At 55.0% G+C, this 274,402-nt stretch overlaps 11 protein-coding genes and 1 long non-coding RNA gene across 31 annotated transcripts; 5 read left to right on the forward strand and 7 right to left on the reverse strand.

Annotated features, from left to right (window-relative positions):
- Positions 1-25,777: 25,777 nt before the first annotated feature.
- Positions 25,778-28,146, reverse strand: LOC124967461 (uncharacterized). Of its 2 annotated transcripts, XM_047529779.1 has the most exons (3): positions 27,684-28,146; positions 26,503-26,647; positions 25,778-26,319 (listed from the first exon to the last, which is right to left on the reverse strand). In XM_047529779.1, the coding sequence occupies exons 1-3, from the start codon at positions 27,739-27,741 to the stop codon at positions 25,866-25,868; spliced, it is 657 nt and encodes a 218-aa protein (XP_047385735.1). In that variant the 5' UTR covers positions 27,742-28,146; the 3' UTR covers positions 25,778-25,865. The 2 variants fall into 2 exon arrangements, 1 of the variants encoding a protein (XP_047385735.1); XR_007105536.1 differs by lacking the exon at positions 26,503-26,647.
- Positions 28,147-28,367: 221 nt separating this feature from the next.
- On the forward strand, positions 28,368-43,432 carry Kcng4 (potassium voltage-gated channel modifier subfamily G member 4). 3 transcript variants are annotated; one of them, XM_047529777.1, is made up of 4 exons: positions 28,368-28,649; positions 29,001-29,201; positions 30,214-31,005; positions 38,742-43,432. In XM_047529777.1, the coding sequence occupies exons 3-4, from the start codon at positions 30,253-30,255 to the stop codon at positions 39,513-39,515; spliced, it is 1,527 nt and encodes a 508-aa protein (XP_047385733.1). In that variant the 5' UTR covers positions 28,368-28,649; positions 29,001-29,201; positions 30,214-30,252; the 3' UTR covers positions 39,516-43,432. The 3 variants fall into 3 exon arrangements, with proteins under 3 accessions (XP_047385733.1, XP_047385732.1, XP_047385734.1); XM_047529776.1 differs by having other exon boundaries at positions 30,218-31,005; XM_047529778.1 differs by lacking the exon at positions 38,742-43,432 and adding an exon at positions 32,097-32,682 and having other exon boundaries at positions 30,218-31,005.
- Positions 43,433-45,747: 2,315 nt separating this feature from the next.
- Positions 45,748-49,529, reverse strand: LOC124967462 (uncharacterized). Of its 3 annotated transcripts, none has more exons than XR_007105539.1 (3): positions 49,440-49,529; positions 48,404-48,545; positions 45,748-46,730 (listed from the first exon to the last, which is right to left on the reverse strand). It is a non-coding gene; the product is annotated as an uncharacterized LOC124967462 (long non-coding RNA). The 3 variants fall into 3 exon arrangements; XR_007105537.1 differs by lacking the exon at positions 49,440-49,529 and adding an exon at positions 49,150-49,259; XR_007105538.1 differs by lacking the exon at positions 49,440-49,529 and adding an exon at positions 48,864-49,128.
- A 1,599-nt stretch (positions 49,530-51,128) lies between these two features.
- On the reverse strand, positions 51,129-55,656 carry Adad2 (adenosine deaminase domain containing 2). 2 transcript variants are annotated; one of them, XM_047529521.1, is made up of 10 exons: positions 55,185-55,656; positions 53,337-53,477; positions 53,043-53,090; positions 52,834-52,959; positions 52,596-52,746; positions 52,350-52,517; positions 52,016-52,245; positions 51,682-51,925; positions 51,367-51,487; positions 51,129-51,290 (listed from the first exon to the last, which is right to left on the reverse strand). In XM_047529521.1, exons 1-10 carry the CDS (start codon positions 55,609-55,611, stop codon positions 51,186-51,188), a joined length of 1,761 nt encoding a protein of 586 aa, XP_047385477.1. In that variant the 5' UTR covers positions 55,612-55,656; the 3' UTR covers positions 51,129-51,185. The 2 variants fall into 2 exon arrangements, with proteins under 2 accessions (XP_047385477.1, XP_047385476.1); XM_047529520.1 differs by having other exon boundaries at positions 52,596-52,959.
- A 3,476-nt stretch (positions 55,657-59,132) lies between these two features.
- Positions 59,133-67,731, forward strand: Taf1c (TATA-box binding protein associated factor, RNA polymerase I subunit C). Of its 6 annotated transcripts, none has more exons than XM_047529707.1 (15): positions 59,133-59,278; positions 60,684-60,822; positions 61,779-61,860; positions 62,016-62,113; positions 62,187-62,276; positions 62,362-62,435; positions 62,960-63,198; positions 63,333-63,449; positions 63,527-63,644; positions 63,723-63,794; positions 63,890-64,064; positions 64,169-64,312; positions 64,850-65,024; positions 65,107-65,244; positions 65,323-67,729. In XM_047529707.1, the coding sequence occupies exons 2-15, from the start codon at positions 60,685-60,687 to the stop codon at positions 66,213-66,215; spliced, it is 2,553 nt and encodes an 850-aa protein (XP_047385663.1). In that variant the 5' UTR covers positions 59,133-59,278; position 60,684; the 3' UTR covers positions 66,216-67,729. The 6 variants fall into 6 exon arrangements, with proteins under 6 accessions (XP_047385663.1, XP_047385664.1, XP_047385665.1 ...); XM_047529708.1 differs by having other exon boundaries at positions 63,929-64,064; positions 65,323-67,727; XM_047529709.1 differs by lacking the exons at positions 59,133-59,278; positions 62,016-62,113 and having other exon boundaries at positions 62,130-62,276; positions 65,323-67,731.
- On the reverse strand, positions 66,787-85,970 carry Dnaaf1 (dynein axonemal assembly factor 1). 5 transcript variants are annotated; one of them, XM_047529717.1, is made up of 12 exons: positions 85,744-85,970; positions 83,666-83,801; positions 83,106-83,197; positions 80,074-80,295; positions 79,788-79,954; positions 76,743-76,864; positions 74,005-74,159; positions 72,214-72,453; positions 70,158-70,267; positions 68,688-68,747; positions 67,565-67,922; positions 66,787-67,090 (listed from the first exon to the last, which is right to left on the reverse strand). In XM_047529717.1, exons 1-12 carry the CDS (start codon positions 85,865-85,867, stop codon positions 67,005-67,007), a joined length of 1,872 nt encoding a protein of 623 aa, XP_047385673.1. In that variant the 5' UTR covers positions 85,868-85,970; the 3' UTR covers positions 66,787-67,004. The 5 variants fall into 5 exon arrangements, with proteins under 5 accessions (XP_047385673.1, XP_047385670.1, XP_047385671.1 ...); XM_047529714.1 differs by having other exon boundaries at positions 68,685-68,747; XM_047529715.1 differs by having other exon boundaries at positions 80,074-80,298.
- Positions 85,971-86,064: 94 nt separating this feature from the next.
- On the forward strand, positions 86,065-107,109 carry Hsdl1 (hydroxysteroid dehydrogenase like 1). 2 transcript variants are annotated; one of them, XM_047529325.1, is made up of 5 exons: positions 86,065-86,146; positions 95,731-95,956; positions 96,855-97,300; positions 97,490-97,717; positions 104,058-107,109. In XM_047529325.1, the coding sequence occupies exons 2-5, from the start codon at positions 95,737-95,739 to the stop codon at positions 104,154-104,156; spliced, it is 993 nt and encodes a 330-aa protein (XP_047385281.1). In that variant the 5' UTR covers positions 86,065-86,146; positions 95,731-95,736; the 3' UTR covers positions 104,157-107,109. The 2 variants fall into 2 exon arrangements, with proteins under 2 accessions (XP_047385281.1, XP_047385283.1); XM_047529327.1 differs by lacking the exon at positions 86,065-86,146 and adding an exon at positions 86,277-86,690.
- Positions 107,110-111,403: 4,294 nt separating this feature from the next.
- Positions 111,404-163,653, forward strand: Mbtps1 (membrane bound transcription factor peptidase, site 1). The gene is made up of 23 exons (XM_047528616.1): positions 111,404-111,547; positions 121,645-122,125; positions 123,021-123,278; positions 126,071-126,274; positions 127,949-128,059; positions 128,499-128,608; positions 130,154-130,270; positions 130,738-130,805; positions 134,572-134,674; positions 136,376-136,527; positions 139,195-139,356; positions 145,412-145,556; positions 148,088-148,276; positions 148,813-148,985; positions 150,237-150,352; positions 150,975-151,131; positions 151,754-151,878; positions 152,543-152,620; positions 155,036-155,176; positions 157,004-157,135; positions 158,446-158,572; positions 161,440-161,570; positions 162,860-163,653. Exons 2-23 carry the CDS (start codon positions 121,957-121,959, stop codon positions 163,054-163,056), a joined length of 3,165 nt encoding a protein of 1,054 aa, XP_047384572.1. The 5' UTR covers positions 111,404-111,547; positions 121,645-121,956; the 3' UTR covers positions 163,057-163,653.
- Positions 163,654-169,176: 5,523 nt separating this feature from the next.
- Slc38a8 (solute carrier family 38 member 8) lies at positions 169,177-187,015 on the forward strand. Its single transcript, XM_047529547.1, has 11 exons — positions 169,177-169,288; positions 169,640-169,830; positions 172,072-172,270; positions 174,488-174,620; positions 175,337-175,438; positions 177,332-177,389; positions 180,672-180,786; positions 181,894-182,041; positions 182,369-182,577; positions 183,731-183,782; positions 185,498-187,015. The coding sequence occupies exons 2-11, from the start codon at positions 169,642-169,644 to the stop codon at positions 185,589-185,591; spliced, it is 1,299 nt and encodes a 432-aa protein (XP_047385503.1). The 5' UTR covers positions 169,177-169,288; positions 169,640-169,641; the 3' UTR covers positions 185,592-187,015.
- A 2,218-nt stretch (positions 187,016-189,233) lies between these two features.
- Positions 189,234-215,326, reverse strand: Necab2 (N-terminal EF-hand calcium binding protein 2). 4 transcript variants are annotated; one of them, XM_047529688.1, is made up of 13 exons: positions 215,035-215,326; positions 212,673-212,697; positions 207,925-208,033; positions 207,202-207,227; positions 206,963-207,060; positions 199,873-200,009; positions 197,601-197,719; positions 197,370-197,449; positions 194,963-194,995; positions 194,343-194,455; positions 191,365-191,442; positions 190,442-190,533; positions 189,234-189,740 (listed from the first exon to the last, which is right to left on the reverse strand). In XM_047529688.1, the coding sequence occupies exons 1-13, from the start codon at positions 215,254-215,256 to the stop codon at positions 189,712-189,714; spliced, it is 1,161 nt and encodes a 386-aa protein (XP_047385644.1). In that variant the 5' UTR covers positions 215,257-215,326; the 3' UTR covers positions 189,234-189,711. The 4 variants fall into 4 exon arrangements, with proteins under 4 accessions (XP_047385644.1, XP_047385643.1, XP_047385648.1 ...); XM_047529687.1 differs by having other exon boundaries at positions 189,237-189,740; positions 194,963-195,016; XM_047529689.1 differs by lacking the exons at positions 212,673-212,697; positions 215,035-215,326 and adding an exon at positions 211,928-211,986 and having other exon boundaries at positions 189,239-189,740; positions 194,963-195,016.
- Positions 215,327-216,341: 1,015 nt separating this feature from the next.
- Osgin1 (oxidative stress induced growth inhibitor 1) lies at positions 216,342-226,076 on the reverse strand. The gene is made up of 6 exons (XM_047530109.1): positions 226,036-226,076; positions 222,311-222,415; positions 221,424-221,560; positions 220,048-220,239; positions 219,808-219,899; positions 216,342-217,992 (listed from the first exon to the last, which is right to left on the reverse strand). Exons 2-6 carry the CDS (start codon positions 222,375-222,377, stop codon positions 217,068-217,070), a joined length of 1,413 nt encoding a protein of 470 aa, XP_047386065.1. The 5' UTR covers positions 222,378-222,415; positions 226,036-226,076; the 3' UTR covers positions 216,342-217,067.
- Positions 226,077-251,034: 24,958 nt separating this feature from the next.
- On the reverse strand, positions 251,035-268,501 carry Mlycd (malonyl-CoA decarboxylase). Its single transcript, XM_047529177.1, has 5 exons — positions 267,914-268,501; positions 260,295-260,407; positions 259,318-259,474; positions 256,621-256,770; positions 251,035-254,408 (listed from the first exon to the last, which is right to left on the reverse strand). Exons 1-5 carry the CDS (start codon positions 268,454-268,456, stop codon positions 253,875-253,877), a joined length of 1,497 nt encoding a protein of 498 aa, XP_047385133.1. The 5' UTR covers positions 268,457-268,501; the 3' UTR covers positions 251,035-253,874.
- Between the last annotated feature and the right edge of the window lie 5,901 nt (positions 268,502-274,402).

The raw sequence follows: 274,402 nt of genomic DNA on the forward strand, positions 1-274,402 counted from the left end.
GAAGTTCCTCTTTCAAGGGCTGCAGCAGTGTGCACACCCTGGTCCCTGGGGCTGCACAGGCCTCTGGACCTTCTTAGGCATCTTCTGGGTCCTGAAGCCCCAGCACAGATGATCAATACCCAAGCAGCTCAGGGGCACAGCAAGCTGCCTGGTCCGTGCCCTTCCTGCCCCATCCTACCTGACTTCAGGACCCAGATCCTCTCCACACTGGGCACGGAGGGGCAGCTCCTGGGATGCCCGGTGACCGAGGCTCTGCAGCCCTGTTTCCCCAGCCAGGCAGCCGTGCCCCCCATTTCCAGGCGCACCGGGGCCGTCACACTTGCCTTCCCACTTTCTTCTTCCCTTCCCGGGACACAGCTGGAAAGTTGGCATGACTCCTCCCGGTCTCTCTGCGTAGTGACATTCAGCCTCTTAGTTAGTAGCTACTTAAACACGGAGCCTCCAACTCTAGTTGCCTTGGCCTGCTCTCTCCTGGGCTCCAGTGGGGAGGTGGATAGGAGGTGGTCACAGTAGTGTCTTCTCCGATCTGGGTCTCCACCCCTGCCCCCTTGGCCAGCTGCCCTGGGGCCTATCTTGGTGGGGGGTTTGCGTGCTTTTTCCCTGTGATGCCAGTGCAGGACCCCGGGCTCTCCTGCCTGGCGGGGCCTGCAGATGGAGAGAGGTGCCTCTTACTGTTCTGCTCACAAATTGTCCTCATCCCAGGAAGGCCGTCCTGGGAGGCAAAGATCTCTTTGTACTAAACAAATAGACAAACCACTGCAACCCAATCGCACCCTTCCACGTGAGATGACTGCTTCTCCCTCCTCTCTGCTTCACCCTGGCTCTCTGGTGAGTCAGCAGCAACACCTCTGATTCCTGCGGAATGGACCTAGCAGAAGTCTAGGACAGCTGGCCTAGGGCAGGTTAGAGTTGCAGGGCAGAGCTGAGTTGACAGAAAGGGGGTGAGTAATGAATATTGACGTTGCCAAGGGATGCGAAGGAAGCAAGGGACCCAGGATCCCCAGTGGGGACTGGACCTCCCTTGAGTCAGGAGGCCCCAAGTGGCATCAGGGCCATAGGGGCTGGTGCACGACTCCCCCTGCTGGGAACAGCCGGGTGCTACAAGGAAAGAAGGCAGACTTTTTTTTTTTTTTTTTTTTTTTTTTTTTTTTTTTTTTTAATCCAGGTGCATTTACCACTGAGCTGCATCCCTAGTCCTTTTTATTCGTTATTTTAACACAGGGCCTCTCTACATTGCTGAGGCTGGCTTCCAACCTGTGGTCCTCCTGCCTCAGCCTCCCGAGCCACTATGCCCAGCCAAGTCAGGCATTTAAACTAAACAAAGGGTAATATTGTCTAGCTCCAAGCTCACTGGTCTCATTAGTGAATTCTTATCTTAGCAGAATGGACTTTGTCTTGCCCAGAGCAGGTCTGACTTTTCTACCCCCTCCCCCAATCTGCTAAGTGACAAAGAAGGTGACGCTTTATGGCATCTGTCAGCATGTTGTTTACAACAGTCAACGGGGTGGTGACAAACGTCCACATGTGAGGGGTTGGCTACAGGAGTGGTGTACATGGAGACCCCAGACCGCGAGTCCCCACTAAAACAGTGCTGTTTAGGGACCTGAGAACGTTCCTAACTACTCCTACGCCAAGAAAGGGAGCTGCTGGTGGAAGGCACGGCATATTCCAATTGTGGCAAAAATCCATCTTTTCACACATATGTGTGCCTAGAAAAAATGTGGAAACACACACCAACACATTAACATTGGTTATTTCTGTGACTGGTACCATGAATTATTTTTTGGTCTCTCATGCTTTCCCATGTTCTGTACACAATACAGTTTGCAAATGCAAAATGATAAACTCCCTGGTATTAACATGGGGCTACAGGAGAAATATCTGATGGATGAAAAGGAGTACAACGTTTTCTGTGCTTCTGCAAAATTCTTTGCTTTGTGGGAAAGTTCAGTTAATCCCGTTTATTCTGCTCTATTGAAATCAAGGAGCAGAAGCAGATCCCCAGGGGTGCTGGCCATCTTGACCAGGACCACACCACACCCGGCCTGCGCTCCTGAGTACACAGTTCCCCTGAGCAGCCGGAGCTCTGGAAGCCTGAGCACGGCGGGTGTCCCCTCCCCAACCTGGGAAAGCAGCACTCACGCACACGCACACCCACATGCACACACACACACACACGCACGCACGCATGCACACACAGGCATGCACACGGGCATGCACACACAGGAACAGGTAAGCCAGGTGCCACCTTCTGCCCTAAAGGCCAGTGGAGGCAACTGCAGTCATCCGTGCTGAGCCCTGGCACTGGCACAGGGCAGCAGGTAGAACTGAAATACGGCTCAGTAGAAAGACCAAGGGAACAAACACAGTCATGAACTGCACCAGGACCTGCGTGGACTAACGCAGTGGAGTCGAGTGACCCCTACAGGGAATGGAGGCCGTGCAGGTGGAGGTGGGTGGAGCAGGCGAGCGAGTGGGCATGGCTACAGCACAGGGCACAGGTGCCAGGCCAGAGGCTCAGGAGCGCCAGGCTGCTCTATCCTGAGACCAGCCATGGGTGGAGAAGGAGGCCTGCAGGACAACCCCAAGGAAGGCCCCAGCTGACCCCCTCAGGGTTCGGAGTCCTGACCTTCACCCCCACCCCCACTGCTGACCCACCAGCCCTGGAACACAGGCTCCCAGGCAGGGGTGTAATTCACCACCTCTTCGCAGATCTCTTCCAGAGGGCTGCCATAGCAAAGTCTCACGAACCAGGTGGCTTAAACCACACGGTGAAGTCTTTCTCAGTTGTGGAGACCAGGAATCTGAAATCCAGGCTTGGTTCCTCCTGAGAACGGTTCCGTGTCCCTCTCGACTCTGAAGATGGCCAGCCAGCCTGGTGTTCCCGGCTCCAGGACATCACCAGAGCTCTGCCCCTGTGGTGGCATGGCGCACGCTCTCCCTGGAGTCCGTCCTCCTGTGAGGACCCCAGGCCTGCTGCTTCAGGAGCTGCTGGAGTGTCACCTCATCCTAATAGCCTATCTGCCATGACCCTACTTCCAGATGAGGCCACATTTTGGGGTACTGGGGGTCAGACCTCAATGCCTCTTCCTCCAGAAAAGATATGTGGAAACAAACAGAGGAAAGGAATTTTCCCAGCAGGCTAAGTGCCATGTGTGGCCAGGTCCTGCAGGCCTGCAGGGACCTCTAGACATCATGGCATCTGCTACGACAGAGACTCAGTTCACAGGTCACAGAGCCGATCAAAAACTAAGCAAGGGCTTGAAGGCCTGAGCTCAGGCATGCACTGAAGAGCCAGAGCTTGATCCTGGTCAGGGGACCCTGGAAGGGATCTAAAATGGAAAGTGACCAGATCTGACTTCCGGAATGCAGCCCTGAAAGCCCTGGGAAGAACGGGAAGGGGTCAGGATGAAAGCCCGAGGGCTGGCTAGCAGGCTGCTATGACTGGGACTGTCTGTGGGGAGGCCCCTGGGGAGGTCCACACCCTAATCCCGTGGCTGTTACTTTGCTGGCAGAAGGAGCTTTGCAGATGTCATTAAGTCAAAAAGACCTCGAGATGGGCAGATTATCCTGCATGATCCAGCTGAGTCCAGCGTGGTCAAGGGTGCTCAAGGGGGAGGTCAAAGTCAGACGAGGAGATGTGGTGGAAGCAGAGGTCAGGCAGAGGCAAGACTTGAAGATGTCACGCTGCTGGCTTTGAAGATGGAGGGCCATGAGCTCAGGACTGCAGGGGCCTCTGGAAGCTGGAAAGGCAAGGGAGAGGTCCTCCCCAGAAGCCTCTGGAAGGAGCAGCCCTCCCCACCTTGCTTCTAGCCTGTGAGACTCAATTCAGATTAGTGACGCCTAGAACTATAAGATATGTTCGTGTAGTTGTAAACCACTAGTCTGGGGGAACTAGTTACAACAGTAATAAGAAACTAATACACTAATACAGGACCAAGGCAAGAAACAGGGCGGCGGGTGGTGGGGGCTTCAAGATTCTCATATGAGGTCAGGTCATTGCTCTTCTCCAGGGTCCTCGGCTCTGCGTGCCACCTCGACGGACGAGGCTTCAGATCGGGCTCCAGCCTCCTCTCCCTCTCTGCTCACCAGGCCCCCTCCCCCCAGCCCCACTAGCCTTCTTGCTGTCCTTCAAAGACCCTCTGGGCTCCTGGACTAGACCCTTTTCCTTCTATAGGAAGTGAATGCTCCACCTAGAAAGCCCTCTTCATTGACTGAAAAAAGGCTCCATGTCTGTCCCCTTGTCCTGTAGTTTTCAGCTCAAATCTCCCCTCCTGACCCCCCATCAACGCAGCCGCCAGTCACTCTCTACCTGCACTTACTACTCTTGAACCTTCCTGTCCACTTTGTTTATGTCCTGGCTCCTGCTCAAGAAGGCAAGAGTAGAGACCATGTCTACACTAATGATTCCCCAAAGTCTAGAACAGATCCCGGAATAGTGTAGGTGTTCAGATATCAGATGAGTGAATGGATGGGTGACTGATGGGTGGGTGGGAAAATGAGAAGAAGGAAGAGATTCAGAAAGAAAGACAAGCATGAGGGGATGGTTGGATGGAAAGGTTAAACTAGTGGAAAACTATCGGAGGGAAGGAAAATGGAAGGGTTAATGTATGGCCAAACAGGTGGTTGGAATGATGAGTAAATGAGAAGATGGTAGACGGGAGGGTTGGTGGTGGGTGAAGGAACAGGTAGATGGGAGGATGTTTGGATGCATGGAAGGAAAGGTAGATAGAAAGATAGAAAGACAGGGCTGGGGAGATAGCTCAGTTGGTAGAGCGCTTGCCTTGCAAGTACAAGGCCCTGGGTTCAATCCCCAGCATCGCAAAAAAAAAAAAAAAGATAGAAAGACATTGACTGAATCATGGAAGAATGGAATGATGGAAGAATAAATGAAGGGTCAGTGAAAGTATGGGTGGGCAGAAGGAAAGATGGAAGGACAAATGAATAGAATGTGCTGCATGAATGGGAGAATGAATGAAGGGGTGGGAGAATGGATGGGAGGATGGGAGGGAGGATGGTGCATGGGAGGATGGGTGGACGGATGGGTGGATGAGTGGATGGGTGGCCAGCTGTGTGGGAGAGACGACGGGCAGATGGAAGGATAGGTGAGTGGAAGTATAGGGATGGAAAGAAAAATGGAACGGATAGACAGAATATTGAATGGGTGAATGGGGGAGAGCAGATGGGAGGGTTGATGAAAATCCCCCATGATGTGGCCACCTGACTCTGCTGGGTGGATATTGCTGGCGCTAAGCCCTGCCATCTGTGTCCGAGGGGCCTGTCTGGTCTGCACTTTCCTGACAAAGACCGGCTGCCAAGCCCCAGCAGTCGACGGCCATTTGCACCTCCAGCCCCTGAGCCAGATGCCGTGATCGCCTTAACTCATCAGCACATCTCTGTGGAAGGAACACCCACCTGACGCCTGGCCTCACACAGCTGTTGGCTTAGCCTGGTAATCCCGGTTCAAAGCATTAGCATTAACTTCCCCCACCACGGCGGGGCCTCGGGGCCTTGGCCTCCCTCCAAAGGGCTCACATCACTTTCCTGGTTAAACTCACAGAATCTGCGGCAGCAGGACCAGAGCAGGTTCCAGGGCATCCGAGTCCTGTGCGCCCTCCCAGCCCAGTTCACCTCTGCTCGCCCTCTCTGCGCCTGCCTCTTAGGCCCCATGCGTGGCCACCCCCCGCCTCCCGTGTCTGTGCGTCCTGGGACGCTGCCCCTTCTCTTCCTGCAGGGCACGCCTCTTGTTCTCAAGACCCAAGCGCCTGGCACCAGGCCCCCTGGCCCCTCAACACACCCTCCCCACTGCTCGCGGCCTCGTCCCTGCCCACGGCTGGGCCTTCTGAGTTATCCATATTCTGGAAGGAGCCACCCTGCCACCCAGACCAGAAACCCAGGAGAAGCCACCAAACATGAAGGGTCCCCACCCAACTCTCGGAGCCCTCACCCCTCCAGGCTTCTCACCCACTCTGCCACCACGGAGGCCCAGCCCCTTCCCCACTAGCTGACCCTCCCCATCCTTGCTCCTCTGGTCACCCCTGACCAGCAGGACAGGATCCACCTGCACTTGGGATAACACCCCAAGGCCCGTCCTCACTCAAGGCCAGGTTCCCCACCTCCCTTCCACCTGCAACCGCCCTCCCAGCTCCAGATGCCTCCTCTCCAGTCTTTCTAAGCTTGAGGTTCTCTCCGCTCCTGCCTCGAGCAGAGGCTGTTCTCTCTGGGGTTCCCTCTGCCCAGGCTCTGTGAGCCTCTCAGCCTGGATAATCCTCCTCCTTGCCAACAGTCAGCGACAACAGAGCTAACACTGCCATGTGCCAGGTGCCACTCCTGCCTCCCAGGCGAACCCCAGGGGACCCTCACAGCCCAGGAAGCAGGATATCTTCTTAACCCCATTTTACAGCTGAGGAAGTCAAGACAGAGAGCTCAAATGACTGGCCCAAGCTCTTGGCAACCAAAACTGAATTTGAAACCAGACAGTCTACTCCAGAGGTCCCTTCGTGACCACTTTGCCCTGGATCCCCCCTGAGGCTCCACCTCTCTTCACCCAGGTGAGGTCAGCTGCCCTCAAGCCAGCATCTCTATCATAAGTCCTCTGCATGGAAGAATGCTCCCAAATATGGCCCCCACCCGTCCTAATCCCCTAATCACACCCATCCTGACACCACGGACATTTGTTCCCCTTCCCTTGGGTTGGCCCTGTGGCTTGCTTTGACCCACAGACAGCCCAAGCCCAGGCCTCGGGAGATTGACAGCTGTCATTCCTCCTCTCAGATCCCAGCTGCCTGGGCTACTGATGGAAGAGCCCTTGTGGAAAGACCCCCGGGAGGGCCAGGGGGGCCTTCCAGACCCCACGAGCCCACTGCCAAACTCCCAGCTGCAGGGCTGGGTGCATGTGAGGAGCACAGAGTGATCGCCCCACTGAGTCAGCCAGCCCAGCAGCTCGGGAACATCAGCCATCATTGTCTTCAGCCGAGGCTTGGAGGTCCTGCTTCTTGTCTCCCCATCTGACAAGTGGGGATGGCGACCCTGCCTCATGGCTTGCCGTGAGGATTAAGGAAAGTATCTCACAAAAGCAGACGGTCAGCTATAGGTGGCCAGTCTTCACTTGGGAGCAACCCAGAGCACAAGCTTCCTTTCAGCTTTTCTCCCTGTCCCCGGTGCCCAGGTCACACTCCCATCCCCGGATTGAAGATGCTCTCTGCTCCAAACCCGTCTGGTCCACCTGGAGCTGGGCGCTGGTCCTCAGCTGGCACGTGGCAGTTTGTGTGGTGGGGGGTCTTCCACTCACCAGGGCAGCGGGCCCTGGAGTCCCCGGGGCAGAGGAGGAACCCCACGAAATCATCCCATCCAGTTGGGTAGGCACCGTCCAGGGTGGCCGTACCCCGGGCACAAGAGGAGCCCGACCGGCTAGAACATCTGGCTGTAAATGGCACCCCTGTGGAGCTGTCTGAAGTAATAAATGACTTGGCACAGACTTGCTCCCGGGCAGCAGAAACGAGAAACAAAGAGGACTCTCATTGGAGGACTTGCTCAAAACCATCTGTGCCAGAAGTCACAGATTCGCAGCCTGCAGGGGCCCCTGGGGGACGGCAGAGCCCAGGTCCGCAGCCCAGGCCAGCAGGACTCGAGCCCCGCGCCATGTCTACCGCTACCTTGTGGGCATTTCAGTAAACTTACTCTATTCAAATGGAACCTCTGTGCACGTGTCCAAGGTACGCAAGGCACACAGAAAGAGGGCCTAGGGCTGGGGGCTCAGGGGCTGGGGCCAGGGGCTGGGGGCAGGGGAGTGCCTGCTGACGGAAACCTGCTTTCCTTTTGAGGTGATGAAAATGTTCCAGAATCAGTCCACACTGTTGGCTGCTCAGCTCTGTGAACGCACTGAGAACCACCTGCCGGATCTCACACTTAAATGGTGGATTTATGGTGCGAACTTTATCCCGATAATGCCATCCAAAATATGATGGGGACGTGGGGAAAGTCAGTGCGCCCGCAGAACCACCCAGTCAACCACAGAGCCCAGCAGCCCCAGGCCCCAGCTCCCACCTCCGTCTCCCCGACTCAGAAGTGCCTGGCTCTGACTCCCAGCAGTGCTTGCTGGGTCTGCCCTGCTGCCACGGTTACTCCCCATACCCAGTCGCTCCCACGCGGCCTGTGAGAGTCATCCACACTGAGAGATGGGGAGCCCCGATCATTCCGTCGCTGTAAGAATACACGACAATCAGCTTGTCCTTGCTGAAGGGCATTTGGGTGGTTTTGTTTGGGCTCCCCTGAGCAGAGCTCCTACTGTATGCATTCACGCGGAACAATGCTTGGGTTGCAGCTACTGGGCCACAGGCAGGAGGATGCTCAGCTTAGGAGAGACTGCCAATTTCCAAAGGGCTTTTCCAAGCCCCACTTCACTCACGCCATGTTTTGATCCTGGGTCAGCCCAAAACACACCTGCCCGCTGCGTTCTGCTTGGGAACTGCCAACCTCAAAATCCCACCTCTCAGCCAGGCGCAGTGGTGCACACCTGTAATCCCAGGGACTCGGGAGGCTGAAGCAGGAGGAGTGCAAGTCTGAGACCCGCCTATTTTCTCAAAATAAAGAGTAAAAAGGGCTGGGATGTAGCTCAGTGCTAGAGCAGCCCTGGGTTCAATCCCCAGTACCAAAATTTTTAAAAAACATGCAGGCTCTCTATTTTATGACTGCTTAGGTAATCCTCCAAGGACACACTCACAAGGAGGCTGTTGACTCCGCTGAACCCCAGTGTCCTCATCTGTCAAGTGGGGTAATACTCACAGTGATTCCACAGGTTGTTGGGAGGATCCAGTGAACTGGCTCCTGGCAAGTGCCAACCAGGCCTGGCTTCAGGGTACCACGGCTGGGCACGTGGTTCACCTTTTGCACCATTTGCACTGGTCAGCGCCGCCTGCTGAAGCAGCGGCTGGCGATCCTCCGCGGCTCCTTATCCCACCACTCACTCGGCCAAGCCCTGACCCCCACCCACCAAGGTCAAGCCTGTGTTCCCCTGTGCCCCAAGGAGCCACACTTAAATATCTGTGTGTTCCACGATGCCACACTGGTGTGGAATCAATCCCAGGTCTTCTCCTGGAACTGTCTTTGAATCATATATTCATTATGTGGTTTTGAGTTCCAATTTCCTCACCATCGAGTTTACGATAGAAGGGAATACGTATAATTTTATTTATAATTTGTATTGAAATTAAATAAAAAGCCTTCTGTTTTATTAAAGTCAAACTGATATTTAAAGTAGGAATAAAAGCACTTGTTTGGCGAGCTTCTGAAACTTGCCAGATCCCAGAGGCCACATTGGACAGCGTGTGGTTCTGGCTGTGTCCTGCAAGGGTCTCATGGTCCATGAGCCACTTTATAGAGGCATGAATTTTCCTGGGTGCCACTTCTGCTAGGGAACCAGTGGCCCAGGAAGGGAAATGGGAGGCTGGAGGGTGGAATGCCCCATAAAACCCAGGCTTCGTGGCCGCCGAGAAGACGGAGCCTTGGTGTGCCTCATCGCAAATCTCAGGTGTTCTCGGGCGACCCCTGATCCGCAGGTGCGAGCCGACCACTCAGAGGAGACAATGAGCAACTGTGTTCCAAATGGCCTCAAAAGGAAACCCAGCTCGGTTCCAATTTCTCGCCTTTGAAAAACCTTCTCTCACTGAGGCATCTGACGAGGATTTAGCGTAATTAAGGTGGTGGCCGGGCCGAAAGATAAAACGGCTATTTTGAGGAAGAGCATTTCACCAGCTGAGCTGGGGGATCAATTAAATCCCCAGCTGAGATATCAGATCATTAAGGCCTCTGTAACCCAGGGGTGCTCAACCCGGCCTGTGAGGCGGGGAGTGTGGAGCAGCACCACAAAGACCCCAAGGCTGGTGCCAACGCAGGGCACCAGACAGGGAGGAAAACGGGGCAGGTTGTTCCCAGGGGTCAGAGTGAGGAAGGCGGAGGGCAGCAGAAACACCATCTTTCTGTCAGCCCTGGGGCGACGTGGAGTCGGGGCCAAGTGAGCCCTGGACAGGACAACACGCTCGGAAACCAGATCCCTTCCCTCCCACCTTTTCTGCTATCGAGGGCTGCCCAGCGGCACGTATCTGGGGCGCGTAGGACCCCAAATCCCACTCACTTGCCTTCTAACAGAGTGGTTGTATAAATGAAATCCTCAGCTTGCTTGCCAGCTACAAAATCCCAAAAGTGGTACACAGTCGCCCCAGGCCTCAGTTTCCTCATCTGCACAGTGGGGCAAATGAGCACCCAGCTCCCACAAAGCCGGGGAATTTGGCAAGTCATACAGCCCAGATCCAGGTCTGGGCCTTAGGTGCTCTGCAGTCATCAGCTCTCCCGCTCACCTCTCCCTCCTCCTCCTCCTCCCCCTCCCCCTCCTCCTCCTCCCCCTCCTCCCCCTTCCCCTTCCTCTCCTCCTCCTCCATGGCCCACCCTCATCATGGATGGGGTTTAATTTCTGTAAGCCCAAGTGAGCTGGATGAGTCGGAAGTCGAAGAGCCTGGCTCTTCTGATTTTCTTTCAAGTGAGGCCAGGTTCCCTCCCGACCCCCCTCTACTTGAGCCGATGTGTGGCCCTTGTGTACCAGCATGGCCATGGGCAATACAGGCTAACGTACTGTCCACACCAATTAGCAAACCGCCTCTCCTAGCGGATCCCCGAGCCCGGCCTCCAGGACCTCCCGTCTGATCGCCCATCGTCCGGCACAAAGGGCCAGCCCTGGATGGCGAGGTCTCTGGGCCCCACCACCCAGACCTGTTCTGACTGGGCAGGCCATGCTGGGGGTGCTGCACTGGGCTCACCAGCGATCCCAGAGAAGCCAGCTCAAGGGTCAGCCCTGGATGGCAGTCAGTCCCCAGAAGCCCCAGACTCCTCAAGATGAGGTAGGACGTGCAGAGCATGTGGGGCCATGGGGCCCTGTGGATGTGGCCCAGCCTGGCCTCCATGCTTGCCAGCCCTCGCCTCTGACCAGGCTCCTTTGAATCCTGACTCCCATCCCCGAGCTGTGTCACCACAAGCAAGTGACGTAAGCCTTTGACTTCAACTTCCTTGTTTGTGAAATAAAATCAACAGGCTTTTCGACCTCAGTCCTACTGAGGCTGGAACGGGGCTTCTCTGCTGTGGTTGCAGGACATTAGGCCCCGGCAGCAGTCCCCAGCCCACCCTCGGGATGACTGACAGTGTCTCCAGACTCGGGCCTCCTGTCCCCTGGGGGCAAAAACCTGCTTTATAGGGTGCTCTGAAGGCTGTTTAGAGAGAGGGCCTGACATGGACAGTCAACTATCCTGACTTGGCTCTGGGTTAGAACTGGGCTTGCCAGCAAGTGACCCAAAATTACAGCAGCAGGAGCCAGACAGGGTTCAGGTTCCCTCACATGGAAGGCCCAACACGGGCAGCTCAGGGTGATGGCAGCCCTGCTCCTCTCCCCAGTCTCTGTCATTGGTCTCATCCTCAGCATGTGAAGTGACAGGCGACTTCAGGACAGAGAAGGGAGGGGTAGATGGCTCTTGCCCACCAGCCTGGCGGATCCCCAGGGGCCGCCATGTTGACCTCCCACTGACATCCATTGGTCAGAGCTGGTCACATGGTCACACTAGCTGCAAGGGAGGCTGGGAAATGCAGTTGTTATTCTGCGGGGCTGTGGGCCCCGGTAACATTATGTAACTGTGGAGAAAGAGAATCGGCTCCCCAAGGTCGCAGGTTCTCTCGGGCCTGCTGCAGTCAGGAAGTGGATTGAAGCCAAGGGTTGTCAGAGCCACCCGGACATGCGGATGATGTAATCCTTGGAGCATCTGGTCCATCACAGTTAATGAACCACCAGACAAGAAATATTAGCAGAGACAGGAAATAAACACAGAGGCTGTTCATCTTTAAAATAAATCCTGGGAAGCTGCTAAAAGCATGCATATATAAGGAATAAATAAATAAATCCTGGGAAATCCTGGGGGGCCAGCACCTTTCAAAGTCACTCCTGTGACAGTGGACAGGTCCACCCAAGGGCAGAGCCCTCAAGACCTAGTCACCTCTTCCTGGGCCCCAGCGCCCCACAGTGCTGCTCTGGGGATTGAATTTCCAACAAACGAACTTTCAGAGACACAGTCGCACCAGCTGGCTCGTCCTCAACACCTTAAAACAGAATCGCCCTGTGGTGCCGTAGTTCCACTCTGGGAATAAACCCAGAGAGCAGAGAGCAGGGCAGACTCCTTGCACACCGTGTCCCTAGCAGCTCTACCCAGCACAGAAGATGGGAGCCACCCAGGGGCCCCTGGAAGGAGGAATGGACTGAGCGCAGCCAAGCTGGGCCAGGCAGTGTCTGCTCTGCAGGAGGCGATTCTGGCACATTCCACCACAGGAGGGCCTCAAGGACCTGCTGGGAGAGTAAGCCAGTCCCCAGGAGGTGACGCTGCAGGGTCCCGGAATAGGCGAGCTCCCAGAAACGCAGCAGGAGGGTGGCGGTCAGGGGCTGGGGGGGGCCCTGAGGGGACACCCTCCGTTTGGGCAGATGACAGGTTCTTTCTGGAGGTGGTCGTGCAATGGTGTGAATGTGCTTGTGTCACCTGTCACTTAAATTTGGTAAATGGTCAATTTTATGTGAAGCATATTTTACAATTTTTTTAAAGAATCATTTTTAAAAACACCCAAAAAGGCTCTGTGACTCACCTGTCCCGTTTGGCTGCAGCTGAGTCTCCATGGGTCCCAGGAAATTGCAGCCCGCTGTGTGAGGTGGAGGGTCAGACGCCAGTGGTTTTGGAAGAAGATTCAGCGGTACCAGGACCTTGGACTCCACCGAGGCCCCCGGCCTGGGACAGGGTAACAACCACACTGAGCTCAGGAAGCCCAGGCAGGTGAACAGCCCCTGGTCACCCCTTTCTGTCTCCTCCAGTGGCCTCAGGACTGTCACGAGGACCTCGTGTGTTGATGGAACCCCGAATTGGCTAAGCAAACGCTCTGCCACTGAGCTAGACCCCCAGCCCTGTGATGTGGTCTCAATGTCCAGAGAAAGAAATGAAAGAAACTCAAATGATGTTAAGATAAAAGGCAGCCCCACGCTCAGGCACCCGCGCCCGGGAATGGCGCTAACCTGGAGACGAGGCGGGTCCCGAGGCCTCAGCGCAGGCCGAGTGGGAACCTGGCGTCCTGTTTACATTTGCTTCATTATCAGCCTCCACCATTTAAAATCACAATGTTTTATCTTAAAATCTGATTTTCTAACTTCTCTTAAACCACCAAGAAGCCCCAGAACTGTGGGGGCCACTTTCTCTGCCAGGGGCAGCCAGCAGCTGGCCCAGAGGGGTGCTAGGGACCCTGCTCACGGGCACTCTCCCCCCGCTGGCCAGAGTCCCTGCCTCCACGGTCCTCCGCCCACCCAGACAGTCTGAGCATGACCAGCCACTGTCCACGGTGACGCTTTGCCATCCGTACTATGGAACAGGAGTCAACTCTAGGAATGTCCCCGGCACAGGAAGCCTCCAAATACTCTAGGTAAGTCCATTTTACAGACCAGGAGACTGACATGAGCAGCCCGGTCCCTGGGACCCATTCCTGCTGTTTGCCATCTCGTGACCGTAAACACCTGCACATGCGTGCACACACATGCACACGCATGCACACGCATGCTCACATGTGCAGAGGCCCAGCTCAGGCCTCCCCTACCCACCTGCTCAATGGCAGTGACCTTCAGGAGACTCCAGGCAGCCCACCCTGAGGCCATGGCCCTGTGTGGTGTATCCCCTGGAGACAGGTGTGGCAGGTGGCCTTTGCAGGTGGGACCCAGTGGATCTTCTCAGGCCTTGATCCAGGAGGTCCAAGCAGCTCTGGTCACCTCCAGTCGCCCAAGGGACAACGTCCTCAACTCTTCCCTGAGGTCCCTGTCACAAGTCTCACTCCTGCCCTGCCGGCCTCATCCTCTCAGGAGAGCCCAAGAGAAAGCACACCAAGAACACAAGGAGCAGAGCCACAGACCGGGTGGGCTTGCCCTCGGCCCTCCATCATGGGCGACAGCCGGAGATGGCCGCTGAGCAGGGAGGGAGATGGAGAGCGCGGAGGAGCTCAGCCCTGAGCGCTCCCCAAGGCCCCAGACCCCAGACACGTGCCCAGTGGACAAGGGCTCCTGGTCAGTGCAGAGAATCCACACGTGCCCCTTTTCCCAGAGGAAAAGCAGAGGTCAAGAGGTCACGAGGATGCACACAGAGACCCCGCCCTGACCTCCAGGATGCGGCCTTGCCCGAGGCTCTCCTGGGTCTGAGTTCCCAGACTCCAGCCAGCCTCCCCTGGGGCCTCCCCAGCCGGTCTCCCACCCAGACCTAAAGGCAAGCCGGCTGGGTCCTCTGCTCCCGCCTGCCTCGCCCCAGGGCTTACGGGCCCTGCTCCTGCCTGGCCCCTCACTTCGACTCCAGATCCCGGCACAGGCGAGAGCCGGCAGCGCGCAAGCGGAGATGCCGGGCCTGGATGAGACGCGAGTGGCCACTCGCCACCAGAGGAGCAAGTGCTCCCAAAGTCCTTCTGAAGGTGTGCGAGCCCATCGCTCTCACGGGAATCCACACAAAGCCATTTTGGTCTCGATCCTGATACAAACAGGACTCAGCTGGAAGCACCGCCTGCACCCTGCTTCCTTCACTTCCCGACACTTAAGACCTTCCATTCTGCTAAGTGTGCTCTCTGGTTTTAACAGCTGCGTGGTATTCCACAGTGTGACAGCTGATTTTGTGTCAACTCGACTGACTGCAGAGTGTTCAACATTTGTCCAGCATTCCTCAGGGTGTGTCTTGAGAATGTTTCTGGATGAGGTTAACAGTGAGTTGCCTGGGGCCCGTGGAGAAGGCTCAGGGCCTGCAGGCCGGCATGTTGTTTGGGGCCACCCTCAGCCCACTCCCCTTGAAAGCAACCATTGTATCAGGGACTGTTCACCACTTAGGAGATGCCTGGCAGGCCCGCCCTTGGCACGGTGCCACGGAGGAGGCCCACCACACCCTTGGGATGGGGGATGAGGGATGGGGAGGAGACAGCCAGCCAGAGGATGAAGCTGGCCCGAGGGCACACGCTAGGAGCAGGCCAGCAGTTCTGCCCGAGTCTGTCCAACAACTCACGATTGCAGTTCTCCTCCACTAAGGAACAGCTATCATCTCACGCCTGCAAAGTCCCACCCACCCCAGGCATTCAATACCATCGAGCTGGGAAGATGATCAGGCTCAGCGATGCCCAGCCCAGATGGAAACCTGGCTCCTCCTGCACCTGAGGACCAGGATTAGACTAGGAGCCATTAAATCGCCCATTATAGTGCCATCGCCATCAATTGATTCCACAACTGATAGCCCGTGTCCCAGCCAAGCAATGGTGAGCCTTCTGTGAGATTTCCCATCCTTAAGTGTTCCCACAGACATCACGGGGCTTATTTTTCTTTCTAAATACACTTGCGAGTGGTTGTTTCCCAGCCTCCAATCGATACATCATGAATAGGAAGTCAGAATCAGAGAGTCTCATTGAATGCTTTCTCCAGGAACCAATCCATCTCTTCATTGATCAGGTCCTGGCGGAACCAGCATAGGTCTTGAAATCTGAACTCAGGTTCGGATTTCTATGTACTCTGTTGAAGCTGTGTGATGCTGGGCCAGGAGCCCAACCTCTCTGTTCTGTGGCAACCTTATGCATTAGACTGGCGGTTGGCCAAAGTCTGGTGAAGTTGGAACTTGCTGTCAAGTGTGCAAGCCTCTGCACAAGGCAGGTGTCCACCGCTGCTCGTCAGGAGAAGGCGCTGATGAGAACCGACAGGCTGACCCTCTGGTTTCTCATCTAGATTCAGTCTGCCCCAGTTCAAAGGCGCTTCCTTAAATAATTGATTTCTCTTCATACTTTAATCTTAAAGCCCCGACGCCCGTGGTCTTAGACAGCACGACGGGGAGTAATTAAATTCCCTCCAGAGTGCGTGGTGGCTGCTGGCAATGAGGTCACAGCTTGGAGAGCAGAATCAGAAGGCGTCCCACTGGTTGCTCCCTCTCTGGAAATGGCAGAGACCAGCTGGGCCCTGGGGTCCCCGGCTCAGGTGATGGCAGAGCGAGGGTGGCCTGGGTCTTGACTGAGGGGCCAGCGGCGGTCCTTGCCAGGAGTTGCTCATCTTTCTTCATCAACTGTATTCCTGGCCACCAGAGGGTCCCGCCCAGGACACTCGGCCACACCCACGAGGTGTAGCAGGGCCAGGGAGCTGACATGGGATCCAAAGGGGACAAAGAACAGTGTGGCATGCCAGAAGCCGGGTCCCCTGGGACGGACAGACAGCCACCTTGCCTTCCTGGCCCCCAGGGTTTATTTGCACACAGGCCAGAGGGGTGTTGGGATGCACAGTGATCCTGAAAGCCTCGTCCCCAGGGTGCTCCAGAGGATCCCAGGACAGGCGCCCTCCCGGGGTGCTCTGGAGACGCGCATGACGAGACAGAAGCAGCGTCATTGGGAGTGTGCATGTGGATTTTTTTCTTACGTAGTTTAAATAAAAGAATAAAAGCAATCTCTGGGGGTCAGAGGAAGTGGGGCCATCGGGAGGTCCTCAGGTCACGAGGTGGCGCCCTCTGAAGGGGTCGGCACCCTTGGAACAGGGCCCCAGAGAGCTCCTGGGTCTCTCTCCACCTCGTGAGGACACACAGAGGCCAGTCAACTTGCAGCCGGGGCAGAGGCTTCGTCAGGACCCAAGCAGGCTGGCTCCTTGGTCTCGGGCGTCCAGCCTCCACAGCCCTGAGGAGTACGTTTCTGTTTCCTTTCTTTCTTTCTCTCTTTTTTTTAATGTGTGTGGGGGATACCAGGGATTGAAACCAAGGATGCTCAACCACTGAGCCACATCCCAGCCCTTTTTTGTATTTTATTTAGAGCTAGGGTCTCACTCAGTTGCTTAGGACCTCGCTAATTTACTGAGGCTGGCTCTGAACTCGTGATCCTCCCGCCTCAGCCTCCTAGCTGCTGGGAGGAGTAAGGTTCTACTGTTTGCACACCACCCAGGTAATGAGACTGTTGTGTTAACTCAGACAAAGACAATTTGTAGTCACAGAAATATGGGAAATCTTCTGGAAGAAAATAACTACAACAGAGCAAGAAACCCTGCCTGTAGCCCTAGTTGACAGTATTTCTGGAGAGCTGTAGTTTGAATTTGTACATGTACACTTTTTCTCAACCTGGACAAGATTATGCTACAGACTCTGAACGTGGTTCTTTCACCTTCTTTTCTCAGTAAGATTTCATCACATCTGATGTCCAGAGCAAATCAAGGTACCTTAACCTTGACCCCAAGTCCCTGGGCCCATTTGTCCAAGCAGGTATCTAATTACTGCCCAAAGAATTGATGGCTCATAAGAAGATCCATTGCTCGTGACCTTCATACAGCAAGGTCCAGACCACCTGTGTGAGTGTCTGTCCACCCACTGTCAATCTGTCCATCATGTACAGCATGCCCATTCCATGCCAGCTCTGACTGACCTCCAGCTCTAGCTCAACCTGACCTCTGCCCTGGAGCCGCCGTGAGCTGACTCCTCGGGCCCAGGCCAGCCGGTTCCCATGGCATGAGTCTGCCAGGGCCCCTGAGTCTGTCGGGTGCTAGGACAGGAGGCCACGAGCCTCAGGAGGCCACGACCCCACTTCCCCAGCACCGGCTGCTCGTCCGGCCTCCCCGCCAATGCCAAGGGCAGTCCCGTCTGTCCTGTCTGGTGATTCCTCTAGGAGGGCATCAGGTGCAAAGCCAGCATTTCTGCTGACAGCAAAACAAGCCAGACAATGTCTCTTTTAAAGTTACAAATATTTTCGTGTTCCAGCAAAGAACAGTGCTTGTGCATTTATTAAAAAAAAAAAAAAAAAAAAAAGCAGGTCAATTATCCGATTGCTTTTAGCTTCTCAGTCTTGCCTAAGTCCTTGTTCTAGAACGCTGAGGATCCAGAGGGCAGCAGACTTTCCTTGTGACCTTCTCCCTCCCTCTGAGGAAATTCACTGTCCTAGATTCTCTAAATCTTCGCCAAGGCAAAATATGTCTGCAGCAAGAACACTCGAAGGGTATGAAAGTGAAGCACGATTTTCTCCAGCAACAACTCTGGGCGTGTGCTTCGGGTGAAGCAAACACACAAGCACTCACACTCACAAAACCCGCACACGCACCCTGGATACTGTTGTCAGGATATCAGAAACAATTAAGAGCCATTTTCCTCCTTGTGAAGTTACCAGTAAACCCAGGAAGAATAATCCAGCCCGCTTACTTCAAGCCATGCCTGGTGGTCTTTCCGTACCAAGTCTCACCAGCTCCTTGAGCAGCTCCATTATCATTTCCACCTGACAGACCAGAAACGACTCCAGAGACTCTAAGAAACTTGTCCCCAAAAGCCAGAAGCTGGAAGAATGGAGAGCCAACCCAGGAAGGTGCACCCTCCATTCCCAGGCCACATGAGCTTTAGATACAAGAGAAATGTTGAACCCACCCCCAAAAGGGTGGAGGCCACTTAGCACCCAGGCAGGTGCTCCTCCCCGTCGTTCCCCTTTGCCGCCTTCACTTCCCAGATGCAGTAAGAACATCCTCTCGGTTTCGTGTTGAGTCCCCAGGACTAGAGAAGAACCAAGACAGAGACGTTAGGAGCGTGCCTGGGAACGGGGAGCTGCGTTGACTTGGGGGGTCTGCATCCCCAGCCTCCGACAGCGCCTGCAGCTCCAGAGACAGGAGGCCACGTGTCCTTGTGTGGGGCTCGAGGTCGGCTTGGGCGTGCAAGTGCAAGATCAGGACAGGGCTGAACCTGCTCTGGGCTTGCTGTACCTGCGTATGGAATGTCACACTAACGTGCACGATTGAGACACGTTAATGGGTGACTTTTAAGAGAAGCCTCCGGGTTTATATGAGGCACGTCTTCTTGCGAGTCCAGCCAGCTGGGAATCGTAAAAGGAGCAGGAGTGGCCTTCAGGTGACCTCAAGTCCTGTGCGGCTCCTCGAGGCCTGGGCCGCTCGCTCCAGGTTTGGGCGTGAGCGGGCTTCCTGGAAGAAGAGGCACGTGTGACTTCCCAGGCTGGCTTGCAGAGGGCCATGCAGCTCCCACCAGACTCAAGATCGCAGAGATGCCATCCCTGCCAGCTTTGGGCTCCCAGGTGAGGCCCTTGCAGGCCCAGCAGGGGGTCCTGACCTGCAGAACCTGGGCTGCTTTCCTTCTTACTCCATCTCAGACGGTCACTTTATGCCGCTCAGTTCAGAAGGGTCTGTTTTGGAACCACAGCATCTGCCCCGTACCCACTGAGCTGAGCCCGAGGGTCGCCACAGGTGGCCGAGGCCCCACATGCACCGTAAGACCCCCAACTGCCCGTCTGAGTCTCCAGCAACCGCCTTTAACTAAGAAAGGGAGCAAAATCAGTTATTAAAAGTTAAAAAATGCTCCTCATTCAAATACGGGAAGGACATAGAACTCATGGTCCACGGGTGGTTCCAGAAGGATTTGAGGACTGGAGTGACCACAGGCTCTGAAGAACACGGTGACAAGTGTTCTGGGGGGGAGAAAGCCAGGTCTGACCTCCAGGGAAGGGACCCCTAGCCTCCAGGGCTTCTTTGCTGACAGACAGAAACCACATTTAACTCCACCAAAATGATTTGCAAGTTACCACATTAACCTCAGAATGTGGTCCCTCTTCAGTGGTAAAAAGAGAGCTGAACAGGAGCACCGTCCCCCTGACAACTGAACATAAATAACTCCTGGCTGGCCGCCGCGGAGGCTGTGTGACGGGAAAGGACAGGCTGTGCGGCTGCCTGAGTCCTAGTTTTAGACTCTCCTTCCCATCAGGGGTCCTGGGAGCAGTAACGTGCACAGCCTGTCACACGGGCCAGACACACACAGGACAGGGTGCTCTCGGCCTGTCTGTGGCCTCCATCCCCTAATGCCACCCAGGCTCCGTCCCTGCCCTGCCTCCCTGCTCCTGCCGCCCTCCGAGGTCTCCAGCTCTGGACCCTCCTGGCCCTCAAGGCCCCCAGGCCTCCCCTGCCACCATCAGGCACCTCTGGCCCCGGGACTCCAGGGTCCTGAAGCTCGGTGACTCACTAAAGGCCTGGTGCTTCGGAAACCACAATGTTTCCAGACCATGAAGGAAAAACCCAAATGTAACATCTTCACTTGCTCAATGGCCAGTTTCCCATTGGAAATGCTTCATTCCATTGATTAACAAGCTGTCGGGTGACAGGCTCTTCGGGAAGTGGCCCATCTAGGCAGCTGGCGTCTGCTGAGGAGCCCATGCCAATCACAGAGCCAGTGAGCTCCTCAGAGTCGGGCGTTCCCGAGGCAAGGTGAAGGCGATGTCCCCACACCTCTGCAAGGGCCCCTACTGCCACCAGCATGGGCCTCCTGGCCCAACAGTCCTCCTTTACCCGGAGTAGGTTCCGCTCCTGGGGACTGCCACCGCACGCAGGCACCACCACCACTGCTGCGTCCCCTACGTGGTACTGGCTGGCTGTCCCTTTCCCAGGGACCCACTGAAACCCAGCACCTCCCAGGCAGCCTGCCCAACACAGGTGTGCAGGAGCTGTCCTGGGGCCACAAGCCAGCCGGCCAGCCTGGGCCCCAAAGCTCTGAGGTCAACTGACAAGAGGGTGAGCTGTCAGCCGTCCCAGGAAGGGAGCCCGCCTGTCCTGCTCCCTCTTCCCGGACACCTCCTGGCTCTCCTGCTCAGAGATGGCCACCAGACTGCGGTCACTGAGAATGGGCTCTTGAGGACCACTTCTTGGGAGGGGAGAGCGACAGGGAGGAGGGGAGAGAACCCGCCAACTGAAGAGAAGGATTTCTGGGGGGAAGTTGCCAGCGTGAGAGGTCGGCTGGGCACCTGCTACCTGTCATAAACGCCCTCACCTTGACCAGCTGAAGCTGGCGTCACCGACTGCCTGGGTGGCAAGAGAGGCTAGAAGGGGCTTTGGCAATCCTGCACCCTTGGGTCTGTGGGGTGGCTGGGGAGGCCAGGGGCAGGGGAGCGCGTGCGTGCGTGCATGTGCAGGCAGAGGGGACTGTCCAGGGAGGGGACTGCCCAGGGAGGGGACTGCCCAGGGAGACCAGGGAGGTGCTGGCAAAGACGTAACCCTGACTGGCCCTGACGGGCGGTTCAGCGGGCAAGGTGAGGAGGCAGGTGCCGGCGCTAGGGGCAGGCTGGGGAGCACACACCTCTGGGAAACCAAGGGAATTTAGGGTGACCAAGGAGTGGGCATGAAGTAGCAAGGGCCAGGGGAGTAGGTGGGACTCCTGGCAAAGGTGCCGGACTTACGCCCGCCCACCTGGCTGAGCCGCCGTGAGTTAGAGCCATGGCTCTCCTCCCGAGCACATCCTGGCCTCACCAGGGAGAGGGTCAAGAACCTCCAGGCCAGCTTAGAACCTCGGGCTTGGGTCCCACTCTTGGGAGTCCCTCCCAGCTGCCCAGGAGGTCCCCACACGCAGCCAGGGCTGGGAAGGGTGCTTCCATCCCGAGAGGCGATCAGAAGCTCACTTCCGAGCGCTCAGGTGCCAGGAGTGAGCTGGTGCAGCCCTGTGGAGGCCGGTCGCTGCTGTTGATCAGGATGAGAAGCTGAGGGCCGCTGACCCACCATCCCCGGCCCGAGTGGCCTGCGGACACTTGTGCACAGAGGTGTGTGTGCAGATGCGCCGCGTAGGTGGGGAGAGTGGCGGACTGGAAATGGGAAGCGTACCTCCTGCAGGGACGGTGGAGGGCTGGTCACAGAGGAGGGAGAATGCTGGGGCTGCCGACAAGAGTCAGGGGGTCTGCCTCCCGAGGAGGACCAGCAGGGCAGAGCACAGGGTGGACGACAGCCAGCCCCTGAGCTGTGCGAGTCGGGCGAGAGGCTGGGGTGGTGCACAGACTGTCTTTCTTTCTTCTCTCTTTCTTTCTTTTCTTTTCTTTTTTTTTCTGGCCCTGGAGATTGAACCCAGGGTTGCTAACCACCGAGCCACACTCCCGGCCCTTTTTACTTTTTATTTTGAGACAGGGTCTTGCCAAGTTGCTCAGGGCCCTGCTAAGTTGCTGAAGCTGGCTTTGAACTTGTGATCCTCCTGCCTCTGCCTCTGGAGCTGCTGGGATTACAGGCCTGTGCCACTGCACTCAGTTATAATTTCTATTTCTGAAAATGGCTAAGAAATTAGAGACTGTGTCTGCCTCTGGGTGGAAGCCGAAGGCTTGGAGGCGGGTGAGAGGGAAACGTCCTTTTCTCCATTTATCATGATGTTGTTTAAATTAATTTAAAAGGCATCCTGGCATCAGTTGGGAGGAGAAGCCAGCCTGGAAGAAAGCTAATTTACCAGACCAGGCTAGAGGTGACAAGGTTGGGAACAGATGGGCCTGGGGGGCGGGAAGGGGGTTGAGGGGCTGAATGGACAGCAGGCAGCAGGCGCTGGGCAGGTGGCACTGGTGGGCTCTGAGCTGTCAGCCATTCCACCTCGGTCACATAACATCAGGGAAGTCTGACCACTGGCCAAGGCCACAGAACCACTGGGAGGGATATGAACTCAGTTTCTGGACCACTGGGTCATGAAGAGTGGACTCACTGGGGAAGCTGAGGCGGCTCTGTGACTTTCCTGATGGACTTGAAGTGAAAGTACACACAGGTCCCAGAGCCCCAGAGGCCAGGTGCCTCCAGCAGCCGAGGGGGCGACACAGGCTGGGAGGGGTCTGGCAAAATGGGAGTCCAAACCCCTGACTTGTGCAGGTGGACTGTGGGCCGTGTTCAGGAGCTTCCACTCTGAAAGAAGAGCGGTCATCCCGAGTTGTGTGCAGAGCCTCTCAAACGTCTCCAACTCGCTCAGAACTCAGGGCACCATGGACTGACCACGTATGTCTGGTGGCCGGGCAGTTCTGCTCCAGAGGCGCCCGGAAGGTCAGATCTGGGAGGTGTGTTCACACAGCAAGGAGAAGGCACAGGTGGCTATGTGGGTGCGAGAAGTGGCAAGGAGGAGGACAGGCAGCGTGACTGACAGGTGTGTAAAGCTCAAAACCAGGCCACGCTGGGCTGTGGCGTGAGAGCCACAGGGAGATGGCCAGCACTGAGGCCCGATGACAGGGCGCCGTGTGTGCTAGTGCGCGCTGCTGTTTAAATTCAAAACGGTTTTCCTTTGTTTTAACAACCTCTGCGGTTGAGGGCGGAGACCTTCAGTGGACTGGACCGGCTTCAGCTCCAGGGCATGGCTGGGTCACAGTGACCGGCTTCCAAGTGGCCTTACTTTCCAAGCTGCTCAAGCCCAGAGCCTCTATTTCTGGTTGGTCACCACAGAAGTCTGCGGTGCGGCCAGCTCCGTGTCCTCGTCCTTAGTCGTGAGGGCGCCCTCCCCTCCTCATGAATCCTGCGTGTCTGAGGACAGTCCCCCACCCCGCCTCCTCCCACCTCCCTTTTCCTGGAAGGGAGGGAGATGTTCGGCCCACTGGCTGCAACTCCAGCTTCCTGTTTAGAGTCTTGCTCAAGACGCAATTATCCCATGCAAGACAGGCTCCTCCAGAAGGCCAGACTCTCCTCGGGCAGTTTGCACAAGTGGTGGGTTGTCAGAGATGGCCACTGAGACAGAGGGACACGCCCTGCCGTCCAGACTTCCGAGGCCTGTGGGGCTCCTGCCGTGCCAGGTCCTCTCTGTTGGCACTGGCGACCCCAAGGAGAGCGACTGAATACTCTCTTATTCTGCCTGGGGCATGGGCACTGCCATGGGGGTGGACAGGGAGGCAGGGCTAGCAAAGGACTCTGGGAAAGGATCCCCAGGAGCATGAGCAGGGTGCACAGGGACCTCGCTCTGGGCCCCTGGAAGGTCAGCAGCCACTTATGCGAGCAGTTCCCACTGTGAGGGAGGGCAGAAGCCACACTGCAGAGCCAAGGGGACCTGGAGGTCGGCGGAGGCCCCTGCTCTGGAGGTGTGGGAGTCAAGGAAGGGGGCTGACAGCTGGGGGAGCAGGGAGGAGGAGGCAGGCAGCACCTGAGGGGCCAGAGGTGAGGCTGCTTGGGCCCCTGGGAGTTGTGAGGCCAGGGTGCCTCCAGCCCCAGATGGCCTGAGGGACACTGAGGGAAAGGGCTCCTGAAGGGGACTGGGTCCTGGCTCAGAGGCAGGAAAGTGGCTGGGGACTCCATGGGTGTGGAAGCAGGCTGACCCTGGGTGCGTCCTGAACCGTGGATCAGTGCCTGGTCTTGGAGGCCAGGCGGGGCCCCCACCTGCCAAGAGAACCTGCAGGGGGCCTTGAAAAGCACCTGGGAGCATCTCATGGGGTGGCAGGTCCCCAGGGTTCGCAAGGACAGAGACAGCATTCCGAGCTTCACGTGCCGTTGCTCCTTATGAGGACACTGGGAGACAGGGACTGCCACGGCCCCACTGTCCTGGTGCCCAGAGAGGAAAGGTGACTTGCCCGAGGTCACACAGCCAGCAAGCAGCACAGCCACACCAGAGAAAACGCTCAGTAGGTGCCGTCCATGGGGACAGCGGTGTCCTAACTTCAGGAAGCAGGAGCGGAAGGCCTGACTGGAAAGACAAGGCAGAGCTCAGTCCTTAACACCAAGATCCCTTTGGGTGGTCTGGGACCCTCCTGGGCTTCGTGAATTCACGGCAGCTATCACAAATTAACAGTGGCTTAACACGACACGAACGTATCATCTTATGATTTTGGAGATCAGAAATCTGAAACAGGTCTCATGAAGCTAAGATCAAGGCATGAGCAGGACTGTGGTCCCGTCTGCGGCTCCAGGGGACATTTCATCCTGCCTTTTCCAGCTCCTACAGGTCCCACATTCCCTGGCCTGTGGCTGGCCCTCCATCGTCCAAGCAGCCATGACCACTGAGCCCTGCTGTCATGCCGCCCTGCCTCTCATCTGCACTTCAGGGCCCTGCGATGACCCCAGGCACACCTGACTCCAGGCTGCTCTGCCTACCCAAGGCCAGCAGGTCAGCAGTGCACCAACAGCCAGAATTCCCCGGTGCCCTGGAAGGGGACATATTTGCTGGTCCCAGGGATCAGGACATGGGCACTGCAAGGCCACTGTTCTGCCCGCCAGGGCTCCTCCTTGTTTGCTCCTTTTGTAGAAGAAAGACCACTCCCTCTTCTGCAGACTCCGGTAATGAGCGAGTCCCGGCCACACCTCAGCAGGAAGGGAAGAGCCAGGTCTGAGCGCCTACCAGCTTCCAACTCTTTCCACCAAAACAGGGGCCTGCGCTGGGGCAGTATTCTTCAGGCTTCTCAGAAGTTAGCTCATCTAACTGGGGCAGGGGCCACAGTGGACACGTCTTACAGACGGGGAGGACAGACGGGGAGGCTTCTGAGTGGCTCCTGGGGCCTGAACAGGGGCTGTCCTACCCAGACTCCCTGCCTCGGGTCACTGGAGCCGCCCTAACCCAGCTCTCTGGGTCCAAGGACCTGAAGCCACCTCTGCCAGGAAAGGAGTCGTCCCGGGAGGCGGACTCCAAGGACTGGAAGTCCTGAGAGGGTCCGCCCCGTGGTGCAGCCCTGGGCTGGGGGGTCAATGGGACATTCGTCCTCCTCACACAAGGCCCAGCGCAGCCACCTGGGGCACTGCGGGATGATCTTAAGGGGCCAGGATCCACCACTCCTGCCCTTTGGTCCAAATTCTCAGAAATGAGAAAGAGCAGATTTGATTGGTTCACCTCAGACTATGGGTGGAGCCCCCAGATCAGGGCTCTTTCCTTTGATTGGACGAAGGCTATCGTGGCCCTAACTGATTGGCTGGAGCCAGGCCGCCGGCCCCTCTGATGGGCAGACTAAAGCCCTCCCAACGAAGTCCTACTGTCTGTAAATGTTACCTTCCAGGGTCAAAGGCTTTGCAGATGTCATTTATTTCAGGATCTTAAAATCGGGACACAATCCTGGATTATCCAGGGCGCTCGATGTAATCACAAAAGACCTTATAAGGGAAAAAGAGGGGGAGGAGCGTCCGAGTGGGAGGACAGAGAGGACAGAAGCAGAGGCAAGAGCGATAGGTCGCAGCGCCCAACAGAGGCAGGGGCCGCCAGCCGAGGGGTGCCGGCAGCCTGAGAGGCAAGAAGAGGCGGGGCCGATCCCCCAGAGCCCCGCAGGAAGCGCAGCCTGCGGCACCCGATGCCTTCTCCACGGGACTTGTGCTGTTTTGAGTGACAATGCTGACATTTGTGTGATTTGTCACAGCAGCCACAGGACACTAGCACATGGCCACAGTGGCCTGTCCCTTCATCATAAAAGTGTGTCAGGAGGCACTTCAGAAAAGAGCAATCTGGGCGTGTCCACGTGTCTTGCATCCTGGACTTCCCGCCTGTGGGGAAGGGACAGAGTGGAATACCTTCCTGGATAGCCGAGGTCAAGCGTCCACACAAGGGAGGGTCCCTGGGAAGAAAGACAGCAGCACTGAGCCAAAAGGCAAGTGGGACTTACAGAGCCCTGCAGGGGGCCTGGGAGGGGCAGGCTGGCCCACCCCAGGCTCACATGAAGGTCCCTGCTGCCTGAGCAAAGCAACAGGGCGACGAGGGTGTTGGAGCTGGGGCAGAGCACAGGGCTGGGCGTGCTCACGGCCTGCTGCGAGGGCAGAGGTTCTCTCGCCTCCTCAGGCCTTGACTTTTCGCAGGTGAAGTGGGGGTCAGCAGTGGGTCAAGGTCAGCTCTCCTTTTCAAGGGTTTTCTGAGTGGCAGGCTCCTCCTGGCTTCTCTCTGACTTCCTGTGTGGCTTGGAAACGAGCTACTAAGATGACAGTCATAGCAACATCAGGCCTAGGCCCTTCAGCGCTCACATCAAGTCAACAGAGCTGCCTTAACCTTCAGGACACAGATGGGGCGAGGGAGGCCCAGAGAGGCAAAGACACTGACTCAAGGTGACCCAGCAGGGAAGGGGCAAATTCTTGGTTAGAACTCATGTCCTGCAGGTGCAGAGAACGAGGGACAGAGGAAGGGACAGTCAGGCCCAAGACACTAAGCCAGGATAAATAATCAAAGGAGAAATCAGGAAGCAGATAATTTTGGAGTCTGGTCTATGACAGCCATTGGAGCAGGCACTGGGTCCGAGAGAATCAGGGAGTGGGGACAGGCAGGCCTGTCTGCCGCTACTGGTGCCTGCAGTCTGTGTGGCAGGTGCTCTCTGAGCCCTGGGCCTCAGGTGGGGACATGCGTTTGGTCACAGCAAGCCTCACTCAGAGCAAAGGGAAGTGAGCCGCCGCGGCCGAGGCAGAGGAAGCAGCTCAGAGACTCGGCTCTATTCCTCGGTTGTCACTGCCCCGGGCCAGGCCCCTCAACACCCCTGCAGAACCTGAGGTCCCAGCAAGACCATCGAAGGCCACCCGGGTCCCTCAGCTTCTTGCTGCCCTGGTCTCCATCCCCCGACCCAGGCCAGAGAGCCTGAGTAGCCAGCAGCTCCGCAGCCCCTTCCAGGGAGCTGGGGGCCTGGGCTCCCCATCGCTTCCAGGCCCTTGCGACAGGACCCAGTCTCTCTTAAGGAAGGACCCTGACCTCGCTCAGATTCTAACCAGCAAGGGGGCTTTGGACAAGCTGCCAGCCTCCACTCTAAGTGGGAGGGGCAGAGGTCACTTACCTTCAGAGGCCAAGAGACTGGGCTTCCAAACCTCTTAAGCAAATTAAGAAGAAACAAAGTATAGTGAGCACCTACATTAAACGTGGTTTTGCAACTTCAGCCTTTAGTGGTTCAACTGTCCTCATTTGACCAGTGAGAAAACTGAGGCCCAGAGAGGTGAAGTGACTCACCAAGGACACACACCAAGGCTGTGCAGAGCTCGAGCCAGCAGGCCTTAGATATGTCCATCTTCCTCTTCACCCACACAGGGCCAAGCCCACAGGGGGAGCTTCCTCTAGTGACTCGGACCTGATCCTCCCAGGACCCCTCTCATGCCTCTATTCCTTACAAACAAGAAAACTGAGGCTCAGAGGCCCTAAGTCTCACCCAAGGTCACCCAGCCTTTTGCACAGGAGCCGGGGAGCTCAGTGTGTGCGAGCCCCAAGCTCCCACTTCTTCCTGTTCCTGCTCCATAACGCAGCCTCCCAAATCCCCACCCAGGGCTCAGAGGCTAGGCTTGCCTGTCCCCTCCTGTCCCAGGCCTGGGCTGATCAAAAACAGCAAAACTTCCTCCGGCAGCCTAGGCATCATCCGCGTGGCCCGAAGAGCCCCGGTGGCTGTGTGCAGGCAGCTGCAGATGCCCGGCCGGGCTGCCCTGTGCCTTTCCTGCTGCACGCTCCCGAGCAAGGAGGAAGGAAGCTCCCCTGGCCTCCCGGGCGCTTGGCAGAGCGGCAGCGCTGCCTGGCTGATGGAGAGATTACTCCTAAGCCTTCCCATCCTCCACCCCCTTGCAGGACCATGCTGGCGTCCCCGAGGACCTGGAGTGCAAAGTCCGCGGCTGAGGCAGGACAGCAAGCCCGGCTCCTCGGCACAGACCTCAAACCCGCACCTCCCGGGAGGAAAGGGCTTCGGGGTCCTTCTAAAATCCCACCCACGCCCCCAGGGCCCTTCTGCAGCTGCAGGAGAGGGCAGCAGAATGAATGAACTTCTGGTTTCTGAAGGAGGTGGGGAGAGAGAGAGACGGGAAACTAACTCTGCCAGAAACTGCTGTATTTGGAATTTCCTTCTTCCCCTGCTCTCCACCACAAACCACTGAGATGTGGGCACCCCTTGCCTGGCAGAGAATCAGCTGGAAATGAGCTCCCCGAGGCGAGAGGGTGAGTTGAACTTCAGGGGAAGAAGTTAGTGTCTGGCGCAGGGTGGGGAGTGCAGGGGGCGGGAGAGGGCGTTGAACACCCCTGGCAGAGCACTGTTCCGACCGAGAGGATGCCTCTAGAAGGAGCTTTGCTTGCCAGCTGTTTGGGGACAGCTGATTGCACAGTTGGGTGTGTTGTGAATGCAGAGAGGGCAGAGTCCCAGGCTGGGAAACTGAGTCCTGGGTTGGATTTGGATATGCTGTGTGACCTTGGACAAGTCACTTCAGCTCTCTGGGCTTTGCCTTTTGCACTTGAAAAAGGAGGAAAACTTGGGAAGGGTTCCCTGTTTTCCAAGCGCTCTCCTCTCTGCAGGCTGTGCTCCTTCCCCTGGTCGGACGCTGTGAGCAAAGCAGCGCATGCAGAATAGCAGGCTGCTGAGGGGCCAGCGAGAGTGGACCACACCGGCCTGAGTCACTGCACTGTCCACCAGAGTCAACCTGCTCTGAAACTGAGAGGAACTTTTATTGCCATCAGCTGCCGAGTTTTTCTCCTGATTGCAGCGCGTCTGGAAACGTAAGGCTATAGATGCTCTGGAGACAGCTCTGGCTGGAATGCACGGTGTAAGAAATGGTTGCAGAATACTGAGGATGAGAAATAGTGTAAAGGCGATTTTCAGATGTGTGACTGGGCTAGATCTAAAATGCTTGTCTAAGTCAAGCCGTGCAAATAGGTGTAAAACGGAGGGAGAGTATTAGAGGTCCCTTCACTTTTTTAAAATCAAAAAAAAAACAAGGCCCAGAGAAGGGGAGTAACTAGCTCAAGGTCACACAGCAAGGGTGACTGAGGCAAGCACACAATGACACAATGACGGTATGGAGGAGAGCTGCTGTTGAAAGCATGAGGTGCCCTCCCCCCTCCCAGGGAGGTCCTCCAAATGAGGAAGCGGAGGAGGAGGACAGAACAGCCACTGTGGCGCCCCTCCTGAGAGCCGGACTCTGCGGGGCAGAGTCCCCATGTCCTTGAGCCCTCCATGGCCGACCCTCCCTGAGCTGTCCCTCAGCAGCAGGGTGCTTCTCCTTGCTGTGCCTCAGTTCCACTTCCATAGGGAGGAGGAATCCCGTCTGCCTGGCGGGTCTCTGAGGCCACTAATTGGGAGAAGCCTGGTGTCTCTGCCCATAACCCTCTCGGCGCCCTGTGTCCCGGGCACACGGGCCGCCCCAGCCTCACAGACCAAGCAGAGGGCCCAGAGAGGCTGGTGCCAGCACCTAAGGGATCGGAGCCTCCCAGGGACCTTGACAGCCCCTCTACCAAGCCCACCCTCAGGGTTGGTGAGAGTCCTGTCACGAATGAATGATGTTGAGAGCAGAGGTGAAGCCACATGCCCCAGGCCACACAGCCCAGAAGTGCCACCTTGTCCAGTTCAGGACCAGTGCAGGTAATGGCTGTTCAGGGAGATGAGGTCCGGGAAGGAGCCAAGGGGAGCCGCAGGGGAGCCGCAGGGGAGCCAGCGCGGGGCTGCCTGGGAGGTCCCGGCCTCCCCTGAGCCTCATCTCCCTGGTCTCCTGCCCTTTCTCCTGGCTGTCAGACAGGTGCACCCACCGCCCCCAGCAGGAACATCTGGGCCATGCCAGTGCCTTCGGGAGACGGGGGCCTGGGCCTCGGACTCCATCGCTGTGGCTCCTATAGCCCCCTGAGCCCGCCCTCGCCGGGCCCTCTGGAGACGCGGGCAGCCAAGGGCCTGTACTACGGCCGGGCCCGGAGGCTGGGCGCCGGGGAGGCGGCCCCCGAGGCGGACCTGAGGAAGGAGGTGCTGGTGAACGTCGGGGGGCGCCGGTTCCTGCTGCCCTGGAGCACGCTGGACGAGTTCCCGCGCAGCCGCCTGGCCCAGCTCCGGCTCTGCCGCAGCCGCGAGGAGGCGGGCCGGCTGTGCGACGACTTCGACGAGGACCGCCAGGAGTTCTTCTTCGACCGCAGCCCCAGCGCCTTCGGTGCCATCGTGAGCTTCCTGGCGGCCGGCAAGCTGGTGCTGCTGCAGGACACGTGCGCGCTGTCCTTCCGGGAGGAGCTGGCCTACTGGGGCATCGACGAGCGCAGCCTGGAGCGCTGCTGCCTGCGCCGGCTGCTGCGCACGCTGGAGGAGGCGGCCGAGCTGCGCCGCGAGGAGGCCCTGCAGCGGCAGCGGCAGCGCGAGGCCCACCCGGCGGGGCGCGGCTCGCGCTGGGCGCTCTGCATGGACCAGCTGGGCGAGATGGTGGAGAACCCGCGGTCGGGGCTGCCCGGGAAGGTCTTCGCCTGCCTCTCCATCCTCTTCGTGGCCACCACGGCCGTCAGCTTGTGCGTCAGCACCATGCCCGACCTCAGGGCGGAGGAGGACAAGGTGAGTGCCCGCCCCGCGCCGCCCAGGGGCCCCCCGCGCCGCCCAGGGGCCCCCGCAGCGCCTTCTTCCTGGAGGCGGGAGGGAAGGTGGCAGCCGTAGGGGAGGCTGGAGCTCGCCTGAAGAGCAGTGCCTCGGAACAGAGGGTCCGCGGGCCTGCGGAGGAAGGGGCCCACAGAGGCAAACGCGCAGGGCTCTGGAAGGCGTGCCTGCCCCCACCCTGGGTAGGACAGTCACCCCAGGTCTCCGTGTGCCAGGCAGGCCAGTCCCCCGCCCCCAGCTCTGTGACTGCAGGCAGGTCACCTCCCCTCTCTGAGCAGAGCGGGCAGCATTGTCCGCACAGGCTAACGTGTGCTCGCTGAGCAGCTGCTTTCCACCGGGCCTCAGGCCAGGCCCCAGACCCACCCTCTTGACGCACTTTCCCTGGGCATCCTGGCTCCATTTTCAGATGAAGAAACCGAGGCACAGGGCACTGGGTTCCTTCCAGTTACCTAGTGAAGACAGTGGCACAGCAGGGACCAGCCCGCCTTTACCCGCTTGCCACCTGACCCCAGTCCCTCTCCCAGCGGGTCTCACAGGATGGGAACTTGGAGACGAGTTGGTTTGTGAGTGACGGTTCCCCAGGAGGCCAGAGCAAGGTTCTGCTTGCCCACTTCTATGCTCTCCCTCCAGGGAGACCCCGGACCCCCAGGGCACCAAATGCTCTGAGAAGTGAAATGACCTCCCATTTCGGGAGAGCTTCCAATTAGAACTGAATTGCTTCTGAATTGAAGGCGCCGCTCCTTCCTGCCCTGTGTTCCTCCAGGGCTCCATCATCTCAGCTTATGAAGCTTACCTTATAATAGGCAGAGTCCATAAAAACACACATTTCGAAGACAGCCCCTGCCCTGGGTGGCTCTGACAGCTGCCCCTCCCTTACAGACACGTCCCAGGGCAAGACAGGTCAGAGACCCTTCCAGGTGGAAGATGCAAAGGGAGAACCAGTCTGTGCCCACACACAGTAGCCTCTCAAAGAATATTTGCTGAACAAAACATGTCTTGTCCAACCCACAAATATTTGTCCTAATAAAGACAATCAAAATGCTTTCAAACAGCTCATTTTCCGCACGGGAAGGACGAGAGCTCCGACCGGAAGCATTGTTTCCTTCTTTAGCCCCGAAGCGTGTGCTGCAAAGCCTGCTTCCCCACAGGGATGTTTTCATGTGAACTCTGCAGTAGAAGGACCAGGACAGGGGAGGCGATCTACTGACCCCGGTCCTCAAGGGCGCCTCATCCCAGCCTCTGGAGAAGGACCTTTGGGTTTCCACAAGTGTTTTCCTGGTGGGGATTTCCAGGAGAGAAGCTGGGTAGGAGCCACATCTCTAGACAACACAGAGGGCCAGGGCTTTTCAAAGCCTAAGGCTGAGGAAGGACCAAGAGTGCAAACTCAGGCTCAGGAAATCAAATCTGGGTGGGTCATGGGCTTGCAGGGCGGACAGCCCAGGGCTGGAGCCCAGGGGGGTCCGGCAGCCTGGTCTCCTGGGAGCAGGGGGATTTACACCCATGTCCCTGGCTGCATCCTTTATGTTTTCTCCCTGATGAAACTACCTGTGTGTGCAGCCCAGAGACACCCGAGAGGTGCGGCCTGGAGAGGATCTCTTTTCCTTTGGGGATGATTACTCAGAGAACTGGGGAGGCCGGGACGACACCTCTGTTCTTCCAAGTCTGTGTCTTACGTTTACATAAAAGGCTGATGTCTCTCCCGACTGCACGTGCTTGTATTTCATATTTGCCCTCAGGGGACATGAGGCTGAGAGCCCCTATTCAGACAGCCTGCTGCTCCTGGGGACAGGTCCTGTTGGTACCTGCTCAGGTGAATCAATGCCTCTGTGGGGACTCGCACCCGGGGCATGACCCACAGAACTCCACTGTGGAGGGAGAATCCCCCAAGAATGCAGCTTTGTTGTCTCAGCAGGTCCCTAGGAGTAGACTTTGCCCCCAGGGCAGAGGTCTGTGCCTGAGAGCGCAAAGTACAATGGAAGTGGTGGCAGCAGGAGGGGGCAGGGCAGTGCAGACAGCAAGGACCCAGCCAGGTGCCAAGTGCAGAGCGTCTGGAGCTAGGAACGACCCGATTCTGGATTTCCCTGGGGTCTCACCCTGTGCAGGGCGAAAAGTCAGATGCTTACCAGAGCCCAGCGCGGTACCTGTGGTGTGGAGCAGGAGGCGGCCTTGGCCTTGCCTGCCCACACCCTGAACTGTGGGAGTGTGGGCACCTGACTAAGGTGGGGCCCGGGAGGAGGGCGGAGACGGGGGACCTGCTGGGTCAGGCCGGTGCTCTCCTCCGGGGTGCCGGGGTGCCGTCTGCACCTGCCCCATGCAGTCAGCTTCCCACCGCCATCTTCCCATCTTCGAGAGTCAGCCTCCCACGGGGCCCCTGCTCCGCACCTTCCCCTCTGCATGACCCTGGGCCACGGCTGCTCTGGTTTCCTCTTCCTCACCCCCCTCGGGTCTTCCTGGATCGCAGCCAAGCAGAGCGCCTCCTGATTCCCCGGGCCGCCCACCTTCCCGGCACGGTTCACACTGCTCTCTCTGCCTCGGCACACCGGGCACACCGCCTCCTCCGTGGGGTCAGCGCCCAGCCCCTCAAAGCCCAGCACAGATGCCACCACCCAGCCTCCGCCTGGAGTTGGCGTCCTGCAGGTCTCTCCTTTAGTGACCGCCGAGGGGCACCACCTTGGAGGCAATGGAGAACCTCCGTGAGATCGGGAGCTGAGGTGCAGTCAGCCCTCGGGGTCCCTGGGGAAGGGGCTCAGGGTGCTGCCTTGACCTCAGACACGGAGAACCAGGGACACCCCAGGCTCCGTGTGACCTGGCCCCGCATATTCACATGTGACCTGCGCACATCCTCCCGTGGACTTAACCCCCTCAGGCTGCCTGCAGAATCCCACGCACCATAAACATTGTCGTTATGCCCTCTCATTTAGGGGACGATGACAGGGGCATATTCAGTACAGACGACATTTTTTTCTGAATATTTTCGATCTGCAGTTGGTTGGATCCACAGATGCAGAGCCGAGGGTAAGGAGGGCCGGCTGCACTTATTAGACCCCCGCTGTGCACCAAGCACTGTGCAGGTATTGCTGCCTCCTGATTGGATCCTTACCATAAGGATCCGATTTAGGCCATGAGGTAGGTGGCCTGCCTGAGCTCACCAGTGAGGCTCAGCCTATGGAAGAGAAGTCAGCATCCAGCCGGCCCCAGGCCAGGGTGGGCTTCAGGGACAGGCCAGAGAGCGGGGGGATGTGGAGTCGGAGGAAGAAAGGCAGGCTGGACTGAAGCCAGGGCCAGATTGCATGACGTCCAACCTATGTCCACTGGGTCACCAAGCCTCAGAGCCCCTGAGTCCCAGGGTGGAGAGGCGGGGCAGACCTAGGACGGGGCAGAGGGAAGGGAAGACCTGGGACACAGGAAGAGGCACAGCGGAGGGAGAGGCAGCAAGGCAGGGCCCTGGTCCAGGAGAGAGCTGGGGAGGGCGAAGCAGGGAAGGGTGAGTCAGCACATCCAGGCCCCGGAGAAGCCACCCAGGACCTGAGGCCCGGCCAGAGGCACCATGTTGGAATCTGCCTGTGGGAAGGCGCCCAGGGAGGGAAGCCCATGCTGCCCCAGGAGGGCAGGACCCACAGGGCACTCACAACTCACGACACAGGAGAGTGGCAACTGGCTGCCTTCAGAAGGGGGAGCTGACCAGGGCTGTGCAGAGCCGAGGGTGAGAGGAAGGCTCCGCGGTGTCAGCCCTGAGCCGCCACAGAGGGACCTTCTGGAACTGGCCCCCGCTGCACCCGCAGCGTCTGCCCAGCTGCCCATCCTCAGACCCCTGGCAGCGACTTGGCACACCTCTGCCTGGGCAGTGGCCCACACAGCAGCTCTGCTCTGGTGCTGCTGCGACCCACTCACTGCTCGACTCCGCCGGCTCAGATGAGGACGCAGGATCCCTTTATTACTAAGATATGACACGTACCAGAACCTCCGGCCTTGCAAAGTGCAAGGTTCAACAGCACTGGGGCGTTCAGATATGGCCTATTCCAGAACATCTTCATCACCCCAAAGGAAACAGTCACCCCCACCCCAACCCCCACCCCCACCACTGGCAAGCACCAACCCTTCCGCCTCTGCAGATCGGCCCGTCCTGGACATTCCACACGCACCGAGCCGAACGCGGGTGGCGCATCATGTCTGGCTTCTCTTGCTGGCACCACGTCTCAGGGTGCGTCACCCCCGCACAGATCATACCTCGCTCCCTTTTGTCCTGTTAGTGCTGCGTGGTATGCGCGCCATGCTGGATGTACCCATCCATGGTTGATGGGCATCAAGGTTGTTTCCGGTTTTCACGAATGTGAGTAATGCTGCTGTGGACATTTGTGGGGGGACTATGTGTCTGTGTTGCTGGTGCAGAGCAGGGGCGGACCTGCTAGGTCACTTGGTAGCCCTGGACGGTTCTCCACAAAGCGGCACCATTTAGGGTCCCCTGCAGCAGCCTAGGGTCCAACTTCTCCATCATCTTGCCCACCATCTCCAGGGGCTAACTTCCTGATTCTAGCCAGCCTCATGGCTGGGAAGCCGTATCTCCTTGTGACTTTGAATACTTTATTTCTTGTATTTTAATTTTTTGATATGGAAGATTTTCCACCTTACCAAGTCAGTGGAACAATACTATGGCCCCCAGGGTCTTGACTCAGCTCGGCCATCCTCAGAACCCCGAGGTCCTCGTTCCTGCTCTCCCCTGCAATCAGCCATCAATGTCACCCATTATCTTTAGCTCACCATTTTGCAGGTGACATGTACATGGCACTGAAAAGCACCCTTCTCAGCTGTGTCTAACACAAGGATACACGGTGTGGCCTTCACCCCCGTTAACATAGTACAGTATTTCCCTCACCCCGGAAAGTTCCCTCATGGTCCTTCCCCGGCAGCCCAGGGTCCCTGCCATCAAAATGGACGAGCCTCACCCCTTCCAACATCCGGGAGGTGGAAATGCCACATCCGACTTGTTCAGTTCCAAATCGGGCCTGTGGTTCCTCCCCAGCCTCCTGGGCTGCCTCTCTGCCTCTCCTTGTGTGGAGGAATCAGCGCCCTCCTGGCTCCCACAGGGAGCAAGGCCCATGGACAGGGTGACACACCAGCCCTGCCTGCACAGGATCGAGGGCTTTCTAGGACCAGAATTTTCTGTGTTCTAACCCAGAAGGATGTAGGCAGACTAGTTTGAATTGTTCCCCTGCCTGCAAAATCCATCCAGAAACTTACCCAGAAAAGAGAAAGGAAACTAAACTTTTTTTTCTTTCCTTCCTTCCCTTTTTCTTTTTTCCTTTAAGTATTGCCTGGGCTGGGGTTAGTCCCTCACTGGAGCCCGGAAATTCCACCGCCCTGGTTCCTGCTGCACGACCCCGCCTGGGCGGTTGAGTATGCGGAGCAGAGCAGGTCAGGAGGACTCTTGCTGCAGTCCAGGCAGGACCGAGGGCCGGGCTGTGGGAGGGTGGCGGTGTGTGCATGGCTTGAATAGCCAAGCACCAGCAGCATAAGAAAGAGGCCTTGTAGGGAGAATCTGGCCTGGAGTCTAGCTTTCCAGGGCTTCCACCTCTATGGGGGGCTGGCCGGCCTGCACATTCCTGGGCCCCACCCAGGGCTTCGACTTTGTGATGGGGCAAGAATATGCACTTGTAAAAATCTCCCTGGGATCTTCTGATGCACAGGGTTCTGCATCAGCTTTGAGAAATTTGGATTGTGTCCCAACCTCTTCATTGGAAACTGAAGCACAGAGAGGATAGGGACTATTTCAAGGTCACACTGCAAGTTCATAGCAGGACTAGGAAATCAGGATCCCAAACTCCTGAGCTTTCCAGGATCCTGAAGCAGCGCTCAGGTCCTGAAGCCATCTCAGAGGGAGAATGTCAGCTTCATTGAGCCCTCCGACTGAGCAAGGAAGCTGTTGTCTGTGAGTGTTATATCAGCCATGTGCCACTGGGCACAGCCTCCTCCCAGCGCCACATCTGCATGGGTCGCATTTGCCCCATGACCTTCAGGGCACAGGCAACTGAAAGTCCAGAGGGAACAAATGGTTCCCGAGTAAGTGGGAGAGCTAGGGTTTGAACGTGGGCCACAAATGCTCTGGGCTCCATCTCTCGACAGAGACCAGGCAGAGGTCAGGAAGAATGGTGCCCGGCCCTGGACAGGCCAGTAGGACTGGTATGGACGGGCCCCTTTCCCTTTCTCTAGCAGTCAGACATAGGGAACATTTCATTTTAGGATTCCTTTGGGCCCAGGCCCTGGAAATAATATCCTTTTCCACTTCAGAGCATTTTAATCTAAAAAACTGCAGTTGTCAACATCTTGCTTTTCACATAGGCAGTTGGCTCTGGACTTCCTACAATCATCCATCAGGTGTATGCTGGTGTGTGTGTGTGTGTGTGTGTGTGTGTGTGTGTGTGTGTGTGATTAATAGGTTCTCAACCCTGACTCCACATTTGAATCATCTCCAAGGCTTCTGGAAAATTCTAGTGAAAACCTAGACCAACTAAATTAGTATCTCTCGGGATCTGGTCTGGACGCCAGGGTGTTTCCAAGCCTCCCAGGCGATTCCAAGGCACAGCCAAGGTTGAGACGCATTGAGCAGGCTTCTCAAACCTTAATGCACACCGAATCCCATAGATCCTGTTCCATTGCAGATGTGGGGTGGGGGCTGGTGCTTTGGTTCCAGGACCACACTCTGAGTAATGGGGCCAATGGGACCCCCATTGTTAGGAGCCAGGGGCAGGGAGCTGAGCAACACAGGGTGGCCACAGAATGGCCACAATTGGTTGGAACCAGCAAGGGAGACCGCTTCTGGGTGAAGGTTGCCACCACATGTCACAGGGGCTGGACTACAACCTGGGGACCCTAGAGATCCCAGAGCCAGGTCTACTGCCCTTGTCACCTTACCCTGAGAGCACATGCTGGCACAAAGGGGACCTTCAATTCATTTTTGTGGATTGAAGCAATGAGGGTCGGTAGACAAAGTTACAAACAGCTCATCATGGCTAAGAGACCTGGGTTGGGGTCAGACACTACCACCTACTAGGTTCCAGAGCTCAGGAAGTTGTTGCACTGCTGTGAACCATTTCCTGAGCCATGAAACAAGGTCATGCACCTGCTCACCAGCCCCACCTGCCATGTGGCTTACAGGACAGCACCAGAGCAGTGTGGCACCCAGAAGGTGCTGACGTCAGTAAAGGTGAAGGTCGTCTGCTACAACGAGGAGGCCTAGGGTGGCCAGACTTTAAACGAAGTAGCAGGTAATTTCCCTCTTGTGTGACAGTCCCCACTGAGAGACCTGGGCGAGTGGGTAACTCCCATTCTGAGACCCAGATTTTTCCACCTGAACGGTCTGCCCTCCCCTGGAGCACTGGTCCAGCCTGCCACTCAGAGCTGCCGTCCTGGCTGCAGGAAGGGAGTGAGCAGCGGCTCGCCCCAACCCCTGGGCCCAGAGGTGCTTCTCCAGAGGTGAGCCCGTCCTCTGGCCGTACCTGGCTGCAGGCAAGGCTGGAAAAGGTGGTGTCAGCGCCAGGTGGTCAGCCTCGTGCCCAGCCACAACCTGAAAACCGCAGAGGAAGCCGGGTGGACAGCTGGGCCTTGGTCCCACCCAGGAAGGCTTTTCAGGAGAAGCCGTCTCCCCAGCTCCGGTGCATGGGCTCCCCGCTCCACCCTGCCTTTTGTTGCTCTCCCCGCAGGGCGAATGCTCCCACAAATGCTACTACATCTTCGTGGTGGAGACTGTCTGCGTGGCCTGGTTCTCCCTGGAGTTCTGCCTGCGGTTTGTCCAGGCCCGGAACAAGTGCCAGTTCTTCCAGGGGCCCCTGAACATCATCGACATCCTAGCCATCTCCCCATACTACGTGTCGCTGGCCGTGTCCGAGGAGCCCCAGGAGGACAGCGAGAGGCCGCCCGGTGGGAGCTCGTACCTGGAGAAGGTGGGGCTGGTGCTGCGCGTGCTGCGGGCGCTGCGCATCCTCTACGTGATGCGCCTGGCCCGCCACTCGCTGGGGCTGCAGACACTGGGCCTCACGGTGCGTCGCTGTGCGCGTGAGTTCGGCCTGCTGCTCCTCTTCCTGGCCGTGGCCGTCACTCTCTTCTCCCCTCTGGTCTATGTGGCGGAGAATGAGTCTGGCCGAGTCCTGGAGTTCACCAGCATTCCTGCCTCCTATTGGTGGGCCATCATCTCCATGACTACGGTGGGCTACGGGGACATGGTCCCCCGCAGCGTGCCAGGCCAGATGGTGGCCCTCAGCAGCATCCTGAGCGGGATCCTCATCATGGCCTTCCCAGCCACGTCCATCTTCCACACCTTCTCCCACTCCTACCTGGAGCTCAAGAGGGAGCAGGAGCGGCTGCAGGCCCGGCTCCGCCGCCTCCAAAACACCACCTCCGCCAGCGAACATGAGCTCCTCACCGACATGGACGACCTCATGCCCGAGGGCCCCTCCTTGCCCATCCCCCAAGTGTAGCTCGGAAGCCTCCTGGATGCACCCCATCGCTCCAACCCATCGCTCTTGGCTGGAGCTCCAGAACCCTGGGGGTAGAACACCTGCCGGCAGGTCTCCAGAGCTCTGGAGAGCCTCCCAAGCAAGCAGGGGCGCCAAAGACGTCTGCGGGTGCCATCCTCGGTGGTCCTGGCCTCCAGATCCAGGCCAGCCTTCCCCCGCCACCTGCCTTCTCCTCTCCTGCCCACCTGCTGAGCGCAGCCCATCCTGCTGCGTGGGGTCCATTTCCCTGCCTTCTCTCTTCTTCCCAGCAGTCTCTAGCTTCCCACTCTGGGACTTGACCCACAGAACTGGTTGCCATTGGCCGTTGAATGTGAAGCCTGCAGAATTCCCTTCTTCCCTATGACCTGCTTTCTTGGTCCGCATCACCCCTGGAAAGGAGAGGGTCCTGGCACTGAAACCCTTCTGCCAGATCCCCGCCCAGCCCCACCTGGTTCCAGGGGGCCCACATGCTCTCTGCTTAACCTCTGCCGGCGGTTTTCCCAAGCAGCTGCCCCCCACTTGAAAGCTCTGCACCAAGAAGGCAGAACTGGCTTCTTCGCAGTAGCCCCGCCATGGGCTGGTGGCTGCACCACTGGCCAGCAGGGTACAGCAAGCCCTCCTTGGCTGGCAACGCTCTTAGTGGGACGTTCTACAGTCCCCAGCCCTCAGCCACAACAGAGGCCGACTCTCCCAGGGCTCGGCGATGTCTGCTGGTGGTTCCTCCAGCCCTGCAGGGACCTCAGGTCTCCAAGCTCAGCCGAGACGTGGGAGCACAGAGCAGATGCAGTGCAGGGAAGAGCGGCCAGGGCCGACCCCAGACCAGCTGGCTGCCCAGGCCAGGCCATGAGGACCAGCGTTCTGTTTATATTTAGATATGTGTGTTCCTCTGTTGATTTGTCAGCAGAGTCGCCTTTTGCATCAGCAGAGAAGGCAGGCATAGGGCCGCGTTGCTGGGGGAAGGCCAGGGGTCCCGAGACCAATAGGAAAAAAACAAGGACCTGTGAGCAGTGGGTGCCTAATGGCTTCACAGGGGCACAGACGGGGTTGAATGTCCAGGGGCCTTTGGGGGACAAAGCTGGGAAGGTGGGCTGAGATCTGCAGCGCTCCGCAGAGATCAAAGCATGGTGGACAGACAGTGAGGACGACGACAGTGGTCGAAGTGGGGTGAGAACAGACTGAAGCAGAGACGAAGCAGTTAAAGCAAGACCCGCAGGCGACCTCCTCCGTGGAACTGACCACACCGTCACGTCACGCCTGGAGCCTCTTGTCTCCCAGCAGAGCACACCTAGAAGACGTCCCGGTGGACTCCCAGGAGCGGCATGCTGCTCCTGGTTGGCCCTAAGTCCCCTGGAAAAGTGCTTGGACACAGATGGGCGTCCGTGCAGTGTGCAGGGGCCTACGGGTGCTGCACAGCTCGCAGAGGAGAGCCGTCAGCACCTCATCCCCGATGACAGGTCCCTTGCTGTCACTCCTTCCACTATATTTAGCCAAGGCCTCTCTGTGCCAGGCACAGGTTCCCCGACTGTGATCCACAGCTGACTCTGGCCCAGGGAGCGCCAGCATTGAGGCTGAAGGGGGTCTTGGCCTTGTGTGGGGCCGTCCAGTCTTTGGCTCCTCCAGATGTCCTCCAGCTGGTGCAGGCAGGGGTCTGCAAACCTTTAGACCCCAACAGGCAGTGGGTCACCCCCCGCTTTCCAAGCTGACGTTTCTCCAATTAAGTTCTTTCATGGTGACACAGGCCGCCACATAAAGGAAGTCTCTACATCCTGGAAGACCTACTTCTTAGGGGCCACTCTGCTCTGGGAAGTGGCTGGCAAAATTTCGTGGGTATTTGGTCATGTTCTGGGACACCTTGAACATAGCTGCATAAGTCTTTTGCCCCAGGCTAATTTTTTTTTTTTATAACTACTCTTGGGCAAATTTTTTAAAAGCCAAAGGTTCCCACTTACTCTCTTCCTGGGGGCCAGACAACTTGGGTGCCTCCTGGGGCCTGGACTTTTCACTCCCTCTGTGACTTTGGGGCATCCTCCTTTCCTTGCTGTCAACGGCAGGGTCGGTCTAGATCCTTGGTGTTCTGACTGGAGTTCCACAGACCACCTTCAGGTCTCCCACGGTAAAGAAGGTTGGCCAAGGGGCTGGGCTGGGGCTCAGTGGTAGCACACTTGTCCCACATGTGTGAGACACTGGGTTCAATTCTCAGCACCACATAGAAATAAATGAATAAAATAAAGGTACATCAACAACTAACAGAAAAAATATATATATATAAGAAGAAGGTTGGCCAAGCAGGCAGAACTCTGCAAGCCAGGGCACAACCGTGGCGATTGATGTTTAGAATAACGCATGAGTCTCTAGACCCCTCTCTGCTCCAGTCAGTGCCTGTCCACAGCCCCTCGCAATGAGGTGCCCTGGAACCAGAGAAAAACTCTCAACAGCCCCAGGAGACCTGGGGCCCCAGAAAGCCCCTGTGTCTGCCCTCCTCTCCTGCCTGAGGACCATGCGTATGCTGTGTGCCTGGTGCAATAATTTCTAGCTGCAGCTCTGCTCATCATTGTGACTGGCTCCCACCTAGAGGTCTCCACTGCCCTTCATCTGCCTACCAGGCATCTCCACCTAAGTGTGCCAAGGCTAAAGGAAAAGTGAAAGCCCAGCATTAGATGAGCCACCATCAACACCGTGAGGTTCTCTCATGACTCTGCACATGCCTGGTTGAAATTCTCTACTGAATTTGAGGTGGTAAATTGCAATCAGTTGCTTGCATGTGGGGCTTAATTAAAGGCTCTATTTTTACCTAGGTTATGTCCCAGGAGATGGTCTAAAGTACCTTCACCTGCCCTTGCTCAGCAGCCTCTCTTACTGACTGGGTGCAGTGGGAGTAACCAGCAAGTTGTAGGCAGCTTCTCCTTCCCCGCTGGCTGAGAGGAGCCTGTGATTTCCAGAGGGCTCCTTCTCTCTGGGGCCAAGGGGTGTGACTGTAGCCAAAGGTGGACATTGTCCTGCTGACCGCAAAGAGAAACAACATTTACTTCAAGACATTTTCAGGTGGTCTCTGTCTATGGACATGGTTCCTGGAGAGGGCTTCCATTTGGTTCAACGTCCTTCTAGCTGAATGGAGTCCAAGCAGCACAGAGGGAGGGTGAGTTTATTCTTCAATGGGTTGAAAGGGATTCAAGTGGGGCTTGACCAGGAAGTGTTCCAGGGACCCACTGACTCTATTTTGATGGCTCCTAGGACTTAAGAGTTTGGTGGCTTGAAATTCCATCAGACAACAATTAGTTCAAGCAGGGAGTTTCCACGGGGGCCCAGAGGGGTGGACTTCTTGGGATGATGTGCATTTCAAAGTACAGAGTATCCACTGAGTTCACCAGTTACTCAAAGGAATCAAAAAGAATGAAGAACTCTAAAGTAAATCAACTCCCTTATTAAGATGGAGAGACAAAGAGAGGGAAAACCACCTGCCCAAGGCTACACAGCCAGCTCATGGAGTCAGCTCCACGTATCCTGATTCCCAGCAGAGCACCCTCTGAGGGGACCCTGCTGCAGCTACCGGGCTGGCAGGCCCTGTTGTGCAGAGCAGAATAAGCAGTGTAGTCCCGCGCATTGTGCCACCGTGGACCTGGCCGTCCATTTCTCTGGCCCTTCTTTCCTCACTTATTCCACGGGGATGATGCAGGAGAAGGCCGCGGAAGTCCTTCCAGCTGGGGGCTGCTGTGATTCTGGGAAGAGGGGCGGGAGGGAGCTGAGAAGGAACCAGCTGTGGACACATCCCTGGCCACAGAGTGGCTCCTTTGGCAAAGTGGCGAGTGGCTCAGGTCTGAGTGGGTCCAGGGAAATCTCTGCCCGCATCTGCCACCAGCTCCTGTCTGCCCACCTGGTGCCACACACACAAATTGCCTGGCCACCTGAAGCCTCCTGAACCCTGGCCCTCTTCTCGATGTGCGGATCACGGGCCTCACAGCTGAATGATTACGAGGCCGTGGGCTTTTCAACACTTTCTTTGGGAAACATCAAACACACTCCAGAATTGTGAGAACGAAGACACGTCTCTTGCTAACACGTCCAGCAATGTCACCACTTGTCCCGTCTCTGTGCCCATTGTTTATGGGTAGCACAGAGTTCTCCCAGCCACAGAAGACTAAGCTCCTGCCGGGCCTCAGAATGCAGCGGCCAGTCGCCCCTGCCGCCCCTGGCCCACGCATTCCTCGCCAGGAGTCCTGGGTGGTTCCAGATCCGGAACGCTTCCCATCGCGGTGTCCAGCAGTTTCCTCAGATGCGCGCAGGGACCCATGACTCCCTGCCAAGGAGAAGCACTAAGGTGAACGAGTCCCCATTGCAGCGTGAAGTGGCCAAGGGCCCCGAAGGGCTCAGTGCATGGATCCCGACACCATGGCCCTTCTTGCAGGCCCACTGGTGGCTCTAGCCGCAGCCACTTGACACCAGTGGCAATCTACTATCTGCTCTGATTTTGTCTGTTGGCCTCATGATCGTGCCCTCTGTAGACTCTGCCCCTCCAGGAGAGTCCAGTTAGGATCGGATGCTGCATTTAACTGTCCTATCTCCATAGCTTCCTGCACCCCAGACGGTTTCTGCAGCTCTGCTTGACTTGAGTGACAAGGACGTCCTGGGAACACGCAGTGCGCTCGGCCCCTTGAAGAGGACGTGCTGCCCTGGTGGCTCTGAGTCTCCCCATGCTCAGGCAGAGGCCGTGCACTCCGGGCCACACTGCTAAGTGTTCCCTCTCAGGGTGCCACGTCTGAGGTGCCATGTCCCTTGTCAGTGGTGCACAAGCCCTGTGGTTCAGAATGTCCCCAGGAAACACTGACAGTAGAGCAGAGACTGAGAAAGGAGCTAAGGGGGCTGGGTGTGCTGACTTGGCCCAGATACTCAAATCCAAATCCAAAACGAACCCTCCTGCTCTCCCTAGTCCCCAGGACAGGCAGCATGTGCAGACCTGGAGGGGCACATACTGGCCACCGTAAGGAGGAAGGCATGTCTCCCTTGCAGGTGAACTAGTTCCCAAGACGCAGCACATCATCTCTGTCCCCCTGTGACAAGAAAAGGGGACCCTCTGCTGCCCTTCCCAGAACCTGGTCAGCTTGGAGTGTTCTTAGAACTAGAAAGACCTTGGTGATCACTGGGTTCAACCTGCCCGCTTTACAGGCGTGGGTGGGAAGATCCAGAGAGGGGATGTGATCGGGCAAGCCACACAGCCAGTGCTGGCAAAGCCAGGACTCAGCCCGGCTCTGGGTTCCCAGGCCCAGGTTCCCAGCTCTGGGCCACCTGATCCCAGCCGGTGCCTGTCTCTGGGCAGCGTCTGACACCCATCCAAGGGGCACCTCCAGAAATACGATGCTGTTAAAAATCAAAGCAGCCCAGCCCTTCTCCACGCAGCCTGCTTCCTAAGGACACAGGGAGAAAGCTGTGTTGTCCATTCGGCTGCCGACTTTCATAACTCACCTTTGCCATAAAGAGAACCAGCCAGGGGACACGGGGTTCCACGTGATGTGACTTGGGAGAGAATTTGGGTGTCCTGAGCTAAAATTAGCCACTCTTGCTGCTTCTGAAGACTTCCACAGTACGTGGCAGTGGCCAACCTGAATGAGGTCCCCTTGGGGACGCTCAGCAGTTTCACCTCGCACCTTCCTGGCTGAGCCTCCAGCGCCCCCCAACCCCCACCCCATGCGCCTCCCAGAGAAGCATCAAGAATAGTAGGAGGTGTTGCTGCGGCTTCTATGTCAGGGCAGGTCCAGGCACAAGGTTGCCTGGGGCCGGCCTTGGGGATGCAGAGGATCCCCTGGAAAGGCGGTGGCAGGGGCTGGGGCCACCCACCCCTGGCCACCAACAAGACCTGGGTCATGAGTTGAGTGTGGCCAAGGGTGGCTTCTGGGGCAGTATTTCTTATGCATCTACTATGTGCCAGGTTTGGAAAGAGCATGAGCGAGACAGGAGCCTGCAGGGCCCCAGTGGAGGGCAGAGGGGAGGGAGGGTGGCGGGCGGCCGTGACAATGCAGAAGTGAGTCCCAGGAAAGTCAGGGAGTGACCACATGTGGGGCTTGGGGGGCCAGATCTGACTGTGCGCCTGGAGGCGGCACTTCTTGGTTCCCCGGGTCCTTGGGTTCCTCCAGAGCCAACCTGGGGCAGGGTGAGTGTAGCCATTGTATTTGAAGATGATCTATTAACTCAAAACAAAAAAGCCCTGACAACCAGGTCAAAAGAGACAGCATTTATTTGGGAACAAAGATTCACAATTGGGACCCACCAAGTCAGGGTGGTGCTGAGGGCCATGGAGGCAGGCGCGGGAGGCTGCTTGTGTGAGATTCCCCCAGAGTTTTCAGAGGTAGCTCATTGGCTGGGCAGGCGTCCTACGTCACGAGGCCTGTCTGATTGGTTATTTAACGGGGCCACCCCACTGAAGCGTCAAGGCCCACACTGACTCCAGGGGTCTCCAAGTCCGTGAGCAGTCTGCCCTGCAGCCTGCACCACGGCTCCCCATTCCTCTGCAGAAGGTCGCAGCCTGAGTTACTGAATTTTCATCTATGGGGCCCACAAAACACTAGTAGGGGAAGGGGAGAAAGGAAATAGGCCACTGTGGCAGCATGGCAGCCGTGGCAGGGGGTGACGGCGCCTGTTCTTCGCTGGCAACTGTAGTTCAAGCCCCAGGAGGCCCTGGGGGGCCATGAAGATGGGAAGCACCAAGGCTCGCTGGGTACTCTCCCATCCTGATAAGAGCTCAACACTTTCTAGAGGACACTTGTAAATATCAGAAATGATTCATTTCCAAGTTCAAGAAGCCCTGTTTGTCAGACAAATAAATGAGCAAATAAACAAAAGAGAATGTTGCTCTAATAACTGGAAATCCAGATGGAGGTCAGGTGTGGTCTAGTCCCCGGGTTCAGCCAACGCATCAGCTGATGCAGATTCACTGCTTCCGCCCTCTGCCTCCCCGGTGTGTGCTGGCTCTATCCAGACTCTCTTCGGGGCCACGAGATGTCTGCATAGGCTCCAAACCTCACCCACCAAATCCACTGGAAGAAAAGCCCTTCTCCTAGACTCCCGGTCACGTGCTTTTCTTGGTCTCATGAGCAGGTTACCTGACATCCTGGAACCAACCGCTGTGGCTGCACAGATTGGCTCACATGGGTTGAGACACCCAGACATGGGCTCTGCCCCATTCAGGCCAGAAAAGGAGGGCACTGCCTGGAAAAGAGGAAAATGGGCACAGGGTGGCATCCTGGTGGCCACCACTCCATACCAGCCCCTGCAGGCCATGGGGACCACGCTGTGAGAGTAAGACTGGCACAGCCTTGCTCACAAGAGTGTCACCTCTGCCCCCAGCTCCCTGGGCACATGCAGGGACGCCCCCTTGCCCCCTGCCCCCATCTGGGCTAAAGACCCCAGGATCCTTGGAGAGTAAGCAGGACAACTCCAGGCTCCCTGGGAGAGTCTGAGGAGAGTCTGAGGCGAGCTGGGTCCAGAGCCGGAGACGGCCACAGGGCCAGGCCTGGCTGGAAAAGGGGCTGTCAGGCAGTGTGCAGATGTCCCCAGAGCTGTTCCTCATCTGTCCCTCAGGACATCCGTGGCGCCCAATGCTGTCCCGGGCCCAGGGGGCCAGCAGGGACAACAGAGGAGGCACCGAGGAAGACGGCCAGGGACTGCACTGCAGAGGTGGCCCCCAGAGAGGAGGCCGGGAGCAGGGCTGTGGCCCGGAAGAAGGGGGCGGCACAGGGCTCTGGGCAGGAGTGGGAGACCAGGTCAGGGACTGGAGGGACAGGGCAGAACTGCCCAACACGGCCCAGAATGTTCCCTTGCCATGAATGACCTGTCTCAGGGAAGAACCTGTCAGTCCCTCCCTGCACCCTGTGGAAAGGTCACTGGCCACGGCCAGCACTGTGCCCACCTGTGTCCTTCTCAGTAGTGGAACCTACCTGAAGTACAGCAGAGCCTCTGCCAACCATCCACCTCTATGGCAAGGTGTGGGCTGCAACTAGGTTTGGACCCAAGGGCATGGAGCAGAGGGGGACCAGGAACCCGGGGCCCTCCTTCAAGAGGAGGTCACTCCACTTGAAATGTGGACAGTGACCCTCACCCAGGCAGGGACCTCAGGACCGTCCTGTGAGGAAGGAACTCCTCTGAGCAGCAGAGGAAGTGGCTTCCCATGCCGGGGCATCTCGGTGGGTCATGTGCATGGAGACATGAGGGAAATCAGGCCTTCTGAGGTGGCCATGCACACACAACCCCAGGCTGCAAGAATCTAATTTTTTAAAAAAATGTCTTATGTAGCTGCTTTTCTGAGATATAGTTTATATGCCATACAATTTTTTTTTGTTTTGTTTTGTTTTGGTATGGGGGATTGAATCTAGGGGTACTTAACCACTGAGCCACACCCCCATCCCTTTTTGTATTTTATTTAAAGACAGGGTCTTGCTAAGTTGCTGAGGCTGGCTTTGAATTTGAGATCCTCCTGCCTCAGCCTCCCCAGCTGCTGGGATTAAGGTGTGGCCACTGCACCCAGCTAGTTTACATGCCATACAATTTACCCAAGTGTACAATAGAGTGCAAAGGCCGCCCAGCATCCGGAGAGCCTGCAGGGAGGGAGGCTGAGGGAGGGGTCATGCTGAGGAAAAGGTGCTTAAGTTAGTCAAGCTGGATGACATCACCTCCCGATTTAAATATGCTACTGTTGGCAAGACTCCACCCCGGGGACAGGCCAAGAGGACATTAACAGACTCTCCAGCAGAAGTAGCCTCATCATCACCCTGCAGCTGTGAATAAGCTGAGTCAAAGGAACAGAGATTGTGCCGGGAACACAGGCCGCCGGGAGCAGGACTGGACAGGCAGATAGAGGCAACCTGGGGACAAATAGTACTTACATGGCAGAACACAGCAGAGTAGATGTCATTTTGAAGAACTTGTTTACCCAGGGATTATGTGATTGATGACCACCGGGAGTTCACCAGGGCATACAGCTGAAGTTTGGAATGACGGGGATTCAGGACCTGGCTGTAGTCACCACTGCAGGATGAAGGAAATCAATGCGAATTATCATCGGGGTAAACGTGTGTGATCAATGGGCTAAGAATAGACTTGGGGGGTTCAAAAGCCTCCTCCAGCCCTAAAAAATTGTAACCATGAGAATGATTGTCTCAAATTGCCTCATTTTTAATACAACACCTAGAGGTAAATAATGCAGTTGTTTTCTGTTTAAGCAGAAATCAGAGCTCGTGGCTCCGCCTGCCTCTGCTGGCTCGGCCTTCCCTCCCTGCACCGCCGCCCAGGCTCCTGGTTTCCCCACTTGCACCTCTCCCGCCCTCCCCCAGCCACTTCCACCACCTTCTCAGGCTGAGGTCCCAGCATCGCCTCCCCAGGCACACCACGCAGCTCCTTCCTGCGTGACCGAGCAGGGCGCACAGAGCAGGAGAGCAGGAGAGGCAGAGCCAGGAGGAACTCGGGAGAGCATCGCCCAGGCCCTGTTTATAGTTCAGCAAGTTGGGGCTCAGAAAGTTTCTCCCAGGGTCACAGAGGGACTGTTGCAGCTTCCCCAGGCCATGAATGAGACTGGAGGGCTCTGGATGCACCTCGGAGGCCCAGCCTCACCTGCAGCCTGCAGCCTCCTCACCTGTACAGTGAGGCATGAGGTGGTGACCACATGTGTGCAAAGCCCTGGCCAGGCTGCTGGAACCTGGCACCTGCAGTTGGTGGCACTTCCTCCACTCAGGTGGAGCACTGTGGAAAGGGAGAAGGGGGCCCAGTGGCCCAGCGGAGAGCACCATGGGGCAGGAGAGCTGGGCCAGTCCTCCCAGTAGTCGCCCCTTGGTACTGCAGGGGATTGGCTCCAGGATCCCCGGAAACACCAAGATCTGAAGATGCTCAGGTCCCTTCTCTGAAGTGGCTTGGTGTCCACCTAACCTGTGCAAGGTCTCCTGGGCACTTCTCTTGCTCAGGACCCAGGGCCTCACCCATTCCCAGCCCCTCCGGGAGAGTTTAAATCGTGTCCAGTTTGCTCATAACACTTCATACAACGTAAGTGCTGTATAAATAGCTGTCATGGTCTCTATTATTTAGAGAGCTGTGACCTAAAACGTCTGCACATTCAGTACAGGCGCAGTTCTGAGTATCTTCAATCTGCTGTTGGTGGCATCTGGGGTTGGCAGCCCCGTGGAAGCAGGGCCAGCTGTATTTCTCTAGGTGAGCCAACCAGTGTACACAGAGGTGAAGTGGCTGGCCACAGCCTCACCACTCTGGCAGAGGACAGGTTGGAGGCAGGGTCCCCAATCTCAAGAGCTCCTCGATAGGCCTGGCCTAGCCTTGAATGGTAGCTCTGGAGGACCCTGACGTTAGTCAAGGATTTCCAGGAAAGCAGAGCTGATTCGATGCGGAGGTCTATGAAAGACTACAGTCACAGGGGCTGAGGGGCACCCTGGTCTGCCACGTGAGTGCCAGAGGCCCAGGAATGCTGGTGTCCACAGGCAGAAGATGGGAGTCCCAGCTCAAGAGCAGATTTGTCCTCTGCCTCCTGGTCTATTCTGGCCTGGAGCAGTTGAGATAGTGCAGCCCACTGTGGGTTGGGGGGTGGAGGGCCTCTCCTCTACCCGTCCTGATCCCCATGCTGTTCTCTCTGGAGACTGATTAGACACACCAAGAGCTGTGTTTCAGGGCTGGGGATGTAGCTCAGTTGGTAGAGTGCTTGCCTCGCAGGCATAAAGCCCTGGGTTCCAATCCCCAGCACCGAAAAAAAAAAAAAAAGGTAAAGGAGCTGTTTCACCCGCTACTGTGGACACCATTAACACCAGCCAAGTTGACACACAAAATTGAACATCCCACCATTTTGACCAGCTTCCTGAGACCCAGCCACAAGAGTATTCTTGAACCCTTGATTTTGAACCCTGGAGCTGCTGGGAACGCAGGGAGCCTTGGACCCTGGATGGAGGCCACAGGGCTGGCCCCAGGTCCCTGGACTTCGCATCTGCTCTGATCCTGGGACGCTGCCCAGGCTGGCGAGGTTCTAGGTCTGCAGAAGTCTGGACGCACACACAAAGCAGGGTTAGCCTCTACCTCCACACCCAAGGCCTGTAGGGCACCCCACACACTGGGGGTGAACTGTGCCATTCCCAAGACCCCCAGGCCTGCAGCTGACATGGCGCTGCTCGGCAGTCATGGGCTTAGCCAGTCCAAAGAGCAGACGGCCCAGAGCAAGGACTGCTGGAGCCGCCACTGCCTGCACCCTCCAACACGGGCTGCTCAGGCCCAGAGAGCACCCTCAGCAGCCCAGGCCTCCCGGCCGTTTACCTGGGCCCATACGTTCTTGGCTACTCCCCCAGGCCCAAGTCCTGGAAGGGAGGGATTCAGGGCCTCAGTGAGGAAGAAGCACGCCGCACCCTCACGGCCAACGGCAGCCAGAGCCTGTCCTCGGGCCCAGCACACAGGCTGCCCCTGCTCCCACAGGGCAATAACCTGTGAGGTCAGGTGGGAGACAAGCGGGCACGGGGCCTCAAAGGGGGCAGAAAGGGCTCTCCTCACAAGCCAACCAGCCCGCTGCCCCCAACACACACACGCACACACACGAAGTGTACCGGAAACTACTTCTTTATTCAAACCCCAGCGTGCAGCCCCCCAGCAAACCCAATCCCTGGGCTCCGGCTCTGCTCAGGGACCTCAGTTTCTGAACTTGCCCACCAGGGGTTTGGAGGGCCAGGCGCCCAGGCCCTGCTGGTCCAGGAGGAAGGCGAGCTGCTGGCGGGCCTCCTGGTAAGGCCCGGCCTAGGGGGAGACAGGCGGTGAGAGGGGCACTTGGTGGGCTGCAGGGGTGGGGGACGGGGCTGGAGAAGCCACTGACCTTGGCAGCCTCGTAGGTCTTCAGGGCCAGGAGCTGGGGCTTCCCCAGAGCGCAGGCTGCCTGGCGAAAGGCCCGGAGAAATGCCGCCTTGCAGAGGCGGGAGGGAGGCCCCAGGGCGGCACTGAGGGGGACAAAGACACGCAGAGATGAGGGGAGGGGGGCGGGCAGGCCGCGCACCCGCCACACGAGCCCCAGCTGTTCCACGCATGGCTACTCGTCACAGGCTCCGCCATCTGCAGCTGGGGTCAGGCCCCGAGGGCAGGGTGCGGGCGTCCCACCCTGGCCCTCCGCAGCCCAGTCCCAGGGCCCTCTCACTCAGTCTTCACACGCCCAGTGGTCACATCCACAACTTCGATGTCTGGGTCCCCCAGGCTCCAGTTGAGGCTCAGGCCATGGCAGTTGTTGGGGATGGGGTTGGAGGGGGCCACCGGGGGCCCTGAAAACAGGTGCAGGGTGGTACGGGCATAGGGAGGTGGCAGGCATGACCCCAGGACACTGTCTAGGCTGGGCCGGTCATGGATGGCCCTGCTCAGAGTCGGGGGGTCGTGGCAGGGGTCAGCTGTGGGCAGAAGCACAGGGCATGATCTGAGTCGCCCCCCCACTCGACCCGGAGCCCACCCTCTGCCCTGCTGCCTCTCTTGCCCCTCACCCAGAACAAGGCTGGTGGCATAGAGAGGTGGCAGGAAGTGGGCCAGCAGAGCGCCGCCCAGCCCCAACACTGCCCAGCGTGCCAGCTTGTCGCTGGCTGAGAGGCAGCCCACATGAGTGTCACGGAGTGCAGGCGCCAGGTAGGACACCGGCTTCAGCTGTCCACGGACATGCGCTTGCAGGCGGAAGGACGGGCTGTGCAGAAGGCTGCCTTCTGAGGACAGTGGGAGGCTGCAGGCAGGCAGGGGACAGTGATCCAGAGTCAGGGGCATTCCTCTGACCCAGTCCTCAGACAGTCAAACCAAGGCACCCCCATTCCGGGAGGCCCCACATACTAGATGTCATGGGCTGCTCCCTTGGGGGTGTTGCTGACGTAGAGGTGCAGGAAGATCCGGGGCTTGAGAGCAAAGGGAGACCCAGACCCAGGCTGGGGGGCCAGCACAGACCGCTCCTTGCCCTTGGCGCCCCCCTGCGTGGCCAGCAGGAGCTGCCGGAAAAGGAATCTGGAACAACAGGCAGGGGGCAGCTAGGGCGGCTGTCCCGGTCAGGGCTGTGGCATAACCTGCCGCACCTGCCCTCACCTCAGCAGGGCCCTGCGGGCAATGACCAGTCCATGACAGTCATGGAGCTGCCGGCCGGAGAACTCCAGCCAGCCAGCACAGCTGCCGCCGCCGGTGCCCAGTGCCACCACCTCGTAGATCTCCTTGGCATGGCCCCTGGCCCCTGGGACCTCTGCAGGGAGGGACAGGAAGGACTCAGCCTCGGACAAGAAGCCCCAGGGGGCCTGTGAGGTGCCACAGGGGACAGGGCAATCCCTACCTCTCTCCAGGATGACCGCAGCCACCGTCCCCTTGCAGGCCCAGTATGGCGAGTTCTCGTCCAGCAGGCGGTCAAAGCCAGCACTGACCACGGCCGCGCAGCGCTGCTCATGTGTCAGGATGTTCTCTGCACATGGCCAGAGGTGGTGAGGGACCCACAGGCCAGGCCTTTCTCTCTCACACACAGAGGCTCGGACCAAGTCCACCTACCTATGGTCAGGGAGGCGAGTGGAGGCTGGCTGAGGGTCTCAGGAGGCTCTGAAAGAGAGATAAGAGGAGCCAGTCACCATGGGTGCTGGGGTCTGCCCTCCTGTCCTTTGGGAAGCTGAGGAGGAGAGAAGGCTGTTTCCACCTCTCAGAAACCAGGTGCCCGAGGGCTCCTCTAGCTGTCCCTGCCCCAGCATGGGCAGCACTTCCTGCTGATACCTAGGGGGTCCCTGCAGCAACCTGCCCACACACGCCCAGAGCCGCTGCAGCCTCTCCAGCAGGTTGAGGCTTGGTTACCTGGGCTCTCCAGCTGACTGCGGATGTACCGGAGGGCAGAGAGCGCTGCCTGCTGTTTGGCTTCTGTCTTGTTGTTCGCGGTGCCTGCAGGGCAGACCACCCCATCCAATTCCGCACACACAGAAAAGAGAAAGCTGGGACCTGTGGAAGGAGGCAGTGAGGGAGGCGCCCCCCGCCTTTACCCTCATCTGGGCCCTTCCTAGGAGGGGATGCCACACCCACTCTCTTGCGCCCACCTCCCAGAGATGGAGTCTCTCCTCTAGGCTTCCTCTTGACATCTGCCAAGAGGACAATCAGAAGGACAACCAGATCATAACCCCATCCCTGTCTGGGGAGTCTACTGAACCGGTGCCGTGATCCTTTGCATGCTCTGCTCTGTTAACTCAACAGAATCCTCATCAAGCCCTCTGAAACAAATAGGGACGAAACCACTGTGCAGGAGAGGCATGGAAAGGGCAGTTAGCATGCTGGAAGTGGAGCAAGGGTGGAAATCCAGGCCTGCTTCCGGAGCCATGCAGTGCTGCTTTCAGGATGAAGACTCCCGAGCGCAGAGCACAGGAATCTTTCTGCCTGCCACCAAGCACACCCATTCATTTCTTCCCCTCCCTGTATTTGAAAGATATTTCTAGGCAACACCATCATTTCCGGTGTTTCTGATAACACAAAAGCAATGAAAATCCTAAAACCAGCATCACCTGGTCAAGGTGGGAACTTATTTAGATTCACAGTGCTTGCTGCTTGCTTCTCAAAAGCACTGGCCTTTTGGAAAGGATCCCACTTCAGCCACCCTCATCAGCACTGAGAAGCATGACGCCACAAGGGTATCAAAACCAGCAAGGGAGGGCAATATCAGAAAACCAGGCATGGCAACCCTCACGGCAATACCGAATCTGGCAAAATCATAGGTCGAAATCACAAGGTAACAGAGCTACGGGGACAGGATATTTAAACACTCTGCAAAAGCGTCCCCTCAGGTGACTTATGAAGCACAAAGGGAAAGCAAAGACACCTGGCAGATGCCACCCCAATCAAACCTTCTCCCTAACATCACCAGTTGAAGGACAAACTGAGATCACACAACTCCTGATGGGATGCACTGCCAGGATGTGACATCACTGATAATGCACAGACTGAGCCTGAGCCTGAGAAAACAGACTGTCCAAATTGAAGGACAGTCTATAGGTCAACTGGTCCTTACTCTAAAACATTAATGTCCTGCAAGACAGATGGTAGCATTCTTTCAGATTAAGAGAACGTTAAAGATGTATGACAGCTAAGTGTAATACGCCATGCTGAGATGGGAAAACATGGCCACAAGGGCATTACTGGGACAAATTGGAAAAACCTAAAGGAGAATGATAATCAGATGTTACATCATCAACACTAAATGGCCAGAATTTCATCACTGTACTGCAGTTTCATAACCCATGTCCTCGTTCTTAAGAGACATGCTACAGTGTTTAGGAATAAGAGGCATGATGTCTGCAATTAACATTCATATTAAAACTGTTTAAACTGGGAGTGGGTGTATTGAGGAAGACAAAAGGACGGTGTATATGTCCTGTATAAATATTGCCCTTGGCAAATTGCCATTAGCAACGTCTTTGAAGTCAGGGGCTGGCCCTCATTCAGGAATCTGCAGTTCTGACATAGTAAGTGTAAACTGAGCAAAACGGGTCCTTTTAAAGGGGGTGCAGAAGGGCTGGTCTCACCGTTCGCGCGGGTCGGCCTGGAGGCCCGGGCTGCCGTTCGTTCCACGGCCCCTCTCTTGCCTCACCTGGCGCGGGCGAGTAGGGGCCCCACCGCCACGCTACCCCACGCGCCCCCCGCGGCCCGGCCGGGCCTCACCTGCCGCAGGGTCCTCTCGGAAGGTCAGGGAGACGCCCAGGCGGGCCGCGTACTGCGCGAGCGAGGCCACGGCCTGGCCGGGGGGCGGGTCTCTGAGCGGCAGGCTGAGTGGCCGGGCCGCCGTGGGGAAGTCGCCCGCGGGCCCCGACACCCTCGGGAACCGCCCCGGGCGCGCCCCCGGGTCCTCCGGCGCCCGCGCCGGCCCGGGCTCCCCGACCTCCGCCCCGGTCCCGGCCGCCTGCGCGCCGCCCTCCGGGTCCTCCGCGCCCGCGCCGGCGGTGGGCGGGGGCCCCCAGGCGTCCTGGCCTAGGCCGGCCGGGGGTCGCCAGGGGCTGGGCCCGGGGCTGATCTGCAGAGAGGCCGCCAGGCGGGGCTTCTTGCGGCCGCCGTCGTCAGTGCCCGCGGCCGGGATGGCCGGCGACGCCATGCCTTGACACGAGGGCCGAGGACGCTGCGACCTGATCTAGCTCCGTCCGCGCTCTTTTACACGCGAGCCGGTTCCCCACGTTGGGAGCACGTGGCTGACTGCAAGTCACGAGCTCCGCCCCCGCCTAGCGCTGGCCAATGAGAGCCCGCGGAGTTGGAGGGAGGGGTACAGCGCAGCCAATGGGAAAGCCAGCCTCCCAGACAGCCCTGACCAGCGGTAGACTGAGGCCTGAGCTCAAAGCCCAACTTACTGCCCCGTGGGGCAGTGTCTTACCAGATCCAGGTGCAGGTGGGGCCCGCTTCATCAGCGTCTCCTGCTTTGAGTGGTCCTGGGGGATGCAAAACCAACAAGAGGGTCTAAGGACTTCTCGCCCAGTTTCACATTTCAGCTCCTGTCCCAGAACAGTCCTAAACAACGGCCCCTCACAGCCCCTGAACCTGCGGGTGTCCATATTGGAGCAGCCCCACGGAGTCATTACCATTCACTTTTAAAAACTACCCTGTAGGCCTTTCTGAAGCTAAACGAAATTATTTACTAGCCAAATACTGGCCCTTTGGCACCTTGTCTTTACCCAGAAGGGACTTTGGATTGTAGTGCTTTAAAATGAGGGACTAGCAGGTGAAGGAGAGAAGAAAAATAAAGATAAAGCCAGGGATGAGGACAGTTTCCATAAGGCCTGCTATGATGTGATACATATTTGCTTAAGTGGGCTGCACAGATCACTGAATCCTGCAGCAGCAGCCGTTATTGGGAAAGTGTGAACACTCAGCTCACACTGTAAGTTTTGTGGTGGCTGCTGTTGCTGCTACTGTAGCTTTGTACTCTTGATTCTGAAAATGCTCATCAGGATGTGACACTGTGGCTACTGAATACATGAGAATAGTTGGTGAAACAAACTTTTGACTTCAGAAGAGTGGGTGTGGTTGGCTGGGGAAACTCAAACTCCCGCATAGTTCAAGGATCAACATCAGGAAGAACAATTTCATTGTGTGGGGTGGAGAGTCCAGAGGGTGGAATAAGGCCTCAGGTTTGGTAAGACAGTGCAGTAGGTGTTCAGAAATGGATGCACATATCTACAGAGACTTGAGTGGAATTGCCAAATCCACATTCCTCCCAAATGCCCACCTAAGGAAGGTAGGTGAGTGAATGGTAACAGAATCATTCAGTGGAGGATTTATAATTTAAAAAGAAAGTACTGCTGCATGCACAAGGGTATATCTCACAATTCCAGTTATGTAAAGTTCTTGAACTGGCAAAATTGTGATAAAAGTCACAATTGTGGTTACTTCATGAAAGAGGGGTTGATGGTCAGCAGCTCCAGGGGATATCCTTGAGTGACCATGTTCTCTCTTGATCTGGGAGGTGATTGCATGGGCTTATACCTAGGTAGAAATTCAATGAGCTGCTCACATAAGACGTGTACTTTACTGCATGGTAGATATATGTTGGTAAAGGCAAACTGATTACAACTCAGAGAAAGGGAGAAAGGGGGAAACAGAATTGGCCTCCCATTGCAGAAAGTGAATGGGTGTCTCTTAAGGGTGATGTAGAATACCAATATGGTAGGTAGGACAATCCCTGTCCCCACCACACACATGCACACAGAATGTCCACATCCTAATCCCAAGAACCTACTAATATGTGTTATTTGGCAAGGGGCAATTAAGGTTTCTAATTAACTGACTTTAAAATAGGGAGATTATCTTGGATTATCTGGACGTAATCAATGTGGTCACGAGAGTCCTTAAATGGGCAAAAGGGAGACAGATGGAAGAGTCATGAGAAAGTCAAGTGACCATGCCCACTCTGAGGATGAAAGGGGCTGAGCCAGGGAATGCAGGCAGCTTCCAGAGGCTGGAAAAGGCGAGACCATGGGTTCTTCCCATAGAGCATCCAGTAGGGACATGAACCTGCTGACACCTTGCCTTCAGCCCTGTGAGATGTGCGCTGAACTTCCGACCTTCAGATCTGTAGGACACCATACTGTCCTAAGCCATTAGGTCTGTGGAAACTTGTTACAGCTGCAGTAGGAAACTGATCTAAGTGATCTTCAATTACTTTGCATACATACTCCCTAAAACAATTCTGAAAACCTGTGTAGCCCCAATTTTTAATCACAAATTGAAATAGTTACAAAAGCTGTAATTCCTGATTTGCTGTTATAATCACCCTTTAAATTTCCTCAAAAACCATAGAGATGCAGCCTTAGCTCATCTGGTTTATGAAAAATGTACCTCCAGGTGACCTAATTGGCAAAGCCCATCTCAGTGTCAAAACAGATAACTCAGATTTACCTCCTACTAAATACAGCCTGGCTTCACTGTTCAATCTCAATAAATTTCTTGTTATTTTTCCGGAACAACCCTTTTATTTCATTCCCTTTGTTATCAATTCAATATTTATGGAGCATCTGCTGTTCCAGTTGTTTGGGATTTATCAAGGACCACCCCAGACGGAGGTTCCCTGTCTTTGTAGAGAGAATTCAGAGGAAGAATCTTCTGTTTCTTAGATAACTAAGAAGGTCATGGTGACCAAGAGTTCAAATCTTGATGAGATAAGGCATCATGGCCATCAGTGTTTTCTTTTCTCTTTCAAAAAGACTTTTTATGGAAATATAAGATATCTATGGAAAAATGCACAGATTATTCACTGAATTTTCACAAACAGAACACAAACAGGTTAGGCCAGCACTCAATGAAGAAACAAAGCCCCTCTCCTGCACCATTTCATCCTTACTTGCTGCTGAACTTGTTTAAACTTTCGGGGGCTCCCTCCTGTACCAGGACTGCTGTTTAGGATAATCTCTTGTGCAGTGCTTATCCTAGGACCATCGGATTCCAAGGACCTCCCAGATAGAAACCATATAGATGAAGTTGAGAATCTTCAAGTCGAGCCTTTAAAGTCATGTTTCTCAAACTGTGGTACCTGGACCAGCAACATCAGCCTCACCTTGAGAACTTATTGCATTCCAGACTTACTGAATCAACACAGTTTTCACTGGCGCTGCAAGTGACTCTGATGCACGTTTACGTTAGAAAACTACTAAGCCAGGGAGATGGTCAGATTTGTGATTGGACACTGATTTTTAAAGCGTGGCCCTCAAACAGCATCGGCATCACTTGGGAACCTTCCAGGCTTCAGACGCTCACGTTTGAGAACCGCGGCCTGAAGCGCCCCCTGCCGGGCTGCCCCTGGCACAGCGTCGCCCACTCCCGGGGCTTTTGCCCCTCCATTTGTAAAGCCAGCGCGTCGGGTACCCACTGACAGTACAGTGCCTGGGTGAGTGGGTGCTCCGTGTTTGTGGATCACGTTAACCCTCACAACCCGCTGTGCGATAGAAAGCTGGCGAAGTCAGGGGGGATTCCGAAGTCAGCCCGGCCGCCGGCGCGCGGGCTGCGGGTTTAATTCAACCGCCCACGCGCCGCCTCCACGCGCATCTCCCCTCCGCCCGGGAGGCGGCGCTCGAGGGCGCGCGCGAGGTCCGGCGGGGGCGGGACTTCCTGCCTCAGGGAGCACTTCCGGCCGGTCGGAAAGCTGGGGGCTGCTGTGCCCGGGCGGTTCCTCTGCGGTCTGCGGCGTGGGGCCGTTTTCGCGCTCGCTCGTGGCGCCACAGCCCGGCGGGCGTCGCGCGGGTCGCCTTCCCAGACAGGCACCCCAGGCCGGCCGCGTAAGTGCGCGCAGCCGCGTTTCGGGCCCGGGGCTCCGCTCCGGTGCACGCAGCCTGGGCTCGCCTGGAGCGCACGTGCTGTGCCCGCCGATTGCCGTCCCGCGCGGGCTGCAGGGGGCCTTCCGCGGGCGCTGCTCGCGCTTCCGAGTCGCGCAGCGGCTTCCTAGACGTCCAGCCTCAGTGCGGGGGCTGGAGGACTTCGCAGGAGCAGGGGGAGGGCCGGGGCCTCCTCCCTAGTGGAGAGGCCCTGTGGGGAAGCAGCGTGGTGAGAGGCTGAGAAGGTGCCAGGTCTGCCGGCACCTTCCTGGCGTGGCTTCCCGCGTATCGGGAATGGTGCTGTCGGTCCCTCAGGCTGTTCTTCACAAGGACTCCCTCGTCACCTCCCTGTGCGTTCCACCGGCTCACCTGTCCCCCCCCGCTCCGTAGGGAAAGGAAACCGGTAGCAGCAGCCATGCCCCTAGGACTCAGTGAGTCAGGTACTGCCCTGCTCTCAAGAGAGCTCCCAGCTGGCCACGGAGAGGGACACAGGGCTATGCTGCAGTGAGGCCTGAGGAGCAGGATCCATTCCTGAGATCACCGCAGCAGTGCGAGGGTCCGTGGGTGTCCAGAGCTACAGAGTAAGCTGATAACACGGGCAGGGCTTCCGCAGGGAAAGAGTTATGCCTATTCAGACTGTTGCTAGTGTTTGCTTTTGGATGCTTTTCCCTCCTCCTTGGTTTCCTGAATTCCACAGCAGGGGCAGTAGGAGAATAACACACTTAGTCCTGTGTCTAACATGCTGGCACTTAGTGCTGCTGTTTTGGTAATAAAAGAGGAATGGAGGGGCTGCCGGTACTTACAGAGGACTGTGGTGATCAGATCCCCTTGATGTACACTTATTTTTATCCAACCCAGTGCATTTTCTGAGACGCATCATGCTTGGTGGTGGGAAGAGATTAATGACACTCAGTCCCTGGTTTGGGAGGCGCTGGAGCTTAGTCTGGGGAGTATGGTCTACGGATGTCTATTACAGTGCATCAGGGCCATGGCGGAAGCAGATTCCTCACCACCTGCCTGCCTACATCCCCCTTCATGCTCCTTCTCCGAATTTTCGGTTCTCACTGTCCTGCCCCAGGGCTTTCGCACCTGCCAGTTGTTGTACCTGCAGCCTCTTCCCAGGTGTGTACCTGGCTGTCTTCCCAGGTTCCATGTGTGCTCCTCAGGAGGTTTTCCCTGCTGACCATCACTGAGGTCGCACCTTGCCTGTCACCACCCCCTTCCTCGTGGAAGGCAGGTGGTTTTCCTGTGGCCTCTCCCATCTGCTTCCTCAAAGAAAGCAACTTCTTTGGGGCACTTTTGCTCTCCCCAGGAACCCAGGAAACCCTTTCTGGAGAAGGCAGTATGACATGAAGTGCTTGTTTTTCAGGATGGACTTCCCCAGCTCCCTCTGTCCCTCGTTGTTTACGGCTGGCCCCCTTGGTACAAGCGATGCCCCTGACCTGTCCTTCATGTGCAGCTGGAGAGATGCCCTGACACTGCCAGAGTCCCAGCCCCAGGATGCCAAGGTGAGACTGGAAGTAGGGTGCTGATGGCTGTGGGCGGGCCCCTTCCTTGGCCCTCTCGTTGGTATTCACACCCACTGACACAGGTCGAGTGGGGTGGCACCAACACAGGCCTGCTAAGACCAGGCAGGACACCCTCCTCTGGGGTGATGGGTTTACTCAGCAGGAGCCATTGGCCCCCTTTCTCTGCTCTCCTCCCTCCAAACTTTGATTCTTTTTTGTGTCAGACAGCCAGTGGAGCTGGGGTTGTGGCTCAGTGGTAGCGCACTCGCTTAGCACGCATCAGGCCCTGGGTTCAATCCTCAGCACCACGTAAAAATAAAATAAAGGTATTGTGTCCACCTACAACTAAAACCTAAAACATATAATAAAAACAAAACAAAATAAAAAAAAAAACCCGCCCTGACGGCCGGGGCTTTTCTGAAGCCTTAGAAGCCCCGCATGACTAGGTCAGACCCTCCCCGCCCTCACGGGACTGAGGCTGGGTGAAAAGAGCCTCAGACAGGAGGACCACGCTGTCGTCACAGCTCCGAGCAAAACCAAAGGGGTGCTGGACGGGGTGGGCAGCTCTCCCCGGACTTCCGCTGGTGCCTCAGGAAGGACGTGCCAGGCAGAGGCAAGAAGATGAGCAAAGAGAGACAGTGAGGTGGGGACAGCCCAGCAGCAGAGATGGAGTGGCCTGCCAGGCTTCCAGAGTGAGTGCCTGAGTAGTGGCACAGGGGACTCCCTTGAGAGCCAGTGCCAGTGGAGATTAGAGCCTGGGGACAGTCCCAGCTCTTCCCTGTGCTGACTCTCACCGAGGGCACGTGACAGTCGCCCTGTGCCTCAGTTGCCACATCGGGAAAATGGCGACACTCGTGCCACCTTTGTGGGTGGTGGTGGAGACTGAGTTGAGACGCACTGGCACAGTGCTGGCCCGAGGTGCACCCTCAGGTGCCACTGTGGTGTGTCCCCTCCAGGATGCCGTACTGCACTTGGCCACGAACCTGCTGTGGGAGCCTGTGGTGCCTGGGCCCCTGCCTCTGCTGCCTCCTGCTCCTGGTAAGGGGTCCTCTCCTCTGGGCTGTCCCTCCAGTCACTGCTCAGCTCCACCTCTTTGTGCCTAGGCCTTCCCTGCCCCGCCGATGGTCTCCCTCTCTGGGGCTGGGCCCCCTTGGTGCCTTCCCAGTCCTTTCCCTACCCGACTCTTCCCTCAGATCCCTGGGACCCTGGTGTGACTGCCCAGGACCTCCTTTTCCGAGGAGGTTACCACTACCGGAGACAGCCCCAGGTGGTGCTGGATGTTACTGAGCAGGTGCGTGGTGCCCCAGCAGGTAGAGCTTCATGGCCTGGGGCTGTGCATCGTGACCTGGCCCCTCCTTCCCCAGCTCAGCCGGTTCCTGTGGGATCATGGGGACATAGCCTTTGCACCACTGGGGAAGCTGATGCTGGAAAATTTCAAACTGGAGGGCGCCCGCGTGAGTAACCCCCTCCAGCCTGGGGAGGGCGCCCTACCCCACCTCGCTCTGAATCCCAAGTAAGCTTACAGGCCTTTCCATGCAGAGCCGCTCCAAGAAGATGACAGTGGTCAGCGTGAAGAGGCTGCTGCAGGACCTTGGTGGACACCAGCCCTGGGGGCAAGTGGCTAGTGAGAAAGCATGATGGGTAGGCCTGTCTGGTGATGGGCATGTGAAGGGAGTGGTTCCCTCGCAGTTCTTCCCCTGCCCCAGGGAGTGCTCCAGCTCCAGCTAGCCTGAGGAAAGGGGGTTCAGGTCCACGGGCCTCGGGCACGGCTGCGTCCAGGTGCCGAGTGGATAGGGCTGGCCTCTGTGTTGTCCCACCTGCGCCCCTCTGCCTGGCTTACTTCTAGAAAGACTGTTTTCAAGTGGCAGTATGATGGCTTATGAATCCAAAGAGTCAGTGTCCTTCCTGAGGCACCAGAGGACTTTGGTGACTTGGCCGGGTCTCACGCCCACCTGTGAACCAGTCACTGTGTGGGACAGTGAAGTACTCACGCAGGTCAGGCCACGTGACTGCACCTCAGTCATGGGAACAGCGTGGGTGGTTTCCCAAAGAAAAATTCTAGGTGGAACTGTGTGCTCTGCCTGGAGTCCCCGGTCCTCCCCCACTCGGCCCCATCATGATCCTCTGCTGTCCCCAGGTGTCCCTGGGCATGCATCAGCCATCGGCAGCGCCGCTTCTCCATCCTCGGGGGCCCAGTGCTGAACAGGTCGGTTTCCAGCCTCCTGGGCAAGCTGCTGCATGAGGAGCTGACCCTGCGCTGGGAGCGGCTACTCCTGGACGAGGCCTTCACCGGGGGCGCCTTGGCCTGGGTGCCTGGAAGGACAGCGCGGGTGGGCCAGATGGTCTACCCTGCAGGAGGTGCCCTGGACAAGCTGTGTATCCTTTTTGCTGGGTGGGAGATCCCAGCCACCCCTGCCCCTGTGGTGAAGGATGTGTGGTCTCGGACAAGGTTGAGGAGCTGGTGGGATTGCGGTGACCAGAGCTCATGCTGATCCTTAGCCAAGACTCAGGTTTCCAGGAGGTCAGTCTGACGTCAGGTGGCAATCCTCGGGTCCTTGGGGACCCTGGGTGCATCCAGCTACAGGGACCTGTCCGGCAGGTGGTGACCTGCACTGTCCAGGGAGAAAGTAAGGCCTTTGGGCACCTCCCTCCCTTTCTGAGCCACTGCTCAAGCCCGAACCTGACCTCTCCGTCCCCCCCCCAGCTCTGCTGGCCGTCCGCTCCGACTACCACTGTGCCGTGTGGAAGGTCAGTAAGCAGGAACCACCGACGCCCCTGCAGGTGCTGCAGGTCGAGAAGGGGGCCACGGGGATCAGTCTCAGGTGAGGGCGAGTTGGCTATTGGCAGGATGAGCCTGGGGGAAAGGCCGGGTCCCTGACGTTCATACACTGTGCCCACAGCCCTCACCTGCCCGGGGAGCTGGCCATCTGTAGCCGTTCTGGAGCCGTCTGTCTGTGGACCCCTGAGGACGGGTAATGCCTTCCCCATGTGACACTCCTCCCAGCAAGCAGACCCACGGCCACCACTCCCTAGTCAGCGTGGTCTGACCCAAGGCCTGCTCCACCAGACCCCCAGACACCCTCCCACAGCTTGCCATCTCCCCAAGGCTGCAGCAGGTCTACAAGGACTCCGAGACGCTTGTGTTCCGGGACCCTTCTCCCTGGCGCTGGGCCGACTTCACTGCCCACCCTCGGGTGCTAACTGTGGGTGACCGCACTGGGGTGAAGATAGTGGACACTCAGGTATGGGGGACCGAGTCGGAGACTCCCCAGTGGCTTAAGAAGCAGCGGGGGAGGCTGGTGTTCCTCCCTGGACCTGGAGGAAGCTGACCCACTCTGCTCCCCAGGGCCCACCAGGCTGCGGACTGCTGCTTTTCCGTGGGGGAGCAGAGGCCTCCTGTCAGAAAGGAGAACGTGTCCTGGTCACCCAGTACCTGGGGCAGGCCAACTCTGGCTGCCTTCCTCCCACCCTCCATCTCGTCTGTACCCAGGTGAGTAGCCCCCAGCCTCGTGCCATGTTTCAGTGTTCCCTAGAGCCCTGTCCACCCAGAGTCACGGAACCCGAGGACCGAGTCTGGCCTAGACAGCCTGCACACGTGGCAGGTGGGGACAGCCTCATGGTCCTGGCACGTCCAAGGGAGGAGTGGCGTGGGGCCAGGGCAGAGGTCTGAGGCTGCCTGAAGACCTGCCCTCTGCCTGCCTGTCCCCTCACCCAGGACTCCAGGGTCAGCTGTGTCTAGCACAGATTCAGGTCAGAAGGCCAGGTGGGCTTCTGAGGGGACTGGGCCTCTCCTGAGAAGGGCCTGCCCGTTGTGCCATCGTTCTGTCCAGGGAGACTGGCGACAGCACTGCTCGTTCAGGAACTTCAGGGCTGGCAGGCAAACTCAAGGGGCTCCTGAGGGCTGCTCAGAGCGTGCTGCTGGCCCTGGGGGTTTGCACGCATCCGAGAGCCAGCTGGGCCTGGACAGGGCCCCCGACCACCGCCTCCAGGTGTCGGCCGTCACCACCTCCGCTCCCTCTGCCCGCAGCTCTCGCTCTACCTGATGGACGAGCGCCTGCCCCTGGTGCCGGTGCTGAAGTGGGACCACGGCCTCCCTTCCCCGCCCCTGCTGACCCGCCTGCTGCCTCCACCCGGCCCTGGCTGCCCGCAACCCTTGCTCCTGGGAGGCCAGGGGGGGCAGCTGCAGCTGCTGCACCTCACAGGTGAGGCCTGGAGGGGTGGGAGGGGTTGGGAAGATGCACGGGGCTGGGGGCTGGGGGCCTCAGCTGTCTGTGCCTCCTCCAGGAGCGGGGTCCTCCACACCCCGGCTGGCAGGACCCCCCCAGTCTCTTCCCTCCAGGACCAGTTCTCTCTCCGCATTTCCCCTCCTGGAACCCAAGAGCCAGGGGCAGTTGCAGGAGCGTCTCAAAGCTCCAACCATAGGTGCGCTGGGTGGGCAACTGGCTTGGGGGCAGTGGAGATTCCTGCCAGGGCTGGAAGGTCATGGTCCTCCTCCTGCAGGTCTGGCCGCCACTGTCACACACTGTGCTTCTGTGCCAGTCCTGTTGGTCTTCCAACTCTCCGAGGCTGGAGACGTCTTCTTCCAGCCCTTCCGCCTCCACCGAGACCCCGAGCCTCCTGGTGACCCCAGGCCCACCTGCCCTGCACCTGAGGCCACAGCATCCCCCCAGGACCCAACTCCCAAGCCTCCCACACCCTCCTGGACTTCCCAGGCCATCACCCGCTGCAGCCGCTGGCTGGAGGCCCTGCTGGAGGTGCCCCCTGCTCCTGCTGTGTGGGTTGCACCCACCTTCTCCCACCGCCGCCTGGTAGGCCGCATGGAGCCACAAAAAGATGAAGGGAGAGTGCCACAGGGCCTCCGGGCAGCCATGGCCGAAGAGCGGCTCCTGCAGCGGAGGGACCTGGGCTCACCACCCAGGGCAGAGCCGCCCCCTGCACCCGAGTCAGGCCCACAGGATGAGCTCACTGAGCGTTTGGGGGCTGCCTGGGAAGGCCAGGGGGCTGCTTGGTGGGAGAAGCGGCAGGGCAGGACCTCTGGGCCTGAGGGACGGGCCAGGCGGCCCAAACGCCGGAGCCAGCTCTCTAACACGTTCTCCTCACTCACCAGCGGCTTGGACCTCCCAGATGCCAGCAGCCCCCCTCGCAGCCCAAACCAGACATCCTCAGAGGCCAGGCCTCACCCCACAGGGACCCCGCACTCCCAGGAGCTGAGCCAGGAGCTGTGGCCCCAAGGCATCCCCTCAGAGCGGCGGCAAACCCTCCGCAGCTACATGGCCAAGCTCCCACTTCCAAAGGACACCCCAGGACATAGCCCAACACCCGCCTCCCAGCAGCACACACCTGCCCTGACTGGCTCACGGCCCCACAGGAAGAAGCCACGAATGGGTTTCTGAGGCACAGGCGAGGCTTCTCCCTGCACCCGGGTCAGCTGCACCTCCACGGCCGGGAGCTTCCCGCTCCTGAAGGGCCTGTGGCCGGGGGAGACCCAGTGCTGAAGTAGAACCAGGTTGAAGGAGTGGGTGACCAAGCAGCCCACAGATCCTTCCGGAGGCCCAAGGGAGGGAGCTGGCAGTCCCGTCCTGAGTACCAGCAGGCTGTCAGAGACCGGCTTGTCTCCTTGTTTCCCGTTTCCATGGAAAGGGCAGCAGCACCCTTCCTCTTGTGTGGCGGGGTGGGGCGAGGCTGCTGTGGGGGAGGCTTTGTGAGCAGCCTCCCTGGGAGGTGCCTTGGTTACAAGCTCAGGGACTGAATAAACCCGTCCACTGAACACTGCCGCGTGGATGGTGCTCCCCTGGGTGGCTCCTGATGTGACGCCAAAGCCCTGCTCCCTGTGCTGTGGGAAACCCAGTGGACAGTGTGGCACCAGGCTCTGGCCCTGCCTCTCGTCACACTTGGGAGGGTCTTTGTTTCTGGTGAACCAAAAGGAATCGCCTGTAACTTGCAAATACCAGTCGCCTCTGGATTTGCACAGATGCTAAAACATTTATTATGCAAACTAGACCCTTGTAATCACGCAATTCATACCACAGGTAACAGGAGAAATGACCATTGCATGCTCGAGGCATGGTGTGGAGGCCAGGAGCCCGTGTCACGGCGGGGCCCCACGGTAGCACTTGGGTGGAGGGCTGACCGTGCCTGCTCCCAGTCCCCGGGAGTCTGATGGTAGAGGGGCCGCCTTGGATTTAGTCCAAACCAAATTCAATGTCCTCCCGGCCTGTCCCCCCACTGGACTCCTCGGTCTGTGCTTCATTCTTCCCAGTCCAGTCTGCTTTAGAGAGAAGGCCAGCAGGGGTTGGAATGGAGCCCGCCCCTCCTCCCTGGGCCCCACACTCCCGCCGAGGCCTCCTTCCCCAGTCCCTGCGGCAGGCACACCTTCACGCCAGCCCAGACCTGCCCATCCAAGCCAGCTCCACAGCCCCTCCAAACGCCTTGCTCAGGAAAGGTGGGATGGGGTCCTTGGCCTCCCAGCCCTGCAGAACCCCCACTGCTAAGCCCTGCATGCCCACAGGGCCTGGTGACAGGTGGCACATAAGGTCACCACCCAAGAATGGGGGGCCTAACCAGTTGGCGCCCACCAGCAGAAGCTTCAGTCAAACAGGGATGTGATCCACAGAGGCCTCCTGGTCTGTCCTCTTGGCCCTTTCCAGGAACCTGGGATTCCTAGGGTGAGCTCCCTGGGCCCACCCAGCATGGGCTCTACATTCCCCACAGAGCTCTGGCCCCTGTGACCCAGGGACCTTACCTGGTGGGAGGGCTGCAGGGAGATGGTTGTCCCCACTGTTGCTGGGAGGAGTAGGTGCAGCATCTCTGCAGGAGAGCACAGGGGGTTGGACCGAGGACTCAGGGTCGTGCATCTCCTGAATGAGCACCCGTGGGGCCTTGATGTCTTGACTTGGGATTCCTGAGTCCCTTGTCGCTTCTTCCTTAAATATGTTTGCAAAAGGCACCTCAGCCTTTTCTGAGGCATCCTCAGAGACTGCAAATACACGTGGCAGGGCGTCTGTGGGCCTGCACTCCAGCCCTGGAGACACGTCGTCCAGGTCAGGGTTGCTGTCGTCGCCCAAGCTCGAGATGACCTCGACCTTGAGAGAGCACCTTCCCTATTGAGAGAAGGGTGTCTCAACACCTGCTTCCACGCTCGTCACTCCACAGTGAAGTGGCAGGGGCGGTTGCCGTGGTGCAGGAAGACCCACGGGAACACGGAGGCCTCGGGTGGACCCTCCTGGCCAGCAGCTCCTGCCGAGTGCTGTGGCCAGTGCTCCCTCCCGTCCAGCCCTCTGCTCGGCCTGCACACTGCATTCCCACCAGGTGGCCCCTCTGTGAAAGCCTCATGCTGGCCTTGTCCACTAGTGTCCGGGACTTCACTCCTCCCGTCCGCACCCAGTGGTAACTGCAGCCGCACACTCCTGTTTCCTTTGATGGCAACGAGCTCATGCAGCATGACCTCTGATGCCTCCCGCTCCCTCAGGGTCCAGGCCTGGCACCCATGGACTCCAAATAATGCCCCAGGGAGGAGGGTGGGGCCGGTCTGGGAGAATTACCCAGGGTGCCTCATCCGCTGGCCCCCACCCCTCCCACCATCTGCTGCTGCTGTCAGGGAGGCTCATGAGGCGGGAATGCACCCAGGGACAGGAAAGTGCTCCTGGCACAATGCGGTTACCACCAACGGCGATAAAATATACCATGGCTGGTAATTAAAGAAAACTGAGCGAGAACAGCTGCTGCGTTTCCCTCACCAAGGTGACAGTATGGGTGCCCAGAGCTTCATCATGAGCACACTTCACTTTCAAAAGACAAAACGTGCCGTGTGAATGGCAAGCACAAAAGTGAAACTCGGTGTGACTGTGGAGAAGTGTACTGACAACCTTGTCCTGGTCTTCCCGAGACACGCCCGAGTCCTCCACGTCTTCCAGATCAGGTAGGTCCTGAAAAAGCCAAGGGCCACCTGTCACCTGGGAGGCACACACTCCCAGCATTCCCAACGGCAAGACAAATGCAGACAGGTGTAAATGAGGCCTTGCTTCTGACAAGCCACGTGCAGACGAGGACTGAGCGGTTCCCAGCTCCCAGGAGCAAGCCCAGACGCTCTCCAAGTCATCAGGGCCACTGCAGGTGCCGGGATCTCATCACAAAAGTCAGACTTTGCACACCACATGTTTAAAGAATGTCCACATCTTCTCAGGGGACAATGGAACCCAAGTCAAAAGTACCTCTGCAGAAATTAGTCCTTGAGCCCAGTACGGCATGCAAGCACCTCCCTGAAACTGGTGGGACTGTGTATGTGTGTGCGTGTGCATTTGTGTTTGGGATCTTCATTCACAGCAACCAGCCTGCATGTGGAGGAGGAAGCAAGTGTGTAGTTGGATGCCTGGGTTAGTGTCCCACTCCACAGTTCCTAGCTGTGTGGCTTTGGGCAAGTGGCTTAACCTCTCTATTTCTCAATTTTCTCATCTGTAAACTTGGGGTGATGATAGTGCATACCTTTTAGAGTAACTGGAAGGATTAATCAATTGAAACAAATCATGCTTTGACCCATACCGTGCATAGAGTAAGAACTAACTGGACTTGGCTACTAACGTTGTAGTTCTGCATACTGTCAGCTGTCAGATTTAGAAACTGTCCAACTTTTTTCTTATATATAGGTCCAAAAACTAGAAGCTCACTAAGAATATTGACCATGATTCATTTAACTCTTATTGAGTCATGAAATTTTGAAATTCGGGCACAAGAAGCATCACTAGGAAGTGGTCAGGGGCCGGCCAAATTAGGGGTCTCCGGCAAGCTGTGGCACCACCGTCCGTGGCTGGGGGCTTAGACACCTCCTGGCTCTTGCCCCATCAGTTCCTGGGCACGTGGCAGTGTAAGTTCCCATGGTACCCTTTCATGTCAACCGCATGGGAGGAGCTTCAGGGGGGTGACATGCCAGGTGACACACCAGCCCAAGGGGACAGTGACAAGCCAACAGGAAACAGGCTTAGTGACTAGCCAGTGACAGCAGGAGTGGCTCTCTGGGCATGAACAGGAGGAGGGAGGCCCTAACTCCAGGGCTAGCTGAACACCCTGCTTTGCAGTGTGACCCCTTTGGTGGGAACAAACAGACTCAGGGGCCTGGGCCCCGCGTCCCCAGCCTGAGTGCTGGGGCGTGCATCCCTGGTGGCAGGCTTACTGAAACCACAGTCTAGGCAGGTCTGGCTGGGGCCTGGTTCTGAGTTTCTGGCGAGGCTGCACCTGCTACCCAAGGACCACACTGAGTTGCGAGGACCCTACCTGGGCCTCACCCCTGCTTTACCAACTGTGCGACCACCCAGCTGTCCAAGGTGAAGCACTCCACGTACATCGATGAAGAACTTCTCCTGGGCCTCTGGGTTTGTGGTTTCTGAAGCTTCAGTCCCGATGAGTTCCGTCACCAGCATACCTGCAGTCTCTGCCACCTGGGAGTCTGGCTCTGGGGAAGAAGGGGTGCAGCCTTGAGCGCCGGGCTTAGTTCATGCACCGCGGTCAGACCGCCAAGTACCAGTGAAGGGAGAGGGAGAGAAAACCTCGGGTGCAAGGGGCCAACCCCTGGGCCATAGCCGCAGGAATCCACAGCCACAGCCAGGGTCACGTCCCCTAGCTGAGGAAGGACAGTGTGCTGCTGTCTTTGGGACAAGTCAGTGAGATGCAAGGACCAGCTGGGACATGATGCAGAAGGAGCAGAAGCCTGGAAAGGCAGCGCGACAGATGCACAAGACCAGGGACGCCCCAGGGGAGTAGAGCCCGTCCAGCTGTGCGGGTCAAGGACTCCCACTTAACTGCCAGCTGCCTGGACTGTGGAGCTGCATGGCCCTTCCTCCTCTGGGCCCTGCGATCCTCCTCTGCCAGGCCAGGCAAGTGACTCCTCCCAGGGGAGGGAGCATCATGCAGGGAACCTTTCTATCCTGGCCTGCCGAACCCATGTCACAGAGGGTAAGCATCGTCCCACGTGCTTAAAACAGAAATACTGCACCTTAAATGATAAAGCCTAGAAAAATCTCTGTGTGGAAAACTTTGGGAAGGATACTACCTTGTTAGGTAGGAATTTCATACAGAAGCCCAGGGATGGTCAGGTCACAATGTTTCAAAATGAGGCATGTTTCTGGGGCAGATATGTGAGCTGCACTGTCCGTCCCAGCAGAGAGGGGCCAGCCCCTGACAAGGGGCGAGGGGCCCAGGAGAGCAGATTCGGCTCCACGCTGGCCGCTCAGCGCCAGAGCGAGAGTCTCTCCTCCTGCACCTGGAGCTGGGTCTCCGCGGCTGATCTGCCACGGCCTCTCTTCCTTCCCTTCTTAGCGCTTCACCGGCTCAGAGACCCTGGGAAACCCCGGAGACCCAGCTTCAGAAGCAGCAGCCCCCCGGGACTCCTGTGGGATGGCCCGTCACCCCAGCTCTCCCCCACATGACACGGTCCCCTTGTCCTTGAGCTTCCCACATGTGTTCTGTCCCTGGGCTATGGGACAGTTCCAGACTAGTAAGTCCAAATTGAGGGGAGAGAGCTGAGGCTGGGGGGCAGGGTGGTAAGGCCGGGCGGAGTTTCGCTGACGAAGGTCTGCTCTGCCCAAGCCCCTTAGTGTGAAAGGTGGCTTATCTGGTCCTGGCACCTGCCTGTGGCCCTTGCTCCTGTGACTCTTCTCCTTGATCCTGAGAACAGGGTCACCTCTGGAACTGTTACACAGCAGGGGACCCTCCTTCTGGGCTAGACAAGCCAAACTCCCCACAAAGCCCTCAAGTCCTGCTTGGGGCTGCTGCCCACCTACCCCAGCTCTGCAGACTGGGAGCTGCCAGGGCCGGCTCATCCTGAGGGGCCCTGGGGAGTCTGGGTGGGACCGTCCTGGGCGGGACCCATGTGACATGGCCACAGCACATAAGGCTACGAGTACTCAGGCTGTGGCCAGGTGAGTTTTAGTTTTATGTTGCTGCTTTACTTTTAATTAACATCCATTGAAAATTTAAGGGGGAAGCAGGATAAAATGATGTGCCTGTTCTGGGCGGACCCCATTCCCTCGAGCCACTGAAAACTCAGCACTCCCGTCGAGATGTGCAGTGTCAGCTACACACTGGGTTCTGATGACTTAGTCCAAAAGACTATGTAGACAGTCAATATAAAGGTATCTCACTGATACCTTTATATTGATTTCAGCTGAAACCATCATGTTCCAGACATAGTGGACTAAATAGAACATATCGCTAATGGTTTCACCGCTTCCTTCCTTTGGCCTTTTTTAATGTGCCTACTGGAAAATGTGCTAGGGCCCCGCTGCACTTCGATCCAGTGCCACTGTTCTAGAAAGCGCAATGCTGCGCCTCTGCCTTCCAGAGGCAGCAGTGGAGGAGACGCTCACACCCCGCCTGCAGAGGCCGCCAGGCCCGCCTTACCTCCCCTGGCGGCTCCCAGGGGCGCCGGGGCCTGCGCAGGAAGGCTCCCTGCTTCTTCCTCCTCTTCCGTGTCCCTGTTAACCTCTGGAGGCGGCTCCTCCCCTCCACTTGTCTTCTCTGGGAACAGCTCATCCTTGGCCTCGAAGCTTTCTTCCACAAATAACTCCATCTTCTGCCGCGTTTCTCTGTCCAGAGGAGCTTCCTCCTGCCCGTCCCCGCTGTTTGCAGGTGGCTTCTCCCCTAAACAGGGACGGAAGAGGTAGACTTAGAAGCACCTGGGGGACAAAGGGGTCTGGGACCTCTGGAGCATGAGCCCCAGGGAGGTGTTGGGTGCTCTTAAGAATCATGGGGACCTTCCAAGTGCGGCTTCTGTCCTAAAGGCCCATTTTAACAATTAAAAAAAAAAAAAAACCCAAAATTGTCATGACTCTCCAACTGTGTCTAGTGCCACCGAGAGCCTACGTGGACGCTGGGGGCTGAGCCAGGGCCTTTGTAAAGCCTCGTTGCTTGCTCCTGCTCTGATATGAACTCAGAACGGAATCAGCGTTCATTCTGTGCTATTGGTTTATGACAGAATGGTGGCCCTAAAGATGCTCGCGTCTGACGCCGAAGCTGGAGCCTCCAGAGGGACATCATCCTGGGGCCCCCTGATTTTAGCCCACTCAGACTTCTGACTTGAACCCTAATAAGGACAAATTTGTGCTGGCCCCTAATTTTCTGCTGATTTGTTGTGGTGCCTTTGAATTTGTAAGAAAGACATACATTTAGCTGCCGTCTGTAGGAGAGCTAGGAGAAACTTTGGCTCTGATGTGTGGTCTTTGACCCCAGACCTTGACCCAGAGCTTCGGAGACCTTTGTGACTTTAATAGGAGGTCTTCTGTTCTGAGGAAGTGACTCTTGGTGGCTCCCAGATGGGGGCTGGTCACCAGAAAGACTGGGCTGGGAAAGTCCGGCCCCACCCACCCCTTCTCTGCAGAGGGGAGACAGATCATGCCTGTGTGGAGAGGACGCTGGGAGCCCCTGAGCTGCAGGGTTCAGGGAGCTTCTGGGTCCCTGGGGACAGGATGTCGGGGTGGTGCACTGCAGAAGCACACGCCCCTTCACGCACGCCTTGCCCTGAGCCTCCTCCACTGCTGTTCAACAGTGTCCCTATCACAGGCTTCATTAGTGCCATAAACCGGAAGGTGTGAACAGCGTTTCCAGGGTCTTTGAGCCATTGCAGCAAGCCACTGAACCCACAGATGGAGGAGGGGGGAGCCCGAAGTCATAGCTGGTAGGTCAGAAGTGCAGGTGACAAAGTTGAGACCTGCGACTGTCACCTGCACTGGGATTGTCACCTGATGTCAGTCAGTTGTTCCAGAATCTGTCCCAGCTCCAGCTCAGTGTGGGGACCAGATGAATGGTAAGACAGCCCCCTGGAGTCAGAGGGCAGGTTGTTCTGGGAAAGCCTGCTCCTTCGCATGTGCCCACTAGCTACCTCCTCTCCTACGGGTGGAGACATGTCATTTCCTCCCACTCCACAGTGTCCATAGAAGACTAATCCTTTATTTTGAAAATCTGAGACTATTTTAACAAGTTGTGTTTTAATCAATAAAAATGGTTTGAAACCACACATGATTGTTGAGTTCTGCCTGGCAGGAGGGTGAGACCCCAGCAGGCGGACCTACAGGCACATGAGTAATGGCTACAAACCCCAGAGACTAAGGTCTGAGTTGGAGGGTCCCGACTTGCCCCATCTAAATCACGCGCGGGATGCGGTGCCCTGTCCGGAGAGCATCCCTCTCTCCTGACCTTCTTTCTCTCTTCTCCTCTCCTCAGCCCGCCGCTTGATCATTGCCAAGGCCTCCAGGCTGTCTGCAATCTTCTTCTGCTCTCTGCTCTCCCACAGCTGCCTCTCCTCCTTCTCAGCTGCGTGCCCTCCCCGGGCCCAGGCCTCGGCACAAGCCCTGTGCCAGGACACAGAGCGGAAGAGAAACGGGAGGGCTGAAGTCTTGCGGGTTAAAGGTTAATTCCAAACACATACTATCTGACCCGACCTGTTCGTCTTCTTCAAAATCAAAACAAAGGGATATGAGACAAATGAGTTGAAGCTTATAGCCACACAAAAACTTGCATATGAATGTTTATGGCAATTTTATTCTAGTGGGCAAAAATTTGAAGTAGCCTCAATGTCCTTCAATAAGTGAATGGACAAGTTCTGGTACATCTGGACAACAGACTGTTACTCAAAGACAAAAAGAAATAAGTTATCAAGACACAAAAAGGCATGGAAGCAGCTTACATCCATTGCTAAATGAGCTGGGCATGGTGGCCACACCTGTGATCCCAGACACTTGGGGGGCTGAGGCAGGAGGATCACAAATTTGAGACCAGTCTTAGCAACTTTGTGAGATCCTGTCTCAAAATAAGAACTAAAAAGGACTGGGATATAGCTCAGTAGCAGAGCATCTCTGGATTCAATCCCCAGTGCTATCACACACACACACACCACTGCTAAGTGAAAGAAGTCAGTCCCCAAGGTTACCTGCTGAACAATTCCGACTCCAGTGATATTCAGAGGAGGCAAAACTGGGGACAGTGAAAGGACCAGTGGCCACCAGGGACAGGAGTGGAGAGGCAGGAGGAGCAGGTACATGGGGGGGTTCGGGCCTGACACAATGACAGGGACACAAGACGTGGCACATTTGTCCAAGCCCAGAGTACGCAACACCAGGAGGGAACCCTAAGCAAACCCTGGAGTCCAGGCGCAGCAATGTGCCCACTTGGGTTCATCAGTTGCAATGAATGCACCGACCAATCAAAATGCCCATGACAGGGCAAGCATGGGTGGGAGGGGGCACGTGGCGAGGGTGGGGCGGCATGTGGCACCTGTACTTCCCACTCAATCTCTCTGTCAACCTAAAAATGAGCAAAGAAACTGAAAAGACATTTTCCTAAAGAATTCACAGCAACTGTCGCTAAATACACAAAAGAAGACCCAGCATCCTCAGTGCCCAGGAGGTGGGCACAGAGACCTGACTGGACGCTGGCCCTACATGCAGGAGGCAGCTCAGGCAGGAGATGGGATTGCCAACCCGTGCCCCTCACCTGGGGCTCCAGTGGGCTCACCCCTCCTAGGAAGTCTAGTCCTTGGTCAGAGTCCCGCCTGTGACTCAGGTACTCACAGGGCCCCTGTGGTGGATGTCACGACCCCCAGGATAAGGTGAGGAATTGGGAGGCCCAAGGAGGAGGCTCAGAGAGGCTGGTAAGCCCACTACGGACATAGAACTGCTGGCTGCCTGCTGGCTCCTCTCATTCCAGAGAGGCCCTAGAGCCCAGGGAACTGGGTCAACCTTGAAGAACTTGCCAGAAGCAGGTTAGAGTAGAGGCTCTAACTTCTACTTGAACTATTTGTTTGATTTAAATTTGTGAGTTCAGAAACATGACACTACATTTCTTTTTAAAAGTTGTATAATTCAAAATTCAGATTGTACTTCTCCTCAAACTGCCCATATTAATATTTTGTTCTAAGTTAGAATTACTAGTGACCTAAATCACAAGGTTAATTAAAAACACAGGTAAGCTGGGAGTGATGGTGCCTGCCTATAATTCTAATGGTTTGGGAGGTTGAGGCAGGAAGATCACAAGTTCAAGGCCAGCCTCAGTAACTTAGTGAAGCCCTGAGCAACTTAGCGAGACCCCGTCTCAAAACAAAATATAAAAAGGGTTGGGGATGTAGTTCAGTGGTTAAGCACCCCTGAGTTCAATCCCTGGTACTAAAATAATAACAAACAAACAAAAACCCACAGGTAAAAGTATTGACAATAAACATAGCAGCCCAGGGCACAAGACTCCCTACATATACGGAAAAAAGAGCTCTCACAACCTAATTAGAAAACCACTTCCAACGGAGACAGGGAAGAAGGCATGAACCCACTGCTCATGGTGGGGAGTATGAATGTCCCATGAAGGTGGAGAACCACCAACTTCACCAGTCACCCAAGAACATAAATTCAAAACTGCAAATCACCATTGTCGTGCATCAAGGGCTGGGCAAAGATTGCTTTCCCATGGCTACCTCTGGGGAGGTTGTAAACTGGTATCAACTTCCTGGGAAACAAACTATTTTGCAAGAGCTTTTTAAGTGTCGCACCACATGCTTTAATTCAGGGATCGGGGCTGGGCTGCAGCTTGGTGGCGGGGGCTTGCCTAGCATGGGCAAGGCCCTGGATGCTGTCCCAGCACCACAGAAAATTTTTAAAAGATTCAGTGATAGTATTAAAATTCCATCCAAACTATAACCAAGGAGGTCTGAGCAATGAGGCAAGCAACTGGTCTACAAAGGGCATTCTTTCAAGGAATATAAGAATCCATGAATAAGTGCTCAATTCCGATTACAGGGAGTATGTCACCATTAGACCTGTCTAAGGAGTATTTAACAATCAATGAAAATGCTCAAAGACATTATATGAGAGATTTTAAAGTCTTCATCTCTGGGGCACTCAACAATTAAATATTTCAAGGCTTCCCAAAGGCTTCTCTCTTCTTACCTGTCCTTTGGGAAAACTGGTCTGTCATCCAGGTAGGTCAGGTGCTTCAGGCGAACCGTGACTGTCTTTCGATAATTAGGAATGTGCCTGATAACTGGGTTTCCCATCAAATTCAGCACGCGCTGTAAAGCAAACAAACCAAACCAAACTGAATATTTTTAAAAGATATGATTATATGTGCTGTGCCTTAAGAATACTCAGGGGCTGGGGAGATAGCTCAGTCGGTAGAGTGCTTGCCTTGTAAGCACATAGACCCTGGGTTCGAACCCCAGCACCCCCAAAAAAAAAAAAAAAAAAAAAAGAATACTCAGTTAAATCTATTTTCTTGAGCAAATCAGAAGTTCAGGCCACATCCTGGGGCACTGGTGGGTGACACCGGAAGGTTTTGTTGCTTTTGTGCCATCAGATAGGTCCAGGTCACTGAGCAGCCCGTTCTTCTACCTCCAGAGCCTAGACCTCACTGTCCATCCAGGGAAAGCATTTCCTGGGGCCCTTTCCAAGTGTGGCGATCACATCAACTTTGCTACCCAGTCTCTCACTGGAATGCACCTCGGACCGACTGATTCTCTCTGCCTTGCAGCCAGGACCTGCTCTGGGAAAACATCCACAGCAGCTGGACAAGAGGCAGCCACTGGGGGAGGCGGACGCTGCCCTGGCCCTCTGGGAGCACCGCCACCAGGGGACCCTCTCTCACAGGCTCGCAGAGGAAAGAAGACGGTCCAGCCAGGCCAGCGGGTATATCTTGCTCCGTCTTCAAACGCTCTCACCTCCCTTCAGCTGGAGCTCAGGCAATAACGGTGAAGGTGAGATGCGGGTGGACCATTTCAACATCTGTTTGCCTAAACTCATCTGACACCTTTCACATCTGGAGTGGTTCTATGTTACAAACCAGCTCCTTCAGCTGTGGCCAAACTTCATTCTTGGAGCTTCTTCACTAGCTTTGCCATATTGTCAAGGGACTTGCCCTTCATGGGTGCAGTGACAGGAGCCATAGCCAGGGACAGGCAATGAATGGGCACATCGTGGGGTGGGATGTAAAGCAATTACAAAACAGCTGTGAGGCGATGGCTTTTGTTATGGGCTGAAATGTATCCCTTCCCTCAAATTCTCTTTGCAGAGTCCTGATGCGGAACCTCAGGATGTGACTGCTTTGGAGATAAGATTATTAAAAATGCAATGAAGTTAAAATGAGGCCCTGAGGGTGGGCCCTGAGCCAACCCGACGGGCATCCTTGTAAGGAGAGACCAGGAAAGACAGCACACAGCAGAGGGAAGGCCACGTGCAGACACAGGGAGGAGTGGCCATCTGCAAGCCCAGCACAGGTGCAGAATAAAGTCAACCCTTCATCTTGGATTTCTAGTCTTTGGGATTTTGAGAAGATACATCTCTGTTGTGTAAGCCACCCTGTCTGTGTACTCATTGTGGCAGCCTGGGTGAGTCAGCCTTCTGCCTCTGCGACAAAATACCTACGGTAACAACTTGGAGGAGGGGTGGCTTGCAGGGCTCTGTTTTCGGGGGTTCGGGCAGCTGCGTGGCCCTGGGTCCTGGGTCTGTGGCAGCGCAGTGCATCAGAGGGAGTACAGGGTGCTACTCGTGGCAGGGCCTCCGGGGAGCAGAGAGAGGGCCAGGTCCCTGATCCCTCGAAACTCGCCCCCAAGGACCCGACTTCCTCTCACCAGGCCCCCTCCTAAAGGGTCTACTGTCTCCCAAGAGTACCCTCAGCTGGAACCAGTTCTTCAACACGGGGGCCTTTGGGGACATTCCAGATCCAAAGTGCAGCACACACTGAGGGGAAAGAACATTATAATACAGCTTTCTCACCATATACTGGCAGCGTAAGGCTAGTCCTAGAGTCCACTCTGCAGGTGGCCCTGAACTAGGATGTGCTTACAGTGTTTCTTTCTCTTTTTAATATCTATATTTTAGTTGTTGATGGACCTTTACTCATTTATTTCCATGCAGTGCTGAGAATCAAACTCAGTGCCTCACACATGCGAGGCAAGCGCTCCGCCACTCGGCCCCAGCCAATCCCACAGGTTTTCTCCTTCCCCCCACTTCTTGCCCTAAGCAGTCCAGTGGACTCAGTGCCTCACACATGCGAGGCAAGCGCTCCGCCACTCGGCCCCAGCCAGTCCCACAGGTTTTCTCCTTCCCCCCACTTCTTGCCCTAAGCAGTCAACAGTGGACTCCAGGGTTTTGCATGTGGGTGATCACACTCAACACAGTGCACTTGACACTTAGGCAACTGTCAAAGGCAACTGGGGCCAGGTCAAAAGGACACAGGGACCCACTGGAGGATCTCTCAAGGCTGAAGGCTGGGAAACTTGGATCCAAAAATTAAGTGAGAGCAAAGGTTAAATCACATCCAATACTACACCTACAAATCCATGAGCTGAAGAAGGAAAGGCCTTCAGTGTGACCACGAGAGATTGCAAAGGTCTCAACTGATTTTGCTGAAATTTGTTACATAAAAGGAAAGATCCAAACATTTATCCTGACCTTTTCTGTATGACTGACCCACTGCTGGTGAGTGAAAGGTCTTTGTAGAAGCATCAACGACACCATGAGGATGCAATCAGAAAGTGCGAGACTGCCAGGCAAAGAACACAATTTCTTTGGCAAATTAATGGAATGGGGGGAAAACAGGGAAGGAGAACTGTCATAGAGTAAAAGAGATCAAATAACCCAAAGATAATGTCTGAATCTGGTTTGGGTTTGAATGACCAACCACCAGAACATATTTTTGAGACAAATGGGGAATACTGAACATGGACTGGGTACTACGTGTAGCTCTCATAATATTTTAAGTATAATAGTAGTGTGGTGATTATGCTTTTCACAAGTCCCTGTCAGAGAAACACACTGAAATATCATGGGTAAAATAATATGCCACTAGGCATTTAAGTATTCCAGCTAAAAACACAAAGAGGAAAAGTGTGAAGAACCAAGAATGGGAGTCAGGAAAGGGGTGGGGAGAGGACAGGGGATCTGGCATTTAAAGAACATACAGCACTGCAGGTTGCTTTCATCCTGTTTTGTTTTTACCAAATCAGGCATGCTCTCCAGGATGCTCAGGATCTCTGGGTCCTTCAGTTTATTGTGGGAAAGGTCAAGGACGCAAAGCTTCGCACAGTCCCTCAGGTGTTGAATGTCCTCCACGGTCTCCAGGTGGTTGTGGGCCATCTGCAGTGTGTTGAGCACGGGGAGGCAGGCTGCAAGGGAGGTCAGCAGAAGTGAGCAAGGGGCATGAAACACTCCTCCCATGACAGAGTCAGAGCGTCCCAGGGGAGTGGAGGGCTTGTGAGGGAGGGGGTTGCTTGCTGATGCTTACAGAGGTTCTCGATGGTCTTGATGTAATTGTTGCTCAGGTTAAGGGCATCCAGCTTCTGCAGAGGTTCTAGGTTCTCGATTTTATGAAGTAAGTTCACTTGCAAGAAGAGGCAACGCAGCTCCGTCTGGGCCTCCAGGTTCTCGATCTTCTGGATCCCATTGCACTCCAGCCAGAGACAGCGCAGTCCCGTGTATTCCTGCAGGTTCTCGATACGGGCGAACCCTGCTGACGGGGGACGGGCTGCATTAAGCTCCTGCACACCCAGGCACCTGCCCCTTCCAAAGCCATATGTTGGCAGGTGCAAGGGTGCATGCCTGTAATCCCAGTGACTCGGGAGGCTGGGGCAGGAGGATTTCAAATTCCAAGCCAACCTCAGCAACTTAGAGAGGCCATAAGCAACTTAGTGAGACCCTGTCTCAAAATAAAAAATAAAAAACACAAAATAAAAAAGGGCTGGGGATGTGGCTCAGGGGTTAAATGCCCCTGGGTTCAATTCCTAGAACTAATAATAATAATGATAATAATGATAATAATAATAATAAATAAAAGAAAAGAAAAAGAAAAAAGTCATATGCTGGACCCCCGACCTCTGTGATGGTACTGTTGGGAGGTGGGGCTTATGAGAGGACAGGAGTCTTGGGGTCGAGCCCTCAGGAGTGGGATCAGCATCATCACAGCAGAGGCCCGGGAGAACTTCCTCACGCCTTCCACCGTGTGAGCACACTGACAGAAGCACCATCTATGAACCAGGAAGCGGCCCTCACCAGAAGACTTCAAATCTGCCAGAGCCTTGATCTTGGACTTCCAGCCTCCACAGTGGCCCTGAGGGACCGAGACATCTCCCTACGTAGCATTCAACCTCCTTCCTCTAGTACCGGCTTTCCTAGGAGGAGGACCCATCGCACTGCTAATACTACCCAATGGCTCCCTAGGTAGTTGATCAGAGTCACAGTCATTCATTTGGAGCTGGTCACACTTAGCCAAGTGGGGCCACCTTTATGAATCCTGGGGAGTTTTTCTGGCTTCCCTGAACAGAGGTGGTCTTTCTCCTAGAATTGCCAACCTGGTGGGAAGAGCCCAGTGCTTGTGGAGCCTAGTATTGCACCAGCTACCTTCCCCTCGTCGCTGCAGTGGCTGGGGTCGGGGTGAACTCACCCTGAAAATGGACCAGCACAGAGGAAGGTGGGTCAAGGAAGGAAGAGGGACGCCCGTGGAGAAGAGCTATGGGCAGGCCATTCAGTCGAGTAGCCTGGGTTCTATTTTTCAGTTTTATGAGCCCAATGTGAGATCAGGGAAACAGACATCTGTCTTCTCTCTTGCCCGCTCTCTAGCTCTGACTCTATTTCCCTCCCATCACGGGGAAAGGCGTCCTTGCCCTTCAGGCCAGTGTCCAATTCACTCCTGTTACCTTCATTCTTCCATCTCTACCACCAGCTGACAAGGGCCCCAGTGACCTCCTAATTGCCAAGTCCCATCATCAGTCCTCTAAGTCCTGACCAGTCTGAGGTCTGACCTGGTGGCCCTGCCTGCCACTTCCAGCTTCTCCTGAGGCCCTCTGGACCACTCTGCATGCCGTGGGCCATGGATCGCCACCTCCTAGCATTCACACCCTGTGTTATGGTGCACTAAGAGGGGGGGTGTGGGCACTGACACCAGTTCAGCACCACAGAAGTGATGATGTGGCACCATCCAGACCTGGGGCTTACATCCCAGGATTGTGCCCTCTTGGGGAGGCCAGCTGCTGTCCAGAGGCCCTGGGGTGAGGAATTGAGGTCTCCCTAAAAGCTAGGGAGGGCCTGAGGCTCAGAGCCAGGATGGGGTTCTGTAGCCTCAACACGGTCCTATAGACAATTGAGGCCTGGCTACCAGCTTTGCCACAACCTTCCTGGGTGACCCTGAGCAGAACCACCTACAAACCAATTCCTTGGTTCCTGGTTTCAGAAATAATGTGAGTTAACAATTTTATTTTTGAATGCATTTATTTTTTGCAGTGCTGAGTTCTAAACATGGGGGCTCACACATGCTAGGTGAGCACTGTACCGGTGGGCTACATCCCCAGCCCATGAATTTGTTTTCAGATTTGCTAAGTGTCAGGGTGATTTTTATGCCGCAGCAGATAACTAATGCAGGTGCCTCTCTCTCTCTCTGTTCTGCTACCTCTGATTCTTTCTAATTGACCTAAATTACTGGATCTTCTTCCCACCTCTTCAGTAACAGTCCCCTGGGACCTGGCCTCCCAAGTCATCTTATCCACTGCTGCACTTAGATGCTGGCTGGAGAATTTTGGGGGCGGGAGCAGAAGTGGAGTCAAGGTGACCAGTGAGGAGCCGATCCAAACAACCACAGTATTTGTGCTGCTTGGGCCCACGGTGGCCTCCCTGGCCTGGCCCCTTCTTCCCAGTGGCTTCTGCATCCCCGGACACCTGAGCCATCTTTGTCATACATATTTCTGAATCCCCAGCACTCAGTAGGGGCCCCGGCAGACAGAAGGCTCTCTGAATATTTACCAACTGAGCTGGGGCAGGGTGCCACTCCACACTCAGCACTGGCTGGAAGCCTGCACCCTCTGTGTCCCTGCTAGGAAGAGCCCTGCCCATGGACCTGAGCTCAGATTTAGGTGTGATACTGGACACCAAGCCCGAGCCCTGGGAGGCTCTGCTTACACCTCTCCCTTCTGAGAGGCAGCCTAAGATCCTCTGTCTTTGTTTTCTACACCAATCTTCAATCTTTCACAAAGTATTCCTCCCAGGCCTGAATTATTTACCATGGCTTTCTCTTTTCAAAAATCAAGTCCTTAGAAAGCACAAATGAAAGACAATTGTGTATTTCCTTTGTGCCCATACAGCCAGGGGCCCCACCTTTATGAACTCTGGTCAGTGAAGACTTCTGCTTGTTTTCATGGAAATCTGCACCAAACTCAGAGAATTCTACTTAGATACAGTCTGAGCACAACGACCATCATCCCTGCGACTAATCATCCATACCGCTAGTCTTTTTGCCTGACATGAGGCATCTCCTCTACCAGGCCTTACCTTTAAAGTGCAAATACAGAGTATCATTCAATGCTGGGGTGATGTAAAGCTTGTGTTGCTTGCAGAGTTTCTGCAGGAAATGTTTAGTCATTCTGTTAAAATGAAAAACATGGACAAGAAATTTCAATTTATCAGCTGTAAATTTTTTCCAATAGTTCTTTACTGTATCCATTCCTGCCTGTAATCCTAGGTCCTGTATGCCTGATACTTAAGTCCTCCTCCTCCTCTCCCGCCCTGCTTTGCTCCCTCCTCTTCTTTTTGGTCTGGATTCAGGGACTCATCCAATATTGTTACTTTCAGCATTCTTAAAAACTGCAACATATGTCCTAATAAAATACTTTTAACAGTGTCATCAAGACCCACAGATGTTCCCTCTCCAGGTCTGACATTGAAGTTCTACAGCATAGGATTATTAGTTGTGCCACAGAAGTAGTACCACCCTGAATCTGCTGCTCATAATTTTTAGGCACCAGGTGGGCCATTCAGTCTCCTGTATAAGGGGTAATCACACCATGCACCGTACTTGGCAGGAGTGTATTAACTGGCAGCGAACCCCATACCTGGGGCCCTGATCGTCCCTGTCCTCTCTCCGGTGTGCTAATTGACCGTCTGATGCTCCATCACCACTCTGTTTCTGCTGGTTTTGATAGGCAGTGTCAGAAATACCCATGCAGAGTTCCTTAGAGTCATTCATTTCTGCAAAAATAAAAGAGATCCAGTTGATAAAGTTCAGGAAATGTACAAAAAAAAGGTCCCCTATTTCAACTTGAATAATTGTCTTTTAGTCTAGAACACCAAAAATGTCCAAATGTACAACAATTTTTGAAACACATGTAAATATTTTGTAAATTTCACTTCTACATTGGTTCTCTATAGAAAATGTACAGGTGTGCTTAGAAATGTGTACAAAGATATTTGTTTCTGCTTTGTTTGTAACAGCCAAAATCTGTTAACAATGTAAATACCTATACAGAGGGGCTGGTTATATAAAATCTTGAGTTACTCTTCCGTCTTTGAAAGGAATGCACCAATAGCTACCTCAATCAATATCGATTATTCTCAGAAGCACAGACGGAGGGAAAAAAGCATTTCATAAAAAGCACAGGGTTCCATTTATATAAATTAAAAACATGTGCACCAATGATATGCATAGTTTAAGTACACAGGTATAAAGTAATTGATAGAAGCTGTAGAAAATTCTGGATGGGGCTGGGGTTGTGGCTCAGTGGTAAAGTGCTTGCCTAGCATGTGTGAGACCCTGGGTTTGATCCTCAGGACCACATAAAAATAAAGATATTGTGTCCACCTACAAGTAAAACAAAATATTAAAAAAATAAAATTCTGGTCAAGGAAGAAAGGGAATGGGATCAGGAAGGAGGGTGAAAAAGGAACATTGACTTCACATGTATGTCCTCATCCAAAAAAAAAAAAAAAAAAACAAAACTGCAGGTAAATATGACAATATGTTAATCATTTTCAGTTCTTGGTGGTAATAGTGGGTATTTGTTATAATGTTCTCTGTTCTTTTGTGTTTTTAAAAATTTCTCAGAAAAATTCATGAAAACAAAGAAAAATAGTGAGAATTCCTTTGGTGTAAAGAACCTGAGCACATTCAAATACACTTTCTTTTAAACAGCAATAAAAATCGGCCAGTTCAAATGCAGGTGCTGTAAGGGCTGTTGGCTGCCACTCTGTGTTCTGTTGCGTGAGGAGACTCTTACCACACTGATTTCTCACTGGGCAGAATACCCACAATGGAGGTACCAGATCAATGTATGTGGAATAGGGAATAGGTGCTCAATGTATAATTGATTGATAAAAAAGGCCTTTCATGTATTAGTGGCCTGCTATATGTCAGAAACTTTTCATTATATTTATTTCTGTGTATCCCTGTATAATTATCCCTGTTTAACTAAAGGTCAGTGATATAGGCTCTAGACCAAAGGCCACAAAGCTGGGGTACTGGCAGCTGCAATGTGAGTGACTGGGAAGCCTTGGACTGTCCAGTAAACAATACCAATTTCCTACAGCTCCTCTCACAGCATTTGCCTGGAAAGTTGGTACTCGATGCATTTGCTGACTGGGTCCAAAAAAAAGAAAGAAAGAAAAAGAAACACAATCAACTAGTTTATCTAGTTGGTAAAAGGTATCCCCTAGGGCCAAGCCTAGTGGGGTAGAGGCTAAAGACTATCTTTAAGCCCTTTCTTGGAAACTTTGGTTGAGAAACTTCAGATTCTACCCGAATGGCTACCCTGATGTCGGGTTGCCATCTGGAAGGGGAGAGAGCCTTTCACCCTGGTGACGGCAATAAGGGGATACATTCAAAACCACACTCGGGAGGGAGGAATGTGTGCTGGGTAAGGGCTTGGGCTCAGGAGTCACAATGCCATTTGAAGCAATCATTTGAAGCAGGTTGGCTTCCTCGTCTGTGTGAAACCCGGGGAGAAGCGCCTGGTGCAGAGGGCGGGTGTCCGGCTCAAGAGGGGTCGGAGCTTGGCACCTCCCTTCAACGTTGGCTGCCATTATTATTACTGTTGTCGTTATTATTGTGATTATGGCTCCCGCGGGCTGCAGACCGGGCATGTGGTGCGGGGAGCTGGCCCACTGCCCCTGGCCCTCCCTGGGCTGCGTTCGGCACCTTCCTTGCGGGCCCCTTGGCCCGCGTCCCGGTGGTCACCCGCGGACTCCTCCACGCCCGGCTCCTGCGCGCGGTCCGGCCCGGCCGCCGCGTCCTCCGCAGGCTCCGAGGCCTCGGGGTGCATGCTCACGCCTCTAACACCAACACGCTGCGGTCGGTGCCCAGCCCCGCAGAGGCCCGGCTTTCCTCCTCCGCAGACCGCTGACCCCTCGTCGTTGGCAGCCTAACGCTTCCCCGTCGCCACGGCAACCGCCGCGCACGCGCACTCGAGCACGGGCGCCGGGCGGGCCTCGCAGGCTCCGCCCCCCGCGCCTGCGCGCGTCACGTGGGGCGCGGCAGCGGAGACGGGGGCGGCGGCCGCGCGGGTCCGGCGGGACGGGCTCCAGAGACTGCGCCGCTGCAGGTACCGCGCCCCGCGGGCCCCCTCGGCCCCTGGGCCCCGGCCCGGCCCTCCTTCGGCCCCCGCCGCGCCCGGCGCCCGCCCTCGCCGCCGCCTCCCGCGGGCCGCCGGGCTCCCGCCCGCTCCGGAGGCGCCGGAGCCGCCCTCCTCGGCGGCGCCTTTATCCCCGTCCCGCGCGGCGCGGCCCGAGCGGGCTCCGCGGCCGCCGCCTCGCCCCACGAGCCTGGGTTCAGAGCTGCCGCGCTCTGCGAACCGGTGCCGCCTCCGCGCCCCGGGAGGGAAGGGCCGGGCGGGCGGGCCGAGCGCGCTAACCTGCGCACCTGCAGCCCCGGGCGGCGGGCTTACACCCCGCGACTGCCGGCCTCTGCCGAGCCCCGGGGTCCTGGGAGGCCGCAGTGCCCCGTCTCAACTGGGGATGCAGAGCGTTCTGCCCTCAGGTTGAAGAGGGAATAAAGAGGCCGAGGAAGAAAGCACTTGGGGGCCTTTGCGAAAAGTCAGCTCTCGGAATAGCATCAGCCTTGCACGGTAGTCCTGGCCGAGGGCTAAGGTGTGTCGAGCACTTGGGAACAGGCACCCGTTCTAAGTGCTGTTTGTTTATACCTCATTTAGTTCTGAACATGGTCTTAAGAATTCATATCCCCCCTCCTTTTAAAACAGTTTTTATTTGCGGTACTGGGGGTTGAACCAGGGTGATGCACGTGCTAGGCAACCCTTTTTTGAAAAAGTTTTGAGACAGGGTCTCCCAGAGTTACAGAGTGGCCTGCCCATCCTCCTGCTTCAGTCTCTGGAATAGCTGGGTTGTTCAGGTGTACCCGCTTTGTTATCCCGGTTTTTTACAGATGGCCCAGGAAAGCACGTAGTGATGTAGTTTGATGCCAACACATAGCCGTGGATTCGAACCCAGGCAGTCTCAGTTCTGTCTGTTTTTAATCACTGCAGGAGTATTCCAGGGGCATTAGGGTTGAACAGATTGGTGGTGCTTTTTTTTTTTTTTTTTTTTTTTTTTAGTAGATTTTAAAAATTTAGATAAAATTCATAACAAAGTTACCACTTTGGTCCTTTTAAGTGCGCAGCTGTATAGTTTTTCCTATATTCACAGTACTTTACAATCATCACCTCTAGTTAATTCCAAAACACTTCCATCACCCCCCAAATAAACCCCAGGCCATTGGCAGCCACTCCCCTTGCCCCACCTCTTTCTTTCCATCCCTAATCCAGCCTTTGTCTCCATGGATTTTCCTACTGGGAACCTTTCCTACAAATGGGACCATATAAGATGCAGCCTTTTGTGTCTGTCATCTGCCCCTGGCATTGTGTTTTCATGGCCCATCCACAGTCGTACAGTGTTGTTTTTATGGCTGAATACCATCCCTTTGTATGGGTAGGCCATGGTTGTTTGTTCATCCATCCTTCATTGCTTCACCTTCGAGCTGTTGTGAACAAGGCGGCTGTGAGCGCAGGTGCACGTAATGTGAGCAGGATTTTTCATTTGTCTTGGGTACATGCCTAACAGTGAGGTGCAGTTATTATTTTAATTCCTGTTGCACAAATAGATACGAAAGTCAGGTGTATCAGATTGTGGGGAGGAATCCTAGTTTTCTACTTTTTGGGTTGCTGCTTTTTCCATCAGCCTCACTATTAGCTTAGTCGAGTATCAAAGAGAGGCAACAGAAAGCAAGGAAATTCTAGCAAATCCTAATATACCAATAATGTCCTTGTCAAATTGCTGATACAAAGTTTGAGATGCTTAAATTTTTTTCTCCTAAAGAGTGAAATTTGAGCTTTGAATACGAGGCAGTATTTGATTCTATTAAATAAATATTGTATTCATAGCAGTGTGCCCGGTGCTGTGGAGTGACGACAAAGATACACGAGATCCCAGCATCCTGGAGGGTTAAAGACTTAAATCTGAAAAGCAGAACTGTAAAACTTAGAAAATTGTATGAGCAACTTTCTTCATGACTTGGGGTTAAGGTGGACGTTCTGAAATGAAACATAATGAGCGCCAAACATAATGAGCGCAAATCATAAAGGAAAAAGATTGATACATTTGTTTACATACGAAATAAGAGCATTTATCTGAAACATTACAAAGACACAAAACTGTATAAAGGACTTTTATCTAGAATCCATGAGTACTTCTTAGAGTTCTGAGAGGAAGGGCAGCACAGCAGAAAAAAGGGTAGAAGATGGGAACAGGTATTTTACGAATTAGGAAAAAAAAAAGAAAAAAAAGCATGTAAATTTTAAAGGAATCTCATCCCTATTAGTAATCAGAGAAATGTAAAAATGAGATACTGCTTACCAGTGCCTTGTTGACCAAGGGTGCACTTTGGGTTCCCACCAGTGGCCTCGGAGGAGGCCCCATGCTCACACCCGCCGCTGGCGGTGTGTAATTGGTTGTTTGGAGAGGGACTTGGTAGTGTGTAGGTGTGTGCTTGGATGCCTCCTGCCCCAGCTATTTGACTATGAGGCACGTCTCTTTGAGAAACCTTGCACAGGTGCCCAGGAGACTCATTGCAGCACTGTTCACAAAACCAGTAGAAGAACCCACATGCCGTCAGCAGCAGAGTGGATGTGTGCATTGTGGGTGTGTTTCTACGGCACAGCAGTGAAGGTATGATCCCCAGGTGTGAGTTGGATATGGCTCCAGAGCATCCTTGCATGAGAGGTGTAAGCCACTGCCAGCAGTGGGGTTCCTTTCTGTGAAGCTCAGACCAGGCAGTGTTAAACAGTTCCACTGTTTGAGAATACATGCTTGGGTGTGCAACTGTTAACAAAAATGATGACCCAGAGTTTAGGAGAGGCTCCTCTCCAGGGTGGTCAGGGAGGAAGCCTCTGGGGCTCCCCGGATGCTGACTTTGTTATGTAGGCTGCTCGCTATGGGCCTTTCATTTTATTTTTCTTTGACCTGTGCATAGTAGGTTTTGCACACTTGACTGTATTTTTTAAAAAAGTATAAATTACTGGAAAATTGGTTTGAGATGCATCTCCTGCCTTCTGGAGGCCTGAGCTCTAGTTGGAGAACCCAGATGGAAACAAGTGAGGTGGTAACCTAGCAGCAGGGTGAAGCCAGGAGGCAGTGGAGCTCAGGCCTCTGAGGCTGGTCTCCAGAGCTGAGTGGGGCTGGTGCTCAGCTGGTGCCTGTCATTGCTGAGATTGAGACATCACAGAGGAGGGGACTCCACGGCCGGCTGTGGAAAGGCCAGCAGGACCTGAGTGCTGGGTGCAAGGCAGATTGAGACTCTGGAAAAAAGTAAGGTTTGAGTGGAAACACCCACAGCCCAGGCCTCACTGAGGGTTGGCCCACATGTTCTCTGTGCTGCTGATGGAGCTGGGGCTTCCGGGGCTCCCTGTCATCTGGAGGTTGCAGGAATCTCTGAAGAGACTTTGGTTCATGATGCACTTAATGGTTGTCTTAAGAGATGTGCATGGTTTTCAACCTGTCTCTACTGTCCCAAAAGCCAGAATGAGGGTTTCTGTCCATCCCCTTCATCCATCCGTCTGCCTTCATGTCTTGTGTTAACAGCTCTTCATGAAAGCAGCGACTTTGCACAGATTGATGGCCGCACAGCTCTGGAGGTCAGAAGAAGTCTGCAGTCCTTATGCACGACACCAAGGTGTCAGCAGGGGTGGATCTTTCCAGGGCTCTGCCCCTTTCAGGAGGCTGCCTGCAGTCCTTGACCAGTGGGGTCCTCTCCATCTTCTAGTCCAGAAAGGGAGCACCATGGAACCGTGCTCTGACTTTCGCTTCTGTGGTCACGTCACCTTCGTTGATCTCTGTGCCATGTCTTACAAGGACATATGATTACGCTGGGCCTGCTTGAGTGATCCAGGGGGATTTCCCCATCCCAGGTCCTCTGTCACATCCACCAGTCCCTTTTGCCAGCATATTTGCCAGGTGTGGGGATGAAGGAGTTGATGCCTCTGGAGGCTGTTATTCCGCTCTCCAGACTCTCATTCCGTGTTCTCTGTTTGGCTTTTTCCCATTGTACTTTGTTTTCTTGAAAAACATCTTGACCAGTCTGCTTAGTGTTCTGCCATCCACCCCAGGTCTCATTTGTCTGAACAGCTTGGTTTCAACCAGGACTTCCTGGAACTCCTGATCCCTGGAGGTTTTCTGTTTGACTTCCTTGCCCTTCATGCTGCTGCATCTAGGCAGCGGAGCTGTGGCCAGGGTAGCGTTACAGCTGCAGCAGTGGCGCCTTGCGGAGGTGACTTTGCTCCCTGCAGTTCGATCATAATTTTCCATGGCACTTTGAAACTTGTCTTGTGTCCTTTAGGTTTCTGATGAGTCCAGTCCTGATGGATATTGTGCCGAAAAAGGAGAAAATACCCTTTTTCCCTGGTGTGGGACAGTTCTGGTTTTGCTGTGTTCACTACTATTTTACTTTTCTGTAGAGAGAAGAACACAAGCTTTTAAAATCCTCTCTAGTTTATTTTTTCCCACCTCTAACATGGTTCGATTGCCTATGTTCAGGGCGGACAGCATGATGATTGGAATACCTATACACTGTTGAGTGGCCACTGTCGTCATGTTAGTTAGCATCTATCAGCTCAGTTACCTGTGTGTGTGTGTCTCTCTGTGTGGTGGGCACACGGAAGACCTCCCCTCTGGCATGTTTCAGGTGTGCAGTGTAGTATTAACTGGTCACTGTGCTGTACATTACATTTCTAGAACTTACTCATAGTGGAAAGTTTGTACCCTTGGACCAGATTCTCCCCATTTCCCCACCCCTAGCCTAGCCTCTTGCATCCATCTTTCTACTCTGTTAAGAAAACAAAGCTTTGTAACAACTTCTTGCAGGTAGATTGTACAGGGATGAGGCTTTTACTGAATTTTATTGTTGCTTTCCAAATGGGCTTCTCTGTTACAGATCCCATCTGTTAGGCTGCTGTAACAAAACTGGGTGGCATCTGTTTCTCAGTTCTGCAGACCGCCAAGTTCAAGATCAGGGTGCTGGCAGGTCAGGCTTCTGTGGAGGCCTGTGCCTCAGGTGGTGGTACCTTCTGTGTTTGTCCTTATACACTGGAGTCCTCCTGACCAGCTGCCTCCCCAAGACCTTGCTTCCTGACACCTGGGGAGTTAGGGCCTACCCCACGAATGGGGGCAGGTGTACACAAAGTGAAGACGGAGTGTAGACTGACACCTTAAATTTCAGAAATGCCAGTCTGGGCGGCTTGTGTCTGTGTGTCGGTAGGTAAGCTCTTAGACTTAATTGTGTGATAAACTCCTCTGAAATTGTGTCTTAGTGAGAGGCTGTGAGTTTTGGAATTTAATGGCTCTGGGGGAGGTACTGATTTTTTCATTAGAAAGGTACTATTTTTCATCATGCGTAGGGTGGGAAAGCACTAGAGGGATGGAGGGACTTGGTAATTTCCTGTTTCCCATTTGTGGCCCATGGTGTCTGAGTGGACATTAGAGGTGCAGCCTCAGCCCACCCGTGGCACCAGGGCTCTGCACATCCCCCCGGCTAAGTCCTCCCACTTCGGGCAGAAGGGCATCTCAGGCTGGCCTCTCCCATGCCGTCCGTGCTCTGTGCGCACCCTAAGCTACGGGCACTTTGGGCTCCACTGTCCCAGGCAGCCAGACCTCAGTGCTGCCCCCTCTGGGGCCTGGCCTCCCTGTCCCCTCACCTCCACCCAGGGGTCTCCCCCTCCAGGCTCCCCTCCTTCCTCCATGGTTCCCTGCTGGCTGAGTAATGCTGTTTATCCCTCTTGGTTCCACATCCCCGGGTAGCGAAAAGTCCTGGCTTATTCCTCACAGTGTCCTCTTCCCTGGCACTCGGGAGTCTTCTCCCATTGCTGCTCAGGTGTTGTTCCCACACGAGGTCCTCTACAGACCGTGAGGAGACTGGGCAGGAAAAGACTCCACCCACAGCTGCAGCCAGAAACTCGGCCGTGCCGTGCAAGCCAGCCGTGTCTGCAGAGCTTCTCTGCCAGCGATTGCAGAGGTGCTGGGGGCACAGAAAGATTTGGCCTCTGCTCTGGAGTGCAGCCTGCTAGGGGTGGTGCAGAGCCACAGTCCTAGGACAGCATGTGTGCAGAAGGCAAGGGACACTGCACAGTCCTTTTGCTCCCTCCTCCCAGGACCCCCCAACCCACTTATGGCACCAGGTTGCCCCAAAGGCTGCCACCCTTCTTTGCTGCCACGCCTGCCAGGGGATTAGGCATGTGTTGGGTAACTGAGCTCAGTTGGGCTAACCAGGAGTTTGGAGTAGAGATGTCAAGTTGGGTTGTGGTCATGTGGAAGTTCAGGTGGAAACTGTAGGAACTGAGAAACAGGTGTGCAGAGAGAAGATAGGGGGCTGGTGATGGCAGGGAGAGACAGGTGACGAAGCAGCTCTCTCTGCTTGTCCCAGGCAGCTGACTGGTTGGCTGGCTCCCTGGGCTCTGTCCCTAACGTTTCCTGGTATGATTTCAGCTCCTTCCCTCCCTCCCCTCCCTCCCCCAGCCCCTCACTTTCTCTGTGATACTAGAGATCAAACCCAGGGACTCTACCATGGAGCTATGTTCCCAGCCCTTTTTAGTTTGATCTACAGGGTCTCCCTAAGTTTGCCAAGCCCATCTTTGAACTTGGGATCCTCCTGTCTCCCTCTCCCCAGTTGCTGGGATTACAGGTGTGTGCCAGCATACCCAGGTAGATTTCCCTCATTCTCCAAGCTAGTTTTGGATGGGTGGTTGTTGCATCGCATGAGCTGAGAAGAAAGGTGCGGGACCAGGAGAGCATGCTTCGGCCGGCCTTGAGGGCAGCTGTCAGCCTCTTACTCTGAGACAAGGCAGTTTGCCTTTGGTAAATATTTTGCTGCCTACTCATGGCATGGGAATTTTTGTGTTTTCTTAATTTTTGAAAACTTTAATGTTCATTTTACATGAAGTATTGCTGGCAGAGCTACAAGAACAAAAGAAAGGACTTGGTTTCTTCTGGGTTTTTGTTCACAGCTTGGTTTTAGGAGGACAGCTGCATATTTTCCAGAGGCCCAGAACAGGCAGAGAAGGTAAGAGGGACCAGTGGTAGTTATAGCTAGTGCAGAAACACTGGGAGATACCGGAGCACCTGTGACTAGAGATGGACTTCACAGATGTTCCAGTCCTTCAACAGCTGCAGCCTGAGGCACCCAGAGGCCCGCCTCCCCTCTCGCTCTGATGTCACTACAACCCTTAGTGCAGGATGTCCTGAGTGTGGCTTTGACTGCAGCCCGTCCATCTTGTATGATAAGGCATTTGTTTTTTCATTGAAAACTTATTTTTTTGGTACAGTGGATTGAACCTAGGGGCGGTTAACTACTGAGCCACATCCCTAGCCCTTTTAAAATATTTTATTTAGAGACAAGGTCTCACCGAGTTAAGTGCCTCGCTAAGTTGCTGAGGCTGGCTTTGAACTCTCCATCCTCCTGCCTCAGCCTCCCCAGCCGCTGGGATTACAGGCATGTGCCAGAGCACCTGGCGAAACCACTGCTTTAGCATCATGGATGTACGTCCACTGCTGTTGGAGGAGTAGCTCCAGTGTTCCGAGCATCTAGGTGCTTTTAGTCGTGGTTTTATTTCTAGCGTCATCACATTTTGAGAGGGCCTAGTGTACAAAGTCGTTATCTCGCATTCACTTTCTACGGTGTCCCGTGCCTGATGACTCATAACCAGAGACACACATGCGCTTCAAAAAGGTGATTTCCGGAGCTCCCAGCTTTTAAATTTGATTCTGGGGACTGTACCCTCTGGGCGTGTGGGAGTCCTGCTCACCCCTTCTTCCACTTGGTCTTGCTTGCTTTGTACGTTCGTTAGTTTGTGATTTGGTCTGCACGTCGTATTTATCTGACAGTTTTTTGTCCTTTTATCACAGTGTGATAAAGGGTATTCTGCTTTCTGCTTATTTCATTTTTAATGCAGGCTTTGGGAGCCGATTCCACTGTAGTGGAGTGGGAGGGACTCGGTCGATCTTCTGAAGTCCATGCCAGGTTTTGCTGCTATTGTGGAGTATTTTCTTAGCGTCAGGTCTTTTTCCCTTAATGGAATTTCTTTAAGAGGGCCACTCCCAGCAGTTTTATATTTATTTTCTGTTTTCTTTCTGAATTGAAATCTTGAGATCATTTTTCTTATATATTACATAAGCTGTATCTTTATGTTTGTGTATATGTGAGCTACCCGTAATTTAATTTTTACTTATTTTTGTGTTTTGGTACTGGGGATTAAATCCAGGAGTGTTCCACCATTGAGCTACATCCCCAGACCCTCTTTTGATTTTTTTAAATTTGGAGACAGGACCTGGCTAAGTTGCCCAGGCTGGCCTTGAACTCTTTCTTTCTCAGCCTGCCAAGTAGCTGGGATAACAGGTGTGCACCACTGTGCTCGATCTTGTTTAATTTTATCTGTGATTTCATTGTAGTCTATTCTGTTCATTTGGTGTTGTGTCCCTCATGAGCAGTGTGAATAGTGCACAGCGGGACCAGACTGTGGTGGCTCCTGTGGTGTAGACCTGGAGGAGTTCAGCTCCTGTGGTCGTGGTGCTGGGCCCTTTGTGTCTGCCCTCCGTCGCCTCTCTGGGGGTCTTCTGATGGCAGGCACTCATACCAGATTATGCAGCATTTTGTAGATCCTGTTGAAGGGCTGCCTTCACAGAGGTACTGTTACTCGGTTTGTCTTTGAGTCCTTAGCCTCTGTCACAGTATGCAGAACCTAGTGCTCAGGAAATGCCCATTTCGTGTCCATGTGAGGGAGTCGCGCTGGTCTTCTCTCAATGTCACTGTGCCAGTCAAGTTAGTAAGCTGGAGGAGAACTTACTCTGCAGTCATGTCAAAGCTGTTGTGTCAAGTTTGGGAGGTGTCCCTTTGATTTTAATGTGCATTTCTAATTCATTTCAAGGTCTGTGAAAGCTTGTCTGTCTCTAGGGGATTGTACGCCCCTGGAGACCAAGGTCAGGTCCTAACACTGCCTGTGTTTCTTCTACTTTGTCTCTATCTGGGTGACGGTCCTTTGCACTTGCTGCCTGAACGGAGCAAGGAGATCAACACACCTCCTGGCCGTCATGGGAATTTAAATCTGTGCCTTTTATTATGTTAGATTAGGAATCTTTGTAGGGTACAGAATACTGTGTTTATCTCTGTCCTCAAGAATGGACAGGTATTTTAGGAGAAACTTATTATCTTGTGATAGTTATTTAGATTAACTTCCTTAGAAGGAGAGATTTTTTTTTTTTTTTTTTAATTAGGGATTGAACTCGGGGACACTCTATTTTGCCCTATTTTGTATTTTATTTAGAGACAGGGTCTCACTGACTTGTTTAGCTTTTTGCCCTTGCTGAGGCTGGCTTTGAACTCACGATCCTCCTGCCTCAGCTTCCAGAACTGCTGGGATTACAGGTGTGTGCCACTGCACCAGGTGGAAGGAGAGATCTTTATAAGCCATAGATGTTAAATAATGAGCTTGTTAATTGGCTGGGGCCCTGGCTGTGTGTTTTGGGGAAGTTGCTGTGATTTAGGTGAGAATTGTCAGGATCTGGCATCTGCTCAGGTCTGTCTTCACTCAGATGTTGCTGTTCCTTTACTTTTTTCAGCAGAGAACCTCTCTCTCTCTCTTTTTCTGCCCTGCAGGTTGCCATGGCTGCCGTTGACAGCTTCTACCTCTTGTACAGGGAGATCGCCAGGTCTTGTAATTGCTATATGGAAGCGCTGGCTTTGGTCGGAGCCTGGTACACAGCCAGGAAAAGCATCACCGTCATCTGTGACTTCTACAGCCTGGTCAGGCTGCACTTTATCCCTCGCCTGGGAAGCAGGGCAGATCTGACCAAGCAGTACGGAAGATGGGCCGTCGTCAGTGGTAACCTGATTTAAAACCTAGCAGTCTTTTCTGTTTAGGGTCTTTTTAAGTCAGATGCTTTACTCCAACGGGTATTGAATTTAATGTGATGTTTTTGTGGGAGCATGCTGATAAGAAAATCTTAGGATTCCTGATCTGATTATGTTCATGTGTTCTTTTTTTCTTTTCTTGGGTACTTGGGATTGAGCCCAGGGGTGCTTTACAACTGAGTCACATCCCTAGCCCTTTTTATTTTTAATTTTGAGACAGGGTCTTGCTAAGTTGCCCAGGGCCTCACTAAGTTGCTGAGGTTGGGTTTGGACTTGGAATCCTCCCGTCTCATCCTCCTGAGTCACTGGGATTACAGGCATGTGCCACTGTGCTGGGCTGTTCATGTCTTCTTACTGCCTCATCACGGGAGGAACTGGCTCTATGGCTTATATCCCTTTGGCCACCCCTGACCCCTGCTCCCCACCCCCGCCCACCACCAGTCCAAGGCCTGCTCCAGGCTGCTCTCTCTCTCTCTCTCTCTTTTTTTTTTTTTTTTCCAACTTGTCCTTAGAGATGGTCACCACTTTCAGAAATACTTTGCCTATTTTGAATTTTATTTTAACTTATTGTGTCCCAGAAAAGTACCTCCTGGCACCCATACAAGCCAGATGGGCGTTTGGAAACAAGTGCTGCTGTGTTTCTCAGCACAGTGTGAAGCGCCGCCTCTTCTGTCTGCCAGGGTGCCTGGAGAGCCATCAGCACGCATCATTCACATGGTTGAATCAGCACTGGCCTTGACTGACAGATACTAGAACGCACTGTATTTTTAGTATGACTTTCTCTCTAATTAAACCTGGCAGTAGGGTAGTTGAAATTCATTTCAGAAGACACCGGATAGCATGCTCCTGTTTCTTGGCTTGCATTGTAGGTGCAACAGATGGGATTGGGAAAGCCTATGCCGAAGAGTTAGCAAGCCGAGGTCTCAACATTATCCTGATGAGTCGGAATGAAGAGAAGCTGCGGACAGTTGCCAAAGACATAGTTGACACCTACAAAGTGGAAACAGATATTATAGTTGTGGACTTCAGCAGGGGCCGTGAGATCTATGTTCCAATTGCAGAAGCCCTGAAAGACAAAGACATTGGCATCTTGGTAAATAACGTGGGTGTGTTTTATCCCTATCCCCAGTATTTTACTCAGGTTTCTGAGGACAAGCTCTGGGACATCATAAATGTGAACATTGCCGCTGCTAGTTTGATGATCCACATAGTGTTACCAGGAATGGTGGAGAGAAAGAAAGGTGCCATCGTCACCATCTCCTCTGGCTCTTGCTGCAAACCCACTCCCCAGCTGGCTGCGTTTTCTGCTTCTAAGGTCAGACTCACTGGAAATGAAATCCTAACTTTATTTGTAAATGTCAGATCCAACTTGTTGAGCACTCTGTCAGCAGCTCATGTTTGGGTATGCTGTATTTTTTCCTGAAATGGTGTCTTTTTTGTCCTGAATTTTCTTTCAAGTTCCTCCCGCCCCCAAATTAAAAGTCTTCTCCCTCACTCTTAACAGGCTTACTTAGACCACTTCAGCCGAGCATTGCAGTACGAGTATGCCTCCAAAGGAATCTTCGTGCAGAGTCTCATCCCGTTCTATGTGGCCACCAACATGGCTGCACCGAGCAGCTTTCTGCACAGATGCCCGTGGTTGGTGCCTTCACCAAAAGTATATGCACATCATGCTGTCTCTACCCTGGGGATTTCAAAAAGGACCACAGGATACTGGTCCCACTCTATTCAGGTAGCAGTGTGCTTTCAGTTCTTAGAATTGGGTGAATCTGATTGAAGCCTCATGCAGAAAGAGGATAGTTGTAAATTTTGATTCTTAAAACTTCACATTTAAAATAAGATTTTGGTTAAGAGTATTAAGAATTTTCAAAACTTAATTGGGTGACACCTGAACATGCTGCTTTAGTTTGCATGGTAGGAATATAACAATACTAATTATTTATATGGGAATTGAGAGTAAAGATTCTAACCAGGCGTGATGGCACACACATGTAATCCCAGCTGCTTGGGAGGCTGAGGCAGGAGGATCAAGTGTTCAAAGCCAGCCTCAGCAACTGAAGTCCTTAGCAACTTGTCAGGACCCTGCCTCAAAATAAAATATTAAATGGTCTGGGGATGTGGCTAAGTGGTTAAGTGCCCCTGGGATCAATCCCCAGAAAAAAAAAAAAAAAAAACCCAAAAAAAAACACACCACAAAAAAGATTCTAGTAATGTTGGGTGGGGGCATGCTTGTAATCCCAGCTACTTGGGAAGTTGAGGCAGGAAGATCACAAGTTTAAGTCCAGTCTGGGTAATTTAGCAGACCCTGTTGCAAAAAACTTAAAAAAAAAAAAAAAAATTCTGGTGATGGAGCTTAGTGGTAGAGGGCTTGCCTACGGTACCTGAGGCTCTGGGTTCAACACCCAATGTTGAAAAACATTTTTGTAGTAATGCTAGGAGGGTTACCTCAGAGAACAGCTAATCCAAGGCAGAACCACAAGGTAGGTCTGTATTCATACGACCATTGTGGCAGTAGTGTCATGGTATATTCCTAAACTCATTTGTTTTAGCATAGAATTTTTTAAAAAGTTTGTTACTTAGACATGACAAAGATTTAGGTCTTTTAGGACTATTTTAATTTTGTTAAATATTTTAAATTGTGATTCTAAATATAGAGGAAAGAACTCAATGATTTATAATAATAAATCTGTATTTCATTATTTGGCATAGAAAATAGGTGTGAGCTGGGTGTGGTGGTGCGCACATGTAATCTCAGCCACTCCGTAAGCTGAGGCATGAGGATCATAAGTTTGAGACCAACCTCAACAACTTTGTGAAACCATCAGCGATTTATGTAGCCCGTATCTCAACATAAACAATAGAAAGGACTGGGGATGCAGCTCAGAAGTAAAGCACCCTTGGGTTCAATCCCCAGTATAAAAAAAAAAAAAAGAAATACTTGGAGTTTTCTTAATTACCAAACACACATTTTTGGGACTGTTTGCATAAAGATTATTAGACTTATCACTACAAGTTAATTATTTTTATTATTTGTATTATTAGACTTACTACTCAAATAATTGTATATTAAATTAACAGTTAATTTTCACTTTTCTCAAAGATGTGGCCAAAGGTTTCTGTTTTTAAAAAGCCATTTATGACCAGGTGGGGTGAGGCATGGGTGTGAGCCCAGCGGCTATCTGGGGCTGAGGCAGGAGGAAGGCAGTTGTAGGCTAGCCTGGGCAACTTGGCAAGGCCCTGTCTTAAAAAGAAAACAGAAAGCAGTGCCTGGGGTCTGACCAGAGCAGGTGCCTTGGCTTCAGTCCCTAGTACCACACAGAAAGCGGCAGTTTATCCAAGGGTGGTGTCCAGGTCCTCGTTGCTTGCGAACGGCGCAGACACCTAAGCAACAGTTGAGGACCGCTGACCTTGATGCTCTCCTAGAAGCGAAGGTGGTGGAGTCTGGGCTCAGGCGCAGTGTGCAGAACACTACAGTTTTATTTTTCTCCACATTTGTTTATTGGTGCCTTACAGTTGAAGCACCAATGTTTTAATCACAACTATGTTAACATTGATAAACTTCTCTCAACAGTGTTTTTCTGTCAAGACATTCTGTGAAGCTAATTTAATTCCTAGAGTACTTTTCTGTACAAACTTGTTAAAATGTTCCATTTTTCCTTTTTCAGTTTTATTTTACTGAAATTATTTTCAACATTATCAATTTTTTTTCCTGTCTTACCATAGAAATTTAACTTGTCAGTCACTTTTTCGTCTAAAACACACTTCACTGGTAGCTTTCGCCACTGTAACTTTTTTCTGTAGTTACTGTTTTCTGAATGTAGTTCACCCAAGTCACAGAGATCTACATTTTATCTTGATTTTGATACTGCCGTTACCTTGTCGAGTCCTGCTTCCGCAGATGCTGGAGTATCACACCAGACAAGCACGCCAAGTCAAGTGTAGAGTAGAAAGTGAGAAGTTTTATTAAAGGATCGGGAAACAGACTTCTCCCACCCAGAGGCGGAGTCTGTGGGATGAGGAAGCCTTGTCCTTTTATTTCTCTAAAGTTCCTTGGTTCTCCTGCATTCTTCTCCCTCTCTCGTTCATTTCCCCCCATGCTGCAGAGTGACTGGGAGGTGTGGGTGTAGTGGCCAGGGGGTGAGCAGGAGGGCTGGAAGGGCCAAGGTGCAGTGCTCGCCAGGAAGGGAGCGGCAGCCAGAGATGGTAATGATGCCCTCTGTCCACTCAGGAGTTGTTTCGTTAACAACCTTTATGGGAGGGGTGGTATCCAAGGGCTCTGGAGACATGAGCATTCCAATCTCCCAGGGGCGTTGCCAACTTCTGGGATCCAAACTGGCCTCCATTTCCTCAATTCTACACTAACTGCCCATCTTTAATTCTGACTTCAATTTCAATCCTGTCACTCTTTAGTCTGTAAGAAATTCAATATGCAAACAAATGGTGTAATTTTTTGGTGTGTGCTGTTTATCTCAGTTTGCCTTCTACATTGTGAATTAAGTAGGAATGCTGTTCTGTATTTGTTGGTGGCTGAGAGGAGGAGGTCAGTGATGGATGTGGGTGCTGGGCTGTTTGGCATCTGCATTCGCAGTACCATTAGCATTAACATTCCCCTTCTCAGCTTGGAATAGATGGAATGTGAAGGGTTCAAGGCCTGGGCTTTAAAAAGCCAGCAATGCCATGGCCCAGATAGTTAGCACTGGGGGGTGGGTCAGGTTCCAGGAGTGGAGGGATGGTGGGGAGGTTGGGGGCAGGAGCTGGTGGGAGCTGTGTGCATGCTGGTTTCAAAGGTCTTGGGGAGCATTTCAGAGATGGGAGGTCTGGTGGGAGAGCTTTGCTTGAGATGAGGCTTGCAGGTCAGTAGCAGGTGGCTGCAGTGACACTGTGGGAGTGGGTGACATCACCTTAAAGAGCAGTTTGGTGAGAGTCTCAGGGTCTCCAGCATGGTGGAGGTGGGGGGAAGGTGGAGCAAGGAGGTCCAGCAGAGGGGTGTGGGGAAGCCAGGTGGGGACTGTCAGAGGTCACAGTGGGGTCCCAGTCCAGCTGGTCAGGGCAATGCTAAGGTGCACCTCTCAGGGAAGCTCAGCCTGCGGAGTGTGAGGGTTCCAGCTCAGGTTACTTGGGCTCTTTTCCATCCTGTCTGTTCCTTGCTTCCTGAAGCCCCACCTATTTGGGCTCTGGGGAAGGCGTGGCATCTGCATTTTGATTGCTAACGAAGATTTCCAAGTAGTCCTGTGTGCACATTTACTACTGACCTCCTCCTCTTGGGGTCCCCAAGACTTCCTTAACAGGGGCTGCCCCGCTTGCTTCAGGAGTCGCTATTGGTGTTCTTTGCACAGGAGCACCAGACAGACTGGTCAGGACCCCAGAGATGGATCAGCCTTAAGGAGCCTGAGACCCACCCCAACTGCCTCCAGTTCCCCTCAGCTCAGTTCAGGTGCTCTTTCTTGCAGATCCCAGTGTAGAGACTGTGGTATTGCTTCCCTGTAACTTGTCAGCTGAAGGATCAGTGGGTGGACCTTGTAGTTTAATCTGTCAGTACCTGGGGATTGAGTCCTCTCCTTTTCCACTGGCTCCCCACCCTGCTGCCCAGGGTGTTCATACCTACTAGGAACCACCAGAAGAGAGAGAGAAACAGAATGGAGGGCTGACTGTGGGTCAGTGGTGAGTGCTTGCCTAGGACTCGTGAGGCCTGGGTTCGACCCTTAGCACCACATACAAATAAATAAAGGTATCGTGCACATCTACAATTTAAAAAATTAAAACAACAACAAAGAACAGAATGGAAGGGAGAAGAAATGGGAGGCCAAAATAATAGTATTTTTCTCCCCGACTCTCAGGCCCATGCTCCTTGGAGGGCCCACCCCTTTTAGCTTTCATTTTGGGAAGAAGTCTCCCCCGGCCCAGGAGCAGCCCTACCTGCTGCCCTTGCACCTTAAGGCTCTCTAAGCAGCATGAAGAATGTGTTGTTGTAAGTGAAAATTTAAGACCCAGACTAATAAAGGGAGATGTGTTGGTCCTGGGTCTTTTCCTTGTGCCAGTGGAGTCTCCTTGGGAACGGGCAAAACATACCTTGGTGCTGTTCCCTGAAGTAGACATGGGCCAGGGGTGAAGGAAGAGACAGATGTTTAGATGCCGATCCCTCCCCGCTAAGCAAGCACTGAAGACACAAAGACTGCCTTGATGAAGGGCTTCGATGACCGAGGCTGACCGGGGTGGTCTTGTGGGACTCCTATACAGGCTCCTTTACGTTCTGGGATCTGGATTGTTTTGCTTCAGGGCGCAGGCTCCCAGGAGGGGACTAGGCCAGGGCAATTTTGGCTCTTTAATGAAGTCATAGGAGTTGTCATTCCTTTCCCAGAATGTTCCCTCTGGCTGCAGACCCGCTTCCTGGGCTCTGTGCAGCCTGCTGGGGACAGCTGCAACTCCAGGACCAGCATCAGGTAGTGACATGAGGACTCGCCCTCGTTCAGTGTGGCCTGCTAGGTCATCTGAAGGCTAGTGAATGGGGCCCTTCCTTGTTTGGTGTGGCCTCCCTGGAGGTGCAGAGTAACCTGGCCATTTATTGAGAAGAGGGTCAGTGACCTGTAGTCCCATACATCAGTTCTCTTCAAGGCTGGGATATTAATACCAACCAGGGGCCTATCCCGTCTCTCTTCCTTAATATCCAAGCCGTCAGAACTTTCTTGCAGTCTTGAACAAATCTGTCATGCATGATTTTTCTATCTCGGCACCACTGGCATTTGGAGTAAGTCGGTTTCCCGGTTTTGGGGAACCATGTTGTGCATTACAGGCTGTTGAGTGACATCCCTGGACTCCATGAGATACCAGTAGAACTCACTGCTGGTGTGACCATCAAAAACATTTCCAGACATTGCCACCTGTCCTCTGGGTTGAGACCTTTGGAACAGAAGGGTCTCCCTCCTGTTCCCTGAGCCCTCTTGTCTCACCCCAGAGACCCTTCCAAAGTCCTGGTGTTTCTCAGTTTTCTTGTTTAAATTTGCTCCACCACCACCCCCAGCTTGGTTTTCTCATATGATGGCCACGTAAGCATCTGTCTATTCCAACTGACTTTTATTGCTCTATGACTTGGCGTCTTTACCCCGAACGTGTCTTTTATGCTACATGAAGTGAAAATGTTCATTACAGATCCAGGTGGTGCTGCTTGTAGTGGCTCCTCCCACAGAAACACCACGTCCCAGACACAAGTGTTGGGGGGAAAGAAAGTGGCCCAAGGACGAAGAGGGAGCTCGGCTCACAGTCGGCTTCCCCTCTCCAGGGCTAGAGGGCCACAGGTGCAGGAGAGGAATTACGAAGGACAGGGACGGGATGCCAAAGGGAGGAGGGGTCGTGTCTCTGCTGGGAGAGGTGCAGATTTTCCAGGAATGCTGTGCCGCGTTCTGTCTTTCCTGCTCTGGTGTTTCCCTCACAGTGGCTGGTAGGGGTCTTTGACCTCAAGGTGGGTGGGTGCAGGAAGACTAGGCAAGTCCAGGTCAAGTCAGCCCTGGATTACAGCTCTGGACGAGACAGAGTGACCAACATGTCCACATGCAGAACCGAGTAGAATCTGACCCCAAGGCTAGGGTGACGAAGGGAACAGACGCAATAGGAAGGCAGAGATGCCAGGCCTCTTCATCCCAGGCCAGCCACCAGGCCACCTGCAGGCCCGAGACAGGAGTCGGTGTCTTCAGCAGAAGCAGCTTTCAGGTCCCCAAGGTTTAACCTAGGCCACCGTTATCATCAGAGCCCCCGCGTCAGAGGCGTGACCACAGCAAAGCCAGCGGGAGACTTGGTGCATTGCCCGGCTGCGTGACCTCGGAGATGAGCTGCCTTGAGTCACTTCAGAGCAGGGAAGCTGGAGGGCGTACGTGGGGTTTTCCTTGTAACAGTGAGGGTGTCTAGAGTCTGGTGAATACCTTCTGCAGAGGTAGGTGTTCGTGCAGAAGTGCCCACGGGCTTTCTCCTTTGCTGTGTTGGTGGTTGGCAGATTAAATTGTGCTGATCTGTGCTCTGATTTCTTCAGTATTGATGGTTCGGGACTCTGACCTTATAACCCTTTTTTTCTTTGTTTTTAGTTTCTTTTTGCACAGTATATGCCCGAGTGGCTCTGGGTGTGGGGAGCAAATATTCTCAACCGCTCGTTACGCAAGGAGGCCTTAGCCTGCAAAGCCTGAGTCCCCACCGTTGGTCAAGTTCTGCCAGCTTGTGGTAGCCGACAGTATTCCGACATTTGGAAACACGTTTCGTTTATCTGATGTATTTTCTTTTTGACTGATTATCAACGTGCTCTTGATTCATCATTTGCAAGGCAAACTGTTGGAGAGCCTGTGAGAAACCTCCAGGGCCACGTGGATGTGCAGAGAAAAGAACCACCGAGGTGTGAGAACTGGGAAGACACCTGAAGGGGATGCCTTTGTTCCAAGCTGTTCGAGAGTGGTGTTGACTTTGGAGCCACGGCAGCCTAACACCTGTAATAGATTTGTCAGCTCTTGGATTTCAGATGTTGTGTTTAAGGGAAATACCCTATTTTCCTTTTACACATGACACACAGTCTTGGTTTTGAAATGTTCACTAGGAAGATTTTGTAACTGAGATCACTGGTGTTAGCTTAGGAGTCTGTGGTTGGGCTGCCAGGGAGCAGAGATGCTGTTCTTCAGGAGGCCTCGCTGAAGAACCCTGTGTGCTGTGCTGCGCTGTGCTGTGTGTGTCTGAGCAGCTTTACATGTGGTTAAGTTATAAAGAGCCTCGTCAGGGTGAGGTATGGTGAAGCTTCACGGGGTGTTAAAGACCTAGGCTCTTCCTTTTCAAACTGGATAAGGCTGACGGGTTTTATGCTGTGAGTTTGCCTTGTCTGATGCTGCTTCCTCCATGACAATTGTGTTTTTCCAGTTCTGGGGTGAGTACAGTCCTAGATTTGGATATCTAATGGGTAACCTTCAGTCATTAGCTTTTGATTTGTAATTGTGGGTAAGTAGTGATTTCTTAACCTAGGATCCATTTTATAACTAAAATTTAGCCCTTTAGAGCTTGTTATAGCTGGTTTTCATACACTTTTCTATGTAATATGATTCCATTCCAGTAGTAGTATTGATATAACATCAAGTATTATTATGGAATAGTACTTAAAATATGAACAAATTATGTGTGTGATATGATGTATTTGTTGAAATAATGTTAGAAGCTCATTTTTGGTTCATGTAATGAATTTATGCATTATTGTGACTACTTTTATTGGTGTAATGATAATCATGCACAAACCCCACAATAGGGATTAGCATTGAAATCTACAGTGAGATGTCTTTAATGAAGATCCTATAAAGCCAGCCATTTTTGTGGGTCACATATCTAGCACTCAATTTATGTAAGTTACTATATGAATATGGTAAGACATGCGGATTTAAAATATAGAGCTTAATATCATGACATTGCCGAAGCTGGTCAGTTAGTTGCAGGCCAGGACTGGTGTGGAGTTGTTCTGTTGTGAGGCAGTCTTCCACAGTGAACCTAAGCACACGTTAGTGTTGAACACACGTTTTTGCCTGTGATATTGCTGGCAGCATTTCCAGATGTGACATGGACTCAGAAGATCAGTGGCTAAGTTCCAAAGCTCTTCCACTCCTAAATCATGTCTTCGAAACATAAGATGTGGAGACCTTTGCACTTACAGGCACTGCACGGCAAAGGTGCTGGTGGGGTGACTGGGATCCTCCTGACTTCATGCCACACTGAGGGCATCATGGGTCATGTGGTCGGCTGTAGCAGCTTTCTGTGGCCACATTGTCAGATGGTTCCGTGTAAGGCTGTGTGATCCAGTGCTCTCAGGCTTATCCATCAGGTGTGGAGGTGCCGTGTGATGAGAACCGGCAAATGCACCTGGCCAGCAGTGCCCTGTTCTTCCCTTGGCAGGACGTAGCTAGACACGCTGACTGGTGCGGACATGGTGCAGCCGTCCACAGCTGCAGGGAAAGAACAAGACGAGCATTTCCTTCAGTTCTCTAGCTTTCGTAGAATACCACCTCCTCAAAAGACCGTTTTAGAGTTGATTGGGTCACTGTGGATGGGGCCTTTGGTTAAGAACGTGGGGTATCTGAACCTCTGAAATTTGGTCTATGAATTGGAAGTGTAACAATAAAAGCAGTTGCTCTGTCTCCTCTGGAAGAGCTTTTACTGCAAGTGTTTCTAATCTGGTTGGTTGGAAAGAGTTTCTTTTTCCTTATAGAAATGATTACCAAAAATAAAATACAAAAGAGGGCTGGGGATGGGGCTCAATGGTCGAGTAACCCCGGATTCAATCCCCAGTACCCACCCCCCCAAAAAAAATTCACCTGTGAACACCTGTGGTCATACTCCCTAAAAGCTGAAGCTTCAGGAACAGAATTGTGTAACTGCCAAGGAAGCTTCTGAAGTAACCAGCGATTTTCCGACTCATGTCCCGATGATTGAGGAGGATGGAGATGGGTTGAACACTGCATTTGCAGTGTGCAGATGGTGGGCAGTTTGCCAGGAGCCATTTCAGGCCAGTGGTGGGACTGAAGGGTGCTGGCGGCCAGAGAGTGGGGAGAAAAGGGAAGAGAGCTAACAGACAGTTCTGACATCAGATCTTGTTACATTTGGGAACCAGAGGGTTAGGTGGCATGTCGTCAGTCATGACTGTGTTCCAGGATGGTTTCCAGACTCCATGATTGCCTCTTCTCCGTACAGTTCCAAACTTAGGACAGTTCAGCGCATGGTTTTTTGACTTCACAGTGGTGTGAGTGCTAGATGCTCTGCTGGAAGCTGCGTCTTGAGCGTGCTCTCCGCGAGGCGAGTGATGCACACTTTAGTACTCTCGCAAGTTGGGCAGCGGCAGGGCTGCAACTCGCGGCCAGCAACTCGCGGCCAGCTGTGCCATCACTCAGTCACCTTTCACAGTCGTCCCCTGGATCTGGATGGGATTGGCCCAGGACCCCTGCGGTGCCCAAACCTTCGAAGCTCACGCCTCTCTTATGAAATGGTGTAGTACTGCATACAGCTGACGCCTACTGTATACTTTCAACGATCTCTGGGTCTCTTGTGTGTAAATGTCACGTGACTGGTTGTTATACTGTGTTGTCAGGGAAGAATGACAAGGAAATAAACGTCTCTACAAGTTCAGTACAGTGTTTTATTCCCCCAACTCTTCAGTCCAGGGCTGGCTGAGTGACCTCAGATGTGGAGGGTGGTTATAGATCAGGCCTTGCTGTGCCTGAGGGTCCTGAGCACTTTCGAGGCAGCCAGGCCAACCCCTGTGGTTCAGGCTGTGTCTCCTGAACGCATTGGATGTGTTCACTTTATGATAGCTTACAGGGCTGTGACCCCACTGTGAGGCAGGGAGCATGTGTGTTGGCTTGGCTGACATTCTTCGTTCTGAAGATTCACGTGTTTTAATTTGTACAAAGCAAGGAAGAGACGTTCTAAGTTCAGCAGGACCATTCTGTAGCATGGTGGGCTGAGGGAACCAGAAGAGGCTTTAGAACCTACACCCCCACGTGCAAATATAACTTTAAGAGCAACTGCCTGCAAGGGGGCCTCGGGGCTGGGGGCATGTTACCGAAATAGCACGTGGGAGCTAACTGGTGCAGGCCCAGGTGCTGGGGAGCCAGGAGGGCACCAGGTGGAGGCCGAGCTCTGCAGTGTGTCCAGGCGTGGCGTGGGCAGCTCCTCAAGGCAGCTCAGGAGGTGCTTCACGAGTCCTGCTCCTTAACGTAGGTCACGGCAGCATCTGGGCACAGCCCAAGTTTGGTACAGTCCTGGGGGAAGTTGATCTGTGTGGTGCCCTTGCTCAGGGTGGGATGGGGCCATTGCAGCTGTGGGGCCAGTTCAGACAGGGCAGTGAAGCTGCCTCATGTCCTGGGTGCATTGTGGAAGTTCTCCCCCACCACCCCGTGCTGGGGATTGAACCCAGGGCCTTGTGCTTGTGAGACAAGGACTCTACCAACTGAGCTATCTCCCCAGCCCCAGGAAGTTCTTTAGGAGGCCATCATCAAGCAGTTTGAATGGAATCCAGCAAGGCAGGACTGGGTGCTGTCACCCTCCATGTATGCAGACGCCACTGCTGCAGTGGAGGTAAGACCCGGTGAGCCACTCGAGCACCTCTATGCTGTTGCTCACAGCTGATACCCAGGCCACACAGGTCCCAGGAATCCACCCACCTGCCGGCCCAGAGGACAGGATGTAGGCCTGAGTAGCAACCACCTCCTGCCTGCTCTCTCATCAGCGGCTCTTGCTCTGAGGTCTTGGCAGCACTGAGATTGTGTAGCTGCTATAGTCTGGCACCTCATTTGTCTCCAGAACCCCTGGTTCCTCTTTTTCCTGAGATGCCCAGAGATGGGGGTTTCCATCCCTTTATTAAGAACCTTGAGAGCAATTGAAAACCTCAGGGGAGTGGTAAGGCCCCTGGGGGAAAGCTGGGAGTAAAGCTCATCCTTAAACACCTTGTGCATGGTTCTGCAGGCAGGGGATCCATATAGAGCATGCTCAGGATGAGGTGACAGCCACAGGGTTGATGAGCTTGGGACAGCTGTGTTCATTCTTGATGCGGAAGGTGGGCCCTTTTAGGCAAGAGGCTTCAGAAGCTGCCACTTCCCAGGTATACCTGGTGTACCCAGTGGACTTCACAGCTGTCTCAAAACTGCCCTTGCTGACTCAGCTCCTCAGAAGCAAGGTGATTGGAGACCCACACAGTCTTCCTCTGCTCCCTGTTTTGTTTGACCTTGCTTGTCAACCCAAATCCGGTTTTCACTTCCAGATCCTTGTTTAGGAAGTTTGCCCAGCTTGAGGTTTTGGTGAGTAACTCATACTTGGTGCGTGGAATAGCACCAAGGATGACCTGCCACAAGCAGCAGGCTCAGTGGGTACGTAGGTGCTTTCCTCCTCTCGGGCAGCTCCGGGAGACCTCTGGAGGCACAGCCTCAGCACCACCAACATGAAGTTGTCCAGAAAATGTCCTGGAAGGCTACAGCCCGCTGGTGGCACGGATGCATGGGGAATGTATTCATGGGTATCCTCTGATGCCACCTGAGCTGCACTTAGGCACACTCTTGCCCTCAACACCTCCTTGGTGTCTGTGTCGAGATTTTGAAGCTCATGGTCACAGCTGCCCTTGGAAAAAAAAACAAAAGCAAAAAATCCCTTGCACATAAGGCTGCTGGCCGTGTGGATCTACTAGGACCCCTGGGATCTTCTGTGCTTGTGGAGTAGATTAGAATGGAGCAGCTGCCAGGGCATGAGAGCTGCAACTTGGGAACACAGGCTTTCCTGATTCACCTGCTGCTTGCACTATTAACTCTTACTCTTTAAGATAACATTGAACTGGAGTAAAGATCTACCTTCCCCTGGAATTGGGAATACTTTGTTTCTACATGAAGCATGACTTGAAAAAGTTATCTTAGAATCTGCAGTGGTGGAAAACCACTGGTGGTAGACCAGGATCTTTTAGGTCTCAGTTCTTGGTTATCTCTAAGTGACTTTTCTGCCCATGCCCCAGCCACCTTCACCTTATAGGCTTTCTCAGGAACTGGAGCATTAGCATCTTGCTCTGCTTTGGGGCTTCTCTGTCACACGACAAGGATGTTTGCATCTCACTAGTACCCTAGTTCTGAACAACTGGCTTGTATTCAATGGTGTCATGACTACAGGACTGTTCAGAGAACCCTAGCCAAGATGAATTTACCCCAAATTAGAACAGAATGACAAGGACAGGGTTAAGATCAAATGCATTACATGGTGGCAGAAGGAAGTGCCTTGAAGATTTGCAAATGAAAGGAGAATCAAGAATTCTCGGAAATAAAATTGAATAAGCTGACTCTCCAAAGAACTTGAGTCCACATTTATCAAATCATACGTGAACCAAGCACTTCGTGTGTGTTTTGCTCAACCCTCATAAGATAAGTTTCAGCATCCCTGCTTTTTGAGTGAGGAAGCTGGGGTACAGAGAGGTTAAACATGCTCACAATTACAAAGCAGATGCCAGAGGTGGGACATGGTGTTTTGTGATTCTATATTTATCCATTATATTAAGTCAGTGTGATTCAATCCTGCTTAAGGGAAGATGAAATGCTTGTCATATTGGTGTCATTCAGCTTTCCGATAGTGCAGTGGAAGCTTCAAAAAGATCTGCCATAGTTTTATATGACCATATTAATAGATATGGAAAACGAAAAAATCCCCAAGATAAGGAAAAGGGAGTGAACAAGAAGGCCACGTAGTGAAGCCTTCATCTCCCAAGACAGATGTTTTCCAGGTGCTGGCTGCAGATGGGGAGGAGGTGTTTCATCACTCCTAAAGTAGCAGTCTCTAGGAGGCATTAATCTTCAAAGTAAATCTTCTCCAGACACTGCCCACAGACCCCCTACCCAAAAAGTTCAAATTCCTGAGCCCAAGTAAACTGATATGCTCACTAGACCACCCCTCAAAATAACTTAAATAAGCCCAGGCCCTTTCTTTGTTCAGTGGCACATTTTTCACCAGGAAAGTGGGTCCACTGGTGCCATCTCTCCCTGCGTCCCCTGTTTCGGTGTGAAATTTTGTTCCTGAATAAACAGCTGAGATGATTGATGAAGTTTGGGGCGGTTCACTTCTTTTTGTGCTAACACAATAGCACGTGGTTACCCATTAGCACTGCCTGAACATGCTCACAGTCCTTCAGGTGTGCCCAGTACCAACTGTGAGCTGGTTCAACTTTTAGATGGAAAATGACGTGTCTTCCTAGTGTAAATTTACTGAAGTTTATCAGGTAAACGTCAGTGTTTTACACATGGATCCTGGTTTCTTAAAGAAAGAAAAGGTAAGGGCTGGGGAGATAGCTTAGTCGGAAGAGTGCTTGCCTTGCAAGCATAAGGCCCTGGGTTCGATCCCCAGCACCGCTAAACATCTGGCATTCCTGAAGCCCTTCTCCCGAGTCCTGTATCTGCAGGCACAGACGGCCCTGGCAGCAGTGTGTGCGGGACTATCAGGAGGCTGTGAAGGTTTGAAGAGGCTGCGTCCATGGGACTTGGGGGTTTGCACGTCTGGGTATCAGCAATCACCTGCTCGCATCCTAGTTTCCACACTCGTGAGATAAAGTTGTCCAAAGTAGGTGCCCAGAGGTGACACGAGGCGACAGAAATGGGTCCCCTCGCTCTGGAGAGGTCGGATGTGGACACTCGCAGGAAGCGATAGCGCAGGAGTTTTAGGCGCGCTGATGGCAGGAGCTGGGGAGACGGAGCGCTTTTCCCCAGTTCCGCAGCTGTCGAGCCGGGGCTTCCTTGGCTGCTCCACCGCCTCCAGCGCTCGCAGGTCGCTGAGAGTTGACTGCCCTGGGCCCGGGGCCGCAAGTGTCGCGAGACTTCGGCCCACATTCCGCCCGGCCCGCGGACCTGTGTCCAGAGCGCGCACGCAGGTCGCGGGCGCGCGGGCACGCGGGGCGCGCAGGCCGTCGGGACGTCGCGCCCAGCCGCGGCCTCGCGAGAGTTGCGAGTAAACAGCCCCGAATGGAGAGCCGAGGAGTGTCCGCCGTGGAGGCGCCGTCACCCTGGGCCGGTCGGCCCCGAGCTTGAGGCGGCCCCAGGTACGTCCGCCGCACGCGCCCGGCCGCCGTCCCTCCTGCCCTGCCGCGCCCGAAACCCGGAGCCCTGGGCTTCCCGCGTCCCGTCCGCCCGCACTGCGGCGAGACGCGCCGGCCGGGCCGCCAGGCCCCCAGGCCCCGGCCGCCCTGCTCCCCGCCGCCAGGCCCCGGCCGCCCCGCTTTCCGGCCACCCTGCTCCCAAGACCCGCACTGCCCCCAAGCCCCGGCCGCCCTGCTCCTCGGCCGCCGCTGCTGCCCGCCGCCAGGCCCCGGCCGCCCTGCTGCCCGGCTTCTACGGCTCCCCAGCCGCCCTGCTCCTGGTCCCTGCGGCTCCCCGGCCATCAGCGCCCCGCGCTGGCGGGCCCTGCCGCCCTCCGGCGCGGCTGCCTGCCGTTTGCTAGCGTGCCAGTTCGCTGTTTCTTTATGTGAAATACATAAAGAAGCGAAACGATGCGCCCCCCGGACAGCCGCCCAGTGAGTTCCAGGGGGCTTCCAGGGAGCCGCTGGCGTCAGACCTCCGGCTGCAGCTCCTTGCGGTGTTGCACGAGAAGCCTGTGGCGTGCGGGGCACTGGAGAGTGGTTCACTCTCAGAAACGGAGCGCCGCCTGAGACGGCTGTAGATCATTGGCATCATTCTTACTAAGATGTTTACCCCTTGTTTTAGGCAAAGCCCTTGAGAATCTTTGCCTGTTTGTCTATGCAAATTAGGTTAATGGTTTGTATTACTTTAGATGTTGAGTGACACTTCCAGATGTCAGAGTGGAGTAAGACCTGCTTTCTGGAGACTTGCCCTTTTGAGCATGCTAGTACCTTTCTGACTCCTGGGTCTCAGTTTACATGCAACATTTCTTCCCCTCAATTTTTTAATTTGCAGAACTTTTTATCAATATTTATTTTTTAAATGTAAGAGCTTCATTTGGATAGAACTACCGTCCACAAATGCACCTGTTTGAGGTGTACCATTAAGTGGTTTTAGTGAACGTGCAGAGTTGTGCAGTCATCACACCACTCCACTTTTAGAACATTTTTGTCACCCCAGGAAGATACCCCTTTGTAGTCAATACTCATTTCCATCTCCAGTTCCAAGCAATCACTCATCTGCTTCACTTTCCTAGGTTTGCCTTTTCTGAGTCTTTAGGAGTCATGATGTGTGGCCATGTGTATGGCTTCTTAGCTGACGTGTTCACCATTTGTCTTTGTGGTAGCATGAATAGGTGCTTCACTCCTTTTCTTGGCTGAATGGTATTCCATTGTATAGACAGCCCACATTTTGTTTCTTTAATTCCATGTGGAATACTTTTTACAAATAAATTTCATTTTATGCTCCAGTGTGTGATGCACATGACAGCAGACCTGTTTATTGGGGGTAAGAGCTGGTGTTTGAGCCCCACCTTGGCCATTAGTTCTTTCCTGCATCCCAAACACCCTTGGTGGTGAAGAGTTGGTGGCTTCTGTTTAGAAGGCGAGTTCTAGTGCAGTGCTGGCTGGGCCTTCACTGCCCCTGGGGAGTTTGTCATTCCCTTCAAATTCATGTCTTTGATCTTATTTTTCACCTATTGGTGGTGGATAGTTCTTGGATTGCTGTCGTTTTTGGTGGCAGCCACTGTAAATGACACAAATAATTAGAATAAAAAAACTAGAAAGACTGAAGGCAGAGGCAGACTGCAGCTGTCCCGCAGTGTTTGTAGTGGGTTCTCTGGGAGGTAGGCAGTTTGTCTCTGCACCCAGGGAGTTGAGACAGTGGTTTCAGTTTATTAGAAAGTCCTGACCACTCCAGCTGTTGGTGCCCTGGCCTTCCATTGGAGTTTGAGTAGGGGAGGGAGGGTTGAAGACAGTGTGGTCCTTTTCAGTGTCGCCTGAAGCAGATTAAGGAGGTAATAAAGACAAATCAATTTATTTCTTGTGGCCTAATCTGTTTTGACAAGTTGCAGAAATGCATTAACTAGCTTTATTAGTCTTAACCATGTGTATTTTCTCAAGGAAAATAATTTTAAGTAAAGTGAGGAAGGAGGAAGTTTGAGGGTGTCTCTTGTGTGGCTGTCTAATGTTAGATGACCCGAGGATGAGAGAACACTGCAGAGAGCCGAGAGCAAACAGGTGCAGGAGTCGGCTAACCATCCATGGACCACAGCTTCTCTGTTGATACCCTGGACTAGGAAGTTGGGTTTTTTTGTTTTGTTTTGCTGCTAGAATGTGCCTGAAGAAATGGTTCAATAAGACTTAAGAATATACCTTTATTTTAAGATGATGTGTCCTGGCATTGCTTAATTGTTAGCCTGCTAAACAATGGTAATACAACCAAGCATGCAATTAGTTAACGAAAGTGGTAGTTTTTCAGCCAACTTTTAATTAAACTGGATAGTACCCTGTCATGGTCTAAACACAATTCAGTCTTCTGTGGAGTTATTTCAGTAAACTAGTTTGTTAAGAAGGAAGCCTAGCGCATAATTAGATGATTAACATGTGATACAAACTATTTCCTCTCACCTGAATTGTTTTAAAATTATTTACAAAAGAAATAATTTCAGATGTATTCATTACACCCGAAGTATAATCTTTGTGATATTCTTTTATTGTGCAAATCATAAGTAGAAGAATCTCAGAACTTCATGGAATGTTAGCTGTGAGCTGGACCAGTGGCTTTCTGAATAATACAGTTCCTCTGTTTTGTCTCCCTTTACACATGTCTCATTACTTCTTATTCCTGGTACATGAACTGGATCTCGCTCAGTATTTGACATCAGATTCACTTTTCAGGAACACCTGTGTTAGAGTGCAGTCGCATGGAGAATCCATTGGTGGAAATTCTGTCTTACAGGGAATGCCTTCTAGGGAAAGACAAGCAGGTCTTCTACATGAAGAATTCATAGAAATTAAATCTAATTGGCACAGTGAATCCAATGAAGCCTGAATAGGCTTGGAGAGTAAGTGGCAACAAATGATAAACCTTTCTAGAATGAACCAGCTAGACGCTTACTGTTTTCAAAGAGTAACTTTTCTCCATGTTGGAAGATAGCTGTAGATATAGTTTTTCTCAAATCTAGCATCAGATTCGAAATTTTGTGCTGCCATTTCATGCATGTCGGAATGACTTCTGAGGGGAAATTTTATCAGAAAATGTGTGATTTTTTTTCTTTAAAATTTATTTCAAAGGTCTATGAAAGTAATGTTTCATCTAATAAAAGTAACATACTTCTTTGTAAAAATATAAATAAAATAAAACAAATAGCTATGTAATCAACCTATTGGAAAGTTGAACCACTGTTACATTTTGGCATGTATATTTCAGTGTTTTTTCTTTTGTTGCATGTAGACACATTTTTAAAAACCAAAAATTTTGGATCATACTGTACATGAACTGTTTTGTTGAATATTTCATTAGCATTTTCTCATTTTCGCACTCTTGCTATAACACTCTACCACAGACCGTGACTTAAAATGGTGTGATTTCCTGTCTTACAGTTTGGGAGGTCGTAAGTGTCCACTGGGTGAAGTGAAGATATGGGAGGGCAGCCTCCTGGAGGCCCTTCCTTAGTTTCTAGAGGCCACCTGCATCGCTTTTCCTGCCTTCTTCCTCACATTACTTCCAGCATCACATCTTGGAGAGATACTTGTAATTACACCTGACCCACCTGGATAACAGAGTGCTGTCACAGCTCCAGATCCTTAGTGGAGGCATACCGGCAGTTAACATCCACAGGCCTGGGAGTTAGGACTGGACATCTTAGGGGCACCACAATTCAGCCTAGCACAGGGACATAGTGTGAAATTGCTGCATGGCATTCCCTAGTATGAATGAAACATAGTTATTTTCCAGTCCCCTGTTGTTGCACATTTAGATAGTCTCTAATTTCCGCCAGTTATAATCTTGCAGTACCTATCTTGCTTGTAAATCAGTGTGCATTCAGATTCATGCATGTTGGAATGACTTCTGAGGGGAAATTTTAGAAAAGTAGGCTCCCTTTCTGAAGAATATGGCATCTGGAACCAACTTACCACACTCACAGACAGCTCTCTCATGGACAGGCCAGGGCGCCCCAAGCAAGGGTGTAGGTCTGCCGGACCTCAGTTTTCTTACCTGAAAGTGGTGTGGTAACAGGTTGTTGTGAGGATTAAATGAGCATGCACATTAGTTACACAGTACCTGTGACACAGTAAATGCTCTCTTTTTTAAGTGTTGCTCTTTTTTATTTATTAGACCAAAGTTTTTTTTTTTTTTTTAATTTTTAGTTGTAGATGGATACAGTGCCTTTATTTTGTTTATTTTTATGTGGTGCTGAGAATTGAACCCAGTACCTCACACATGCTAGGTAAGTGCTCTACTACTGAGCCACATCCCCAGCCCCTAGACCAAAAGTTTTTTGAGTTATTTTTCCCCCCTGTATTGGGGGTTGAACTCAGTGGTGATCTACTACTGAATTACATCCCAAATCCTTTTTATGTTTATTTTGAGAGAGGGTCTTGCCAAGTTGCTGAGACTTGGTTTAAACTTGCCATCTTTTTGTCTTAGCCCCCCGAATAACTGGGATTACAACTATATGCCATTACACCGGGAGTTTTATGTATATTTGGGAGTTTTAATGTATATTGGCAGATTGCCATTCTAAAAGGTTTTACAATTTTTTTATATTCACCAGCAACATATGAAGTAGTAATTTTGTTGGGTTTATTGAATTCTTAAACATGATTTGTATTATATACTGATTGCTTCAACTTTTTTCTGTCAAAATGTTGACCTTTGTAAATTATACAGACACTGAGGTTAATTTTAACAGAAATTTGTATTACTCTTTTCAGGTTGTCCATCAGTTCCTTAGAATGAGATGTATGGTGGGCCTTCCATATCGCAGGATCACATCCACAGATTGAATAAACCACTGATCGAAAATATTTGAGAAAAAGAAATTGGATTGTCATTGTTTGCTGAGCAGTAGCACATAACCGTTTATTTAACCTTTACATTGTATTAGGTATTTTGAATAACCTAGAGGTGATTTCAAGTATAGGGAAGCTGTGCAGAGGATATATTGAAACCCTGTGCTGTATTACATAAAGGACTTGAGCAGCTGTGGATTTTGGGGGGCCCTGGGACCAATCTTCCATAAATAACGTTTAATTTCATGTTAGCTCTGTCCCATTTACTGGAATGTTTGGGTGTCAGTTGATGATGTGAAGCAACTTTATAGAATGTCTCTCATTTTGGGTTTGTCTGCTATTCCCTCATGATTTGATTTCAGCTCTTCATCTTTGGCAGGAACCTCTCAGAGGTGCTATGGGCTCTTTTCAGTGCATCTGCCTGGGTGGAACCAGGACTGCTGTCCTGTGGCAGGGAGCTTGGACAACTTGATCAGGCTTCGTGAAGTTATACTTTCCCATTTAATACATATTTTGTAAGAGGCATTTTTAAAACTATGTAAATATCTGGTCCTTCAAACTTTACATTTGTTTTATGTATTATGTCATTGCGGGTTAGGATCTGGTACTCCTGTTACTTATTGTGATGCCCAGATTACTCCAGGTCTGGTTGGAGCCCTTCCACTCTGACTTCTGTGTCTCTGCCACACAGCCACATCACTGAGTGCTCTCTCTCTCTCTCATCCTGTCCTCACTCTGCCCTGCGGGAGCTGTCTCTTTCTCTAGGAGCCTGGCTTCTTTTCCTGGAGAGAACTTGGGGTGGCATGTGTCCTTTCAGTAGATGGAGCCAGGACATGTATGTGTGTACGCACATATGCACATGTGTGCACTTACTGCATATTGAAAACCCGGAGTTCACAGTAGCACTTCAATTTCAGACCAATACCGAATGGTTCGTTTGGTTTTTTTCCTTCATATTTTTGACTTTGTGGCAGTAAGAAAATTGCCTTCCGTTATCGGTGAAATGTTTATTTGATTAAGTCAGTCTTGCCTTTGCTGCTGCCGCCTCTCTGCCCGTGCAGTGTCCCCTCCCCACCTGTTCTCCCCTCGCCCTTCATCACCCACATATGCCTGCCTGGTCCCCAGCATGTTTATTCAGGGAGAGAAGGAAGGGAAGTCAGAGTCTTTCTTCCCATGTGTTATATGCCCCTGTCTCTGCGTGCTCCCTCGTCTGCATCACTTGTGCCCACCTGCTGCCACTAGGCAGTGAGCTGTCTTGGGGACGTGCTCCTCAGGCTCGCATTCTGTGGTGGCAGCCAGGGGAGGATCAGCCGTTGTCACAGGAGTAGATGTGTCAGACCTGGAGAGTGTCGTTTGTGCTTATGAAGCTTCACTAAGTGTAGCACCTGGGGGCACTGGGGCTATGCTGGTGGCTGGCCTTGGTGACTCCAGTGCCCCTGCCTCATTCACTGGATTCTAGCTCCCCGTGTTTTCCTCAAAGGAACCTTTTATTTTGAGGTTTTGTTATTCTAGAGTTAGGAAAGTAGAGACCTCAGGGTCCATTATCATACTTTTTGAACCACAGGTCCTGGGTTTCAGTTCACCTTCTGGGAACTTAAGCAGCTCAACTAGATTCAGACAATGCAGTGAGGCACCTGGTCACTTGCTGTCATTTTCAGCCTGCCACCCATGGGTGTTTTGTACTTGAAGGTGTCTCCTCTGCTCTCCATCCTCCTTCCGAACTTCATGGGTGTGCACGGCTGGCAGGCACCTGGAGGGTCTCTGGGTCAGGCCTGTGCTCCTTTTCTGGAAGGGGTCAGTGACCTTTTAATCACTAAACCTGTGGTCTCTTTCACGGCCCTCTTTCCTTATGGAAGAGTCTGATTTGGGTTTCCTTTTGACCTCCCTTGCACTGTCTTGTCACTCCCCAGAGAAAAGGCCCTGAATTGCCAGAATTCTGCCCTCAGCCCTGCGCCCACCCCGTACTGTTCCCAGGTTGAGCCGGTCACCACCGGCGTTTGCCCGCACTCCCAAGCCAGCCCCTGCGCTTTCTCCCTCTCGGGGCATGCTCTGTCGGTGCAGGCCACCTGGGGCCTCAGCTTCTCCCTGCGGCGCCTGTGACTGGTTATGTCAGCAGTCTGTCAGCGTCTCCCCCTGGAGTTCTCCCTGCAGTGCTCTCCAGTGTCCTCCAGCCCCTGCTGCCCTTCACGCCAAAGCCAGGGCTGTGTCTTCTCTGCTCAGGAACACCCTGTGCTTCCCTTCCCCTTCAGAATCAAAACTGACCCCTGTCTAACCCACGAGGCCTCTTGGCCTGTCTCCCCAGTTTCTTCCTTCCTCGCCTACCTCCCCTTTCTAAAAGCCCTCCACTGCAGGGACCTGACTGCTGGCTTCTGGACTGCAGCACACATGCTCCAGGCCCTCCTGGCCCAGGCTTCTACACCTGCTTTTTCCGTTGCCTGGAATATTCTTTTCCCAGTTTTCTGCTTCCTTTGGGTCTCTACTCAAAGGTCCTCTTCTCGGAGGCTGCCGCAGCAGCTGAAAACTCGACCCTCTTGACTCGGCCCATTCCCTTTACTTCTCCTCCTTTCCAAATGCTGTGCTTATCACTAGCTTGATGCTGCCGGTTGCCCTGGTTTCTTGTCTGTCTCCCGCTAAGGGAAGGTTAGTGCCCTGGCTCAGCTCTCTGCCCTGGTTAGTTCATTTCTCTGGCCTGTGTAGAGCAGGTCTGTGTAGCTGCCCAGCAGTCCCCTCCATGGCTGTCGGATCTCTGCGTGCTTCACTCCTGGTGGAGGAGGCAGCTGTGTTCCAGTTGTTGGCTGGCTGTTCTGCTTATGCCAAGTACCTGCCCGAGCTCCTTTTCCTCTCCAGACGTGTCTCCGCCTCCTACTCACACTGGATGTCCTGCTGGTCCTGTGTACCTCCTGTGTTCTCCCACGGCTCTGCTGTGGCTCGACTCCGTGCTCCACTCCTCCTTCGTGGTGCCACGCTCCAGCCCTCCCCAGCTCAGCTTCTGCAGGAGCTGGCAGCAGTGCCCTCACCAGCGGAGGCCTCCTTTCTACCCCAGTAGGAACACTCTGCGCATCCCTGGACTCAGGGATTGCCTCTCCTTTGCCTCTTCTCTCCTGCCTCTGTTTAGTTGTGTGTGTCTTGCTGGCCACCTTTGCTGCCTCTCACCTGGAGGCTGTGTCCCTGACTTGCCCTTGCTCTGCAGCATCTTGGCTTGGTACCACTCAATAAAATTGCATGATTTGATGAGTGACTATGTAGACCGTCTTATTCTATTGCTGCCTTGGTGTCAAAAACCTGAAGTTATTTTAATCTAAGGAAGAACTGATGACCTTATAGACTTTCCAAATTTAAAAACATCCAAACCATCTCTCCCTACTTTTTTTTTTTTTTTAAGTCAGGCTTCTGCCTGAGACGTGAGATTATGGGCCATCTTTCCTGTGTGGACCACTTGGAAGAGGTGCTCACCATTTTTACCTGGGAATGAATTATTTGGAACAGGTTTAATTGAAGTTGATTTGCTCATTTAGGCCTGAGATTCTTACTAGTGTTGCTCAATGATATTTGTGTTCTGTGGAACTCAAATAGGTTGTAGATTCTTTAGCTCGAGGTAGAAGAGATTTAAGAGTTTTTTTTTATTCAGTTTTTAAAAAATTGAGCAAGAGACCTGTTTAAATCTTTTAAATACATATTCATGGACTGCAGCATGAGAATTCTTATCACCAGCTACTAGCTTTATCTTCTTTGACTAGTAACCTTTAATTCCTGTTCATATGCTGCATGACATTGTGTTCTTTGACACCCATTTGGGGAAGCATCAAGCGAGACTGAAGGTCAGGGTGAGCTGCTGTAAGGCATGCTGGGGTGGCTGCAGGTGCCCTCTGCTCCTTCTCTGGTCTTTCTCTGGTCTGTTTTGACCTTGGTATTTCTTGTCTTTGCCCTCGTGGTTGATCTTCTCTCCGTCCCTGCTGAGATGGATGTAATGGTTGTAGATTTCCAGTATCTCCGAGGAGCCTGTCCCATCAGCCTTAGTCTCCAGGGTCAATTCTAGAGATAGGCTTGCTTCTCAGGGTCTTGGGTTATTACAGCATGAAGGTTCTACTTGTAAATTTGAAAATTTCTTTAGCCACTTCACCCCCTCAGTAGTTTTGCAGTGTTTTTCACTGTAGAAGTACACGTGGGCAGCTGCGGAACCCCAGACTCCCTGTTGCTCCAAAGCTCTGAAGAAGCACTTACCACGCAGGAAAGAGTTAACAACTGGCACACTGCCATGGAGGGTACCTCCTTTCCTGGGGTTCCTGCAGCAGTACAAGGTGGTCTTGCTTCTTGGTCTCTCTGCTGCCCCTGGCTGCGTGGCTGGTGTCTTGGTATGGTCTGCAGTGAACTCTTCTGGGGTGCTACAGCGGCTTGTCTCTCCTCTTGCTGCTTGGCATTGTGAAGAAGGAGTATTTGCTACAGTTCAGAAATTTTAGAGTATGTGTCTGCAAATAATTCTCAAATAACAGTTTTCTTCAGCAATAGTTTACCTCACAAACTGTCCTTTTATGTCATTTCCAGTAAAGAGGTAATCTGTTTTTACAACAGATTTACTGGGTTAAATTTCTTTAGATTTGAGACTTCTGGTAAAATAAATGTAATTGAGAATAAAACCCCTTCTCTTCTCTTTTCATAGAATTGATAGGAAGTTTTTTGAAATCTGCATAATTTCAAGTGTTATTTCTTTTAAAAGGTGTTAAAATGACTTGTATAGAAATTAGTTTGCCCTTGGGTATTTGCCTGAAATATTGGTGAGATTTGAGGAATTTAAAGTGCTTGTTGGGGAGGTGCTGTAGAGAGAGAGTTGGGAATGATAGGAGAATGCAGAATCTCAAACTGGAGCAAGGTCAAGGGTCAGAAGCAGAGGATTAGGGTTCTTCTTTCTGGCTGTCAGGATGTTCACAACCCATGTGCTTCATACTCCTGGTATTATTTTGTTATCCTTAATTTCTTCTATTTTTTTATTTATCCATTTTTATTTTTAAAACTGCCTTAGAGCCCCTCCCCACCCCCACAAAACAGTGAGGGCTAAGTAAACAAAAGTGAATTAAGAAGCCGTTACATGGTAACATGGTAGCACAACGCACACATTTACCATGTGGGGTCGCATCTTTTTGACCTTCTATCTGAATTGTTAATGTGACTGAATCGCACCTGACTGTCAGTGCACTACTGACATCTGTGTGTACTGTTTTTTCTCTCAGCTCTGCTTGCTGTGGTCAGTTGGTCAACACTGTTGGACTTGGTTCTATGATGCAAATGGAGAGCAGGACTCTGTAGTCTCGGCCCGAGTGAGAGAAGCCCCACGTCCAAAATGGAGAAGAAGCGGAGAAAGAAATGAAAGCCTCTGCGGCCACCATGGAAGCCACGGGGCTTGACTTCCACACACCTCGGACAAGACTGCACGGTGGCTGATCAGTAATGTTGCAGTTTTTAGCAGAAACAGAATTTCACTTCTAATCAAGGAAGAAAGAAGTGCGACTTGGATTTATGAGATTTCATGACCATATTCACTAATGACCATGAAGCTCGTAAACATCTGGCTACTTCTGCTGGTGATTCTGCTCTGTGGGAAGAGACATCTGGGTGACAGACTGGAAAAGAAGTCTTTGGAAAAGGCCCCCTGCCCTGGCTGTTCCCACCTGACTGTGAAGGTGGAGTTTTCCTCAACAGTTGTGGAATATGGTAATGACCTAGTCTTAGTGTTGGACCTCCCCGCGTCTTGTTTTCAGACTTTAGTATTAGCTTTTGCCCAGGTGGAGTGTGTCCGCTTTTCTGCAGTAAATTTCAAGCGGGATGAGTGTACAGCACGTGGGCAGTGCATTTCTTTTTGTTGCCCAGAACAGCTAGCTTTGTGAGTCAAGGAAATGGGCATTCTGAATGGCTTACCCACAGCTCAGTTCTTGGTGGTGTGGGGGGGGGGGTAGGTGCTGAACGTTTGTTCTAAAGTTCAGGTGACCAGATATGAATAGCTGAGCAAATAGTCTTATATAGTCCACTCTGGAATTTTGTTTTGTTTCAGTAAATCTCTGGATTTCCTGTTTGAAAAACTTCATTTCTTTACCATAGTTTCTTTTTTTGTTTGTTTGTTTGTTTGTTATTGCAGTCCTAGAGATTGAACCCATGGGTGCTCCACCACTGAGCTACATCCCCAGACCTTTTTATTTTTTTGTTTTGAGACAGGGTCTCACTAAGTTGCTGAGATTGACCTCAAACTTGCCGTCCTCCTGCTTCAGCCTCCTGGTAGCTGAGATTATAGGCCTGGTCACCCTGTCCTGCTGTTTACTGTATTTTCAAACTTCTGTTGATGTTTGTTTTTAAAAAAAGAATCCCACAGGCATGTGGTTTTGAATGGTGTATTGTTGTGATCAGGGGATTCATATATATTCTTTTAACTCCAAACTCTATCCAGGACATTTAAACCAGTCTTTTTTTTTTTTTTTTTTTTTTTTTTGAAATTCTTCTTTACTGTGGACTTTAAGATACATAATTTTTCTTTTACTAGTTAAATTTCAGATTAAATGTGGTCTGTGTTTTATATACATAAATTCTTATTCGTATTTGTGGTCTTCGATTTCAGAATACATTGTGGCTTTCAATGGATACTTTACAGCCAAAGCTAGAAATTCATTTATTTCAAGTGCTCTCAGGAGCAGTGAAATAGACAATTGGAGAATTATACCTCGAAACAATCCATCCAGTGACTACCCTAGTGACTTTGAGGTGATTCAGATAAAAGAAAAGCAGAAAGCGGGGCTGCTGACGCTCGAAGATCATCCACACATCAAACGGGTCACACCGCAGCGCAAAGTCTTTCGTTCCCTGAAATACACTGAATGTGAGTATCGCAGCCTCAGTTTGAATTTGAAGCTGAGAGTTCAAAGACTGCAGGTCTCTGCATCCTGTTTGTGGTTGTGAACATGTTTGGGACGGGCATTGTTTTAAGTAGAGGTGCCTGCTGATGTGGAGGAGCGGGGGTTGGCCCGCCTGGGAGCTGTGCTTGCTGAAGGGAAAGACTTGTCTTGGCCTCTTCTCCTCACCTGCAGTCTGGGTTTTATCTTTTTTAGGCACTCTTGCAAAGCTTCTTTTTCTTGGGCTGTTTGTTTTCCAGCCTCTCCTGTACCCATGTAGTCTGGGTGGCAGCTGCAGGCCTGAGGGTGGAAGGGGTCTGTCCTCCCTTTTGGCTGTAGGCTCAGGCTTTCCTGCTTCCTCGAGTTGGGCTGGTCAAGACAGTTCATCCGCAGGTTATAGATTGCATATGTGCTGTGTCATATTCTCCAAAGCATATACATTGCCAAAGGAAGATCTTTTTCCTGTTATCAAAAACCAGGTGAATGAGTACATTGCTAGTACTGTTGTTTACTGTCATTTCTTTCATTGGAAGGAAAAAGGAAAAACATTCTCTTTCTCCTTCATCTGTCATGTGCTAGGCCTGAGGGCCTCCAAGCCTCCTTGGAAAAGTCAACTAATTTGCATGACCTGAGGAGCCAGTTCTGGAGTCAGCTGTGGACTTCTGGGATTTGGCTCCTTTAGATCCTTTTCTGCTAGTCCAGATGTTTTTTATCATTTTTCTCCTTAAAAAGCACTAGCACCCTGAAGTGATCCAGGAAGAGAAGAGCAAGTCAACCCTGGTGTACTTGGCCAGATATATACATGGTCAAGCCATTTTGCTTAACTTGGTTTTCATTTTATTTCATTCATCTTAGCTCTAGAATGTTTTAGGAGACACAAACAGCCAAATTTTAGCATAAGAACCCTAGACCATCCTGCTGCACCGTCTCTACAGCATTTGCTACCTGTTGTCTTCTGACATGCTGGTTCTTGTGGTTGGCTGAAACCTTGAGCATTGAGCTTCCTTTTAAGTTCACTTTAAGCCTGACCTTTGCTTATCCCTAAAATGGAGGAATTGTCTACCTCTCCAGATGCTCACGAAGGCAGAACGAGGCAATGCTTGTGAAGAGAGCTTAGCAGGGTTGCTGTAAGGGCATTCATTGGTGATTATTTCTTGGCCCTTATCGGAAGGAGGTTTTGCTTTTTTGGATTGAAATCTGTCTCACTCTGGATCCCATTATCCCACAGGCCTTACAGCAAAGCCCACCTGTTTTTCACAAAGCAATATTTAAAGATACTCTGAAGGTATTTGTCTTTCTGCTATTCGAAGATATCCCTGGTGTCCTCTTTGGCACTTTCCTCTCTTTAAGTTAATAATCCCTAGTTCCTTCAACGGTTCCACGTGTTACATGGTTCACCTCTCTTGCCACATTTTGTTTTTCTTTGAATAAAGTTTTTCTAAATTGTTCTTAAAGGCCAGAACCAAGAATAATACTTCAAGTGTAGTCAGTGTGTTCAAGGTGAGGCAGAACCACCCACTCCCTTGTTCTAAGCATTGTTCTTAACGGTCACTCCAGAATTGTCCTTGATGTTGACTTAAGACCAGAACCAACACATGAAGGGCAGTTCAGCCAGTTTCAGTTAGACTGTGCAAACAGTTTCTTCATGGATTGACATGAGTATATATTTTCCAGGTCCTTGTACCTTCATGGGTGTGGCTTGGTAAGACTGGAAGAAAAGTGAGAATGATTTGCTTTAAAGCAGAGCTGCTGTGGTAGTATCCTATGCTTTTTAAAACTGATTTGAAATGATTCATTCTTCATTATAACAAAGACTTCGAAAAGTAAAAGAAAACCTTGCAGTTTTCATCCTTTTTTTTTTTTTTAATAAAGGGATTTACAAATAGTAAAATTTATTCTTTTTAGAGTACAGTTTGGGTAAAAGTATATGGTCAAGTAGGTATCCGCCAACAAAATTGAGTTACAGAATTGTTCCCTCACCCTCAGAAATTCTTGTCTCCTCTCTCTTGGTAGTTCTGTTTTTTGAAAGGTAAGAATATTAAGAATATGGAGCCATGAGGTGGCCACACCTGTGATTCCTGCAGCTCAGGAAGCTGAGGCAGGAGGCTTGTGAGTTCAAGGCCAACCACAATAGCTTAGTAAGGCCCTGTCTCAAAAAATAAGAAAGGGCTGAGGATGTAGCTCAGTGGTTAAGCAGTCCTGGGTTTCAATCCTTAGTACTCCCCCCAAAAAATATACGTATAAATGTGTAGATATACATATACCAAAATATATAGAAATGTGTGCGTGCGCATGTGTGTATCTGTATATGTGGAGCACTATATAGTTTTAAAGGTCCTATTGATGTTTGGCCACAGGTATGTTCAGTGGGATAACATGCCTATTTCCTGTCCCAGGGGTGCAGTGCTGTAAACTTCATTATTAGTAACCAGTTTCTTTAACACCCTCCCCCTGGGCTTTCTGGTTCATTGAGAACAAGCTACTGATGAAAAATTGGGTTTCTCTTTAGCTTTATTCCTTAAGAAGTTATTTTATCAGTTCTTCTTTGCCTTACCTTGGTTAGAAAATTCTGAATAAAGAGCCATTTGCAAAAAATATGAATAATATGGCAACTAAATAATGTTGTATTATTATAATTCCTCTAAGGAAATCCTAAAAGGGGAAGAGAATTCCACTTCAAACAGGATTTCAAAGTCCTTGCTGCTTGCAGAATGGCAGCTTTGCCTGACGGGGTCTTTTTAGTATTCTGGGTTCTAATCATTCTCTTCCTTGACTCCAGCTGACCCGGTCTTGCCCTGCAATGAAACCCGATGGAGCCAGAAGTGGCAGTCATCACGCCCCCTCGGAAGAGCCAGCCTCTCCCTGGGCTCTGGCTTCTGGCATGCCACAGGAAGGCATTCGAGTAGACGGCTGCTGAGAGCCATTCCACGCCAGGTTGCCCAGACGCTGCAGGCAGACGTGCTGTGGCAGATGGGATACACAGGTGCGTGTAAAGGTGGCCTGGAGGGGCATCTTGGGAGTACCTGGTGCACAGCCCTGCTTCTTCATGCTTGTCCTTGCTGTTCATGGAGCTGGGTGTGGTTGACTACCCCTGTCTTTAACTCCTGTGACACTGGGCATCTGTTTCTGTGACTTCTAATTGTCTCTAAATTAGAAGTCATAGGACTTCACCATGATTTCTGAGGTTAGAAGGGGCAGATTACAGAGTGTTTCTTTCTTGTCAACATGTACTTGAACACGCACAGCACTGCTCACAGCCAAGCTGGCTGGCAGTCCAGGAAAGGGATGTGACTTGGCAGGGAAAGAGATCTCATTCAGAGGTCGCCCCCTGGGTTTGAGTAAGTTCTTGAAAATTGGTTTCTTGCTTGAGTTGGGTGCCCTGTGTGGAGGATGACTAACTGGTTGACTGTCCTCCTGGCTTATCATTTGTTTCAGAACAGGAGATGTTAAGGATCACATTTTATGGGGGGAAAAAAACCTTAAAAAACTCAACCAGTAAGGTTTCTCTTTTCCTTACTGATGGATCACAGCAGAACCTTACTGTTTTAACTAATGTGGAATTTTTGCCCTGACTTAGATGTGAGCCGTGTCTTGCCCTGGGACACTGCAGTGTGTTTGGGTGTCCCCCCACTTGTCTCCCAGACTTGGGGGGCTGCCTGTCCTATGACTTTTGCAGCCCCCACCTCTCCGATGTGCAGGGTCTGTAGGCTAATCACCTGGGAGACTAAGCATTTCTTAAAATGATCGTCTCCTCCTCCCCCACCAGTTTTATCTTTTTAGAATAAGAACTCCCTCACAAAACATATTCTCTAATCATCAGAAACCTTTTTTTCCTCCAAAACCAGGTGGTGTCCAGTTTTATGTGTGCATTTTTAAAGTGGCAATGATTTTAAGGGTTGTCTCAGTGTATTGGTTATGTAACATAGTATTGATATGTAAATAGCTCAGCACGTGGACATTACCTTTGTTACATTGTAAACTGTTGAATATGTAGGTGCTGTATTTTTTTAATATATTTCCTAAGATTTTTGATACAACAAGCCAGTGGTGTGTTACATGAATGCAGCTAGCTTTTGGTCAATCTCTGAAATAGATTCACTTTAGAAAAGTACCAACAGGAGCTATCCCCCCTCAACTGCAATTAACCCTTTGTGTTGTTCAGCAGTTCGTTATTAGTGAGCAGAGTTGGGTAATTGCTGCCCTCTGAGGCATGGAGTAGTTTCTCCTGCCTGATTGCCATGCCCAGCTCCTCAGGTGGGAGGATACTGCTGGCTTGGAGAGGTGTGGGGATGGTACCTGGAGTAAATTTCAGGAGAAAAATCAGTCGGCGTTCACTTCCTGCAGCCTGAGGCACTTCTTAAACTAGGGATCAGTGGTTCCATTCCAGAGCACTGATGACAGTTGAGGCGTCCAGAGAGATTTTACACCCAAATCTTGTTTTTTAGCAAATGATGGCAGTTCCCCCACCCTCCTCTTTTCTTAGTCTTGGCTTAGCCAGTAACTCTGGAACATCTGACCTAACCTATGGCACTCAGGCTCTGACATCCTGTGACATCCCCTTTCCTGTGGATCCCAGGGAGGAATGTGTTTTATAGACAAAAATCCAAAAAGATGACTTCTCCAAACATGGTTGTTTATTTTTCTTTGGGGGGACAAGGTGCTAATGTCAGAGTTGCTGTTTTTGACACTGGGCTGAGTGAGAAGCATCCCCACTTCAAGAATGTGAGGGAGAGAACCAACTGGACCAATGAGCGCACCCTGGATGACGGTAGGGCTCGGTGTGGGGCATGGCCACCTGAGGGCGTGGGGCCTTGCCCTGGCCCTCTGTTTGACCAGGGGTGTTTTTCTATGTTCTAACAACTCCACAGTCCGTGGATGACAGTTAATCACACACACCCAAGTTGTGATTGTACCTTTTGTCATGGCAGGAGCTGCTCTGAAGTCTCAGAGGGTGTGGGACAACAGAAGCTGGGGAGAGAAGGGAGTAGTGCCTGGGAGGAGCAACTCACTGACCAGGGAGATGGGGTGGCCAACCCAGTGGCATTGGTGTGGTGGGTGGGCTTGTTCTAGCGGAGGGCAGTGGAACATAGAGAGCTCTCCCTTAGGCCTCTCAGAAGGCTTGTGTGGAGTGGGCGGTTTAGAGCGCTGTGCTGTGGCGTGTGGTACCAGCTGGGTCTCACAGGACTTCCTTTTCCTCGCATTCACAGGGTTGGGCCACGGCACGTTTGTGGCAGGTGTGATCGCCAGTATGAGGGAATGCCAAGGCTTTGCTCCAGACGCAGAGCTTCATATTTTCAGGGTCTTTACCAACAATCAGGTGAGTGTTTGAGGACTCTTGAAACGTCTAAGGAATCAGTGTTGAACTGTAAAAAGCAATAGGGCTGGGGTGCGGCTCAGTGATAGGGTGCTGGCCTCGCACGTCGAGGCCCTGGGGCCCACCCTGGCCCCACAGAGAGACAAGCAGACAGAACACTGGGACACACACCTGCTTTACAGCAGTGCATGCCAGCGATGCCCAGGCACCTCTGGAGCCACATGTGACAGTCTCTCTTTGATCCTTCCACCTTCCTGGGGCAATGCCCTTCTCCCATCGCCCCCTTCACCTCCTCCGTGAAATGCTGAAGACCTGGTCCCTGAGGCCACGTGTTCAGTAGTTCTTTGGTTTCCCATTTCCTTTTCACCCTCAGGTTTGTATGAGGCCTCTGTGCCACCTGATTGGGTTCCTGCCTCTGGAGGGTGGGGGCAGTATTTCTGATCCCTGTATCTCAACACCTCCCATTTTGTCTGGGAATGTGAATGTATAAGCTTTGTTCCCTGACATCATTTAGAAACCATTTTTAGAAAAGAGGGAGGCTGCTGCTATTTACCTTAAAATTTTAATTCTTATGTAGTTAATACATCCCTCAAAAATACTAAAAGGCAACATAGTGCTGACCCCTGGCCCCCATCCAGGGGTTCTTAGCTCACTTCCCACGTCTCCCATGTGATGGTGTTCTTCATTTCTTATACTTCCTCTTAGGGTTTCTTTTATATATATAAAGAATATAAATATGTATTCTTACTTTTAAAAGTCCATTAAAGTAATTTCTAATCATTTAATATTTCTCTTCTCACTGTAAACTAAATTTTGGGGTGGGGGGAGCAGGGACTAAACCCGGGGCACTTGACCACTGAGCCCCATCCCCAGCCCTATTTAGAGACAGGGTCTCACTGAGTTGCTTAGAGCCTTGCTGTTGCTGAGGCTGACTTTGAACTCACCATCCTCCGGTCTCAACCTCCCGAGCAACTGGGATTACAGGTGTGTGCCATCACGCCTGGCTAAATTTTGTATTTTCAAACAATACTAAATGGTGATCTACCAAGTCCTTTATTTTATGTGAGGAAAGTAGGAGGAAGTGAACATCAGAAACAGACTACTGTGAAATACTTGTTAGTGCTGCTGTCTGTCCTTTTGTCTACTGAGGACAGTAGGTCAGTGTGCTCAGCTTTTCTGAAACTGTTGACCTCGTGGGAGTGCTGTAGAGTACATCCTTTGTAAGCGGGCAGTGATAAGTTGGGTGCATTCTCTTGCGAGGCATGCCATAGGTAAGGAGCTATCTATTACACCTGCAGAGAGGCCACCTGCCCAATGCACCCCTCTTCCTTGGGTCCAGCCCTAAGGACTTAAAATGTCTAGATATAATATTTTACATTCCAGAGCATTATTTGTACTTGGTATAGTTCTGATTTTAAGCTACTTAAAAAGATATTAAGAAAAATACTTCATACTTTAAAGTGTCTGTATTTTACCCTTAGGAAAAAAACTGTCCTATAACTTTGAGACTTAACTGACACACTAAGGGAACTGTTTAAATATAACTAGGTATCTTACACATCTTGGTTTCTGGATGCCTTCAACTATGCCATCTTAAAGAAGATTGATGTGCTGAACCTCAGCATTGGTGGTCCTGACTTCATGGATCATCCCTTTGTTGACAAGGTTGGTTGAGTCAGTGCACAAGGACATTGTGTTTGGATGACAGCTTCCACTCTTACGCCTCCAGATACATCATTTCTAGTGTGTGGTGACTTTTTACCCAGGTGTGACAGCTTTGTGAGAACAGATGTCTAGTGACATGTAGAGTGGGGTAGAGGCCCCAGAAGCAGGGATTTGTAAGGAGAACTTGTTGGTTCCTTCTGACCTAAACCTATACTCTTGAGTTTTCCTGAAGATGGCCAGCAAGCCAGTGTCTGTTCTGGGCAACGCGTAGCCCTACATTCTGGGCACTATCCTCCTTTAGACCCACTGGTTCCAGTCATACTGGCTTCTGGAATGGCAAGTGCTGCATTGGAGGGGGCTTCTTTCTTTTAGGACTATTTATAGGGCTTAGGGGACATTTGCATGCTGGCTGTTTAAAGTGCTGTGTTTCATATGTGTCATTAAGTAAATGCTTGCTTACCTCTTAGGTGTGGGAGTTAACAGCTAACAATGTGATCATGGTTTCTGCCATTGGCAATGATGGGCCCCTTTACGGGTAAGTAGCTTCAACAAGGGTAATGTTAGGGCTGGTTTTTTCCCTGAAATAACTGAAAAATTTTTGTCAGTAGGTTTGTTAATTTTTCTCTCTCTCAAACTTTGTATTGTGAATGTTTTACTAAAAAAAAAAAAAAAAAAAAAAAAAAAAAATAGCCAGAATCTGTGATGTACCCACACATTCTTACCACTCACCACAGCTGTCAGTCTTCTTGTTTAATTTTTTTAAACTTTGCCATAGAGTTCTAAAGTTTTTAATTTGTTCTTTTTTTTTTTTTTTCTTTTCTTCTAACTATCAAGCAAGAAAGTGAATCCGTAGTTGCTGAGCATTTTTTGACACCCACTGTATACAAAACCCAGGGACCAAGAAGGAATTAGACAGGTGCCTTCCTTTGCAGGAAAGCTCAGGTGTGAACATGGTAAACCCAACTTGAGGGAGAAGTCCAGGGCCAGGTGGGGACAGAGAGCTTGGGAGCTGAGGAAGGGATCCTTTGGTTGGGAGAAGAGCAAAGGACAGTCAGTGTGCCTTGGTGCTGTGGGGCATTCAAGCAGCATGTGACGCTGAATCCTCCACTAAAACACCACCAGCAGGCTCTTGTCTGGTTCAGGTTCTCAGTTTTCTTTCTACCTCTGGCTCTGATTTTTATTCTGCAGATAAAAGTACATAAATTATTTCTTATACTGTAAAACTTCTGGAAAAGAACATTTGTCCCTGTCCTCTACGGAGGACCCAGGATGGTTGCAGTTTGGTATTGTGGCAAAGGATTTGAGGTAGCCACAGAGAAAAGAAAAATCAGAGAGAGGAACAGAACCATGGCTATTCCACATGCCGTGGCACAGCAGAGGGGAGACTGAACATCTGCACCCTCGTGCACGTGCTTCTGCGGTGACGCTGCACCTGGCTGGGATGTCCTAGGAGTTCCTGCTGAAGGAAAGCAAGTGACCTGGAGATTCAGTGTCCAGGGATAGTATGAGGCTAACCTGGGTAAAGTTAAAGTTTGTGTGCATCAGAAAACATGCATGTTGGCCGTCACGGTTTCAGCTTAGTGCAGCAAGTGAACCTGTCCCCTCATAAGAAGTCCCAGGTCTGACTTTGCTGTGGCCTCACTAATGTATATTGTGATTAACAAATATAAGTGACACAAACATACCCTTGCTGTACCTCTAACTGTTGAGGCATCTCAGATGTCAGGTTTTATTGCTTCCCCTTGATATGGTTCTCTGGTTGCCACTTCTGTTCCTGATGTCCCTACTCAGCAGTTCAGAGATACCCAGTTGTCTGTTTCCTATCCCCTCTTCTTGCCTCTCTCTCTTCACCCTGCTCTTTGAGCAGACAGGTGTGAATCCAGACAGGCGCAGCCTGCCTTGTGCAAGCTGAGGACCTTCCCTTCTCTGAGCCTCAGCGCCTTGCCTGTCGTGGGGGCGCAGTCCTGCTCGCCCAGTGGTTGTGGGATGAAGCTGGACCATAGGTGCTCCAAGTGGTAGCTGCTGTTTTCCTTTCTTGTTGTCTATACTTCCACTGTCCAAGCAGATAGTTTTTATCATTTTCATTTTTTGTTCACCCACCTGTGGAGAAGCTGCCTGTCTGCTTTCTTGGTCTCACATCATGGAGCAGCCAGGAATGCGACCTCCTCCATTCTGCCATCTTCTACTGTATGTCCACCAGTTTCTATTCAGGAATCCACAGAGGTTCATTTTTACCTAATAGAGCAAGCGGACATTTTTCTTCTGCCGTTAAAGATCCTCTGTAGTTCAGCAGGAATTTGTAAATTTTTTTCTGTCAAAGATCATATATGTAAACATTTCAGACTTTGTGGCCAGAGGTGTCTGCTGCAGCTGCTTGTCTTTGCCCTCTGCAGTGCGGAAGCAGCTGGGTGCTGAGAGAGGACAAGGTGGCTATGTTCCTTCCAACAGCCATGGCCAGAGTCTATTGGCTCACCTCTGTTTACCACTGGCTCGTGCATCTTTTCTGAGTCTGGGCTCCTTCTGGGTCTAGGAGAAGCTGTTTATTTCGGTTCTCTTTGCTTGTCCCTGCTGATCCTCCTGTCACACCTGTCTGCTCCTTCACATACTGTTAGGACTGCCTGTCACACACCAGGCACCCTTCTGAGCCCTGTGGCTTTTGTGGGCAGTTGCGCTCCACAGCTTCTAAGCAGAGTTGCGGACTTTGAGTACAGTAGAAGAGAAAGATCCCAAGAGGAAGACCCTGTCTCCAACTCATTTGTGCGGACACAGCGCTGCATTCAGACCTGGCATCCATGCTGTCTGTCTTTCGGTGATAGCAAATGGCATGTGATTAGTCCCTGCAAACCAGCTGGTGTGGTTACGGTTTTACCATCGGGACACTGGAGAGCTGCTCCCAGCACTGGACAGGACAGAAGCATGCTCCCATCAGCACCTCTTGAAACGAGGCATGCGTTCCCCAACCCCTCTTGCTGGACTCTCTCTCTGAGTCCTGCACCCACAGCCCTGAGACTGTGCCAGTGAGGCTGCAGCTGCAGCTGCCTCCTTTTCAGTACCAACAGCGATTTCTGTATTTCTCAGCCTGTTTTTCTTGATGCTTTCCTTTATTTCTTAAGGATTGAAAGCACAGCAAGTATTAGAATGACTGACAGATTGAGGAAGGGTGGGAAGGTGACATTCTTTTGTTGACTTCAGTAGGAGGTTCTCTTGGTGACTTCTGTACTAGCCCCTGTTCCTTGAATTCATGGAAACTGGCAAACTTCTCCATCAGCCAGTGCAAGCCATTCAGGTTATCCTCTGAATAACCTGGTAGCGTATTGGTGGTCAGGGAGCTGAGAAGGCAGAGTCCGTGTTTGTTGGATGTGGTTTGAAGTCAGTGCTTAAAAGCATGCATACACTTCTAGAATCTTGCTGCTAATTTTTCTTAACCTTTATTTATTTTATTTATTTTTATGTGGTTCTGAAAATTGAATCCAGTGTCTCACCGGTGCTAGGCAAGCAAGCGCCCTATCATGGAGCATAACCTCAGTCCTGCTAATGTCTCTTAAGCCTCTTGAAATCAGTTGTAATTATCGAGTAGTCAGAGTTCAGTAATGAAGTTATAATATAAAAAGCTTAGAAATAGTTTCATAACTGATTATTTCATGCTTTCAAATCAGCTTCATCTTGACTTCAAATATTTTTATCATTGTTCACTTCGTGAGAGCGTCTAGTATACTTGAGGTCCTGAAGAGAATGACGTGGCCTTTCCTTGTATTCTTTCTTCTGTGCTGACCACCCAAGGTTGCAGAGAAGTAGCGGTCCCCACAGTCTCTCTCAGGGCGTGGACACTTGAAAAGGTTCATTGAAAGCTTCCGCTTCTAACTCTGGTGATACAGATGTGCTGATCTGGTGTCTTTCCAGATCATGTCTCATCTAGTTGAGGACGCAGGATGCCTCTGAATTGGAATGATTCAGGTGATGTGAGAACATATAACCAGTGAATTGTGACATTAACTCCTGGGCAGTTAAGCTAGGGAAGCACGGGGAGCCTGGGGTAGTGAGGGGAGCGAGTCTGGAGCTGGGCCCACTTGCAGGTAGAAAGGTGACAGGATGGAGGGCACACAGAACACAGGTGGCAGGAAACATGATGTTCACAGGACATGGATAGCAGTGAGGAGCAGCAGTAAATTAATTGAGTGGCACATTCATGTCACAGAAGAACCTAATAAAGCCTTACATTTTTCTGGGAGCATTTGCCCTCATTTGAATTGTTCATTTAAAGTTATTTCTCTCCCCTCCTTTTTATGTGTGTCTCAATTTAGCACTCTGAATAATCCTGCTGATCAGATGGATGTGATTGGAGTGGGTGGCATTGACTTTGAAGATAACATCGCCCGCTTTTCTTCCAGGGGAATGACCACCTGGGTATGCTTTTCTATTAGTCTAATGTGGCTCATGGAGCCTTGGTCTGAATGCCTTGGGTGTATTTGTGGGTGCACAGAGAAGAGCAGCTTGTAAGGCAGAGCCTCGGATCCACACATTGAGCTGTCAGGGCTATGGGGGCGGATGCTCCATGAGGACAAAAGGTCTGGCCTCTCCAGCACCTGGTGCCTGCCGCCTCAGTCTGGCAAGTCCTGAGCTGCCACAATGGCCAAGCGCAGGTTCTGAGTGGTGCTTCCCAGTTCCTGTTCTTTTTAATTTATTTTTAAGTTGCTTACTTTCAGGTGAGTTGGAGTCACGCCAACTTGTTCTAACTAATAGGAAGAAAAGTAGTTCTCCTTAGGAGAAGGTGAGAAGATTTTTTTTTAGACCTTAAGAAATAGAAGCCAGTAGTAGCTTATAGCAACTCTGCTCACATGGAAATAATTATGTTTATTTGTACAAAATCAAACTGGCTCCAGCAGGTTCATAGTTGAGCTGTTGGGGTTTGACTGTGCAGCTGACCCATCCTCCTTTACCGGGAGCAGCACTCAGTGGCTTCAGCCTTGCAGTGCCTGGGCAGCACCTGCCCCTTGTGTTCTTTGGGGTCGGCCATCTCTTGGTATTCTCACCTGACATGTGCTGTGCCAGATGGTCTCAGGTAAGCCCCTGGGGGAATTCACCACTTGCTGGGAACACTTGTCCCCACCTGCAGCACCATGTGGGTCAGCCTTCCCCTTGAGCCTTCATGCCTGGAGAATGCCAACACACTGGAGCCCCTTCCTCGGGCGCACGGCGTCTGCCCCTGGAGTGGACCCCCCGATGTGGCACTGCAGTCTGGTGGCTCCCACTCCAAAGGTCAGATGGCACTGCGCACCCTCGTCTGTGCGTCCTGCGTCCTGGCACATCCCTTGTGTGGTCAGGTGCTAGGAACGGCCACGTGCCAGCCTCAGTGCAGCCCCGTTGCCTTGAGCTGTGATGCGCTGTCACAGCTGTGGCCTCTGTGAGAGCTGGCTTTTCACTGGCCTCCTGGATTATTTGCGAGCTGTGGCAGATGACCTCTTCACTTAGCGCCCCATGCCAGGGCTTCTGTGCTCCTTTCATAGTTGACTGCAGGAAGGTTTTCTGCTTCAGATCACGAGCTTGTCACAGGATGTGCAGTCCTGTTACGCTGCTCATTCGCCCCAGTTTTCATGAAGCTGAAGAGCACTTAATTAAAATCTTACTTAGGTTAGTCCTACAGTATCTTGATCATTCTGAATGGTTTCTTGTTCCCCGTGGAAATATCCAGTTATAACTATGTGCTTTTTTTCCTTGTGAAAAAATTTTTCTTTTTTTCTAATTTTTAATTTACATTTTCTCATTCTAACATGTTTCTAATTTTTAATTTATCTATAGATAAAGCAATTTCCAGTTTCTAGTTTTAGCAATAAATCAATGACTATCTTCTGGTCTTGCATGTTACCAAAATCAAAGTTTTCTTTTTAATTACTTTATGGCCTTGATGTCATACTGGTTGTTATAAAACATACTAAAAATATTTTATTTTCTACATATTATCTCAGCTTGTTTTCAGGCCCCAGGCCAGTACCTTCCTCAGGTGGCACTGTTGAGGTCCCCGTTTTCTGTTCTGGTTTTACTCACAGAAACCCCACATGCCCGTATGCCAGCTCACGTGGTGCAAAACCAAGCTCTTCTTGTTTGTAGGAGCTGCCAGGAGGCTACGGTCGTGTGAAACCCGATGTTGTCACCTATGGTGCTGGAGTGCGGGGTTCCGGTGTGAAAGGCGGGTGCCGGGCCCTCTCAGGGACCAGCGTGGCCTCTCCAGTAGTGGCGGGTGCTGTCACCTTATTAGTGAGGTGAGTGTCAGGGAGCACAGGCAAGAGCATCTTCCTGGGGACTGGCACGCGGGTGGCAGAGTGCACGTGAGGCCTCTGCCTGACTGGGTGTGAGGTCAGGGTGCAGCACACCTGCATGAACCCTGTTCATTCCTCTGCTCGGGAGGTGGAGCCCTCCTATTAGGGCCAGGTGACTGTGCATGCCAGCGCACAGCGTAAGATGAGGGAACATGCTGGGCACTGCCTAGGGCAAGTGGCTCTCCCTCTAATGAGTCCAGTTAGGCAGGGAATCTAATCAGTTCGTTTCCTGCATGCTCTGTGTCCTTGGGGATGTGCCTTCAAAGAATTAAATACACTTCACGATGTCTATTTAAGGTATACAGGATGATACCATGGGACACATACAGATAGTAAAGAGTCTCTGTAGTGAGGCAGTGTAACATGTCGCTCGTGCACAGTGCTTTGTGTGTGTGAATTCACTTTTAGCATGCTCTTAGCCGAGGAGTTGTCAGGCCAGCCAGGGACTGGTGATCCGCATTGCACGGTGGGAGGTGGGTGTCTGCCATTGGGTTCCCCTCTCTCTGTCTCATGCACTGTTGGGATGCAGCTCAGTCATGCGCCTTTACTTTGCAGATGATGAAAGTAGAAGCAAGCTCTCAAGCACGTTGTCCAGGGTCGAAGGACTTTCAGTCAGATGGACTGTGCTCCTTTGTTCTCTGAGTCATAAAAAAAATGTCTTTGGAGCTAGCCCTCACTTTGTAATTGTTTTTTCCCCAAATAAATCTTAGTTTTTTTATATACTGAGGTCTTAGTTGAGGTCAGAAACAAAATTTCTGTTAATTTAAAAATTCAAATGGGCAAATGACCTTCATATTTAAAGTTCTCTTTAGCTGGGTACAGTGGTGCACACCTGTAATCCCAGTGACTTGGGAGGCTGAGGCAGGAGGATCACAAGTTCAAAACCAGTCTCAGCAACTTTGTGAGGTCCTAAGCAACTTAGCATCAAATAAAAAATAAAAAGGATTGGGGATGTGGCTCAGTGGTTAAGTACCCTGGGCTCAATCCCTGGTATTAAAAAAACAAACAAAATCCAACTCTTTAAAAGTAAGTGAGTTGCTTGTTGATTTTGGCTTCTAATGCTGCAGATTATTAATTTTTTTTTTTTTTTTTAATTTTGGTGGTGCTGGAGATTGAACCCAGAGCCTTGTGCATGTGAGGCAAGCACTCTACCAACTGAGCTGTATCCCCAGCCCCTCTGCAGATGATTTTATCAGTAATCTTTGACAAAGGTAGCTATCTGCCTCTTGCCCTGTCCTCCCTTGCAGGTCAGAGCCAGATTCTTGAAGATGTTGATATTGGCCAGAATAGTCTTTGGGAAACAACCCTGTCCTTGCTAGAAACCCTGTCCTTTCTCTTCCAGTTGTCCCTTGCCCCACAGGACATAGAACTAGTGGTGGGGGTTGGCTGGGACTTACCCCACTCACTTCAATTCAGTGTTTGCCCAGTGGAGGGGCTTCTAGTCCTATTAGTTCTGGAAATACTGGCCCAGCTCTGCCACTCGCCTTGACGATTAGCAGGAAGAGAGGGCCACAGCTGAGGTGTGGAGCCCTCCGACAGCCCTGCTGGTAAATGAGTGGGGTGGGAGGCTGCGCTCACTGCAGGTGTTTCCAGCACCAGGGAGACCTGCCACTCTCCTCACCTCCTGCAGCAGGTAAAAGTGCCACAGTGCCAGTTCAGAAATAGCTCTTGGTGGCTGCTGTGCCACAGGGAAGTGCAGCCTTTCCCTTGGTTTAGCTTTATGGCTGGACAAAGAGAAGGAGGGTTGGCCTGCACTGCGAGCATTCTTTTATTCTGTCGTTAAGAATTAATCCTACCGTATCTTCTTACTTCTCCTGTCAGATTTCCCACTTAGGAAACCTGCCTAGATTCTAAGATGGCCACCATCATGTAACAATATTGAGGGACTTAGGAGAAGTTTTCCTTTTGTGCCCACTGCTGTTTCCCCCCTCAGTGTAGGGATTAAAATCTACTTATGTATAGATAGCACCTAGATGCTTCACTGCTAGAGCCAGGTAGAGCTGGGTTGAAGTTTGCTCAGATGCATCCTGATAATGCCAGCTGTAGGTGGCCTCAGGTCTGCATGTTGTGCACACCTTATCCACCAGGTGGTATCCCACACGGGCCTCCAGATCTGGGAACAAAGGCCAGGGTCAGCGTGGAGGCAGTGGTCTTCACTCACCCACGCCGCCTCCCCTCCTTGCGTTGCAGGCTCTCTCCAGCATCTACCTGTGTGCCTTTTCTCCTTCCAGCCAGCTTAGATCCCAGGTTGTCTTCTCCCTTGGCCAGCAGACTTCTCTTCCCCTGGGAGCCAGTACTACTTTGATGTTCTTCCTGCAACTCGTGTGATTGATTTAGTTAATTTATTGGGAAAATAGACACTATTCCTAATTTAGCGCAAGTAGGCACTAGCCCATAATTCACTGCAGCAGAGTGGCATGGGGTTAGGGTGTTTGGTCCTGAGGCCACTGTGGCAATTGAATGTGACAGTCTGATCTCTTGTGGGCTTCATCAGTGATGCTCCTGTTAGATGGAAAACAAGATTGGTGCCATGCATTTGCAGACTAGGGTTCATCTGATTTTCATTCTTCTAATGAGAGAAACTAAACAAAAACTTTATTTTCTCACCAGCACAGTACAGAAACGTGAGCTGGTGAATCCTGCCAGCATGAAGCAGGCCCTGATAGCTTCGGCCCGGAGGCTTCCTGGGGTCAACATGTTTGAGCAAGGCCATGGCAAGCTGGACCTGCTCAGAGCCTATCAGATCCTCAACAGCTACAGACCACAGGCCAGGTCAGTGTGCTGCCTCAGAGGCCTTCCTCTCCTTCACTGGGCTTTTGGACTTTCCCTTGCACAGAACACTAGCCTCAAAACACAGCACTGAGCACATACTCCATGTGGCAGTGCTGCTGCTGCCAGGGTGCTGGAGGCAGAGCTTGGGACACCGTCACCTAACTGCAGTTCCAGTGTCTTTAATGTAAATGCTAGTGATGTTGTGTCCACATGGTTTGTCCCACATCCCCAGTGGGGACAGCTCAGCTGATAGTACAACTGCCAACACTGACCATCACCACTGGCACGTTTCCTTCCTTGCCGCCTTTGTCTGATTCAGGGTCCAGGCAGGTAGTGTTTGTCACGTAGCTCTCGCCAATCTCTGACAGGTCATCTGTCTTCATTGTTTCTCAAGATTGACATCTCGGAGAGTAACAGTGCAACTTTGTACACTGTTTCTTTTTTTTTAAGTATGTTTTTAGTTGTAGATGGACGCAATACCTTTATTTTATTTATTTATTGTGTGGTACACTGTTTCTTGAGGTGGGTCTATCTGATGTCTTCAGATGATTGGCTTGAGGTTATTTGTTTTTCACTCTCCAAATTTCAGATCTATGAGTTACACCTGTAGCTCAGGAGAACCCGCACCTCCTCCACCCAGCTCTCCCTGACGTTGACAGGCTGCGTAACGGCGTGCAGGCCGCATGGCCTGGTCATACACACTGACAGCGTGGCGCACTGACGAGCTGACTTGGTGTGGGTCTTGCTCATTGTCCCATGCAGACCCTTGGTTGGGTCTGGGCTCCCAGGTTGCACTTAGTCGTGACGTCACCTGTGTCTCTGGGAACCAAGGGCAGCTCCTCGGTTTTTCTCTGTCTTACTACTGGTGGTGTTAAGTTTCATCATGTGATCAAGGTAATGTGTCAGTTGGGTCCTCCAAGAACCGGATGCCAAGATGGCACAGATGTCCAAGAGAGTTGCTAGGGGAAGTGAGGGCCTCTGAAGGACAGAGGCAAGCAAGCAGGATTGTCTTGGGACCGTGGGGGGGATCTGACCGCTGTGAGGAGGAGGGGGACAGGGTTGGTGGGAAGAGCTGCACCCGAAGCACGGGTCTAAAGTGGTATGGACTGATGGGAGTCCTTGAACCAAAGTCGCCCATGTGAGGAGCGGCCCACCCTGATACCCCTCTGTGCTCATCTGTTGACCAGGAGCAGCCTGGGGAGGTGGCCTTGGCACTGCTGTGGGATCCACGGAGCAGCAGTTGCAGGCGTGGTCAGCTGTGCTCCTGCAGCGGGAGCCGCCGGGCGTCGACCCGGTCTCCCCACCATACTGCTGCTGTTTCCTCTGTGGCTGTGGTGCGACTCGGGAAGGAGCGGCTCGCGCTCTGTCTCCACAGGCGGTTCTGGCCTGCTGAGATCACTGCTGAGCGGCTCAGCACGTGGTGGTTTTGTTTCCCTCAATTCTTCTGCTTTTAGTCCATTTATAATCAAAATTCTGGAAGGAAGAGCTGTCCTTTCTCTCCCACTTACTTATATATGTCTGCAGTACTAAGATGGATCCCAGGCCTTGTGAAGGAAGTGCTGTGCCCCTGAGCCACACCCCCAGTCATTCTTTAACAGTCTCACTAAGTTGCTGAGGCTGGCCTCAAACTTGCAGTCCTCCTGCCTCAGCCTCCTGAGTTGCAGGGATTACACATGTATGTCACTGCCCAGCCCCTACTTATTTATTCAGTTATTTATATTAGAATGGATCCATTGATACTGTCGTATTGTTTGTTCAGATTGCTCTAGAATCAGCTGGTGGGAGCTGCTTTCGGTTGGTGTCTGTGTCTCCTCAGCATATGACTCTATGGTTTTCTGAGGGCTTGTTTTCTTTTTGGCAGTATGAATGTCCCATCATGCATTTCCACATTCCAGCATGGTGTCCGTTCTTTCCTTCAGTAAGAGGATGGTATTCAGAAGAGCAAGAGCTGGCCAGGAGGTGCACGTGCATGCACACGCCATCTGCATGTAGTAGAAACACATGTTTGGGCTGCTTCCTGACTCCACCCAACACCAGAGTGCGTCCTAGCCTTGCCTCTCTGGTTCACTGCTCCTGTCTCCACCTGAACCCTGACTCCCTTAAACATCGTACTCCCTCAGTGCTGGTGCACGCAAATTGAGTGGCTTTAGGATCGCGGGCCCATGCCCTTGTGAATGCCGCCCCTGACTCGAGTGTGTGGTGCCTTTAACTTTACCCTTAGGGAATCAGGTCCAGCTGTCCCAGGGTGCTTAGACACATCCTAGTATTGGGGCTCCTTTTTTGATTTCTCCACCTCCCACCTTCTGGTTTGACTTTCAGCAAGCGGTTGGGTATATGAAACACTGCCAGGTCTGTAAGGTCAGAACTGCACAAAGGCACACCCTTCCTTTCCATGTCCTTCCACACACCCCTCGTAACCATCAGGTAGGTTTTGTTTCTTCTTCACTTCTTTTTGCCCAGATGAGCAGATACGTGGAGAACAGTGTTGCTATGGGTGTTCTGTCGCACTTGACTTTTCCACTTGCCAGTGTCCTGGAAATCACCGTCAGCACCTGACAGCAGTGCTGTGTGAATGTACATAGTTGATGTGTACTTAACTACACATAGGTCAAAGTCAGGTACAGAGGTAGCTTTGTTAGGTATTGCTGTTTCCTCCAGAAGGTTTGTACCCGCCTTTTTTATTTTTTTTATTTTTTTTATTTTTGGTGGGGTGGGGCACTGGTGATTGAACCCAGGGTTGCTTTATAACTGAGCTACACTCCCAGAATTTAAAAAAAAAATTTATTTTGAGACAGGTCTCATTAAGTTGCTGAGGCTGGCTTAGAATTTGCAGACCTCTTGCCTCAGTCCCCTGAGACACTGGGATGCAGGCAGGCGTCATTGCTCCCACTCAGGCCAGTCTTCCTTCCACCAGCAGGTGAGCACTCCCAAAGCTGCAGGCGGAGAACTTCTGTCACTGTGGTTGCTTTTTGACCTCTTGACAGATGAGCAGTGGCTCCTCGGAGTGGTTTTAATTTGTAGTTGTTTAGTTATAAGTGGTGTGGACACTTAAGTAAAGTCTGTGCTCAGGCCATTTCCCCATTTTCCTTGTGAATTATCGTTCATTTCTCTTCCTGTTGTTCTGAGGGGCGTTTGGTCCCTCCACTGTTAAGTTCTTTATTTGGAACAGTGACCCTTGGTCAGTGATACACATCGCATATCTGTCTCCCAGTTTAGCAGAGTTGTTTTTGACTGTATGTAAGGTGTTTTTTGCCATGTTGTTTTCTGTTGTGTTTTGGGGTTTTAAAAAATATTGTTATGCTTTGCAATTATACATAATAGTGGGGTTCCTTGTGACATGTTCATGTGTGCACATGATATATTGCCCCATTTCATTCCCCAGTTATTCCCCTTTCCCTCTCCTCCCTTCCTGGTTTTTGCAGTGCTGAGGATTAAACTCAGGGCTTCAAGCATGCTAGCAAGTGCTCTACCATTAAGCCGCAGCCCTGTCCCACCCATGCATACGTGTGTGTGTGTGTGTGTGTGTGTGTGTGTACACATGTATACACGTTAAAAAAATTTATATATATATATATATATATACACACACATTTGTTTTTGTTTTTGCTATTTGAAATGGAGTCTCACTAAGTTGTTCAGTCTGGCCTTAAACTTGGCAATTCTCCTGCCTTAGTCTCTAATTGTGATTACAGGTGTGCACCACCACACCTAGCTGGTTTTTCTTTTTAATTTTTTTTTCTTAGTCAAATTTGTTAGTCTTTTGTTATTGCTGCTACCTCTGAATTTTGAGTCCTTTTCTTTACTGAGTGAAATGAGAGAATCTTGCCCATCTTCTAATATTTGTTTCCTTTCTTTTGTTTACTTGAGATTCCCTGATCCATTTGGAGTCTATTCTTAATACATTTTGTGAAGTGTGGCTTAATTGTGTATTTGCCAAATGTCCACCCACTTGTTGCACTTTGCCTCAGGATTGAGATGCTGTCTTCATCATGTCATAGATCTGTATGTCTTTGGGCCTCTGCCTCTGGGCTCGCGCCCTCCACTGCCGTGCTGTTCACCTGCTGGCCCCATATTTTCATAGTGAAACCTTTCTAATGCGCGTTAGTGGCTACTGACTTAGTCACTGGTTTATTTGCTGTTTTCTTGGCTGTTCTTGAGTGCTTGTTTCCTTCATGTGAATTTTCGTATCACTTTATCAAATCCTTAAAAAGAAGCTTATTGTCATTTTAGTTGGATTGCATCAAGGTCCATATGAACCGAGCAGTGGTATTTTTTGATGCTGAATGATTTTGCCTGAGGACAGAGGATGCTTCCACTTGCTCCAGCCTCCTGTGTCCTCTGGTCTTGCAATTGTCTGCCCATAGGTTTTGCACATTTCTTGGGAAGTTCAAGTATTTAAGCTTTTTGTTGTTATGATGGGTGGGGTTTCCTTTCTGTTATGTCCTCTAACTGTGGTTTTTATTCTTTCATGTTAATTTTATGTCCTGCTATCCTGTGAATTACTGTTTGCATCAGTTTTATTATTGTGTGTCTAGGGTCTTCCAGGTACATGAGTACACTGTGGAAATAGAGATGGTTTTCTGTCCTCCTGAGCCTGTCCATAGCTTTTCTGGATTTCTTTTGGCCCCTTTTCACTGGCTAGTGCCTCTGGCACAGAGTTCAATCTCCCTGGAGACGGTGGGCATCCCTGTGTTATTCCTCTTTTCAGGGGAAATGCGTCTTGTATTCCCCCTTTGAGAAAGATGCCGGCTTTCTGACCAAGGTTGTAAATCTCATCATGGTAGGACGTTTCTTCAGATGCTATTTTCTTGAGTGTTTGTCAGGACTGTGCATTGGGTGTTGTAGGCTTTTTCAGCATTTGAAGGGAAACTCTTGTTTATACCTACTAATAAGTCTTGTGATATTAGGTGATATTAATGACTTTACTAATACCAAACCAGTCTTATGTTCCTGAAATCCCACTTTGTTGTGATAGTATTTTCTTAATGTGGTGGTGAATCTGTTTGCTAATAATAGTTTCTTAGTTGCGTTTTATTAATTGTCTTAACCTGTTTACAGAGCATAGGTGCCAGTACAGTTCACAAGCACGTCAGCTGGGACAGGCATTCTGTTGACTCATGGAATTGTAGCCATGTGGCCAGCCATCAGGATTTTGAGCCTTAGTTGGTGTCTGTTTTAAATGACCGAGAGTGACATGTACAGATTGTAACTGTTCGTGAAACTCATAGTACCCCTAGAGACATTGTTTGGATTTGTTGTGGCTTTGTATTTATTTGGCCCAAATAAATCTTTTGTTGTAATGAGTTTGTAAAGCGCTGTTCGTGTAGGTGATTCGTGTAGGGATCTTTAAGCGAGGAGAGCCATCCTTAGTGAGATGCAGCAGCTGAGCAGAGTCCCAAGCCCTCTGCATATCATGTAGCTCGACAGAAAAGTCCACGTTTGCCTGGCCTTCCAGGGAGGCCGTCTTGGGTCACATCTGAGGCACTCGCTTCCTGCCGTCCTCTCACCTGGGCATAGGTGACACTGGTTCTGTAACAGGAGTGGTGCTGACCCTGCATAGGTTCATTTCAGATGAGGGGAACTGGGAAACAAGCAAAAGATGGGGAGCACTGTGAAGAGCTCCGTCCAGGCCCGGACCACGTCGGGTTCAGGGCATCACCAGCAGTGCAGCGGGGATGCAGAGGACACGTGGGGAAAGGACTTCTCAGGTCAGGGAGTCTGGAGAAATGCAGGTGTAGGCTCCTAAGCTCCTCCCCTGGCCTTCCTCCGGCCAGGTCTTACAGAGTCCCCTTGCCCCAGTAGCCAGGTGCATCCACACCTGTACATGTTGCTTCCTGGGAAGCCCCTTGAGATTTGAATCCAAGGTTTCTTTCGGGGCTGGTCACACCCTCTTCAGTGCCAGCCACCTGTGCAACAGTCCAGGAGGATGCACAGCAGCTTTGTCAGTGCTGTCTCCCGGCTGAGTTCAGAGGTCGGCGCTGCAGGCTGTCCTGCTGGGCACTACTTCCCTCCTGCTCTGTGATGTAGTCTCTCTGACACTCTTTCCTTGTTTCAGTTTGAGCCCCAGCTACATCGACCTGACCGAGTGTCCCTACATGTGGCCATACTGCTCGCAGCCCATCTACTATGGAGGCATGCCCACCATTGTTAACGTCACCATCCTCAATGGCATGGGAGTCACTGGAAGAATCGTGGATAAGGTGAGACTTCCCTCCGGCCTGGTGGTGGCTCGGACACAGCCCAGGCCTTGAGCTCTTAGTTTTCTCTCTGGAAGTTAAGGAAGGAAAGATACTCTTCACCTGTCGCAGGTGTCAGAGCCATCACAGGTAGCGATCTGCCAGACTTGAAGACTGCAGGAAGTCAGGCATAAACGAATTTCCCTTTTTTGCTTCTAAGTTTAGCTCCTGTAATTACAGGCCCAGTTGTGATTATTTTATTCCTTAATGACCATAAGTGGGCCTTCCTATTTAGGATGTATGGTATTTATTTGGAATTTTGCTTTTATAAAATTTTGACTCTTTCCCGTGTAGACATTATCATAACAATAAGGGTTAGAGAGAAAGAACAGAGTCTCCCTTTCAGCCCCAGCACACTAACAGCCACTGTTTAAGATACCTTTCCCAGCCTTTATCTGATATACGTCTTTCCGTTACCTTTGTAATGGTATGCAAACATTTACTTCTTTAAGCGAACCAGTATACTCTCAAGTTGGTAGATTGTAATTTGTTCATGTTTCCCCTTGGGGGAACAGTCAGGAGGCTTTCAACTGTAAACATTTCACTATCTTTGCATTTATGCTTTTCTTTTCTCCTGAATTATTTTCTCAACATAAATTCCCTGGATTGGAATTTTGAATCAGAGGGTGTGAACATTATTATAGCTCTTGGCACATAAAACCCAATCCTTTCCAAGAGAGTTCCACTGGCTTAGACTGCTGCTGGTGGCATTCAAGAGAGGATGTTTCTGCTGTGCCTACACTGGGTGATACATCTTTTTTATTTTTGCATTTCATGAGCTTTTTAAAATTGAGATACAATTAACATACCATTAAGTTTACCCTTTTAAATTGTGCATTTCGGTGGGTTTTAGTATTTTCACAAGGTGGTACCAATATCTCATTCCAGAACATTCCCATCACTCCATAAAGAAACTGTGCCAGCCAGGTACGACTGGGCATACTTGTCATCCCAGCAGCTGGGGAGGCGGAGGCAGGATCAAGTTCAAGGCCAAACTCAGCAACTTAGCAAGGCCCTATCTCAAAATAAAAAGCAAAAAGGGCTGGGATTTGGCTCAGTGGTAGAGTTCCCCTGGGTTTAATCCCCAGCACCAAAAAACAAACAAAACAAAACCCCAATAACAGTGAACACTGTGCCCATTAGCAGTTACTCCTGCTGCCTCTGCCAGCTGTCTGCTGCAGCTGCACGTTTGCCCCTGTGAACAGTGCATGCGGTGCTACCACGCCTGAACGTGGTTCTTCTGAGCATGTTTTTCAGGCTCACGGTGGGGAAGAGCCCCATTCCCTTTCATAGCCGAGCAGTGCTCTGGGGTGCACATGGCCTTGTCATCTGCTCGTGTGGGTGGGCTGCTGGCTTTCTAGGTGTCATGCCTTTCCACTTCAGTGCAGGGGGCTGTTTCTGAGGTGGAGCTCGCTGATTTAATTCCGCTATGAATTGCCTCTTCATTTCTTTGGCCTGTTTTTCTACTGGAATTGGTATTTCCCCTGTCAGTCCTAATGGATCTTCATGTCATAGAGGATGAACTGTTGCCACATTTGATGTGGAAGGTCCTGCCTGGCTGCACTTGAATATTCCTTATTGTGTTAGGGTTTTTGTTTGTTTGTTTTTGCTTCTGTAAGTTTTACATTTTGATGTAGCTAAATTTTCATCATTTTGTGATTTCTTCTGTTTCAAGATTATAAACTTATACCTCAGAGATATAAAATTTCAATTTTATGTTTCCTCTGATTTTCCTTTAATGTGATTGCTAAAATACTACCCATGTTAATTTGCATGTGGTCAGAGAGATGGAAGAAAGTTACTTTTTCTCACTTGCCGGCTAGTGGCACCAAGAGCATTCACTAAATCCCTTTCCTCCTCACCAGCAGGTCGTTTTCTTTTCTAGAATTTTAAAAAATGTACCCTCACTTGGGGGTGTATTCTTACTCTGTGGCATATGAGGAAGACGAGCAGCTTGGGTTTGTTGAAACCTGGCTGATGGAGGAGCAGATAGCCTCCTGCCTCCTGCCCTGCCTTCTCCCACGCTGGAGGGTCAGCAGAGCAGTCACCTCACAACCTCACCCTCTTTCTCCAGCTGCCCCTACTTGCCACAGGATGTGATTAGGGCACTTGGCATCCTTGGCCTTTGATTTTTCTGAATTAATGGATTCTTTCTGTGTGCAACAAATGGGCATCTCACGTCGAGGTAGAACATTTTCATTTATATAAATTCTCTAATCAGATCAGAGTTGTCAGAGTTCTTTGATGTGTGTCTCCTCTTTTATGTGGTGGGGAAAAGTCTCCATAAAATTGGAAACTCCAAAATAGTGGTTTCTGGACTTTTCTAGTGGTTGTCTTTCAGACATCCCACAGGCTACTTATCTGTTCATTAATTTCATTTTGCCCAATTAAATGAAATATTTCTCAAAAACCGATTGGGTAATTAGGAATGGAGGTCTGTCTGGTTTTCTCTCTGTGTATCTCACTTCAGCCTCTGCCTATTTCTTTTCCTGCAGCCTGACTGGCAGCCCTATTTGCCACAGAATGGAGACAACATTGAAGTCGCATTCTCTTACTCCTCAGTCTTATGGCCTTGGTCAGGCTACCTGGCCATCTCCATCTCTGTGACCAAGAAGGCAGCTTCCTGGGAAGGCATCGCCCAGGGCCATGTCATGATCACAGTGGCGTCCCCAGCAGAAATGGAAGTAAGGACAAGCCAGGACGTGGCACTTTTTTCTTCACCTTTTCCCATCCACTGCCAGGAAGGGAGGGACAGGCTTAATGCCGAGGGTCGCAGGTTTCAAGTAGAGTCGACAGGTGGGATTAGTGTTGACAGCCATGATTGATGGTCCAGGGCCCAGAGCAGCTGAGTTCAGAAACCAGCTGGGTAGACAAGGGCTTTGCTTCTCGTTCTGCTGTGCAATAGCAGAGAAGGACCTCGTGCTGAACTGCAGACTCCAGAGGAGCGCCTCGGGAATGGGTCTTTCCTAAGAGGAGACGCGGGGCTCCTCCCCTCTAGTTTTCAGGGACATGGTATCTTCAGTTCTGTCTTCGGCACTGGAGGGTTTGATGCAATCAGTCGTGACACAAATGTTGCATCCTGTATTTGTTGGTGCAAGCTCTCTTGTTCAGACTATTTGGGTTAAACTGGTACTAGAAATGACATTTTCAACCTTGAATGTTGATAGTTTTTCCTGGGACTGGATATTTCAAGGGGTTTTTTGTTTTGTTTTGTTTTAAGTCAAAAAATGGTGCAGAACAGACTTCAACAGTGAAACTCCCAGTGAAGGTGAAGATAATTCCTACCCCTCCTCGGAGCAAGAGAGTCCTCTGGGACCAGTACCACAACCTCCGCTACCCCCCTGGCTATTTCCCCAGAGACAACTTAAGGATGAAGAATGACCCTCTGGACTGGTAAGAGCACCTCAACCCCATCCTTCTACACCAGGACTGGGTACCTTGTGCCTGCTGTGGTTGAGGTTCCTAGTTATGCCCCAGGATACCTTCATCTCCTTTAAAACTTTCACAAATACATTTAAAGAATTGCACAGTAAAAACCTTGAGGTCATCCTCAGTTGCTTTCCTTGCCTGATTTCTCCCATTGAGTCAAGAGCAGATCAGATCTGTCCCCATTAGGTTATTCCTCAGTCTTCCACATGTGGCCTTCTCTGTGTCCAGCTGAGTCCACATGCTCATTAACACCTGCTGACTGGTCCCCGTGCTCCCCTGAATGCCATACCTCATGTCGTGGCCGTGATCATCCTCTGTAAACTGTCATGGTTTTCTTTAATTCTCCAGTAACAGCCTACTCAGACTTGTTCACCTGGCCAAACCCAAGTTCACAGGTCTGACCTTCGTAATCTGCCTGGTGATGGGGCTGCCTCCCTCCTGGCCCCTCGTGCACCCCTGTCTCACTCCCTGTGCCCTGCAGAACAGCCGAGCTGCTCTAGGCCAGGCTCACCTGCATGTTAGTGTTATGTAGGGTTCAGGCTCCATGTGGAAACTCGGGGCCAGGAGAAGCATTCAAAGATTTGACCAGGTGACTTACAGGACTGGAGGGGCTGAGCCTGAGACAGGTAGAGGGGGATGTGGAGGCTGGCAGAGCAGGGCAGGCCTGTGGGCCTGCAAAAGAGTGGGCCAGCACTGCTAGGAAGGTGGACTCTGGAGGGCAGAAGGGGCACAGATTGGCCCTGGGTTTGTCTGAGGGTTTGGGCAGATAGTTCACCCAGAGTGTGCAGCAGGAGAGTGAACATGTTTTGGGGGAGGAGGGGAGGAGAGGTGACTGGACTGGCTGTGTGTTGTCAGAGTCCCCTTGCACCAGCCTCTCTGTTGCCATGGTGGTGTGCTGAGCTCACAGTTAGGTGCAGGTGGTTGCCAGCAATTTACACAAATATTACTGCCAAGGCGAGGCTTCCTTCATGCCTTTTTAAAAACATTGCTTTGGCTGTTTCTTCATTTCACTTTATCACTGTGCCATGCCATGCATGGGAGCTCCTCTTGCCACCCCCTTAATGCGTTGGCAGGTCTGGGAAGGCTGAGGCCTGTGCCAGCTGCTGACACCTCAGGCCTCCTCCACTCGGGATGCTGCTGGCCTGAGCCAACCCATGACTGGACAGGCCTTGATCACAAGTGAAGGTGCTACCGCAGTGGCTTGTTGCTTTCCAGGAATGGAGACCACATCCACACCAACTTCAGGGACATGTACCAGCACCTGAGAAGCATGGGCTACTTTGTGGAGGTCCTGGGCTCTCCCTTCACGTGTTTTGATGCCACTCAATATGGTGAGCAGCCGTGCGCCAGCCAGGCACCTTCCAGCTGGAGTCCTGTGTGTTCCTGTTTGACAGCGAGCCTCCGGTCCCAGTGACAGGCAACACAGGAGCCTGGGGGTGGTCCCGTGAACTAGCCCAGCAGGAGCGAGGCTGAATGCTGAGCTGGCACACTCGTGCTGATGGTGGCCGCTCAGAGGCAGGCCTGGCATTTGTGTTTCCGTTTTTAATTAAAAGAAGTTCTAGCAGTGTGTTTTCATTCCACAAAAACCAGGCTGCCTCTCCCTCTGGAGATGGCCCATATTCTCCCTTGAGGGCATGACTCCCTGCTTTCCTGACCCTAAAGCCTCCTCACTCTGCAGAGCGCCCATGTTCTCTCCTGGGGGTGCTTCTGCCTTTCTGGATAAGCTGTGTCTCTGAAGGAGAAAGAAGGAAAACCAAAGACTACACAGTGGCTGCTCCCTGTGTGTGACTGTGCCCTGATCTGTAGTTTCCAGCCCCCCATCCCCCCACCTGGTGGCACAGGCTATTACAAGTCAGTAATGCGAGGCACGAATGCCAGGAAAACACCAGGTTTCCAAAATGTGGCACCCTTGGGGTCAGAAGTCACACTTGTTGAACCTGGGTTTTGTTGCAGGGACTTTGCTGATGGTGGACAGTGAAGAAGAGTACTTTCCTGAGGAGATCGCCAAGTTGAGGAGGGACGTGGACAATGGCCTTTCACTGGTTGTCTTCAGTGACTGGTACAACACTTCTGTTATGAGAAAAGTGAAGTTTTACGATGAAAACACAAGGTAATGAGAGGAGCTGGTATTTGGATAGAGATTTGATATTTGGTCTTTGTGGGAACAGCTCTCTGTAGACACAGGGCAAGCTGCTCTACAGTGAGATGCTGCTCTCAGAGGGTCTCCATCTTCCCTGTTGCTCTTGGGTACTTGAGCTTTGAGTTTCTGTTTAGTTCTCCTCCTCCCATTTCTGTTACTGAATGTATGCAAATTTAAATGTACCAAAGAAACTTATTTAAAGAGACCACCTAGTTAGTTAGTTATTGATTGAGGATTCCTAGAATATTAGAAATATCATCTTTATATTTTGAATTTTTTCTTAATGTAACATATACTTTCTTACCGCCTGTCATTGGTTCCAGCTAGGTCTAGGCTGAGCAGTTGTATGTCATACATTTCAATGAAGTACTGATTTTCATTTCATGAAATAAAGCTTTAATGTGTTCCGCGCCTTGACTGAAGCAGTTGTTTGTAGTATTTCACAAAGTTAAGCTGGTAGCTTCACTTGATACTTCCGTGTGGATGGAGGGATTGAATTGTGGCAGGGGGCATTAACTTTTGTTGTGGAAAGATGAAATGTGTCTGTGGTGTTTGAATTTTTGCCTTCTCTGTGCCTGTTACACTTTTCCAGGCAGTGGTGGATGCCGGATACTGGAGGAGCCAACATCCCAGCTCTGAATGAGCTGCTGTCTGTGTGGAATATGGGGTTCAGTGATGGCCTGTATGAAGGGGAGTTTGCCCTGGCAAATCATGACAGTAAGGCTGCGTGTGTGTGCAGGCGCGTGCACGTGTGCGTGTTGTGAGGGGCGTGTTACTATCAGAGCTGGGAGAGCAGAAGCCATGCGCCTTAATTTTCAGAGAGAGAGAATGATGTGATTTCCTAAGTAAATTGGAGTCTGTGGAAAGAACTTGTCCGTATTTTCAGAAAGTGTGTCTGTGAAGCTGTGTGTTATCCACTCTAGTTTTGTCCAGGTATTGAAAATGAAAAAACCTGATGTAAGCATTCCTAGTTTTAGTGCTATATCTGTAAGGTTCTTTACGTACTGTGTAATCTCAAACAGGAAATGCCTTGTGGGTTCCTGGTTATTTATAACTTTCTTTTTCTGAAATAACTTTGCACATTTCATTCTCCAGAGCAAAGCTTCAGGTTCTAGTTTCTAGCACAACATCCTCAGCATTATTAACTGGTCCCGCAAGTCCTGCTCTGCCTTGTCTGTGTAAACCATATGTTAACAGTATTTTTTACTTGAATTTTGAGGTGATTTCCTATTTTAAGTACAGTAAGGCAGTAGCAGCTTCTCTTGTAAAATAATCTGAAAAAAATAGATAATGCTTAAAGAGTGCATCTGGGTAGGCAAGTAGCTGTCACTGAAATGCTTGCACGTGCGTCTGCTCCTGTAACTGGACAACTGTTTTTCAGTGTATTACGCGTCAGGGTGCAGCATTGCTCAGTTCCCAGAGGATGGCGTCGTGATAACACAGACTTTCAAGGACCAAGGTAAAGGATCCCTTCACAGGCTTGTTGGCTTTTACCTCCCTTTCCCTCTCTCTCTCTCTCTCTCTCTCTCTCTCTCTTTTTTTTCTTTTTTTCATTAGCTTTATTGCATATGATTTATACATCATGATATTTACCCTTCTAAAAATGTGTGCAATTCAGTGGTTTTTAGTATATCACAAAATTGTGTACCCATCACAGTCTACTTCGAGAACATTTTCATCACCCCCAGGGAAGTCCCATCTGCGGTTCTGGTTCTTTTCAATCTTCCTGCAGTGTTATTGGTATGGCACATCCCTCAGGCATGGGTGGGCAGGGTGGGCAGGGCCTCGGAGGTACAGGACAGGTGAGGCAGACTCTGGCTGATAATTTGAAGGTATGTATGTGGTGACCCCTCTGGAGGGAGTGGAGTTCCTTTAGGAGAGGGGCACACGTGTCTACTCATTACTGCCTGTGAATTATCCTGCTTCTGTGCCTATGAAATATCCTGCTAGATAATCACAGAAAAAACCTGACCAGGGTTTGCAGTTCTTAGCTGTATGAAGATGAGCAGCAATAATCCCAGAGTGGCCTCTAAACTCTCCTCACGGTGGCCTTTGCATTCGGTTTGCTTCAGCTGCACACAGGCAGACATCGCCCATGAGACCCCCGCCAGTCCCCAGATTAGTCTTCGTGACTACCAGGTGCTTAGTGTGCAGGCCCACCTGCTGAGCATGGAGAAGGGCAAGCTGGGCTACTGCTGCCTTTGAAGGCCAGGTGCAGGGAAGCAGGACAGTGAACAGAACAGTAGGACATCCTTCCCTCAGCTGTCACTCCAGAACTGGGATTCTGAACTGCTTGACTGCTCTCAACTCTGCCAAGTGTGGTGAGAGTGGTGTGCCCCTCTGACAGGCTGGTGAGGATGTGCCGGGGACCCATTCCTCCTGCATGTTGATGCTGTGTTCTTCAGGGACAAGCCTCTGCCATCATAGAGACCTGTAGTTGAGAGCTAGGGACAGATGTATTAGTTGAAAATGTAGAATTTCTCAACTTACCTATCTGCAGCTAGAAGACAGAACTTATTTGTATTGCTCGGTTTTTCTGGTTTTGTCGTTTGGTTTTTATCTTTCATCAAGGCGAGGTCAGTCAGATCCATATTTCCTAGGGTTATGTTTTAATTTTAAGCACATGACGATCATGTCTTCCTGATCGCTTGGCACTGTTCGATGAGGGTTGTCGATTCCTCCTGAAAGCAGCTCTCACAGGCGGTCACATTTGGCACCAGGCACGCAGCATGGGGGCAGAAGCCTTGCTTGCTTCCTATTCTTAAGGGACTTGCTGCCTGTGGCAGTTCATTTGTTGTTTTGTTTTTGTTTTCAAGGGGAGGGGAATGTCAGAAGTAGATTTAAGAATGCACACTTTATTTGGATATTCTGGTAGAATCTGAAAATAAAAAAATCAATTGCCTTGACTTTAAGTTGAATAATCTTTTGGGTTCAAAATAGGACTTTGAAAGTCCAGGTTGTGCTAGATCACAAAAGACCCTATCGTGAAAAACAGCTCTCATCATGCCCTGAGGCCGAGCAGCAGCACAGTGTGGGTGCTCCCCATCTCTTCTGTTTTCCTGCTTTGTCTCGCCCTCCCTCCAAAGAGGCTCTTCTTCCTCCCACCTCCTAGTGGAAACCACAGAGGGCAGGAAATACTGTGCTTATGCAGCTGCAGGCATTTGAGATGTTATCAACACAGAAAGTGCTGGATTCTGATGGAGATGTGCATCATTTTCTAGTGCTAAGGAAAGCATGTGCCTTAGGGGTAGAGATCTTGTGTGTCACATGAGACTGCTGACAATCGCCACCCCTGGCATTGATCCATTTTACTTCTTGAGTCACTGAACATTTTAAATTGTGTCATCTACTTGGGCAAAGGTAGGAAGGCTCTGCTGTTGGAATGTTTATTTGTGGAATTAATATAACATCTTAAATCGAAATTAAAAATATGTGGACATATGCTTTAAATATTAACATATTTATTAATATTTTAGCTTTTAATAATGAGGAACAAAGACTCTGGTGTCTATATTAGTAACAATTCATGGACACCTCAGTTTAGGACGAACTGCTGACTGAGCCCCTGTACACCAGGACTGAGCACAGGCTTTCAGCAGAGTAAGAAGGGGAAACATTTGTTTTTTAGGATAAAAAGGAACAAGTGACACTTTTAGGAGTCAAACATTATGTGCCACCATCTCAAGCGACAGTGGTAGAGGATGGGTGTGGAAATGCACACATTAGTGAATTTTGCTAAAAACAAAAGTAAATACTGCTTTCCTGTCCAAAAGATTTGCACTATTGTGATTACTAGATTTTCAAATTTTTTTGGAAGCTGGAAGTTAAGTCATTCCTCAGCAAGAATTGTCATTGTTTTGTTGTGTTGTTTCAGGATTGGAGGTTTTAAAGCAAGAAACAGCGATTGTTGAGAATGTCCCCATCTTGGGACTTTATCAGATTCCCGCGGAGGGCGGGGGCCGGGTCGTGCTGTATGGAGACTCCAATTGCTTGGACGACAGTCACCGACAGAAGGGTGAGAAGAAAGCAAATGGGCACACAGTCCTCATTTCCCTTGGCTCCTAGACGGTGGTGAGGAGGCGCTGCTGAGCGAACCTGAGTGAGGGAGAGCTGGGGAATCTAGTTGCCTTGCTGGCCTGGAATGTTTCCATGGGTATCTGAGTGTGGGTACACTTAATAAGTAAAACAAAACTGCCTTTACTGGCCGTGATACCTCTCCTCCTCCTTCACACTGCATTCAGTGGGGAGCCCCTTGACCTCGGTGACCCAGGCTCTGCCTTTTCCTCCCCAGTGGCTTGCATGCACTTCCCTGGCATGGCATACGTAGGTGCCCTGATCAGGTCTGACCCACCCTTCCTGCCTTCTTAGCCCCGTTGCCTGGATGCCTGCACTTGGCTGTTCTCCAGGATGTGCAGGTTTGGGCTGCTGTGAGCTTGGTCAGTGAGGGGTTCCTGTTACCATCTCTAGGGATGAAGTGGACGGCGGTGGGCCAGCCTCTTCTCATTTTCAGTCTCTCCGAGCATCCTCCAAATGTAGAATTTTAAGATTGGACACAGACTGTTTTTTTCTTATTTATTAAGGAGAAAGCAGAGTGGCAAAGGTGTGAACCTGTTTTTATCTGGTAAGATGGTGACGGAGCTAGAACTGAGACCTAGTCTTCTGACTCACAGAGGCCAGGGTGGGAGAGGGGCAGGTTAGGGCCAGTGTTGGAGAGGCGAGCAGCTCTCTGGAGAGCGCTGCAGGGCTGGAGCCGGGGCTGGGCTGGCCTTCCTCCAGCTTTGAGTTGAGGTTGACTGGATCGCAAGCCTTTGTGTAAATCCTTAGAATATGATTGGCCTTTTTAAAAGTCAAAAGTAGCGTTAAAGTCACAGTTAAAAGAAGATTAATACTTTATTTCCAAAGATCCTAAAATCTGAGATCTCCTGGTAAGAGTCTTTATTAAAAATTTAAATACCAGAGAGGATGTCTACGTCCTTAAATTTGAAATGGCAGCTGTAGGCTCTCTCAGGGTGCCCAGCACTTGCCCGGAAGTGCTCTTCCAGGGGAGAAAAGCATTCACTGGTACTTCCCACTCTCGAGTCTCATGTCGTTCCCGTTGGGTTAACATGCTAGGTGGGCAGACTCGAGGAGAGGGCACAGATCCCAGCTTTTAGTGCTGTGCTGCTTTGGCCACCTCCTGAGGAAGGAGTGGCTCTGAATGGGAGCTGCTGATGACCTGGTCCCTGGTCTCCAAGATGTCCCTGAAAAAGAATTGACGATTCTGACTGGGCCCACTGACTCAAGGCCAGCTCAGGTTAACAGGCTCGGGAGACCCACTTCCTGCTCCAGGGCGTGCCCTCAGGATGCTGGCAAAGCCTGTTGTCCCCGTGCTCTTCCACCCAGTGCACTGGAGCCACCACTGTCCAGTCCAGTGTCCAGTGGATGTCTCAGGGTCTCACCATCTCTGAAGCTGCTCTGCTCTGCCCTTGTCCATGAGGGGCCTAGAGCTGAGGGTGGCCTTCGGGCTGCTGGCCTGTCCGTGACAGTGGCGCTGACCTGCCCAGAGCCTGCAGGTGTAAGGAGTGGAGCCCACAATCAGCTCATACCTGTTGAGACAAACGCATGTTTCTCAAGAATGGAATCCTAGATGTGTCCCATTTACTTTGACCTAGACTTCTGACTTTTACACTCCTATTTCCCCCTCCTTTTGGGAGCTAGCTTTCTTTTAGTTTCCTATAGAGTTGTTTATTTTTTAAATAATTGCCATGGCTGGGGATGTGGCTCAGCCTGCACGAAGCCCTGGGTTCCATCCCCAGCTCTGCAAACATCAGCAGAGTCCTCAACAGCTGCTACTGCCCCACAGATTGCTTCTGGCTTCTGGACGCGCTCCTGCAGTACACGTCCTACGGCGTGACACCCCCCAGCCTCAGTCACTCCGGGAACCGGCAGCGCCCTCCCCGTGGAGCAGGCTCAGCCACACCTGAGAGGATGGAAGGTGAGCCGAGGCCACAGTCAGTTGCGCTCAACACCACCACCAGCGGTTTGCCCTGGCCCCTGCTGGCGGCCAAGTAGATGACGACTGACCCTGTAGGGCCCATCCTGGTGACTCCAGGTGACTGGGTGTGGAGGGCCTGTGTGCAGGCTCTCACCGTGCTCCCCTTGCCCTGGCCACGCTCCCTGTCGCAGAAGCCATGCTGGTTCCGGGGTCTGCAAGAATAGCCGCCAGCATTTCTAAGCACTCATTAGGTACCAGGCACCAGACTGTGGTGCTTTAGGGAGGATTAGCTCACTAACACCTCCCAGTAATCCTGTGAAAGGAGATATTATTACAGCCAATTTATAGATGAAGAAATGGGAGCTGAGAGAGGTTAAGTAGTTGCCCCAGGTCGCAGGGCGGGTGCGTCGTGGGGCCGAAGGCCTCCAGAGCTGCGTGGATCAGGGGAGTTCACCGCAGGTCCTGGCACTCTGTGGTCGTGTAGCGGGAGCCCCGAGGGCCGTGTGAAAATCTCCAGCAGCTACATGAGAAAAGTAAGCATCCCAGTTTCTCAGGACAGGGAGGCAGGAGGATCCCAAGTTCAAGGCCAGCCTGGGCAGTTTCTCTCAAAATAAAACTAAGAGAAGGCTGGGGGTATAGGTGGGTAGAGCATGCACAAGGCCATGGATGGATTTCTTACTACTGCAGAAAAAAACTGAATAGACTGAGATGTGGCTCAGAGGTAATGTGCTCCTGGGTTCAAGCCCCAATAAAGAGAAAGGTGAAATTCATTTTAGTAATGTACCTTAGCCCAGCATATCAAAGATATCATTTACTTTGATGGGTAACACAGGACGTTTCAGTTTTTAACACCCACCTGTGGCTAGTGGTACAGCATTGGGTGGTGCAGATTTAAGAAACAAGAAACTTTAAAATTGTGGTGTTTTGTTTTGTTCTGTTTTGTTTTGTTTTGACTTTTTGCCAGAAAATTAAGTGTTTGAGAAGATCTTTCTGTGACATGTATCTCTAATTAGATTCCTCTAGGGTGGCCTTGCGCATGTGGTTAGGGTCAGCAGAGGTTGACTGGCCAGTGCTTTGTATGCATGGCTCCATTTTGAGGGGGCCATGCTAACTCCTCTGCTCCTTCAGCAGTGCAGGTGTGCCTTGTCTGGGGCTGTCCATCAGATTGGTCCCGAAGCTCGTGGGGACAGTTTGACTGGACACTGTGGGCTGCCATAGGAAGCACAGACCAGCCCACAAAGCCGAGTCTTTTCCCTTGGATTTTAACAACAGTGCTGGTTCCCTTTCTGTTGCTACTGCTGCTACCACAGGAAACCATCTGCACCGGTACTCCAAGGTTCTTGAGGCCCATTTGGGAGACCCGAAACCGCGGCCTCTACCAGCCTGTCCACACTTGTCTTGGGCCAAGCCGCAGCCTTTGAACGAGACAGCACCCAGGTCAGTGTCCGCCTGCGCTCTTCCCTTGTTCCACAGGGCTTGTGACTCACTCATTTTGTCTTTCAGGAGAGAATGGAATTCTGCCATCATTATTGAAAAATCAGATTTCCTGGCTTGTCGTTTCTGAAGGTTATTATTCACAGCAGTGCGCCCTCACGTGGGCCTTCAGCAGTGCTCCTGGGGTGCTTGGGAAATGGGTGCTGTGCTGGTGTCAGCCCTGTTTAAACAGCTGCTCCAGCACTGCCGTCCCTGGAGCAGCTCTAGCCCCCCTGGTGGGGAGCTGGTTGCCGCAACAGGCGTGCGTCCCGCTCCAGGCGTTGGTTACAGAACACATACAGGTCTTTCCTGTCTCCCATGGCAGAGGCTGCCGACAGGCCCGCGATCTGCCGTGCAGTGTGACCAGGAAGAGTGCTGTGTGCCATTCATGTTGCGGCAGTGGCGTGGCTGGTGAAGCACTCTGCCCGTGGCAGGCCAGGCCTCTGCCTGCGGGTCACTGCGCTTCTCTGAGTGCTGCCTGAAGCAGTGCTCTCCTCCGGCTCGCCGTCTAGCTCTTCACTGAGATCACTCCCCTTTGTGCAGAGCTGAGTGTCACTGCCCTTCCTCTTGGGCCAGGTTGGGCTAGCTGCTTCTCTTCGGGACATCCCTGCCTGTGCGGGACAACATGGGAAGGCTTCTGAGAAAGGGGGTGGGTTCTAGAGTGGCAAAGTGAAGACTAGGTGTCAGGGATGCCACCAGAGCCCTCCTCCTCACCAGGCAGGTGCCCCTTCTGGCTGCTGCTGCCCACCCCGATGTAGATTTCCTCTTCAGAGGTCTCCTGCCTGCCGCCTCCTCCCCTCTCAAGGCTGCCGCCATGCTTCAATTAGCGATGGACAGGTTTGGCATGGCCAGGGACAGATGGCGACTGTCCACGCTGAAGAGGAGGATGCTGTGGAAGGTGTAGAAGCATTCTGTGCTCTCCTAGTCGTCATAAGCAGAGCACGCTAGATATACCACTCAGTGACCACGTGCCTTCACTCACAGCAGGCTTCATAGAAGCCAAGAAGTGGTAACTCAGCACACCGTCTTGCCAGCCGCAGAGTTCTGCTACTTTTGATTCCAGTTAACATTCCATCATTTAGAAGTCCTGGTATGCTTCCATGTTTGCATCCTGTTTCTTTGTAACTTACTATTATTGTAGTATTCAAATAAGACTTTAAATTTCAAACATGGTCAGCAGTTCATACTCAAAGGACAGTCAGTTTTGGCTGCAGTTCTGGAAACCCATTTTTCTCCACAGTGCCATACAGGACTCTAAGAATGACAGCATTCTTTAGTGTCTACCTGTCCGCATCAAGTGGTCATCAAACACTGTCCCCAAGGGTCAGTCATGTGCAGCTGCTAGGCTTTGATGTTGCTGTCATTCCCAGTAATTCCTTCTCCTTAATACGTTGCCTCACTTCACATTTATCTCATGTTTCATACCTTGTTGGAATTTATTCTCAGTCCTCAGAGACGGAGACAAGATGTTCTGACCCTCTGAGAGGTGCGACCACTGTTAGCCCCAGGCAGCTACTGGCCGGGCCAAGGGTGGGTTTCCATTTGTGGGAAGATGGATTTCCTGCTCCTTCATTGGGCATCGGGGTCCTCTCCTAGAACCACTCTGGGTGTGTCAGCCCCAAGAGAGACCCCCACTGAAGGCAGACCCTCCCCCTCCACCAGGGTGGAGTTCCCAGCGCTGCTGCCCCTGAAAGTGCCGGCATCAGATGATCAAACCAGAGCAGGACGTCACTGTGAGAGCCACAGTGCAGCCCGCACACGCCAGCTAAAGTCACGGGGCTCGAATGCCGATGATCCCACAGCTTTGTCAGTTAAGTTTTCAGGCTGGTGAACCTCAACTGTGCAGTCATGTGAAAGAGAGCGGCCCCAGCACTTGTGGGTACTTCTCCAGTCACCATCAGCTGGGGTCACCCTGCCTGGGCATCCTCTGCACCCCTCACCTGCGTGGGCTCCACGCTCATCTTCCCCTGGGGCTGTCAGTGGGACCAGCTGTCTTTGCCTTCACTTGAACAAAGTAAAAACTGTCTGACAGTCTCCAGATGCATCAACAGCAGCAAGACAGAATCTGTAACTTGCAAACATTTCCCTCACTGAATTCAGAACAGCACTCGAGCTTGCATCCACGTCCTTCTCCGGAGCCTGGTGTCTGCCCATGCCATCTGCCGCTGGCTGCCTCGGAACAGCCACTGGCTTCTTGAGTTGCAGTCATATTGTCTGAACGGGTTCCTCACCTCTGAAGATTAACGATCCCGTGCTCCCACGGAGAGCACGTCTTGCCTGATGGTCACCCCTGCATGCACAGAGGTGGCATTCCCGTATTGTGCCCGTGCTGTCTCACGTGCTCGTCCTGTTCTCCTCCAGGTGGTTTTGTTGAGGACGTGCTGGTGCCTGGCACCGTCTGCCAGTCCCTGTGCGTGGTCCTGGAGAGCCCTCTGCGGTAATGCTTTGCACCAGCAGTGGGCTGGCCCGGCTGCTCCGGCGCAGTAGGAGAGGCCTCTGCAGCACCCTGCAGCCCAGCCCAGCCCACTCCCCAGCGTTAGCTCCCTGTGCCTGGCTCCTTTCAGGGGTCACCTGGACTGTCCTTGTGTTGTGTGGGTGATGTTTCCAGCTTTAAGTAGAAAAGGGCTCCTGTAGGCAGCACCGTATACCTAGTAGAACGTGGCGAGCTCAGAGCAGGACTGCATGGTGGTTTCTCTCTCAGGACCTGGAAATGGTCACTTGCTCTGCAGCAGGTGAAATGGAGATCTGTTGCTTTGTTGCTTCTCAGGTGCTGGCTGAGACTCCTGGGCTGGCACATTGCTTATCTTTGTTTTCATCCATTCCCCCTGAAGCAATCTTTGGAAGCATCAGAAGTTACTCTCCATTGACCTGGACAAGGTGGCGTTACCCAACTTCCGATCAAATCGTCCACAAGTGCGACCCTTGTCCCCTGGAGAAAGTGGTGCCTGGGACATTCCTGGAGGTGAGTCCTCAGATGCTTCGCCTTTGTGCTGAACGTCACCCTATCTTGTTCCAGATGTTCTCCTCCCAGCCCTAGGGCAGGCCACTCCTGTCTTTGCCTTTCTGGAAGCCATAGCGGTCCCAGTCTTTGTGGTATGGATCAGCAAGACCAAAAGTGGGTTTGCAGAATGAAGGCATTATTCTTTCTCTTAGAAAATTCTGGAGGCTGGGGAGATAGCTCATCTGGTAGAGAGCTTGTCTTGCAAGCACAAGGCCCTGAGTTCGATCCCCAGTACCGCCAAAAAAAAAAAAAGAAAATTCTGCATTGATTTTCAAATTTCAGTTCCTTTTGTGCTGGCCAGGGGGAACACTTCAAATGTCCTAGAGTAACTTGCACACGTTTTATGAAAACTGTGCAAACTAGGATACACCACGGTGCCTGTCTTCTGGTTCTGCAGTAGCTACGCTGGCTCTGAGGTCTCTGGTTCTCTGCCCTCCCCCACCTAACATGGCAGTCAACCGAGGTGGGCTGTGCTGCTGAGGTGATCTGTCCTGTGACCTTCTCAGACAGTGCCTTTGACGTGAACAGTATGCTCAGGACAGGTCCTCCTCCTTTAGTGGGATGATCTGTATCAGATAACTCAGCTGAGTGTGGGCAGTTCTGCCCTGTGAACCCCTGCAGGGTCCCCAAGGGGTCATAGTTCCAAAAGGGTTCTCTGGGTTTCAGGACTTGACCAGAAACTCCTGGGATCAGGAAGGCGTGCCCAGCCCTTGCAGCCCAACCCAGGATCCTGAGGGCCTCACACATTGGTCACAGGGTACACTGGCGATGGCCACAGAGTCACAGATGTTCCAAACCAAGGGTCCTGTGCTGACCTGGTTTTCACCAACATCTTGTCCTAGGTTGGGGCATGGCCTATGACCCTTTCCCACTCCTTACCTCACTTCCTTCCTCTTCTTTCCTGAACCAAGGTTCATCTGACTTCTGTTGCTTTTAGGGACACAAAATGTCTGTCTGGGCCCCACTGTTATAGGCTGTGTCAGGAGAGAAACTCGTTCTGGGCTTGTGTAGTGAGCCCAGGAAGAGGGGCCAGAGTCCTCTGTCCTCCACCAGGAGTGCTTCTGCTTGACTGAGGAGCCCTCACCCATGCTGTTAATGGCCTGGGTCACTTGAGTGGAGGCTGAAAAGTGAAGTGTGCCTGCAGGCCAAACCCATGAAACGAGCTGGCCTTTAGTTTCTGATGACTGATCTGTAGGAAGGGCTTGGTGGTCGCTCCATGGCATTGCTGACTGTCCGTTGTCCTCCTGCAGGGATCATGCCTGGCCGCTACAACCAGGAAGTGGGCCAGACCATTCCCGTGTTTGCCTTCCTGGGAGCCATGGTGGTCCTGGCCTTCTTTGTGGTACAAATCAACAAGGCCAAGAGCAGGCCGAAGCGGAGGAAGCCCAGGGTGAAGCGCCCTCAGCTCATGCAGCAGGTCCACCCACCAAAGGCCCCATCCGTGTGACTGTCAGACTGGCTGAGCCTGCAAGCCAAAGAGTCTTTGAGGATGGCTCTGATGGGCAGGAAGAGCCTTGGAGAGTTTGCGAAGAGGCTCCTCTTTGAGCAGTACCCAGTCTCCAGCTGCGGCTCAGTTAGAGTGTCTTGTTCACAGGCCCCCCTCCCGTGCCACACCCAGGCCTACTGGCACAACTTGACGCACCTTGCGCCCTGGGCCCCCGGCAAGAGGGACTCACCAGCAGCTGAGCACACCAAAGATGGTGGAGAGCTCGGGATAGCCACGGGGCTCCTGTTAAATCAGTGAGACGAGCAACCAGGCTGAGCTGGTTAAAGGCTATTTTCTATATTTATTGTTGGGAAAGTCACTTTAAAGACTCATGCTATTTGGAAGCAAAGCTATTTTTTTGGCAATGGAATGCAGTTTTTACTATGACATCATGAGGAATCACTCTCCTTCTGACTGAGATTTGAAGGAGACAGCGCAGACCTTTGCTTTATTTTTATAAGCATCAACTGCCATCATGTTTTGTAATTTGGGGTCTTGATTTCACCATTGTCGGTGAAGAAAATTTTCAATAAATATGCATTACCTGTATGAGCTGGAGAGCACTGTGTCTGGGCTTTTTCTCTATTTCTCTTTGGTGACAGGTTGGCCTGTTAAGTTTTTCATTGAGACCTCAGTCAGGTACCATAGACTTGCCCTTTAAAGTGCCCATCCAGGAAGTCCTCGGGTTCTCTGGGTCATGCCACTACTGCCACGTACGGTCTAATTCCCGCGCGCACACACTGTCGGGCTGTGCTCACGGGTGGTCCTTGCAGCTTTGACTCTACGTCCTGTCCTTAAGGTGCTCGCGTCAAGTCTGTTGTGTGTCAGACTTGATCCTTTGTGTCTGAGCACTGTTCCACCCCCAGATGGGTCAGTTTGCCTGTCCACAGCCGCTGATGGGTGCCCAGTTGTTCCCTCCATGGCCGTTGGGAACAGTGCTGCTGTGGGCGTTCACAAGCAGGTTTCTGCTGAGTGTGTTCATTTCTCGTGGGCGTATGCCTGGGAGGGACGTCCTCCCGCACTGCAGACTTCCTGAGGAACAGCCAAGCCTCCCAAGACCCCGCGCCCCGGCCCGTGCGTGGGCCCCAGCCGGGCCTCCTCACCAGCACTTGTTTCCCCTTTTCTGGTCATCGCCACGCTGGCAGTCGTAAAGGGGCGTCTCTTCCTGGTTTGGGTTTGCATTTCCCTGAAGGGAGTTCTGGAAGACCTTCGCACGTTTCTTGGCCACCTGCATATCTCTGGGGAAATGTCTGTTCAGAGCCTTGGTCCATTTTTTATTTGGGTTTTTTGAATTTTGATTATTGAGTTGTGAGAGTTCTTTACATATTCCAAGTGCAAGTTCCCTATCAGACTCGAGGTGTTTTGTCATTCAGCGGGCTGGCGCTCCACTTTCTTGATGCTATTCCTTGACACACAAATGCTTTTAATTTTGTTGAGGTCCAGTGGTCTCCCTTTTTCTTTGGTCGCGTGTGTGTTAGGGGTGACATCTAGCTCCCTGGCGGCCTGTTGCTGTTTAGTCCCTGCCTTTCTGCATGTCAGGTGACACTGCTGAGAGGCTGCGGGGCCTATGACTCTATGACTGGCCAGAGTTGCTGGCCACCCTGGCACAGCAGGTCACATGGGTCGCTGGCAGCTTTTCTTGCACTGCGGCTGCTGTTGCCTGCGGGCTTTGGCGGCACTGCCGAGGGCCTGAAGTGCTTGCTTCCTGTCCCTGGTGGCCCCCAGGTTGTTGGCATTGAGTGCACAGCAGTGCTCATGTGTGGCAGCTGGCAGTGGGGTTCAGGGTGGCTCCTTGCCGTGATGCTCTGGCTTCCCTGACAGTCCCTGCTGGGTGGACTGCCCAACTCCTGGCACATCCCTTGCACTCGGAGCAGGCAGCTTGCAGTGGGAAGGGCAGTGGTCTGGGACTCCCTTGGGACCAGTCCCTATCCAGCAGTGCAGCTTTTGATGTGACAGAAGCCTGGATTCTGGATTATGTGATACCTTCGTTTTTAATGTTGAATTAAAGTGTTTTTTTTGTGTTGATTTTGTGTTTTGGTTGGTTTTATTTGTGTGAAGTGGCCAGAGTTCTCTGTTCCTAGTGGCATCAGCCTACTGGTAGGTGATTTCCCTGTGGGATGGCATTCCAACCAGAGTTGCTGGACTGGAGGACTTACCTCCATGCTGGCTGCATGGCCCTGGGTTCACCTGCCTCCTGGGGCGTGTGTACCTCTTCTGCCCTGGGACTGAGGTGTCTTCCTGCTCCTCCCTGGGGCTGGGGTCCCTGCTTGCTGCCTGGGCTGGTGTCCGTGTGAGTTTCTTGTCCTTGTTAGTGGTTCTTCTGCTCTACTCTATGCTTTTGCCGAGAGGTCTACAGTGGCCTCTGTAGTGGCGGTGGCCCTGCCAGCCAGGGACTGACCTACTTAGGGTGGACTCTGGATACACATACACTTTGGGCTTTAGTCAGACAGTTGGGATAGGACAAAGACAGGTGGGACCAGACTGGACACCAGAGCACATGGGGAGGCTGTCAGGGACACAGTGGGGTGTTCAGGTGTTCAGGGCCACTCCAGGAAGGGAACCGGCAACAGGGACATTTTGACAACATGACACTCAACCTCAGCCCACAGAGACCATGGCAGCCTTGAGCAAGGGCAGCCTGCAGCCAGGAAGCCTGAGGCCCATGGGGACTGTGCTAAGAGCAGCCACCAGAAGGCGGGCTCCTGCGCTCCGGCAGCTGGGCTGTCCCTGGAGCTCTGTGCCTGCAGTGATGTACCTCGCTTCCCTTCCCAGGCCACTGGTCCCATTCACAGGTGGAAGGAAGCCTCAGCATGCTCAGTGCTGCCCAGACTCGGGACCAGCAGCAGAGGCAGGTCTTGAACTTGTCCTCCTTGCTTCCAGAGCCTGTGTGCTTGCCTCTTGTTCTCTCCGGCTGGTGTCTGTGCCATCTTCCATCTGCTGGGCCTTGGGCCACAGTCCTGGGAGGAATGAAGAGCAGAGCTGCTGGCGAGATGAACCTGGAGAGACCTCCTTAAGGGGAGAGTTCCCGTGGAGCAGGGCTCAAGTCTCGAAAGAACAGGGTCACTGGGGTCTGGAGAGGTGGCTTGTAGTCTGGGCGACAGGCTGAAGGTCGCAGTGGGATTCCAGGGCCCACCTTGGAGGAGCGTTCAGAAGCTGCTGCGGGCCCTGGGCACAGACCGCCTGGTCCAGCAAGCCTGGCCACTTGCTGCTGGGCCTTGGAGGGGGCCTGGAGTCCCCAAGCAGTGTCTGTAGCGTGCAGCGCGTCCCGTCACCCCAGCAGTGCTACCCCGGGGGCTCCCTCGTGCCCTGGCGTGGGTTCCCATTGTCTGTCCTAGTGAGCAGCTTCATGGTAAAAGACAAAAAGGAGCGCCCAGCCAGCCACAGACACAGGCACAGGGGAGTCCATGTGCCGCCGTGTCCCCAGGGGCCTGGCGTCACGAAGACACAGCAGGGCCTGACTGTGGGGTCTGCGCAACGCCAATGGAGACGCAGTGCCTGGGTGGCTCAGCAGGGTGCCCTGGCTGCCTCGGCCATCCTGTCCTCGTAGGCTCTCTTCTCGGCCCTTCTCGCCGACTCATACAGGAGTGAGTCCATTATATGAGGACTCAGGACGTAGCCTGCAGGACAGAGGGCCCAGCAGTGAGCACCTGCAGAGCACTCACCGTGGGCCTGGACGGCATGGGCAGCACGTCCTCGGGTGCACTCCGCCTGCTGCGCCCTGTGGTCCCACCACAGAAAATCCAGCTGGCCTGGCCCTCGGCCCCAGGCTGCTTCCTTACTTCCCAAAAGGTGTGAGTACAGAGGGACCCAACGGGGGCCACTTAGCCTTCGGAGTCCCTGGCCTGTCATCTGACATGCTCTGTGAGGAGGGAAGAAAGGATCCTGGGGGACAATGGCCAGGATGTGTAGAGTGCTGGAGGCACTTTGTACATCTCCTTGCCTGCCTGCTGCACCAGAGGCTGTGTGAGGCTGCGGGGCAGGGAGCTGACTGCGGGGTGGGCGCCGCCTGCCTGCTGCAGATGGGGCCCAGCAGGGCGCCTCTCCACAGCTCCAGAAAGGTCATTCAGCCCTGTGATGCCGGCAGAGGGTGGATTTCAAAGCCCCTCAGAATTAAGAGGTTTTCCCCACGGCCTGGAATTTCACAGCCCAGTGGCCAATTTCCAAGTCATGCACGTTAATGGGCAGCTGATGAGGGACCCACCGGCAGGGACAGGAAAATGCCCCTGAGCCCCCAGAGCCAGATTAAGGAGTACAAAGTCCCCAGCCGCTGATTAAGGGTTCTTTATCTTTGTTCTCAGGAGGCCAGGCTTGGGTAGCGAGCGAGCTCGGCTGCTCTGCAGAGCCGGGAGGGCACCGAGAATGCCTTGTGCCACTTCCTCTGACCTCGGCTGCTGTTCTGCCGCCCTCCCTGCTGTGCCCAGCACAACGACCTCACTCCAGTGAGGAGGACATGGAGTTGAAGGCAAGCAACACCTTTCCCAGCGTTGCCTGGAGCCAAGGCCCAGCCACGGACCTCCCTGGGAGCCTTGGCACAGAGGGCCCCTATGAAGATGGAGCAGAGATCCGAGCGATGTGGCCTCAGCCAGGGACTGTCCCCAGCCACCAGAAGCTGGAAGAGGCAAGGGGAGGCCCTCTAGCAGCCCCAGAGGGAGCTCTACCCTGCTTATACCTGGGCCTCAGACTTCTGGTCTCCAGAACCACGAGAGAATAAATTTCTGTTGTTTTAAGCCACCTAGTTTGTGGTGCTTTGTTAACAGCAGACATAGGAACTTAACACGGGAAGGGGGGGGGTGCTTGTTCCCAAGTGACCCCCTTCCTGTCTGCCCTGGTCTCTGCACTCGCTCATTCGTCAGCACATCACGTCCCCAGCACTGTCAGCCACAGGGGCAGAGAGGCTGTGTGGCATTGCAGCCTTTGAGGTGAGATGCTGTGCACCTCTCATGGCCCTGAGCCTTGTCCCTGTGGTGTGCAATGGGGACCGTGGTGACACCCTCTCAGGATTTGAAGTGAACGTTCTTGCAAAGCCTGGCTCTCAGGGCGAGTGCCGTGGTGTCTGAGCTCCTGGACCTCCATCCCTGCTCCCTTTAACGTGTCCATGTGTGCTGAGAAACTGGTCACAGCTGGTCAGGCATGTATTAGGCACCTGCCGTGCGGAGCCTCAGGAGGTGACCAGATCAGGGAGCGTGAAGGAAAAAGCCTTTGAGCCCGCTGGTGTCTGACGGGTGTGGGCGACCGGATGGGATGGGGCTCTGGGCATTGCCATACCTAACCCACAGCCAGGGTTCCCGCAGGGAGGTCCCCAGCCAGCAGGCTCGGCAGCACTGGCACCTCAGAAATGCAGGTTCCCAGGCCCCGCCCAGCCCCACTGAGGCAGAAAGGCTGGGGAAGGGTCGTGGCCGATCACCCCTGCCCCCCGCCCCAGGGGACTGGGGCACACTGGAGTGTAAGAATGGGAGGCTGGTTTCTAGGAACAGACAGGCTCAAATTCAAGACCTGACTTTCGTGTGCCTCTTTCAGAGCGGGGTCATTGCCAACATTCTGCCATCTTGACTGACCACATCTCAGTTCAGAAAGCGGCTCTCTCCTCCAAATGTGGCTCAGGACCAGCCAGCCGCTGCCGCCGCCCTGTCCCGGGTTTGTTGGAGGAAAGGCTTCTGCTGCTGGAAAGCCTGAGGTGAGTGAGCAGAGCTGGAGGAGCAGGCCGGCTGCAAGGGGCGGGCGGGAGAGGAAGCCGCCCAGATGAGGCCAGGCCAGGAGTCACTGTGCCAGTTGAGGCAGACAGCTCAGCGACCTCCACCCGGCCCCAGGCAGGGGCCTCAGGGGCACCTGAGGGCGGGGCCCTGGAGAAGCCCTGAGCTCCGGGCTGGTTCAGGGCCTCTGGGAAGCCCCGCCCCAGGGAGGGGCCTGTGGGGTTATCTTAAGACTCCCGGTGAGGTCAGCTGTCTCAGAAGCTGCAAGCTCTTGGCAAGGCGACCCTGGCCCCTTGTCCCTGTCTCCCTAGGCTTTGGGCCCTGACCCCAACACGTGCGCTCTGGGCCCCTTCATCAGTGGTCAGCCCATCCCCAGCTGAGGTAGGCTCTTCCTTGGTTCAGCCCTCCCTGCCCAAGCAATGCAGCAGAAGCAACTGCAGGAAGCCCGAGACCTGCCCCTGGTGGCCCCAGACTGACTGGCCCCTTAGCGTTGGGATCTAGTGGTAAGGACTAGGGCTTGGGACTCTGTGGTGCAGCAGTTTGGAAGCTTGGGTGTGGGGGGAGGAAGTTGGAGGTTTGAAAGAGGGGGAAGGGGGAAGGAGGTCAGGATCGCCTTGGGGTTGAGAGAACAAGTGAGAATAAGTGGGGTAGAAAGTGGAGGGGTGAGGGCAGAGGTCACAGGGCTAGTGACTGGCACTGTGGACAAGCCAGGCCAGGCGGAGGAAGAGGGCCTTGGGGTGGGGGTTTGCTGGGCTCTCAGATTCTGCCCACCTGACCTGGGGGAAGAATGAGACCTTGAGCTTAGAAGATGAGGAGGGTGAAGGCTGCCCTTTCTGTCCATCTGCTGTCCCCAGCCATGGAGGGACAGACCCAAGGAAGCAGAGTCCTTTCAGAAAAGCCCCTTCCTGCCTCTGCCACCCGCCACTTGTCTTCTCTGGGGGCCGTCTTCATTCTCCTGAAGTCTGCGCTGGGAGCGGGACTGCTCAACTTCCCCTGGGCCTTCCACAAGGCCGGGGGCATGGTGCCCGCCTTCCTGGTGGAGCTGGTAAGTCTTCAGGAAGCATTTCCGGCCCTGGGGCTGATGGGTGGTAGCTTGGGCTTTCTGGGTGGGATCTCTAGGGTCTTATCCTCTATCTGCTTGGCTAGTGAGGGGAGACCGCAATCCATCTCTGTGGCCCTGGGCAGGGAGCATTCTCTACCGTGACTGGTGAGGTCAGTCACCGCTGGGTGGTTCACAGGCAAATCTCTGAGCACCCTGTCCACGAATCTGGCTCTATGCCACCTCCGAGCACCCTGCCCTTTCTTGCCTGCTGGTCTCTGCTCCAAAAAAGCCAGACATAGTCCTGTGTGCAGGAGCCTGGGATGGGTGAGCCTCAGGCGGTGCTACATCTTGCTCCTGGGACTCGTGGATGCTTTGTGCAGGCTGGCCTTAAGCTCCCTGAATTCAGCAGACTTGTGGAGAGTGGTCCCCGAACCCCGCTGAGGGAAAGGGTCACCCCACTCAAGTCCTTTCTCCTCCAGAGCTGCCCTGGAGCTCAGGCCCCTGCCAAGGGCTCAGTGGGCAGAGGCTGGGGGGCTCCAGTGGCCCTGGTGGAAGCAGGTGTAACTGGTGAAGCCCAGACGCTCTTGGGAGTTGCAAAGGCCGGACCTGGTGCAGGTTGCCAGGCCTTGCTGTCCTGGTACCACTCTGTGGCCACTGGTCCTGTGGGAGACTCATGCCAAGGTTCCTCTTCTGCTTCCTTCAGTCCCTGAAGGTATTTGCAGAGCACCTGCTGGGTGTCAGTCACTTCTCTGGCACAGAGAGACATGGTATGGTCCTCACGGAGCTGTGCAGATGCTGTGCGACTGCCAGGGTCCGTTTCCCCCCTTGCTGGAACAAAGCTCCACATGGGTGCTTAATGCCCCAGGCGTGTCTTCCCACCGTGCTGAGGCCAGAGTCTGGGGTAGAGGTATCTGAGGGCCCACGGCCTCCGTATGCTCTTCTGGCCCCTGGGCCCTTGCCTCCTGCATCTCATGGCCACCTCGCTGCAGACTCTGCCTTCTGCTTTTCCTGGGGCCTCTTCTCTCTCCTGGAAGGATGTTCATCACTGGACTTGGGGCCACCTGGATGATCCAGTGGCCTCACCTGAGGCTCTTAACGACATGACCAAAGACTTTTCCGTGGACTTGCATTTCATCATTGATATCTGCAAAAACTAAGTTGTAGTCACAGGTTCTGGGGTCCCTGCACACAATGGACCATTCTCGGCAAAAATGATGATTGGCAGTGCACACAGCACAGGGGACTGTCACCAGAGCTGTGCCGAGTGGAGAAAGCCAGATAGGGAATGCAGAGCAGTGGGGAAGAGGAAACCAGGGAGTTCTTCCAGGGGTGAACAGAGGCAGAGACTGACAGGGAAGGGGACCACAGGACCGTCCAGGGACTGTGGGGCACTGTGCCCTGAAAGGAGCAGGTTGTACACATGCATCTCCTGTGCCACTCCAGTGACACTGAAGGTTCTGTCGGATTTCGTGTAAGTTCCATGTGAGGACTGGGGTCATATCGCCCTCTTCAGCTCTGGGCAGCTGACCCCTGGGGAAGCACACTAATACCAGCAGCTTGTTCCAGAAGCCTCCCACAGTGAAGGCTGCGACTCAGAGGCCTGGCCGGGCCGGTGGAGACCGACACCCTGGAGCAGGAGCCTGCTCTCGGCACAAGCTAGGGAGGGGGTTGTGGCGTCCTCTGCAAAACTCTTCTGACTCTCCTGTGTATTTGGAAATCATTCACGGTAAAGGGTGGGGAAGATAGTTCAGCTGACATAGAGGGGGACCGGAGCACCAAAGGACAGCCACCGCTTCTGCAGCACTCTTCCTGAGAGGTCACCAAGCCAGGCCTATCACCTGCCATGGTCGGGCCTGCTGAGGTGGGCAGGCTGTGCCCACTTCACAGAAGGAATAGCAGGGACTGATGGTCTGCCTGGCGCCACACGGCAGGCGACAGCAGTGTTGGATCCTGCGCCCAGGCTGCTGGTTCCTCTGTAGGTTCCTCAGCACTGCGCCGCACACGGGGGATTTAAACTCTCTGGGCTTCTGCTGTCTCCTCTGTCCTGCTGGGCAGGATGGTGTCCGAGTGCCAGGTCCGCAGAGCCAGAGAAGCAGTGGGCTCCACCTGCTCTGCAGTTCTGACTTCAGGGTGGGGAGGGGTGGAGGCCGCAGGCTGTCCACAGCCCTGGCCTCTGCAGTCACTTAGTGGGGGCCCTGGGGCTGCTGACCTGGGCGTGCCTAGTGCCACAGTCTTGCTCTGCAGGTCTCCTTGGTCTTCCTGATCAGCGGGCTGGTCATCCTGGGCTATGCGGCCTCTGTCAGTGGCCAGGCCACCTACCAGGGTGTGGTCCACGGGCTCTGTGGCCCCACCATCGGGAAACTGTGTGAGGCCTGCTTCATCCTCAACCTGCTCATGATCTCCGTGGCTTTTCTCAGGGTAATCGGAGACCAGTTGGAGAAGCGTAAGTACCCTCGCAGAGGCAGGGTCGCGGGGTACAGAGCCCACAGTCGTGGGCCCCAGTCGATGAGTGGGAAGAGCCCAGGGGCACTGCACACCCAAGCTCCCAGCATGGTGAGGCAGGGAGACCCAAAGTGACCGTCACCAGTAGGAGACCATGTTCATGGAATGAGCAGGAGGGAGCGTGCCTAGTGGGATGCCTAGTGGAGACAGCCCGTGGCGCAGATGGGGAGATGGAGCCTACTGCAGGAAATCCTTGCTGAGAGATGCCCAGTGAGGCCTTCAGTTCTGAAAGGCCTAAGCGACCTGGACCCTTGACCTCCAGCCCTGCTGACTTCTCCTCTGAGCACTCTAGGCGCACCTTGCCCATCTCCATTATGCCAGAGTATTCGCTAGTTCTTGCTGTCATTTGACTTATGGGATGTTTGAATTGTGTTGCTTAATTTCAATTTGTTTGTAAGGTTTTTTAGATCCCATTTTGGTCTCTCCTTAATTATATCATGGACAGAGAACTTTACAATTTCAACTTTTTTTTTTTTTTTTTTTTTGCAGTGATGGGGCTCAAACTGCTAGGCAAGCTAGGCAAGTGCTCTGTCACCAAACCACACCCCAGCTGTCAGTCTTCTGAGACCTGTTGAGACTTGATCTGTGTCTAGTACGAGGTCGGCCTCGGCAAGCACTCTGTGTGCTCGTCTGGGTCTCCACAGCAGCCTTAGTCATCTGTTTATTTTGTTCTACTTATTCAATCAGTAGTTCCAGCTGCAACTGTAGATTTGTCCACTTCTCCCTTTAATTCTGTCGATCTCTGCTTCATAGTCTTCGAAGTTCTGTGATTAGGGACATTCTGTTACTGCTATGAAACATTCTGCTTTATCTCTGGGTGAGTCCACCTTCTCCGCTGAAGATACGCCACCTAGCTCCCTTAAGACCAGGATGTGTGCAGTAGACATCACTCCTCTTCTTTTACTTTGAACCTGACAGCGGCCTGGAATTGTAAGATGTGTTTCTTGTAGATAGCATCTGTTTGGGGTCTTGAATTTTTTTGTCATCTTGACAATCTCAAGACTTTTAATTGGAATGTTTAGACTTAATTGGGATGTTACTAGTGAGAGGGTTGGGTTGAAGTCTGCCATTTGCCATTTGGTTTTCTCTGTCCTTTGACCCATGTGTGAAAAGGTCCCGGGCTGTGGGATTTTGGAATTAAGGCCACCATGCCTTCAGAAACACTCTCTTACAGCGTCGCGGTTTACCTCTGACCCTCCTGGTGGGAGAGGTCGCAGAGTGCCCTGCTTCCCAGTGGCTAGCAGAGTCCCTCTCAGGTCTTGGTTCTGGTGAACTGATGGTGCTGGGGAGGACTCTGGGGGTCGGTGTTGGAGCACCATGACTGTGGGACTGCTTAGGACGCCAGCCACCCACTCTGCCTGGGTGGGGTGTCGCCCATGTTTCTGGTTAGGTATTTGGGGATGTCTTTCTTTGGCAGGCCCAGGCTTCAGGGAAGGGGAACTAATTAGAGGCTGGGGGTCTTGGGGAAGTCTCTGAGTGAGCTGGGTACAAATGACCACTGTAAGGGGTGCTGAGGACCTCAAGAAATGTCCTAGAAACTGCAGGTCTGGGAGGAATCTGGCCTGGCCCTGACCCTGGAACTGGAGCTTCCTGGTGGCTGGGGAGCCGGTGGGTGAGGGCCTGCCCCTTCCCTCGACCCTCCTGGGATCTCTGGCATCTGCACTCAGCTGCAGAACCCCCCTCTTCCAGCCTCCTGCTCCAGCGGATGTCCGTGCCTGCCCCTCTGTCCTGCCTCAGATCAGCTCCACATTAGCCCTCTAATTGTGGCAGAATAACAACAGCCCCAGCTTCTCTGGTGCCCCTGCCACAACAGATGTGGCAGGTAGGTGAGGTCTGTACGCCCTGCCCCCAAGTCAGGTGGGCTCCTGCAGATGGGCCATCAGAGGCCTCCGGAGCAATCGCCACCAGCTCAACGCCCTTCCAAGATGCCCTGGTCCCCACGTGAGGCAGCCCTGGCTGGCACGGCTCTGCCCTAACTCTCCCGATTGGCAACCTTGGTGGCAGGGTTTCTAGGCCACCAAGTGTGGGCTGCTGTACTGCAGCAAGGCTATAGAGTGGCTCTCCACTGGGGTCATGGCTGGAAGTCCACCACAGGTCTCGGCATGACCTCAGCCAGCCACCAAGCTCAGTGGCTCACTCCTGCCCTTATCTCTGCCAGTGTGTGACACTCTCCTGCCCAGTGACCTGCAGCCATGGTATGCTACCCAGCGCTTCACCCTACCCACGCTGTCTATGCTGGTCATCCTGCCCCTATCCATGCCACGGGACATCGCTGTCCAGAAGTATACAAGGTACAGGGCTGATTGGGCCACCGCTCAGCAAGCGTAGGTGTTAGGAGGGACAAGGGGCCACCTTGCTCGACCTTCCCATCTGGAAAGGGGGAAGTGGAAGTTTAGATAAATGATACTAACCCACAGTGGACACGACAAACCAGCACGAAGTCCACTGTACATCACCTTTTGTTCCTGTGTGCTACGACTTCCTGTGCCTACGGCCACACGGAGGCACAGAGAGACGCACAGCCTGTTTTCGATTTCTCCTGAGGCTTTGTGGGTACTACTGGAGAATCAAGCATGGCAGCATCTCTGCCCAGGTGCCCTGCAGGCCTTTCCCTCCCGCACGTGAGCGTGGTGGCCTTTTTGCCTCTGAGACAACAGACTTGGCAGCCACAGGGCTTTTGTGTCGCATTTGACCGAGCGGTGGGTCTTCTCCTCCTGTGGCCGAGCTGATGGTGTCCTGACCTGGGGCCAAGTCTGGGCAGCTACTGACTTTGGTTGGTGAGAGGCGAGTTATCATCCCGAGGATGCCAGGGACATTAAGATCTCCACAGCCCAGCCTCTGGCCTGAGCAGCCAGTGCTGCTGCCCCTCGTCCAGATGAGGGACAGGCTCAGGTGCAGAGTGCCACCACACTGGCCAGGGGAGGGCAGAAGTTCAGACACCGTGTGCCCCCCACCCGTGCACCTGCCGTCACCCAGTGCCAGCCCCTGATGCTCCTCTCTGTGTCAGCACCCTAGGCACCTTGGCTGCCTGCTACCTGGCCCTGGTCATCACAGTGCAGTACTACCTCAGGCCCCAGGGCCTCCTGCGCGAGCCCTGCCCTTCGCTGAGGTGAGTGTGTGGACAGCTTTTGGTGGCCTCCAGAGGGAGGCTGCCCGGGGAGCCTGGACAAGGGGCCTCTGGCTTTGCTGCAGAGCCTTGGCCCTTCCTGCTTTTCTGACACATGACAAGGCCAAGGAAATCTCCCTTCTTCAGAAAGGCCGCAGCCATCACAGGGGATGACCCCCTACAGGCCCAGGGCCACACAGGACCTGAAGGCCACACCAGCCTGGGGCTCCTGGCCAAGGAAGATGTGCTCCCACACGAGGATGCAGCAGCACCTGGCAGCCAGGCTGCTGGGGCAGAGGGACCTTGAGGAGGCCAAGCTGGTAGGCTGCTGAGCCAGGGCAGAAGGTGGGCAGGGTGTTGCGCCAGGACGCAGTGCCGCGCAGGGCCCTCGGTTCTGCCCCGGTGGACTCGGAGCCGCCGCGTCCTGGGCACAGCGGCCATGTGACACGGTTTTCTCCTAACGAGGATCACCTGGTTGGGCAGAAGTGGGGAGACCAGGTAGGAGGGCCACGGAGTCCTGACACTGCTGAGTACAGGGCTCTCAGGGGCGGCCGGCCAGATGACGAGCTGCCACCCGACTTGCCCGTGCAGGGCCAGCCCCTGGCATGTGCTCTCGGGAGCCCATGCTCCGTTTGGCACTCTGCCCTCTGGAACCTCTTGACGGCGCTGGGGGGCCCGTGTGCTCACACTGCACCAGGCCCCGCAGATCACACGGCCGTTTGGGAAGGATGGATCAGAGGTGGACGGTGAGAGGAGGGGACCTGGGCTCCGACTCCGAGTCGCCGAGTGGAGTAGCTGGAAGCGGGTGGTAAGGCGGAGCTGTCAGGTCCGGTGCCTGCCGTTGAGGGCAGTGGTCAGACTGCAGGGAGCAGTGTGGTTGGCATTGGCTTGGAGACGGCATTTGAGGCCTCCGGCCTGAGGCCTGCGCTCAGCCTGTGCTGCTCAGGCACTAGGGGTAGAGGAGCAAGGAAGACCTGGCCAGGGTGGTGAGTGTCCTAGGGCTGCTAAGACAGCGGCACCACACTTGGCACAGTCCAGCAGGAGTGTATCTGCAGAACAGGAGCACGAGTCTCCCTGGGCTGAGGCCAGGTGTGAGACGCCAGCCAGGGAGACTCCGCTTCTTTGCCTTTGCCACCCCACAGCCACTGCTGCACACCTTGGCATGTGCCCCTTCCTCCTCCAAAGCCAGCCACGTCTCTCTGACCCATCTTCTGTCTTCACTGTTCCCTCCCACCATAGCCAGGCAGGGGTCTCTGGTTTCCAGGACGCCTGTGATTATGCTGGGCTCCCATCTTAGGGCCCTTAACCACGTCTGCCAAGTTCTTTTTGCCCTGTAAGGGACCACACATGCAGGTTCCTGGGATGGGGACATGAACCTCTTTGGGGCCCGTGATTCCACCAGGAAGTGTGTGGTCTGCAGGGGGTGCCGTTCACTGCCTACTCTGCTGTGTCCCCAGCTGGTGCTGGAGGCTGGCATGGAGAGCTGCTTGTCCAAGGAAGCTGGGGAGCCCTAAGAGCTTGACCTCTGTCTCTGAGCCTAGGGGAGGTCACACCATCCTTGCCATACTGGGTGTGTGGGACGAGGCTGCCTGCCCCTGCCCCTGCCCCCTGCCGCGTTGGCAGCAGGCCTCCTGAAGAGGGAGGGCAGGAGCTGCTTCCGGCCTGGCTGCCCCAGTTGCGCCCACCTGGGGAATGTCACTTGGAACCCCGTGTTGGCAGACCTATGTAGAAAGCACAGCATTTCCATCCGCCGCAGCCTGGTCACAGACAGCGGTTAAGAACACATCTTGTAGCTGTGCTCAGTCACGGTCCCTGGCATGGGTTAGAGTCCGTCCTCTCAAGTCCAGGCTGTTCTGAGTTTAACTTTCTTAATAAACCTGTCTTGTGCATTTACAGTCCCCCCTCCTGGACCTCCGTGTTTAGTGTCTTCCCCACCATCTGCTTCGGTTTCCAGGTGAGTTTAGAAGGTGGGTTTCAGAGGCTTCCTGCTCCTGCCGGGAGCTCCGAGGCTTTGTTCCAGGACGCCCTGGGCTCCCAGCACCCATCTGTGGCCACCGGCCATCTTCTGGAGACTGTGCCAGTGGGTGGGTCCCTGGGCTCCCTGGCGGTGGTGAGTGGTCACTGCACTTGGGAACCCAGTCCCCAGCTGCATGTGTGCTGGGTGTGTGGTAGAGCGAGGGGTCCTGGACCCTGTGCCTGCAGGTCGCTGAAGACTGTCACCATGCTGGCAGGCCTGGGGCTGCTGGCCTGTGCTCGGGTGCCTGAAGGGTCCTGCCTCGTGAGGCTCACGGGATGGAGGGACCTAGGGTGGGGCAGGGGCAGACAGGCAGGGTGTCGTAGAAAGTGGCACAGGGAGGACGGCTCTTGGGGAATCCCAGCAGGGGTGGGTGCAGGCTGGGAGCAGCCAGGTAGACATGCCACGCAGAAAGCCCAGGCATGCAGGCCAGGGAGGACGGAGGGCGGCCCTCACCTGCCTAGTGGACCTGGGCTTCCCCACTCTCCTGGCAACTGGCAGCCGGCACCCCCTTTCCATAGGATCCTTTAGGGAAGCTTTGCCTCCACCTCCTAAACCCAACCACCAGCCCAACACTGAGGCCACTGGCAGCGGCAGAACTGTGCCAAGGTAAACGGAGCTGCAGTTCTGAGCGGCCTGGCTTCAGCCCCGGACGTCCCTCGCCTTGCCTCCGGCAGCCCGCTTCTGCCATTGTCCATCTGGCCTTTTTTTTGAGAAGCATTTTTGAGAAATCGGGAACGCTTCTGTTTTTCTTCCTCATAAATGACTCAGTGTCGCCTCGGGACCAGTGAGCCGCTTGGGTGAATATCTCACACCCACTATCTTGAGAGACGCGCAGTGTGGATTTGCCATCGGCCGTGGTCTGGTCTAGCCTGGCTGCCCACTCCTGGCCCAGCCACATGGTGGGTGCCTGGCGCTGGCCACCGTCCAGATGCTGGGGCTTCACCTCTGTCTTGGCTCCCTCAGCTCTCCTAGCAACCAGGCCGGCTCTGGTTTCCAAGGACACTGGCTGCTCAGCTGCCTGACGTGTTTGGGGCAGGGCTAGGCCAGAGGTGGGGAGTCGTGTGGGGGAGCGGGAGGCTGGGCAGCTGCAGGGAGGGGCAGGTGGAGCTGTTGTCCTCAGGAACTGACCTCCTTCAAACGGCCACCCTGCCCCAAGCCCACTGAGCAATGGGCGCCCCTCCCCCACAGCCTGTGCAGCCTGGAGGGGCCTCGGGAGCAGAGGGGCTGCAGGAGGGTTCCAGCTGCAGTGACCCTCTGGGGCTCCTGGGCCGTTTCACACACCTTTATTGAGGTGCAGCTCAGTCTCTGAGACGCAGGATCAGTGTGGCCACAGTCCTGCGGCTGCTGCCCCTTCAGCTTCAGAACATGTGCACCAGCGGCTGCTCCGCCTCCCTCTCCCAGCCGCTGTAACCTCTGCTGGGCTCTCCGTCTCTGGATTCCCCGTGATGGGCGTTTCTACCGAGGGGACGGGGACGGGCCCTTTGTGTCTGGCTTCTCCCCCTCAGCACCACGTGTCCAGGTTCATCCACTTGGCCTGTGTCCGCTCCCTTCCTTGTTATGGCCCAGTAGGGTCCCATCGAACAGCCACAGTGTAGCTGGTGTCCCCACCTCTGCCCAGCCCCTGCCTTGGAGGAGTGGTGAGCTTGCCTGCGCCCGCCCCCAGTCCCCACCCCGCACAGCAGCCTGCCCTGGGGGCCTCTCCGTCACCCACCCCGCGCAGGAGCGTGGGGGAGGTGTTCCTCTGATGTGTCCAGCACCCCTCCAGGTCTTCACCCCACATTGGGTCCAGCTGCGCCTCTGCCCAGAGCTGCTGCTCTGGGGTCCCCACCAAGGGCCCTTGAGAGCAGAGCCTGGGACGGGGCGGGGACACTGGTGTCTGTTGTGAACAGGAGGGAGACATGGAGGAGCAGCCTTAGGTCACAGCTGGGCGGAACTCCAGGGCTCCCCGGCCATCCCGGGAAGCGTGCAGCCCAGCCGTGCCACAGCGCGGACGAGGCGCGGGGCTTGTCCAGAGTTCATGGCCGCTGGCTGAGGGTCTGGGGGGCAGCTAGTGTGGGGCCCTGGGCTCCTGGGGTTCAGGGAGGCCCGGGGAGAAAGCAGGCACCCAGCTGCCCGACGGAGGGGCACATCAGGACTCACCGGGTGGGACTGGGAGGGGCGAGGCCAGCGTGCTGCCCCCGCCCCGAGGGGTGAGCCCCATGAGGGTCGCGGTGGCCGGTCCGCTGGCGCTGTATCTCCAGCATGCACCAGGACCTGAGTGATGCAGGCCTGGGATGGGGGAGGGATGCCGGCGGCTGCCAGGAAGTCAGGACATTGGTGAGTGACCATGCATGGTCGTCAGCTGTGCCAGGCTCTGTGGCAGCCCCCCTTCAGCAAGGTGGCCACAGTCGCAATCACAGCTGGTGACTGCTGAGCCGGCAGACCCAGAGGAGCGTGTGCGGGGCCGCCAGCTCCACACAGGGTGAGTGGGGGCAGGGCAGGCGCAAGGGACCCAGGTGGCCACACTCAGCGAGTGGCCAGTGGGCGGCGGTGAGCTAGGAACACGGTGATGGGAACCCGTGCTGGGAGCTGGGAGCGTCCCTCGGGCTGCTCTGCTGTGCTAGTGCCACGTCTGCTCCGAGAGACACGCGGCACAGGGCTCCTGGCGTCCCCTGCCTGGCGTAGGTGGCAAGTTCTGCTGGCTGTGTGACTGCACACAGTGTGTGGGTTTCACGTTTGTGCTCTGAGCCCCTGGGGGCTCCTGGTCGCCCTTTCCCGCCAGTGCACCCACCGGCCTGAGCCACTGTTCTGCTTCTGTCACCCTAGAGCTGCGGGTCCCCATGGGTGGTGACACTCCTGGGAGACATTTGGCCACATCTGGAGACAATTTGGGTTGTCACAGATGGGGGCATCCAGGGCACAGGGCAGTCCCCACACAGGAAACTGCCCCCACCCCGTCAGTAGTGCTGAGGTCAGGAACCCTGCTGTGGGAACATGGGAACCTCCCTGCCTGGCTTCTTGTGTGACCACGGTGGCATGCCTGCCAGTCTTCTGGGCTCAGGCAGAGAGCTGGGCTCCATCTTTTTCAGAGGCATGTAATCTTCCCACCATCCGCTATGCTTTCTGCTAATGCTGGATACACAGGGTGCTTGCCACCTTTGGGACACAGTATTCCCAGTTGCTCAGGTGGTTCTGACACCCACTGGCCTGAGTCTCACTGACCACACTTGTGCCCTCCAGTGTCACGAAGCCGCCGTCTCTATCTACTGCAGCATGCGCAGCCAGAGCCTCTCCCACTGGGCCCTGGTCTCCATACTGTCCCTGCTGGCCTGCTGCCTCATCTACTCGCTGACAGGTAGGGCCCTGTGGGGGTGCCCAGGGGCTGGCAAGGAGTGGCAGAAGGGAGGGGAGCCACAGCCAGAGCTTCTAGAGAGCCCACTGTGTGCTGAGCTGGCAGATGCTGAGCGTCTCCACTCCTGAGGCCCTGCTGCAGAGCACACTGAGGCCCGGGACTTCTACGGCCTCCCAGGGTCGCACAGCTGAACGCGCAGAGCTGAGTCGCACTCTGCTGTCCCCAGAGCCCCGGCTCTTATGCCCATTCCCCTCCTGCTACTGGAGACAGCAGCAGTGTGGGCCTCACAACACCACGTCTGGGTGGTTTGCAAGACCGTTGGTGTGACCGACTCGGTGCCTAGGAACCCTGTGAGGCAGGCAGCAGACCCTCACATGTGATGCACGTGTGGCCTAGGCAGGGACTGTGACATGCCCACAGCACAGAGCCAGACTGGAGGGGGCAGGGGTGACTTCCGGCTGGCCACTTTCCAGCCTGGTGGCTTTTTTAATCCACCGATTGGAGCCTCTCACTTAGTAAGGCTTTGGCTGCAGCAGATCTGTCAGGCAAGCCTGGGACTCCTGAAGTCACCCAAGAAAACGGGACATTTCCCTCAGCAGGGGAGGGCCTGTCAGTCTGTAGTACCCGGGTCAGAGGCTGTGCCCTGAGATCGTCACCCTCAGACAACCCAGAGCCACTGGATCTCTCAGGAGGTCCTGGAGAAGAAGGCCTCTGCTCTGGGCCACAGGGTGGAGCCTCAGGGCAGGGGATTGCGCTGGGTCCCAGTGTCCCCATAACTAGCCGTGTGATTTGGGGGACCCTGAAGCCCCAGGGCATGCTGCCAGCTGCTCCCTTAGCCGTGGGGGTGGGCAGGGCTGCAGCTGGGTCTGTTTCTCGAGCTCTGTGCTGCCAGGCACCACCCTCTGCACAGGCACCTGGCACCTGGCACTGGCTGTGCGCAGACCAGAAGGCAGGAGTGCGGCCCAGGGGCATCACGTGTAGGCTGAGGGCAGGATGGGGAGCCCTTCTGGAACCTTCCGTCAGCTCCAAGGGAAAACCCGTGGGCCCTGTGTTGAGGGCGGCTGGCCTTTTCCACTTGGAGTGCTCTGGATTCTGTCCTTCCTGCTGCAGGGGCTTATGGCTTCCTGACGTTCGGGGCCGAGGTTTCTGCCGACATCTTGATGTCCTACCCAGGTGACGGCGCAGCCATCATCGTTGCCCGACTCCTCTTCGCCGTCTCCATCGTGACAGTCTACCCCATTGTGCTCTTCCTGGGGAGGTGAGCCCCGGCCGGGTGGGCCTGACAGCAGGCAGCCTGCGCCAGGTGGAGAGGGGAGGAAGCGCAGCACAGAGAGCTTAGGTAGTTTACCCAAGGTGGTCAGCGACTGTCAGTGGGACCGGACCTGAGCCACACCTGCTGGACCTTCTGCCCGGCCACAACTGTGGGCAGCCCTCTGACGGAGGCAGAGGCCCTGAGGGTTGGGGGTCCCCGGGGAGTAAGCACCTGGGAGCAGAACAGGGGGTCCTGAGGAGGACTTGGGGACTGAGCTGCCCAGCACTGGCTGGGGCCCTGGGGGCCGTGTGTCTGAGTCGGCGTGGTCTCCAGGTCCGTGATGCAGGATTTCTGGACAAGGAGCCGCTGGGGGACACGGGGGCCACTGGTGATGGCCGACCCCACGGGGCCATGGGTTCGGGTGCCGCTGACCGTCCTATGGGTCACAGTGACACTGGCCATGGCCCTGTTCCTGCCCGACCTCAGCGAGATCGTTGGCATCATCGGGGGCATCAGCTCCTTCTTCATCTTCATCTTCCCTGGTGAGTGGCTGCCCTCCGACTTCCCCGCTCATACGGCCCAGCTCTGCAGGGACTTGAGGTACCAGCAGGTGGGGGCCCCAGTGGGCAGGATGCGGGCCCCGCACAGGCAGCACCGTGGTAACTGGTGGTTCCTTGCACACCTTCCCTGGTTTAGCTCAACGCGGCAGGTAGAGAGCCCCAGGGGGCGCAGCCAGAGTGTGGCAGGGCCGTCCACCCTGCTGCCGCCGCCTCTTGCTGCAGGAGGCAGGGGAATCTTTTCAACGGTGGGTGAAACTAACACAGCACCAGTGCAAGAGGCCGAGGGCAGGCCCCCAACCTGCCCAGGGCCGGAGGCACATGCGCTTCCTGAGGCTCGAGAACCTCCCGCTGTCGGCGAGCAATTCCAGTCTGGACGCAGGGCGTTCTCCCCAAGGGGACCCAGCCAGGCGAGGCCAGGGGATGCCTCAGAGCAGGGGAGCCCTGGAGGGCACGGCTGGTGCCAGAACAGCAGCCCAGGTTGGCAGGCCGGGGTGAGAGAGGAGCCACAGCCAGCACCCCTCCTGGGGCAACAGGGTGGAGCCTGTAGACGTGTGGGGATTTAAAGGCCCCCTCCAATCCCAGAGGCTCGACTCGGGTGTCTTTGATGGGGTGTTGGGGTGACCTCCCCTGTGGGTAGGCGATAGAAGAGGCGACCTCACCTGGTCCTGGAAAGAGCTTTCCCCGCCAGGGCCCTCAGCTCCTGCTGGGGCCGCTGCTCCAGCTTGGCCCACGCGCGGCCGAAGCCTCCAAGTCCTCGCCTTTCCTGGGCGGGAGAGGGCCGCAGGGCAGGCTGGGATGGTGATAGACGAAGGAGAAAAGCTGTGCCTGCCAGCTGAGCTCCCCAGTGCCAGCCTCCTCTGCACCATAGCCACACTGACTCTGCCGTGGAGGGCGTTGTCCCTGTCCCTGAGGGACAGGGCTCCAGAGGCCCTTGTGACCTCTGGCCAAGGCATTGGAGGGGTACTGAGCTGGGACTCCACCCACCCGCCTGACTCCAGGCTGAGGTCGCGCCCCATGCTGTGCCACCTGGCCAGGAGGGACTGGCCCATGGGCCCCCGTGTAAAGGCCCCGAGGGCCTCCTGGGTCAGCCTTGGTTTGGTAAGGAAGAACGGGGGCTGGCGGTGTCTCTCTGCAGGTCTGTGCCTCATCTGTGCCGTGGACGTCGAGCCCACAGGACCGAGAGTCAAGTGAGTGTCCTCAGGACAAGGGTGGTGGCTTGAGTGTGACCAGGGACCAGAAGTGAGAGTGCTTCTGTCCATCCTCCTCCTCTGGATGAGAGCAGGCTGCATGGGCGGGGGCCGTCCACATGGTAAGCGGCCATCTGAGTTAGACGGGTCCCTGGCCAGCAGTGCTTGGCTTGCGCACGTCCACCCTGTCCCAGGTTACCTGGCTAGACCCAGGGTAGGACAGGTTGCCTTCTGGGTGGAGTTGGGGCAGTGTGGTGGCAGGCTGGACCCCAGTCTGCGTGCCCTGTCATCAGAGCGGCAGGCCTTGCTGACGTCCGGGGTCAGGCCTGAGCTGGGCCCTGCTAAATGCCATGCCCCATCCTTATCCAGATGAGGCCGGTCGGGAGACTGGGAGGACAGAGCGGGACCTGGCCTGGCCCCATTCCTGCCCTCCCCTGGTTCCCATTCCGCAGACGTGGAGACAGGCCCAGGCAGGTGGAGAGACGCCACTCTAGCTTTCTAGGGCCACCACGGCAGATTCCCACACCCTGGGGACCAAAGCAAGGAAGCGCCCTCTCCCAGTGATGGAGACCAGGAGCCTGGGCGCGGGCGTAGGTGGGCCACTCTGCAGGCACGTGTCCTTGGCTTGTGGCTGCCGCACCCCAATGTTCGCCTCTGTCTTCATGTGGCCAGACACTGTGGGTGACTAGGTCCCGCCCCAAACCAGGATGATCTCACTGATCTTTCACGCAGTTACTTCTGCAAAGACCTGTTTCCAAATAAGGCCACACTCACAGGTCCCAAGTGGACATGAGTTTGGGGGACACCATTCAGCCCAATTCAGACACTCCTAAGTACAGCAGCCCTGGATGTGGCCCAGCTGTGGGCCTGCACCCCCGTGTCCCCGTCCCCCAGCCCCATTGAGCCCAAGCTCAGTTTCTCCAAAAGAGCAAGTGTAGCTTCCTTCCACACTGGACTCAGGGCTGACCCTGGTCATCTGGTATCCTAAGTGGCTCGTCCCCTGGCATGTGCTTTGAAATCTTGCTCTTGGGTTTTGTTCCATGATCTGAGCTCGTCACAGTTTTACTGAAGAGCTCTCAGGACGGTTTTCTTCCTAGGCCTGCTCTCGGTCCTTCTGAACCATCCTAGTGGCTTCACGGGGTGCCGATGCCCCGCTGTGGGTGTGGGTGGCGCTGTACTGCTCTGACATGCTCCTCATCAGGGATGCCCCTGGCCCCTGGGTCCTCCCGGCCTCTCTTGATGGGGCCAGAACCACCTCTGGCCGTCCTGCGTTGGTGGGAATCTTATTGCGCCCGCCTCGCCGACTGTGCTCCTCTCTGGTTATGTCCAGAGCTCGGGAACGTGGCCTTGGCATCGCCAGTTCCAACCCCAGGCCTCCACCGTCCTCTCCCCCAAGTGTGTGTGACTGGCTTTGACTCAGAGCTTTTGTCTTGTCCCTGATTTGGGGAGTTTGAGACAAGTGCGCCCACCCCAGTTTTTTTTTCTTTGATAAAGTACCTGGGAGAACAAGATTATGAACGAAGAGAGGGTGTGGGGAGGTTTTTCAAAATGCCAGACTACTTTTTTTCCCAACGTCGGCTCAGAAACCCATCCCTTCAGGTAAAGAGAAGAGGGAATTCTCCCCCAAGCCGATGACCCTGGGGTTCAAGCCGCAGTTTCCGGGCCTGCTTGGCTCAGGTGTGGGGCCGGCGCTGACCTGGGTGCTGAATCCGCAGGTGCTGCCTGGAGGTCTGGGGCGTGCTCTCCGTGCTGCTCGGCACCTTCATCTTCGGGCAGAGCACGGTGGCGGCCGTCCTGGAGCTGCTCTGAGCGGCCCCCACGTCCATGCCTGATACAGATTCAGCTTTCCTCATGAAGACGCTGGGGAGACGGACGGCTTCCGCCTTCCAGCTGCCTGCGGACTGTGCTCCTTCCCAGGATTTCCGGGGCGAGGGTGAGGAAGGACGGCATTAGGTTCCGGCGGCTGCTGTAACAAATTGCCACAACGATGGCCCAAAGCAGCGGAAGCGTGTTGCTTCCAGTCCGGGGGCCAGAAGCCTGGGATGGAGGTGTGGTGGGCCGTCTCCCTCTGTGGCCCCAGCGGGCTCCTGCCCCTGCCTGTTGGTGGCTGTTGGTGCTCCTCCGTGATCCCTGGCTCCAGATGTCACTCTGTCTCTGCTTTCGTCCTCACCGGGCCGCCTCCCCTTCTTACAAGGAGAGCCCTTCAGGACCCATCCTGTTAGCACGCCCTCACCAAACTTGACTGCGTCTCATGTCAGGACGCAGGATGTGTAAAGATCCAACCTCCAAATAAGGTGGGTGCCTGGGGTCAGGACTTCAGCTCACCTTGCTGCAAACACAGCTCAGCCCAGAACACGGAGGTGGGGGCCGAGGCTTTGGGTGTTCTGATCAAGGCATCAGGTGAGGGCAGCGGGAGCCCAGGCAGCAAAGTGGGGCATCCCTGTGGGACAGTGGTGGACTCGAGTGAGTCCTCCAGCCAGGGAGGACCTGGTCCAGAAGATGCATGGGGAGATGGCTGCCCAGGGCGGGCGCTCACCATGCACGCGTGATCCCTGGAGAGCTCCTTCCCTTGCACTCGCTGGGCCTGGAGAGCCCAGAAGCTCCCTCCTGGCCCCACCCTGGCCCTGACCCCTGACCTGGCCCTCCAGGAGTTGGCCTGCTGCAGGGTGGCAGGGACAGAGGGTCTTCCTTTGGAAGGACTGTGCCCTCCCCTTGTGTGTCACCCACAGTGTCTGACCGGGTGAGGCGGCAGGGGCTGGGGCCACGTGTTTGCACCAGCCTGCCCACATCTCCCTGGTGGCAAAATGGAGCTGGCTCAGGGCTCACGGTGTTTCCTGTGACAAGCAAGGGTGGCGCTGTGTCTCCAGTGGCCGGCGAGTCTCCCGCAGTGGGGCCCAGGAAGCTTAGCTTCAGTTCCCGGGAAGAGGTGGAGACTGGCAGGGGACGCTGTGCCGAGCACCCCCGGAAAGGGAAGCGGGAGGCTTCGAGGGCTCCCTGCTGGGAGGAGCAGAGGACGGGGCTTTCAGGGCCCATCACACTGCCGGGGGACAGAGGTGTCCTTTCCAGTCCCGTGACAGCTTCAGAAGCGGGCCATACGTGAGCGGTCCTGACAGGATGCGGGTGGGGCGCCCCCTCTGCGGGCTGACCCGGGCTAGGGAGGTGCGGGGGCCTTTTGGACCGTCCAGTTCAAACACCAAGTGGCGCCTCGGGTCTGTGCAGCCAGACACAGGGAGGCAAGCGGCGTCCCCAGGTCCCGGAGGGCTGTGGAGGGGTGGTGTGGGCTCTGGGCTGGAGGAACCAGGCTGACTGGGGTCACCGGTTGCTGTGTGGCCTTGGCAAAGCCTGTGCCCTGCGCGGTGTCCGCCTCGGGCCGCTGACGCAGGGGCCTCTGGCAGCCTCCTGCCAGCCTCAGGTCCTTCCTCTGCCGGCACTTCCACCTTCTCCTCTAACCCAAAGCCAAGGGCAGCCCCTCCCCTGGGACCCCGTGAGGATGAGCAGAGGGTGACTTGCAAGCCCTGGGCACAGGGCCTGCTGTCACGGCTGACACAGGTGACCGCGCATGCCGGCCTGCACCCTGCTCCGAGCACCCGGGGACGCCCTCCCGCCAGCTCGGGGCTGGGACGCAGGCCTCCCGGGGCTCCCAGTCTGCCTGCAGTGGGGCCGCGAGGCTGTCGCGGGGGCTCTGCGGTGGGGGTCGTGGGAAATGATGAGACGTGACCTCCAGGAGGCTGCGTGGCGAAGGGCCTGTGCTGGTCACGGCCAGCCCGCCCCGCCCCCGGGGCTTGCAGGCTCTGGTGTCCCTCAGGTCTCCAGTTCGTCCACCCTGTGCCGGCTGCTGTGCTGGCTGCTGTGCCGTCCTCCCTCCACCCCACTTGTCAGGTCTCCAGGCGCCGCAGCAGCTGGGCGCTGGGAGTGCATGTAGGCGGCCGCTGCGCGGGGCTTGGGGACGGTGACAGGGAGGAGCATGGACGTGTCCAGGACGGTGCAGCCATTGGCCTGACCACCTTCACCCACCAGCAGTCACAGGACGTCCCTGCCCCATGGCTGGCGGGTCTGGCTCTGCAGGGCCGGCTGGCCAAGCTGCCCCGTGCGTGCTGCACCGCATCCTGTCACCTGCTGGTCGATGAGCACTAGAGTCGTTTCCGCCTGTGGCTGCGGTGCCTGGCTGCCGTGGACGCTGCTGCGGCGTGCCTGTTTGAATGCCTTTTGTTCAGTTCTTCCAGGTAGAGGGCTAGCCAGAAGCAGAATTGCTGGGTCTTGTGGTAATTCTGCCTTTAACTTTTTGATGAGATCGATTCGGACATTAAGGGGTTAATCTGGAGCTTCTGAACCCCCTACGGAGTGTGCGTAGTTGTACACAGGTTTGTGGGTAGGTGGCTCTGGGTTAAAATCTAACCTGAGCTATTGATTTGCTCTGTGACATCTGGCCAGTTACTCGCCCTCTCTGTGTCTTAGTTTTCCCATCCAGGATGGCATGTGAGCATGAGGAAGATGGTGCCTGCTAAGTGCTTGATCCTGTGCGAGGCTCTGAAGAGTCAATTAAGTGGGGCTCTCATGCCTTTTAGGGTTGAAATGTGTTCTCCTCAGAGCCCTGCCCTGCCCACCCCAACCATGGGGGGCTCCAAAGCCTGGGGTGCTCAGCGCTCAGGGGCAGTGTCAGCAGCACTCAGCTCGCGCAGCCCAGGGTGTGTGCTGGGGCGCGGGGTCCCCAGCTCGGTAGGGCTCCCAGTTGTGCCTGAAGAGCCTGGGCACCGAGGTGGCTCCCCAGAGCTGCCGACCAGGAGGGCGCAGCCCCTACGTGGAGCTGCAGGGGACGCGGGCTCCGCAGGCCAGGCCAGGCCGGTGCCAGGACGTGCCTCCCGGCAGAGGCCTTAAGCCCCGCGCTCTCCCTGCACGCCTGCCGCCTGGTGGTGTGGGACGGTGGGCACGGGGTGGGCACGGGCACTGCCAGGAGGGCGGCGTGGGGTGGCACGTGGGGATGGGAGCGAGGAGCGCGAGTAGGCCGAGTGTTCGCGGGTCTGCTTCCTGGCAGCCACCTGCTGCCCCCGCTCCCGGACTCCCCTGGTCACAGGGGACAGCTGACGGACAAGGACGAGCCACCCGCCCTCCTGGGGCCAGCTCTGCGCCCTGGGGTGTCCTGCAGCTGTGTCTTTGTTTACCTGGGCCACCTGGTGTCCGTGCTAAGTGACTCAGGTGGGGTCCCTGGAAGGGCCGGGGAGCCACTGCCTGGGCTTGCTCTGCTAGTTCGGCTGGTCCCTGTGCTGCCCGAACCGTAAGTGACCCCAGCAGCTTCGTGGAGCCCCTCTGCTGAGCTCCTGGACTGAGGGGGTCTTGGGACCCTGAACTCAAGAGGCAGGAGCAGAGGGGCCACCGCCTCCACGCTGCGAACGGGCGCAGAGGCGGGAGTCCCGGTTAAGGCCTGGGGCGCGCCCGGGCCCGTCCTGGCTCCTTGCTGTCCGGCCGGCCCGCCGTCACTCATGGGAAGGGGAAGCAGACACAGCACGCGCTGTTCCCAGCGAGGGTTTATTTGGTGGTGCTGATACAGGGGCACTGCTGCCACTCCTGGGCTTGTCCCAGGCCTAGGTTGGGCACTACAGGGTCACGGCTCCTACTGGGGAGGGGAATGTCGAGGTGGAGGGGCGCGGCCTGCCGAGCCGCAGCAGGCTGGGCCTGCGAGGCCACTGGGGGCAGGAAGGACGGTGGGACGCCAGCCCCAGGAGCCTCCATGGGACCCCAGAGCACAGGCGCTCTGCCAGCTTGGGCGGGGGCGGGGAGGTGCCCCGGGCGGGGGCCGCTTTCACTTCAAACCACAGGGAGATACATTCTTGTTGAGAAGTATATTGAAAAGACTGCGCGCGTACCAAAGTTTCTAGAAAAGGGGGTCCTCGACGAGAAGGGGTGGCGGCAGCCAGTGCAGGCGCGGAGGTGGTCAGTCTCGGCCCACAGTGCACCAGGCGGCTAAGGCGGAGACAGCAGAGACGTCAGAGACGTCAGAGAGGCCGGGAGCAAGCAGCCCCGCCCCTGCTGTCCTGCAGAGGGTGCGGCTGGCAGGGGAAGAGAGCAGGTGAGGTGGCCCCCCGGGGACATCTCTTCACCACCCGCCCAGGGCAGCAGCAGTGCCCTGGAGCACAAGCTCACTCATCCTGTGCCAGCGCCCTGGGCCAGGGCTGAAGAGGGCAGCGGGGGTACGAGAGGGGCTGTGGTGGGTGGGCCTTGGCAGCAGGGCCAGGGAAGCCCGGCTTTGGGATCCTGTGTGCCAGAGGTGCTTGCTGGTCTCGGTGGGATCACCCACTGCCGTGGCAGGATCTGCAGAGGGGCCCGCTCAGGGTGGGGTGCGCTTTCTGGGCGTCTCTTGGGTATCCCACTGTGTGCTGGGTGCGCCCTCTGGCGCCCAGCCTTGCCTGCTGAGTCCTGGCCTGACCCTTTGTACTGTGGCTGTTGGGGCCTGTGCCTCTCCCTCTCGAGCTGTCCTGAGCCTTCTGCCTAGCATGGCTGTCAAGAGTGCACATCTGGACGCTGCTTCGGGCAGAGTCACTGAGGACTGGGGCCTCCTCGGCTGGCGCCACCCAGCAGGCTGCCCTGGGTCTGCCCAGACAGCCTGTTCTGTTGGGAATCAGGAGCTGGGAACCCCTCCCGGGTGCCAGTCCCTGCCCCGCTACCTGGCACCGAGATCCGGGAGAGGGCCTCAGGCTGGCGCAGCGTGTCCACCTTGACGTGCCGGAATGCCTTGCACATGGGGCTCTGCAGGTGCCTGCGGCCGGGGGAGCGGGCAAGCGAGTCAGGGGCCACGGGAGCGGAGCCAGGTGGACCCGGCCTGGGGCTCCGAGGCTCGCGGCAGAGCAGACCGGCCCAGCTGCCAGTGTCACCCGGGTGTTCACCCTAGAGTGAGGTCGGAGGCCCCAGGCCAGCCCTGGGAACAAGGAGCTTCCACCTCCCAGCTCATCCCAGGGGTGCAGAGCCACCCACACCCTCCTTCCTGCTGGTCTCAGTTCTGGAGTGACTGGGTGGCCTCTGGCGAATCAGAGTCCTCAGGACTGTAGTTGGATCTCCAGTCACCTCCCAGGGAGGACAGCAAGTTGCCCCAGATGTATAGGTGACAGCCGTAGATGGAGCCCCCATCTCCCATCCCCCCACCGCCTGCTGACAAGCACTGGGTGTGTGGCCAGACTCAGGGACAGAGCAGCTGACCGGGCCCAAACAGCTACCTTCTCTGAGTCAGGCCCTGGATGCCACGAGATGCCCAAGGAGGAGAGCCTCAGCCCTCAGCAGGGCGAGATGCACGAGGGCTGACGGGAGCCAGAGGGCTTCCCAGAGGAGGGGCGGGATCCAGGTACTGGGACGTGGGGGACTCTGAGCCCGCCTGCCCAAGAGCAGCAGGCGCTGGGCACTCAGGAGTCGGACACGTGTGGGGCAGCTCTCCACATCTGAGTGGCCTCCACCGTGTTCAGGGTGCAGGCTGGGCCTGTGTTCTTGTCGGGAGAACCTGGGTGCTGCTCCTCCCGTGCCCCCTCCGAAGTCCCCCTGGGCCACGGAACCAGCCAGCCCACCCACCAGCCCGACACAGGGACACGGCTGCACCCACCTCTTCCACTCCTCCTCTGTCTCCCAGAACTCATAGATGACGAAGGTGAAGCCGTCCAACAACCTCACGGCGGTGATGCTAGGGGAGAGGCAGGGGCCTGTGGTGGCGGGGACCGCCCTGGCCCCGCAGCCCACACACGCGTGCAAGGCCACCACCACCCTCCTCTCCACTGCCATCCCACAGGCTCCGAGAGGCCCACAGAGCCAGACTCTGAGCAAGCTGACTGGATGTGCCCAGGGAGGACAGCCTGCGGCCAGTCCTTGGTTCCTCGGTGCTGGCGAGGGAGTCTTACGGGAGGCTGCAGGACTGCGCATGCTCACACCTGCCTCTGGGCCCTCTGCAGCGCCCCACCCTGAGCAGCTTCGCCCTGGGCTAACGTCCTGCAGGCTGGCTGGACACCCCCTTGGGACCTAGGCCGTCACCCTCTGGTTCAAATGGGGCAGATCCTACATGGCTGCAGGGCTGTGGGGAGCAGGAGGCCAGTGGTGGGGAGGGAAGGCTCCTCAGGCTCATGGCATCGGGACCATCTTGTCCCCCAGCCCCTCCCCTGCTGCTCCCCTTTCACACATCGGGCAGCAGTGAGCTCGAGCCCCCTGGAGGAGGGGCCTTCTGTCAGGGTGGACGTCTGCCGGGGGTTACAGGCAGGGCAGGGTGGGCCCTGAGAGAGGCCGGGAGGCAGGCCGTGTCATTAGGTCATTATGCTGCAGCCTAAAGTGACGTGTGGAGCCAGGGACACCAGCTCCATGAGTGGACGGGGCGGGGGTGCTGCCCGAGAGCCAGACCCAGCCTGTGGCCCTGCGCCAGCCTAGGCAGCGTGGCTCTGGCTCTCCTGCCACGGGCAGATCTTCCCCAGCAGGTGGGCTCCGCGGAGGGCGGTTACCACAGCGCCACAGACGTGGGTGCGTGGAGGGCGGCTGTCAGCCTGACTCACTTGTGGTTTGGAGGGACGATGCCTCTGGCCAGTGGGAAGAGCGAACCCAGCAGGCTCCAGCTACAGTGAGGCATTCCACAAACAGGTGGGGAAGCCCTACTGTGTGCGCCCAGGGAGGCACCCACAGTCCCAGCCTTCCAGAGGGACTGGGACCAAAGTGGAGGTCAAGGGGCCCCAAGGGCACAGGGTCAGGGACACACCTGGAGGGACCAGGGTCCTCCTGTGGTGAATGGCTTTGAAGACCACCTGCAAGAGCACTTGCCTGGCGCGCACAAGGCTCTGGGGCCACCCCCGCACCAGGCCCTCCACATAGGTAGGCAGACGCCTCTGTGGGAGCCCATCACCAAGGCACCCAAGTCCTCCCACCTGCTCCTGCTCCTGCTCAGGGGAGACCCCACCTCCGCAGGATCTCGGAAGCCAGAGGAGCTTGGCGCCTGCTGCGCCTCCTCCCACCTGCCCCCACCCAGTCAGCAAGTCCTATTCGTTCTGCCCCTGGGGGTGACTACCTGCCACACCCAGCCCGCTTCACAGGGCAGAGAGGGACTGAGTCAGTTCCTGCCTCCATGTCTCCACGGGGCCCACTGTGCTGGCAGAAGTGGGTTCTGCTGCCCCTCACTGCCCTGTCCCGCTGCACCAGAGCTTCCTCACTGGACAGGGCACAGGAGCGGGTCGCCGGCCTCTGTACCTGCCTTCCGGGGCCCTGGCTTGGAGCTGCCTCCTTGTCCCCACTGTCTGGGTTGCCAACCCCCATCAACTTTGTCTTCTCTTCTCCCACCAAGAAAAGCCCATCAGCCAGAACAGCCACTTGCCTGGCTGCAGCAGACCCTCAGGACACGAGGGCAAGTGGACAGAAGCTCGGGGCAGGGACAGCCCCTGGGAACGGAGTCCAAGCAGATGACAGGCAGGGCTGATGGGCGGGCCTGAGGGCTGGTGTGGAGATGGAACAGGAGAGCCCGGGCCACATGCCAACAGATCTGGACACCAGCAGCAAGGACACAGTGCTGCCACAGCCCCCAGAGGTGGCCACAGCTGCCAGCTCAGGAGCAGCACAGGCCAGGATGGCAGGGCAGGGACAAGCGGGTGGGGCTACCAGCATCTGGATGCAGCTGGCTGTGGCCAGCGCCCATCCTGGAGGCCCCTCCTGGAAGGCTCCACTGCACACTGCGGGGATGAGGGAGGAACTTCCCTCTGGCCTCCCCTCCCTCTGCCTCCCTCCTCAGTTACTGATAGAGCTTGGGCCACACACCAGGCCTGGGGCTTATGAACGGCAGCAACTCAGCTGAGCGCTGAGGGTCGCCAGCCTGGCCTCAGCCCGTCCTGCCCCTCAAGCCACACGCTCCCAGCGAGCCAGGGAGCGGGGCCCACTGCGGCAGGGCGAGGACACAGAACAGGAGAGGGAAGGAAAGGGAGGCCAGCCTCACGCTGAAGGCCTCCCCTCCCCAGCCAGCTCCCCAGGCCTGTTGCTCCCAAGTTTCTGGGAACCCATAAATCCTCACTCACAATCTGTTACTGGAAATTCGCTCGCTTATAGAAGGTGCAATCCACCTTCAGCACAGACGAAGCAAAGGCAGAGGCCACCTCTCAAGAAACCTGCAAGGGACGAAGACGCAGGCGCACCCCAAACACTGTGCACCAGAAAATGGAGAGTCGGCAACATCCTGGGAACAGCCAGTCAGTCCACCACAAACCGTCGGGTGATCACCAGCTAACGTCACCCTGCCACTCCCCACGCCCCAACATGGCTTCCTCTAAGGGACAGCCTCAGACCCCAGCCTGCCCCTCCCACGAAAGCGCGTGCCTTGCTTTTTCGAATAAACCTGCTTGTGCCTTGCACACAGCGTGGAGGTCTTTTCTATGACCAGGACCCCGTCGTCCTGCACTGAGGTCCCCCTCTCCTGGACCTGCTTGGACGCCCTCTGGTGACTGCCAGCAGCCGCCCTTACAGACGCAGGAGCGAAGTCATCTGCTACCTCTGTGCTGCCCCTCCCTCTGCACCAGGCAGGGCTCCCTGCCGCTGCCCAGCCCAGGCCACACCAGGCTCACTCACTGGAAGCAGCTCCCTACTCCAGCGGTGCCCCGCAAGTACTGTCGCAGGGAGTCCAGGAACTCGCTCAGCTGCTCGGGGCACACGGCCATCTCCTGCCGGACGAGCTGCAGGTGCTGCCAGGACAGAGGAGATGAGCCCGGGCCTTGCTGCCTCCCCTGGGCTCCCTACCAGGCCCCCCCCAGCCCAGCCCTCCCCTCCCCGAGAGGTAACAGCACGGCTGAGTCCAAACAGCCCCTCCCCGCTTTCATTCACACGTGTGCAAACTGGCCCAGGAATGAGCAGCCAGTGCACACGGCAGTCCTCAGGCAAGGGTGTTCGCGCGCGGTTGAGGAAGGCGCCAGGGCAGGGGATCCCCAGCAGAGGTCTGCTTCTGCTGGAGGCTGCCTCCTGTCTGCCTGCCACCTGGCTCATGGCCACACTCCTCGATCACAGTCCTGACCTCAGAGCTTGCCCCTGGGGAGGGTCCCAGAGGGGGCCCTGAAGCCAAGTGCAAGGACTGCACTGCCCAGGTTAGTCCCAGACGAGGGAGATGACATGGACCCTGGGATCCCGGGCGTCCTGGCTCAGGCCGGCATGGGGTGACAGGGAGGGGCTCCGGGGGCTCCGGGGAAGGGCCTCACCATGTTGCTGCCTTCTTCATCCGACAGGCGCTGCTGCAGGTCAAACCAGAGCGTCTGAAACCATGAAGCACTCAGGATGCCCAAAAGGCCACCTCCGCCAGGGAGGCCTCTACCCCCGCGGTGACCCTGGAGCACTGGGGGCAGCACAGGGCGGCGGCCCCTCTGCCCAACATCCCAGAGGCTGGCGGGCACTCCTGGGCTAGGCCTTGCAGGACAGGGCTGCTTGTCCTCCATGCGCAGAGCTGCCTCAGAGGCCCCTGGAGCAGGGCTGGAGGACCACCACAGGAAGTGGCAGAGGTGCGCAGGGACCAAGCCGAGCTGAGCGCTGCTGGAGGGCAGGCTGGCCGCTCCAGTGTTTGCCAGGAGGTCTCAGGACAGGCAGCACTGGGTGGAGGAGGCCTGAACCTGGACACTCTTTCTTTGAGAGGGACGCAACTGCTGACCGGAGCCCTGGGATTCCTAACGTACAAGTCACCCCAGGCTTAACCTCTGCGGCCTCATGAGCCTACTGGTCTGTGTGGGGTGACCCTCCAACAGTCCTAAACCAAGGTTCCTGAAGACATCCTTCCCAGACTCCCCAGGCAGGTGCTGCGCACGGTAGGCTCCAGGCGAGCAGCTAGTGAGCCCTGTCCTCACCCGTGCCTGATGCTCAACCAGGGCACTGAAGGTCCCAGAAGCAGGTTCAAAGCTTCTCTGTCTTTCTCCACCTGGCACAAGAACCACAGTTCCTCTAGCCTGGGCATCCCAGTGCCGGCTGCACCTGGCTATCCCTGTCCCTCCTCCGTGAGAACAGACGCCAGTGACAGAACTGTGCGCCCGCGCGCGCGCGCGCACACACACACCCACACACACACACACGAGGACATGGAGGAAGCGCATCTGTTGTTAAGTGAGGCAGCTGGCCCCAGGCAGGCAGTGGGACCTGCACAATCACCATTTTGCAATTCTTAACGTCTGAATGATGGGGTCTCTGCACGTTTGCCGTTTCATGAATGACACGTTTGGTCCGGGACAGCTCTGACTTCTCCAGCACATGCGCTCAGAGAGTGCTAAGTGGTGGAGGAGTGCCCAGCAGGGACAAACCTGTTCTGGGTTTACAACCACGCGTGTGCGTTCCTGAAGGGCAGGGGCCTCGGGGCCTCCCTTTGGCTTCCGCCCAATTCTGCCTCCCACAGCCTCCATCCTCCCTGGCGGGCGGGGCCGAGAGCCAGCTCAGGTAGGCCCGCGGGGGCGGGGCCCGGAGTCGAGCCCGGATTGGCTCCTGCTCACGGCCTGGGCCAACCAGAGACGGGGAGGGGAGGAGGGCCCGCCCCATCTCCTGGACGCCCAGGTACTCCATGGTTACCAGCCAGCCGGGTTGTTAGGGCGACCGAGCGCTAAAAATAAGCTTCAAAGAGCCTCCCTCCAGAGGCCCCAGCCGCGTTGTTATGACAACGGGCCCAGGGTCCCTGAGCCGCTCCCACCCCGGCAGCCCGCTCTGAGGGGGCGGGATCCCCGCTTCGGCCTCAGCCCTGCAGGGGACGCCAGCCTCCTCCCTCCAGCTCTGCCTCCCTCCGGTGGGGAGCCCTTTTGTTTCTGCTCCTGTGAATCCCTCCAAAACCCCAAACCCACCAAAGTACTCGTGTCCTTTGCAAAAGACATGAACAAATACAGAAAAGTAGAAGAAATGGCATCTCAATCCTAGAGCGCTGAGATACCAGCAAGGCACATCCAGGTAGAAGGATGTGGTAACAGGATCTCTAATCGCTGACACTGCTAATAGTAAATGCTAACTAGCAGCCCAGTTCTGAGGTCAGAGTCATTAAGACACGGTTTCATCTCACCTAACAGCATCCCAGGGAGTGGCACAGCAGAATGCAGTGCCACCCGACTGATCCCTGAGCCCACTGGTGCCCCAGGGCACAGTGTTTTGTCTTCCTCCAAATGGTCACAGGAGGGACCCCACTGATCACAAACCATGCCCTGCAAACGTGACCCTGCAAAGGCTGTGCCACTCCCCGCCACCTGAGGGTGTGCCATGCATGCTCAGTCCATGTCCTACACCGGCCAGTCCCTGGGGCTAATCTGTCCTGGATCTCACACACCAGGGTGCTCTGTGTGGCTCCACTTGCTCCAGCCACAGCTACATCAGAGCATCAGAGCAAAGTCCTCTTTGCAGCAACGTCCCCGGGCAGCACAGAACCCCACTGGCCACTATGCTCCTCGGGTGCCTGCCCACCCCTCAAAGGCCTGGGTTCACCCTTAATCCTGTTCTTCACCCCCATGCCCTACCTTTTCAAAGCTCCCTGATTCCTCTGCATCCCTGACTTCTGACCTGAACTGGAAGCTAACTGCTCTGTGTGTGTGTGTGTGGGGGGGGGCACTGGGGAGAAAGCAGGTGTCAGGCAGAGGTGGGGCTGGGGATCACCTTGTTCTCCAGCCTCCCAATCAGGTCTGCCAGCCGGCTGATCTGGGCTTCCAGACCCTCCTCCTTCGGGTCCCCGGTGGCTGAGAAAGAGAAGCACAGACCTTGGTGGTGAGCAGGGCCAGGCCTAAGGGGTAGTGGGGCAGCCAGCCTCCCCAGGCCCCATCTGGGCACTCAGAATTCCTGAGGCTGCTGGGGCAGGTCCCTCCCACCCCAGGGACTTGGCTCTCTCACCAGATGGCAGGCTCTTCCCTGGCTCCGTGGCCATGAGCTTGTGGTTGGGAGCGTGGAGAGGAGAGGGGCTTCCATACCAGGTGCCCGTGCCACTGTGGCCAGGTTTGCTGTGGTTCTGTCTGTAGTATAAGTGGGAAACAGACAATGACGACAGTTGAAGGACCCTGGACACATCTCGCAGCTTCAGTGGGCACTTATTAAGCACTGGCTGTGGCTGCAGTGTACGGCGTGCACCCTGTGGACCCCCATTCCCTTGGAATGGGCAAAGAGGAGGACACAACGCCCACACAGCAGTTGATGCGGCCAAGTCCATGCAACTAAGTCCATGCAGCTAGCCAGGGTGGAGCCAGGGCTGAAGCTTGGCGGCGCTCCAGGACTCCCGAGGAATCAGGCACAACCCTGGCAAGGCTGAGGCAGATGCCCACCTCGTGCCCAGCAGCTCAGGGCTTCCACAGGCACCTGCTGGGCCCAGATTCGGCAGATACCAAGTCCCTCTCCCTGCCTCACTACACGTCAGGGGTTTGTGCCCTCTGGTGTGGGGGACCCGGGTTTGCACTAGGAAGACCCCCCCAGAAAGGGAGTCCTAAAAGACATTGAGAGTGGGGTGCCAAAGGACAGAGCCATGATCCTGACCGCAGTCAGGCCCTCTCCTGTCCCTGTACCCCTCCCCCACGCACAGACATGGGGCCCACCTGGCACTGCACACAGATCACCAGGCACTGTCCCCACATGCAGCAGGGACTTTGAAAAATGCCTGAGGAACACCTAAATCCTCATGTGCAAAGGGGTGCTGGAAACAGACCCCAGGAATGCAAAGTGCACGCTCACTCGGCTGCACCCGACTGCAGGCTGACACCCCATGGCGAGCGTGGCTGCCTTGGGCATTCTGGAGTGTCTCCTGTGAACCCTGAGAGCTCAGCCAGGCTCTCCCACGTGATGGGGCAGACTCGACCCCCCGAGGGAGAGAAAAGGCCGCAGGCTTCGAGGTGTCAATCAAGGCATCTCCTCAAAGCAGCAGCAGACTGCATCCCTTGCACCTCGAAGGGCTGAGTGGGAGGCCCCGCTGGGGATCTGAACCCACAGCCGTGGGGCTGTGCTGGAACACAACATCCTGGGGGGCTGCCTGGGGTGGGGAAACAGGATGGCCCCTGGGACCCAGGGCTGGGGCCAGCCGGGAAGATCACTCAGAAAACCCTGTGCCACGGCCCGGTGAAAACGGTAGGTTTTGATCAAGAGTGAAAACAAGACACGGGAAATCCAGGTGTCATCTTCCAGAGTGGTGACTGTGGCTCTCAGAATCACGGCTGACTACAGACACAGAGCTCCGCCTCAGTCAGGGCACCGTCACCAGCGGCAGTGTCCCGTGCCTGGGAATCTGTCCTTGGGTGTCCAGGAGCTCAGGACAGTCAGCAGCCTTCACGATCACATCTGTTTGGGACCAGCTCCATGCCAGCTGGGAGGCACCTCCAAACCCCACCCACGTCCTGGCTGCCCTGTGCCAGAGGCTCACTGGAGAGGGGCACCAGCCCCTGGCAGCTGCTGTTACCCGTGCAGATTGTTTCCGCTCTGCACTGGCATGTCAGCTGCTCTGGGCAGAACTGGGCAGAAGGGTTTGCCTCAACTCGGGGCAGCACACAGGTGGGCTTGTGTCCCCGGGCTGGCGCAGCTGAGTGAAGGAAGAAAGCACCCATCTCCAGGATCTGGGCATGCGGCCTCAACACGGCACCATGAGGGGACCCCGGGTGCTTCCCGGTGCCACCCAGGGCAGGAACAAGTCCTCACTGAACACTGAGGGACACTGAGAAAATCATTCCACCTTCACGTCTCCTCCAGTCCTCCCAAGAGAGCTTGGGTTTGCTTCTACCCCATCTTCAGATGGCCAGTCCCTCTGCGGGCGAGGAGGTAAGGGCCTGGGACTCACACAGGCAGGTGCTTGTGTCAGCTACTCCCTCTACGCCATGTGGCACTTGTAACCATAGAGAATGGGCCAGACAACAGGGTATTCTGCACCAACAGTGAGTGCCACGGGAGGTCGCAAGCCTGAGGGGTCTCAATGGCACCTTACCCTCCCTGCACTGGCCCTGGGCGAGCGCACACCAGGCGTGCTTCCCGGGGCATCCCGCCTCATCGCTCCTCACAGTGACTGAGAAGTTGGGTATATAGTCACCCCCATGCTGCTGCTAGGGGATGCAGAGGAGCCCCCTGCCCAACGCAGCAGGCTGGCCTGTGCACGGCACACCCCAGGTGACCCTGCAGGGTCCCATCCACGCACCGGATCTGGCTGGTCTGCTCTTCGATGGCCTCTACCGCACTCTCCACAGAGCTAAGCAGCGACTGGATCTGATTGGCTGTCTCCTTCAGGAGGAAGCGGGTCACAAACTGGTCTACGTTGCTCCCGCCCTCGTACACCTGCAGAGGGAATGGAAGGGACCTGGAAGGGGCTGGGACAGAATGTGGATATGGGGTCTGGCACAGGAGTTGGGAGACACCTGGGGTGAGTGTCCTTGCTTTGCAGAGGAAAGGGGAGACTCCACAGCCTCCTGCATCTTGGAGGCTATATAGTATCCAAGACAAGGCACGAGTTCAGAGACCAAGGTCTGAACCCTGGTTCTACCACTTACCAGTGCTGTGGCCTATTGGAGCATAACAGGGTCACTGTACTCTCTTATGAGTTGTAATGAGGTTTCAATGACAACATTTCTATAGAAAAATGCTCAGTACAGTACCCGTCACACAGTAAATAATAAACAGCTGGTATGATAAGGCGGGTGGTGGTGATGGTGGTGGTGGTGGTGATGGTGATGGTGATGGTGATGGTGGTGATGGTAATGATGGGGTGGTTGTGATGGTGCTGGTGATGGTCATGAAGATGGTGATGGTGGTGGTGATTGTGATGGTGATGGTGGTGAAGGTGGTGGTGATGGTGATGGTGGTGATGGTAATGATGGGGTGGTAGTGATGGTGCTGGTGATGGTCATGAAGATGGTGATGATGGTGGTGATTGTGATGGTGATGGTGGTGGTGGTGGTGGTGGTGATGGTGGTGATGGTAATGATGGGGTGGTAGTGATGGTGGTGGTGGTGGAAATGACCATGGTATTGCTGGTGCTGGTGGGGGCAGTGGCTCCAGCAATGATTCATGTGGTGCTGAAGTTGCTAAAGCAGATAGAGCATCAGGGAAGAACCTGTCATAAACTTGGTTCCCTCCTTCCTCCTCCAAGGAGAATTCTTTGGGCTCTGGAGTTTCATGTTGCTACGGAGAAATGACGAAGAGACTCAAATGCAGCCAGAGGGTTAAAGTGGAGCCCCAAAGAAAGAGGCTGAGGCTCAGTGCTCAGAGGAGTGGGAGGGAGGACGGCGAGGGCTTGCTGCAAGCTGGCTCCATGGCGTGGGGCAGAATCTCTCCCCTGTCCTGAGTCCCCAGCGCTGACTTTTCTCAGCCCTGAGATTCCTTTGGCTGCAAAAGTCTCCACAGTAGGTGGAGGAAGACTCGGCTCATCCAAGCCCTCGAGAATGAGAAGACAGCAACGATGCTGCTCAAACCCGCGTTCTCCCAGCCCCCGAGGTCCTGCCTTCCCGGGCCACCCGCTCCGGCACCTTGGAATCCTGCCCAGTTCCTGGCAGGGAAGCAAGGGAGAACAGGGCTCTCAAGGAAAGCAAATTAAACCATCCATCACTCTGACTGGGAATTAATTAGCAATAATTGAACAATGGGAAACGCAGCTGAGAGACAGAGGCTGAGGGGTGAGGCAGAGGCGGGGCGGGAGCAGGGCGCAGGCGGGTAGGGCACAGACTAGAACGTCCCGTCCCAACACTGGCCAGGGCTGTGGGGCCAGGCCCCAGGGGAGAGGGATCAGCAGCCTGGCACACTGCAGTGACCGATTATCCTCCCTAGCGGACAGCTGGAGCCACACACCATCCAGTGGGCAACAGACTCCAGACAAATGAACAAGAAGACTTAACTTGGTAGAAAAATATGGACCACCAAGGAGAAGGCTGCTGGAGGGGTGCAGCCGGAAACCAGCTGCCATGTGTTCAAAGCGCCCAGGCTGGGGATGAGGACAAGTGGGCGGGTCTGTGAATGCCAAGGAGTGCAGGTGGGCCCTCGAGGGGGAGCAGATGAAGCCTTCCAGATTTCTTCTCCACCACAGCTGAGGCCTCAGCCAAGAGAGCAGCGCTGCGGATTCCAGGGGGAGAACGAGGACTAGCAACCCCACGCCCAGCCGACACGTCACTCACCTGCAGGACAACGGGGACACTTAGAAATCTGCACATCTCTGAAATGGTCACCAGATGAGCATCTTCCTGGCAAAGAATGCTCAAGAGCTGTGGAGGCTTGAAGCCCTGCACAGGGAAGTTGTGACCAGAGAACCTGTGACCACTCAGATCAACCCGCAGGTCACAGGGTCCCGGAGTAGAGAACGCTAACCTCCAACCGTCTAACTTCGGTGGCCCTGCATCAAGTCGGTAAACCACGGAAAAAATGGCCCCAAATCTCAAAAATTCCTTCAGTCCCAAAAGGAACACGAAGCATTTTGTATTAGCCAAGTATAAAAAATGCGATTAAGGGTGTCCAGCGTAATAAAAATGCCACTAGTAAAATGACGATGAGGATTTTTAACTTCTAAGTCCCAATCAATAAACAGCAGTCCATCAAGAGAAAGAAGGAGAGAGACGAGGAAGAGTAAAACATGGGAGACTGAGTGCTCACAACAGCAGCCAGAGCAGAGTGCTGGCCAGAGGCCATGTGGCCGCAGCCCAGCATGAACATGCAGTGCAGGGTCCCCAGGGTATGCAGGGTCTACAAAGAGCTGTGCAGAGCTTCTGTGGCCACTTTTTTTTTTTTTTTTTTTTTTTTTTTTTTTTTTTTTGCGGTGCTGGGGATTGAACCCAGGGCCTTGTGCTTGCAAGGCAAGCACTTACCAACTGAGCTATCTCCCCAGCCCTCTGTGGCCACTTTTGATCAACATCACCGTGGACAATGAGGAAGTGTGACGCAGATGAGGAGGCACTCGGCCGCCCAGGACACGCCAGTTAGATCCCACTGGTGGGAACTTGTGCAGCTGTGGGACGTGTTAGGAGCCTCAGACTGATCAGGACGCCTTGCCTCTGATGGTCTACACTCCACAGAGCAACAGGCGGACACACTCGCATGTCCAGGACACCAGCTTCAGGGACGCACCACAGCAAAAACTTGGAAATAACCGAGTGTGTCCAACAGTCGAGGAAGAATAAGTCAGTCCAAACAGGAATATTTAAAGGCATGCTCTGAACATTTTCAGTGACATGGGGGGACTGCTAAAATATCAGGTAAGAAGCAGAAAATAAAATTTTCTAACAGAATGAAATAAAAAAAAAATCAAAGAAATGCGCATGGAAAAAAAGGCACGAAAAGGTAAAAAAAACTACAGTGTTCACGGGGGTGGGGTGCTGGGGTGGGGGTGATCTAGGACGGTCACACACACGTCCTAAAGTCTACAGATCGAATACCCACCAATGACAGAGCAAACATATAACGCAGTCTGTGCGCATCAAACCTCACGGCTAAGGATGTAGAAAGGGAACACTTCAGGAACACAGATCACAAGAGGACAGGTCAGTGAGGAGCGAGCTCTCCACGTCCCACAGGAAGGACAAGGTAGGCCACGGTGGGCAGGGATGCGAAGGACCTCACCCTGCAAGCCTCTGAAACAGGCACAAAGATCCCTGTGTGTCTTGCCTAGGACACTTTTTGAGACCACCTGAGAGTGATCCTGTTGTGGCGTTGCTTTTACCACCCCGGATGCAGAAAACCCGGAATAACACGGATCTCGCTCTCCCAGACACGCTGGCGGATTCAGTGCAACTGACGGCGATCCACCCATTTGGCACTGTCCACAATTCACTGCAGAACTTCCAGCTGCGTGTGTGCACACACACTTGCGCGCGCACACACACACACACACACACACAAACAGGTGTTCTTTGGACCCTAAAGGAGTGAGTTCTGACATCTTACTGGTTTTCCCATTAATTCATGAATTACAAAAAATCTTTGATGTGTATGTTTTAATATTTGTAGAAAATATCTTGTAACAGTATATAGTTTTTTTTTTTTTAACAGTATATATTTCTTAACGAAGAAAGGAGACTCTTTTCAAATTTGGTATTCTGCAAGGAGTATCCATGTTTTCCAAGATGGTTATAAAAACAGATAAAATATGATGTGATGAATTTACCTCCATACATCACAAAATAGAGGAAAAACTTACTGGTCCACTTGGTTTTATCACAGTAAGAAGAAAAATGAACAGGAACATAGCAGACTATTCAGAGAACAGTGGGACTGAAAATAAGACACATGAAAATCCATTGTGGCTGCACATATGTCATTCAAAGGTCCAACTATTATTAAAAAGCGTGTAAGCATTCTGTTTCACAAATGAAGGGGAAAAACCACACCAGCCACAACCGCAAACCCCAGGAACAGGGAAGGAAACTGTAACAACTACACACACATTCGAAAACATACCTTGAAACTTAAATAAAAGTGATGGGTTGGTTGTTAGAAACCATTAGTTCAATCAGGTATGACTCTGTCAAATACAAGATTTTAAAATGTAGGAAGTGGGATCAAATTTAAAATAAGACCTGAGCAGTAACAGTAGATGTTTTATTGTTCTTATTCTGCACCTGTTTTGTGTTGAACAGTGTTTGAGATTTTTAAAAAACAGTCAGTAGACCATACCACATGTAACTGATCATTAAAACCAAACACATCCTTGGCAGTTGTTTAAAAATATACTAAAATGAACATAAAAAGTTTTTAAAAAATTTAACAAAAACAAGGTCGGCCTTAAAGTACCTATTAAAACACGCCCTCCCCTGCTGGCACCTGAGCCCAGGAGCACAGATGAATTCTATTTTTGAACAGAAAAATGATCCCGTGCTCGGGAAGCTGACTCATGCACAGAAGACGCTCAGAAGCCCCTTGTAAGGCACCCGAGACCATCACGGTCTCTGCTCCCAGAGAGAGGGAACACTTGGTCAGGGACGAGGACCCGGCAAAGTGACCGAGGAAAAAGTTCCGCTGAGGCTTTACCACAGGGAGCTACAGACTGTTCAATATGAGAGTCCAAAAATAGAATCCACCCATCCATAGCTGGAGCAAAACCGTTTGATCATTAAAAAAACAAACCAGCACAGTGGCATCTGAGGAAGCTCGCCACCCTCCTAGGACAGCGTTTAACAAAGGGAGGGCAGGCGTGGCTCTTCAGCAGGCTGGAGAGGCTGCTAAAATAAGAGCTGGTATTAATATCCTAATTAGTGGAAAAATCCTAGAGCAAGGATTGAACATCCGAGCACAGGGCGGCTGGGGCGTCAGCGCGCACCTTAGAATCCAGGGAACACCACGCACCGGGGTGCCAGGCGGCAGCGCGACCTGCAAGTGGTGCTGGTGACGAGGGTGCCTGAACGCACACGGTCGGCCGTAGCCAGCGGACACGAGGGAAGAGAGCCACCCATGGGCTGCACGGAGAAATGGCAGCCACCACCTCGAGGACCTCAAGGACCTGGGCACCACCCCAAGGCCATGGGGGCACCACCCCAAGGCCATGGAGAGCAGCCCCCACCACGGTGCACGGCTCCAGGGGACCGCCCAGGCTGGTCTGCGCTCACCAGGGACATTAAACCCCTTTCCTGGATGGGGGCCTGCAGCCCCAGCCTGGGGGCCTGACCAGGGACCAACCCATGCCCAGATGAGGAGAGAGGGGCCACAGAGGGCCCCTGCTGCCCGTGGCAGCCTCACCAGGGCCATCTGCAGCTGGCCCAGAGTCCCTGCTGACCAGGGCCCTCATCGCGCTTCAGGACAGAAGATGCTCTAAAGACGGACGCGAACAGGAAGTCATTCTACGACAGTCTTAAAATACGCTTTAGAAGGGCAGGTCTCAAAGCAGTGCCAGGCTAGGGCAGAAGCGGCACAGCGGACCAGCGCAGGCTCTGGGTAGGCCAGGAGGGGTCTGAATGTGTGCCCAGTGACCAGGCAGCACCGAGCAACATTCCGATGGGGCCTTCACCTACGCCGGGGCGTACATACAACAGGTGCCTAATGATGAAAACTGCCGATCACGCTGCTCTGTGCAGGCCCTGTGCTAAGCGGCTGTCACACAGTCCTCTCCAGGGCAAGAAGACGGAGGTTCCCATTTCACAGATGGAGACTGAGGCTCAGAAAGGGAAGCAATTGGCTCGGGCCCTCCAGCCAGGTGTGCTGGACTTTGTCAGTCCAGCTCCCGGCCTCAGCCAGCAGGCAGCTTGGCCCTGAGTTCTGGGGGGCTGTAGCCCCAGCTGTCCCCTTGTGGGACCCCTCCAGCTCCCTCTTGGTGGGCCTGGACTGTGTGCCCAAGCAGTTGCCTCCTGTCCCTGCTGACCAGCCCTTGGCTGCCCTCCTGCCCCATGGGCCCATCTTGCATGCCACCTCTTGCCAGGCCCCTGCCTCAGTTTCCCCTCTCGTCAGCCTGAGGCTCTGGCTGTGACCCTGGTTGGGTTCACTTTTTGCACCCTGTTTCCAGAGCTCTGGAATGGGAGGTGAGACAGTCACCCACAGGGGCCGACTGAGGGTCAAAGGAGACTGAGTGTGGGGCTCTGTGTAAGGGCCAGCCTCCCGCAGGGCCTTGGGACACTTTCTGTGCCTCTTCCCTGTGGATGCAGAGAAGGAAGCAGTCTGTGTCCTCGCAGGCTGCCCAGAGGGCGTGGAGACGGGGCACAGGCTGCCCGTGACTGTCAGGGCTGCAACGGAGGAGGCACAGAGGACCCAGAGAAGGTACGTGGCACCCAGCCTGCAGCCAGGCTCCACTGCCCTGTCCCCGTCCTCCAGGGTGGACAAGAGGCGGCAGGACTGTGGGCAGAGCCCTCGCTTTGCAGACGCCTCTCCCAGCGCCCCACATTCCACAGCTGGGCGTGAGCCTCCCTGCCTCTCCAGTCCTCTCGTACGAGGCCCCATTGGGGTCTGGGGTCACGTTCAGGTGCAAGAACCCCAAGGCACCTTCCGGTCTCATAAGCCTGCTATGGAAGGCATGAGCCTGCCAGGCATGGCACCTGCCCAAGGACCCTCGGGAGGATGGTGTCACAGCTGCTGCCCGTCCTGGGCCAGCGTGACTGTGAGAAGGGGCCTCACACTGCAAACCAGATCCTGCCTGGACAGGACCGTTCACCAAGCTGCTCTGCTCACTCCACAGTTTATCTGAGCTCCCTCCAGGAGCCCCAGCAAAGCCCGACCCTGGCACTTGTCACCACACAACCAGGTACCTGGGCAATGACACTCAGGAAAACCTGGAACCAAAAAAGCACCAGGCCCTGGACCTGCAGGGCACGGCCACGCCCACTGACCTTCTTGGTGTAGCCCATGGCCTTCAGCACAGAGTGATTCAATGTCTCCAGGGAGGCCAAGACGTCCTCATAGTCTCCCATGTGGTCCACAAAGTAATCTGGATGGGGAGGGCAAAGGTCAGGGGTCACATGGGATTCTGCCCGTCACACCAGGCCCCCCAAGCCTGCCTCGCCCTCCTCTGGGCCCTCCCCGGCCCTCCCCGCACCCCCTCTGGGGTACTGCATGGCCAGGCACCTACCACACAGCTCCTTGGTGTCCACGTGGCTGGGGAGAGGGAGAGAGAGAGTCAGCGGCCCGTCCTTGCCCCCCACGTGCAGCCTGCCCCACATGAACCACACGCCATGCCCTCGCGCCCTCTGCATCCTTCAGAAGGGAGTGGGCAGCAGTGGGGCCATCTGCCTGCCTGTCCTCATCTTGAAGACCACAGGTGACGGTGGCCCTGAGGCGGGGCGGGAATGGAGGGACCTTCACAGGCCGACTTCCGATGGGGCCCCGCCCAGGTGTCCTGGCCACACTCCAGCGTCATGGGCAGACTGGAGAGGGTTCAGTTAGCCGCAGGGGTAGCAGCGGGGCCGAGGCTGGAGCTGGATGGGATCCCTGTTGAGGCAAGCGGCTCAACACCACGTCCGTGCCGGGGAGAAAGCAGGAGGCTGCGGCTCAGGTGGGGTCAGAACTGAGGACGTCACGGTCAACTCCCACTCTCACCATCCCCGCGTACTGGGCAAGACTGAGGGCCTCGCCCTGCTGGGCCAGGTTGCTCAGAGAAGACCAATTTTGTGACAGTAGCCCATGCAGAACAACCTGTCCACTCCCCACACCATCCCGGGCAGTGACAGCCACGTGGATCTGACTGTTGGAGGAGCAAGTCTGGGGGTCTGTGGGCCCCTGCCTGATGGGGGCTGGGAAACGGAGGTTCGCTCCTGAGGAGAAGGAAGCGCGGCTCTCGGGCGCTCGGGCTCACTTGGTGCTGTCCGCGTCGATGGTGCGGAAGAGGCCCTCCAGCTCCTCCTCGGCCAAGACGCCGTCCGCAAAGAAGAGCCGGAACTCCTCCAAGGACAGCTTCCCGTCATCTGCGAGGGGCAAGACAGCAACACAGCTGGCGTCCACAGAGAGCTGGCCAGACCCAGCGCACAGGCCGCTCCACCGTGGCCAGGGAGCTCCGGTCTGGGTGACCACGCCCGCTGCGCTGGCCCCAGCCTGGCCGGGAAGCTCCGCTGGAGATCAGCCCCCCACCCATCTGGTTCCCAGTTAATCAGCAGCGTCCAGTTCGGAGAATCAGGCTCCCCAGCTAATGCACAGACCGACAGACTCGTGCCTCCCAATCCCCAAACCAACAAACGCCACAACGGCTAGTTTGCTGGGGCTCACGAGGAAACAGCATTAGGAGCAGGGTCTGCCCGGCCAGGCGGCCTCATTTGCGCCTCTGCCCATCTCAGCAAGCTGCCCAGCAGAACACCAAAGATCAGGTGGCGCCCGAGCCCGTAGCCCGACAAACGCCACACTCTACAGCTTCCCGACGGTCTCCATGGTGATGTGGACTCGGCCCTCAGGCCTGACTCTGAAGAGGGACCCAGCCCCTCCACATGGTGGCCAGAGAGGCCTGATGGTGGTCAGCACAGGTCCTCTTTGGCCACGAACGCACCCTTCAAGATGCCAGACCAGTAGGGAAGGAGGTGCCCGGCCCGGCCGAGCCCAGCGCCGCTCCACCTGCAACTGGCCGGAGCTGTGGCTCCGGGTGGGGAGCGGCGAGGCCCTAGAAGAGGGTCATGGGCACCTGCCTCACGCACCTGCCCCTCATCTCACCCTCTTCCCCTCCGCTTGCAGTCGCTGGGTGCGCCTATCTGTGGGGGACACCACGGGCCCGTCTGGAAGAGCTCACTCATGGGATCAGGTCAGCCCGGGCCACTGAGGCGGCAGCTAAGGGGACACCAGGGACTCTGATATCGAGTGTCCACCCCGCTCCTTCCACTGGGCAGACCTGCTGGTCCCACACATGCCCCACTTCATGGGAATCTGTGAGAGGCAGCACAGGACAGGCAGAAGGCCAGAGGACACAGACCCTTACGGTACCGCCCGTGCGCCTGCAATCAGTCAGCTGCTTAAGGCGAGGATCCCTGCAAGCCGCCCAGCACCCGCACACGATCAGAGACGCCCCTCCCTCTGCTGAGAGATGAAGCCCAGTGTCAGGGTGGAGTGCCGTCTGGACCTGTGGCCTCTGTGCTCTCAGCTGAGGGCCCCTGTGCAGGGCACGACCTGCCCAGTCACATACGGCAGATCTACTTGGGCTCAGAATGGAAACCACTCTTAAAGCTTAAAGCCCCCCGTGCTTCTGTCTGCTCCCAGGGCCGCTGCGGGGCTCAGCACGCTCAGGGGCACCTTGGGCCTCTCTGTGGCTCCCCCACGTTTCCCTATGGCCTCGTAGCTGAGCAAGGGAGACATGAGCACATGTGTGGGGACCTCATCCCACATCCCCGGACACCCAGTTCAAGCCTTGGTGTCAGAGAGGAAGAAAGCGCATGTAACTTCCACACACGAGGCCCCAGGAACCAGCCCGGACAAGCCCCGTACACAAAAGACCCCAGAAGCCAACCGTGAGAAATCCAGTCAGCTGAGACGCAGGAAGCCCGTCAGGCTCTTAGTGCTTGGGAGCCTGTCCAGGTGTCCTGTAGGGCTGCAGCGTCCTGGCCCGGCACCCCTTCCATGTCCCCACTGCCCCAGGCTCTGCACCCCTGGCACGGGTGCCCCACTTTATCGGGATAAACGGAGGTACAGGGCAGTTGGGGACAAGGCCAGGCCCTGCAGCTACAGCTTGAGTCCAGACCCTCAGTCCAACCCAGGCCAGGGTCTTGCAGCAAGATCCCTCACCTACCCAGCTCCCGGTGGCTGCTGGCACAGTGTCCCCCCTCTCCCTCGTGAGGGACAGCAAGCTGTTGCTGTGCACGGGGAGGAAGCTGAGGCCGGGCCTGGACGTGTGCTGTGGCTGACCCGCCAGGTCTGAGCACCACCAGGCACAGCAGCGGGGGTCCAGCACCAGCCTCCCCTCTTCCTGTTTGTCCCAGCACCTCGGTGGGAGAACAGGCAGCGCCCTGCCATTCCCCTGATCACAAAGTCTTCTCAGCTGACATTTACCTTGAACGCCAACCACAGGCCTAATGAACCCGTATCAGTTAATGAGGCGAAAACAGCCTCCACCCAGGCCTCTGGTCCAATTAGCCAAGCCACGCAGGCCCAGCACTGCCGCCTCCGCTGATGCTGAGTAGGGCCTTCTGCAGGTGTCTGTGCTAATTAGCACGACCTTGGCCTGTGGCAGTGGCCTTTCAAACCTCAAGAGCCTGTTGGTGTCCTTGTCCCTGGAGGGAGAGGGAGCCTGGCCTCAGCTCCCCGCCAGCCTTCAGAGGACACCTTTCTGGGTTTATATCCCAGGCTGCCCTTCAGACCCTTCACTCCAGTCTTCTCCTGGGGACCAGCTGCCCTGCCTGCCTTGGCCAAGCTGGACTCTGTCCTGGGTGCCCCCATGACGGCCAGCCCTCAGGTCCTTGCTGCTATAATTTCCCAGGGCTATGCCTTTCGGATCTGCAGCCTGGGTGGACATCACACGCTTACCGCCCACCCCTGGCATCCTGCCAGTCCTTCCATGGATGCCTGGAGCGGCACACGGGCTGTGTGCCAGCTGCCCTCTCTACCATCCACGCCTGCGCCACGTGCACACCCATTCCCTGGCTGCCCCGCTCCTGCACCCATACCTTGTTTTTAACCTCCAGCGTTGAGTCAGAGCCCCCAACCCACACCCGCCCACCTGAACACATCTGCCTGCTCCACACCTTGCTTCGTCATCTGGGAAAGGGGAGTCGTTGATCCAAGAAGTCCTGACGCACGGCAGGCGTTCAGGGACTGCCAGCAACCCCCCAGGGGGCCAGGTTCCGAGGGCACCCAGGGCGCCAGCAAGTGGCTGCTGACACGCCATGCCCATGGCGGCCCTTCTCTGAGGCACTCAATGCCCAGCTGGGTTTGGCAGGAGCTTTCTTATGAGCCAAGCCTGGAGCTCCACTCTGCCTACAAGCCCTCAGAGACCCTGAGTTGACCCTTCACGGCCACAGGGCAGCCATGGGGAAGAGGTGGGATTCAGGGAGGAGGAGTGGGCTTGGCCTCCGTGGAGGCTGCAGGAACGACACTGAGGGTCCCTGCAGCCGTGAGCAGGGGCTGGCAACACTTCCGGCAGTGTGGAAGGGCACGCCCCCACACAAACCCCGGGCAAACGGCACAGTCAGAGGCTCACACTGGCCTGGGCAGGTGTGTGGACCTGTGGCCACGCTCGCCGCGCACGCACGAAGGTCGCACACCAGGGCATCACAGAGCCAGGCAGCCTTCCTCTACGGAGAAAGCAGTCCCTTATGGAGCCTACAGTTTACCCAGGCCCTGCTGTGCTGGAGGTGGCCCCACGGCAGGGGACGAGCCCAAATCCCTACCCGCAAAGACCTCCCAGCCTGCAGGAGGAGCTGGGCCAGCACAGGGCAGTGACCCTGCAGCCCCAGGCCCATGCACCGTGCACGGAGACGCACTCCAGGGACCCTCAGCCGGACACGGGCCTCCTCAGCTCGCGGCAGGCCCTGCGGCAGCCATTTCCGGAGCACCACTTAATCCCCCACTTGCTCTCCCTCTGCTCCAGGGAATCACGGCTGACGCCCTTCACTCTGAGATCACCTCACCCCTAGGGACGGGGTCAGGCAGAGGACCTCCTGACACCGGCCCACCAGGACCTCTGTGCCTGCCCTCCAACCCCCATCAGCCGGGGGCAGTCGATGGAGACTGCTGGGGTGAGGAGGTGCTGGGGTGGGAGCAGCCCTGGGCTGGGCGACAGGGCCCTGCCTCCTATCCCTCCCCCAGCTCGGACCTGGTGCTCGATGAAGGAACATTGAGCTCCCTTGTTCTCTTTGAAAATGTCCGTTGCCCAGAGGAGCTCCTACCTGGCTCTTCCCCAAAGCCCAGGGTAGGTGTCATCGCCTGGACGTACGGAGGGGTAAGCGGAAGGCTGGCGAGAAGTCACAGGGATGCTTCAAGCCCCACGGTGGCTTCATGTTCTCGGTGAGGCGCAGGCCGTCCGCGAGGCCCCCTCCCCAGGGGGCAGCCCTGGGTCTCCTACCCCGCCTAGTGCCAAACCCCTGCCTTCCTCCTTCCTGGTGGAGGCGCGCCCAAAAGTCAGGCGCGGAGGGCCACAGCAGTGTGCTGCTCACTCTGCCTGAGAGGGCTGCGGGTCCGAGAGCAGCTCCGACTTCCTTCAGCTGCTGGGTGACCCTGGGGCAAGCCACCTAACCTCTCGGGGTCATCAGGCACCAACAGATCAGGGCTGTTGCCGCCACTGGGTGGCTGGGAGGACGCGCCCAGCTGTGAAGGGCCTGGAATGAGGCTGGGCTTCCCTTAGAGGGTGGTTTCTGGGCCAGCAGAAGCACAGCAAGTGTTCTCCGCATCGCTGACCCAGTGCTCGGGACCCTCAGGGCACCCGAGTATGCAGCAACGACTGGGATGCCCGTTCGCCGGCGGGGAAACCAAGGCCCAGAGCAGGGCCAGGACGTGGCCTTCTGACTTCAGCATCTTGTGCTCTTAACGGCTAGGGTGAAGGCTGTCTGTCTCCTACCCCTTATCCCGTCCCCAAGAAGCATCAGGACAGAGAGCCTGGTCCTCACTCAGTGGACGGCCCACGAGGTCACTCACCATTTTTGTCCGCACGTCGGAAAATCTGCAGAGAAGAGAGGTGGAGTCAGCCCTGAGCTGGCCAGGGGCAGGCGCTCCCCTCACTCGACCTGAGGAGGAGACCCGGGTGGGGCCCAGGCGGGGAGGACGCTGCAGGCGGCCACCCCTCCCCCTCTGCCTCCAGCCTGCCCACAGCCTGCTGGCAGACGGACGTCCCTGCACTCGCACGCCCACACATCCCTGCAGGTGTGTCCAGCCACGGTCCCCACCGCTCACCCGCTGCCTGGTGCTCACTCAGCAGGGTCCCGCAGGGCTGCCAGCTTTACCCCACACTCCATCCCGAACCCTAGGGTTTCTCCAGGGAGGCTGGGTTAAGTCTGAGGAGGTGTCCTCCAGGTCTGGCGGGGACACCAGCCAAGGGCAGGACGGCTTCATTGTCTGGGCAGGGGAGTGGGTGAAGGCAGGAGGCCAAGCCCTCAGAAAACCAGCTGCGGGCAGCCACCACCTGGCCTGAACTCGGAGACCAGGCCCTCCACAGGCCTCAAGGCCTGGGCACTGTGAGCGCAGGACCAAGGCAGTGGCTGGCCCCGGCAGCCCCCAGAGCGAGGTTCCAGGGCCAGGCAGCTGCCTGGGGTCTGTTGGAGGTAGGATGTCCGCCCACCTGGATCCACCGAGTCAGAATGTGCACTCTGGCCAGCCCCAGGGGGCTAATTCGCCAGCACAATGAAGTCCGAGAAGGATCCCAGGGTGGGGGGGCACCCCACCCAATGAACTGGCTTCTTTTAGCCGCTCCCTCCCAGGGGGGTCTGACCAGGCCCAGTGAGCCAGTCACCACCCCCTCTGGCCATCTACCCTCATCCCACCCTGGGGTGAAGGACAGATGCCCTTCCCCGCCCTGCGCCCCTGCAGGTGACAGGGCAGGAGTGTCCTGGCTCTCACAGGCCTCCGCGTGGGGTCAGCCTGAGGCACACTCGAGGCCTCTCCGCCTCCCTCCTTGCCTGCCGAGCAGCTCGCAGACCAGCCAGGCTCCCCAGAGACCCAGGCTGGGCACCCGTGCCACTGCTCCTGGGTTCCTTGGGTTCCTTGAGGCGGGCCTGGCCTGGGACTGGCACGGCACAGAGGATTGGCATGGCACAGAGGTGAGGCGTCCCCGGAGTGGGCACGAGTACCTCCCTGGCTCCTGCCCTGCTTCACAGATGAGGAAACCCAAGCCCCGAGCCCACACGGGCCAGCAAGAGGAGGCCAGGAGGCCGAAGCTGGCTGGGCAAGGCTTCTCTGCAGGGGGAGGCGCTGCTGCAGCCTCTGCCCAGGACTTTGAGCTTGAGCTGGGCCAGTGTCCGGAGAGTGCAGCTGTGTGCCCTGCTGTGAGTGTGTGTGCGCAGCGGGAATTCACGCCCAAGGCCCCAGAACCCCGGCGCAGTCCAGCCCTCCTGTGAGACCCACCTATGGGTTCTGGGATAAGAGAAGGGGGAGACAGGAAACCCAGGCCCCCTACTTGCAGGGATGCGTGGAACACATATGTGCACACATTCATACCGAAACACCCACAACCATCACAGAAGCCCATGACACACGCAGAGGCACCCCCTAGCTGCACAGGATCCCCCTGGGGCCTGCGCCCTCCCCCCAACCCCTCTGTTGCTGCCAGCTTCTTTAAGGGGGCGAGGCCTGCTGCCCCGAGCCTCCCCCACCTGACTGGGAGAGTGAGGTGGGCTTCTGTGGATGGTCTGGGCGGGTGGGCAGCTAGGAGGGGTGAGATGGAGCTCTTGGTAGGGGAGGGTGGTGGGGATGGAAAGGCCAGTGAGGCTCAGAGTCGAGCAGGCGCGGAGCCAGAGGGGTCCCGGCTCCGGGGGTGGGCGGTGGTTCTGGCTCTGTGGAGAAGACAGCGGGGGCTTGGCTTTCCCGGTGGCTGGGCAGGGGTGAAGAGTCTCTGTGGCCCAGAACAGGAGACTCAGGGTCCAGAGCAAGGAAGAGGGCGAGAGCCGGGGCGTGGGGGTCTCAGAAAAGTATCGCTCGGGCTGGGAATCCGGGGGGAGAAGCGGGGGCTGGCGGCAGGCAGCCGGGGCGTCCCCGGTTTAAATAGGGATGGTTTGCCTGGGTCAGAACTAGGGGGCGGTGGCCGGACGCAGGGGGTTCAAGGGTCCAGCCCAGATGCCGGGAAGTGGAGGGAGACGCAGAAGTGGGGTCGTCTGGTCCAGGCGGAGGCGCGGGGCTCGCGCTCAGGGATGTGGAGGGCGGGGTGGGGGTCCTGCCGCGGCTTCCAGGCGGGTGGCAGGGGTCTCTGCTCGGGGAGATGGGGCCCCGTGCCTCCGGGTCCCCGATGGGAGGAAGGGCTCCGCGTCCCAGCTGGGGCCCCGCCGGGGGTCCCGGCCCGCGTACTCACGTCCAGGATGACGGCGGTGCCCCCGCGCGGCGCGGCGGGGCCGGGGTCCGCGACGGGGGCGACGGGGACCACGGGGGCGTCGGGGGCCAGCGGCGCCCGGGGCTCGCCCATCCTGGCGCCCACCCAGCGCAGCAGCCCGCCCAGCGCCCGGCCCTGCGGCGGCGGCTCCCGGAGCAGCCTGTGCGCGCCGGCCCTGCACAGGCGCGCCGCCCGCTCGCACATCGCGCCGCGCCACCGCCGCCCGGAAGCCCGCCGACCCCCGCCCGGCCGCGCCGCCCCCGCGCGACCCTCCCGGCGCCGCCCGCCCGCGCCGCCCCGCCTCCCGCCGGCCCCGCGGCCGCGGACACCGCGGGGACGGCCGGCGCCGGGGGACGGGCGGGGGCGCCCCGCCCGGACCCCGAGCCACGTGCCCCGCGGCCGCCGCCCCCACCCGTGCGCAGCGGCAGGGGGCTGCCCGCTGGGGCGCCGGCCTGGCGACCCGACCCCGGCCCGGCCGCGGAGGGGCTGCCCTGTCGGCGCGGGGTTGGTGGGGGCCCGGCTGCGGGCGGGAGTCCCTGGGTCTGCCCCCCAAAAGTGTCCCCGCTGTCCCCCTTAAGGTCCCCCCAGTGGCGCCGCTGCAGGGGCCGGAGCGCGGTGTCCAGCGAGTCCGGAGCGCCCTCTGCCGGCTCGGCTCCAGGGCCTGCGCCCACGCGCCCGGGCTTCCCAGCTCCCAGCACCCCTGCGCCGCCCACACTCCGCTGCTGGCGCGCCCCCAGACCTGCCCTCTGCACACCGCGCCCTAAGCCAGCCTTGGCCCCAAACACCTTCCTCCCCTCAGCGTTTCATGCGTCGGTCTGTCCGTCCATCCAAAGGATTAGTTAAGGAGAACCTACTACGTGCCAGGCCGGGTGCTGGGCGCTGGGTTCCAGTAATGGCCAAGGGAGACCCCGTGCTTGGCTTCCTGGAGCTCACATCCAAGTGTGGAGCCAGACACTTGGATCCCACAAGTAATGGAAGAATTAGAACTGATCTGCTTAGGCCGAGAGAGCAGGCAGGATTTGGCCTGATGGCAGTGAAGCGGGTTGTGTCAGAGGGGCTTCCTAAAGGAAGTTTTTTTTTTTTTTCTTCCTGGTACTGGGCTTGAACCCAGGCTCTACCACTGCACAACCTCCCCAGCCCTTTGAGTTTTTTATTTGAGATCGGGTCTTGCTAAGTTACTAAGGCTGGCATGGTTAACCTGCAATCATTCTCCAGCAGCCGCCCCAGATGCTGGAATTACAGGCCTGTGCCACTACCACAGTAGAGCAAGTGATTCTTATTCAGAGAGATTTAGAGGAGGAGTTAAACAGGTAAGGGAAAGTGCCTCAGGCTGGACACCAGCCAGTGCAAAGGCCCTGTAGCAGGTAGGCAGGAGCAAGATGAGCATGAGTGGCTGAAAGGAACTGACTGGAACAGACAGGGAGGGCTGCCCAGGTTGCAGGGGTGAGCAGGGGCTGCCGTGGCCTTTGCTCCCAGGCTCGCCTCCTGTGCACACCGTCTGTGGACTTCTGCACAGCTCTCTGCTCAGCTGCCGCAGCTGACCCCCAGCCTTAGGCCCCTTTTAGGGGCCCCAGCTCCCAGTCCTGGCCCGCGCCCCAAGCATGGAGTCCTTGGGTGTGGGAGTGGAGGCAGACACTGGTTTTATTTGTGACTTGACTCTGGAAGGAGTGGGACGGGCACTCTTCCTGGCTGGGTGCTCAGCTGGCCCTGGTGATCCCCGCTCACACTGGCAGCCTCCCCCAGGGCCCAGACCCAGGCCCAGCCTGGCCCACAGCCACTGCTCCCAGCACCCCTGCGCCGCCCACACTTGGGCCTTGGCCTTGGGCCTTGGTCTGAGTGTGGGGCAGTGTGCGAGTTTTCCCCACTCCTCCTGACCCCTGAGAGCGGTCTCACGGCTCCTCCGTCTCCTGCCAGGAGAGACCCTCCGTGCACATCTTCAGTGGGCCCTGCTGCTGGCAGGGCTGTGGTGATCTCCCTCCTCCTCGGGGCCTGGGTGCAAGGTCACCAGGTGGACGCTAGGGTGGTTTCCTTATCTCCTTCCTTAGCAGGGAGCTGGCCACCGCCAGGGCTCCGCCCTGCACAAACCGCACAAAGTTGTCACCGGCCAGCGGCCCCACTGCGTACAGGCCCTCCTGGTGGGTGCTCTGGTAGGTGAAGGGGTCCACATCGATGGGGTTCCTCTTGGCGCTCAGGGGCTGCTCGGGATCCACGGCCAGGTCAGCGCCCGCCCCAGGGAGGAAGGAGAGGTCAGGGTGCGAGCCGATGAGGACCAGCACCAGGGAGACTCCGAAGACCTGCTGGCCGCCCTGCGGGTCCCGGAACACAGCCTGGCCGTCCTCCTTGAAGAGCAGGGGCTGGTGCTCGGGGAGGCTGCGGTAGCCCTGGTAGGGGCCGGGTGAGAGCACCGACTGCTCGCGCATCATCTGCTGCACCTTGTGGTACTCGGGGTACAGCATCTTGGGCAGCTGGTTGAACACCAGTCCGGGGTCGTCCACTGGCCGGCGGAAGGCATGGATCACCGGGATGTTGTAGTGGCGGGCGTAGAGGACCGCGTCGGCCGCGGACAGCCCAGCGCCCACGATGAGGACCGGGTCTGAGGCCGGGCTTACGGCACCCATCCGCGTGGCCGCCTCCAGGGCCGACAGCTCGTGATGGACGAAAGGCAGGGCCTCTCCGGGGATGCCTAGCCTGGCCGGGCTGTCGAACGTGCCTGTGGCCAGGACCACGTTGCGGGCCCACAGCGAGAAGGGCTGCTGACCCTGGTCCTTGGTGGTCAGGAAGCCGCTGACCTGGAAGAGGGGGCTGGGCTCAGGGCCCCCCCACTCCACAGCTGTGACCACAGCACCAGACACAAAGTTGTGGCTCAGCCCCTTCTTGGTCACGTAGTCCCTGTAGTAGTGGGCGATGTCCCCGGCTGTCGCTCGGCTGTTGCGAAGGCCTCTGTGGAGGTGAGGCAGGTGTCAGAGGGGCTGCAGGCCAGGGTGGGCGGGGCCACCAGCACGCAGTCAGGCCCTGGAGCTGGACAGCCTGGGGCTGGCTGGGCGGTTTGACCTCGGGAAGCCTCAGTGCCCTTCTGTGAAATGGAGCTGCCCTGGTGCCTGGGAGAGGGAGGGGGCGGGGCGGGGCCTCCAGAGCCAGCTGCCTGGGTCCCCGTCCTGCTGCTGAGCTGTGCCGGGAACACCTGGGTCTGTTTCCTCTCGTGAAGCAAGGGTGGCCTTGGCCACCGGAACTGCTTCAGGAGGTTGCTGGGGGGACCGAGGCACTGACCTAAACCAGGAGCCTGAGTCAGCCGCACTGGTGGTGACAGAAGGGCTGCCCTCCATTATGACCCCTGGGTAATAGTGTTCCATGGAACTGTGGTCCTGAAGTTCAGGAACAGGCCAGCTGCCCTGGGCAGCCGGATGCCGGGAGCGGTTGCCTCTGGGGCCGAGGCGGGGGCTCTGGGGTGGGCCTGTGCTGCGGCTGCTGCATCCGCCCTGAGACGGCGCCTGGGCGAGCTGGCACTTCAGAGCCGCAGCACTCGTTGTCCCCAGCCACGGGAGCAGGGGCTTTACTCTCTTTACTGTTCCTCTGACCCTGTCTGTCCCTTTCCAGGGGCAGAGCTGGGGGGCGAGCGTTGCCCCGGCTCAGGTGGCCTTGCAGCCTGACGTGGGTGACGTCATCTGCCCAGCTTGTGGGCCTGTAGCTGAGGATGACCAGAATCTGATTCTAAGTGCCACCACTGGGCAGGGGCTGAGCCCAGCCTGTCCTGGCAGCCTTGAGACCCGAACCCGGGTGATTTCTGTGGTTCTGTCGTCTCCCTCGTCTCTGCTTTTGTAAAACTGTTGCAGAGGACCGTCGGTCCCAAGGTGCTCCACGTGGGCTCTTGGTAATGACGACACCGTGGACAGAGTTGGAGCTCTGTGGCAGGCTGGGTGGTAGTGGCCGTGGGGCCACCAGGGCAGGGCGCTGATGTGGGTTTCACTCTGACACTGCGCTCACAAGTGTTCAACGGGGCTCCTGCGGAGGGACGCCCCACACTGCGCTCTCCCTGGGGAATTCTTGTCAACGTTAAGGTGGACAGTGGGACTGCAGGGCCACTTCGCAGGTGAAATCCGAGCTCCAGCCCTGGGCTCACACCTTACTGCACAAGCCCTGATGTCCCGACTAAACCTCCACCGGGTGGAGTCCCTGTGTCAGAGACCCTGCCTGCAGGGACAGCCCCAGCACAGGCTGGGGCGGGAGCCACTCCGCCTGCAGGGCGGACCCCACCCTGACCCTGTGGCCTGAAGCAGCTTCAGGGCTGGGATGTGTCTATCCTGGGATGGGGTTGGAGGGCTGTGGGGGTCAAGATGGAGCAGGAAACCAGGTGGGGGAGAGACTGGGATGGGACAGGACGAGGTGCAGGGGTGGGATGGGGGGGGTCCCTTTGCTCAGCTTTAATGTTCTGTGGTGATGCTTTAAGTGCAGCCATTTAAGTCAGCCTGTTAGCTGACCTGGAGCGTTCCAGGCTGGGCTGGGGAGGGGAGGCTGTGCAGGCAGGGCCGGGCCCCCCCCCTCCAGGCTGGGGTGTGAGGGATGCAGGTTGGGAGGCAGGTTGCGGGGGGAGGTTGGGGAGCCCTGCCCACTCCGCTCCTGGGTAGTGCCAGCTGCCCCTTCCCTACCTGGGCCTCAGCTGCGTTCTGGAGGAAGCAGACTAGAAGAGTCCGGCCCACCTCTGGCTCCTTGCTGCGGGGGCTCCTCCCGCCCCACCCCGAGCTCTCCAGGGCTGCCTACCTGCGCTTCCTCTGCATCCAGTCCTTGACCTGCAGGTCGGGAAGCCCCATCCATTGGCCTTGGCTCAGGGTCACCATGGAGCCTTCGATGGACTGCGTGGAGAAGGGTCTTTAGGCCCAGGCCTCACTCGCCCCACCCGCTGGATAGGAAGGAAGGGGGTTGCAGGGAAGGGGAAGAGCAGCGAGGAGGACCAGGAGGGAAGGGCCCAGACTGCAGGACCAGCGCCCCCTGGCTACTCACATGCCACGCCCCACCGGGGAGGTTGCGGCCCAGGACCACGTGGGGAATGGCTCTCTCCTTCTGGTGCTTCCAGGTGAGGACCGAGTCCACGTTGCCCCCGAAGTCTGTGTCTGGGCGCAGGAGGGCATCAAAGAGCAGAGCCACGGGACTCTGGCAGCGGCCTTCGAGGCCTTCGGACAGGTAATCCAGGTCCTGGAAAGGGGAGGAGGTCAGGGACTGCTGGGGAAAGGCAGGGTCCTTTTCCCAGAGCCTCAGGCCAGGAGCAAGGTGGGGACTGGACCGGACATTTCCCTGAGGCTGGGAGACTTGCAGATGTCTGCAGGAGGGCTGTTGGGACTCTCACTGTGGGGTCTCTCCAGGATTCCAAAGGCCCCAGAGCACAGGCTGAGCGGGAAGCTTAGAGGAGGCTCGAGCAGTTGCCCGACCCTGGGTTCCTACCCCAAGACGGGGGAGGTCAGGAGATGCTACCTCTCACGAGGCTCCAGAAAGTCCCACAACGGACCTTTACCTGCTTAGTTTTTTACCAAACTCAGTGTCTCAGATTTCCAGGAATGGGACCATTATCTCTACATATGAGACCAAGGCATTGGTGATCCACTGATTTAACAGTGTTGGGGACAGAACCCAGGGGTGCTCTACCACTGAGCTGCAACCCCAGCCCGTTTTATGTTTTTATTTTGAGAAAAGGTATTGCCAAGTTGTGGAAGCTGGCCTTGAACTTGGGATGCTCCTGCTTCAGCCTCCCAAGCAGCTGGAATTACGGGCATGCCCCGCTGTGCGGGTAGTTCTACTGAGCTAGTATCCTGGAGAAGGCACTTTGAGAAACCCTGATCCAGCCCTGGTGGGTCACACTCTCATCTGCCACCCAGCTGGGGGATGGGACAGCCCTAGGAGGGTGGAGGTGACTGGAGGGGTGTGAGGAGGATGGCCTCCCTGAAGGCGGCAGGCGCAGGGGAGAGGGGAGGAGGGAGGAGGCGCAGCCCTCAGGGCTGGGCGGGGATGTGCGGATGGGGCGGGCTCAGCCCAGCGCTGCCCACCCTGGCTGGTCCTAGTCTGGGGCTGGACTGCGCCTTGGAACGTTTCAGTGTCCTCGTCTCAGCCCACAGGAGCACGGTGACAGCCAGGAGCGTCGCAGAGCTGCCAGGCATCCCCAGGGGAGCCAAACGTCCCCTGGTCCAGAGCCACTGCCTCGCGTGGCGGGACAGCTCATGTGGCACTTGTGGGTTGGAAAGGTGGCCCGATTTCTCTTTCATGATTTCCGAGGCTGGTTTCCTGGGCTCCCTGTTCTGCAGCTGGTCTTGTTTCCAGGAAACACATACTCTGGTTTTTCCTTGGGCGCGCTGGGTGACCGCCTGAGACTATGTCCCCCAGCCCACCTGGTCCAGGATGGAGACCCCCGGCGCCTCGGCCAGCTTCCTCTGCAGCAGGGGGTGCGGGTGAACTGCATCTGGTCTCACGTAGGGGGTGTGGCCCGAGAGCAGATAGGACAAGCAGATGCCTGAGGGGCCATTGCCTGTGGGGACAGGGCAGGGTCAGAGAGGGCAGCCTAGCAGTGGGAGCTGACCGCCTACCTATTATATCAGGAGCTTTTACTACTGTCCCCACCACGCATTAACTTTAGTGAGGGAAATGCTCTCCTTTTCCCTTTTCTACTTGGGGCACAGAGAGGTTAAGTAACTTGCCCACGGTCACACGGCTGACAAGTAGATGAGCAGTGATTCAAACCCAGTCAGAGAACCTGGGACGAGCCCGAGCTTCTGAGGTCGTAAGAGCTGGAGCACAGCCTGGCCCCTCAGATGCAGGAGTAGGCGCAACATGCGCAGCCAGGGCGCAGAGCTGGCTGCCGAGCCAGAGGGACCCACGCCTCCGTGGGCCCGGGCTTTCTGTTCCTGTCTTTCCCGCCTCTCCTTATCCACCATTTGTGGAATACGGTAAGGAAGCCGTGAGGTGTGGACGTCGCTGCTGCAACCTGATCTTGCACCCGGGAGACCTGTCGCTCAGTTTGGGAGGACGGGAACCTATCCCAGGGCTCTGTGATCCTGTGGGGGCACCTGGGACAGTGTCAGACACAAGGTGGTCACAGGGACCTGCACAGGTTTAGGCCCGCCCGACAGCCTCAGCCGGCCTTCCGCTCCCGCCTCCTGGGGAGCGAGGGCTTATGTGGCGCACAGCACAGCACGCTGGGGGGCTTGGAGATGACCCTCGTCAGGAGGTCAGGCGCTGGGAGTGCTGGGCGGGCCCGCTGGCCTGAGGGGCCACTCACCGATGATGATGACCGGGAGCGGCTCGGAGCTGCTGGCGCTGAAGTGGCCCCTCCTGGAAGAGCTCATGGCTGGGGCTGGTGGGGCACTGGAGGCTGGCAGCTGGCCTGGAGGCAGAGAGGAAGCGGGGTCAGGCGGTCCCTTCTCAGCTACAAGGTGGCTCCTCCTCCCTCCGCCAGCTCAGGCACCCTCTGCGCCCACAGGCTGCAGGCCAGACCCTCCTCTCCTGGCTGGCCATCCCGCAGCCCCGTCTCTGAGGCCCACCTACTCTCCGCTCAGCCACGGGAGTCTCATGTCTCTTTCCTGAGGCCTTCTCTGCCCCACTCAGGGGCAAGCCCTGCCCAGCCCTGCGGCGGGGGCTGCAGCCTCTCACGTAGCCTGGTGACTTTGGAGTCATCCCGGCCCTGGTGAGTTGCATCCTAGCTGGTGACAGTGGGCCTATCCTGAGACCTTGCTGAGCCTCAGTCTCCTCATCTGTAAAACGGGAATGCGAGTCCCTACCTCGGGGTTGTTGAGAAACATGGCAGGATAAGGCGCTGGAGGGCCTGCCCCGGGTAAGCGTGCACTGGACAGGACCAGAGCCAACTGCCTGCTGTGGGGATTGGGGAGAAGCAGGGCCCTGGGAACTCGGGAAGCCGGGAGTAGGGTGGCTGGAGAAGGCGGGTCTTGGAGCAGCAGTGCCGCCTGCTGGTCCTCTGGCCAGTCACTCACAGGACCGCAGGGACTTCAGGCCCATCTGCTCCAAGTCCCCCAAACCAGCTGGCAGTGGCTGCAGCCTCAGCCTCCCCAGCCCGCCCAGAGCCCTGCCTTCCAGGGGCCCGCGAGGCATGCTGAGTAGGGGACAGTGGGCTTTCAGCACTTCCTAGGGGCTGGTGTTCTACGCTTTCTTCCTTTTTCCACATCTCACTCATGCAGACTAATAACAAAGGTATCAGCCCATTGCACAGATGCGAAATGGGGCTCAATGAGGTGGCAGAAGCTGCTCAGTGGACTCGGCTTTTAAGCCAGGGCTATCTGGCATGTTGGCTCTGCCTGTGGCACCGTGACCCTGGGGCTCCCTGGAGGATGCCCCCGGGCTGATGGAGGGCTTGCCTGCTCTCAAGTGCAGAGTGGGGGTGGGCGCAGGTTCTGGGTCACCCAGGGCCTTTCCAGGGGAGGCAGAAACCTGGTGTTTGGGTGACTTCTCTGGTTAGGGAGAGTGGGCGGCCCACAGGCCCTGTGACCGCATGGGACCCTACCATTCTCCACAGTTTGCAGAAAGCTTGCCACTAAGTGATGGCACTCAGTGCCTGAGCAGTGGGCCTTGGGGCAAGAGGACGAGTCCAGCATCTGGCCAAGGGTCTGGGGCTCTCAGTCCCTGAGAATGGCCTGGCCCCAGCTGGGTTTGGGTCCAGAGAGACTCCCTGTCCCGTCCAGGCAGGTCCTGTGTCCCCAGTGTCTGAGACCTCTTGTCTCTCCTAGGGAGAAGGGTGGCTTCCTGCTGATGTCCAGGCTCACGTGGCCTTTTCCACGTGGGGCGGGCCCTGCTGTCTCCTGGGGGAAGCTTTGGGGACGGCACCACGATAACGAGAATTGTCGCAAACGCCGAGGAGCAGTTATTTCTGTAGCTCAGTGGAGTTGGTGGGCGCCAGGCAGGCTCCAGCCCGTTCGTGTTCACAAAGTGAATCTGTTTTGCGCGCCTCGGGGTGGAACCCAGGACCTCAGGTGTGCCAGGCCGGCGCTCCCCGCTGAGCCGCAGGCCCAGCCCCTGACTGAGTCTTAAAGTGTGGTCACAGCCCTCTTACAGCCACTCCCACGTTACAGATGGAGAAACTGAGGCCCAGGGAGCTTCTCACAGCCCTGGACAGTTTGCTAGGAGTTTGCCGCCTCTCTCACGGGCTTGGCTGGTTTTGAGCCAGGCTGCCGTTCCAGAGCCTCTCTGTGTCCCCTGCGGTGGGCTGGCTCTTGCCAGAGACCACCCCCTGGTCTGAAAAGTGCCCTCTGTCCCCGCTGGCCCTGCTGCTCCGCCCAGTGCTGGTTGCAGGGAGAGGCAGTGCCAGGCCGTCGCTGGCCCCAGATTTCTGCTGGGAGGGACCTTCCTCACTGGCCACCAGCACAGGTGTGTCCAGAGCCTTGGAGACCCGGGCTGCAGTTCCCAGAGACCGTGCTCCCCCTTGCTCAGGGCACCTGCCAATGGCCCTGGGGTTCCGCACTTCTGCCTGCACTGTCCCCAGAGCACCAGCAACGGGGCAGCGTCAGGTCCTGCAAGAACACTCCCTACGCCTTCTCCCTTCAATCCACTTCTCAGTAGAGGAGACGGAGGCTAAGGAGGTGAGCTACCCCTCCAAGGCTTCAGAGCCCCCAAACGTGTGTGCCAACCTGTGGCCCCAGACCACCTCCCGCCTCTTCAGCATTCTCTCTCCATAAGGCAGGCGCTGGCAGGGGTCCCGGTTCACCAAGGAGGAAATGGAACCGATTCCCCTCGCCACCCTTCACAGGGGGCGGAGGCACCGAGTTACTGCCAGGGTTTCCCACTCCTTGTCCAGAGTTCCCTCCCAGAACTTGGCAGGCGCTTGAACAGAAGCTTCTGGATGCCACACATATGAGGTCACCACCCAGGGGCTGGACCCAGAGGTCACTTCCTGTGCAGAGTGATACAGGGCATCCCGAAGTGCTGAGCAGCATGAAGCTCTGCCGTACCCTCGCAAGGATGCACGCTGCGGACTCACAAAAGAACCTTCAATTTTCCAACTGTTCAATTCCTTTTATGCTCTTTAGTTTTGTGGAGTTGGAATAATTTATTTTAAACATTATCTTTGTCCCTCGATTGAAATGACAGATATTGATGGAAAAATGAACACTTAAAGTTGATCATTTAAATTTCACAAAAGCAAATTGTATAAAAGAAGTGGGATAGATAGTTATGTCTTCACCAATGTTTCCGTTTGTAGCAGGGGCACCTCCCGGGCCAGGAAGGCGGCAGAGTGCAGGGACTCCCGGTCCTGTGCCGCTGCTTGATGGCCCTCTGCCCATTTTACTTTGACAATACGCTGCGCACTGGCTTTTCTCAGCCCCACAGCTCAGAGGGAAGGAGCTGAGGCGGGAGGAGGCGTCTGGCCTGGGTGGCCGGGAATGCCCACACGGGTTTGCCTACACGTACATGTCTTGCTTTGCCCTGGTGCCTGTCCAGCTGACAACAAGTCCCCTCTTGAGCAAAGCGGCAGATAACAGTGACATCAGAAGGTGACAGGAGGCCCTGGGGGCGAGGATGAGGAAGTGACCAGCCTCGGGGGTACCTGCCCTTAGTCACCGAGCCGTTGCCCCACCAGCCAGCCGCAGGCCTCCCGGGGCCCCGCCCCTCTTGCCCAGCATCGCCTCTGAGAGAAGCCAAGTCCCCAGGTCTCCCATGGTCTACCCCACCTGACCAGCAGAGATGGGGACCCCAGGGAAGCCCCTAGCCTGGGACTCCGCAGCCAGCCCACTGGCCATGCCTCTCTTTCCTGCCAGAAGCAGTATGACTGGGCTGGGGTGGTTTGGGCCCCAGGCAGCTGGCAGCTGTTGGGCTTTGGGGGCCAGGTACCTGGCCACAGGCATGGCCGGGAGGAGCCTGGGAGGACCCTGCGGTGCCCAGAATCACGCTGGGCCTCTGCTCGGGACCACCTGGGACTTGGCCTGGCTCCCTAGATCCTGGCCAGCCGGGCTCCCTGCACCAGGATCGCCCACCCGAAGCCTCGCCCAGGCCACTCACCTGACGGTGGGGGTAGAGGGAGCCTGGGGAGCCTGGCCTGGGCAGGCACTTGGACCTGGAGTCACGGTGCCCACCGGGAAGCAGGACGCCCATTACCCCCTGGGTATCCAAGAGGCTGTGCGCGGCAAGGGGAAGCGAGGGTATTTCACGGTGGGAGGAGGCGGTGCGGGCAGTGGGCGGGGCCAGGAAAATCACTTTCATAAGCGTGAGTCAGCAGGGGCCCCTGGGTGAATGAACTTGCCCCTGGCTGGCCTTAAAGGGCCCCTGCTGGGCCATCCGCCAGGGGGCAGTGGGTGGCCCTCCCCCAGGCCATCCCCACCAGCCAGGACCCCTCCCTGGGGCTCAGCCCCTGAAGGAAGAACCAGTGACCCCTGGAAGAACCAACCTGGCTTTTCCAGGGAGCAGGAGACAGCTCTGCTGAGTTCGCTTAGAGCAATGGCCCCTTTAAGTGAATACACCCTCGCTCCCTACTCCACCTGGACCTGCTGCATGCCTCAGCGCCCCCTGGGCCAGCCTGTCCTGCTGGGACCCCAGAGCCAGCACTTCCTGCCGAGGGGCTCTGGGCAAGCTGCCTTAAGACGGAGTCTCAGTTTCCCCACCTGAAAAGTGGGCTGAGTCAGAGACTCCCTCCTGGGGAGGCGTGAGGGTCAAGGGGCATCCGGAAGCCCTCCTCGGTCGGTCCTCAGCTCCTTGGCTCTGCGTGCCCAGGCACGCCTCCGCTCCGCCCGCTCTCTCTGCACCTGCGCCCAGGAAGGTGCCCTGTGTGGCTTTCCCCTGGGCCTGCAGCAGGCTCAGCACCGCGGGAGCTGGGTCTTGGGCGCACACAGAGCTGGCTCACAGACCTGGGGCCACACTAGCTGTCCTCCTCATTGTCAGTGTCACTGCTGCCTCATCCTCTCAGTTGCCTGTGCCTGGGGCTGCAGGTGCCACCAGGGCCGGGCCCGGGCGGGGCAGGGGAAGTGGCTCTCGCTCGGAGTGCAAACTTCAAGGAGAAGCAAAAAGCTCACCGTTCAAGAAATAATATTTTGATTCAGTTTTCTAAGAATCAAAATGACGGGAGAGTCAGGAGGAACAAAATGCTAAAGTTTTAAACACAGGGCTGTCCAAAAGGACAACCAGGGCTGCTGGCCGGTCTCTAAGATTTTGTTCTTTTAAAAAACGAATGTGTTTCTCCTGGGTCTTTTTTCTTTTTTCATAAATTTTGATTCTTAAAAGCACCACCTGAACACTGCACCCTATGGGGCGGTGCCTTGGTGTTCTTGACACTTCCAGCCCAAGGTGATGCCCTCCTCCCTGAGTCCTGGACACAGGCCTGCCCAGGAGTGGCGTGTGACTGGAATCCACAGCCCAGCAAGGGAAGCAGAGCAAGAGGCGGTCGAAGGGCTGGCGGGCCCGGGGCTCAGGGAGGTCAGCCCGCTGAGCCCCAGGCCAGGGCTCCAGGGCTGCTGAGATGAGCCAGGCCTGAACTCCATCCTGCCTGCCCCTCCTCCCCTCCGGGTTCCTGGGCTGTGACCTTTGCCCAGGGAAGGAAGCCCTGGGTGTTTTAATGGCCAGCTGTCTCTGCCCTGAAATTCCTGATCCATTTTGAATGAGGAGTCTCATTGTCATTCATAGCTGCGAATCTGGATGGGCGCAGGCTGCCTCTGGGCTCAGCCCCCACGGGCTGGGGGTGCCCTGGCCAAGCACTGCTCCCTCAGAGCCTGTTTTACTGAGTGTGAAACAACCCTTTCCTCCTGGCATCTGGCGGCAGGGACCCTTGGGGCAAGCAGACACAGTGCACAGAAGAGGGGCCTCAGCTCCCCTGCAGGCCTCTCTCCCTCCTGCAGGCATCCCTCTCTGGTCCTCTGTTCCAGCCGTGGCTGTGACCAACACCCCCTGACACTTTGAACGCGCACCTCTCCCACACCAGGGCCTGCACAGGAGTCTGAACACAGCGGGAGCTCCCGGGAGCCGGCAGGCAGGCAGGCACTGGGTGCAGATACACCTCCCAATCATCTGCACCTTCCCCTGGCAGAGCCCTTGCTGTCTCCACGTCCCCATCCCATGGCCCAGGGCTGCCACTCCCCAGGGTTTTAGGGTGTGTGAACCGAGGCAGAGGGAGACATGACCCTGGGCTCAGAGACCTTCCGTGGAGGGTCTGGACTGGTGGGGGTGAGGCTGAGGCTTGGGGAGGTCTTGCGGGAGAGCCTGGGAAGGGGCAGCCTCCCTGGACCCCAGCCTGGCCTTCCTCCCAGCCTGTCCCGCCCCTGCTGGCCCTGACCCCTTATCTGGGTTTTGCTGAGATAGGGCATTTGCTGATAGGGAGGACTGTGGGGAAGGCGCGGACTTTCTTCCCCAGTGTCTGTTCATCTGCCAGGCGATGACTGGAAACAGAAGCATCGAGCTGTCTCCAGAAACCTTGGAGAAGACAGAAAAGAGGTGAAAAGTGCGAGGGCCAGGGGGCCCTGGGAGAGGAGCGCTTCCAGACGGCCCCAGGGCCCTGGCCCTGCCCCGAGTCCTGCTGGGCCTCGGGCTCAGGAGGCCAGGAGCCTGCACTGCGCTGTGCTGCAGGTGGGCTCGCCAGGGGCGGCAAGGAGGCGGCGGCGCCCAGGGAAGCTGGACTCCAGACCCCGGAGGTAGACTGAGTATCCAGAGCATGCCCCGTGCACACTGACACTGGTTCACATCTCGACGACCCGAGATTCGAGTGTCCCCGGGCAGCTGTGGCATTCTAGCTGAGTGTGAAATGCACGGTAGACTCTGACAAGCTGCTGCAGAGCTAAGCTGTCTCTGTGTGGGGCCACACGGCAAGGAAGCCGAATGCACTGGCCGAACGTGGCGCCCCTGGAGCCAACGCTGCCCATTGCTCTTCCCCACCGGAGCATGTCAATCTGCACGTGCTGCTCCGGCTGGCCTCCAGGGAGGCCCTGACCAGGACACTGCCCCTGCTGCTGACACAAGCCGGATGCTGTGAGGGTCGGCACAACAATCCGCTGTGTCCCAGGTGCCCATTAGGTTGGACAGAGTGTCCCAGGAGAGGCACCTGCCTTGGGAGACTAAGTTTTCCCCCTGAGCTTGGTGTGTCCATGTGGAGCCTGCAGGGTGACCCTGGGCCTCGAAGGCCAACGGGCGCAGGCCAGCTCCTGCTGCACTTGGCACTGTGGTCCCTCCCGGGTCCTTCTGCACCCCCTGCAGGCTGCTCAGGGGTAGGGGGAGCAGGGGTGGCTTCGTGGGCCCTCATACCAAATCCAACCCCAATTCCTCTCTCCCCAGAAATCCCAGCAGCACCAGAGCAACTTCTCTTGCCACCTGCTCACAACCCTTCTCTTTTCTGTTCCTCATCTACCTTTTCCTCACTCCGGAGTCCCACAGCTCTGCCGCTGCTGGGCACTTCCAGGCACTGGGCACTGGGAACAGATGGTTCTTTGTACACAGTGGCAGTTCCAGGAGGCTCATCTCAGGCCCGCGGTCACACAGCATGAGCAGCAGAGCTGGGGCTTGAACCCGGGGCTGCAGCGGCAGGCTGGGAACGTCCAGGAGGAAGGCACGGAGCCAGGAACAAAGGGACCCCCTGCCTGATCTAGAACTGTTGGTCTTCGCCGGGCACCACAAGCAGGCCTCAGGGCCATACTGCTGGAGCGCCACTTGGTGGCTTCATGGTGCCTTTGATCCACATCCTGGGTCCAGTGAGGTGGGCATGGTCTGCTGTTCTCCCCATTCTACAAGTGAGGACACCGAGGCCCTGAGCACAACAGACACACCAAGTCACAGTGGGGGGACGTCAGGATGGTGACCTGCCCAGCCCCGCTCGGCAGGAAGAGATGGGCCCTCCAGCGCTTGATATGATAACGAATGTTTGTCCAGGACCGTGCTGTTTGCAGAGCCCTGTCACACTGTCTCATCGATCCTCCCCACAACCCAGAGAGTGGGCAGGTTATTTCCAGTAATGACTTTAGTATACAGGAGAAACCCAGGGCCCTTGCCCAAGGTCAAGCCCTGGAGCGGGGACAGGGTCAGGCTTCCGTCTGCCTGGTGTCAGGGCCACTGCCCGCTGCCCAGGAGGACTGCAGCCAGCACGGGGGCTGTTGCTGTGGGCCAAAGCTGGGGGCCTGGGGCCCACCACGTGGTGGGAGGTCAGGAACCCTGGGAGGAGGGCCGGTGAGGGCCTGGGAGGGTGTCTACACGGGGGCGCGGCCACCCCTTGGTGTCCCAGATCTCCCTTTTCCTTAAGAACCAGGGGGACGCCTCTGCGGGAGAATCGCCTGTCCCAGAGTAGGTGGACGAGGGAGGCCAGGCACTTGCAGGGCCTCCGCCGTGGGTCAGACCGGCAGGATTCAAGGCCTCTCTGAAATCCTGCTCCTTGGCTGTAACCTGGGAACCTTGGCACTGACCTTGTCCCTGCTGCACCTCCCTCTGGCCACACCTGGAAGATTCTAGAGGTGCTTTTCCATTACCCTGGGCTGGTGCTGCTGGGCGCAGGGGGTTTCGCCCCGCCATAGCTGGGCCAAGGGTCTCTGTTCTCACAGCTTTGGGGGGTGAGTGAGCCTGGCACGGAGACCACACCCATCCAGCCCCTCCCTGCAAGTCACATTCGCTGTGCAGGAACAGACGGGGGCTAACAGCATCCTCGGAGGAGCCTGGCCAGCGGGCAGCAGGGCCTCTGGTGACCCCAAGAACCCTGACTCCACCAGCTGGAGGGAGCCTCAGGGCCGCCTTGCTCACAGTGGGCAGGATGAGACTGCAGCTCTGATGGGTGCCTCGACGTCTGCTCTTCACCCGAGGAGGACCTGGCGTTTACTCCCGGGGGGTCCCACTCACTCTTCCTAAGCATGGCCGTGCGCTGGGCCTGGGATTCTAATCTTAGGGGAAGCCCCAAGCAAGAAATGGCTATAGTAAACAAGGCGACATCAGTCACAGTCATGACATTCGTGTTAAGAGCAAAAACCGTGAGCAGCTTCCATGTCCACCCACGGGAACAGTTCTGTCCACGTTGGCAGTCAGAGAGGGAGATCACCAACCTTAAGAGCAAGCAGCAGGAGCGGGCGCAGTGGACACCTGTGTCCCCAGGCACGCTGGAGGCCAAGGCAAGAGGAATGCAAGTTCGGGGCCAGCCTCAGTAGTTTAGTGAGGCCCAAAGCAACCTAGTGAGGCTGACTCAAGAAATAAAAATGTTACGACTGGGGATGTGGCTCTGTGTAGAGCACCCCTGGGTTCAATCCCCAGTACCAAAAACAAAGAAGAAAAACCAGAAACGGCAGCTGGGCAGCTCTGGGGCAGAGACCAGACAGGCAGATTGTGGAACTGGGTCGGGTGACCCCAGGTGTAGGCCTGGGGTGGGGCTGCAGGGGAGTGGGGGCGCGCTAGGCGGATTGCCGGTGCCGGGGATTTTAGAGGGTTTGAAGTCCTACCCTCTGCTACTGTTATGTACTAAACAACAGTTAAGTCCAAGCAGTTCCGGGAGAGGGTTCTCTGCGCTTGTTACAAACACTCAGCACAGGGCACCCGACACAGAGTAGCGCAATTATTGAATCAATTAATCTTGTGGCTTTCGGACTTTCCTGGTCCAGTCCTACAGCGTCTTTGACTTCTGGATGACATGCCTTCCATATATTTAAGTTTTTGACAACTTCGATTTGACCACAGATGAAGGCAGAGCCCTGTGGTACGCCACTGAAGACCTCCCTCGAGTGATATGGCTCCGTTCCTGGCAGAGGGATGAGTGAGAGGACTCTTGTCTGTGGATGCAGAGACTCTGGGTCACATCTCAGCTTTGGAACTTATTATCTGTGTGTCCTGAGATGAGTTATTTCACTTTTCCAAGTCTCAGTCTCCCCATCTATAAAATAGGGATAATCCCTGCTGCCCTGGTAGCTTGTTGACTGGCGCATTGCAGTTCCCCAGGAAACGGTGGGGACCCTCACGTCCACCCCCGCACCTGGCACTTGCCCTCTGGGCCCGTGACTCGCCTCGTGGCACCTGAGGCTCACTGGACAGGCAGATCACAGGCCTGCCCCCGCCTGCTGTTCAGAAGCCTGCACTCACTTTCCCGGGCCTTCTGCGCAGTCCCGAACTTGGCTCGCACTTGAGAACTGTGCGCATAGGACAGGAGGGGACCTCCACCTGAGGCCCGTTCTCCTCGGTCCTCCAGGCCGGTCTGTAGGCAGAACAAGACCGAGAGCCATAGCCATCCGACTCCGCGCTCCCGGGGAGCCTCGGGGTGACATCTGCTTTCCATAATGTCTCCTAATCCTGACGCAGGGGCTGGAATTCTGCCTGGAAGGGCCGCCAGCCTCGGGGCTGGAGTTTTGGCACATGCCTCCCTGTCTTCTGGAAAACTGAGGCCCTGCTTGCTGTCCCTGCCCTCGGGGGTCCTGCAGTCTCCTGTGGCTCATCAGTGGGAACGGTGGCCCTGGAGTGACACCAGGTCCCTCAGATGTGGGAGTGTGCTCTGCATCCTGGGGTTCTGCGGACTCCAGGTGCCAGGCTGTCTGCCCAGCCCCTCACCCAAGCTTCCAGTCCCTCCTCACGAGCTGTGACCTGTCCGAGTTCTCGGCCTGCCAGAGGGGCCTGAGAGCCAGTACCTACTGAGCTGTTTTCTCTCTGGCATCTGGGTCTGCTGCCCATTGGCCCCCTTTTTCTTTTTGTCTCATGTGCTGCTAAAAAAAAACCCTGTTTGCTGCCCTTATCAGGCCGTGCACAGCCTCCAGGCCTTGGCTTGCTGGCCAGGTGAGGTCGGTGACCTAGTTCACAGTCGTGTGGGCCGGGCCTCTCTTGGGAACAGGATGGAAGCCAGCCGGTCCCTACTTCCCTGCAGAAGAACAATGGTGCCTGAACACCTGGAGGCTCCAGGAAAAGGCCCTGGGGCTTTGGCTCCTGTTGAGGGACATGGGAAGCTGGCTGGGCCCACTTGCCTCCAGAGACTCTCGTTAGGTCCTGCCCGCCCTGTCCCGGCTGCACCTCCTCCAGGGGCTCCCTGCCAACCCCCACAGCTCAGGCCTCCTGCCCTCAGACCCAAGGACCTGACGGTGGTGCTGCCTGGGCCCTCTCTGCTGTGCCAGTGGCCTCCCCCTGCACCAGCTGCTCTGCCTCGAGGCCCTGCCCAGCTTCACCCTGCAGGAAGAGCTGGCCTCCGAGCTGGCGTTTCCCCGGCCCCCCGCATCCTGGGCCTTCCCAGGTGCTTCACCAGCACATTCTCAGCCACCTAGGAGGCTCCTGTCCCAGGGAACAAGACCACACAGCCAACAGGGTTTCCTGCCCAAGTGACCTGAGACAGGATAGAGACAGTAAGAGGAGGATTTGGAGAGAATTAGGGCTGGGGACGTCACAAAAGCCTTTGGAAAGGTGGCGCCTCTGCTGAGGTGGCCTGGTTGGAAGGGTGGGTGGGGAGGGTGTGGGGCTGACCCTCTCCAGTTGGAGGCCTGGGCCAGGGCCAGGGCTGACGTGCTGGAGGAACCTGGAAAGAGAGGGCGCCTGGAGGTGGCCTGAGGGACGGGGCTGGCTCCTGAAGCCCTGCAGGTGGGGCGATGACCTGGCTATTTATTAGTGGACCGCAGCAGGGAGCCCCGAGGGCTGGGGGCCGGAGAGCGAGAGGCGCGCAGGATGGAGCTAGGAGGGCAGCCAGCGGCTGGGGCAGCCGCTCAGGGAGGCTGGCCGCACCTTGGGCCAGCAGCTGGCAGGTGGGAAAGTGGAGGGCTTCTAGATGGTTCCGTGGCATCTGCCTACTCCTGTGGTGTGGACTCCTGCGGTGTGGACTCTCCCTGGGACTGGCGGCACGCCCCACCAGGACACGCAGAGCTGGGGTGCCACCGGCTGCTGCGGGCTGGGAGGCAGGAGGGGAGGCGTGAGCACACAGCCTCTGGTTGGAGTGCTGAGCCGGGACGGAAGTCCTTCCCTGGGAGGAGCGGCTGGGGCGTGAGGTGGGCATCGGCTCCTGGGCAGGTGGAGGTCCAAGTGTGAGAAGAGGGCCGGCCCGAGCCCTGGCCTGCTGGATGGCGGGGCCTCTGCTGGCCTGGAGGGTGGAGCCCGGCCACCTGCTGGAGCTTGATGACAGCCTCCCATTCTGGGGGGGACTCTGGAGCCTCTGGACCTCAGAGCCTGGTCTGAGAGGATCTCGCAGAGCAGCTTGGGAGGGTCCTGCTGGCCGGCGGCCCAGGTGGCAGGGGACCCAGGGGGGTGGACTGGCCTGGGAGGGCGGCGCCTGGGAGGAGGCTGGGCTGAGGAGCGGAGGCTGCAGCCCACTCGGTCCCCAGCTCAGCCCTGCCCGTGCCGAGTCTTCGCGGCACTTTGGAGGCAGGTGCTATTCAGACGTCTACAGCTGAGTGACAAGCAGCCTGACGGCGGCTCCTGGGGAGCCTGGCTTACGGGCCCGGCTTGGCTCAAGTCCTTCCCCAAACACGAGGTGGAGCCTTCTGTGTTAGTACTTGAGGTCTCACGGGAGATGAGGCCCACGACGTCCCCTCACCTTCACACGGTCATCACCACGGTCACCACCACCTCCACCATCACCACTGCCTCGTTTATCATCAACACCATCTTAGGTTAGCGCTCCATCATCATCATCCTCGTCAACATCGTCACCTCTGTCACCGTCGCCCCCGGAATCACCATCGCTGTCACTGGCATGTTGGAAGTGGGAGGACAGCTGATCATTGTCCAGCTGTCTGTGCAAATTTCCTTCAGTGACCAAGTACAACTTGTACGTTTTAGGCGGGAACGATCCCGTGGTGGAACTGAGACGTGGTAAGTACGGGGTGCAGAGACCACTGGGACGGGGGGACGCCATCCGAATGGACGAGATCCCTGCCTTGCCAACAGGGCTGCCTGGCAGGATCTGACAGGCCCTGGGCCCCTCCAGCGTGCTGGGGAGCCTGCCAGCAGCAGGCCAGGTCCGGGCAGGCCCTGGAGGCTGTGCACGTTTGGCACGGGTGGAGGGGGAGGAGCAGCCCGGCTGAGGGATGGAGATGCCCGGGCGGTGGCCGAGCCGTCCTCCTCTGTGTACAGTCCCTGCGTCCTTGTGATAATGCTGGAACGGAGGTGTGGAAGCCCAGTGCAGCTCCGAGGCCAGCTCTGCTCCCTCACAGGCTGCCGGGAGGGCTTGCCGCTGCCAGGGTTGCTGAGGAGCCCAGGGTGCGGCACCCTCTCCTGCTGTTGGATCGGGGTGGCATCCCCGTGGCCGTCCGCTCTGTCTTCCTCACCCTGGGGTCTCCCTGGCTGGTTCAGAGTCTAGCCCTTTCCTTCAGGTGGAGGGGAATCCTGGGTGCGAGGACCCCACACCCAGAGGGAGCTGTCCCACCAGCCGTGCCTCCTTTCCCAGGGAGGGAAACCGAGGGCTGGGAAGTGGGTGTGCATCTAAGTCACCCGACAGGCCGCCCCCGAGTCCATCCCAAGTGCTTCCCTCTGACGTGGTGCTGACCTCTGGGGAGGGGCTCAGGGCTCCCCCATCACTTGCTCAGTGGGAATCTACGAGCCAGGCACTGTGCCACCAGGTGGGCACAAGAAGGTGGAGACGGAGGCATGGGCCTTGTCCTTGTGGAGGTACAGTGCCGTGGGCGAGACAGCAGGTAGACACAGTCTGGCAGTGTTGGGAAGCCTCCCTGAGGGCGGGACCCCAGGGCGGAGGCGGGTGGAAGCTGGCCAGGGCGGGACAGCAGGGCAAAGGCCTGAGCCTGGGGGCCTCTCGAGAGTCTGAAAGGGGCACACTGCTGACTGAGGGCGCCAGGCGAGACTGGAGAGTCGACAGGAGCCAAATTCCGAAGGACGGGCCTGGAGGGAGTCTGGTCTTTCCTCTGAGCACCACGGAGGCAGACCAGAGCAGACCCGCGTTTCAGAAAGACTGTGGGAGGATGAGGGCACATGCCCGTCTTGGGCTGTGGCCACTGTCCCAAGAAAGCGTCAAGGTCACAGCTGCTTCCCGTCCCCCGGAAGAGGTGGAGGAAGCTTTGCTAGGGAGAGCCCAGCTTCCAGGAAGCCGCGTGCACGCACTGAGGGTGTGGGGCGGACAGGGTGCTGCAGTTCTAATGGGCAGGGCTCGCAGTGGGTCAAGGTCACGGGAGTTTGGCACGGCCCTTGGCCCTTCCTGAGGGCCCAGAGCTGCCGGGTAGGCTCTCTCCTCCCTGAGGCAGCGTGGCCTGTCCCGGTCGGGGGCAGCACAAGAGCCTTTGTCTTCCCACAATCTGCGCGGGTCCTCCTTGCACAGGAGCACTGGGGTCCGGCTGGGGCCTTGGGCTGGGGAGACAGCGAGTCTCGGACTCCAGCCGTGGCCTGCAGCTCTGCAGGCAGCTCTGGACCCCCGATGCCGCCCACATGGAGTGCCCCTGTGCCCTTTCGCTAGTGTCCTCGGTCCTCGCGGGAGAAGGGAGGCCGATCATACTGTACCCTGACTTCCCACACTGACCCAACAATGGTGTGGCGGCGGGTTTGAGTCTTGGGGCCCCAAATTCACTACAAGGCTGTTCTGCTTTGATCTTGGTGTCCTCCCCTATCTGGAACTGCCTGGAGACCCCTGCCCAGGCCAGAGCCAGCACTGGCTACATGACTTGCAGGCCCATGAGGCCAGTGGGGGCCTCTTGCTCAGCAATTGTGAAGGACTTTGGGACGGTGACATGGGGTTTTCAGCCTGGTACCTGTGAAACTGGCCAGAACCTGTTTAGAAGCAGCAGGGACCTGGGGGCTACCAGTCCATCACTTCAACGGTGTTGAGCGCCTCAGGCAGAGTGGCCCCCTGGGCTCAGGTCTGCCCTGCCCCCACGTCTTCATTCAACATTGGCTTGTTCATTCCCGCCACGTCAGCTGCGGAGCTCCTGGGCTGCACGGTTCCACTGGAGCCCCCACTGGAGATACCGCGGTGGCCTTGGGTGAGTGTCCCACACCAAAAGTTCTCAGGATCCCTCCTTGTCAGGCCCCCCAACACCCAGCCAGCAGAACCCTGGTGGGTCCTGGAACCAGGGACCCGCTTTCTGCTGGGCTTCTCCGCTGCAGTCTGGCTGCCAAGGGCCTGACGGCCAGAGGTGTGCCTCTCACTGCCGCCCTCCCTCCCTAGTGCCATATCGTCCGTCCTTCCCCTCCCTCTGTCTGCACTGGCCCGGCCCCTTGGCCCTGTGCCTGACTTATGGGACGAGGTGGGCAGCGCTTGTCCTCCAGCACCCTCCCCGGAGGCTCTCCCAGGCCTCTCAGGCCCCGCCATCTTGTGCTGACGTAGGTGCAGCCACACAATGTTCTCTGTGCCGGGCTGCTTCTGTTCAGCACTGCGTCTCAGACTCACCACGCTGACATGTGGCTACTGGTTCTGCTTTTCATTGCTGGACACCAGTCCCGCGTCCTAACACGCCAGCTTGCTCGTCTGTTTCCAGGGACAGAGGTCTGGCTCCTTCCAGCTCTCTGCTAGGACCGTTCCTGGGCACGTCGTGTGGAGTGGCCACCTGCTTTCCTTCAGGTGTCGTGGTGAAAGTCAGAACATGGACCACAGGGAAGGGAAGCCAGGGCAGGCCTTCCTGAGGGCTGGGCTGCTCTTCCTCGTCTGCACAGCTCCTAGCAACCAGCCTCCCTGCCGGCAGTATGGCCGGGGGCCTCCCTGCTCACCCTGTTCTGGTGGCCCTGCTTTGGGGGAAACAGCACAACTCAGCAGAGCTACAGGGTCTCTGCGCCATCTCTGCCTCCCCGCGTTCCAGTTATCGAAAGCTCACAGGTGCCTGAGCTGGTGTCCCTTCCGTCCTGCACACGGTGTCCTTTCTTCCGGGAGCATGGGTCTTTCCCTTGCTTTCCTGGGGAGACCTGTTGGTTCAGATCTCTCTGGAGCCCCTTCTGGCCTTGGAGTCCTGGCGCCTCCCTGCCCCACTGGCTTCCCCTAAGCCACCTTAGCCTGGATGCTGTGAGCACACCAGGTTTGTGTCGTCGGTGGGGATGCTGTGTGGTCAGGGCAGGGATGGCCGCATTTCCTTCCCTGACAGGTCCCCCCAGCCTAGCAGGATGCTCAGCATGCAGGGGGACTTGGGAATGTGCGATTAGAGGTCCCCAAAGCAGAGCGCAGGTGGGCACGTGCCGAGGGAGAGGTGCCACACGGTGAAGTGCACAGACCTTAGCTGTGTGGCCAGGTGGATCTCAGCACGCACACCTATGCGGCCATCAGGCAGCTAAGACAGGGACACACCCAGCACCCTGGAAGCACTCTTGGGTCCCTCGGGGTTGTTTCCCCCTCTGCCGATTTCTTGTCCCCATAGTTTGGTTTTGCCTGTTCTTGATGTTGACAGAAGGAATCACATGCGCGTTCTATTTGGTGTCAGCTTCCGGACAGTCTCCGAGATGTGCGCATGCTCCACAGTCGTGCTGGGAGAGGTGGATCCCTTGGGCCCGAGTCCCTCTGCCTTGACACTGGCAGCTCCTTAGTCTGCACCTGACTGTCCCCTCCCAGACTTCTCTGCTGACCTCTGCTTCCTTCCTCAGCCGCCGGGGCTTTGTCTCTGGGTTCCTGGTTTCTGAGCAGGAGGCCTCTCTTCCTGTTGTTGGCCAGGCACCCTTGACATCTGCGAGTCCTGCTTGTGCCCCAGGCTATTCCAAGGACACTCCTCCCACCAGCCTGCCCAGGCGCCTGTCCCCTGTGCCTTGACACATCCCTCTCTGTAGTTACCTGGCTTTCCAGCCACTGCAGCCTCTGGTCCATGTCACCGTGGTCCACATGGGGAGACCTGGCCCTCCTGTGCATGCTTTTGGCGAGCTTGGGGCTCTGCTGCATGTTCGCATGTGGGGACTGGTACCTCCAGGCCTGGGAACGTGGGGCGATGAGTCTGTTGCTGTGGAATCCCCCTTTCCTTGAGCAGAAGAATGTTACCATTATTCTAAAAAGTACAAAGGGGTTCTGAGTCCCGTGGCTGAAACAGCAGTGCCTCCTCCGAGGATCAGCCCATTCCGAGGAGCCGCCGGGTCGGTGCTGACTCGTGGGCAGGCCTGGCTCCTGTGGAGAGGCTAACTCGGTGTCCCGTCCCCTGAGGGCAGGGATGAGCATGCTCCAATGTTGTCCCCACGTTCTCTACCCTCTCTGCCCTGCCCTGAGCTCCAGGCAGCAACGCACCCTCGGCCCCCAGCCAACTGGCTCTGGCTGGGTTTTATCAACAGGGACAGGAGGAGGGAACGGCCAGGGCAGGGGCCAGTGTTCAGCCCCCAACCTCGGGGGGCGGTGTGGGAACCCTAAGTTGTAGTTTGCCGTTGTATGGTGGTGAGCACCCCCACCACGGGCAACTTCAAGGGGCCGGTGTGACTCTTCAGGCCAGTGGGAGCCGGGAAGAGACTGAGTGACATCTGGTCACTCGGCTTCACTGCCCAGACGGGGGGCTGAAACCACCCGGAGACCCCGGCCAGGAGGAAACTGGCAAAACTGCGGGGCAGTGAGGAGTCTGGAGACTGTCTCCAGTAACGGAGTAAATTTAAGGTTATGTACTTCATCTTTTAGTAGCAGCCGTGCTTACGGGGCTCACAAGAGTCCTCACACGTGACCATCGCTGTTGCCAAGCAGGCAGGAGGGGCGGGTTCAGCGCAGTGCTGGCCTGTGGCGCACTTGCTTGGTCCCTCCCCGGCCCTGCCGCATCCCATGGTTCTGCCCCGGCCTCGCCAACCCTCTTCTCCTGGTCCCGTGACCCTGGGGCAGTGCAGGCTTCCTGTGGCTGCCATCCAACCCCAAGGCACCTCAATGTCCCTGTCTCTTTTCGGGTTTTCCCTGGTGCCGTCCTGGGTGGGAGGCGGCAGGGCAGATGCCCACCATTTGAGCGCCACCCCTTTCTTTGATCCATCAACTTTCTGCATAAGATTTCTTTTCCGAAGAAATGGTTCAGCCTGGTGATTACAGGTGGCGCACACCTGTCATCCCAGCGGCTCGGGAGGCTGAGGCAGGAGGATCGAGAGTTCAAAGCCAGCCTCAGCAACGACAAGGCACTAAGCAGCTCAGTGACACCCTGAACCTAAATAAAATACAAAATAGACTGGGGCTGGGGCTCAGCGCCCCCGAGCAGGCACTGTGGTCAAGTGTCCCTGAGTTCAATCCCCAGTGTCACCCCCCCAGAATGATTCAAGACCAGACAAAAGAAAGCCACAAAGAGGAGGGTGAGTGATACAAGCAAAGGAAGGCGCACGATGAACGGACTAGTCCCTCCTGTGACCGTAGGAGAGGAGGCTGTCTAGGAGGGCGATTCAGCCACCCTGTCCCCAACACGATGCCGGAGGCCTCGGGGCCAGCAATGCCGTGTGAGCCGAGCTCTGGCCGACCAGCCGCGTGCAAAATGACGTCTCCCCAGAGCTATGCAGTACGCGCCGCTCCCGGCAGGCAGCCCACGCCTCCGTGGTCAGGAGGCTTGTAAACTAGGTTCTGGCGCCTTCGGCCGATGGAGGCTCCCACCGCCGTTCCTGAGGAGCACGTGAAGGGTGCCCACGGCTGCATGTGGGAAGAGACAGTGGGCCAGGCGGGCAGAGCAGGTGGGAGCCAGGGCAGGCTGTGCCTGGGGGCAGGGGCCGGGCTGACCGCCCCACCAACCCTTCTGAACGCGCGCCTCTCCTGCGGCCCTGCCGGCAAGCACGCGGCTCAAGCCTGTAGTGCCAGCGCCGCCTCCTGCTCCTCCTCACTCCTCACTGCCCCACGCACCGGCCGGGACGGGTCCAGTCTCTTGCTCTGCCCTGGCTCTGCTCTGCTCTGCCACGTGAGAGGAGAGCCAGGTGGCACGACGGGCCCAGGGCCACACCGAGGGCTCCAGGAGGTTGGGGACCGTGTGACACAGACCATCCCAGTGTGTGGCTCAGGGCACACTCCCGGCGCCTGCAGGGTGATGGCACCGGAGGAGGGTCCAGCCCCTCGGGGAGCAGCCCCTGCATCTGCTCCGGGCTTCGTGTCACCTGTTCTCCTTCACGCTTGGGATGGGGTTTGCTGCCCGTGTACCAGCGAGGGGGTGGCACGGAGCAGGCTTCCTAAGTTCAGTCACACAGCCCTCCGCAGGGGCGTCTTATGGCCACCAGCCAGCTTAAGGCACGAACGATGCCCTGGTGAACACTTACGGCAGGAAAGCAGGAGGAGGTCAGCAGGCCTGTGGGCCCACGCTGTGCTGCTGGTGCCCAGGAGGCGTCCCTGCCCCGGCCAGGCCTGCGGGCAGCCTCGCCCTCCTATGCGCAGCTGTGTTCCTGGCCTAGCTCTGCACACAGGTGGCGCTCAGCGGAGCACCACTGAACAGGCGAGTTGTCAAAGAGCAAGGAGCCCTGGAGTGGGGACGATGAAGAGGTGGTGTCCACACCCAGGCCTGGGCGCCCGGGCTGGAAGGGCTTCGCCTGCCCAAGGCCAGGATGGGACCCCCACGGTGAGCCCCGGGAGGCTGGAGAGCTGGCCCAGCCTCCTGGGTGAGGCGGAGACCGTGGTGGTGCCGCAGGACTCGCCTGGCGCGAGGAACTCTGCCCTCAGCCTGTGCGGGCAGCACGGTCACATCAGCACCGGGGAAGCGGGAGGAGAGCGGGGCCCAGGCCAGGCCGCCGCCCAGGCCCCTTCCCTTCTACTGCTCCCCACCTTCAAAGCAGGGGGCCTGCTGCTGCCCGAGGCTGCGTTCTCGGTCCTGTCCAAACCCTCCCTGCCCGCTCTCTCAGCGCTGGACCACTTCCTGGGAGCAGGCCTGGGCGGCTGGGGAGGCCGTGGGGGCCTTGCTTGGGGCTGTGTCCCAGGTGCTCAGGGCCAGGGTGTTCCTCTGGTGACCTCTGAAGGTCCAGGTGGGCTGGGTGCTGGGTGGGTGACGCTCAGGGCAGGCAGGTGGAGAGGGAGCCCCAGGCAGGCCCTGTCGGCCCGCCACCCCCGGGCTCAGGCTGCCCCCTGCAGGGGAAGCCGACTCCTGCCTGGGCCCCAGAGCCGCTTCCCCTACATGCATTGCTCTCCTGTTCAGCTGTTCAGGCCGAGGCCTCGGCCAACCTCGACCCTCAGTCATACCCCAATCCACAGCAAGGCCACCAGCTCTACCTGCAGACAGCTTCAGAGTCAGACGACTGTGCAGGGCCCCTGTCACCCTGCATTGCTGCAAAGTCCCCTAAACAGCTATGTCCCTGTGCCCTGCCTTGTCCTTAGCACCTCCACGAAGCAACCGATAGCCCCTCCCAACAAAGGTAGAGGTGTTCCCAGCCCTCTGACGACCCCCTCGCCGTGGACATTAGCAAGTCCCTGCTGACAGGGCGTCACTCATCCGCCTCCCCTACCCCCCACCTGCCTCCTTGGGCTCCTCGCTGTGCCGGGCACGTGTCTAACCACAGAGCCTTTGCACGCGCTGACCCCAGGCCTGGAATGTTCTTCCCGCCCACATATCTTGCTCCCTCACCATGCTTACGTCTCCACGTGGACACTGTCCTCAGAGAGACCAGCCGCTGCATCCCAGCGACTCCCGCTCTCCTTAGCAGCTGCACTCCCTACAGAGCCTCGTCAAGTCGCCGCTCTGTGTACGCCGCACCTCCGTGTTCACCCGTCTAGACTTGTTCAGTTGCACCCGCACAGGATGCAAATTCCCAGGGGGCAGGGTGTTTTCTGTCCTCTTTCCCGAGGGGACTAGCAACACAGCCTCCTGGGTTCCTCCTTCTGGGACAGATCTTTCTGTCCCTGGGGATAGAGTCGGAGGGGTCAGCCCTGGCAGGGAACCTCCAAACCCATGGCTCTCCAGCAGTGCCCAGTGGCTTTCCCGTTGGTGGAGGCCCAGAGCTTTAGATTGGGGGGGAATTGGGGCTGGGCCTCTGTGTGCTGGGGAGGGGTGGGACACAGTGGGGCTGGTACTGGGGACCCGGGGTGAGATGGTGGTGATGTCACAGATGGAGGAGGGGACGGGCCAGCAAGCAGAAGACAGACTCAAAACCCGTGAGGAGAGGGGAGACTCCTGCAGGTCAGAGTGAGGCCAGAGGCTTCAGCCGGAGGAGGCCCTGTGAGGGGAGGGCGGGGGCGTGGCCACAGGGGATGCTCAGGGCAGTGCTGAGCCTCCAGGGGTGCGGCAGAGAGGAGGTGAGCAGGTGCTGGGGAGAAGGGTAGGGAGCGTGAGGGAGAGGAACAGGCTCCCACAGAGTCCACGGGCTGACCCCATGGGGAAGGGCCTGGAGGGCGGCCAGGACAGAGCCAGGAGGGTTGAGAAAGTTGTCACGTAGTTGGGTCAGACGAAGGTGGTGGCCAGGGTGCAGGAAAGGAGATGGCCCTGAGAGGGACACTCTCACAGGTCTGGGCTGTGACGTGGCCAGTGTGGGGCACTTGCCTAGCCGCACAGATCCTGGGTTCTGTTCCAGCCCAGCAAAAGCAAAACCTAAAACCCAAGCAGCCTGGGCCTCGGGGTCCTCGCCCATCCACCAGGGGCTGACCTGGGTCCCTCCAAAGACTTCCGACGCTGGCCCTGCTGGCACAGGTTTCCGTGCTCCCGCTCATGGTGTGACGAGGGTCATTGTGTAACCGCCAGCGGAGCACAACCGCACGGAAGCCGTCACAGACAGCCAGCAGAGCCGAGGGACGCCTGGAGGCCCAGGAGTTCGAGAGCCACCGGAACCCTCTCCAGAGCCTTTGGCACCTTGATTTTGGACTTCTGGCCCAAGCACGAGGGAATAGATTCTTGCCGCTTCAAGTCCCCGGTTTGTGGCCATCCCTTCCACCCGCCATGAGGCACTCGCTGAGGAACGGCGGGGATTGAACCCCACACAGGGTTGTGTTGGGGTTACCTTTCTACCTTTCCTTTCAAGTGCAAGGTCTGAGCCTTGAATGTGGCTCCAGCCCAGCTGTGGGCCCTGTTCTCCCAGCAGGAGTGCAGCGTGGCAGATGGGGGACAAAGGGACAGTGTGGGACAGCGTGCTGGGGGCACAGAGGCGTCTCCCTGCCTGAGCTGGGCGCCTGGTCTCCTGGCAGAACCCTCAACTTCACCATGTCTGCCAGAGACAGCCTCGCAGGGTGAGGGTCAAGGGGGCATTGCTTGTGCTGTGACCCTGAGGCCCAGGAGGCTGTGTGTCACCGGGAGGCACTGAGAACAGGGCAGGTGGCACTTGGCGCAGGCGAGGGAGCCGTTGCTGGAGAAGGCGCCGGCGCGGCACCAGGGGAGAGGAGCGGAGCCGGCAGGGACGCGCGCCCGCCCAGTTCAGAGGTCTCCGCCCGTGCCCCACGGGTGTCTTGGCACCCCGCAGGGGCAGTCTTCTAGGCGTTTTATAGACGAGAAGATGAGGCAAAGTGACCTTCCCAAGGTTGCCACACCAGGAAAGGCGCGTCCTTCTGAAGAGCCCAGACCTGGCTCAGCCAATCCGAGGCTGCAGACTGCTCGGCACGCAGCCTCCAGCTGACAGGCTCCATGGCCTCTGTGTGACACAGGGAGCAGATGTCCCTCCAGGATGGACCTGTCCAACTCTGGACCTGCTGGGCCCACAATGCAGATGGGGCGCAGCACAGGGACTGGTGTTCGGGGCTGAAGTTCCCCCCGCGGGCTGCCCTCAGCAGAAAGGACCAGGAGAGGTTTGGGGGCCACTCCTGGTTGAGTAAGGTCTCCAACTCAGCACGAATCCTTAGTACCGGAGAACAGAGGCTGAGGGCCCAGGGGAGCAGGGCTGGAGCAGTGTGACCGGGACCAGGTACCTGGAAGCTCCGGGTGCCACCCAGGCCCAGCTGTCACTTCTGCTGGTAGCATGGAAGGTAGGCCTGGGGAGCCCTGTCCTGGGGCCCCGGGGCGGGTAGGTGTTGGTGCTATGCAAAGCTCCCCAGATGCTCCCTGTGGGAGGCTGGGGCTTGTGTGCCACCATCCCACGACCCCAGGGTCAACCCTGCCCAGCCCCTCCCTCAGGATCGGGAAGGTAGTACTGGCAGAGAAGGGGGCAGAGACCACCTGAGAAGAGACAAGCCCAGCTGGTCAGTAGGATCCACTGGCAGGGTGGATCAGGGCCACTGGGGCAGGATGTAGGGCCTCCCAGCTGAGCCTGTGGTTCATTCCCAGTGGGTGAGTCCCACCCTGGGGCACAGTAGGGTCTCCCAGGGAGATTGTGCACCGTGCCAGGCTCTGCCCGGCCTGACCCCAGACAGAGTGGGCAAACCTCAGGCTGGGCCTCCAGCTGGGGCCTGAGCTGTCCAGGGAGCCAGAAGGCAGAGGCAGGAGCAGGGAGACCTGCCCTGGCTGTCAGGATGCAGGGGCCTGGCCCCTCACGATGGCAGGTGGGGAGCTGGTGATGGTATGTGGCTGGGACTTGGCCAGGGTTGGTGGTCTAAGGAGAGCCCCAGGCCTGCTGAGAGGGGAGTGAGAGGGGTCAGTTCCAGGCCTGAGGAAAGAGGCCACCTTGCATTGAGCACCTATGTGGGTCTGTGCTAGGTCCTCCCACGGGGGCACTCACTCCCCTCCAGCATCCCTCACAGGAGGGTCCTCTGAACCCATGTCACTGCCAGGGAGACTAAGGGCTCAGGCGTCATGGCACCCTCCAGAGATGCTTCCCGTCCGGGCAGTTGACTCCCGAGAGGCCATAAGCTTAACCCTCTGCTCTAGGGCCAGAGGGCCAGGCTGCCACCTCCCTGAAGCCCCCTCTTTACAGCTGGCGAGGCTCCCCACCCAGACGCCACTGCCCCTCCTGCCATGGCCTCCTTACCTGATGAACGGACCGGTGGAGGCGACCAGCTGGTGGGGGAGGTGCAAGCACAGTGGAGCTGGCTGTCCCCCAGGGGACCTCCCCCCCGGATGTGGCCACAGGGGAGCCAGGGGACAAAGGACCAGGTGGCCTGTTTATGGCATCACAAAGTCCTGCCCTGGGCGTCTGGTCCTGGGGCAGCCTCAGAGGCCGTGCCGGGGCCTGGTGTGCCCCTCTGTTTCCTGTTGTGGACCCCCAAGGGCAGCTGCAGCCTCAGCGTGGGGCCTGGAGAACAGAGACGCCTTGCTGAGCGAGTCCCAGGCAAGAGAGCCAGGTGGGACGCCTGCAGTCGGGCACTTAAGGACTCTGGGCTGGGCGCGGCCACCTGCTTGTCAAAGGCTCACCTGGAGCATGGGGGCCGCACCTGTGCCCACTTCCCAGACTGTGCTGCGGGGACAACATGCAGTAAGAGGAAGTCAGTAAGAGGGAGGGAAGGAGAGAGGCAAGGGGAGAGGAGGAGGAGGGAGAGGGAGGCGGGGAGGCAGAGGAAGCCGAGGCAGGGAGGCGAGGCCAGCTGAGTGCCCTGGCGATCCCTGGCGGCGACGGTGGGCCCTGGCTCTCGTGCTCTGAGTGTCTGTGAGGGTTCTTAACTCCAAGCCTAAAGGAGGTCCAGCAGCTCCTTCGAGACAGTGTCCTTAAAGCTGCTGCCCAAAGGCAGTCAGTGAAGGCCACCGCCTTCCTGCTCCACCGGCGCCATGGCTCTGGGGGGGCGTTGGCTCCCTGAACCCCCACGTGGACTGTGCATGCCCAGCCCCGGGTCCTTCCGAGCCCAGCTTGCAGGCTGGGGGGCCGGGAAACCCAGGGGCTCGCCATGCACCCCTCGGGACCAGACTCTCCACGTACTCTCCAGGCCTTAGCGATGGCTGCAGACGTGGCTGGTGGCTTTCCTCCAAGGGCATGAGGCCTGGAGGCCGCTTGCCTGCAGGGACTGAGTGAACCCTCCTTGAGGGAGGGGACCCACCCTTGTGTCCCAGGGCCTGGTGCAGGGCTGGCATTCTCTGACGTCACTGAGTCCACTCCTGAGAGCTGCCTGTGCACAGCGTCCTGTTCCCCACGTGCTGCCAGCTCCCCACCCCCAGGGACGCCTCCAGACCCCATTGTAAACAAGAGAGCTGCTCCATGGATCCCAGGAGAAACTGGGTGATGTCAGAACGTGGCCAGAGGGTCTGGGTCTGGCACACTGGCCGGGGCGGCCAGGCCTGGCCGACTCAGGAGGCCTCTGCGGCCTGCCTGGGGCAAATGTTCCCTGTTCACTGGACCTTTCTGGACAAAGCTGTGGAAGAAGCAAATCGCAGCTCCTTCCAAGAAGTGTCTAAGCATAAGTGTCTGCACAGGCAGCTGCCCCCGAGCAGAAGCGAGGCAGGACAGGGGCAGAGCAAGGAGGCTGCCCACCCTCCAGGGCACCCTTGCCACTAGGAAATTCTCGCCACGTATCTTGCCCAACATTTTAAAACCTTGTTTACCAAGTGGACACTTGGAATGGCAATTTAAAAAATTGTAATTAGAAAAATTACTTTACTGGCTTACATTTTAAAAATAAAGTCAATACATTTATTAATTGTGAATTCAGTAATGGCTACATGGCTCTCGAGGGCAGTGCCAGGACTGGGTCCCCTCTCAGGGTTCCTTTTTCTTTTTTGGTGCTGGGGGTGGGACCCAGGGTGCTCTACCGGGGTTCCAGTCCCAGCCCTTTTAATGTTTAGTCTGAGAGAAGGTCTTGCTCAGCTGCCCAGGCCTCAGCCTCCCAGGCCTTGGGGATCACAGGGGTGCACAGCCATGTCCAGCCATATCGGGGTTCTAACAAGCCGGGCTCCAGCCTCTCTCCTGCTTTGTGATGACGAAGCTGGGGAGCCCTGGGGAGGCCCTAGTTTTACGTGTTTTACGTGGGACACTCTGCTCTCTCATGCAGGGCTCTCTTGGGACTCTGCTGTGCAGAAGGAAGGACCTGACATTCTGTGACATTCTTTCCTCTCGCCTGGCCTCGGCAGCCACTCCGACCCCTGCTCCACCCTGAAGCTCGATCCCCCATTGGTGGCACATTGCACTAATCTTTATGGTGGCCTGGTTTCAAGGACATTAGCAGGAGTCAAGAGGGCCTCTCTGCGGCTCGACTGTGTTAGTGTGAGCTTAGTATAGTTTTACTATTTCTAACATTTACTAATCTCCCCCATTTTTTTGAGAGAGAAAGCAACTGTATCTGACTAAAATTTACTTACACTGTTTGCTTTTATCATGTGTTTTTTGCTCTTAAATTCTATTCAATGACAAGACATGGAGTTCTTATTTATGGTAGTGATCCAAAAGATCACAGTGAAGGTCAGCAAAGGGACGATGTTTAGGAACTACAGCCCCTGCTGTAGGATTGGGGTTTGTGCTCTGGGTTTTGGGCCTGAACCGGTCAGGTCCTGTCAGCCTGAGCCGAGACTCACGGAAAGGACAGGGCAAGGGGTGGGTGTGCTGTGCGGCAGCTGTAGGTCCGCAGGCCAGCTCCTCGTGCAGGGCAGCAGCAGAGCTGAGCGCAGGCCTGCCTGGAGGGCAGGATGAGCCGGGCAAGCTCTGGAAATGAGGGATGCAGCAGGCCCGGGCAGCTCTGAGTCGACTTGGTCCCGCTGGGAGCTGAGGCAGCTCGGGGCACAGGGTTAGGGCCGAGGCGGGGGTGTTACCTGTTGGGAACTCAGCTGTAGGGCTGGGGGTGCGGCTCAGTGGCGGGGCGCCTGTCTAGCAAGCCCTGGTTCCATCCCCAGCACCACAAAGTGAAGCAACTCGGCATTAACTCCCAGGTTCTGGAGGAGGCTGGGGGATTGCAGCAGCGCCATCTAGTGGCAGTGGGATGGACAGCGCCTGGGATGATGGCGGACCAGGACCTGCTGTTGGTCTGAACTATCCACAAGGTCTCTGGGGGCCAGTGCTGTGCCATCTCACTAGATGCCTGCAGCCCCAGGAGAGGGTGGCCACGAGCAGCGGCATTCACAGGATGGGAACTGGTGGCCCCCAGGTGACATTCAGGCCTAGGTTCACAGTCGTGCAGCCCCACTTCCACTGCATGACAGAAGTGGGGCTACTGAAAAAAGAAGTCAATATTTTCAATTTCCCTCGTGTTTAAAGGGAACTTCCTGATAGGTCTCAGGCCACTGGGCAGCAGCGTAAGAATGGGGGCTGCCCAGCCACCATTACTAGGACTGGCCCCCTCAGTTCCCTGGGCCTCGGGGTCTTCATCCCTCAAGTCGGGACAGGTGGGGTCTGAATGAGTCAGATGACGTCCAGCATGAACCGTGTCCTGTGAAGGGCAGCCGAGGGGCAGTGTGTGTCTAAGTGACTGGCCAAGCTGGGACACTTCCGAGTGGGAGCTTCAGCAACTGTGCCATGAGAATCACGCCTCAAACGGGGACCGTCCCAGACAAAAGGGCAGTGAGTGGCCACCTTTGTACTTCCGTGCAGGTGGCAGGAAGACCTGGAGGCAGATGAGCTTCTCTGGGGAATGAAGGGAATCCTGGGATCAGGCCATGAAGGGCGGCCGGCCAGGCAGAGCCAGGACAGCTGCAGGCACGCCTCTGACAGTACGGGGAAGAGAGGTGGCCCCTGGTCAGGGCCACCTCGGAGAAGGCTCTGGCTGGCCTGGCTCCTTGGAGGACCTGGGGGCCCCAGCAGAGCTGCTGAGAAGGGTGGCATCATGAGCCACGTCGGGTGGTCTCCCAGGGGAGAGGAGAGACAGAGAGAAGGCAAATGAACCCTTTCCTCTTGAGCAACATCCCAAGACTCCTGCCTCCCTTCCCGCCAAGTTATCTTGAAGGGACAAAATTATGTCCAGGATGAGTGGTTGGGTACCAGGAGTGGGGACAGTATTGCTTCAAGGATTAAAGACATTTACCAAGCCCCTGCCAGGCACTGCAGTCACAGTGACAGACTTGACAGGCAGGTTCTACTCTCGTCACAGACGTACGCCGAGCTCTGCTCCTGGGTGGGATGCCTGCTCCACCTCCCTCCCAGGGACTGCCTGGGCCACTCCTCTCCTCTACTCAACCTGAAGAGTGGACCCTAGCTGCCCCACCCAGCCACCCCAGCACTGAATCCCACCTCCCCAGGTCACCCTCAGACAGGTCAGCGCTGCTTCCACCACGGTCAAGGCTGAGCCAGAGCCATGAGGGTCAGGCTAGGTGAAGGCTGCCCCTGCTTCCTTTGGTAAGAATGGGGTCATAGCTGAGGCGACCAGGGGCCTGGCCTCTGGTGGGCCTGGTCCCTGCTCTTCCTGAGCTTGGGTGTCCCACTGGGCTGAGGTCTTATTGTTGGTTGCCCTACTACTTCTTGGATTTTCTGTGCCATGTTCGCTGTGTCTGACCCTAAACCAGCTGGAGCTGAGGTCTGTCCCTGGTGGACTTGGCTCTGACCACTACAGCAGCTGCTTCGTATGCTTGGATATTAGGGAGGCCACCCCCATAAGGCAGTCCTTCTGAGGAGCACTCCCCCTCGCCAGGATGGTGGCTTCCTACAGTCCCTGCCTTGGTTACCCTGGTCTGGCCTGGCTGCCTCTCTGAACTTATTCTCCTTCCTTCTTGCCAGGGTGTGGCTGGCTGAGTCCTTCCACCACGGGGCTTCTCCTCCCTGGGCAGTTCCCCTTCCAGCAGGAAGGCAGATGGCGGAGTTGGGGAGGGCTGGGCTGGGTGTTGGGGGCCAGGGTCTGAGTCCCTCATCTGTAAACGAGAAGGCTCACGCTGGCTCGGGCTTGGACCTGGATGGAGGAAAGCTCTCTAGGGAGGCAGGCAACCTGGGGACCAGGCATGTGTGAGGAGAACACCTGCCCTGAGCAGAGATGCAGTTTCTCTCCCTTCCTCCTGTGGTGACCAAGAACTGGCAAGGTGAGAAATGCAAGTGGAATAAAAACAAAACAAAGGCAACAAAGATCTGGGGTCACCTCTCCCAATCTGGCTGAACTGCAAACAAGGCAGACGTTGTTTGGGCAGCTTTGTTTCTAAGAGATCAAATCGGACTTCATAGTCCAATGAAGTTCTCAAAATCCAATTAAAAATCAGAGAGAGGGATGTTCGCTCCATCTTGGGCTTAACTTCAGACAAAGCCAGGACTAAGCTAAAGCTTCTGAACATCAAGCCCCCAGCCCTGCTTTGACCCACACCCAACAGAAGCAGCTCCATGTGCACAAGCGTCCCTACCTCCAGACAGGGAGGGGACCCGCTATCAACTCCTGGTTGTCTTGACCAGGAATGAAGGCTGCACCCTCAGGGAAGGAGGGAGCGGAGGAGACGGATGGGGCGCCTAAGTGCAGACCCCGGGCCTGGGCAGCCTCAGGTGCAGAGTAGCGCAGAGGCGGCCAGGAACGAGTTGCTCAGGTCACTGCACAGACACTGCAAGGAACAGCCAGGAAACATCATTTTAATATCCAAACAAAGGGAAGACAGAGCCCAGAGCCTCCTTTAGGTGTCGCCGTGGTGGCACCTGAGGTCCAGGTGACGGGCTGTGTGCAGTGAGCACAGCAAGTGTGCTGTTAGGTGCTCCGCGCGTCTCCTTGGAGCCCCTTGGCATGGGAGGTGCCCTGCCTGCCCGTTTACGAATGAGCAAGCTGAGGAAGCAAAGCCGGCAGCGTGAGGCTGGATTCCATCCTGGCACTGGCTGGAGCCAAACCTGTCCTCTGCCATTGCCTTGTGCTGCCTTTCCCAGGAACAAGGGGCCTGAATAAGCCAGGCACACCCCAGGACGACCAGCACCCCTCCCATCTGAGTCCTAGGCGGGCCGAGGCTGAGGAAGCCCTGTGGACAGGATGGAGGGTGCTGGGGTCTGTGGAACCCAGAGACAAGGGGAGAGGGACGCAGGTCTGTGGTGCAGGAGGACGGTCCCCAGGCAGGACCAGACAGGCCTGGAGTGCAGGGCCCCAACCCTGGGCTGCGAGGGGAACTGCCGCAGGGAGCAGGCTTCTTGGCAGGAGCAGGGTGTGGGCTTAGCCTGGAGCTTGGGCAGAGCAGAAAATTACTCCTATTGACCACGACGATTTACTGGGTACCTACTACAAACCAGTCACTCTGTCAGGCACTTTGCAGAGGAAGGCACTTTGGCCTGTGTCCCTGAGAGCAAGTGGAATGGAACCCAGGTCTGGGACTGAGCTCTTAGCCACTGTGTTCCCCTTATAATTATGTCCCCTGGGCACTGGGTAGGACTTGCCTGTGGGATACAAATTCAAAATGCCAGGACCTGGGGAGAAACCCATTGCCACCTCCAGACCTGCCTGCTCTCTGCTTCTCTTGTTCTGCCTTATGTGGAGGGGTGACAGGTGCAGAACAGGGCAGTGGGTCATCTGTGATGGATGTGGGGAGCCAGAGGCCACCTTGTGTCTATCTAGGGTCTCCAGGGGGTTTCTTGTTAGGGATGTGACGTGAGGGACCTGGGCTCAGCTCTCACAGGCTCATTCTCCCTGGCCAGGGAAGGGAAGCCAGCATCCCTCTGCTGCTCATCCCTGTCCTCCCTGGCACCCGCTGGGCACACGGTAAGGAGCGGGGAGGAGGGCAGCGGAGAGCCCTGGCTGGGGGCGGGGCTGCAGTGCGGGTGTGCTCTCACCCGATCCCGCAGGAAGAGGGGAAGGAGGCCCGCCCTGCGCAGGCCTTGCCGCCTCAGGCTCACCTGCCACCGAGCACTGACACCCCAGATCCTGGCTCTGCAGGGCAGGATAGGTGGCAAGTTCTGGGTGTCTGTCAGAGCTGCTCCTCAGGTGCCTGAGGGCTCGCTTCAGGCCACAAGGGGAGCTCCAGAGTGGCAAAACCCTGTGCCAGGGGTGTGCCAGCCTGGCATGGTGGCTGTTCTTACTGCAGCTCCAGGGAAGTCGGAACACCTGCCTCCGTGGTGAATCCAAAGAACTGGAGCTGGTCTGCCTGAGGCACCGTGGGATGGGCAGGCGCTGCAGCCCCTCCGCCCACCTCTGGAGCCACTCCTGGGGAAGTGGAGTCTGCTGACTCACACGTTTCCTTGCGTGCCAAAGCCCTTGGGGTGCCACCTCAGCCCACTCCACGCAGCCATTAATCCTTTTCACACAGGAGAAAATGGGACAGGGAGGTGAAATGACACCATGGGAAGCAGGCCATCAGGAACCCGAGACCTTCCCGAGGCCTCTGGAGGTGGAGGGTGAGACAGGGACCTGAGCCAGGGCTGAGGGGAGGATGACGTGAGACAGAGGCAGGGCCATTGTAAAGGATGCTGACTTTAGGAAGGAGGCTGGCAGGCGCAGGGACTGTGGACGATGAGCCTGCGACAACTCCAAAGCCCAGGGCTTTTAGAGCGAGCCCAGAGCAAGGCAAGAGGCACCAGACTGCTTCCGCCACTTCACCGTCACACCATCTGCTCCTCGTCCACACGTCCAGGTGGAGATGACAGGAGGAGCCTGGGATGGGCTGGAGGATGAAGAGCACTCAACTCTCAGGGAGGGCAGGGGACTTGTCCACTCAACTGAGAAAAACCAGCACCCTGTGCTCACTGACACGGACACACCAACAGGGACACAGGCCCACTCTGCCTCCCACAGGCAGCGATGGCCTCTTCCCACAAGGCTGTCAGGTCCCACATTTCCAGGCCCCTTCCAACCCTGCTCCCCACCGCTGGCTGCAGATGGACGGCACAGCTGACCCCTCAGAGCTGGTTCCAGCCTGACCAGGACTCTAATCTTAAAGACGTCACCATTAAACAATCACAGTTAATGCTTTACAGAACAAATCTGTTCTTTACTATTCAGTTCATTATGAACTTGAATCACTGTAGTTTTAAAGCCTACACCCAACCAAGGCCTCGCGCAGCAGCATGTGTGTTCAGTGATTAACTTGCTACACTTTGTGCAAATCATGAAGTCCCACACCTTACAAGCTTCAGAATCTCCCTGGTAAACGCAGCACAGCCTTTATCCCCCTGCACCGCGTGGAGAGAAATGGCAGCAGCAGCTGTGGCTACGTTATGCTCTGCACGCTCCAAAGGAGACTATATTCTCACTGGGGCCGTCTGCCCTGGTCCTTGTAAGGCCCAGGGACTGGTCCTGGGTACCAGCAGCAGAGGCCTTGCACCTGTGTCTGCCACCTCTATCTGGCAGTGCGTCTTCACCAGCACAGTGACAGCTGGGGCATGGCTGGGCAGGGCACCCAGCTGTGGTGGGCCACACAGCGCAGCTGTGGTTTCCACAGAACGCCCTTCTGATCCTCAACCCTGCGGAACACGATCCTTTGCTGAGCAGGCCCTGAGCCGTGGGAGGGCTGAGCCTAGAGCTTGCTGTTTTTCTGGAACTGGGCCACCAGGCTGAGGACCTGCTCAGAAGCTTTGATGTTCTTTGAGCCAAGGTAGGAGATGCTGTTGGGGCTGGTCTCCTCCAGGTAGTAGCGGTAGTTAACCATGAGGCCACATGAGCTGGTGAGGCCCTTGAGGCTGCTGTCAGCCATCCAGTTGATGCGCCACATCACGGCCCCGTTCTGTAGGTGGAAGTTGGCCACAGGGTTCAGGGCGAAGCCTCGGTGCTTCTCACCATACAGGTACCAGGCACACAGCCGCATCAGGGGAGCCTGGAGCGCACGCGCCAGCTTCTCTGACTTCACCCACTCGCTGCTGCTGAGGACGACCTTGAGGGTCTCCTGGACAGGGCCACCGGTGATCTCGGCGAGCTCTTTACATTCTGAATCTGTGAACAGTTCATTCCTCCCGTGTTCCTTTGTCTGTGAGTTCAGAAGCCCCAGAAGCCACTTGGTGAATCCAGGTATAGGTGATAGGCTTGAAAATGCCCCCAGGTGAGGAAACTCCTTCTGCATGGGGTGGGGGAGAGGAGGGCAGAGAACACACACAGGTTCAGCAGGCGGTGGGTGCCTGGGCCCCTGATCTACCGTCTCCTCCTCTCAGCTCTGAATGCCACTGCACAGCGTCAGAGTGACGTGTGATGTGCGCTGCTATATTTTCCTTCTTTCAAGGCACACTAGGAAGCTGGGGTCTGCCAGGTCCTGGGGGCATTCTGAGTCCCCAAGGCAAGCCTCTGAGGTGGGGTTTCAATCTGTACCTTTGTCACATTGCAAAAGAGAGGCCAGGATTGGGGGCTTGCATAAAATCTGAGAGCTGGCTCCTGTGATGAGGAACGTGGTCCAGTTTTTGACCATAGACCTTATCCTTCTATTGCACCATGTCCCTCTCCTGGGAGGCCACTGTAGTCCCAGAGCCTGGTCTGATGCTTGGTATACAAGCATCATGCAATGTTTAAGTGGTTGCCCAGCTGTAACTAGGGGGACAGGAGGGACAGGCAGGGGTATGTCACCATGAGTCAGTATAATCATTATTAAAATGATAGTTGGGTGTGGTGGCACACACCTGTAATCCCAGCAACTCAGGAGGCTGAGGCAGGAGAACTGCAAGTTCAAAGCCAGCTTCAGCAACTTAGTAAGGCCCGAAGCAACTTAGAGAGACCCTGTCTCAAAATAAAAATTAAAAAAGGGGTGGCGATATGCCTCAATGAGCACCCCTGGATTCAATCAAAAAAAAAAAATTACATAGAGAACTCAACGATTATTTCCCCAAAGCCAGTATTTTCTGATTAGAAATATATGCTTAGTATGGAAAAAACATCTTTTTAAAATTTATGAAAGAAGAAAAGAAAGCCACAGAACTCTGGCACTCTGAGGACCGGCTCTCAGGGGCCTGGCGAGCTGCTGCACATTTGGCCTTTTACGTTCACGGTGACAGAACGAGGCACTCATCCTACACCCCATTTTCTGCACGTATCGCCAACATTCTCATTGTCACTTAAAATTTAAAAACAGTTTTAATGACAGAAAGATATTAAAAGGTGAGACTGTGCTGTGCTGTCCCTGCCCACGTTCTCTCCAGAACCCTGTGGGCTCTTCATGCAGAAGGGTTACTGCTTGCTTGGAGATTTCTTGAGGACCTCGTGGCTCACAACCAAGTGTGGTAAGAGGTACCGTTGGGCAGCTCCGAGGCCACGGGAGTCTTGGGCATATCACCCAGAGCCCTGGTTCTACTCTCCCTCCCACTGGCTATTGACCTCAGATGTCCTCCTCCCTGCCTAACTCACTACCACCACCAGCAAAGAAGGACCTAGAAAAAGCTTAGGTTATTTTTATGTGGCTTGTTAACATCTCTGGGGGAAAAGTGGCAGAAAGTGACCATAAAGAAGCCCCTTCCCAACTGAAGGCTGAGTTCTTGCATTAGAACTCATTGGGACTGTAGCATGCGGCATGCACACGTTTAACTCCACATTGCCATCCTTGAAGGGAGAGCATCTGCCACCGCAGCCTGTGCTAGAGCACAGAGTACCCGGCAGAGAAAAGCATGCTCAGAGCCATTGGCAATCCAATCATTTTACCTAAGAACTAGATTCTACTCATCCGACCTCACTCGAGCCCCTGAGTTTTGAAAAGCTAGACTCAGAGACATCTGAATGTGTCCATCATAGGACAGACAGTGCCCTCTGCAGGCAACAGGAGAAGCAGTTAGATCAACACTAAGCCAAAGTCGTTACCTCCACGATGGCTGGTCTAACCCTGGCACTCTCACAGACCCTGAGAGAGTCTATGCTTGATGGGATGTCAGGGGTCAGAGGCCCTGGACAGTGTGGGCAGGGAGGGACAGGGAAGGTCAGGCATGGCTAGGAAGCTGTGCAGGTCACCTGGTCTGGGACAGCTGACAGTGAAAGAGGCACACTGACGTGTGTGCTGGGAGAGCATGAGCAGTCACAGCCCAGGACAACCAGGCAAGGCCTCCCTGGAGAGCCCAGGTCCTCAGAACAGGCCTGCACCATGCAGCCCACCGAGAAGCCAGATTCTGGATGCCTATCCTCAGCTCTGCTCCCATCTCTCGGCATCTCATGGCTCCTGGGACTTGCCAAGTGGCACCTGGCACTATTTTGCTCCTCCTTCCTTCTTTTAGCCCTCTCCCATCTTCAGCCTGGATTGTGAGAGACATGAGAAGATGTGTGGCCCATCAGGAAGCCTGACACCTGGGATCACTCACCTGCAGCTCCTTGACCACACGCTTTATGAGGAAGGTTCCCAGTTCCACCCCCTGCAGTCCTTGCTGGGTCAGGCTGATGGAATAGAAGATGGCGGCGGCAATCCTGTTCCTCTCCTCTGTTTCCGAGGGGGGGCACTCCTTCACGATTGCCTGGAGGACACCAAGGTGGCTCTGAGAAGGGCTGGCTGCCTCACAGCTGGATGGCACCCCTCCTGGGTCATAAGAGCCTCAGAGAATCAAAGTGCTGAAAGAGACCTGGTGCCCAATGCAGGTCCTGGCAGAGCCTGAAGGGCCTGCTCCAAGTCTGCTCCACTCTCAGAACTCTCGGGAGACCCTTCCAAGCTCCTCTGGGCTGCTTGCTTGGCATGTATCATTTCTACCATTTTGGGATTCCTATGCAAGCTTTGCTAATCGCAATTTAGGTCCCCTTTTGTCTTTTTCAAGCCTTTGTACAAACTGAAACTTGCTTCCTATCCTCCCCTATAAAACCCCGTGGTCACATACTGAGGCTCTGTCAAGGTCGACTGCAACTGTTTCAGCTCCCATTTCTCTAGATTTTCCTCCAGAGGCCTGCTTCTTTTTTTCTACCCGTTAGTTATCTTTCTCTAGTTGTTCAGATTTCTCAGGTGGCCCTATACAGTCCAATATAATTTTTCTTTTTTTGAAACTTACCTTTCTATGGCTTTTCTATATACCTTTTTGATTTTTTGCCAACATCCTATTTTTCCTAAATGGAAACACACATTCATACTTACATACACAAAACAATCTAAGAAATGACTTCTATTAGAATGTTACTTAGCTGAAATCTGCTTTTATTGGTTCTTATTTAAAAATTTTTTAATATATTTTTTGGGTACTGGGGATTGAACCCAGGGGAGCTCTATCAGTGAGCTACATCCTTTTATCTTTTTTTTCTTCTTTTCTTTTATCTTAAATTTTGAGACAGTCTTGCTAAGTTGCTAAGCCTGGGCTTAAACTTTTCATCTTCCTGTCTTAGCCTCTGGGCAGCTGGGATTATAGTTGTGGCCACTGTGTGCCCAGATAGATGTCATTTTTAATTGTAGAGTTTACTGAACCCTAACATACTGAAGGTCACTTGGTAACAGTGGAATAGTGGGTGGTCACCTTTTGTTTTGCTTTTGAAGAATACGCTGACACCACTTTAACTCCTTCCAGCTACATCTGATTCTTTGAAGTAGGGGTGCTTAGCCCAGAGAGCACGGGAGGCATTTCTCCTTGGGGTCAGGACATGGAGTGTGTCTGAATCCCTCTTTTGGCCTTCCTTAGTCACTCTAAGATTGTGGGCAAGTTACTGATGTTCCCTTAAGCTTCCATTTTCTTATGTCTAAAGTGAGGCCCACAATAACAACAGCTAACTCAGTATTACAAGCAATAACACAATGGAACGTGTTTCACGGATGGCTGGGCACAGGGCAAGTGCTTAAGAGGTGTGAATAATATAAATGAGACCACACTCCACAGGCTCCACCTGAACATTTCACTCAACAGTAAGTCCAGGCTGGCTTTCCAGGTGAGATAGAAACCTATATCAACATTTATACACATGCACAGAAATCCAGTTCGAGGGCATGTACTGTGTTATACACCATTTTCTGTGCTGCTGGGATGGAACCTGGGTCTTGCCTGTGCCGGGCAAGCCCATCATGCACCACTCTCTGGCCACCCCTTATTGAAGGACAGTTATTCACCATCCCTGGCCTTCCACAGCTGTGAAGAATTCTATGTGAGCAGTCACCTGGACTCTCAGGTCCCTTAGAGTGGAATTTTCAGGTAGAAGAATGTACTTGATACTTTGATACCAGGTGCTAAAACATTCCTAGAGAAGACCTGGGAATTCTCAGCCCCACCATCAGTGCAGGAACTGTCTCACTCCCTCAAACAAAAATCCCAAGGGGATTTCTTTCTGCCAGGCAAAAATGTCTGCCTATTTGTCCTACTCAATCTCTCTGATTTCTCAGACTAGGAAACTGCCCGCGGTGCAGAGATGTCTTATCCTCCATTCGTCTTCCCAGCAGGCTATTCAAGCTGAGTCCTCAACTCACTGTACCTTCCTGTGGAGGCCTGGGGTCTCACGCTCCTTTCCACTGCCTTCAGCTCATCTAGACCTACTCGCCACCCCCAGACCCTGCAGTGTGGTCACTGGTCTGTTGCCCCATGGACTCCATTTCAGAACTTATTTGAAACCCCTTCAGGAGAAGACCAGCTTGCCACGGGATGTGGGAATGGAAGCAGACTCCATTCCCACACCCGCCACTCACCAGCAGCATCTGGGCCCATGTCAGGCAGAGGGCACCAAGCCTGTCTTTCCCCTTCTCCATAATGTGTCTTTTAGAACTGCCCACAGGCACTTAATGAACGCTGCAGAGCTGAACCACGCATCTGTCCTTCTACTGCTCCATCCCTCACCCATTTTCTGCCTCACAGAAAAATCGTGCAAGACTTCAACTTCTTAATTCAAGGTCACGAGGGCCAGTGGATGCTCTCCGAGCCCAGCTTGTATCTCTCACCCCTGCATCCTGCAACAACACCCCTGGAGATTGCAGCTCCAATTACAAAGTTCAACACAACTTATTTTTGAAAAGATCAAATCAAAGTAAAAAAAGCAAACAAACAAAAACCTTAAGGAACTTTGTGAGATGCTTATCTTGTCCTCAAGTGACCAAACGCAGGTACCTGGATGTTGTTAGAGATGTCACTGGTCAGTGCCACATGCAAGACAACGAGGGGCTCGCCTGGGGTTGAACAGTGAGAAAAGAAGTAGCATCTCCTGTAGGGCCCGACACGTCGCTTCATATCCATCCAATTTTTTACAGGATGCACAGCCTCAGACCTGACAAGGAAAAATAGAGATGAGATGAGTGTCCAATTTTCAAGTTAAATAACAACTGCTGACTGCTGTTCATGTTACCACTAAAGTCAAACAAATGCATTCAATACAGCTTTAACCGACTCCTGAAAAATTCAATCATATAAATGGGAAATGGCACTGAGAGAAACTACAATCAATGACCACTTCACATACACAGTTGTGTGCTGAGTCTTAACACCAATCTTGAGAGTAGTCTGTGAGGCCCCTGCGAGGCATTTTTGCAGAAGGTTTCAACACAAAATCTAACCGCAGCTTTGCTGTGGGGCTCACTGTCCTTGGGACCTGCAGTCCCGTCTCCCAGCACCTCTCCACAGCAGGCCCCTTCATCACTTAGGCTTCAACAGAAGGACACTTCGAGCCCGAGATTCCATGGGACAGAGTGGACTGCGGGCAGGACACCTCCCGCAGGCCTGAGCGACACTGTCCTGTGCATGCTGTGACTGTGTGTGATGAAGTTCATCGAGAGGTTCTATTCAAGAGGGAAACTGAACAACTGGGCAAGTGCTGTTCTGATTATTAACACAGCCACTTGGTCCGGAGAGTTCGCACAACGCTGATAACAGGGTCTTGAGAAACTGTGAATGGGCCTGTTTGCTTTAAACGCGAGGACAAGAAGACCCAGGTTACTGAGGGCTAGTGAATCTTTCTGTCCTCTGCTCCCCTCCCCCATGTGCAATGACGGCCCTGACCCCTCTGAACACTGGGTGGAATCTGCTGGGCTGAAACAAGACACACGGACACGTGGGCTCAGCTGCAGTCTGAGAGTGGGCTTCATACTTACTCACTGATTTTCTGAAGCACCTCACACGGCGAATGCCAGGTGACCCGTTCCAGGCTCAGGAACCCTGAGGAAAACCACTCCGAGAGCATGCCTTTCAGCACCCCGTTCATCTCCTGCAAGAAGACAGCAGGCCCTCAGGGGGTGGCGGAGAGAGCCCTCTCTGCGTCCCCTTCGGCACAGTGAGCTAGACGGATCATGATGGGAGAGGGACTGCGCGAGGCGAGTCTCCAGGCAGCCTGTTCTGCGACACCCTTGTGCCACTCTCATCTCCGACCACGGCAGGCTTCAGTTCCCCTGCAGACTACCGAGACACCCGAGTGTGAACCTTCACTCTGAACCACGCTGGCTGAAGCTGACGACGGATGCCATTTGTTCATCACAGTGAACATAATATGAAAATAGGACAAATATGCACCTGAAGAGAAACACTAACAAGCTGCACCGAGTCCCACAGCCTGCACCCTCCAGAACATTCCGTGACAGGGCAGAGTGCAACACCTGTGTTTCCTGAAAGGAACAAGTGCTTGGTCCAGGGATGCTACTTCACCGCCTGGAGACACAACTTCAGGTTTGAACACCTCAGAGGTCAGGATGTGCCTTTCAAAAGACACTGGGTCACTGTTTACCTGGCAGCATTTTTATCCACCTTAGTGGGATTTATATAACAGTGTATCTGGTAAGCAGTTCATTTCAGATTTGATGAAATTCTTCTAGTTTTGCTTCACTTATTTATATCAGCTCTACTTCCAAAAATGATTTGAGTTGATATCAAAGATCCCTTTGCACTGAAACTTTTCAAGCAAGAACAGAACAAGAGAAACGTAGACTGGAACAGGATCTGAGTTCAGGGTGGTCTCTGAAGTGACCAGGGCTGGACACGGAACTAGACAGCTTCTGCTAGCCATGGTGAAGAGGGTGCCCACAGTGGCACACACAGCTTATTTTTTCCCAGCAGCTGCTTTCTCACCTTCTAAATTAAGAGGCCACATTTTTAGCTAGGCACATCCCATGTCTGTCCAGAATAAAGACAGCACTGCAGAGAAGGCAGTCATGTGACTGAGCTCTGGCCAAGGAGGTGTGAGCAGAGGGGTCCTGCAGTAGGCTGGGGAACCTTAAGAGATGGCAGGAGTATGTCGTTTGCCCATCCTTTCCTTTGTGTGTTCTCTGTGGTCTGGTAGGTGCTGTGGTGGCTAGCATGGGAGCAGTCATCTTGGACCACGAGGTGACTCTGGAGACCACGAGGTGACTCTGGAGATGGTTTTTCAGGGCAGAGCAACGAGACTGAAGTGGAGGTTCACTGAACACACCACACAGCAGCTGTCCCCAGATTTTGACCTGAAAGACTAACTTGCTATTATTCAAACCACTATTACTTTGGGTCTCTGCTACTCAGACACACTGAACACCGTTATTGAGTATCTCAGTGCATCTGGTACCAAATTATCTTTCGAAATTGTGTAGGGGATCACAAAGAATGTGACACGTTGCCGAAGGGTGGTTTTGTAACTCCATGGAATTTCATAGCATCATTTCACATTAATTCTGTTAAAGATGAAAGGCCTCAGAACTTTGTGACTTGAGCAAAATCTGCAGGCATGGGTTGGTGGCTCAACTTTTCAGAAGAATATGAGGCTATCTTTTTATATTTTAGCACTAGGGCATAGAGTATCGCGTTCCCTCTGGCCGCAGAGAGAGACACGACAAATGTCTGAAGCTTTGGAAGTTTATTATGCACAGTCCCTCTCCTACACTTCTCTTACTCCCAGCTTCCGCGCACTCCCAGCTTCTCTTCTCTCGGCTTCTTCTTACTCCCAGCTTCCGCGCACTCCCAGCTTCCAGCTCAGCTTCAGCCTTCGCCCCCCTACTCTCCCACCCACCAGGCTTATATACACTTCAACCAATCAGGGGAGAGTACACGAGGTAAACGCGGACAGCTGCAAGCATAGGATAGGTACACGAGGGGGGCATGCTCTAATCATATCGTTAACTAGCCAATCATTGGAATTCGCTGGTTGTTTACTGTATAGCTGGCCGCTTTTGGCTCAGCGTCAGGCGCCATCTTGACCATGCCCAAGGCTGGGGGTCCCGGAAACCCCGACAATAGAGGAGGCTGGATTTGTTCTGTGTGACCCTGCAAGGGTGGACAGGGGCAAACCTAAGACCAACCAGCAGCAGAGAGAGCAGATTGGCACTGCGTTCACCATAAGGAAGGAGTTTTCTGAATGACTGGGCTGTCCACTGGTGTCACCCTGGGAGAGGGCTTTTACCCCTGGAAGTGGCTGCACAGGAGGACAAGAGCTGGGTGGATAAGCTCTAGAAAGGATTTAGGGATTGGACAGGCAGTGGGGCCGGGTCATCCTTGCAATTCCTTGTAACTCTAGATTCCCTAATCTAATCTCCTTTACTCAGCTGTGAGCTCTGAACAGGCAAAGTCCATTTCAGATTCATTTTTATAATTCCCAAAGTACTCATTAATAGCCTGATAGCAAATGAAAAAGAAAAGGTGATCAGGAAGAAGCAGGCCAGAAGGACAAGAGAGCATCTGCCGGGCTCACAGAGCTCTTTATGAAACTCTGCATTTGACTGAGATGGTTCTTAACTCTCCTGGCACCCTTTCCTACTTGTGAGTCTGTGTTAAACATCAGAAACCCCCAGAAAACCGCCAATACATTAATAAAATCTCATACGGTTTCCTGAGGCTCACGACCCCAGGATGTATGCTGAATGGTTAGGAAGGGGCTGGTTGAGCTCGGGGAAGATACATTAGATCTCCCGTACATTCATGACAGGAAAAAGCTGGAAAAACCTAGTTTTGACATTAATTATGAAAGAAAGAGCTTGGCTGATGGAAATTTCTCCTCTGAGAGTCTCTCCACTCTATTCTGGGCTGCTGACAGCTACAACATGTGATGCTGGACACAACCTGGAATCTAGGTTAAAGGTTACAAGTCTCCACTGCTTGCTTCTAACACCACCACAGCAGTTCCAGCTGGAACCAACCATGGCAGGCGGCAAGGAAGAACTTTCTCTGCTCTGTGGTCACGAGTTCAGCCATCAGCTATCAATCACGCAAGGTGGGAAGTATAGCTGCCAGGGGCACCTAGCGATGCTCAGGCCAACGCTAGCTCTGTCCTTTTGTACTCACTCAGTTTTCTTGGATGATACCATTAAGACGACCAGCCAGTTTTTTCTTTTAGCAGAGAAAAGCTGTCTACTGCCCTCTCTTCTGAAGTTCTTGGCTATCAAGATCTGCCTATTTTGGTACGTGAAGAAGAGTCACTCAGAAGTCCTGAGCTGGAAGGGAGGCAGAAGCAGGGCTCAGAGCAGGTACAACTCCAAATCACATGAGCTGAACCCCCATACTCCATGCACCTTCCCAGCTGAAGATAAATTCTGGTTTAGTGTAGCAAGGCACAGGGAGTACTGTATGGACTACGGCAGGGAGGCTTGCCCAGAGACGCAGCTTGTGGTCACAGCAGAAGGGGTGGCCAGGTGGGATGCTGACAGTCCGACAGCTCTCCCTTCTCCAGTGGCTGCACCTTGGGAGGGCTGTGCACCCTCCCTCCACCATGGTTTCCAGGTCTGACCCGTCCCTGGAGAGGCCTTCCTGTGATCTAATGTCAACCTCCCTCAAGTATCTCCCACTGCCCAGACCTTCCTGCAGTCTGGGGGATTCAATTGTTTCACTGGGATTTGATCTTGAAGAAAACTAAATTCTCAACCAAACGGGCCTCTGGAAATGTATCTGGAGAAAAACAAAAAGCTGACAAAATGCATCCCCAGCACCCATGGACTGGGCCCAGAGGCAGATGCTGGACAGGTTGAGCTGGACACACAAGATGCTGTGCTGGGAGGCGCCAGCACATAGCACTCACTCTCCAGCTGAAGCCTCTGCTCCTTCCGGGGAGACACCCTGTGAGGTGCTTTTTGGGACCTGAGCACATTTAGACAAGGAAGCTGAACACATGGGCCCTGAACGCAACTGAGAGGTGGATCTGAGTCCACGCTCAGAGCCCATGAAAGATGCTGCAGAGCTGGATTCATTTCCATCAAAGGTGCCAACCCAGGTACACTGCCAGCCTCGTCGGTAGAACTCTGGTTGAGAAAACGCTTTACAAAAGAACAGTCTGCAACCAGAGGGTGGCACTCTTCCCGCCGTGAGGAGGCTGCTCCCTCACGGGGTCACTCATCTTCCCTTTCCCAAAGAAAACATTTTGGGTTTTGTGATCACTGACGTCGAGAATATTTTCAAGTCCCTTTTCTATGAACTCCTGAATTATCAAAACAACTATAATTCCTTTCTTGGAATATATCTATGAAGGTCAATAATTTGTGGTTCAAGGAATCCTATAAATCCACATTAGATGAATCTGGCACATCAGTGGAGGCTTGGTGGGAACCAAGAAGATCAACACACTGATGCTTCTAATTTAAAATTGACATGGGCCTTGCTCACTTCCTTCTCTGTGTATTGGATCTGCTATCTTGAAGAGCACAACACATTTAAACTTTGCCACACTAAAAATTTTCAAAGTAGCGCTTCTATCTTCCAGCATGGAGACTTGAAACTGACTCTGAACTTAAATCTAAAAGGATTAAGAATCCTGAAAGGAGAGAAAAGAAGCCTTGTCTTATTTCAGATATCCCAGGAAAGAGACAGACCCTTGGGTCTTCATGCTGGGCCACAGTGCAATGGAAACGTCAGTCTTCTGGATTCTTCTATCTCCAATAATCCCAGCCCTTGGGAGACCACACTCTCCACAAACTGCACCTTTATCTGTTTACCACATTTTTAGCAAAGGTCCAATAAATCCCTTAGGGGACTTCTTGGGAAAGAAGCAGGCTGACCTTAAGCTCACTGATCATCAACTGAATCTTCCACCTCAGTGCTAAGCCAACGGGTCCAGGGGAGTTAAGAGACCTGACTAAAATCACCCGAAATCGTCTCTCCTAACAGATGGCTATAATGGAACCAGAGCCCTGCTCACTTCCCCACTCTGCCCCTTCACTAGAACCACTGTCCTGCAAAACACACAGGGTCAGCATCCTTAAGCTGAACATTTGCCACTCGTTCTAAAGTGACTCTGTACCACATGCAACTCAGTAAACAAAGGACTTGGACAGATGGGCCACAGAGTGACCTGGATCCACTCCAGGAAGGCTCAGGACAAAACCCACAGAAGCCCTAACCAGGGCACATTCACTTGTCCTTATTCAGAAAGTCCAAGTCAACTGGGGTCATGCAAGTTGCATCCTGGGTGACAGGCAGCGCACACAGACCCAGCAATGCTGAGACCTGCGGTAACCGAGGAGTGAGCACCCTGCTCCTCCTTGAGCACTCAGCAGTTAAGGTGCTAGGCAGTCTGGGATCCTGCTCTAAGGCTTTGCATGCCAGACTTCCCAGTTTCTAATGTTTAACTGCTACAAGTAAAAAGTTCTGAGTTGCCTCTTTAAAGCAGATGTAAAATCCTCAATGAAGAAAAAGAAACAGGATAAAAATGCATTACACACCAAACCCACAAGAGCACACTAACACCATGGACTCCAAGTGATAATGACATGTCAACACAGGGCCTTGAACTGTAGTTGGTGTACCACTCGGGGGGCAGGGCTGTGCATGGGTGAGAGCAAGGTATACTGGGAACTCTGTACCTTCTGCTCAGTTTTACTGCACATCTAAAACTGTGCTAAAAAGAAAGGAAGTCAAATACAAAAAGGACAGTGCTCATAAAGTGATTCTGGGGATAGTTTATAATATCAAATCCTAATTGACAATTTCTAGGGATAGAAGAAAACTATGAATTAAATAATAGGGATTTAAAAAAATATGTGATTATGTCAGGCAAAGGAGAAAGAAGTTAACAAACTTCAGTACTGACAGTTAAATGCAGTGGATAGAAGGCCAGGACTTTTAGATGAAGAAATGTGTGGGGAAGAGCAAAAGGGTATATTCTACACTACCCCACAGAATCAGAGAATTTTGAACTGTATTGGGCATACAAGTCACTAAGCTGTCCATGTAGCTGATATTATGACCCTCTTGCCTTTAGAGAGGACTTCCAAGTCCTTCTTGGCTTCTTTCCAGGCTCAGAACTCTGACAGTGGGCAGGGCAGTGTGACCTCAGGACAGTGGTGAACGATCAGTGTGCAGTGTGTTTTATGCTGGGGCATGCAGGGGTCTACCTCAAGTATTCACTCATCATTCTGCTATGCAAGAAATGTGAGACAAGGTTCCATTATTCAAGGAACTGGTTATCTAGTGAGGGGTGGGGATGGGGGGCAAGAACACCATCTGCAAAGCATGAGCCACGGAGGTTCAGACAAAAGACTGCCCTTGAGCCTGGAACATGGTCAACTTAACACAAAAAGAATCACGACTGACTGTGACTAGAGATTAACAACTAGGGGTTCCCAATCTGGGAATCTTACGATCAAAGGTTTGTAGCCCTAGGTAACACTTAACCAGGTACCATGAGAAATCAAATCACAGACATTGTTATCACTCTGAAATTAATCCCATCCTTAACTACACCCAATTTGTATACATCCGAGACTAAGTAGACAAAAGGGATGGTAATGCGTAGTGCAAAGAACCCTGGATTTGGGTGGGTGATCAGACATATCTATTTAAGTTTCTGGACAAGTCACACAACCTCAGTTTTATCTGTGTATCATCCACCTAAGAGTACAACTATTATGCTAACTTTACAGGGCTGTTGATAGGAGTCATTCAACTGTTCAATTTTTTAAAAGCACATGATAAAGTTCAGAACGTCAGACACTTCTGAAAAATTACTTTTTGTTCACTGAAGGGCAGGTTAGTGTTCCCTCCAATTTAATACGAGGAGTATAAAAGGACTACATGCAACTCTAGGCAATCTTCCAGGTCATAGTTATTTAAGTCTCAAAATATTTACCTGCATCTAACATGACTCACTGCCCTAAGCCCTGCCTACCTTAAGAAGTCAACTTCTTAGTCATTTTTAGGGTTGGGCCAGTGAGGTCAATGCTCTCTTCTAGGTTATGCGACAGACAGAAGGCTGGGAGGTTCCAGGGCTCTGAGCAGTGCTCCCCTTCAATCCTATTCATCTTTGTGAAGTCTGTGGAACTTCCTAGGACAATGCCTCACACATAGTGGGTGCTCCCAACTTCTTTATTTCTTTTTTTGAGACAGGGTCTTGCTATATTGCATAGACTAGCCCTGAACTCCTGGGCAAAATGATCCCCCTGCCTCGGTCTCTCCAGTAACTGGGGCTGCAGGTCTGCCATCGCACCTGCTTTGTGGGTGCTGACAACGTCCAGGTGTTCAAAGAACGCCTGGCGCTGATACAGATTCACGTAACTTCAGTTAAAATAATACAGACTATAGACGACACTAACCAGGTACCGGGTGGCCCGCTGTCCTTAACGGTGGACGAGTCGAAGCCAACTAGTAAGGCCTGCAAGGTGAGACTGCAGGGAGCAGGGGCCGCAGGGCCTAGGCAAGGACTCAGAAAGCACGGGCGGAGCGCACTCGGCTTCACGCGGGGGAAGGGGTTGTGTTCAGGATGGGGCAGCTGAGGACTGCACCGGGAGGCCGCCGGGGGCCCGGGGCCGGGGCGGCCCGGGCGGGGCCTTACCCGGACGTGCGGCCCCTCCACCAGCTTGAGGGCCTGCGCCTCGAGCAGGTCGGCCCGCAGCTGCACCAGGAAGCGCACGCCGCCGTCCAGCTTGCTGATGTGGTGGAAGAGGCCGCGGTAGCGCGGCACGAGCGCGTAGCGCAGCCGGTCCTCGGCCTGCAGCAGCACGGCCGCCTCCCGCGGCTGCTGGCGCAGCTGGAGCACGCCGGCGCTCTGCTCGGCCACCTGGCTGTGGTCCACGCCGAAGCCCTGTGCCAGGCGGCCCAGCAGCTCGGCGCGCTGGGCCACCTCGGTCAGGCCGCCGTAGAAGCTCACGAAGTCGGCGCACTGGCCCTCGGCAGGCGCCGGCGTCTTCTCGCGCAGCTCGTAGACCGGCATGGCCGGCACCGCGCGGCGCAGTAGCTCGTCCATGGCCCGTTCCAGGGCGCCGGCCGCCGCCGTCGGCCCGCTCGACAACCGAGGACCTGGCGGCCGCGGCGGCCGCGGGGGCAACCGCAGCGGGAGGAGACGCCGCGCCGTCAGGCCTGGCCCGAGACCTCGCATAGCGCCAAGAGACAGCTGCTAAGGGGCCTGGCCTCCCGCGCCGCCGCCGCGCTTCCGGTTCCGGCTTCCGGCGCGCGCCGGCCCCGATTGGCCAGGGCCGGGGGCGGGGCGGGGTGATGGCCAGTTAGAGGGCGGAGCGGTGTGGGCGGGGCGAGAGGTTCGGGGCCAAGTGCAGCCAAAGGGCCCGGGGGCGGGGCGTTCTCAAGGCGTCTGACACCGACCCTGCAGCTGTTGGCTGCTTGTCAGACCACCTGGCTAGCCAGAGTCACCTTCTGGGCTCCGCTCAGCCATCCTCTCCACACACACCTCTCTCCTCCAGATATGAGCCCCTCCAACCTCCAAGTGCAGCAGAGTCACCTGGGGACGCATAACACGTGCATACTCCTGGGCCCTTGCAGGGCAAGAACTATTATTACTGTTATTCTTGTGTTACACAGGTAGAAACGGAAGCGCAGAGAGACACAGAGACTTGCTCAGGTTCACAACTAGTTAATAGCAGAGGGGGTTCCTAAATGGCTGTGAGGCTGGGTGGGTGTGTAAGGAGGATTTGAACCCAGCCCCATCTGGGCTGCACTCCTTCCACTTCAGGACCCCGCTTCTGCTAAAATGAGGATTTCTGTATTGTTGAGAATCGAGTTTGTTTTTGTGCTGAATTGCTGCGGAAAATAAGACAGAAATCGAACAAATGTCAAGTTCTCCCGACGTGGCAAAGTTTATGCACTTAATCCTCACATTCACTATATCATCCAATTTATAGATGAGACCCAGGCTCCCCTGTGAGTGAGAGGCGAAGCCTAGGTTTTACCCTTGTCTTGTGATTCCAAAGCTTTTGCTTTTTCTACTCTCTTGAGTTAGGTGGCTGGAAAGATCTTCCTTCCTTACAGGCCATATGGGAATCATCTGTTTGCTTCTCAGTTCAGTTCCGGTGAGGATGGTAGCCAGCAGGTAGGTTGTTAATTTTGGGGGGTTAGATATTCAAATTCATGAAGCTACAGTAATTCAAATGGAATATACAGACAAATATGCATGCAAAATAACAAAGTCCAGAAAGAAATCTAGAGATGCTGTGTATTTATTGTGTGATAACAGAAGCATATCACATCATGGGGGAAAATCACTGATGACAACAGGACTCTTAGGAAAAAGAGCAAAGCTGGATTCCAACCTCAGAGTTTACAAAATAAATCCCATATGGCTTAAGAATTTAAGTCTCTTAAAAGTGAAACAAATATTAGCAGAGAATAATCTGAGTGAGAAAAGCATTTTGAAACAAACCCAGAAGCCATGAAATGGAAGGTCAATAAGTTTAAGTACAGGCTTTTTTTTCTTTCTTTCTTTCTTTTTTTTTAACAAAGTTCTTCGTGGTTAAAAACAAAGTCAGAAGACAAACACTGCCTTAAAGAGTTATTTGCTACTGATGTGATGTACCATAGGCTAATTTCCCTTATAGATATGGGATGAAAACACTAAGTGAAAAGACTGTGGACCCATCAGAGATAAAGGGAAAGGTTGTGATCAGAGAATTCACAGAAAAGGCAGTAACAGGGGCCCTCAAACATCTGAGAAGTGCCTAACTTCACTCGTAAGGAGAAATTGCAAATCAAAATGCTCGCGAGTTATCAATTTCATTTATTGTAGGTTAATGATCACACAATTGGATAACACCCTGTGCTATGAACCTGCAGGGAAAATGCTCTCTCCAATTGCTGCTGGGGGTCTACATTGGTAAGCCCCCCTGAGCATATCTTTGCCATAACTATCAAAATCGAAAGTTCAACCAGCAATTTTTACATAGAAATACCTGACTGCTATATGGGTTAACATCAGGTTGACCTGACCTAGGACACTCCATGACACAGCCAATCAGCGGGGTCACGAGACAAGCACAGATACCAGGACAACTGCTGCCTCTCGATGAAGAGGTGCTGCTGAGGACTAGCTATCTGTTTCAGTCAGCTTTTTCGCTGCTGTGATGAAAACATCTGACCAGAGCAATTTTAAAGGAGGAAAAGTTTATTTGAGGGCTTAAAGTTTCAGAGGTCTTAGTCCACAGAGGTTGGCATTAACTGAAGATGCTCTTTTTTCATCTGGAGGTTGGGGGGTTGAACCCAGGACCTTGTGAATTCTAGGCTAGCACTCTACCTACTGAGCTATACTTGTAGCTCCTTGGTCTTAGCCGGCTCCATTCCTTGGGGCTCAAGGTGAGGCAGAACATCGTGCCGGAAGAGCATGGCAGAGGGAAGCAGCTCACATTATCAGGAAGCAGAGAGAGAGAGAGAGAGAGAGACTCGACTCTCCAGATACAAAATATACACCCCAATTCCAATTCTCCTGCAGCCACACCCCACCTCTTCAATTAATCCCACCAGGGATTAATTCACTGATTGGGTTAAGATTCTCACAACCAATCGTTTCTCCTCTGAAACTTCCTGCATTGTCTCACATGCGAGTTTTTGAGGGACACCTCACATCCAAACCATAACACTATCTCAGATTTAAAAATCCTCTCCAGAGGCAATGGGAAACAGAGAAAGGGGTGGGGAGACTTGCCTAGAGCAGAGACACCTGCAGAGTCAAGCACAGGAGGCAGGACAGCAGACTAATAAGAATCATCAGCTCCCAAGACAACAGAAGGCCCTGGCTCTGCACCTGTGCCTGCCACTTACTAGCCCAGTAACTTTGGTAGGTTCTGTGAGCCTTTAAGGCTGTTCCACATCATGCGTTGTATAGATAGCGGTAAACCTATCTCACAGGCTGGTGAGAATGAAATGAAACAATTCATGTCGAGAACACAGCAACTAGTAAGGACCCCATAACATTCTAGCTACATTATTATAAGTGTAATGAAACAAACATACTTTGGGGTGGGTTTGTGTTTTCACGTGTACAAAATGAAGCAATGTTTTGACCCAAGACAAGACTGGTTCCCTGCTCTGAGCCCCCATGTTTCCCATACAGCTTTCCCTGGAATTTCTGAAGTCCGAGAGTCAAGAGGCAGAAGCCGTGGATGACAGGGGTAGGGATGCCACTCTGATAGAAAACCATATCCTGAATGATTGCCAGAACGGCAAGAAGAGAGTTTGCTTTTGAAATAATTTTCAGTCAATGCAATTTATTTGGTTCTGCAGGAAGTGATACCTGAGTGACCTTTCATTGTCCCTCCTTCCCCTTTTTCCTCAGCCCACTACAGTTGCAGAAGAGAATGTCAATACTGGCTTCGTTTGTCTTCTGTTGTTATAATTAAAACCACAGACTGAGTAATTTATAAGGAATATAGGTTTATTCGGTTCACCATTCTGAAGGCTGGGAAGTTCAAGATTGGGCAGCACATCAGGTGAGGGCCTTCTTAGTGGGTCCCAAATAGTATCACATGATGAGACAGAGCATCTTAGCTCAGGTCTCCCCTCCTCTTCTTGTAAAGGTCCATTGTATTAATGTCCCACCCTTACAGTGTCATCAGACCTTCACCACTTCCCCCAAGAGTCCATCTCCAAATAGCATTAACTCAAGACTTTGGGGACTGCATTTCCAACACACGAATTCCAAAGGACATACTCAGATCATAGCATGTATTGAGGTCTCCCACAAAGCAAAACAGCAGGAAGCCTTAGGAACAGGTGGGGCTTCCTTCCACCCATGGGGACATGGAATCTTCCTTGGAGGGTGCGGGGTTTGTGTTCCTGGTTGATTGTGTCTGTGTGGAGAGCAGGCTGGGCCCTGCTCCGAGTGACTCCATGATGTGTAGAACAGCAGTTTTCAGACTTCTCTGGAAAACAGTAGTTTGCCATGAGCTATTCCATGTAAAAAAGTACAGTGCCAAGGGAGAACAACTCTCTGCCTTGCTTGTACAAGTAAATTAGCACCATCTGCCCTGCACAACCATAGATCACAAATTGACAAATAACTTATATGTGCCAACTTATCAAACTAAATCAAGGAGTAGCTGGACATCAAAAATCACATCAGGAACCCCAGACATGGGAGCTTATCAACCGCATCAGATATACTGGGACAAACATGCTCACCTGTCCCAACCCAAAGAATGAACACAAGGTATGGCAAAGAGTCAGTTGGCTTTAATGATGGTGGTGGTCTCCAAGACAGGTGTCCTGCAAGACCCAGCGTCTGGGGAAGCAGGCACCCAGGCTGCTGCAACCGGCACTTTGCCCAAGTGCAAGGCCCCTTGCTGGCTGAGTGCTAAGGGGTGTGCAGCCTTCTTGGGTGCTAGTCTCCCCCTGGGGTATTTAAAGAATGCTCTTTTACTTGTCCCACCTCCCCTTATTCTCCTGGCAGGAAGGCCTTTCTGGCTGGAGTGCATGTGGGCAGTGGGGAGTTTATCTCTGTTGGTCAGCCAGGCCCCTTCCCTGCCTCCTGTCTGTCAAGGGGTTGTGAATCTGTCACTCAGATGTTGACTGTCTGCAACCATTTGTTATGTATCTCTTCTGCTAATTTTCTTACCCCCTCAATAATTGAACATTTAAGTCTAAATGGTATTCTGGAAATGGACCCCTGGACTTTCTATTTCTCACACAGACCCCTCACCTAAGACACCCCCAAAGGAGAAGCCCCCCGAGACTGGACATGGTGGCTCCCTAACCCATCGCCTGGCCACCCATTACAAACCTTGCCCAAGAAAATCACCACAGGGCTGAACTTCGGGATCTGTCCTTGGGCTTCAGCAGAGCATGGTTTCTCCTTCTGGTAATGACCACGCATGGTCCACCCCAAGATGGTACTCTAGAACTGAATCTGCTCTCTGTCTGGACCTCTGCTTTGGCAGCTCTGCTGAACTGGTTGGTAAAACCCTTATCTGATGCTTCAGTGACTCTTCCGCTCTGCATTCATCTCTTTCTCTGTCTGTGCTCGTGGCTCATAACCCCTTTCTTAGTGTGACTTGAGTGTTATAGGTATTAGAAATTAAGTCTGGAATAAAAGAACCCCTGTTTGCCCTGACTACCAGGTGACCCACAGGTGTTCAGTGAACTGCCACCAAAGTGAAGTAGTCTGTGCATTTATTGTTATTTAATAAATCCTGACCTTGTGGACAGACACAAATGTGCTTGGTCCATGCTGATGATATGGCTCACGATGTCCAGGTGCCAGAATGTCCACAGGCAGAACCCTGTGCCCAGGTGTTACAGCGTGAAGACCCTGGTGGAGCTCTTCACGAGGACAGCCTTTGCTGGCATATCCGGTCTTGTGGGGCAGGCGGAAACTACGTTTGGCTCATGCTGCAGAGACATAGATCACCCTGAAGGCTGCTGGCTTCTGAGTACCAGTTCCTCTCCAGGGAGGAAGCCGTGCACGTGCCCAGGCCTGAGGGGTCTGTGATGCAGCGGCTCCTCCAGCACTCGTCCATGTTGTCCCCCTGCGGTTGTCTGGATGTGGACACTCCTGACTTGCCCCAGGAACCTGAGTCTGTTTCTCAGGAGTCCCTTCTCACTGGCATGAGCATTCGCTTAAGGTATGGTCCTCGGCCTCCGGGCCCCTCACCAACTCCCTTCCTTTCTGGACAATCTCTCCTAATTTTCTCTGTGTTCAAATCTGTTCTTTTTTTTTTTTTTTTTTTCAATTGTCTACTGCCAGCTCTGCTTCTTCCCACTCATGTTCTTGGTTCCAAAGACTGCCACAATCCAAAAGTGAAATTAAGAAACAGTTCAATTTACAAGGGCAGCAGAAAGAACACTTTACCCAAGGAAGCGGGAGACCGGGAGGTGGGGAACGACAGAAGAGCATCACAGGAAACCAGGGTCCAAAGCGACAGAACAATCCGTGGTTCATGGACTGAAAGATTTACTTGTTAAGATGACAATAACCCACAAATTAAAAACAGAATCAACGCAATCCCTACCACAGTTCTAACTGCCGCTGAGCTTGCCGGCACATGCTGTGATCCCAGTTACTCCGAGGCTGAGGCAGAAGGATTGCAGGTTTGAGGCCAGCCTG

This window comes from Sciurus carolinensis, chromosome 16, assembly GCF_902686445.1.
Source record: "Sciurus carolinensis chromosome 16, mSciCar1.2, whole genome shotgun sequence".
NCBI lineage: Eukaryota > Metazoa > Chordata > Mammalia > Rodentia > Sciuridae > Sciurus > Sciurus carolinensis.

Excerpts from the sequence above, each read along its gene's own strand:
- Necab2 (XM_047529687.1), bottom strand. The coding sequence starts at position 215,256 with ATGTGCGAGCGGGCGGCGCGCCTGTGCAGGGCCGGCGCGCACAGGCTG. Across the intron at positions 207,228-207,924 it reads ATCGACGCGGACAGCACCAA|CCACGTGGACACCAAGGAGC; the intron begins GTGAGCCCGAGC and ends CCCTCTCCCCAG. Across the intron at positions 200,010-206,962 it reads CCATGGGCTACACCAAGAAG|GTGTACGAGGGCGGGAGCAA; the intron begins GTCAGTGGGCGT and ends TTCCCTCTGCAG.
- Mlycd (XM_047529177.1), bottom strand. The coding sequence starts at position 268,456 with ATGCGAGGTCTCGGGCCAGGCCTGACGGCGCGGCGTCTCCTCCCGCTG. Across the intron at positions 256,771-259,317 it reads ACATCTCTAACAACATCCAG|GCAATCGTGAAGGAGTGCCC; the intron begins GTACCTGCGTTT and ends GGTGTCCTCCAG. Across the intron at positions 254,409-256,620 it reads GTGTGGTCAAGGAGCTGCAG|AAGGAGTTTCCTCACCTGGG; the intron begins GTGAGTGATCCC and ends CACCCCATGCAG.
- Slc38a8 (XM_047529547.1), top strand. The coding sequence starts at position 169,642 with ATGGAGGGACAGACCCAAGGAAGCAGAGTCCTTTCAGAAAAGCCCCTT. Across the intron at positions 172,271-174,487 it reads CGGAGACCAGTTGGAGAAGC|TGTGTGACACTCTCCTGCCC; the intron begins GTAAGTACCCTC and ends TATCTCTGCCAG. Across the intron at positions 180,787-181,893 it reads CCTCATCTACTCGCTGACAG|GGGCTTATGGCTTCCTGACG; the intron begins GTAGGGCCCTGT and ends TTCCTGCTGCAG.
- Dnaaf1 (XM_047529713.1), bottom strand. The coding sequence starts at position 85,867 with ATGCACCCCGAGGCCTCGGAGCCTGCGGAGGACGCGGCGGCCGGGCCG. Across the intron at positions 76,865-79,787 it reads TGGAGAGCATGCCTGATTTG|CGCGTGCTGAATTTGATGGG; the intron begins GTAAAAACAAAA and ends TTTGCTTTACAG. Across the intron at positions 67,091-67,564 it reads CCCTGCAGCCCTCCCACCAG|CAGACTGGACTGGGAAGAAT; the intron begins GTAAGGTCCCTG and ends TTCTCTCTAAAG.
- Mbtps1 (XM_047528616.1), top strand. The coding sequence starts at position 121,957 with ATGACCATGAAGCTCGTAAACATCTGGCTACTTCTGCTGGTGATTCTG. Across the intron at positions 150,353-150,974 it reads TTTTGATGCCACTCAATATG|GGACTTTGCTGATGGTGGAC; the intron begins GTGAGCAGCCGT and ends GTTTTGTTGCAG. Across the intron at positions 152,621-155,035 it reads ACAGACTTTCAAGGACCAAG|GATTGGAGGTTTTAAAGCAA; the intron begins GTAAAGGATCCC and ends GTGTTGTTTCAG.
- Adad2 (XM_047529520.1), bottom strand. The coding sequence starts at position 55,611 with ATGGCGTCGCCGGCCATCCCGGCCGCGGGCACTGACGACGGCGGCCGC. Across the intron at positions 53,478-55,184 it reads CCGAGAGGACCCTGCGGCAG|GTCCCAGCTTTCTCTTTTCT; the intron begins GTGAGGCCCGGC and ends CTCCTTCCACAG. Across the intron at positions 53,091-53,336 it reads CAGTCAGCTGGAGAGCCCAG|AGCCTCCTGAGACCCTCAGC; the intron begins GTAACCAAGCCT and ends TCTCTCTTTCAG.
- Hsdl1 (XM_047529325.1), top strand. The coding sequence starts at position 95,737 with ATGGCTGCCGTTGACAGCTTCTACCTCTTGTACAGGGAGATCGCCAGG. Across the intron at positions 95,957-96,854 it reads AAGATGGGCCGTCGTCAGTG|GTGCAACAGATGGGATTGGG; the intron begins GTAACCTGATTT and ends CTTGCATTGTAG. Across the intron at positions 97,301-97,489 it reads CTGCGTTTTCTGCTTCTAAG|GCTTACTTAGACCACTTCAG; the intron begins GTCAGACTCACT and ends CACTCTTAACAG.
- Taf1c (XM_047529707.1), top strand. The coding sequence starts at position 60,685 with ATGGACTTCCCCAGCTCCCTCTGTCCCTCGTTGTTTACGGCTGGCCCC. Across the intron at positions 63,450-63,526 it reads CTGCACTGTCCAGGGAGAAA|CTCTGCTGGCCGTCCGCTCC; the intron begins GTAAGGCCTTTG and ends TCCCCCCCCCAG. Across the intron at positions 65,245-65,322 it reads TCTCAAAGCTCCAACCATAG|GTCTGGCCGCCACTGTCACA; the intron begins GTGCGCTGGGTG and ends CTCCTCCTGCAG.
- Osgin1 (XM_047530109.1), bottom strand. The coding sequence starts at position 222,377 with ATGAGCTCTTCCAGGAGGGGCCACTTCAGCGCCAGCAGCTCCGAGCCG. Across the intron at positions 220,240-221,423 it reads GGGTCTCCATCCTGGACCAG|GACCTGGATTACCTGTCCGA; the intron begins GTGGGCTGGGGG and ends TCCCCTTTCCAG. Across the intron at positions 219,900-220,047 it reads TCCCCGGTGGGGCGTGGCAT|TCCATCGAAGGCTCCATGGT; the intron begins GTGAGTAGCCAG and ends TTCTCCACGCAG.
- LOC124967461 (XM_047529779.1), bottom strand. The coding sequence starts at position 27,741 with ATGGACATATCTAAGGCCTGCTGGCTCGAGCTCTGCACAGCCTTGGTG. Across the intron at positions 26,648-27,683 it reads AGCCTTGGTGTGTGTCCTTG|GAAGTCAGAGAGAAGCCAGG; the intron begins GTGAGTCACTTC and ends CAAGCCACACAG. Across the intron at positions 26,320-26,502 it reads CTCTGCCCTCGCAGCAGGCC|GGACCCTCCCTTGTGTGGAC; the intron begins GTGAGCACGCCC and ends CTTTCTTCCCAG.
- Kcng4 (XM_047529777.1), top strand. The coding sequence starts at position 30,253 with ATGCCAGTGCCTTCGGGAGACGGGGGCCTGGGCCTCGGACTCCATCGC. Across the intron at positions 31,006-38,741 it reads TCAGGGCGGAGGAGGACAAG|GGCGAATGCTCCCACAAATG; the intron begins GTGAGTGCCCGC and ends CTCTCCCCGCAG.